A 226416-nucleotide genomic window follows, 5' to 3' on the forward strand; every position below is an offset into this window, starting at 1 on the left:
TTTTTTTTTTTTGAACATTTGCTAAAAAAAAAAAAAAAAAAAAAACGACCTCGTGACAACATGCCAAATAGCAGACATAAAGAAGGTCCGTTTTTCGAAATATATTGTCGAAAAATAAATAAATAAATAAAATAAACACAACATGCAATATATAAGTTGTTCTATTGGCTTATGGCTTTTCAGTAAAAAAATATGAATTGCTCTGGTAGGCCTAATACACATACATACAGTTCAATTTGTCTAGCTTGTAAAAAAATATTGAATATAACAGCTATAAAAATATGACAAAACAAAAGTGTCAATCTTGTTTTAACTAGTGATGTCAAATGATTAATAACAATTAATTGCATCCAAAATAAACGTTTTTGGTTACACAATATATATGCGTGTGTACTGTGTATATTTATTATGTATAATACATACATACAGTATATATTTTGAAAATATTTACATGTATATATTTATATTCATATAAGTTTTATATATATAAATATGTTATATATTATATGAATTTTTTATGCAATTAATCGTTTAACAGCACTATTTTTCATTTATGAATATCTGAAATTACACTAAACATGTGTTCAGCCTGTTGCTAATGAATAATTGTGCACAGTAATACAACTTTAAACATAGAAGAAAAATTATATTCACATATTTAATTGCATTTTGCCAAGATATGTTCTTCAAACCAAGAGCTTCAATGTCAAAAACAACAAAAAAACTTTACTTAATGTCGACTTTGAGTCATATATTCTTCATGAGTCAAAACATCTCACTGCTTTGAATCCTCTGTAACTGATGTCTCGGCTACAGAACTGCTTATTATGCTTGTTTTCTGAAGGACAGTCACATGCTGTGAGTTTTGATGGACACTGCAGTCAATCTGAAGTGGCTGTACTCTCTTTTCATAATTGAAGCTTCTTTCACATTTAATAACTTGTTTCCATGCAGATGCTATATGTACTGTTTGAGCTACATAATGTATACAGGTTGGCTAGAAGTAGATGAGAAGTTTCCTGACCAAACAGGACCATCGTGAAGTCCCATCTGGTTGCTTGCATTCCTTCAGTCTCGGAGCAGCTGCGCAGGGTGTTCAGGCACTTATGTGCATTATGTCACTATATATGGACCCAATTAAAGAAGTAAAAACTGTGTCTAAATAGTGTGTGAGATGTTGGAAAGTGGAGCTTCTGCCCCAAACAGTCTCCTGGGACTTTGTGTTCACTGACATCTGTGTCTCCGTCTCACTCGCTCCAGGGAAAGATGGAATCTTTCGCTTCATCTCACCATCTCTTGCCCCACATTACTTCCTCCTTTCTTTTTGATTGGCATGGCTCCCCTGGCCTCAATGTAACTCCTGGAATGCATACTGTGACTTTTGGGATATTTTGATTTTGCTTGAGTTGTGTTTAACTCTTTTCATTCAGCAAAAAATGATGAATTTTTGGTTTCTTTAAAGAGATGCTCCCCTCCCACCTCTCTGTCTGCAGCAGGGGACACTAAAGCCCCAGGGTTCAATCTGGCCCATTTGCTTTCAAGGGAGCAAAAAAAAAACACACACAAAAAAACAAGATGTGTTTTAATCTCACAGTCCAGTAAACAGAGAAACATATTTAGTTTTATATGCTACATTATCACACTTATTAGAAGCACTTTATAGTTACTTGATGATAATCCGGTGTTTGCAATCGGTTTGCAAATCTTTTACCCTGAAGTAATAATCTTTGGGCTCATACATTTTTTTTTAACAAATATAAAATTTAGATACTTTGAATCGTGTGGCTTGCAATAGAGTTACATAAAAGGAGCTGAGCTTTTTCTATATGTAAAATATAGATTTGTGAACTTTTAGCAACCAGATCAGAACATCTAAGCTCAATCTTTTACAACCTGAAATGCACCCACAGCACTTTAGCTTCGTGAAAAGCTTTTCTCTTTAGAAAATGCAAAAAATCTAATTTAGTTGTGAAATTTCATTTTTAGTTGCAGTTACACTACTATTCAAAAGTTTAAGGGTAGAAAGATTTATCAGGCTCATTTGTTTATTATGCATAATGCTGCATTTATTTGATCAAAAATACAGTTCATGTTTTAATATATTTTAAATGTAATTTTATTTCTGTGATGCAAAGTTGAATTTTTAGCATCACTGCTCCAGCCTTCAGTGTCACATGATCTTTTAGAAATCATTCTAATATGCTGATTTGCTCCTCAATTAGCATATGTTAGCAATGTAGAAGACAGTTGTATTACTTAATATTTTGTGGAAACCGTTCAACATTTTTTAGGATTTTTTTGATGGATGAATATTGAAAAGAAGAGTATATTTATGTGAAATAGAATTTACGAATATCACTTTTGACATCATACATGCATTTTAACAGTAGTATAAATCTTAAGAATACTCCATTCTTAATTTAGTGCAATTATGTATGCACTCAAGTCTCATTTCACAGCACAAATCAATTTTGTGTGAATTTTAGGGGTGAAATATAAAGTATTTTAAACAGCAGGTCGTTTCCATAGTAAATGAGCCAGTAGTCAAAATACTAGTTGAGACTGAATTACTTGTTGTTCCACTTGATAACATTTAGGCTAAAATTTCAAGTGTTCATCTTACAGTCTCTGTATTTTTTGTAATTTTTTCAGACTTTCCTGTTGTTCAAAGTATTTTTACTTCAGCACCTGTTAAGAAACTCTTAATAAAACACTCCAGGGTGTTCAACTGAGAAACTACAGACAAAGCACTTACCAGAAAGCAGCATTTGTGTGCTCTTTTCAGGAACGATGTTGCCAGTCAACTATCTGGCCACGGCTCACCCTCTCAAGTAACCCCAGTCTAATGGCACTGTTTGTTGCTTCTGAAACATTTATGTGATGGGTTAATAATTGAAGAGCCAGCAGCCTGAGACCCATGAGTTTTTGACAGACCAAATGTTGTACACTTCTGCTTTTGTATGAAAACATCAGTGCCGCAGAGTTCAGCCAAATTTGAAGGCATCATTAGCCAAATAGCTTCACAAAGGCACAATGTGTTGCTCGGGTAATGAGCTTTATAAACAAATTAGTGAATATGAAAGTTCTAAAGCATTAATGAAGATGACCCAGTTGCATAAATTAAACATTATAAAACATAAGCATGTGTAAACCAGAATGTCACTGGAACAAGTTCTTAATTTCTATACTATTATAGTTTTTAATTAATATTTTGATTTAGATTTATTTAGATTTTTAAGTAATTTTATTGTATTATTTATTTAATATGTCTGTATTAATTGTTTATTAATTAGATTTTTACGTTTTTACTGCGTCGAGTTAAACTACATTAAAATACAAAGAAAAATGTTGCCAGGGCAATAATCGAAATAAAAATGTTTTTCAATTATTTTTTTATTCCTGTTCATGTTTACTTTATTTTTATTTTTTTAAGTAATTAAATTTTTAGTTTTTGTTAACTATTATAACGCTGCATTGACATTTCTATCATAGTTAGAAAATGATCCAAAAGTACTGAAATAAATATCCTAATGAAGAATTTAATAGAGTTTGGGAAAATAACCTGAAAGGTTGTCTTTGATCATATTAGTACTGATTCTATATTATGATTCCATTCAAATAATTTTTTTTTTGACATGGGTTAATATGTGTTTTTTTTTTGATTGTCTGCCCCCTAGTGCACTGTGTCCCGATGTAATCCCCCTCCTTAAAAACAAACAAGGCTGAAAAGTTTGACTGCACATGTCCCCTGATAAGGAAGACAAACTAATGCAGTAGCCAAAACATATCCAGTACAGTTTCCTTCTAGAGGTAATGAAAAAGGCATAATAAATGCAAGTGCAAAAAAGCATAACGTGTTCTGAAGGGTTGTTGCTGGGAAAGCAGGGTGGGGGGTTTTGCATGACGCAAAGGGGACAGAATAATTATTAAGTCTATTTATGGAAGCACAACAATGGAAGCCACTCATAGAGCACTTCTGAAACCTCCCTGTGGGTTTTTGTTTTCATTTAATCAATTTGGGTTTAATGTGATAACTCTAACAGGCAGAGGATCCTAATGAGCTTGGAGCTCAACATCGACATCAAGGCTGTTAAACAGCATTGGCCTAAAAAAAAAAGATAGTTTACCCTCCCCCCCAAAAAAATCTTTCTTTTGACTTTTTCTTTTCTTGAGCAAGAAAATTCAGAAAACTGCTTATGCTTTTCCATGCAGCTGTAATGTATGTAGACTGACTTTGAAGGTTTTTTTTTAAGAGTAAATTAAAAAAAAGTAGGAAGGAAGAGTAGAGAGGAAATGAAACTATAGAAAAAAGTAGAAAATAGAAAATAAACTATTGCAAATTACCAGATTGCAAAATATCATCGACAAAATCAGCATAAAAACACTGCAAACTGTAAGAAACTCCAACTGTATTAATTATTCTTGTCTTGGTGTATGCTGGGAACACCTGCATTGTGCAGTTTAGTATATTTAACATTTATTTTAACTTTATTTAATTTAAGACTTTATTTAATTTTCTATTGTTAAAAAAGTACCCAATTAAACTCTAATTCTAAGGTTTTATATTTTAGAATCAATACTTGATATCTATAAGTCAATATATATATATATATATATATGTGTGTGTGTGTGTGTGTGTGTGTGTGTGTGTGTGTGTGTGTGTGTATATACTGTACATAATCCACTGTAAATAAATGAATACATTTGCTTAACCAATTGATTTGAACAATATAATGGAAGCAGGTAGAACTCAAAAAATGAGTTTTTTGTTTTTTACAATTAGATATTTAATTCCTATGCTTGAAATTGAGCACAAGCATAGAATATACTTCAAGTACTTCAACTAACTTATCGAATGTAGAAAATACAAACTCCTATCTGCTGCATTTACATTACACAATCCTTGTGAACACGACTGAGTGTAAATTATGTCATTAATATATTACATCATGAACATTAAAATACATACATCATATGAATGGAAGTGAGTTAGGAGCAGATGGATTCATTCTCATGTTGTGTTTTACCTGAGGGTGAATGCTGTGCTGAAGGTGAGGTCAGTTTATTTACAGCAAGGACGAAATAGGCCATGTTGCCTTTTAAGGGCACATGTGGTACATATGGCATGACCTGTGTGTAAGTCTGAAGGAGAACCAGAGAGGAAAGAGATATCAGATTTTCATCAATGGACCGTATCAGGGTGCTGGTGCAGGCATCAGATTGCACTCAAGCAGTTAGGGAGCAAATCCCCTCATGGTTTAACCATTAGAGCAAATGATGTGAATGCGATACCCAACACCGCTGAACTGCTAGTGCACCCTCATTTCATTAGGTTCTGTACAAATGCACCTATACACAACATTAATTATATTCATCTGATAAATATAAAAGCTAGATTTTGAACATCAAACATTATGGGAAAATTACTATTCTCTGAACATCCTAAAACAAGTAATAACATTTTTAAAAAAGGGTAGAAGAACGTCCAACTAAAATGTTTAAGAAAAAAACAAAAGTTCCATGTGTTTCAAGAACATTATTAAAGAACAGATAACTTTGAACATTCTATTAACATTACTTAAAAATATCTGATTGGTCACCTTGGCTGCCACCCCAAATTTTCATTCACTTTCATTTCATTTCACCTCTTGATTAAGAAGCATTTGTTTTAACATACACCTAACATTGTAGAGAGAATAAAGTTGGGCAAGATACAAAAGAATAAGTTCAATGGTGGTTGCACATTGCACAAGGAGCGCACAACATTTCTCACATCGTCGTGAATGTACATAATGGTGAATGCCACTCACAGGTCTTGAGTCCCATGGAGGAGCTCCAGAAGGATAAAATGAGGAGTGACAACAGCGGAGGACGAGAGAGGACCAGGTCTGGACTATTTATGTTGTTTTGCTTCTGTTTGTGTGAGTCAGTCGTCTGTGAAGAGCTGTCATGCTATTTTTAGTTTTGTGTTTATTTTGTTATTAAATTATGTTTAAATGTTCACCGGTTCCTGCCTCCTTCTTCCCAGAACTATGAACCTTTTTACAGAGTTAATCAGATAAGAAAGATGAGATGGTTCCAAATTTAGCCTAACATAGTCACCAGCTTAGTCACCAGCTATGTCACCTTACCACTTTAAGGACTCCATTTCCCAGAATCCTCCCTGGCTGACGCCTGGTCACAGTTCACGATCACCATCACCTGAGGTCTCATTCCCCGCACCTGTATCACAGCAATCAAGACCAGTACAAAGCCACCTTCAAGCCACTCAAGCTTTGTCTGCTCTTGTATCATGTAAAGTCACTCTTGTCGTGTTACCTGACCTTTTGTGGAATACTTGCCTGCTGATCTCGACCTCTTTTGTCTGCTGCTGACGACCTGTTACCAGGACACCTGTGGAAAGAAGTAAAGAGCTGGTTAGCTCACCAAGCTAAATGGACATTATCTCCAGTAAAGTCTGTTTTGTGACATGCATTTTCTTTTGCTGATATTCTGAAAAATTGATAACTGGACCTTTTCAGTCTCCACTGACTTCTAATGAATTTTTGCATTAGAAAAACTTTAAATTATTCCAATCATCTGAGCCCCACAATAGAAAACCATACAAGTTAGGAATGTAAATGGTGACTCTCCCTTTAAGAACTTCATCTCTGTAACTTTCTTAAAAGTAGAACGAAACAATAGTCCTATAGCAAGTCATAAATGACATAACTGATTGCTATATTATATTTGTCAATGAGAATCTACCAGTCCCCTACTGCCCCCCTCTGTTCACATAAGGGGAACGCTCTCATGGTGTTCAGACTCAGCGTTTCAACTTTTTTTTTCCAAGTGTGTGTGTGTGTGTGTGTGTGTGTATATATGTATGTATGTATGTGTATATATGTATGTATGTATGTGTATGTATGTGTGTATGTGTATATATATATATATGTATGTATGTATGTGTATGTATGTGTATATATGTATGTATGTATGTATATATATATATATATTTCTCAACTAGCTTCATAAGCTCCCTGGATTTAAGCTTATTTATCTGTGCTAAGGAGGTTGTGCTGTTGCTGATGAGGTGTAGGAATATTGAATTCCTACGCCTGCAGTCTTGTTTCATTCTTTGTTGTGTTTTGACATTTGATTTGTCAGGGCTTGTGTTGAAGAGTTTATCATTACTAAAAAATGAAAAGGGTTCAGATCGGGCACTGTTGCTCTAGACTATGCAAACGAAGCTATTCACTCTTAGATCAACATAAGCTTGATAAAGTTATCCAAGTGCTGAGCAATATCACATTTCTGAGCAGACTGAATCCCGTATGATTTTCAGTACAACAGCAGCACTCTTACTCTTGTGATACTGCTTAAAGGGACAGTTTGCTTAAAAAATGAAAAATGTGTCATTTACTCACCCTCATTTTGTTACAAACTTGTATGCTTTCTTTCATCTGTGAAAGAAAAGATATTTTGCAACACCATTCACCATAAAACATTTATCTTCCACAGAAAAAATCATACAGCTTTGGAAATACAAGACGTCAAATAAATGACGATGCATTTCAGCTAGACAAAAGGGTGTCAATTTGAAAGTGGTGTCTGCCACTGTGGTTACTGTTACCAGAGTTTTGTAAGGCTTAATTTGTCATCTGTTTAGAGTTCAAATGAGGTTTAGTTCGGTCATGAATTTGCTGGAAACTGCAAAACATTTCTGGTTTCACTTGAAGGTTTCTGTTTCAGGAGGTCTTGGCTGTCACTAATGTCATGGTGAAGTCTCATTTATTTTAGGAGTAGTTTTTTTCCAGCACAATGATGGATTACCCAAAAAACATTTCAAGGTTTTGGTTTAAATATTGAATATCACATATAATCTGAATGTACTGACTGTACAGTCTGCTGACTGTACCTTATTAATAGATGAGTATCTATCCAAACCAAGATCTTTCTAGTACCTTCCATTTAACGGTTTCTTTTCATGGGAACATGCACAGATTTGACAGGCACAGAGTGGTGGACATCAAAACTATTGCTTTCAGTTCAAGGACATAACAAATACTTCAATTTCATTCTTCATAAAAAAACACACAGTTGTTTTCAATCAACTTTTAAATATAAAAAAGGTTCCAGTTAGAACCAAAAATGGCTTGATAGCCTAATGTAGGAGTGGTGACCGTCGTTCCCGTGGAGCCCTGCAGAGTTTTCCTTCAACCCTAATCAAACACTAATTAAACCTTTATTTTTAAAGGAATAGTTTACACAAAAATGAAAATCAACTGAAAATGTACTCACCCTCAGGCCATCCGAGACATAGATGAGTTCTTCATCTGAACAAATTTGGAGAAATTTAGCATCACTAGACTTGCTCTCGAACGGATCCTCTGCAGTGAATGGGTGCCGTCAGAGCGAATCATCTGATAAAATCTGAGTCCAAACATCAGATAAAAAAATCACATTAATCCACAAGTAATCCACACCACTCCAGTCCATCAGTTAAAGTCTTGTGACATGAAAGAAGTGCATCCATCATTAAGGTGATTTTAGCTTCAAATCATTGTTTCCAGCTAAACTACAAGTCCTCTATCCATAATATTGCTTTAAAAATGGAAACAAACTTATCTTCATCTTGCATAGCCTGAGGGTGAGTATACATTTTCAGCTCAGTTTAATTTTGGGTTAGCTATTCCTTTAAAAATGTAAGAATAGAGTTCTTTATTGAAAACAATATTATGAAAATATTTTTTACTGAAACTTATCTAATCAATTTCAAAGAAAACTGTCTGTACCTTATTTGATTCTTCAGATAAGCCTATACATGGATGAGGAGATATTTCCCCTGTATGATAAGAAAGAAGTTCACACAATGTAAAAGCTCAAGCTAAGTCAAGTTTTATATGATGCTACTGACCTACAGAAGTTCCAAGGAATTGACAGGAAGGCAGCTGTTTAAAGATCATTTGAAGAAGAGCCAGCTGTCAAAACAAACCATAACAAACAGTGAAACAAAAAGTGTTCATTCTCTATCAACTTCTGTGAATTTTTCTAATTTAAAAAAAATATCAATTTCAAAGGCTCTGGTGGAATGTGATATTGTCTCTTGCCAATGTTTCTATGTTTTCAAACTCACCTGACAACTTTAAATGTTATGGTTGTCATCGTAAGTGATAGATATAGTAGATGGTGATGAGTTGAATGAAGTGAGTTCACAGATTCATCTTGCCAAATATGAGAGCAGTATGAGAAATTGTTGAGATGAAATTCTAGGAGAGATGAATACAAGATTCATTATAGAGTTTTTCTCAGAAATCACACTTCCTAATTGAGATCATCAAGATCATGTAGCTTTCTCATAAGTATATAGGCTATGAATTTACTTTTTTAAAGTTTGAGGTTGCAAAGTTCTGTTACTTTTCATTCTTTGGTAAATATCTCTACTGGAATTACTGTGATAACCCAGTTAGGTGCAGATATAAACTAAAGTCCTTGAGGGCAAACTACATATTTATCAACTTTTGTTAAGCTAATCATTTACTAAAGCTGATTGGCTGGTACAGACTAAAGTTAAAAGCGGAAAACAACAAACAGGACTAAACAAATAAGTAAAAAAAATTATTAAAGTTATTAAAATCTAATCTTCTCTCCTCCTCCTCATCTCCTGCTTTTCGTGCATTTTTTATTTATTAATCTTTCTGTCTATAGGAGGCTATCTGAATAGTCTATGAGCCCTCCATAGCAGACATCAAGCCAAATCTGTTTACCACCAATGCCAAGATTAAGCACACAAACTCGTGAGGTTATAGCCTACATTTTTAGATGTCAACAGTCTTCTGTACTGCAGTTTTTTCTAAAATTTAATTAGTATTTACTATTTATGTAGCTATGGTATTACTGTAATAAAAATATATTGTTCTGACTATAAATTGTAAACCGATAAACGCACAGGAAGTCGTAAATAATCATAAATAGCCTATTGCACATGCCCCATTGCACATTCGCGAATTCCGTTGGCAACCACGAACTGTAGCCTATTAACTAGCGGAAGAATTGTTCTCTCTCATCTGAATAATTAAACATAAAAACCTAACTGTAAAAAATTATAAAACTTTAAAAAACCGGATTTCATTAGGCGCCGTTTTATAACAGCAAGGGGCGATGGGCTTCATTAAAGTCACAGTAGCCTACAGTTATTCACTTCTGTCCTGACTTGTTTCATGTTTTCGTTTTCAAACTGACTTCTCTGAACAGTTACTTATTTGTACTTTCTCAAGTAAGTATATGACGTTAACCATCTCGTTTCTGTTTAAGTGCGTCCTAAAGTCACTCAGTCGCGCGCCTCCTCTCCGCCCCGACATTAAAAAAGTCAGTGAGCAGCGCGCGCGTCTCATTCTACCTGCTGAACGCGCGCTGATCAAAGCATGGCCAAATCTCAGTCGAGACGCTGCTGCTTCTGCATACTCGCTTTAGTGTGCTCTGTTGTGATTATCTGCATTTGCATCATTTTAGCCACCAAACAGAGATGCGCGTTTACGCACGCTGCTGTTTCTGCGGACTCTTCCAGGTGCTCCGACATCGGCAGGTAAGACATGCGAGTTATGCGAATTAAAATCTGACTGACGCCACGCTTACTTTCAGTTCAATACAATACAGCCGCAGTGCAAGTTAAGACAATTAAATTGCATGGCATAGCTACAACCGAATCGTCTACAGGAATTGTTTTAATAAGCTGTTGGCACAGTTTGTTTTATGTGTTTAATATGAAGACGCATGATATTATTTCAAACAGTGATAAACAACGAGCAAAATGTAGAGAGATAATCAGTTTAAGAGATTAGATAATGCAGCGCTGAACATATGGTGACACACTTGAGTTTGGATACACTTGTACTGATTAATCTGATAGATTTGGAATAACTATTACGTCGGAAAAAAGTTGAATGTAGAATGAGTCTCTCCAGACTATTGTGTGTACATACAATATTGTTTACATTCTGTGCATTGTGTTAAATATTTTATGCAACCATTTAAAACCTGAGTGATGCTGAACAAAACCATATCCAAAATATTTTGTTCGGAGCACTGATAAGTGCCTTGACATTAGTGACAGCCAAGACCTCCTGCCAGTCAAAGCTGGATCAACAAGCTTCACAAACACCTACCTTGAAGTCATACTCTTAGATTGGCACATTTCATGTCCCCCGTCCTTGTTTCCTGCAGTTTGTGCCAAATGTACAGTGTGTTTCCTTGTTCACTGTGTGAAGTCTTTTATGACTGCATTTCAAAGAACTTCATCTGTGGGGTCACAATTTAACCTGCAGAAAAAGGATAGAGAGAGGAGTTAGGTATGGCTTCCTGGCATATCCTGGATAGAGGAGGTACTTTTCCTCTTTTGGACTAATGTCATGTGATACTTGGGACTCATTTTGTCGAACAAAACAACATCTGAATGTGAAAGAAGTAAAGAACATTGCATCTCCACAGCAACACAACACAACACTGTTGTTACCCAGAGTTTGGCACATCAGTATCTAACAGAGATTGTTTCTCACTTGCCTGCTTTATATAAAATAATACTGTTCATCAGTATTCAACCCCTACAAGGATGGGCTCATTAAGACAATATAGATAGATAGATACTGTAGTTCAACGATTTAGTGTTTCCTGAAAGCATAGTTCAAATAAACATCCACAAATCATACGTTTAGGACCAGTGTTGGGGAAAGATACTTTTAAAAGTAATGCATTACAATATTGTGTTGCCCCCTAAAAAAATAACTAATGTTACTTTTTATGGAAAGTAATGCATTCTGTTACTTTTTAATTTCTTTTAAATCTGGACAGGGCTTGCTTGAGGCTGATTGAAATGTAAATTCATGTCTGTACAGTAGAGGGTGCAGTAAAAACAAATTGTGTGAAGAATATGAAGCATACAAGAAACTTCAACACTATTTAACAATAACAAAAATTAAACCCAAATGTGTCATTTTTGCTTGGTATGGTTAAATTGGTTCATCGAGGGTCAGTATAGACATTGGTTAATAAAAAATGGGATTAAATATATCAATCTTATTTAACATTTAATTATTCCAGGTTTGTATAATATTCTGAGTTTGCATGTGACTGTTGTTATTCACTTTGAGTAATACTGAATCTGTTTTTATGCAGGTAAGATGAGTAAATATGTATTCATATTTAGTCTAGAAATATAGTAAGCATCATATTATTCACACAGCATGCACAATGCCTCTGCACTTACTCCTGATTTCTCTCAGGAGAGATACATGGGAAAACAAACTGGAGTTACTAATTTGAAAAAGTAACTCCAATATCTGCTTCTAATTTAAAAAGTACTGCATAACTATAGTTACTTTAAAAAGTAATCTGATTACGTAACTCATTTTACATCTATTCATTATGCCTAACACTGGTTGGGACTTTACATCTATTCATTATGCCTAACACTGGTTGGGACTACAGCTCTCGACCTTCTCACGGTTAAAGCATAGTTTGTTCATGTAGACTTAAATAAGCACACTAATGTTTCTTTACTGAAGAACAGGGAGGTTTACAGTCCTGGAACAACAAGGCTTCATTTGTTCAGACCATAATTGGCATTTGTAAGAATGGAATTTGCCCTCCATTTGTTCTCTTTGCTATCTAGGACAAAAAAATTGTGATATTAAAGGGAATTTTGTAATGTTTTTCCTGTGGGAATTTCCTTTCTTGACATTTGCACTGTAAAATTACCGCTTGACACTGTAACACTGATCTAATCTTTAATCTCAACTTTCAGATTTAACAATAACTGAAATGTCGTCTTAACAGCATTGTTGACTTCATAAATGCACGTACCATCACAATCTGATGATACACTTTCAAGTAATATTGATAATCTTGAATATGAGTGATACATCATTATGTGATTGATGGTCATTGTCATACCACTCAACACTGATATAAAGACTGTGGTATTCTATAAGAAGTTTTCTGACGTTTCAGATGTTTGATTTATTCCATGCCTGCCTTTGAAAGATCTCACATTTCCTTTTATCAGGTCAGGACATCCTGCCAAATCAGACATTTGAGATCATCCTTTGTGGTGTATGACCCCATTATGCAGAGACCCAACCACCCATATTGTGTTAAAAAAATAAGAGTGCAAAAAAACGGATCTTCTAGAAAGCAGGAATTTTCTGAATTCTGCCCGATTGTTTGTGTGTGTGTGTGTGTGTGTGTGTGTGAGAAGGCTGGAACTCCTTAAGGTTCAATGAGCTCTCGGATATCACTTCTCTGGCTCAGACTTGCCTCAAGATTTTCATTTTTCACATTGAAGCAAACATGTAAAGAAACTGGGATTTATCTGTAGCAAATGTGTTCGTGAATGTCATACCCCAAAGCACCATGTTTTTAATGTTGTTGGTTTTTTAAAAAACATTTGAATGCAGAGATCATTTTTAGACTCACAAATATTAAAATTTTTAAAGGAAGTATGTTGTAAAACAGTTAATCTTAAGAGTTGGTTTGTGTTTTTACATTGACATTAAAGCTCATTTACTCATACTCTCAATACTGAAATATGATACAATGAATTCGCAGTACTTAAATGCAAAAAATTATAACTTAAATTGTCAAGTCTATTTGTTGAACAGAATTTAATTAATGCTCAATAAAAATACATCTTATAATTTTCATTATTGCAGTATGCATATTTAGCAATTTGAACTTAATGCACTAGTTGTAACCCAATGCTAAATTTATGAGACATGTTTTCTGTTCGCAGGGACATGCTGCTTGAGGGGGGCTCAGCGGTGGATGCAGCTATCGCAGCTCTACTCTGCACTAGTTTGGTCAACCCACAGAGCATGGGTTTGGGTGGAGGGGCCATCTTTACCATTATGGACAAAACAGGTATGACTAGGAATATATATTGTGGTAGCGTAAAATGCACTATATAAGTACATTTGTATATTATGGTTGTTTGTTTGGATCTTGTGATTGAGGTGATGCAAAGTCTCATTTCAAACCAACATTTCTTTATTTCCCTTCACATGAACAATTCAGAACATGTCATTTACTTTATTTTTACTATGACTCATAATTCTACAAGTATAATCTAGATTTCATTGGTACAGTTCATTGAGTTAAAAAAAAAAGTTATGGAAATGTGGACTGACCTGTTAGTTTTTTTGTTTAAACAGTGTTTTTAAAGAGACCAAAAATATAACACGACGTAAATAACAAGGATGGATAATGCTTTTTTTTTTTTTTATCTGCATAAACCCAATTTACATACTGTAGTCCTCTGTTTTTCAAGGCAAAGTGAAAATCATCAGCTCAAGAGAAACAGTCCCAAAAGGTGTCCAAGCAGATCTGCTGAATAAGTGTCCGAAAACCTTTCAAATTGCTGCAGGTAAAGCTTTTACGCATGAAAGCAGTGTAAATTATCCCTCATTGGCCTCTCATTTAGACAGGAAGTTAAAATCAACCATAAGTTCACCCAACATTACATCATGTATTCAACCTCTGTCAGTCCAACCCAACATTTCTTTCTTCCAGTAAAAACTGGTGATTTTTGTCTCTTTTTTTGTAGTTTAACTGTATACAGTGAATCACCATTCAATTTAATTGTGTGGAAAAACAAGTATGAACATTCAGTTTTTGGGTCTCACGGAAGAAGGAAAATGATAAGTGGCTTGAGTAAACAATGACACATTTTTTTCAGAAACATGCCGTTTGGAAATCTAGAAGTACAATGGGACATTGTGCGTAGGATGGGGGAATTCTGTCTTAAGAGGAATTATGTACTTAAGTGGAATTGTTTTGCTATTTTCTTAATCTTAAATGTACTTCCTAGACTGTTAAAATGTCATTAAAAGTCATTATTGCCAAATATATTTACCCAGAATGCTAGGGGTGCAATGGATCGTAGATAATCCATGATCCATATGGATCAGGCTGCACGGTTCGGCACGCATGTGATTCGCGGATTAACTGTTAAGTTTAACCATCATAGAGTTTATCATTTGCACATGTTTTGTCTTGCCAGTTTACACATTCAAGCAATTTAAACTCGCACGCTGTTTTCTGTGCACTCAGCCACTGCCACACATATGCAGAGAGAGAGAGACCGTTTGAATGGTGAATTGATTTCTCTTTAACATACACACAAAGTTATGTTAAAATAACCGTTTTGGAAAGTATTCTAGTAAACACAGTCGGTTATGTCTTAAGTGAACATGAACAGCTGAGAAAAGAAACGGATGTGTGTCAGTATTAGGTCTGTGGACTTGGTCTTAAAGAGACAGCAGTCAATAAATACCAGTTTATGTCTCCTAATCAAATACCACAGCTCTAACAAAAATTAATCCGTATTTAACTTGTGCAGTGAGCACTAGTGTTATTTTACAATTAATTATTACATTTCCGCACCTGAATGCTACTGTTACTGCCTTTATTTGTAACTGTGTTTTGTTTTATTCCTCTATGCTTGTTATTTGTGTAATTTTTCTTGTTTTATTACTAACTTTATTAGTTAAGCTAGTAGTTTTTGCTGTGGTATAGAAGTACTTAAAGGGATAGTTCACCCAAAAATGAAAATTTGATGTTTATCTGCTTACCCCCAGGGCATCCAAGATGTAGGTAACTTTGTTTCTTCAGTAGTACACAAACAAAGAATTTTAACTAAAACCTTTGCAGTCTGTCAGTCATATAATGTAAATGATTGGGAATCACGCTTTAAAAAAGGCAAAGAAACATACTCAAACAAAACCAAATTAAACCCTGCGTCTCATAACGATACATTGATATGTAAAGATACAAAACGATCAGTCTGTGCAAGAAACTGAACAGTATTTATATTGTTTTTTTTACCTCTGATTCACTGCAGTGTCTGAACTGTCTTGAACACATTTGCGTCTTCGTTTTCAGCCGGCGTCTGGCGTGTCTTCTTCTTCTTCTTCTTGCTTTGCGGCGAATCGCAGACATGCCACCTATCTCTCAAATAGACCATTCACACTCCTAATTGAGATTGTAAATAGAGTGTGAATGGTCCATTTTTTTTTAACTCTCAAAGCCTTGATTCCCATTCTCTTCCATTATAAGACTGAAAGACTGCAAAGGTTTTAGTTAAACATCTTTGTTTGTGTTCTACTGAAGAAACAAAGTCACTTACATCTTGTAGGCTCTAGGGGTAGGCAGATAAACATAAAATCATAATTTTTGGGTGAACTATCCCTTTAAAGAAAGCTTTTTTTATTTTTTTGCTGATCAGAAAATGATCTGATCCATGACTCAAAATCCGTAATATGATCTGAACTGTGAGTTTTGTGATCCATTGCATCACTACAGAAAGCCAGATTTGATTAAATTCTACACCGTTGATAAATTTAGTGTAGTTGCCTAAATATTCACACACTGTTCATGCATACAAAAGCATGTCTAATTATGACCACTTTCTGTCATATTTTTACTTCATAGATGAGAGATTCATTTTCCCCCCAAAAGCAATAGTTTATGTAACTTGGATAAGAACGAAACTCGCTTTGTTGTTCTGTGTAATGCAATAATGTCCACTGAAAACAAATAATCTAGAAATAATCTGATTTGGCAGTGTACAGTGTTCCTTTAAAAAGGGCTTTTCTGGTTAGGGAAAAGCTCAAGATTAGGGATTTAAATATAACTAACAGCCTAACAACACAGTGAGAAACAAAACGCACAACATCCTATAAATGATTTTCAGAAAATTAAAAAATAAAGTTTTTCAAAATGTTTTATGCACACAGTACCTATTGTTAATGCATTTATTTGACCAAAAATATTAGAATATATTTTAAATTTATTTTATTCCTGTGAACAATTTTGTACTTCAAGTAACCATTTTATGCTGTATTTGTCCATGCATCTACCAGGAAGTCACTGGATAGGTGTACCAGGAGAACTCCGCGGCTATGAAAAAGCTCATCAGTTGTATGGAAAGCTGCCCTGGGCCAAACTATTCGAGCCGTCCATCAAGCTGGCACGAGAGGGCTTCCCCATGCCAGCCTACCTTGCTAAATTCTTGGATTATGGTTTAATTAAAAAACTGATTAATAGCACTGAACTCTGGTAATGTATCTTCTCCAAACAAACACATAGACACTATCATCTACACCATTATTTGTTATGACTGACATCTCAATGTAATAATATTATTTAAGGGCATAAGTATGATCAACCTTGACGAGAATTCTTAACGATCAATGTCCAACAAGTAGGTTATGACTTAGCCGCAGGCAAATGGCAAGAAATATAAGTGCTCTTCATTGTTGTGTAATAAGACACTTTCTGCTGCAGGAATCAAAGCAGCTTCAGTTTTCTATTAAATTCCATTTTCTGTCTAATGTAAAACATAATTTGCTGAATTATACACTGTTACTCACTAAATATGTGTGTAATAATGTTTTTTGAAAATAGTCAATACTTTTATTTAGCAAGGATGGATTAAATCCATAAGAAGTTACAGTGAAGATATGTATAATCATTTACTAAAGATTTCTATTTAAAATAAATGGACCACAAAACCAGTCATAAGTAGCACTGGTAAATTTGAAGAAATAGCAAAAAATACATGGGTCAAAATGATTTTTCTTTTATGCCAAAAATCATTAGAATATTAATAAGTAAGGATCATGTTTCATGAAGATACTGTATTTTGTAAATTTCCTACAATAAATATCAAAACATAATTTTTGATCAATAATATTCATTGCTAAGAACTTCATTTGGACAACTTTAAAGGCGATTTTCTCAATATTTAGATTTTTTTGCACCCTCATATTCCAGATTTTCAAATAGATGTATCTCAGCTAAATATTGTCCTATCCTAACAAACCATACATCAATGGGAAGCCTATTTATTCAGATGATGTATAAATCTCAATTTCAAATTGTTTTCAAAAAGGTTTTGTGGTCCAGGATCACATATAGTTCTAGAAAAGCTGGTTTTTAAACAAGAATATTAAACGGCACAGAATTCATCATCGCTATCTCATGGGAATAAATGTAATGCCGTTATTTTAAAATGTTAAAGGAACTGGACACTATGACATTTTAAGACTGTTTTTTTTCTCAAATTAATGCAGCCCTGGTGAGCACATATATATTATTCAGCAATATAGGCATTACAAGAAATAATACCACGATTTTTTCAGTTTTTTTTTTTTTCATTGTTTTGGGGTGAAATATGACCCAGACATGTTCTTGGCAAGTTTCATCACATTTTGTTTCACCTTACTGGCTTATGTTTCTTGAGTTGCTTTCTGTCTGGTTTTATGAGCTTATTTCTTTCTATAGTGAACTGTTCTACAAGAACAACATGGTTGTAAGGGACATCCTTAAGTTCCCTCGGCTGGCAGAAACCATGGAAACTATCTCCAAAGAAGGAGCCAATGCCTTTTACACTGGAAAAATCGCCAAGGACTTGATACAGGATGTAAAAGAGAGAAGTACAAACTGTTTGTACAGTATATAAACGGCATTCACTGTAATCAGAATCGATGTAGTGCTTTCGAAATACACTGTTTTTGGCAGGTGTGCTTGTTTACACAGTTTACTTTTGGCTTTTCCAGATGGAGTGTTATCATTAGAAGATCTGAGCACTTTTCAGGTCAGAGTCAGTGACGCGTGGTCAGTCCAACTTGGTGATTACAAGATGCACATCCCTCCTCCACCGGCAGGGGGAGCGATACTCAGCTTTATCCTCAAACTAATGCATGGTAGGAGTAGATCACAAAAGACCATCAACTTTGCCTGCTATACTGAACCAGTTCTTACTTCTAACTATTAAACCTCCCATTGATTTCCTCAGGATTCAGGCTTTCTCCAGCCTCTAACCAAGGGCACCAGAAAACCTTGAATTTGCATCGGTTCCTTGAGGCTGTTAAGTTTGCAAATGGACAAAAGCAGAACCTCAAAGACCCCAACTTCAGCTCCAGAAAAAATGTATGGATACAGCTTAATTTACCATACTGCCTTGATTTTCTGTCTGGAACATTCGTTTGAAAATTACACAACAGCAGAGTTTAGCATGTGCTTAATTTCATTGTATTTGCTATTTTTTGGCAGTAGTAAGCATAATATCATTAGATGTCAAGTGCAGGGTTGAGTAAGTACTATGAAAGGCCGGATGTTATTTCTCATGAAGGCCACACAAATGCAAGCAATTAATATTTGCAATGAAATCAACTTTTTGTTAACGAAGCATGCATTCAAAGAGGTTTGATTTCGTTAAGAAACATCATTAATAATTCCAAAAAAAGGCAAATAATGAAAAACTGAATTAATTTGTCTGGGAAGTATACTAGATTTATTCATGTTTTTCTTGTGCCCTGTTAATGCAGATGGAGCACATCAAAGATGAGAAGTTCATTGAGCATATCAGGGCTTTGATCACGGACGGCTCCACACACGACGCTTCTTACTACAACATCACTCCGTCAGTCGACCGTGTTGGCACCACACATGTTTCAGTGATGGCAGCAGATGGCACTGCTGTGTCAGTCACCAGCACCATCAACCACATGTGAGATACATTTACAGCATATGCCCAGCAGACATCTTAATGTGTGTAATACATCCTAGTTACACTATGTTAAAATATCAGGATTTTCTGCTATGTATACTACTTATTGCAGGTAGCAGCAGTCAACTGCACCTCAGTGTTGCGGTACTTTATAAAACGGCCTGCAATAAGAATGTATTGAGGGCAAATTGTAATTTAAATTCAAATTATTAAATGGACGCCACTTTACTGGGACAATAAAGCCCTCGCTACACCTACACTAACCCTGCCCAATACTAATATGAGATATACGATAACACGAGATTTAAAAATGGAGAAAGAAAAGGTCAGCAAAAGACCGATTCGAACTCATGGTGATCGTGTCAAAAAGACAATAAATGGCATACACTTAACCATCTACGCCACTGGAGCTATTGTTCAGTAATCATCTTTTTAGTGTTGACTAACCCAACCACGTGCTGGTGGGCAGAGTTAGTGTAAGTTTGCACTTAGTGTATATAGACACTCCAATTTAGATATCCTGTAATATTTTTTTAAAGAAACAATATTATTAATAAAATCATTACACATTTAAAAATATTATAAATTAAAGAATAAATCCTCTAATATTTCTGAAAACTAATATCTTTAAATCTTCAGGTTTGGGTCAACCATTTTCTCTCCTAAAACGGGTATCATCCTCAACAACGAGTTAGCTGACTTCTGCGGCCGAGCAGATTCTGTCACACCAGGTGAAGATCCTTCACCAAATATATCTTCTTACATTTTGTATGTCTTGAAACGTCTTGTCACTATATTGTTTTTCTCTCTCCAGGCGAGCAGCCTCCCTCCTCCATGGCTCCTACCATCCTGCAGTCCCAGGAGAAGACTGTAGTGATTGGTGGATCAGGAGGAAGTTTTATCACCACAGCCATGGCGCTGGTGAGTCAAACTTCATTTGAAATAAGTTATTTGGGGTTATCAGTGTTCAGCCTATTTTATGAAGTACACAGCCTTAGCCGACCAGCACTAAATATTTTTGATCTACTGCACCTACAAACAATTTCATACTTCTAATTTAGTAGTCATTTAAAGTTATTAGAGTAACTGTTTATTGAATTATTTATCCTTATTTTTTTTTATCAACTACTTGTTTTCCAACCTAATTTTCTCTGTATTGGATGTCCAAAATTGTTTATTTTTGTCATCTTTATAAAAATGATAACTATTTGCTACACCTCTATAAACCTAATAATCCTGTTTCTCCCAGAAAATCATCAGAATACAAGTATTGACTTTAAATTCATATTTTTGTTAATGCACTTGGAAATTTTCCAGTATCCCACAGATGCAGTATAGAAATATCCTATTGAAAAAACCTATTTTAGTGTAAATGTAAGGCTATTCTTGAAATTGTTATTTGGATTTTAATTTTTTTCTAACATAATACATTTTTTATCATTATTGCATGTCCATAGTCTTACAATCTAAAATGTTTTTTTTTTTAATCTTTTACCAAAATCTAATTCTTAGCTTCACCTTGTCGACAGCATGCCACAAATGCAGTACAGTGATATCCTGTTTTATTAACATTTGTTTCAAAACATTAAATATAAAACTGTCTGCATTAAAGACTATTGTATGCAGTAGTTGTTGACAGCATGTCCTGCTGAAAAATAACCTGACAAACCCTCTTTAACGGACATCCTTTTGTTCTTTTCCTATTTCAGTCCATTATGAACCACTTGTGGTTTGGGATGAACCTTAACGACTCTATCGCTGCTAGAATAGTATTTGTGGATGCCAAAAACAATGTCCAGTTTGAGCAAGGATACGACAATGTAAGTGCTTTGGAATGTAGGTCCGCTGATTATAGTAACTGATTATAATCATCATATCATAAAAAAGGTAATTAAAAGTGACTTATGTAGTAATATGTTATTTTCTTCTTCTCAGTCTTCTATCAATGCAATGAAAAAGATAGGACACATTGTGAACAACAACAACATATTTTTCAATGTGGTCAATGGCATCTCGAAAGAAGGACAGTGCATCAGCGCCATATCTGACGCCAGGAAGCTAGGCAGGTCAGCGGGATACTGACCCTGCCTCTGTTTGTGCCGTCAGATGTTAGAGACTGGTGATTCATCAGGCCTGGGAGGAAGTGAGGGTGGAAACAAAGGGTCAGCGCTCCCTTTCAGCGATGCCTGTGGACACCATAAATTCAAATATGGACTGATTGTGCACAATGGTGTGCATTTGTCCGACCATGTCCACTTTTGTTGGACTCACAGTAACTTACAGTAACATTTGAGTGTATGTAAATATATTTTTTGTCAGGGAGACAGGGGCTAGTTGTCACACAGAGGAAGGATTGCATCTCAAAAACCACACTGGCATTAATTTAGGATAGAGTCAACTGTGTAATGATGGTAGATTTTATCTGAAACCATAAATCTCAGGTTGGGGCAAGTTGTCGTACAAAGAGTGCTGCAGCAAAGATGTATTTTTGTAGGCCAACCCAGAAAGCCTCGACAGAAACCCAATTGGATTTTTCCACTTGCTTTTGGATAATTGCAGAAAATCAGTTCTGTGCCAAACAAAAGCTTATGATTCTTACACATTTTGTTCGTCTTCACAAATAAACTTTTATGCATTTTGAAGCCTAAATACAATCGCCAGAAGTATAAAGGTGCTTGCACACTGCGTAGTTCTAGGAACTTTGGAAATAGCCAATAGGGTCGTTCCTAGAAAAACAATTTCCCTCTCAAGCTGTTTTCCCGGTTGCATTTACACTGGCAGCAGGAACTGTGACACGGTTTTTTAAACGCCATTTACTAACATCAACAACCGGTGAACGGAGGACACCGGTTGGAGGACAGTGTAAAAAAACAAAGTAGATGCGATTTCCTGTTTGGTGTGATGACGTTTAATGTCCCCGACAATGTCTGTAGTCCAGTGTAGCCACTTGTTGTATTAATGCTGCCTTCCTGTGCTATCGGAAATTTCCCATTTCCTTGAGAAGTCAAGTGCTTTTTTGTCAGAAAGAGTAAAATGTAGCATCCCATTGGTTGACAATCATGTAAACATACACTGTACTACAAATATGCAGTTTGCTGACAATTATGGAATTTCGGTCAAATACGTGCTTATTTCACTGCTTATAAAACATACAATATGCTTCAAATGATTGTTCATATATAGCCTATAAATACACTACTTTAGTGACAAGACAAAGGGATGTAGTTGTTGTGAGAACAGCTTTGACAGAAGCAATGGTTGTCCCCTCCACCATGTTTTAAGATTATGACCCCAACTCGGAAACTCTGGTATCAAAATTATGAAAGGCATTGACGTCTAATTTCCGATTAGGAAACTCGTACTCCATCCCAGAATCGGTCTAGTTGTTGCTGTTGTTGTTGTTGTGTTTTTTTGAGAAGCTGTATTATTATTATTTTTCCTGGCCAGTAATTATAGAAATGTCAAGTAACTTTTTTTGTAACCAAATCGTTTAGCTATGTACAAAAACTGTCATCATAGCCATTTTCAGATTATGTACAAAGATTCACTTAACATCATCCAGCAATATTTCATGAGAGCTAACAGCAATTAACTTGAGGTCAATGTTTCTAATTGCATCTTACTGAACAGATTCCATTTTTAAAGGTGTTACTGTAAATGTTGGGAAAAACTGTTTTATAAGAAATTCGAAATGTGAATGTCATCAAACTGAATGAGATACTGCAATTACTTTTTTTATTTTAGCAATTATTGTTTTTTTACTTGTGAATATTTTCTAGTTTTCATATGCATTTTTTATATTTTCCATAATTATATTTTTTATAAACAGCGTCATATGTTGATTGAACTTCAATCATCAATATTTTCTACTTTTATACTACTATTTTTATATTGTTTAATGGAGCTGTTGACACTGAAGTTGACGGAACCAGAGGACTACAGATATATGACATATTAACGGAATCGCATTTAAGTGCATTTCAATTTTTTTATATACATCACAATAAATACTTTCTAATGTCTTTAAATGAGTATTTATTTGTCTTTTATTATTTAAGAAAATGGTTCAGATTCAGCATTAGCCCTTACTGTCCAGGCACAAGCTCAAATGAGACTGTGCATAAATAATGAAGACGGGAGACATTATAGTTTACAAGACATAATGTTATTAAATTCAGTTTTATGTGTGTTCAGTAAGCTGAATGCAAACGGCTTTCCTTTGGAGGGAAGAGATATGCATTATTAAAACATGCAATGATCCTCATTCACTCGACTCCCACTATGAGGCAGGAGGCACACAAAGGGATGAATTCATTTGTATTTTTTTAAACACGGGTTAATCACAGATAATAACTCTTACCTCACTTTCTGATGTTTCTTGCACAAAACAGTCATATTTTAGTTTTTCGTGAGTGTTTTCCATACTCTGAGACTCAACGGCACGTGTTTACACTAGCGAGAAATACACCCGCTTAAAACGCTTGACTGACGATGTTGCCGATTTGTATGGAAGCACATGGGTAGCGATATTCAATTTGCAATGTAATATGCAAAATGACAATGCAATATGTGAAATGGCAATGCATTTCTGTATTTACATTTCATTTTCCAATACATTTGTGCAACGTTTGGTGCAAAATGAAAATTAAATGACATAATTTTCATTTGCCATTTCATACACCAGTTTTAATATGTAAAATGAAAACAAATTTTAATGCTTTATAAGTTGCAAAATTAAAATGAAAAGGTATTACAGAAATTATTAGATATGTATAACATGTTCAAGCAAAAACTGTGGCAAAATTATCATTTAAATACCATTTTTCTTAATTGCATTAACACTCACAGTCAAGACACTTACGATTAGAGACCTGCGCGGGACACAATTTTCAGTCCCGCTCCCGCTCCCGCCCGCTCCCGCAGTGTTTAGTACCGCTCCCGCAAAGATTTGTCATTTTTAGTCCCGCTCCCGCCCGCATCTGTGATATTATGTCCCGCTCCCGCCCGCAAATGCCCGCAAGACGGCAGGCAGGATCAGGGGCGGCACTAGGACGTTTTTAGCCCCGAATAATTTTGTTAAATTGTGTCTCTCATAGAGCAAAACAATTAATCAGAAAAAGAAATGTGAATAAGATTACAGCAGCCGTGATTACCTAATCATGTGCATATTACAGTTTTATTTATATTTTTCCATTTTGCATTAAAGCGATGTGCTTTTTTGCAGCGTTGAGCAGCGTTGCGCACTTGATATTCTTGATGCTGCTCTGATGCACTACATTACGCAATGCTCTGTTTGTTGTTAGGATGACTAAAAGTTCAGCAGTCTAGCTCATCAATGTCAAAATGATTAAAGAAGCGAACGAATGCCTGGTAAAATGCAAGTAGATAAAAATGTAATATTTGACTGTTTTACAATAGAAATGATCAACTACAGACAGTAGCCTATCCGGTGACGCAAATTACTCAACTTTTTAATTTATTTATTAAATTTTGCTTTTTTTAATTGAAAATATGCTATAATTTCCTTGATTCACAAGTTTAGATTGCTTAAAACGTTTTTATTGCTGACAAACAGAATCTCTCTCACAAGTACAAATTATGAACGCTACTTTAACCATTTATATATTTTACTTTACACTAATATTTAATTTGCGGGAGTGCAGCGTATCATCCCTCCCGCCCGCACCCGCAAGTGCACCGGATCATCCCGCCTGCGCCCGCAATGACCTTTCAAAATTTGTCCCGCGGACTCCCGCGGGAGTGCAGACCTCTACTTACGATTGCATTTTCATTCAGTGTCCCGCAATGAATGTAGCAAAATTCAATGTGCACATTGAAAATGCATTCCGAGCCGATCACGTCTCCGCCCCCTCCCGACACGTCAATCACTGCGTGAACAAGGCGGGGCTTGCAGAAGGTCAGAGACTCAAATCTCAAGAAGAGGATTCAAGTGAGAGAACATGGACAAGACAGTTGGCCCGTGTACGTTTTGATCATTTCGGTTTATGGCTTCAATATTACATTCGCACTTGTGGGCGGCGCTGAAACGCTGCTTTCATCTGATTGGTCGAATCGCTCCAGCTTCAGCTCGGTCTTTCGATTCTTTCAGGCAGAATAAGAGTCAGTGCGAGTGAAGCCCTGTAATGTCTGAAACCACCGCTCACTGTTAATTAGCATAATATTTGAATCAGATGTAGCTGGGCACATAATTCGTGCTGCTGAGACCTGCACATTATTTCTAGGTTGTAGTATTGTATGAATATTGTCCCACTGATAAATACAGTGCAAATAGTTATCTCTCTTTGGATAAAAGTGAAGTGGAAATAAAAATCAATAATAGACTGAACAGTTCCATGTCTGTAACATTTACCACTCTCATCTTTTAAGTCATAAGGCACTAGGTATGTGTGTGTGACATTAATAAATAATTGTAAAAATTAATATTGTTACATTTCTGAAATAAAAATATTAAAATTAGCTCTATGCTGCTCCTGTGGCCTACCCCAGATCGCCCTCTCGCGGCTGTAGACGGTAATGTTTTCTCTTGGTTCTGAATAAATGCGACTTATATATGTTTTTTTCCTCGTCATGACGTGTTTTTGGACTGATGCAGCTTATACCGAAAAATACGGGTAACATTATTATTATTATTTATTACGAGAGTAACTGACACAGACTAGAACTTTAATGTTTCACCAAATTCAGCTCAGATCTTCAGACTTGTCTGACTCGTGTTGCTGTATAACTGGCCAGACTTACCTTCCCAAGAAATCCTATTTTATTTCATAAATTTAACTATATTTATTTCCACTTCACTGTTATCCAAGGAGACAGAACTATTTGCACTGTTTTTATCAGTGGGACAATATTTATACAATACTATAACCTAGAAATAATTTAACGGGGTCTCTTGCAAGTCGCAGCAGCACGAATTATGTGGCCAGCATCATCTGATTCAAATATTATGCTAATTAACAGTGAGCGGTGGTTTCAGACATTACAGTGCTTCACTCGCACTGACTCTTATTCTGCTGAAAGAATTAAAAGACCGAGCTGAAGCTGGAGCGATTCGACCAATCAGATGAAAGCAGCGTTTCAGCGCCGCCCACAAGTGCGAATGAAATATTGAAGCCATAAACCGAAATGATCAAAACGTACACGGGCCAACTGTCTTGTCCATGTTCTCTCACTTGAATCCTTCTTAAGATTTGAGTCTCTGACCTTCTGCAAAACCCCGCCTTGTTCACGCAGTGATTGACGTGTCGGGAGGGGGCGGACACGTGATCGGCTCGGAATGCATTTTCAATGTGCACATTGAATTTTGCTACATTCATTGCGGGACACTGAATGAAAATGCAATCGTAAGTGTCTTGACTGTAAGTGTTAATGCATTTAAGAAAAATAGCATTTAAATGATCATTTTGCCACAGTTTTTGCTTGAACATGTTATACATATCTAATCGTTTCTGTAATACATTTTCATTTTAATTTTGCAACTTATAAAGCGTTAAAATTAATATTCATTTTACATATTAAAACTGGTGTATGAAATGCCAAATGAAAATTATGTAATTTAATTTTCATTTTCATTTTGCACCAAATGTTGCACAAATGTATTGGAAAATGTAAATGTAAATACAGAAATGCATTGCCATTTTACATATTACATTGTCATTTTGCATATTACATTGCAAATTGAATATCGCTACCCATGTGCTTCCATAGATTTGGGGGCGTATCTGTAAATTACATAATAAAGTAGCCTAGACAATCTTTTTTTTTTTTTTTTTTTTTTTTGATGCGGTCAAAAAAATCAGTTATCACCAATACACACACACGTTTACGCAAACGTCATTTCCAAATTTTCATATGTAGCCTACATATGTATCAGTTGAGTACATTTTTATTAATCCAGCCAGTCAGTGAAAGTCCAGTCAGGTAGCCTAGCACTGTATTTAATTTTTGACAGGAATTTAGTAAAAGAGACTGTGAGAAATTATTTTATTGCTTAAAACATACTGAAAATAGCATAAAATGGTTTTAAAAGTTAGAAAGTGCATTATGGAAATATTTAGCACATGCTATTAAAAACTGTAAATATATCCATTACAGTGTTGTTTTCATTGATGTTAAATTCAGTAGCCTATAGCGTCTAACCTACCTTTATACGGTCTATGAAAGTGCAAAAATGGCTTTTAATAACTAATTTAAATATACTTAGTAATATGTAACAATGTGACATAAGCACATTTCCCAAACCAGTTGAGTGCATTCATGATTTGCCGTATGTTAATGTGCTCAGGTGACATCAAAACTAGTTTGGGGTGTAGTATATTAGTTGTAGTATCTTTATTTGACCCTCTAAATTTAGCACTATCTATACTAATTCTATTCCTTAAAAAAAAAAACTTGTCTCTTTAAGAAATTTACTTGTTTTCTTAAAAAAAAAATAACACTAGCTTCTCTAATCTTTTTGTATTCTATTTGTTTTCATTTTATTTATTAGTTAACAAAAGCTAAAGACCTCTAACACTAGCTTGCTCTACTCCTTTTCTATTCTTGTTTTCTTTTTATTATATAATTTAAAAAAAACCTTGCTTCCTGTACAGCGTTAAGCTAACTGAGACTTGTTATAGCATTTGCATATCATTGCTCTTTTGTTGATTTTCATTGGTTACATTGTCCTCATTTGTAAGTCCTTTGGAAAAAGAAATGTCTGCTAAATGACTAAATGTAAATGTGTAGAGTGGTTAATGTAATTTGAATTAGAACAGTATGGAATTTCACACAAAAGGTGAAAACAAATTTCCAACATTGATTTTGTAACAGGTTCAGAAAGCTGCTTGGTGTGAACCGTGAGCACCATACATCATTACATTGTTGATAATAGACAATTGACCTTTTTTGCTTGAAAATTTTGTCTAAATTTGCATTCAGGCTGAGGTGAACCTTTAAACTCAATATTATTTGCAATATTCAACCACCATAAAATCATTAGCAAACCAATGTCTGAACCTGCGTCTGGGTCTAGTCTCAAACTGTGTTCCACCTCAAAAATTAGACTAAAAGTGTGGGCTGTGCTCTGGGCTAAATGGTGGTGCTGTTGTAGCGACGAGTACCATGTGACAGGGCTTTATTGTCAGCCCCTATAGGAGGGCCGGGAACAGTGAAAGAGCCTGACCTTTTCCTAGCAGCATGAACCCAACAGCTTTCAAAGCCACCCGGCGGGAACAAACGCCCCCGAAAAGCACAAGACAATGCTAAAATATTAGCAAATGAAGAGGCAGGGACTGTGCTCAAAACATGTCGGTGTACTTGCGTGGAGTTTGCTATATGGAAACATGATCTAAACAGACTTCACAATGTGACCTTTAATAACAGCTATGATATGAGCTGCTAACGACAAGCTTTGAACTTCTGTGTAAAGTGCAAATCAGCTTTCCTTTCTGGAGTGCAGAGGCCGAAATATACTGCGTCTAGCAGAGTTACTGAAATAAATGGGTCACAGAGGCCACAAAAATGAACTAATAATAATTGTAATTATTTATTTTAAGAATTTAGTTTTAATAATAACAACAAATAATTCATAATTACATGGTTTTGTACAATGTATACTTGGAATTTTGGCATATTTTGACTTGGCAAACTTGATATGCCATATATAAAATATAAAACAACAAGCAACAAATTATATACAGTTTGTTAGATTGAAGGGGGATACTCCACCCCAAAATGTGGTCATTATTCATGTCATCCTCGTGTCGTGCCAAACCTGTATGCATTTCAAGATATTTTGAAGAATGCTGGAAGACAAATGGTTTTGGGTCCCACTGACTTTCAGTGTGTGGACGAAAATGACTATGAAAGTCAATGTTTGGTTATCAAAATAAGAACCCAAATCAGGTTTGGAATGACAAAACTTTTATTTTTTAGTTGAATCTTCCTTTAATTTAACAAACTGTACATATACATTTTATCAGTTACTTTCTAGCCCAGTACAGTTTTGAAAGTTTAATTAAGGAGTGTTTATGTGATTTTTCTCTGTCCCCCACAACTTCATCATTAATGATGCTGCTTGATGTCGGGCCGGTGCCTGTGGGTAGGACCACATACTCGTGGGACTTTAAAACGGGCATTTCAACTCTTGTTCATGCTTCAGCTCTTATTAGAAGCTTGATTAAAACTTTGTCCCCTGAGACGCTCCTGCTTAGTCTTGCAAAAATGTTCTCTGGCCTGGATGTAAATCTTAATACAGACAGAAGTCATGCAAGAAAGTTCATAATGGCCATCACAACATGTTTATTTGCAGAAATAAATAACCTTCCGCAGTAACAAGATCTGTAGAGATTATGATGTGTGGAAATTATCGGACGAAACAGCTGAAGAAAGATGGTGCGTTTCCATTGTGAGTGTATTTGAATTTGTTTTATTCCTCATTCACTGAAAATGGAGTGTGCAGAGATCAACATTTCCAGAGTTTTTGATTGTTCAGAGCTGATTTGCCTGTATCTCTGATGGAGGCACTTGGTATTTTCAGAGCAGCATGAGGGCAAAGTTCCCTTGGGGTCTTGAAAGTAGCATCTCCATTGCCTCCAGCTGGACCGAAGGCCTGGATCGCTGAGTCGGATGTCAGTACCCAGCTGCATATCCTCCCTTACGGGGGTCTGACTCAGCGCTGAGGCCAGCACTGTTCCGCACCACGGCCTGAACCACTGCGCCCATAGACTTCAACACCTCTATTACATGGTTCTTCGCAGCAAGACCCTCCAAAATGGCCTGTGGGTTTATAGTGAGTGGGTTCTGCTTAGCAAAAAGTCATGTGTATTCAGAACAACCAAAGAAAATATCAAGAAAATATCCAGGTGATGTTTCACTCCAACATTAAAAGAATCTGAGGTTACAATAATTTCATTTTAGGGCAAAATGTGACCACAGATTAAGTGGTTACACTCGAAAACACTCATGCGTTAAAATAAAAATAAAAATTATTATTTTACTAGTAAAAATGTAGTAAAAAAAAAAAATTCAATCCAACATAAAAACGGTAAACCTGCAGTAAGAATAAAAAAATTCATTTTGGACAAAATGTGACCACAGATAAGTGGTTACACTCAAAAACACTCACATGCATTAAAAATAAATAAATAAATAAATAAATAAATAAATAAATAAATAAATAAATAAATATATATATATATATATATATATATATATATATATATATATTTTTTTTTTTTTTTTTTACTGGTAAAAATGCAGTAAAAAAACTGTTAATTGGTTAAAAATTAAGTTTCCTTACTATATACAGAGGATTTTTAAAAATAAATATAACTACATTTAAATAATGTTACATTTAGTTTTTGGAAGTGATAAAGAATAAACATCTGATCGTTTACAGATGACAAAACATAAACTCACATTTAAAAAAGTCCCTGTGTGACAGCTCACATTAGATGCTTTTTTCATTGAACTAACTGTTTATTCTTAGTTTACGATTTGCATGTTTATTGCATTATTTCAGTGTTGTGTGTTTCCAAGATGGTGTTTTGTATCTGTGTGTCTAACTGTGTCATCTACATATTAATATTCTTCTGTATATAATGATCTTCTATATATAAATATTTACCTCAGCTTGTGGAAAATCTAATTGTATTGAACTTTGAATTATCATGTAGATTTCTCATTACCACCAGTGCTTTTATGGTAGTTATCAGCACATTATAAAGGTACAAAACAGATTTTAGTACTTCAGTAGATTCAAATATTAACATCATAGCAGTTAATGAAATCTGTTTGTTTTTTTACTGTAAATTTACATTCAGTCCAGTAAAGTTTTGGCAACAACCTTTGCCATTTTTTACCAGGAATGTCAAGTTTTTTTTTTTTTTTTACAGTGTACAGCATAGAGGAGATGTACAGTATATGTTGTACATTATTTCAGTCATATTTCCAGTATTGCTGTTTAAAATGAAGCCTGTATACATTTCTTCACCCACCTTGTCGAGGTCAGGCTCTACTTGTGTGGTGTTTGGACTGAGCTGATTGTGAACTCTCGGGTCTACTATTGCTTTCTTCAGGTCATAGTCGAAGAACAGTGCATTTAAGATCACCTGTGCAAACAGAAAATGTCAGTTATTTATGAGTTGATAAGGTCTGAACTATGCCCAGAACAACTATCTAGACTAAAATAAAATGGAAGTGCACCTTGGCCACTGCTGTGGTGATCTTTGTTCCACCAGAGCCTCCAACCACCATTTTAACCTTATTGTTTTTGTCCAGCAGGATGGCGGGACACATAGAAGACATGGGTCTTTTATCTGAGCAAAAATGAAAAGCAACAGAGTTAACAAACAGAATCTTCAAAGATACACGGAAGTGTGAAATTATGTACCAGCATAATGCATACTGCATAGTCTTCAATATAAAATGCTTATTATCTGAAATGTATTAAATGTATTTATTTATATTTATTACTATTCTCCTGTTTATTACTGATATAATATTTATTACATTTGATATTAATATTAATATATTTGTCATGATTCTGCCTTCATGTCCTGATTTTTCTCTAGTCTTGAGGCAGGATCATGACAGGCCCGTGTTTTGTGTTCAAGCACATGGCCTTGTCTTTGGGCCATGTGCTTATGTTGTCTCGTTTCCTTGCCCCGCCCCCCTTGTTACCCTAGTTTGGTCATCATTGATTTACCTGTTCCACCTGTTGTGTTTATTATTAGCCTCCCTTTATAAACCCCGTGTGTTTCTCTGTCCTTTGTCGGTTCATTGTCAAATGTTGCCAACTGTTGTCAATGTTAATCAATGTGAGAGCTGTCCGTAAGTTAGTCTGTTGAGAGTCTTGTCAAAGTAGTTGTTTGATCCTGTTTCAGTCATAGTCTAGTTTGTAAAGTGTTAGTCTAGTTTCGTCATCTTTTGTCTGTCTAACCCTTGTTTTGCCCCCTCGTGGGTTTTGTTTTTCCTGTTTTTTGTTTAATAAACTGTGTTGCTGTGACTCTGCTTTTGGGTTCATCCTCCTTCATCCACGTGACAATATTAGGTGTTATACATTTAAAATACTGATTATATTAAATTATTTATTTACTTATAATGTATTATTATAAGTATTCATTTTGAAGTCCATAATTTTGAATAATATCCACTAAAGGTAAGATATTCTTAATATACATAAAAATTTACTCTTGACTTATATTGTTTTTATCATATTGTGGTTACAGTTATTTTACCTTGTAATGATGTTAAGAAAACATTGTGCATAAAAGTCAATGTAAATTATGGCCTCATGTGACTTATAGTATACATACTACAAAAATATGTTATGGCCAGTGGTTGTTATCATGCTTTCTCACGTGGGGCAATGAAGTTGTTGGGAGAAGGAGGAACTCCAAAGTTATTGGTGATCAAAGGAGAACTGAAGTCATCCATCTCGTTGTTCAGTATAATTCCTGTTGAATTTGACATAAACTTGGAGCCAAAACTGGGAGAAGAAAAAGAATATGATGCCTTTTACAAATATTATTATTAAATGAATAAGTATGTACATTTTCCTGAAAAGTGTACACTCTCTGACTAAATAGCAACAGATGTTTGAGATGGCAAATGCTCACTATAGGTTGATGGTGCTGGTGGCGGCGACCGCGCTGCCGTCCTCTGCCACTACTGACACATGTGCAGTGCCATGATCATCAGGAATGTAGAACTCGGGTTCATAGTAGCTCTCTTGCTGAGTCGTATTATCTGTGATCTTCTGAAGTATCATGTCAGCGTAGTCCTTCGAGGTAATGTTCTGGATGAACTGCCGGCGAGAAAGAGGAGGTAAGCAGATCATTACTAGGTGGTACAGTAATCTACAGCTTGAAAGAACTGCTGATCAAAAGAGTGGACGCACAATGAGCCGTTCAATAGCACACTATTTTCATCCTCTGTGATCAATGTGAGATAAAGCATTCCGGTTTCAGTAACCACTTTGATCACAGCTGACGAACAAATGCCATAGAATGTGGAGGAAGAATAATTTTTTCAGTAATTCAAGTCAAATTGTGAAAGTCATGTATTAAATAAATTCAATGCACACAGACTGAAGTAGTTTAATTCTTTGGTTCTTTTAATTGTGATGATTTTAAATCACATTTAACAAAAACCCACCAATTCACTATCTCAACAAATTAGAATACTTCATAAAACCAATTTAAACATCTAGTGAATTGTTGGCCTTCTGGAAAGTATGTTAATTTACTGTACATGAACTCAATACTTGTTAGGGGGCTTCTTTTGCTTTAATTACTGCCTCAGTTTGGCGTGGCATGGAGGTGTTCAGTTTGTGGCACTGCTGAGGTGGTATGGAAGCACAGGTTTCTTTGACAGTGGCCTTCAGCTCATCTGCATTTTTTGGTCTCTTGTTTCTCATTTTCCTCTTGACAATATCCCATAGATTCTCTCTAGGGTTCAGGTCTGGTGAGTTTGCTGGCCAGTCAAGCACACCAACACCATGGTCATTTAACCAACTTTTGGTGCTTTTGGCAGTGTGGGCAGGTGCCAAATCCTGCTGGAAAATGAAATCAGCATCTTCAAAAAGCTGGTCAGCAGAAGGAAGCACGAAGTGCTCCAAGATTTCTTGGTAAACTGGTGCAGTGACATTGGTTTTCAAAAAACACAATGGACCAACATCAGCAGATGACATTGCACCCCAAATCATCACAGACTGTGGAAACTTAACACTGGACTTCAAGCAACTTGGGCTATGAGCTTCTCCACCCATCCTCCAGACTCTAGGACCTTGGTTTCCAAATGAAATACAAAACTTGCTCTCATCTGAAAAAAGGACTTTGGACCAGTGGCAACAGTCCAGTTCTTCTTCTCCTTAGTCCAGGTAAGATGCCTCTGATGTTGTCTGTGGTTCAGGAGTGGCTTACCAAGAGGAATACGACAACTGTAGCCAAATTCCTTGACAAGTCTGTATGCCTTGACCCCAGCCTCGGTCCATTCCTTGTGAAGTTCTTTAAACGTTCCACTCAACTTTCTGTTAACATGCTTGGATACAGCACTCTGTGAACAGCCAGCTTATTGGCAATGAATTTTTGTGACTTACACTTCTTGTGAAGGGTGTCAATGATTGTCAGAGACCATTTTGAAGGCTCAGGAAACCTTTGCAGGTGTTTTAAGTTGATTAGCTGATTGGCATGTCATCATATTCTAATTTGTTGAGATAACCAAAGAATTAAACTACTTCAGTCTGTGTGCATTGAATTTATTTAATACATGAATTTCACAATTTGAGTTGAATTACTGAAATAAATTAACTTTTCCTCAACATTCTAATTTATTGAGAAGCACCTGTATATACACTGAAGAGCCATTGAAGAGGAGTGGACCAACAGCCCACAGGCCACAATCAACAACCTTATCAACTTATGCAAAGGAGATGTGTTGCACTGCATGAGGCAAATGGTGGTCACACCAGATACTAACTAGTTTTCAGCATTTATAGATAGATAGATAGATAGATAGATAGATAGATAGATAGATATCAGCTGATTTTGTATGAGTTTATATACATATTAAATAGAAAGTTTAAAAAAAACAATTTTTTGCCCTAAACGTAAGAAATGTTGCACTGGCAATAAAATAAAATAAAACAATTAAAGTTCTTAAATTATTAAAACTGAAATTAAATTTAATAAAAATAAATTACATAGAAATAGCAAAAATCAAAATGACATGATATAGGACAAAAAGGAAGACAAAACATGCATGATACAAAATATCTTACATTGTGTTCTACAGAAGAACGTAAATCATACAGGTTAAGAATGAGATGAGGATGAGTAAATGATGACAGAATTTTATTTTATTCAGTATAAGTATCGCTTTCATCACAACTTACACTAGAGATGTTGAGGAATTCTGGATCCCCCAAGACGCTCCTCTTGGCATACGCAAACCGGAATGCCTCTATTATGCGATGATAGGTGAGGGTTTTCTTTTCAGTGGTGGAGACACTGTCTGAACTGAAGTTGTAACCTGAGGAAAAACAATGAGAGCTCAGTTAGATTCACTACATTCTGTGATTACTCAACCATGCTAACTGTTGTCATATAAATGACTAGAACTGCCAATCATCAAGATGACTGCCATAGAAAGGTCTTCAGAAGCTATTTACTCCAAAAAGTTTTACCTGAGCGTTTGTATAGTCATTTTTACCTTTTATTACTTCAGAGAACATTCAAAAGTAACATTTCCATAATGTTTGCAAAATGATACAATGGAATGTTCACTTAATTTTCGCACAAGCAAAAAAAAAAAAGTTCCAAAAACTGGACATTATAAATGTTCTGAGAACATTTTGAAATATAATTTTGATAACATACAGGGAATGTTACCTGGGTAATGTTTTTCCCTTTCATCTAATCAAATCTGAATATGCAGAATCACAAATGTGATTAATATGGAAAATTTAATTTCTGATTTAATTTAATTTTAAACCCTGAGAATGTTGCAGAACATTCTGCAAAACATCTCATTTGTGTTCCACTTAAGTAAGTCAGTCATATGGGTTAGCAAATGACACGAGAGCGAGTAAATAGCGACATCATTTTCACTTTTAGGTCAACTATTATTTTACCATTGGACAACTGACCCAGTTTTAGTGTCTGAAAACTTCTCAAATTGTCTCGAGCATTCATGTCAGACCCGTCTTTTTGAAATAATTGAACAATTATGAATGATTCGCTATGGAAGATGTTTCATAACGACTGAATACATCAAGCTTTATTGTGAAGAAGAAAAAAAAAACAAGTGCTAACAGTGTTTATCGACAGCCGTGCCCTGTCTGGCAGCAACTTAATGACTAAGTATCTAATCAGTAAAGCTACAGAGTGGGTGTCTGAAGACCAAGACACAGAGCTGTGGAGAGTGTCCAGCTCGCCGCAAGAAAGCAAAGCTGATGAATCTCAGATGACAGGCTGCTTCAGAGTATCCCCTACTGGTGGAACCCCAAGGAAAGGGTCGGAACACACTGACTGCATGGATTTTTCCATGCTTGGTTTGTGTCCAATTAGTGGCAAACAGCCCACGTTAGTGTTGGTGTGGGAGACAGGAGCGAAGGGTGGAGGGATTTTAATAGCTTGTAGCAAAGAAAAGTTGGGATGTTCTGAAATCACTATTCAACATGAGGAAACAGTTAAGAACATTAAAGATTGGCTAACGTTCATCCTGTATAATCAGTCATCACTAGATGCTTCCTCTCACTGCTAAAAACACCATATTTCCATGCAGGGACCAGGCCTGGGTTTTTATTTTGTGTTTGGTTTTTGTTTGTGTGCGGCAGTCATCCACGAGGGGCTGTCGCGCTGTTTTGTGTTAATTTTATTAAAGCTTCAGTTTGATTGTCCGTCGGTTCCCGCCTCCTTCTTCCAGATGATTTTGAAGTTTGAATATTGTTACAATGACATATCATTATACAACATAACAAGCATATGTGCAACAAAAATGTAAAATCCAGTCAGGAAAAATTTGTATGCGACAATTAACACAGCACGAGCCGTAATGTCTAATTTGCGAATAAATGACTCTTAGGAATAGACTGTTTTGAAAGCCTTACGAAACAATCTTGAACTCAACTTTTCAGAATGTCTAACACGAGTGAACAATGGACCTACTCTGCAGACTTATATTTACTGGCTGGTGGTTAAAATCACTAAAATCGATTTTGAGTTCGGGTCAGGGTAGTTTAATAAAACTAAAACCATAAAGAAACCATTTTTGAAATCAAATAAATGTAACTGAAATTAATAATAAAAAAATAAAATTCAGCTAGTTGACAAGGCAAAATTTATCATTGCTTAAACTGAAAACAGCTATTTAAAATTATAATATAATACAAATTACAAAAAGTAACTCAAATTAAAACAAAAATGGAAAATATAGAAATAAATCAACTATAATAGGTTCCCAATGACTGTTTGCGTGATATGTTGGAACCATTTCAAAATTTTGGTTCTGTGATAATCTTTCAGAAATTTTCTTTCGAAAAATATATTTTAAAAAAATACCTTAGTTTAGCCTATACTATTATAATTGTAGGCTATATATTAAATGCCCCTATATACGAAAGCAATTTCAGGCATGAATAGTTCATTTGTGCCCTGAGCTGCATAGTGATCATTGGTGATCTACTTAGGGTTACAATCCAAGTGGGAATCGCAGCACTGGATAGGTTTTCCAGTGCTTGAACTCTGTACCTACCACTCAGGATGTTGAGTATCAGTGTGAGGACTGGGCCGCTGGCAGGCGCGTTTGGTGTCACCATTGTGTATTCACCCACGGTGGTAGTGAGGGGGTAATCATCCAATAAGGGCTTGTAATCTCTCAAGTCCTCCAGAGTTAGAATCCCATCTGCAACACACACGACACAGACGGACGTACTGTATGATGCATGATGCTACGCAACTTAATGAGATCAAACCGAGTTATTGATTTAGTCATTAACAACCAATTGTGTGTTATCCTTCAACACTTCGGCCTCGGTGGACTATTGGCAGCACTGCAGGAATTAGTGTGGGATGTAAAATATTTGGAAATCAATGAACCACAACACATCAGCCTCAACAGAACCCTAGAAACTGCACAACTTCACAACTGCACAACTGCATCTTTAACTCACTAATATGGGCAGTCAAGTACATCTGGCAGGAAATAAAAAAATGTGGCTCTACACTTAAAGTGATTTAATATAGCAGAAAGTATTCATGGATCAAGATTTTAAGTTAGATTAAGGCTTGAGACTTAAGAAACTTTTAAGGGTTAGCTCAGGGGATTTCAGGCATTTGAATGTTTTGATATCTTTAATGAACAAAGACTGTATTTGTGAATATTTGTGCATAAAATAAATATTTAAAAAATATTATTTACATTGTATCCATGCAGATTAAACGAACTTTAATCCATATAAATATATTAAATTAAATAGTCTTTCTAAATGTATATGTTATCTAAGCATTGTGCATAAGAACTCAAATTTAAACAATGCATATACAGTATGTTTGCATATACTGTATTTTATTTCCGTAGTGTGTGCATTAAAACAAAAAGATATGTTTTTTATTTATTGCTGTTCACATAGTTCACATTCAAGGTCCTCTGGGGTACAGTTTGAAAACCCCTGGGCTAAATCACGTCATCCAACCACACTTTTGATTTAGTCCAGATTATGAGTTATTCATAGCAGCTAATGGAATAGACATATGTGTGAATAAAAACCTGCAGCTTGGATGTCCCTCACAAGGCTCTCAGCAAGCCGTCCGCTGTAGAAAGCATCAGGCCCATTCTCTGCAATGACCTCATAAGTGTCAGCCAGTTTTGTGAAGGTGATGGTGTGGTTTTCCTGTAGGATGTTGCCGGTGGAATCGCAGAACACAGAACTGAGGAACCGAACCGAAAATGTTAGTGCATAAACGCAGTGGCTGAAAGGGAATATAACGTATTACAAATTACATTATAGAAATGTTTTTATAATATCACCCCACTGTCATATCAAAGACAAATTGTGTATATTTTTAATGCTTAACATCTTGGTTGAAAATACCCATGTGTGCTCACCATAACATCTTATCACCCATAATGATGTTTCTGTTTGATTTAATGGCACTTGCCAATGCTCTGCCAACAGGAAAGCCGTTTCTGGCCAGTTGTATGCTGGGTAAAAACAGCTCTTTCCATGGAAGCTTGCCATGCCGTTTATGGGCCATTTCATACCCCCGTATCTCTCCAGGAACAGCGATGGACAAACCACCTGTGGATGTTTTTTTATTATATGTTCTAAAACTATTTAAATCTAAAACCATATGTATTTCAGAACCAACAGTTCTGAAACACTGAACTTAAGAATAATAAAAATGCAGCCGTTAAAAAAATACATATGGCAGTTGTTAACACTACATACTTTGTGACATGAAACCATATGTACATTGAACTGAGATTAAGTTGTACGGTTTTCCTGGAAAAGTCCTGTATCAACCATATGTAGAGCCTGATGTACTGTGAGTTATTGATTGATGAAATTGTGTTGATGGTTTTTTATGCTTATCTCTCCATCCAGGCACCTTATCACGAGGCCACTCATCGTGTAAATCCTGTTTCACTAATGATTTTCCCAGTTAATGTAATGTAGTTAATAGATACCTTTCTGGGAAAGATCTGTACTATTTCCAAACATGTCTCTGGTTGCGTTTGCAGGGGCCGTCTCACGTGCATTGATGGTTTCGACTTTTCCTGCAAAATCAAGTAAAAAATCTATAAATATGAAGAAATCCAAAAATATGCATATTTATTATATAATTGTAATAAAAATAAAAATAAAAAATAACTCTTAAAATGTGCATAAACTTTTCACAGACACATTTTAACATTTATATTATTTAAATTTTATTTATGCAGTTTATAAATATATTTTGCCAATAATGCATATATAACTATCAATATGTATAGGTAAATATATTTTTAATAAATATAAATAATATTAGAATATAAATAACATTAAAATAAAAAATAATATTAAAATAATTTATTTATGCAGTGTGTGCATAACTTACATTTAATATTATTAAATATAAATTATATTTTAAAAATTATAAAAATAGATCCTTATATGTGCAGAATTTTTTTAGACACACACAGACACTGCAGACTGGTGTGTCAGGTTGAATCAGACTGGTGATAGTGACCTGTTTTGGCATCATAAATAGTGAAGAAGAGCCCTCCTCCGATGCCCATGCTGTGGGCATTCATCAATCCCACGCACAGCAGAGCAGCAATGGCAGAATCTACAGCAGAACCGCCTCTCTTCAGGATATCCCTGGAGGAGACACAGAGAGGGCATGTGGCATGCAAACCTTGATATGATCATTTTAAATATCAGAATGCACTGACAACTTTTTTGAAGAAAACCTATTATGCATTTACAAAAATGTGCTATATGTGTGTTCATTTTAATACAATTGATCTTTTTGCATCTATAGATCAAATCTCCACTTCATCAACACTTACACACATACACCAGACTTTACAGTTTTAGTCCCATCTATACTCCTAATGTTTTTACAGAGGGGTTTGCTCATATATCATACACCTGATTTATAAAACATTCCATTACTTGATTCCTGGCTCCTGACAATATTGTTCCAATTTATAGAGTGATGCAAATAAATATCCTAATCTCCTTTGTAAAATAACTTCAGCTAATATGTCAACCAAATGAAACAAGAAGTTTGAACTTGGCTTCATCAGGTATTCAGATTTCTTTTCTAGAAAATCTATGCAAATGAGTGCATACTTAATTAGGTAATGCCTCATTTGCATATTTACATAACATTCCAGAAAACATGTAATACAAAACTGTTGTCTCAATGTACTGTGATTAGTCTTCTGGGTAAGTATGATGATATCTGTTAGTTAACATTTGTAGTCTGTTCACCTCTGGTGTTAAATCTTAAGGATCTATTCCTACCAGATGTGACCTTTAAAATGATGTTCATTAGTGTGCTCCGTTTGAGTCAGTGGTATTTAATAATAGTTCTCACTTACATAAAACCAATTAAAGTGGATTTAACGTCCTGCTGCACATTTTTAAGTAACGTGACAAAACATTCTAATATTTGGCTTTTCACAGAGCTCTATTGATATACAACCCAATAACAATCCAAGAAAAATGTTTATCTGCACTACAAACATTTCACTTTTGCAGTTGATGAGTTAAAAACCAATTACTGCATTATGCAATCCTTAAAACTTTCTTTGGTGTGTGGTATGGGAGGATGAAATGTGGATGATTCGGCTATTAAACAGTCTACATGTCCTAGATGGCAAAAAGTGAATGTGATTTTCAGGAGATTAGAGCTCAAACCTGCCGATCTCTGAGCACGTCCCAGCATCTGCTGCCACTGCTGCCTTGAAGTAACCATTTTCAGGTTCAGGTTCAGGAGAGGGCTTCTTGCCCTGCACTGAAAAGAAAACGGCCAAAAACGTGCCGACTGCAGCCAGCAGCAGCAAAGCGAGGCCCACCACAGTAGACTTCTGCACCATTTCCCTGCAACACGTGACAGCAAATGTCTAGTTTTCTGTTGCTGATGCATATAGACTGCTTGTTTATTTTTTGCCACCTTATCTGAAAGCAGTCATGTAATTAATTAAGGCTTTCATTAGAACGCTGACATTTCACACTGCCCATTCCTAAACACCCGGTTTATGTTTCTATTTGCTATGTCAGTGTCGACAATGGACTTTTCAGACTATAAAGGTATAAATCTAATTACCTTCCCATCATCATGTGACATTTTTGCACTCAAACACTGAAAAGACTGTTTTACATGCAGTGTTTATGACTGTCTGAAGCACGATAAATACTAGGAACGTGATTGGGTGTCTGTTGCAAAGCATCAAGTCCGGACAAAGGGCTTTTCACATGTAAGCCCAGGTTATCGTTGTTCTAAACCCCGCTTTTAACCTTTTTTAACCAGGGTTTGGCTGTGATTTGGACAGTCACTGCGTTGGATGCGTTTGAAAGATAAAAATGCTGCCTTCAGAGGATGTATTACAAAGTAGGAAAGCATCAAGGCAAGTCCAAATCCAATGTGAGCTTCACTTCCTGTCTCCTGATCGATTATTGAAGGCAGCACAGATGTATCCTTCCCTGTCTTTGATATCCCACAATCCTGTGTGTTCCATTCCGTGACTGTTGGCGTCAGAAAATTGCATTTGGTGGTCAGTTATCACTTTTAATGTTACTTCTAGTTAGAAATCAGTTTTATAGTAAATAAATATTACTTCGTTTTGTTTTGTTGTAGATCATTAAACCATTAGGCTTCCTCAGAAGCATGTCCGAAATCAGTTTTGTTGCCTGCAAAGTCATTGTCTGATAAGGCAGCAAGGCAACAAGTAGGCCACCAAAGATTCCTGTTTATTCAATGCAACCACAGAGAGAGTCGTTTCCCCCTTCTCCATTTCCACTTCACGCTCACATGAGTTGCCAGATTGTTGAACTGATTTATCCACATTCTGATATACCTCTAGTCATAGAACATTTTGACTGACCCAGATTGTTTGCTGGCTTTTTTTCTTTTTTAATGTTTTGTTTTCCAATTGCAACCCGGTGTGTTGAATTACTTTTGGGTAAATTGACAGAGGGCAGAATCACACAGACCAAAACAAAAACAGACATTCTGACACGGAACACAAATTCCAAAAGTAGAATAAATGATGGCAGCATTGTTTCTCGGAGAAACAAGTATTTGAATTTAGCATGTTTCCAAAATATCTGCAAACATATTAGCGTATATACACGTTAGCACAGTCAACAAAAATACACACAGCACCTTTAATTGATGATGGAAAACACGTTAAAATGAGTAAAGAAGAGACCGTTTCATTCTTACCTTTATAGTCCGAAAATTCTATTATGGAAAACTTGATGGTATTGTTAGCTGTATGAGGATGTGCAATGCTACAGCTGTTATAAAAACATGTCACGTACTGCTTTCATACAGGTGCTGACACTGATGCCAAAAATATACAAATAAGAAAATTAACTCAGCATCTAGCCATGCAAAGTGTGAAATGTCATCTTATGAATACCCAGGGTTAATTGTTAACTCCGGGTAAATTATGAGCAGTGGACATTCTGTTAACCCAGGGTTTAGAATGACCAAGGGTTAACTAGGTGTGAAAGCAACACTACAAGTAACAAGTAACACTGTTTCGTTTCACACTGTACACATTTCACATGAAAATGTGGGTTAACACCGCAAAAGCAGGTTCTCATAACCTCCCCCTTTAAATTACAAGTGTTTCACTTGGGGTTAAAAGCAGGGTTTTGAACAACGTTAATCCAGGGTTAACCACAGTGTGAAAAGCTCAAACTGAAACAATTAAGTGAACCTGAACACAATGAATTACTGAATTTAAACTAATAGATTAAATCTAACTGCTGACTAAACAAAAAGAACATGACCTTACTGTACCTACTAGATAAGATATATCAGGCTTGTGTATTCTCATATAATCTTGACCTGGTCATATTTACTTTTGCAATCTATGATTGTACAATGTAAGCTGCTTAAAGGTGCCCTTTAACTGTTTCTATCCTTTATGTAACACAACATAATTCAGAATTCAGAATATTAAAAACAGGAGATTGGATATGCTTACAACATTTTCTTCTTTCTTGCTAAATACACTGTCAAGGCATATTTGTAATGATTATGCATTCAAAAAAGCATAATAAATTTTTCTCATTTAGTTGGCTGTTAGTATTCCTCTGAGGAAGATTGCAGCTTATCAGGATTCTCCATCGCTCCTGTTTCTACTCTAGTTTTGCTGTTAAAAATGCTTGCTCATTTGATCATTATACACATGCTTATTGCTTCCCAGTGTAAATCAACTCCTGATTCTGTATTATTTGACCACAAAATGAGCACTATAGAGAACTACAATATGCATTCTGGCTCTTTCATATTCTACATTTTATGTTGCTTAATGTAGCTTCATGTATCCCCACCAAAGGCAGCAAGGTATCATGCATTTATAATTTGAAAACTTGAATAAAAAAAGGTTTGTATTAAGTGAAATCTTCCTCAGAAAAACATCTTTCCATAGTTTCAAAGCCCTGCTACTGTCCACATTAAATCCTGTCAGACTCTGCTGTGTGTGGGAACGAACTGCGGCAGAAAAACCTCAGAGAAACCTGCAGTGCCTCCAGCCAACAAAATTAAACCCACCACACAAGAGACTAGAATTTTCTCAGACGTACAGAAAAGAGTGAAAGATTGTGTTATTTCCTCTTACAAATCACAACAAAGAGCACAAATTACAATCCTCAGAATTCAGTGCATGTTCCTTCCAATTTAAAAGATGCAACAACGGGACAGATGCTAAACAATATTTCTGCCTTCTTATATTTTTCATTTGCGTTCTGTGTGAAAATAGGCAAAGTTCTTGGGATGATTACGTTAATTTGATAACTGATGAGTTTAATGCACATTGAGGTTTGAGTATATGGAGTATCACCTACCTGTAGACTTCACAGGCCTCTTGTAGATTGTCCCATAGAATGAGCCTCCTTTCCACAGGCTGACTGAGCCAATGCTGCAAACCTCTGGCTCTCAATGTCTAACTATAATGACCATCAAACTTTAACCAAATCAGTCTGTGAAATCATCCATAATTGTTTTATGGACACCAGTGAAAAGGGCAGAGGTTGTCTTGTGATGGTAAACCCACCTGTGCCACAATTACAGGATGACGTCTGCAAAAAATAACACTAGCAATTTTTTCACACCTACAGGTGGATTTCTGTTACACTATCACTTGTATTCACACATTTAATCTTTGAATGGTTAAGCCGTTCATGTTGTAATCTGTTACATTTGCCTATAGTGAATGATTAACTAGGAAGTTTGGACATTTAATGTTCCACATAATGTAGACATAAAAAAGCCCAAATATTCAACATCTAACCTGTTTACTGGTTTAACAACAAGCCTCTTCAGTGCTTTTTCTCAACACAGCTCTTCCAGTGAATACAACATATACAAAACTCCATGGTAATGCCATGTCTAAAACAAACATCTATATTTTGATGGATGTCTCTGTACTATTTGTTTGTCAGTATATGATTTATATGGGATTATTTGTACTGTATAAATTGTATGTACTGTTTTACTGCAAACAAAAACCTAAACATACAAAAAGAAAAATTGAAAAATTGAAAAATTCAATTGAGCCTGAATGTTGATAGTATTAAATGGTTATGTCATGATATGATTTTTTTTTTTTTTTATTGAAAATGTTTTCTCCCCTAACATAATACCATAGTAATATCGTGTCATTATTTGAAATACCTTTCATGTAATTGCCTAAAAAAATGGTCGAATTCTAAAAATATTTCAGGGGGGTGGTGCGGTCATTGTCTTTTTCGGCAGGGTTGTGGGGTCCAAAAAGGTTTTTATTTAATGAAAAATTTGCCTTATTAAATGAAGCATTTTTCCTTCTGTTGCCTGAAATGGAGGAATTTTGGTAAATATTTAGCAAAATGTGTTTTTGTGCCTGCAGTGGGCACAACACCGGCACCTTGTCTGGTTTAGGAATGTCGTAGATAAATAATAATGACAAAAAAACGCCAGTAGTTGTCAGCAAGTCCATGTTTTAATAAATGATTTATTGAATCATTCAAATCAAACAATTTGTTCAGAACGGCTGATTCGATTAGAAACGAATGGAGTATCGAATCATTAGCTCACTCGATTCGTTCAAAATCTGATTCATTCAAGGAACGAAAAACCGTGTTGCTATGATCTGTTGTATACAATTAATAGCACATTTGAGCTCGCGCATAAATATTACAATATATTCAGAACATGGGTATTTTTTTCTTTCATTGCTTGAATTATAAAGGCAAGAAGTGTTTTTGTAAAGTCGTTGACTCAAGATATGATATATATCTCTCTCAGTTCGTCACACATACAACACAATAACATAATGTCGGGGAATGTCTTTAAATTATAATCAAGGAAAAACATACCTTATCTGTTGTCTTCTTTTTAAAGAAGTTTAAAAGTTAAAAAATAACGAAAACTTTCTTCGCCGTGCATACTACAGACGGTTGGTCTGGGAACGCCCCGTCACGTGATGTGAATTTAGCCCGTGGGGGAAAACAACACATTGCCTTGGCGCCAGTTGAAATACACGGGACAAATCCAGTCAAAAATGGAACTGGCGATATAAAGCAGTACGTCACAGAATTTTGGCTATTTTTGAATGAATAAATCTACAGTAGGGCTGTACAATGAATCAAATATCGACATGGATTAGTGTATATGAAAATTAAAGTTAAAAGAGACTACAATTGTTCTACGCGTCTCTGGGAATGAGCGCTCAATATGTGCATTTTTGTCATTCAAATACACACGATGTATGTTCGCTGTTTTCCCCCACGCCGACTCCGCCCTCACCACGCCCCCAACTATGACTAGATGCCGACTGTCAGTTTGTGACAAGTCATTTAAAGAATTTTAACCTTTTATTTGCATGGTAATTTTTTCATAATACACATTGTACAGGGATGGTAAGGGGGGGATGGTGGTTTTACCAAGGGGATTCGCTTTTTGTCATTTTTTTTCAACCGGGGGATGCCATCCACACCTCAGAACGGGCTTCCCATCATAAACAGTGAGCTGTTAAAAATGGGCGGATCCGTGTCTCCTGTAAACACATGTGGGAATCGAGTATTCTGATTGGACAGCGAGTGAGATATGGGCGTGGCGTCTGGGGATGCCTGGAAGAACACAAACACTACGGACTCGCGCAGGGACAAGAGAATCGAGGAGAAAGTGACATCTTTATCATTTCGTGCGCTCAATATGAATTTTACTTGATGAATTTGATCATACACGAGCAACTTAGCACGTCAAAGTGCAATTATGAGCGTGCACTCACTAAAGAGAGCTTATAAGGTTTACTTTACACCTGCTTTATGAAGAAGCGCTGTGTTATTCGATTCTGATACTGAGATAGGAAAGTTGAAACATGGGATCGAAGCTGACTAGGCAAAGTAGTTTGGACAGCCAGGCGACTTTCTTTCGGAGGGGTCGACAGCATCATGAGCGGGATGTGGAGAAGAGGAGTGGAGGAAGAGGAGAGTTTTTATTCAGTTCTCTCATGCTCAAGTCCGACAAGCTCCCCGGAATGCTGCGCAAATCCAGTCCCAGCCCGTACGTCCGGAGAGTGGCTTGGGTTCGGGAGATCCAAACCCTGCTGAAGGAGCAAAAGTTGGAGCAAGCCATCGATGTTCTGAAACTGCTTAGAAAGGTACAAAACATCAAGTTTTAATAAACCAGAATGTTTAGTTTCTTACACAGAACTACAGGTTGTTGTTGCTGCTGATGCTGCTGCTGCTGATGCTGCTGCTGATGATGCTGATGTTGTAGCATTATGTTTTCACTTAAGAAAAGAAAGATCACAAATGATATCTCTCTGTTGTATCTAGACTGCAGTAGCCCATTTAAAATATAACATTGTAAAACATGTATTCCAGTATGTATTTAAAAAGAAATATTGTCTCAAACTGGTAAATGAAAAGTATTGATTTTCAAAACGAATCCAAATATTTCTAATACAGTTCTTACAAGAAATCTGGGTGCAATAAATAATTAATTGTATGCACTGCTACAGTTTTGTGCTTTACTACAGTACTTTGGAAGTACCATGGTACTAAACATGGTTTTAATATGTGCCGAGGTACTAAAAAAGTAGCCTACCATAAATACACTATTGTATTTATAAGGTAAAATACTATGGTGTATTATGGTACTCACATGTTCAGACCCTTTTCCAAAATAGAATTTATAGCCTAATAAATACCATGCTATTATTTTGTTAGTAAATTGGTATAAATATTATTAGATTAATAATTAAAGTATTTATTAATGAATTCTGTTATGTTACCTGTTATGAGTTATAATCATATTTGTTTAAAATCATACTATGGTATAAATAAGGACATTCCTTTATATAAAAATCAGGAAAGTAAGTACCATGGCGTTTTTTTAACCATTTCATTATAGATTTTTGGACATTCATATTTTTGTATTAGAAAACTCCTTTAGTTTCCTTTAGTAAATACATTTCAGATTCTCATATGATTTTCCCTTATGCTTTGTTTATTTTTGTGTTGTATCGTAGAATATGATGGAAAAACCATCTTAATAGCTTTTCTGTACATGTCTGATAGAACCTGTTTCACAACTTCTTCACAACCTCTCTAGATACCGCTCAGAGCAAAACCAACAGGGTCCAAACCTTATCACTTCATGTCTCGATCGCGACTGAGAGTTTTGATAACTGTTGATGAACAGTTCAGCTTTTGAGGTCTAGTACCGAGATATTGCAGCTGATGATTGACAGGGACCTCAAAGCTCTGTAAATCCATCATTTTATCTTGATGGCATGTGTACTTAGATTATCTCGTAAGTCCAGTGGTTCAGATGCTGCATATGCTAATGGAAGCACCACAGTTCCAGCTTTGAAGTGTTTATGAGAGAATCAGAACGTATTATTGGTCTTTATAAAGGATTCTGTGGCATTGAATTGTGTTTATTGATTAAGAGGGTCCTGAAATCAAGGAACATCTCAATGTATGCAACCTGATGATGAGGGTCCTCCAGGTCCAATCTCACTGGATAAAAGGTGCTGAGAAGAGCTTCTTTTATGCAAGTGAGTAATTTTAATGTGATGTTTTCTAGCTTGTTGAACATCTGGAGGGAGAGTCTGGACATCTGGATCAAAAGATAATTGAAACAGAATGAAATGATGGCAGATCTGATAGCTTGAAAACAGTCAATTAAAACCATATTGTCACAGTTTCTTTGCTTGTTTGTCCAAAAAGATTGCCAAGTGGTTGTCATGACATTGTTGTGTGGTTGTTAAGGCATTCTGAGTGTATGAGGTTGCTAAGGTGTTCTCGGTGGTGATATTGATAAAAATCTAGGCCTATGTCTTGATTTTTGGGGGGATTTTTTCAATAACGATAATTAAACAATGGTACCTTGGCTGGTTTAGGCCTGAAAAACAAAAAAGACACTACAACCACCAGTAGGTCGTGGTACGTCCCTTAATGCGTGATTCACTGAATCATTAATTAAAAATGATTCTGCTATTAATGTTTTTCTGAGATGTGCAAATGATGTACTGCTTCAGGTTTGTTTGGAACTATTTTCAGTGGCAAAAAACCCCCAATAAAAAACAGACAAGTCTAAAATGTTACTCACTAAATATTTACTTTTTAATTGTCTTATAAAATTAATATCACATTGGCAATCGTGATATTACTTAACAAGGCTGTAGCATTTCTTATAAATAAAAAAAATTCTTTAATAACTTGAATTATGAGCCTTTTTTAACTGCATTCTTATAAGCTTCATCTTGCTGTGATTTTAACTCAGGACATATTTTTGTTTGTTTTTTGCAGATGTGTGACATACTCAATAATGTCAGCTTGTATACAGTTAAAACAACAATTATGATATTACCGTAGACGATACATATCACACACCTCTAGAGGTAATTGTTTACCTTAAGTTCACATGCAAGGGACCATTTGATTTTTTTATCCATTTGATTTAAAGTATCATTTGTGACAGCTGGTAGGTGATACTTAGGTTGGTTACTTAGATACTTAGATTGGTTCGAATTATTCTAGTCATTTAAATATCTGTTAAATATTTCAGATTTAGTCACGGTTAATTGCATTTTCAGTCATCACTGTCAGCCCTCTCTAGATATGGCATTATGTCACATGGATGGCCAGCCAGTCGAAAAGCTGTCCAAACATGGAGGCGTCTCACTCACCCCAGACCTGGAAGCTCTTAAAACCCTGTTGCAGGAGAGAGGGGTCACCTCAAGGCAAAGCCCACTACCTTTTAAGGCTGTAGATTGCTGAAAGGAATTCATTTCTGTACACTGAAAACCAGTTTTTCAATTCTGGGAAAAATGGATTGGATGTTAATCAACTGGGGGGTCAAAATGATGGAGCAGGATGCTTCCTTTTGCCCAGGAGAGAGAGAATGAACCAAAGAGAGGAGGACAAAAACAACATCCCTTATCTCTGCTGTAGCTCTTCCTGTGCCCTAATGAGTGCAATTCATTTTCTGCCGTTGACTCTCATTGAGCAAAGGCAGGAAACAGCTCTGCTTGCATGCTCTACTGAGCACATGCAGTGGATGTCAATGCTACAGTACAAAGATTTTGTGGTTGTATAATAACACTGAATTTAAAAGGCTGTCTCTTTGATTGCATGTTAATCTCCCAGATAGTACTTTGCTTTGCAATATTGTCTGGGTCTTTCCTATCATAGTATATTTCCATGTCTCCATCATGCATGTCTTAATACATTGGATAAAGATGGAAATCAGAGGAGTTAGTTTACTTTTATCATAGTGGGTATTGTTTGAGGAATTGGAATAAAGTTGCAATAAAATAAAATACTAATATTAGATGAAAATTGTATACTAATATGTATACTATATAAAGATGTAAAATAATAAAATAACTTACAAAAATATTAAATTAAAATTAAAACTTAAGAAGATTATTCAGAATGTTAATAAATACTATAATTGTGTATAAATAATGCTAAAATAACATTTAAATGACACAATTAAATAAGGATTAATTTTAAATACGTTTTGGCTTGATTTTGCCATATTTGTCATTCCCCAGGTGCTGTTCAGTTTTACTATAAAAAATTATATTTCATGTTCATTTTATCTTCCTCGGATCAAATCATTTTAAAATATTCCTAGTTAGTATCTAACTAGCAAAAACTTTTTTCTGTTTTTCTTCAACAACAGATAGTTCTTAAATGACATCATCCTTCGGGAAGCGACATCATTTATAAAAAAAATAAATAAATAATAATAATAATTTTAGTAGTAGGTTTGATGAATTCAGTTATGTTCTGTGGCATTTGTTGGCTTGTCTCAACCGATATATCATTACAGTTTTAAACGTTTAAAACATTAAGTATAAATTGACACCCTTTTAAACTTTTTTACTGACTTTAGTTTTTTATTCTACTTGTTTTGGTGAATGTGTAAAAATACCGTTTACAAAGAGTTTTGCTAAACGCTTTTATATAACATGTTTCTTAAATTACAGTGCAATCAAATTCATGTGGTTACAGTGTTCAAAAAGTACTGCAGAACAGAAATGACCTGTGCTTATGCTTTATAGATGAAAAACAGAGGGCTAGGAGGAGCTTCCAGATGTATGGGAATCCCTGCGAAAAAGACATGCAATATATCAGTGTGAGACCTAAAGGGAGGTTTCCACTTCTTCATCAATTTCTGGGGGATCTGTCTCTGAATCGCTTCACAGGGTTGTGTAGTTGTAGCTTTGTGATGCTGCTGTTTGCCTGGAGGCATCAAATGTGTTTCGCCCTCTGTATTCACTTCTATATGTTCACTTTGTCCCTACTAATTGCGCTAGCCAGTGGATTAAACAAGAAACGTGGTCCTCTGGGAATTTTGTCTTGAATCTCTCGCATGTTTTTTTTTGGTCGTATCAGACTCCCTTGCCTTGGCTGTTCAGTGAGGGAGAACACTTTAGCTGTCTACGATAAGCCTAGCTAATAAGCTGTCACTGCTTCTGCACACACTTTCTCTGCCTTACGTAAAGAAGCTGGACTTAAAGGTTAGCTGTGCTAGTCTATCTTATACTTAGAGTTTCCTTTCTTTCGAAGCGCTAGAAGTAAACACGATGGAAAGATTACTTTATCTCCATGTCATTCAAAAAAGCCCCTCGTGTAATCTCGCGAATAGAGATTGGAGGCTTAGGATGAAAGGATTAAGTTGGGGAATTTATCAGTGACCTATACTTGCATTTGTAATCCTACATGCTTAACAATCTCTCTCGTGTTCTTTCTCAACAGGACCTGGGTCTTGAAGGAACATCTCTCAACGACATCCTTTACAAGAACGCTGCCTTCCTTAACCTAGTGGATCCAATTTCCCATGAGCTTTTGCTCAGTTTGGCCCGAGACATGCAGTGTCCAAAGAGGGTAAGCCATCAGCGCTAATAAGCGAAGATGATCGCAAACAAAAACTCATCAGGTGCTAGTTGAATGGTTTGACTCGATACCAGCCCACAGCTGTCAACATTAACTTTGGATCCCTGCTTTAGCTTGAGCCAAAACCTGTGCACATGTCCATTAATCAGTTTCCAGATATGTAGAGCGTTTATTTTTAGCTGGCAGTAAGAGGCTTGGCGGGCCAATTCTACAGCCTCGCTGCCTGTATAAGACCACGGGCAGCTGTCTTCCCATGGCCAGGACTGGAGTTTGGGCGCTCACGCTTCAGCCCTGTCCTAAATTAGTTTGCAAAGGATGAGAAGTACAGAAAGATGGCACTGACCTTTTTTGCTCAAGAGAGCCATCAGTGATGTTTTCATTCCATGCTGAAATTCCACAGTTCTGTTTGGACTTAATTGGACAGAGAGGCCAGCGAGAGGAGCACTTTCCATTAATAGATCCACTTGAAGGGGCAAGACGTGTCCTTTTCTTTCGAGACTTTTTTGAATAGCTAATTGACTCAACATTTGTCAAGTTTCCAACATAGACTCTTTGGAACAATGTGCAAAACTCCAAAAGCAAACTTAAACATACAACTGACTGCAGTTTCCAGCTGAAATGAACACTAGTGGCAGTAAAACACCAACGACTCTTATTCCTTTTCACACAAATTATGATAACAGGGGCAGATTATTGCTCAATAACATTTTTTTCTGCACAGTTCCTTGCACAATCAAGAGTAGTATCACAATAGATAGGTAGATAGATAGATTTTACGTAACCCCCCCCACCCCCCCCCCCCCCCAAATACATTTGGTTATGCAAGCACCAACACCAACTATTGTAATATTATAATTGTAATAATAACTGAAATTAATATAATACTATAAATTAAATAACCAACAAACAGCATTTGCGCTGTAGCTTTGCATTTGTTGAGGAAAAAGCTTTGGATCAGATCCGAGCCCGACATTGGGGTTATATTAACATGGCAAAAAAAAGTATTCAGGCTGGATTTGTGGTGAAGTTTTCTCTTATTCTCAGTTGGACTCTTAGTGTGCAGCTGTGAAAATGCTTGCTAGCCTCGTTCGCAGCAGAAGCTTTGAGGAGCTAAGCATCTAAACCCAGAAAATGAGGACGAGGGATTGAAGGGCTCTCAATTTTCTCTGCTTCTTTTCTTCCTCTCTGACTTAATAAACATCCTGTTACCTGCTGACAGGTAGACCAAATCCCATCCCACTGAGCTCAGAAAAGCCACCTTGCATCTCAAAGAAATGGATTCATGCTATTCAGATGTCTTGCCTGAAAGCCAAACCTGTTAGACGTTTGTGATGCTTGTAATCAGTGTTGAGGGGTAACTAAAATGGAGAACTTGAATGTAGAGTTGGAATTCATAATTAATTCATAATTTCTTTTTAAATAAATAATAAATATTTTATTCGTTTTATTTTAAGTAATTTGCACCTTTAAATAACTTCAAATAAGAAAGAGGTTGTCACTTCAATAATATATTTCAAAACTGCACAACAGCTGTGTCATAAAATCAGCTTCTTTCGCTTGAATGAACTGAAAAGCTGTACATACACTAGGTGGCTCTTTTTAGTGGAAGGTGGGACTTTACAGCTGCATGTGGTCTAATCTTTATGAGATTCTGTCTCTGGTTTAGCGTCATCTATGTGGAGAGCTTGTAGCTTCGCTTAACTTCCCCTGCACTGCTTGTAATACAGTATAATGTGTGTCTCACTGCACCAGCAACTAATGAAGTTTTGAGTCCCAGGAGTCAGCTGATGGGGATCCTCAATCGCAGCAGTTTTTCATGATGGGAATCATGGGAAATATGGAAAGGCATTTTAATGAGCTTTTGTTTGTGTGTAGCACATAGATTTTGTTTTTCATTTAACTGTTTTACAATTGACCGTTTTTCATTAAACTGTGGCAGCTGCGTATTGAGCTATGTCTTAATGTTCAGTAGCTGACTGAAAGTCCATGTAAATCCTTCTGACAATAAAAGCCCCTTTTGGAGCGCACGTCATCGAATGGACGCCGTCTTTATTAAAGGAGTTCATGTCAGTCTCTGCCACCAGAAACTTGACATACATTGAAGATTCAAAAACGTCTTTGTTTTGACTTAATAGCCGTCAAGAGGCCACCAAGATGTACATGTTTTTTTCCTGTCATTTCTTAGACTGATGGTATGAGGTAGTCGACTCCAGTCGATGGCTTAGCCCAGTCTTTTGCGTTTTCTTGCCTCGCTTGTGTTGTTTTGCTTCAGCACTGATTAGATTTACTCAGCTCTGCTCCGGCCAATCCATTTAAAGAGACACGCGAGCCAATGCCTCAAACCAACCTCTCACCCAATAGTTCAAAATGGCATGAATAACTTAAGACATTTTAATTGAACTCTCATCTTCATCTCAAGCTACATATTAAGGAAAAGTACCACTCTTTGAAGCACTAATTGCTGCTTTCAAATCAAAATCAATATGATATTCATGATGTTGGGTTCTTTAGGACCATTAAGATAATTTTAACAATATGAAATTATTTCCATGACAATTAAGCAATTTCCCCTTTGCATATGAATTAATTGAATGGCTCCATGCATTTTAGTTCTTTTTTGAAATTCCCACTCTCATTGGATTCTCATATTACTTTATTTTTTTAAATCATTGTAAGTTCAAGAGACTGCAACAATATTAAAAAAAAAAACACCCTACATATTAAAGGGGTCATTTAATGACCCCTGGAGTGTCTGTGGAGTGTTACAAGTTGTTTGTGCATATATAAGATTTGTACACTCTCAAACCCCAAAAAGATATTCTTTCTAAAATGTAAGACTCTTCCACGCTTTCCTAAAACACCTCATTTAAACATGCCCCCACATATCTACTTCACAGTGTTGGAAGATTTGCATAACACTGCTCAAATTTATACGCAAAGAAAGATATCGTAACTATATCGTAGATATGAGCGACTGTTTTTTATGGGTTGCGATACATAAGCTATCCACCTTTTTTGGAACAGTCTGCGAACCTTTGAGCACATTGATTCTGTGCGTCTACAACAGCAAGTTATAAGCTTTTATATCTTTGAATATTCATTGATTATTATGGTGAATGAAGTCAAGTTGACCCTTCCAAAATGGCGGACGTGTCAACATATCTGGAGCGGTCGAATAGGACATCTATACATAACTGATTCAACCACTCCAGATACGTCGACATTTCCGTCGTTTGGAAGCGTCAACTTGACGTCATTCACTATAATAATCAATGCATATTCAAAGATGTACTTGCATGTAACTTGGTGTTGTAGACACACACAGTCAACTTGTGCTTGAGGGTTCGCAGACCATTCCAAAAGACAAGAGACAAAGAGATTTCTTTTAAAAACATTTAAAAAATCTTACCTTGATTGATTTCTAATGATTATTATTCTTGACAAGTTAATAGTAAAATATCAGTGTCTTTTATTGTACTATTTTATAAAAGCTACTGCCGTGGTGTTGCCACATTACAGTTATTTTATCATGTTTAATGGGGTTTTAGGCACTTGTGGTTTATTGCGTATTTAATGACATTTAATCTAAATCATAATCACTGACAGATTAACTTGAGCAGTTAACCTCCCTACAACCCTTATAATAGCACTAGACATGGTAAACATTCAAGTTTTTTTAAGGTTCTCTGTCAGTGACCATAAGCCCTGAGACTGGAGCTTTATTTGGCTACCCATCTCCCAGAATAGCTCTTCATCACCCGCTTCTCCTCATCTTAACTTTTGCAGGAGTCTGATGCTCTCAAGTCCTCTGAGAAGATCTGCAGGCAGCTGATCTATCACCTGACCCCTCACTCCAAGTGGAGCAGACAGAACGTGCCCAGGAAGAAGTCTCAAGCCTGGTAAGAGTCTTGCGTCTGTCCATCTGTCACTTATTAGGATACAACCGCCACAACAACTGACATCAGAGGTTAGAAAACTCTGTGCTGAAAGATTGAAAAACAGACAACTAGAAGGAAATGAGATTAGCCATTCTTGACATCTCCATAAGATGCTTAAACAGGTATGAATGTTTATTGGGTTAATGTTGAGCTACATCGGTTACTTAACAGATCACAGACGGTTTCATAATGAAAATACTGTCAACATTTTCTCACCCTCACCATCCAAAACTACGGTTAGTTTAGTTTTAACTAAAACTGCAGAAATAAAAAATAAAACCATAAAAAATATATATATTGTTAATTGAAATAAAAAGGGTTTATTGAAATTATATATATATTTTTCTTTTCTTTTTTTCATATAGTTTAACTTGATGTACTAAAATAAATATTAAACTGAAATAAACATTTATAAAAAATTATACAGAGACAAAAAAAACAAAAGTGATAAAATACAACAAAAATACTAAAACTACTTAAAATTAAAAACAAATTCAAAATCTGAATAAAAATAGCAAATTAATAAAAATAACTACTTATTTACTATATCTATCTATCTATCTATCTATCTATCTATCTATCTATCTATCTATCTATCTATCTATCTATCTATCTATCTATCTTAATAGCAACAATATAGCAACTATCTAACCTAGCAACCACCCTGGGTACCCTAGCAACCGCATAGCAACACCGTAGCAACCACCTTGGTACCCTAGCAACCGCATAGCAACACCTTAGCAACCGACACGGGTACCCTAGCAACCGCATAGCAACACCTTAACAACAGCCATGGGTACCCTAGCAACCGCATAGCAACACCTTAACAACAGCCACGGGTACCCTGGCAACCACATAGCAACACCCTAGCAACCACCCCGGGTACCCTAACAACCGCATAGCAACCACCCTGGGTACCCTAGTAACCACATAGCAACACCTTAGCAACTGCCATGGGTACCCTAGTAACCGCATAGCAACACCCTAACAACTTCCCCGGGTACCCTAGCAACCACATAGCAACACCTTAGCAACCACTCCGGGTACCCTAGCAACCGCAAAGCAACACCTTGGCAACCACTCCGGGTACCTAGCAACCGCATTGCAACACCTTAGCTTAGAAACCACCCTTAGAAACCACATAGCAACGATCTATCAATCTCTGACAGACTGTATTGCCTTCAAACTTTATGCTTTTAAAACTTATTTAAATTTTTTACTATTTCAGACTGAAACCGTCAAACTTTTTTAACTTCTTAAACTTTTCAAACTTTTCACACTTTTTCAAACTTTATGGCCAGGCTTTCTCAAGCCAACTTTAAAGTTTGTCTTGACAAACTTTTTTATCTAGTTTACTTATTGAAGTTTGAAGTGTATTACTGTAATTTAATTGTAATTACTGAAATAACACTGCTGCTGAACACAAATAAATATATTTTGAACGTCTCAGTTTTTTTATGAATGATGAAAGTCTCTATTGAACTCTTTTGATTTTCATTGTTTTATGAAACTGTTAAAAAATGCAATTAAATTAAATTCAAGTTTATTTGTATAGCGCTTTTTACGATACAAATCTTTGCAAAGCAACCTTACAGAAAATTAAGTTTCTACAATATCTTTAGTAGTAGCTTATCAGTGGTGACTGTCAGTTTATGTGCATATGGCAGAAATGAACAAATGATGAACACTATTAACATCAATTATTATATGTTGCAATCAAACTTATAGCGAAATTTGTTAGTTCTGTATGTTGTTTCAGGGTTAGCATCATCTGAGGTCCTCTGATGTAAACAAAGTAACAAATAGACACATAATTAGCATAGCTGCTGTTTCAACCAAGCAAAATTGATTTGTTTAACCCAAGCTAAAGAATAATAATGTGCATTTGATCAGATATACTGTAACTGCAGTACAAAATTATGAGATGCATTATGTGAATGCTTGGGCAAAGAGATGTGTCTTTAATCTAGATTTAAACCAAGAGAATGTGTTTGAACCCCAAATGTTATCAGGAAGGCTATTCCAGAATTTGGGAGACAAATGCAAAAATCTCTAACTCCTTTAGTGGATTTTTTATTTTATTTTTGTAGCGTGATAGAAAACTAGTTAGGAATGAAGGAGCTAACCCATGAAGGGCCTTATAGGTAAGTAATGATATTTTGTAACTGATATGGAAATTAAAATGTAGCCAGTGCAGAAACTGTAAAATTGTGGTAATATGATCGTATTTTCTTGACCTGGTAAGGACTCTAGCCGCTGCATTTTGGACTACCTGTAGCTTGTTTATTGAAGAAGCAGGACAACCCCCTAGAAGTGCATTACAATAATCCAGTCTAGAGGTCATGAATGCATGAACTAGCTTTTCTGCACCAGAATCAGGTAACATGTTTTGTAACTTGGCAATGTTTCTAAGATGGAAGAATGCTGTTTTTGGGACAAGTTGCTGTCTAATATAACACCCAGATTTTTGACTGTAGAGGAAGTAACAGTACATCTGTCTAGTTGCAAATTGTATTCCAATAGATTCTATGTACTGTTTTTTGGTCTTTTGCATTTTTAACACACTCTGTTAGCTTTGATAATTTTGAAGTTTCATGTGGTCTCGTTGAGATATATAGTTGAGTATCATCAGCATAACAGTGGAAACTAATCTCATATTTTATAATAATATTACCATGGGACAACATGTATACTGAAAATAGCAGAGGAACTAGGACAGATCCTTGTGGCACTCCATACTTTACTGGTGATAACTGAGATGACTCCCCATATAAATAAACAAATTGGTAGTGATCGGACAGATAGGATCTAAACCATCTTAGAGCCTGTCCATGAATACCTGTATAGTTTTATAATCGATCTATGGTGTCAAATGCAGCATTAATCAATAAAATCTAAGCAATAAAATCTGTGTGTAATTATTTTCTTTTACGTTCAGTAGAAAATAGAAAGTCGTACAGGTTTTAGATGGTCAAGGTTAGTAAATGATGACAGAAATATTTCGGTGAACAATCCCTTTAAGGAAGCCCAAGTAATTTTAATCATTACGTAACTCATCCCAAATCCTCATCTTCTCAATACTAAAGTTTAAAATGAGGATCTGACAATAAAAACAGCAATATTGCGTATTATTATTACAATTAAATATATCTGTTTTCTATTTGAATATATTCATATATTATATGATTATATTCAGTGGCACTCATGATACTTCAGAAATCATTCATTAAATTAAAGATTTTTCTTAAAGATAATTTTCCATGAAGATATTTTGTAAATTTCAAACCTAAATGTATTAAAACGTTATTTTTGATTGGTAATTTGCATTGCCAAGGACTTCATTTGGACAGCTTTAAAGGCAATTTTCTCAGTATTTAGTTTTTATTGCACCCTCAGATTCCAGATTTTCTGGAGAAAAAATATTGTCCTATTCTAACAAATCCTATCCATACATTAATGGAAAGCTTATTTATTCAGTTTTCAGATTATGTATACATCTCAGTTTTAAAAAATTGACCCCTATGACTGATTTTGTAGTCCAGGGTTACATTTGATCTTTTATTAATAGAAAGTTCAAAAGAACAGCTCTTATTAGAAATATAAATCTTTTGCAACATTTCACTTTCACTTTTAATCAATTTTAATGCATCTGTGCAAAATAAAGGTATTACAAAAGGTATATAAAAAAAATTCTTAACTGACCCCAAACTTTTGATCAGTAGTAAATATGCTCATTTGCGGTTTAAAGCAGTTTCTAATCTACCATTTGTGCTACAAGAACCTACTGCAGTTTTTTTTATCTCCTGATCCTGACACTTTCCATCAGGTAAAAGTGCAGAGGATGTTTCCAGAGGCACCTGTCACTTCCCAATCTTAGAGTCTTATTGCTACAACCCTTGATATCAGCCCACACAATTGGCATGTTGCCTCAAACGCGGACAGGTGACACTCAGATGAATGTTTCTCTCAGATTAAATCTTCCATCAGAAATCATAATTTTCTCACCAAACAGCATGGGCAGGTATGGTGAGGAAGTCTTTAGGAAAGGGAAAGTCTTTTTAATGATATCCATGTTCTCTCCCCATCCCAGAGCAATTAACCCAATTTGGGAGATTTCAACAGCTCCAGTTTAGTTCTTCTGCTCCTTGTTTTATCAGCAACTCATCTCCAAACAAGCCCAAACAACAAGAAACCGTCATCGCCATCGCCATCGCTTGCGTGATTAGTGAACCTCTGCTCTTTCAGTCTTTGTTATGAAAGACTAATCTGCAGAAATGCCTCCTCCGTTTGTCTTGTCACACTCTCGGAGGTGGTCGTGAGGGAAAAGATTGAATGCTTAAGCGGAACAAGACGCCTGTTAGAGTGTGAAGATACTGTCAGGCCGACCGTTGTTCTATTTAAAGGGAACATGAGGAAAGGAAAGATGCGGTGTTGCTGATGCTCTCAGCTTCTAAAGACATCCCCCATTTCTCTATCCTCTTTCTGATAGTCTTTAGGAGAGCTTTCAGGCTCCTTTAAACAACATTGATTTTTTTTTTCTGCCTAGCACCTCTCCCAGAAAAGCTTTAAAGAGAGAGGTTAGCTGGCCGGAGGGGAAAACCTGAAAGACAGAGGATCAGAGAGACTCGAATAGAGAGAGAGAGAGAGAGCTGAGAAAAACTGCATTTGTCGAAGGGAAAGTTCATCCAAAAAGGAGAATTTGGTCATTATTTACTCAAACTCATGTTGATCCAAACCAGTTAGTGATAATTTTTTGAGTGGAACACAACATTTTTCTCAGAAAACGACTTTTAACATTTGGTCTATATGCATTATTTCAAAACTTAATGAAACTATTCAATAGCTTTGTGTTAAATTGAACTTCCCTCCAATGTAGCATTTGGAATTCTCTTGGATTCTCTTTTTGGAATTTTTGGATTCATTTTTGGCATATGCATGATTTTATGATAAGTGTTTTTGAGCATATTCCCTTCGCAATTTTGATTGAATAAACATACACATACACTGAATGCATAGAAGTTCATCGTATTATAATTCTAATATATATTTTATTTACAGTATATAAATCTAGATCATAGATATGGATTATTTTTATAATATTATATAACATTAAATTATATATTACATAGATTTTAATAAACTGAATTTTATTTATACATATATCATGTTTTATATATACAGTAGTATATATTTTATAATAATAATTTTTATATTTAATTAATATTTGATCAATATTTTTATAGTAATGTTTATTTTATAGTTTTATGTATAGTTATTTTTATATTTTGCTATATTTTGTGTGTAACTATAACTATTCTAATTATATATTGATTACAAATAATATACACACATACTGTAGTATGTAATTAAATGTAATAAATCTATACATATATGTTTTTAATAATATTTTTGATATATATATAATAATAATATAATGAAAAATTTTAGTTTTACAGTTTTAATATTTAAAAATATATATATTTATATATAATTATTAAAAAATATATCATTAATGAAATTTTTATTAAATATAAAAATGTTGTTTTAACAAAGTTTTATGAAAACGTGTGTGTGTGTACATAAAATGTATTTATACCCTCATATTTTCTTCTTATATAGATGAGATAAGAGTGTTTTGATTACTCATACTTGTAACATTCATTGCAGCTCTGTTGTGTGCCTGTACGCTTGAGAAGCCAGTGTTGTTTTGTGGTGTTTTTAAAGTCTGTTCTCGATTCCAGGCTAATCACCCATATATTCTTGATAGCTCCTGGAAAAGCCCCTCATGCGAGAGCATGAAACAGCACAGCACCAGTTGTTATTTCATCAACGCCGCGCTCCTGCAAGGCAGCCGTTCTCCTCTCGGCCGTAACGGCCTCCCAAACCAATAGGAATGATGAATCTGTTTAATAAAGCAGTCAGCAGGGGTGAAGATGAACCAGCAGCAGCCCCCTGTGTAATTATCCCCTCCCGGATGGAGGTCTCGGCTCTGCTTCGGGGTCGCACGCATCATTTTGATGCCAAGTTTATTGGGGGAGCGTTTGCGCTTGCATTAAAACCAGCGAGGAGTTGATATTTTTGACATCCTCCTCATTCTGATAAGCGCTACGTGGAGCGTGTTGGCTGCATGCCACTGGGGTAAAACCTACACGACCCCTCGCTTCCTGGTCATTGGAGAGCCTCAGTTAAGAGCGTGATGAAAGAGAATTCACAGCAGAGTGAGTCTGACCCAAAAGAGGACCTGTGGATGCTCACGGTGGCCTAGAAAACATTGGGTGACAGATTGAGTTGAACACATATGGGGCAGCTTGGGTTTCAGCTTACGTGATGCATGTGCCCACTGCTGGCGGAAAGAAACCCGCGAGCACGTGTCCGTCAAGAGCAGCTTGGCGTTTTAGCCCACATTTGAAGATGACGTCAACCCGAGCAGAATGATCCGCATCTGATCTGTTCTGCATCCCACATCCATGTTTTGTGTCCCATATGTTCCTGCGGACGTGTACTTTTGGATTATAGGAGAAATAGTCATTTGATCTGACAGTTTTGATTTCCATTTGAAATTTGGCTTGTCTAAAGAGTTTTTTTTTTTTTTTACTGAAAAAAAAAAAAGCTCATTAAGTTTGTGCCGGCAAATTCCTGAATTTAATGTGATTCAATTCCTTCAGAAATATAAGAAAATTACTTCGAGATCGTTTCTAGATACCGGTGGAAGGCTATCAAATGGTACTACAGTGGAATTTCAATCATTTCTGATTATCAGAATCATACACCATTGTATTTATTTGTGGTATTAAATTTTGCACAGTAGAATAATTAGACATATTTGCTTCCCCATTCCCATTTCAAACATCTACATTTCATCTTATTGTAATACATAAAAAAATAAATAGAAATTCCAAGTTATAAAATATAATATATAAGTCAGTAAGTTTATTTAAATATAAAATGTAAGCTTATGTGTACACAACTGTAGAATTTATGATGGTGTTGTCTTAATTTATATTAATTTAATTATCATTAAAAAAAAAAACAATTTACTTTTTTTTTACAGCTAATGAGAATTTGAGGAAATGTATACTGTATTATAAATGAGTTTGAGGATGTTTAGAATTTTTTTTTATTGTAATACAAGACTGGTTAATATTGTAGCTTGTATATTACAATATAATAACAACATTATCTAGTATAATGTGTAAATTATATCTCTTTTTTTATGCTGTGGCAGTAACCATAATGGTACTTTAATAGGATTTTGATATGTACCATGAGAATATTTGATTATCAAATTCATGTATCTTGGTTCTCAAAATGTTTAATTGTTGCATAACAATTAAATTCCTTTTCCTCTCAAATTGCCATTTAAAATATTTTTTTATTACTGTAATGCATAAAAATATAAATTATTTGTTTGTTGCATTGACTTTAATTCATTATGATTTCATTTGATTTTGTGACGATCGTGCACCAGAGAGACACAGAGAGAGCGAGAGATCCAATAGCAGGTATTTTAATATAGGGTAATCCAAATAGTTGTTGAATACAGCCAAGTTCAAAACCAAAAAGACAGTCCAAACAAAACAAACAAAGGAAAGGGACAGGAAAAGGGAACTCGGAATGCGAGATGACTCGGAGGACGAGCAGACAGGAAGAATCTCGGGGGACGAGAAAGCTGGACACACGAAGGGTAAGGACTCCATACAAACAACAGGGAAAGACTGGTATTTATAGGGAGGCTAATGACAATAAAGTGACTGCACCTGGTGCAATTAACAGGAGTGCAATTACTGTGAAGACAGGACCAGACTAGAGTAATTCTAGTGCCTACGGTGAAGTGCCTAAGGGGAAGTGAGCCCACTAGTTGACACCCAGGGAAACAGAGACTAGACAGCGTAACATTACCCCCTCCTCCACGGAGCAGCTGCCAGATGCTCCACCCGAACCCAAGGGAAAACCAAAAACACAAAGAGACCAGGAGGGAGGTGGAGCGGCGGAGGACTAGGGGGAGGGACGGAGGGCCAGGTAAAATGGGGAAACCGAGACGAGACGACCAGGTAAAATGGGAAAACAGAGACAAGAGAAGTGCAACACAAAACAAGGAGTCCAGGAGGGTGGTGGACTGGCGGAGGATCAGGGGGAGGGACAGGTCCTTAGAGGGAAACCGAACGAAAGACACAGACAAGAAACACAGGAGGGAGGTGGACCGGCGGAGGATCAGGGGCAGGGACGGAGGGCCAGGTCCATAGGAGGAAACAGAAAGAAAGACACAGACAAAAGAACAAAAAAAAAAAAACACAAAAACACAAGTCCAAGAAGGACATCACGTGACGGCCACCAGGGCGGAGCAGAAGACCACCACAACCGTGTGGTCGGGGCGGAAGCCCCCCAGGGCGGAGCAGAAGACCACCACAACCGTGTGGTCGGGACGGAAGCCCCCCAGGGCGGAGCAGAAAACCACCACAACCGTGTGGTCGGGACGGACGCCCCCCAGGGCGGAGCAGAAGACCACCACAACCGTGTGGTCGGGACGGACGCCCCCCAGGGCGGAGCAGAAGACCACCACAACCGTGTGGTCGGACAAACAGGAGGACAAGTCTGGTTGGGCAAGTCTGAAACATAGAACATGAACATGTTAAGGGTAGCCTCCGTGGCCACAACAGGATCAGTCGGGTGCTCAGAGAGTTCGACTGAGAGGTGACGAGACTCTGGAAGTTCCGCAGAAGCGAGGAGAGACTCTGGTAGTTCAGCAGAGACATGGAATGGTTCTGGTAGTTCATCAGAGACGTGGAGAGGCTCTGATAGTTCCACAGAGAAGTGGAGAGGCTCTGATAGTTCCACAGAGAAGTGACGAGACTCTGGTAATCCCATGGTGTTTATACTGGATTCCAGAAGATCAATGCTGATTGACTCTGCTCAAGAAGATTATTGGTGACTTGCATTTGTTCATGACGATCATTGGTGACTTGCCTTTGTTCATGACGATCATTGGTGACTTGCCTGTGTTCATGACGATCATTGGTGACTTGCCTTTGTTCATGACGATCATTGGTGACTTGCCTTTGTTCATGACGATCATTGGTGACTTGCCTTTGTTCATGACGATCATTGGTGACTTGCCTTTGTTCATGACGATCATTGGTGACTTGCCTTTGTTCATGACGATCATTGGTGACTTGCCTGTGTTCATGACGATCATTGGTGACTTGCCTTTGTTCATGACGATCATTGGTGACTTGCCTTTGTTCATGACGATCATTGGTGACTTGCCTTTGTTCATGACGATCATTGGTGACTTGCCTGTGTTCATGACGATCATTGGTGACTTGCCTTTGTTCATGACGATCATTGGTGACTTGCCTTTGTTCATGACGATCATTGGTGACTTGCCTTTGTTCATGACGATCATTGGTGACTTGCCTTTGTTCATGAAGATCAATGGTGACTTGAATTCTCCCATGAAGAACCCCGGTGACTTGACTCTGTCCTTGAAGATCACTAGTGACCGGACTCAACTCTGGAAGGTCAACAGGGACTAGCCCTGACTCTGGCAAGTCGACGGTGACTAGCCCTGACTCTGGAGGGTCGACTGGAACCTGACTCAACTCTGGCGGGTCAACAGGGACTAGCCCCGACTCTGGCGGGTCAACAGGGACTAGCCCCGACTCTGGCGGGTCAACAGGGACTAGCCCCGACTCTGGCGGGTCAACAGGGACTAGCCCCGACTCTGGCGGGTCAACAGGGACTAGCCCCGACTCTGGCGGGTCAACAGGGACTAGCCCCGACTCTGGCGGGTCAACAGGGACTAGCCCCGTCTCTGGCGGGTCAACAGGGACTAGCCCCGACTCTGGCGGGTCAACAGGAACCAGCCCCGACTCTGGCGGGTCAACTGGAACCAGCCCCGACTCTGGCGGGTCAACTGGAACCAGCCCCGACTCTGGCGGGTCAACTGGAACCAGCCCCGACTCTGGCGGGTCAACTGGAACCAGCCCCGACTCTGGCGGGTCAACTGGAACCAGCCCCGACTCTGGCGGGTCAACTGGAACCAGCCCCGACTCTGGCGGGTCAACTGGAACCAGCCCCGACTCTGGCGGGTCAACTGGAACCAGCCCCGACTCTGGCGGGTCAACTGGAACCAGCCCCGACTCTGGCGGGTCAACTGGAACCAGCCCCGACTCTGGCGGGTCAACTGGAACCAGCCCCGACTCTGGCGGGTCAACTGGAACCAGCCCCGACTCTGGCGGGTCAACTGGAACCTGACTCGACTCGGGCGGGTCAACTGGAACCTGACTCGACTCGGGCGGGTCAACTGGAACCTGACTCGACTCGGGCGGGTCAACTGGAACCTGACTCGACTCGGGAGGGTCAACTGGAACCTGACTCGACTCGGGAGGGTCAACTGGAACCTGACTCGACTCGGGAGGGTCAACTGGAACCTGACTCGACTCGAGGGTCCACGAACACCTGACTCGACTCTGGAGGGTCCACGAACACCTGACTCGACTCTGGAGGGTTAACCGGAATCTGACTCGATTCTGGAGGATCAACTGGAACGTGACTCAACTCTGGAGGGTCAACGGGAATATGACTCGACTCTGGAGTGTCAACCGGAACCTGACTCAACTCAGGAAAGCCCACTGTAGCTGCCATCCTCTGCAGTGGCTCCGGGCTGGTGGCCACCTTGTGCAGTGGTGCTGGGTTGGTGGCCATCTTGTACTGTGGTGCTGGCTCAGCAGACGTGACGTGAACAGTCTCTGGATCAGCAGACGTGACGTGAACACTCCTGGGAATCTCTAGGATCTTTGACAGCATGGAGAAATAATCCAAAAACGTCTCAGCGGCCATCTTGGGCGTTGGCACTGAGCTGGCGGCCATCTTGCACCGTGGCGCTGGGCTGGTGACCACTTTGTGCTGTGGCGCTGTGCTGGCGTCCATCTTGCCTCGTGGCGCTGGGCTGACGGCCATCTTGTGCAGTGTCGCTGGACCTGCGGCCATCCTGGGCAGTGGTGCTGGGCCAGCGGCCATTCTGTGCAATGGTGCTTGGACGGCGGCCATTCTGCACAGCGGCGCTGAGCTGGCGGCCATCTTGTGCAGCGGCGCTGGCTCGGCAGACTTGCGCCTCCTTTCCCCTCTCCATCCACAATGGTGAGACGGCGGCTCCCATCCGAACTCAGGGTCGACGGGGGGCCATATTGGAGAGTGATGCCGGACCAGAGCACCAGAGAGACATAGGGAGAGCGAGAGATCCAATAGCAGGTATTTTAATATAGGGTAATCCAAATCGTTGTCGAATACGGCCAAGGTCAAAACCAAAAAGACAGTCCAAACAAAACAAACAAAGGAAAGGGACAGGAAAAGGGAACTTGGAATGCGAGATGACGAGCAGACAGGAAGAATCTCAGGGGACGAGAAAGCTGGACACACGAAGGGTAAGGACTCCATACAAACAACAGGGAAAGACTGGTATTTATAGGGAGGCTAATGACAATAAAGTGACTGCACCTGGTGCAATTAACAGGAGCGCAATTACTGTGAAGACAGGACCAGACTAGGGGAATTCTAGTGCCTACGTTGAAGTGCCTAAGGGGAAGTGAGCCCACTAGTGGACACCCAGGGAAACAGAAACTACACAGCGTGACAGATTTATTTTTAGTTTTTTACTGGGAAAGAAAAAGACAAAATAAATCTGTAGTGTACACTCTAACCCTCATGTCTCTGCTGTTTACTCTCCTTTCGATTGATTTATTTTTGATGTATTTTTCTCATTTCTGCTTCCTGACCTCCCTGTTGACCATGTTTAAATGTGTTTGACCTACATACCGTGTGTCTGTCAGCTCTAGAGAGCCGATGGAAGAAAGGTCATTAGTAGGTCTGACTCATCTTCTCTCTTCACTCTCCAGTCGCCCTTCTTTTATTGAACTAACTGATGTTAAGTTATCACTCTGCTTTGTTCTCGTCCCCTTTGCCCTGGTTGAGGTGTAGAGTGACTTCACTTCACTCAATTTAATCCTATTAGATACAGCATTCTGCAGACTCTACCCTGACAACAGTGTTAAGCGGGCATCCTTAAGCCTTATCCGTGATTAATCGCCTGTTGATCTCCACATGGGGAACTTTTGGTACAGAACATTTAGCCCCTTGTAAATAACAGGACTAGACAACATCCTTGTCAGATGTGTGTTGTTTGACTATAGCAGCTTATTCCTGATTTGTAATGTTAAAAAAAAGGTAGTGTATTGTATATATTCACATTTCCTTAGCCAATTTCCATTAAAAACTCAAATTTTACTTTATTGCATAAAAATAAATTAAAGTTGATTTATGTGTGCAAAAATGGTTTTAAGTTTTTATGTATATACTTTTTATATAAATATACATTTAATAAATATTTTAATTACTATAATATATATTTTATTTATATATTATAAAATTATTATTCCTAGAACCACCATATACTATACTCTTTTTGTAATTGCTATAATATATATATATATATATATATATATATATATATATATATATATATATATATATATATATATATAATTAATGTATGTATTATATCAAATACATATTTGTGTGTGTAATATTATAAATTAAAATTATGTATTTGTTATTTGTAAATATAATATGAATAAAAATGTCATAATAATTTTAATGGTAAAATTTGAATATATTATTAATGTTTTGAAACTGTTATATTATCATGAAAATGTTTCTTTTTAATTTTTACTTTTTTATCACTCATTAACACTATGGTACAGTCAAAACGTGTGTTTATTATTTAATAATATATTTATTGTTATGCATTTTATAGCAAAACCATGTGCTTTCCGTAAGGCATGGATGTCTGTTTACAGAAATATTGACAGACATTGAAAAAGATGTTACAGTTTTAGCATGAATGCAAACAAGAGCTATATAACCTCTTCCTCCTGTTGAAGAGATGCATTTGCCCTCCAAACGCTTTGATTAGCATAAACATCACATCACTGTTTGTGGCCTTGGCAGAAACCAGGCGAATGTGCCGACACATAAATTCCCAGAGGGCTGACGCATTAAAAAGGCCGAGCAGACAGTCGGCACCAATCCTCCGTACAGTAGCAGGGCTCAAAGCGGCTATCAGCCACTTCTGAAGCAATACATTTTAATACAGTTTCTCTAGCCATTTTGCAATGACTGTGCTGGCTGGGCGCCCGCTGTGCTACGGTTATATAATCCATCACTTCCTCACAGGCAGGCCTTTCCAATAACTCAACTGTCACAGCCTCATATGGGCAGATAGAAGGGAGGTGCAGGCTTTAGACTCATGCTTACAAGCATGTAGCATTAGCGGCGAGCAAGGTTTGAGCTTGTGCTCTGCTTTGAAGTGTTTTTTTTTTGAAGATTTCGTTTAAGGAGCACACATCATGTGCTATTAGCATCATTGTAATTATTGCTATCATTACTCCTTGCTCTTATCAAAGGGGAGCTCTTTCAATGGCTGCAGATATAACACTACTACACTTCTAAATCGGGCGAGGGGATGTTTTATAATCTGATTCAAATCGGGCCTATCTTTGCGCATAATTACACAAACCTTTCATCAAAATTACTGCGCCATTGAAAGCACCCCGCGATTATGCTGGAAATGGGTCTTCCTTGGAGTTTCTAGGAACAATCAGTCTGATAAGTAATATGAAATTGCTAAACCTTGTTTATGAACTTTTGTATGAACTTTTATATTGTCTAGCTTTTCTGCTTGATCTAGATTACTTCTTATATGCTTTTTAATCCATTTTTCACACATTAGAAAGTGCCATGTATTGTCCACTGGCATAGTTGGTGATTAAATTTAATTTATTTTTTTTAAGAATTTTTATGGTATCACAGTAATGAGAATATAATGGAAAATGTGTTTAATCATTCAAAAATATTTCTTTTTTTAATTCAATAAAAAAACCACCACAATATCATATATATATATATATATATATATATATATATATATATATATATATATATATATATATATATATATATATATATATATATATATATATTGTTTATATGTATTTTTTATAATAAAATTATTATTATTATTAAGATTTATTCATTTACATTTATTTTCTTCATGTAAAATATGATTTCTTTTTTTTCTTTTGATTTTGGGGTTAAGTGTGTATAATAATAATCTATTAATAATATATAATTAATACTATTTTATTATATTTTATTCAGTTTTGTATTTCTAATAGTATTACAGTAATGATAATTTATATGAAATGTGTTTAATCATCTATATATATATATATATATATGTCTCTGTGTGTGTGTGTGTGTGTGTGTGTGTATATACAGTATATATATATATATATATATATATATATATATATATATATATATATATATATATAGTACAGACCAAAAGTTTGGACACACCTTCTAATTCAAAGAGTTTTCTTTATTTTCATGACTATGAAAATTGTAGATTCACACTGAAGGCATCAAAACTATGAATTAACACATGTGGAATTATATACATAACAAAAAAGTGTGAAACAACTGAAAATATGTCATATTCTAGGTTCTTCAAAGTAGCCACCTTTTGCTTTGATTACTGCTTTGCACACTCTTGGCATTCTCTTGATGAGCTTCAAGAGGTAGTCACCTGAAATGGTTTTCACTTCACAGGTGTGCCCTGTCAGGTTTAATAAGTGTGATTTCTTGCCTTATAAATGGGGTTGGGACCATCAGTTGTGTTGTGCAGAAGTCAGGTGGATACACAGCTGATAGTCCTACTGAATAGACTGTTAGAATTTGTATTATGGCAAGAAAAAAGCAGCTAAGTACAGGAAAACGAGTGGCCATCATTACTTTAAGAAATGAAGGTCAGTCAGTTCGAAAAATTTGGAGAACTTTGAAAGTGTCCCCAAGTGCAGTCACAAAAACCATCAAGCGCTACAAAGAAACTGGCTCACATGCGGACCGCCCCAGGAAAGGAAGAACAAGAGTCACCTCTGCTGCGGAGGATAAATTCATCCGAGTCACCAGCCTCAGAAATCGCAGGTTAACAGCAGCTCAGATTAGAGACCGGGTCAATGGCACACTGAGTTCTAGCAGCAGACACATCTCCATTTATTCAAAATTGAAGGCATACTAAACCAGCATGGCTACCACAGCATCTTGCAGCGGCATGCTATTCCATCCGGTTTAGCTTTATTTTTCAACAGGACAATGACCCCAAACACACCTCCAGGCTGTGTAAGGGCTATTTGACCAAGAAGGATAGTGATGGGGTGCTGCGCCAGATGACCTGGCCTCCACAGTCACCGGACCTGAACCCAATCGAGATTTAGGGGTGAGCTGGACCGCAGACAGAAGGCAAAAGGGCCAACAAGTGCTAAGCATCTCTCGGGGAACTCCTTCAAGACTGTTGGAAGACCATTTCAGGTGACTACCTCTTGAAGCTCATCAAGAGAATGCCAAGAGTGTGCAAAGCAGTAATCAAAGCAAAAGGTGGCTACTTTTAAGAACCTAGAATATGACATATTTTCAGTTGTTTCACACTTTTTTGTTATGTATTTAATTCCACATGTGTTAATTCATAGTTTTGATGCCTTCAGTGTGAATCTACAATTTTCATAGTCATGAAAATAAAGAAAACTCTTTGAATGAGAAGGTGTCCAAACTTTTGGTCTTTACTGTGTATATATATATAGTACAGAACAAATAGTATCATTTATCATGGTTTAACTTGATTCCATGCTTTTTATATTCTTCATTATTTAATTATTTTACAATATAACCGTAATGCAAATTTGGAGCAAAATGTGTGTAATAGTCTTGAAATTATTGGCACAAAAATCATGGCTTAACTTGCTTTATGCGAAAAACATAATTTCTGAATTGTTTTCCTTTTGATCCTTTTCCTCCCTAATCCGTAACGTTCTTTTCACATTAGCATGTAGCATGAGTTATTCACTGGAACAGCTGAAGCTGCCGCTCGGATCCATGTAGGTGAAACCCCATGGAGAGCCAGTGATGTTTGAGACTGCTGTTGTTGGAGGGATCTCGCATGTGATCGTGTGTTTGTGTTGATGGAGTGCTGGGGGGTGTGTTGAGCAGGATTAGCTGCTCCAGGAACTGGCACTACTTCAGTCTGACACTCACTGTTAAGCCCACAGCGGCCTTCTGACGGCTAATTAAAGCAGGTTGGCATCAACTCACACTGCCACAAAACAAGCGAGAGGTGGGATGACTGAGAGATCGAGGGCAGTGGGGGCTGTTTATGGTAGGTGAGTGCCTTTTATGACAGGCCAGTATCTCACATGATTAATTTAAACATCACTGTAAATTCTCAGCTATGCTGGGACTGAAACCTAAACTAAACCCCACAGTTCTGTACAATTCTTTCTTCATACAAAAGCCTTTGTTTGTAATGACAGCTTCAGGACACCTCCTGTATGGAGAAACTAGTCGCATACCATGCATTGCTCAGGTGTGATTTTAGCCCATACTTCCACACAAACAGTCTTCAGATCCTGAAGTTCCTGTGGGCCTCTTCTATGAACTCTGATCTGTAGTTCTTTCCATAGATTTTCTATTGGATTCAAGTCAGGTGATTGGGCTTCTGAAGCTCTCCACAAGTGGTCCTTGGCTTTTAGAAAACTCTTCTGATATAATCTTTTTCACTTCTCTGTCAGAAATCTTGCGAGGAGCACCTGGTCATGACCGGTTTATGGTGAAATTATGTATTTATGTTTCCAGATTATGACCCCTGCATTGCTCACTTGAACATTCAGAAGTATAGAAATCAATCTTCTGTAACCAATGCCATCAGTATGTTTTGCTACAATAAGGTTGTGAGGGTCTTGAGAAAGCTCTTTGCTTTTACCCATCATGAAATGTTTCTTGTGTGACACGTTGGTCATGAGACACCTTTTTATAGGTCTTACATTGAGACTAAACCAGCTAATATTAATTTCCACTGACAAGGGGACGGATTGCTTTCTAATTACTGACAGATTTCAGCTGCATGTCTTTTTGCACCTCCCTTTCTTCATGTGTTAAATACTTCCCTGTGTCATTCTACCTTATTACACAGAACTTAATTTCTGAACTCATTTGTTTTGTTTTCTTTGTATGTATGGATTACTTGAGTTGTCAACAGCACCTTCAGAAATATATTTACTGAGAAAAATTATGACGTGTTCAATACTTATTTTACATACACTATATATATATATATATATATACAAACACAAAAATATATAATTTTTTATTTCTTATATAATATTATATATAGTTATTATATAATATATATAATAACATTATAATGCAATGCTAGTTTTACAGTTTTAATAATTATAATTATTGTTATATTTATTATTTAAATCATTAAATATATTTGTCTTTTTGATATATTTAAAGTGTGTGTGTTTATTTATATATATATATATATAATGTAATTTAAATATATATAAATAATGAATGAATTATAATTACATTTAAAAAAAAATGGGTTCATACTAGAGTAAATCAATTTAAAAAATCAATAAAAATGTGTGCAAGTAACTTGCAAAAATGTTTAATTATGGCTTTAATATTTTGAGAATTACCACAGCAGAACTCCAAATAATACAGAGAGCTATTGCAGCTTTTACACAGGTTTTCGTTCTACTATCCACATTGATATATGTAGCGTCGACTATCTTACCAGTACTGAAATGGGATTAGCCAACTGGAAAGTCATTGTTCTGTGCAGTTCACATTTAAGATGGCTGTGAAAATGTGTACGCATGTGGCACTGAAGAGAGACAAAACCTGATTACTATCCGCAGAAGGCTCAGAATGACCTCAAACATCATCCCGATAGAGATTCAGAGCCCATGGAGAAGAGGGAGAAATCAAAAAATGTGACTAAGACTGTCGGGTTCAGCAGAGGAACCTGGCGTCACATCACGCCTTTAAATCTAAATAAAGTCTCAGAGACATAAGCATTTATAGAGCATATGTCAAAGTGTCAGTATGGGGAAATATTAATGCAAATAGGCCTTCAAACCTGCCATATCATCAGGGCTTCCTAAAGAAATCATCTGAAGAAGGTTTTGACAACGTTATTTTGAGAGTCATGGTGGCGTGGTATGTATATTTGCACTGACAGCTTTTTGAATAGGTTTTACCCTTAAAGGGTTAGTTCACCGAAAAATGAAAATTATTAATAACTCACCCTCATGTCGTTCCAAACCCGTTAGACCTCATTTTATCTTCAGAACACAGTTTAAGATATTTTAGATTTAGTCCGAGAGCTTTCTCGAGAACGAGTCAATCTTTCGTTTCGTTATCTGGCTCGGCTCGGTGTTCATCTTCGGTTCTCTCTTCACAGCAGTTCAGTCAGTGTACTGTTTGAGTAAATGAATTACTCCGGGATATTGGTTTATTTTAACTCAGAGGGAGAGTCAGCCACATTAAAAAAAGTTAACAGCTTAAGTCATTTGTGGATTAATGCGTATTGGAGACGCGAACCATTTAAAACGATTCAGTTCCATTTGGTGACCTGGTTCAAGAAGATCCGGTTACATCGAATGATTCGTTCGCGAACCGGATATGACAAACTGCTTTGTTTTGAACTCTCACACAACAGACACGGAAGAGAAAACAATGCTGAATAAAGTCCTAGTTTTTGTTATTTTTGGACCAAAATTTATTTTCGATGTTTCTAAATATTTTTACTGACGCTCTGATGTCACATGGACTACTTTGATGATGTTTTTATTACCTTTCTGGACATGGACAGTATACCATTTCAATGGAGGGACTGAGAGCTCTCGGACTAAATCTAAAATATCTTAAACTGTGTTCCGAAGATAAATGGAGGTCTCACGGGTTTGGAACGACATGAGGGTGAGTTATTAATAAGATAATTTTCATTTTTCGGTGAACTAACCCTTTAAGTTAGTGTGTGATGAGAAGTGCTGCTGAAGCTCTGCATGTACATCTCAGGTTTGCTTAGTCAACCTATTTTACTGTGCAGAAAACACAAAGTACATCTTTAGCAAAATAAACCATGTGTTTGATGGAAATGAAGGTGTAATTGTGAAAAGTAAGTACTAGGGCAGTTTAATGTTTATGTAGTGCAGTTAACTTTTTTTTATGTCTTTTCAGTGATATTGCCTGCCACCATAATGAAATTAGTTTGAATTCTTTAATTTTGTTTTCTTTCTTGTTTTCTTTTTTCAGCTAACTTTGTTGCAAGTCATTTATTTTATTAATTAATCATCATGTTGTGTTTTTCATGTTGTCAATTTAATTGGACTAAAATTTGCAGCCTCCTATGTTTTTATGCTTGTTTCCTTATAGTATCTAGCTGTTTTTGAGATTATATTTGATAGGTCATTTAAGCTCTTGGTGAAAACATGTCAATATCCCAAAGGGCAGAGTGGATGTATGATGCAATTAGAGCCCATAGATCTCTCATTAAGCAGGTTGTTCAATTACTCCATGGATTCTAGATTGTTCCACAGTTCATTTAATCAATACATTGACCGGTTTTGTCTACTGACCTTACATATAACCCTGGAAATCACCTTTCAAATTTCATAATTTCTCCTTATTGTAGGATCTATGTGCATATCAGTTGTATAAACCTTTATGTATGTATATCAAAAGTAACAAAGAACAAAACATAGCCTATTGTGATTTATTGGATGAGAGGTACACTATATGTACGGTTCATATCATATCTATTGTGTGTTGAACATGAAAAATGACAAACAATAATAAAGTCTAAAGCAACCACTGCTATATCTATAGCACTGCTACTTTACCTAAAATTCAGTCTTAAATGGTATGTTCCTGACAATGTCAGCCACCCATGTTAACAATGTCCCTGAGATAAAGGACAAAGGATGCATTGAGCCTAAACCAGGATAAGCTCTGCCATGTTGCCTTGCAAATGGGCAGCCAATTCTGGATTGCAGTCTGCTACCTACCCCATCCCACCAACTCCAGGAGCTCTCAGCACCCTTCCTCACGACTATGACACCAACACACAGTGTTGTTTTTGAAAAGGGCTGATCCGTGCATTTCGTTTGGCTGGACCTCTGGCTCCTATGCAGAACAGTGCTAGCGGCGTGCCAGGCAGCCCCTGTAGGAAAGCCCTTAATCCAATCAGACAAGCCCAAACTCAGAACAATAGAGCACATGGCATAGGAAGTCCAAATCCTGCAGTCACTGCAAAAGCCCCTCTGAATGTAATGCTATCATGCCAGGCAGAAGAGAAGCAGATGGACTTTCCCCGCTGCAGAGGGGTGGGGTGCTGCAGGGTGAATGAAGGAGGGAGCTGCATTGCTGTTCAGTTGTCAGCTCTCTAATTTAAAGCGTAGTTAGTGCACATGGATCCGTTGCTCATGCATTGGAGTCTTTATTACTACCTCTATATTCAGAATATTTGATGTCGATGTAAATATGGAAGACAAGCTGATTTATAATTATTTTCAGGAATTGACAACCTTGCCCCTGGCTGCTGTGTTGTCAACGACTTCATCTGCACACAAGTATATGGGGGAGCTGCAGTAGCAGTACCTCAGAGCAAACCACACACGATTGCAAACATCTCCATCAGCCCGAGTTTCCAAAGTTTTTCGTTTTTTGGAGTGTGCACTCATTTTTTCTGACAGCCCTGACTTGCTTGTCAGCGTGACCGCTCTGGGCAAGAACAATGACTCATTGAACCCTATCCATCCATCCATCCATCCATCCATACATACATTAAATTTCCATGTTTCTCTCCCTTTTTTGTGAGGCTAAGAGAGAATCTAATCCAAAACCCACAGTACTGTGAATGACTTGGTGCTTTGAAATAAGCTTTTAACTGAGGCTGCTCAGTATTGCATATATGGATATGTGGAGGACTTGGTGATTGGTAATGTGCGGTGACAGAGGGAGAAATGCAGGCGCTGTGCAGTCTCTGCACATCACAAACAGCATTGGTCATCACTGTTAGAAACAGTTGGCAGTTAGATTTAAATTGCCTGTCCCTTTCTGACCTTTTTTGAGATGATGACCTGGATTTTGAGATTGAATGATGACTGATGTTTGAATGAGTAATGTTTTTTTATGAGGATCAAGTCAAATGTAATATACTGTCACATAATTCATGTACTGTAATAATTCTTAGAATTCTTAGTGTGGGTTTGTTTTTTTGCTTGCATAACGAAGGCTGTTTTTCCTAAAGCAGTAGTGGATAAATTAGCCTACCTGAAAGCCACACTTAAGTACAGATATCTTACCAGAAAATTACTTTCGTAGAAATTGAAGTCACCGTTTAGAATAGTACTTAAGTAAAAATTTTAAGGTTGTGATATATGTGATATTTATTCTACTTAAGTATGTAAAGTATTTTAGTAGCCTGAAAGTACAAGTAAATGGGAAATGGTTAAATGCATACATAAAAAAACCTCTTTCTTCCATTCTCTCATCATAAACAAGTGCAGATGTACGTGCAATGTAAGTATGAGATTTATTCATCATCATACAGTGTCGATACAATGATTCGACCACAAACCTGAACATTTAATTGTACATCGTCAAGCACATGGCCAAACTGTTGAACACCGGTTCTTCATTTAACAACTCCAGAGAAACGTCTTGAAAGAGGGTAGTAAAACAACCAGTGTGCCAGTGGTAACAGTGAAGCCTGCCGCCTGCTGATTTTTTTAATCAGAAAGGCCCCCTGTCAGGTACTTCTACTGTTCCACAAAGGTTTTTAATGCTTACAGTGAGTAAGGACTAACAAACCCCAGAATGCCATTTCAAGACTTTCTGGAAACTGAGTTCTTTAAGAGTGAACACAAAGAAATAGGTGAAGGATGCCTGAAACTTAACACATTGGTCGCTTGTGCAGATTTTGTCAAATGGACCTGAAAGAGATGACCTGGAAAGAGTTTAAAGAGTCTGCATTTCACGAGATGGACAGACAGAGTGGCAGAAAAAAAGAAATAAATGATATATTTTTTGCCCCTTAGTAATATTTAACTCATGTATACACTGTATATTTGGAGTTTATTTTTTAGTGTGAGTTTGTAATATCTATATATTGTCAGAAATCTATTTTTCTTTTACTTTATTATTTTGGATTGATATTTACTCTTCTTAAAAAGTGAAAATAACAAATCGCTTCATGAGTGCTGTGTTCCACTTCGTAGGACTAATATTTTACTGTTTCTTTGCTTTTGGGAAGACTTAATTGATCATTTCACTTAATCTGATTTAAATTATTCCATCACTCAGTCAATTTTCATTAAGTACTTGAATATTACTCAGTTTGCATTCAGTTTAAATGCCTCTTATTTACATTTCAGAAGCCATTTAATATTTTATATAACCATGATTACTTATTATTGTACCGTGTTTATTTTAATATTAATTATTTATTCATCACAATTTGTCTTGTAATCCCAAAAAATACAAGACACACAATCAAAATACTATGCAGCTGTAATGTATTATTAAATTGCATTATTTTGTTTTATAAATTGCACAAAGCTGTTTGAAATCGAGGTCCAAATAAGTAAAAAAAAAATGCATGACTTTGACATTGGCTCTGAGATCATTTCCACTCTTTGGCAACTTGCTGAAATTCTGCAGTCTGATTGGCTGTCAGTGAATAACAACCTTCCAGTGGCAGGTGAGAATTCTTCCACTGAACCAATGCTTGTTACCAGCATTCTTGTGGTGCCTCTCCAGGATTTTACAGGCCTGCTTTAGAACAAGTGACATTTATCCTTAAAAGTCTCTTTTCAACCACTAATACTTCAGGATTATTTGTTTATTTATTTATTTATGTGAAAGTTTGTCTCACTGTAACTTTATAAGTCTGTTCTAGAACTTTTGAAAGTCTTGGCCACAAAAAGCAGCTTACATTGGATGAGAATAATACCCTGGACTTGTGCATGTATGTGACTGTAGTCACTTAAGCTCCACCCCCCTCACAGTTCTAAACCAAAAAACTCATCTAAAACAGAAAAAATACAAATGAAAAGAATAGGTATATTGTATTGCATTGCATTGCTGTTTAAAATGCTCTGTTAAATGACACATTATTCTCTAATAATGTGTAAGTAAATAATGGAATAAAATTACCATAGCATGGTAATTTAATGTAAAATGCTAACTCTACTTTTTTTTCTTTTACAGTTTAAAAACTACACTGAAAAAGAAATTAACGAACGATACCGTGGATCTGTCTGGTATCCCTCTTTCTGGCCGTGATCTACATCGTGTGGCATACTACCTTCAGAACAATGGTTCATCTGTGACAGCGGTGGACATCAGCTTCACAGAGCTCCAAGATGAGTGCTTACGACTTCTTTTACCATTCTTAGGAATGCTACCCAAACTCACCACCCTTGCAATCAACGGTAACCGGCTGACCGTAGCTATCCTTAAAGACCTGATCGAGGTGGTTAAGGACCCCAAAAAGTTTCCAAGTTTGGCCTGGGTGGACCTGGGCAACAATGTGGACATCTTTACTGTGCCTCAGCCGCTGCTGGTCGCCCTACGCAGACGCTTTGGAATGAGAAGCAGCCTACCTACCATCTACGAATACAGTGAGGGTCAAAGCAGCAGCTACTGCCTAGAGACTTCTACTGAGGAAATCAGTGTGTTTGAGGAAGAGGAGGACGAAGAGGATGAGCTGGAAGACCATCTGGTGCTGGAGCCCTGGAGTGTAGAAGAGAAAAATACATTGCATTACTGTGAAAGGTGATGGACTCTGCTGTTTCTTTTGGTTTGGTATTGTTCTTTTGTTATTCTAACACTCCAAAGAAAGGTCAAGTGTACCAATGCTGTAAAAGCATTAAGCACCCCTTTGCCACAAAACCTAAATGGAGTGCCATGAGATAAAATGGTTATGTAAAGACAAGTTGGTGCCTAGAGTTGGGATTTTAAAAGAATGGGAAAGATAGATCAGGACCTGTTCCTCACTCCTCCATCTTTATTCTTTAGTCCAGTTGCTGCAGAAAGCATCAGTCAATCTGTTGTTTTAAATTTTAAACTTAAATTTCAGGTCAAACACTAACTGACCACATATAAAATAACAGAACGAGACCAATTTGTAAGACATAAAACAAGCACCACAAGGCAATCTTTGCCACCCACATCCGCAACTTTGAGGCTTCTGATGTGAAACTTTCACATTTGGCTTGTGACAGATACGGCCAAATGCTCCCCTCTGAGAAGGCTTTTGTCCAGGGTAGATTCGCCTCAATTAGACGAGCGAGGAGAGGTGAGAGAAGAGAGAAAAGAGGCTGCTGGAGTGGATACTGATGTCTGTGTGTTTGCATGTGTGATGTTTTTCTGTGGAGGCTTATGATGTAAATGTAGCTTTAGCCAGAGCTCATTAAACAGGACACACAGGCAGCCGAGAGACTAACAATGCCACACAACCGAGTCCAACATGATTATTTTTCATTAAATCGCATCCAGTTTGCAACATTATAAGACACATAAAAACCTTGCAGTGATTCATCAGTGCAAAAACCATGTTTGTATGGTCACAGTGAAATTGATTTCAGTGTTTTTATAGGAAAAATAAGTGTTTTTTTTTAACAAATTTGATGTAACAGAGTTCATTTATTCATTATTAATGCCGGAGTGTTTGACAGTAAATGTGACCTTTTGAGTTATTTTATGATGCCCTTTGCTCCACAGGTGGTTTTTCCTTCACACAAACATGTGTCTGATTTGCACTTTACACGACAGGCTTTTTTAGTTAGCTGGCTGGTCATCTCCATCTTTTAGTTTTACTTTGTAGTTCACAGTTAATGTGTTCAGTTCTAGTAGAAATGTCACAAACAGTGTGACTCTTAATTGCTTCGAGCACCTGGATGTTCTTTTCCTATCTGTTTTATAATAAACACTAATGAATGTGTGTTCTTGTTGTGTGAAATAAACTCATACTATTTGTAAAAAGACTGGACATCATTGTGTTTATGAGACATTTGGCAATATGCTTTCAAGATACAGGCTGGACAGTGTTTTTCTTTTTTCTTTTTACCTTCCTAATGTGTTTTTCTCTCATTTGTTTCCCAGAATTCATGTACAGTAAGTAATTACAGGAGTCAGCAGTGCTGTCACTAAGTACTGGGATGTAGAATTAAACATCTTAACTTGATGAATCGGTTGTGGGAGTCTCCTACAAAAAAAAAAAAAAAAGACGGTACTGTAAGACTGTTTCCATGTCATATATGATGGGTATTTTTGGTGTATTTAAAAGAATATAAGTGCTCGCTTTTTATTCAAAAACATGGCATTACTACAGTATTTTAGCGAGTGAGTACAGTATATGCTTTCCAGTCTGTAGTGCTGTCCTGTACAAAAGGAGAGGCTCGTTTTGATGAGGATTTCTCATCCTGGTGTGATCAATACTGGGTTTCTGAGTGTCTCTGTTTGCTTAATGAGAACAGTGCTCTGTGTTAGCAGACAGCACTTTCTTAATGAGACTCCATAAGTCATTTCAACAGCTGGCAGCTTCCACAGGCAGCCGCAGAGCTCTAATTCACTAATGTAGCATTCTGATTATCTTTTTATTTTAGTTTATGTAAAAAAATTAATACTGCTGTTTAGGATTGTTTTATTCATATAGCTACTTAATCATATATTATAACACAAGAACAATGTTCAAGTAGTAACTAAATATGCTTGTAAAAAAAAAAATAACAAATTGGGAGTGATTCTTGTTTTGAAGCAAAATGAGTTTAAGATTGTTACCCTTTAAAAATTCCATTAATAATTTAAGCATCATACGGTTAAACAGATTAACAGCAGTTTGGATTTATAGGGAGGTGATTTAAATGAAAATATAATGAATTATTTTTAATCTCATCTGTAGTATAGGTTTGGATTAGGTTATTGGTTTATATAACCCTAAAAAAGTCAATGACCTTTGATGCGTTCAACTCTCAAACTGCACACAGTGACAGGAAACAGCAGCTTCAGCTGTCTTGTCTGAAGTGCAGAAGTGCTGTGTGATTGACGAGAGTTCACTGTCCTCTGTAAACTACGTGATTTTTGTGGTTGATATGCTCCATGTGTTTGCTCTTTTGCCTTTCTTTCAATGACCTTGATTGCAAAATTCATCTTTTTTTTGCTTAAGGCTCGTCCCTGGAGTGCATTTAAAGTCTCTGAGGGTCTGTGTCAGTGTCTGCTGGTTTTACTTGCACCTTTCAGGGGCTCAATAAAAACAAGCCTTGAGATACAAATCTTAATGATACCAGGGAATTTCAACATGAAACTTTGCGTGCAAGTAAAAGTGTTCCTGGAAGACCAGTAAAGTTCTGGGAAAACTAAACTAGTGTGTCTCTTTCTTGCTAATTTTGAAATTTCCTGTAACATACATTTTAGCTGACGCTTTTATCCAAAGCGACTTACAATTGCTACGTCAGAATTCACACGCCTCTGGAGCAACTAGGGGTTAAGTGTCTTGCTCAGGGACACATTGGTGTCTCACAGTGGAGTCGAACCCGGGTCTCTCACACCAAAGGCATGTGTCTTATCCACTGTGCCAACACCACCCCATACACTATGTTGTTCTGTTTATTCATACACAACATCTGCACATGAGGTTTGAATTATCACAGTGAATTGCTATATTTAATAGAAGGCCTTATTTGCTAATGATGATTACATGAATGATTACATTAGTTTAAATACATGATACACTTAACATTTTATTTAAATAAAAATTGATATCAATAATGGTCATTAAATGTGTTTAAATGTCTTTAGATGTGTTAATATGTTTTTAAAGTACAGTTTAGTTTTATATGAATAAATATTAAGTTTAAATGCATCATTGTATTGTAAAAAGTGCTATATAAATAAAGGTGACTTGACTATCATATAGCTATTTAAGGTACTCAATAATAAGTAAAATATCATTCCCAATGTATTTTGCTTTAAAAAAAAACTTCAATCTCTAACAATATCAAAATCCTTTAGCCTGCCATTTACATTTTTAAAGAGTTTCAAGAATGTTTTAGGTAACTTTTGACTGATCAGTAATGGCAAGAAGCTTGTTTTCAGCTTGCCATCATTCCATGCAATACTTCAATTTCCATTCACAGTAAAAGCTCACACATTGACTACTGAAGGGTCTCGTTTTATGGTCAATGTCGCCCCCGACTGGACAACAGTTTGAATTACTTTACAGTTTTTCTCGATTGGTTTGGCTCATTTCTTGAAACCGAGATGACATTCTCAAAATAACATGGACAAATCTCCAAACCACCTTGCAATTGTTCACAACAGAATGTCATTTTTCATTGGTTTTATCAAATTGCAAATGCTTTAGTACATGTCTTAAGTGACTCTGTGCTTTTTTTCAAATGATTATGTACAAGTAGCTACAGTTAGCACAATGAGCCCACATTTAGCACATTTTCCAAATAAATAGATCTTGCTGATCTAAACTGATTAGTTGATTTTTCAGTGAAATGGTTACTCTCTCCAAAACATATCAGCATGGTTTCATTGTGTAAGTCATCATATGCACAATTGTCTGTTCAACTGTCAAAATTAGTCAAAGATATAATACCATGAAAGAATTTCTTGGAACATTTGATAAATTTATGACAGTACTTGACAATCAATCAGGTGAAATTAGAACTAACGAAGGAGCAGTTTCCCACATCTCAGATGACCAAGCAAACAGTTTGTTTAGTTACCTGACAGGTGTTGTCTATGATTATGACTGCTGCCAAAAGTATATAGACAGAGCTTGGCCCGGGGCCAGTTTCATTTGCATTGTGAACATGGAAGCACCTCGCCAAGTACAACAGCAACTTCCTGCTCGAGGAAGAGGAGGAAGAAGAGGAAGAGGAGGAGTGAGAATGCGTGGAGGAATAGGGGGAAGAGGCCGAGGAGCACGGAGGCACCATGATGTCCCAGATGAAATCCGGGCCACCCTTATTGACCACGTTATAAACCATCGCCTCACAATGGCAGAGGCAGGTCGCCGAGTGCAGCCTAATGTGCCTCGGTCTACAGTCTCCTCCATCCAAACCTTTCGCAGGGAAAACAGGTACAGAACTATTCTATTGAACTATTCAGTGTTGGTGTGTGTGTAGGCCTAGAGTACTGTAATATCTTCATGTGATGTTATATGATACTATAAAAATGACAAAGAAAAAAAAATGGAGAAAATACTGTGAATAGTATTCCAGTCACTGTGCAGTGCATCACACTTTTAGTAACATAAAACAGCAGTACAATTACATTGGTAACTCATTTTGTAACAAATTTACAGTGTTGACCTTTGACTTGTATGTCTAGGATTGGACGACAGCCTCAAGTGGGTGGCAGAAGAAAACTTCTAAATGAACAACAAGAACGATTAATATGCAACATGGTCATTGCAAATAATGCCATCACACTGAGACAGATTCGTAATGCAATCCTTCTAGACAATGTAATGTTCCAAAATATAAACTCTATCAGCATCTCCACAATAGACCGGGTATTGAAGAAACATCAGATGACCATGAAACAGATTTACAGGGTACCATTTGAGAGAAACTCTGACAGAGTGAAAGAGCTGCGGTACCAGTATGTGCATGTAAGTCAACTACTGGTTGTCTATCATTGTAACACTATTACAGTAAGACATGGTTACCACTTTTTTTTGTTTTGCTTTATCCTTTTTACCTTCAGAATCCAGCTTTGTGTGACTAGAGCATTTTGCCTAGAAATTGTCTTCAGTTTTTCACTCCCTCTTTTTACAGTACTTTAGATCCTCCCTGCAGTATCTGTCTCTACTTGACTGATTAGATTTATTTTTATTCTATTGTAGAGAATAATGGCATTAGAAGGCAACGAAACCTCTCACATCGTAGTGTTCGTTGATGAAGCTGGCTTCAACCTGGCCAAAGGTCGAAGGCGTGGCCGTAACATCATTGGCCACCGAGCCACTGTGGATGTCCCAGGCCAGCGAGGAGCAAATATAACAATGTGTGCCGCTATATCAGAAAGAGGTGTGGCCACACACATTCCCAGTTTAGGGCCCTACAATACACAAAAGCTCCTCAATTTTCCTCAAACTTCCACCGTGGCCCACGCATCAGAACCTGGTTCACCACCCATCCCCGGATGCTAATGGAGTTTCTTCCACCTTACTCTCCTTTCCTAAATCCAATTGAGGAGTTTTTTTCAGCTTGGAGGTGGAGGGTGTATGAGCATCAGGCTCAAGACCAGAGGGCCCTGCTGCATGCAATGGATGCTGCATGTGAGGACATCACAGGGGATCAATGTAGGGGATGGTTGAGACATTCACGCCGTTTCTTCCCTCGCTGCATCGCAAGAGAAAATATCCGTTGCGATGTGGATGAGAATTTATGGCCTAACAGAGAGCAGCGCGTCGATGGCCAGGAGGATGAGGATGGTGGCCAGGAAAGAGAGGGTGACAATGGCGACCACTGAAAATATTACTGTACTATAGTTCTGAAACTTTATTTACAGTATGGTAGGCTAGAGTTTTTTTTGTTTTTTTTTTTGTTTGTTTATAACCGTTCACATTTACAGAATCCTGTATATGTTTTCTTTTCACAGTATGTTCTCTAATGTTAACATTTCTTTGTACGAATAAAAATGTTTACAGTTTCCTTGAGTATGAGTGGTTTATTGGAGGCTGATTTTACTGTAAAATCTTTTAGTTTTATTCATAGTGGTATTCTGTTGCTAGACCTGTGCCTCAGTGACAAAACGTCTAAGCATTTTGACTTGCAGTGCTTAATGCCAAAGGTATAATGCATTTTGGGGGCATTAACTATTTATATGAGAAGGATATTTAGTTTTGACACATGGATAAACCGTTTTGGGAGAGATATGAGCTTTTGCAGGGGATCCATGGTGTTGTGCTAAACCATCCAGGTTATTTTGACAAAAGCACTAAATGAATGCACATGTGCCAAGGCAATTGAGAAGGGATCTGTGCTATTTTGACTGTACTGACCTTTTATATGGGAAAGGAATCTGCTTTTGAAGCATGGAAGAAGAGTTTGGGGAAAGATATTTGATTTTGCTAGTGAGCTATAATGTTGAGCAGAACTGTAAGACTGTTTGGCCAAATGACCTTATGGTTTTGAGAATGTCATCTCGGTTTCAAGAAATGAGCCAAACCAATCGAGAAAAACTGTAACATACAAAGGACCTGGAAAGTTAAAATATCTACAAAGAATGCATATAAAGATTAGAACATGAATAAACTAATAAATTTGTTTAGAATTTTCTCTAATTAGTTTGTACTAGTTGATTTAGTTCTTACTGAGGTTGCTTCAGCGCTCATAACGAACTGTTGGGAATTTGTGTCATAAGTCTTCAAATGGAATCATATTTCATTAACTTGCCCACTTGTTTCTCAAGTTTGTTTACTTTGGCAAGTACATCATGCATAACTTCACAGTGACAGATGGCAAATGTTCTGCCTCCTTTCAAGAAACAATCTTGCTTGTAATCTAACATTACATATGAATGGGAGCTTTGTTTTTCTCTTACAGACAGACAGACAGATAGATAGATAGATAGATAGATAGATAGATAGATAGATAGATAGATAGATAGATAGATAGATAGATAGATAGATAGATAGATAGATAGATAGATAGATAGATAGAAGGGGGATGGGTGAGAAACAGTACAATTTGCGTGTGTTGTGTGGTTGTGTTTCCCCTGAGAGTTGAGAGCATGAATGTGGATGTGAACCACTGCATTTTCTCTCTTGTAGGCTGCGGTTACTTTACCATGTAACACTGAGACTCATTTACATATAAAACCAGATGATTCTCAGCTATTTTCTCATTGCAACTGTACTATGTCAAACGTGAAACTCATTTAGCTATGAACTCATAAAAGGTGATACGTGTGCTTACACATTTCGCAAGAATGTTTAAGATAGAATTGTTATATTAAATACGTTAAATTGATTTTAAAATTAATCATAGATGCTTCTAGAAGAAATCTGATCCCTTAAATAATTTTCGATGGATTGACGTTCACTTATCTGGCCACTAGATGACCTGCTTTCACACTTTATTGAAAAACGTCTTGCAAACGAAACGTAGAGCCGTTCAACCCTGAGGAAATATTAAATTAACCGAGACTTGTCATAGCACGAGCACATCATTGCTCTTTTGTTGATTTGGATTTGTTTCCATTGTCCTCATTTGTAAGTCGCTTACAAAGCGTCTGCTAAATGACTACATGTAAGTTAAGTGTCAATTTATTTTTATTATGAAAGTTGACTAGCGTGCTATGTTTACTTTATTATCCGTTATTAAATGTTTATTTCTAAATATATTCTAAATACATTACCGGACAGCTTATATTAGTTTTGAAACATATGGTGTTTGAGTAACGTTATTTTAGTCTTAAGAACAGCGGTTTGTGAGGATTAATTGTGAAATACCTCGTCACTGCTAGAACATTCCAGCAAGTTCCAGTCCGAGCAAACAGCAGCCAGTTCATCCGTTTAACTGTCTGTGGTGTTTCAATAACAACAGTATTCAGATTAGAAGATAGTCAGAGCTATAAACTATAAAAGTATAAACAAATCGCTTTTGTTTAAAGAGATAACCATAGCAACAGGCCACTTGACCCCTTTCCGCTGGCGACGGACGATACGCAGATAACGTTATCCTTGATATTATATATATATATATATATATATATATATATATATATATATATATATATATATATATATATATATATATATATATATATATCTCGCAAGAATATTTTTTATTATAAGCTTTTTTATTATTTTTTTATTATAAGCTTGTTTAAAAATAAATTCCCCTACTATGTTCAAAGGCCCTGAATAATTCGCACATTCAGGCAGTTTCCTTATTAATGAAACCGAGAGTGGAGACTTAATTAGCACGGACAGGGAAATGCAAATCAGAGCTGGACATAATTATCATCGTTTTACACATAATGTGTTTGCAAATATGTTGAGAAGGGTCAAACTACAGTGTCTCTGCATCAAACAGCTGCCTGTCGCTTAGACACGCCCACTCGCCGGCGAGAGCGACGCCGATTGGTTGCTATTCATACCAGCTGGCCTTGCTATTTCAGGATTGGCGGATCCTTGTTTGGCCATTACGTTATGCTCTCTTCTACACATACACAAGGATGATAGAAAAGAGAAGACGTAATGGAGTGTTCCCGAGCGTCCTTGCGATGAAAACCACTTTAGTATTCGACAGTATTCAAGGAAGGGAGCTGCAATGAAGGTATGTAAAAATAACTAGATGTCAGATTTGTTATTAATGTAGGCGAGATTTACCATCTGCGTGGAAACACCAGAATAATTTCCGGAGGCTGTTTGACGTGTCAACAGCCAGACTTCTTAAGAGTTGCATCGGTTGAGATGCATCAAATGAAGTCTGCAAAGAGCAATGCATGCGCCCTTCCGTCTTTTGCATGCTCTTGCATTAAAAGTGTTTGCTTGGGTGACAGCTTCATTTATGATCGTTTAGCAGGAGATTTGCTACTATCGGCATCAGGACTATATCAGGACAGGTGCAGCTCGGTTTGAACCGAGTGCATAAGCAAGCAGTGCTCATCATAACCTAGTTTATCGCAGCACTTTTCTAATGAGATTGGAGGATGCATGAGCAGCTCAGACAGCCATGAGGGACAAGTGATTTCCCCTACTAAAACGTCACTTTAAATTATAGTGATTATGACGTCAGAATAGAGATACAAGTATTGCGATTGTGATAACAGCCAGGGGAATATCAGTGGACCACCGATTTATACCGCGAGGAGGGACAAAAGTGGTTTCCCCTGCTGAAATGTCGCGATTTAATTACGTGCTTAATGATTGTGACGTCAAAATCGTGATGAAATGATTGTGGTTCTGATGTAACGTGATGACTGTGCATGCAGGTGAAGGCACGCAGTCACGAGCGATAGAAGTGATTTCCCTTCTGAGTGATTGTGACGTCAGATTGATGATACAAATGATCGCGATAACGGTGGACCAGTAATTCAAATATGTAGATTTTTATTTTCAGTGCATGGTGATTATGACATCAGAACCTCATACTGATTATGATTCTGAATGTGATGATTTCTAAACTCGTGTATGAGAGGCAGACATGGTTTCCCCAACTAAAATGTCACAATTAAATTATAACACAGTGATTATGACGTCACAGTCGATTGTGATTGTTGTAATAAGAGTCAGGATATTATCAATGGACTGGAGAAGTTATGAAAATGAATGTGATTGTGATGAGGGCTAGACTCAGTAATGCAGTTAACAGTCATAAAAGAATAAAAGTGGTTTAACTAATAAGATAGTGGTTATGACATCTGAACAGTGATGAAAATGTTTATTTTGTTTGTGATATCTGGCAGAGCTGTTATAATTAGACCCATAGTTCAAGCAGTCATGGCTATGGAATGGTGATTATAACATTATAATAGTTATGCGATTCTGTTTGTTATGTCTGGCGGAGCTGTTATAATTGGACCAGCAGCCCAGATATTAAAAGCTAAATGTCTCTTTTTAATTATTGATGAAAATTGATGTTGATGTATTGATGGAAAGACTGTGATGATTGGCTTGACTGATGTGATTATAAACTAAAACATTATTCTTTCTGTAAAACATCACAATTGAACAATGACATAGTGGTTATGATGATTTCATCATAATATTGGGAAAGTGAAAATTACTTTATTGACTGAGTTGAATCCAGACAGAGATGAATCTTCTCATTAAACATCAAAACTGAAACATTACATAGTGATTATGATGTCAGAATAGTGGAGAGGAACAACGATTAAAAATGATGTTGTGCATGCTCATGATTGTTGTGATTGATCAAGCTGTTATGAGCTGTTATGAAAAGTTGCTCGGTTACAGCAAAGCTCTCAAACGTCAGTTGAATTATGATGTGATGAATAGTGGTTTATAATTAGAGAAAGTTTGTTTGAATGAGATAACAGCAGTCATGGTGGTATTTAAAATGTTTTTTAGTTAATATTGGGAATTTGCTGCTATAATGTGATTTACTTGCAGTCGAGATATGGTCATATTGCGATGAGATTTTTGTGAGCAGTGATCTTAAGTTTAGAACATAATGACTAAATTCTTTCAAATGCACTCTCATTTCCATTAAATTATGAAGCAGTTTCTTTTTAGCGTTGACCTCACTCCTTCAGGGAGCAGCCTTGAAGGAAAGCGTGATAGGGTATAATTAGAGGGTTAATCACGTGTCAGATAATTCAGGTTTATGAATAATTCCTCTCATTCATAAGAGCTCCACTGTCTGGCTTTGTTTCTCCCTGTGGTTTATGTAATGACACAGTGTTATAAAGCACAGATTCTCCCCAGGAAGCAAAAGGACTAACTATCTTCTGAAAGAAAGCTTTTTTTTTTTGAGGATAACCACTCTTCTGTAACGTTACTTCTGCTTAATCTGAGCAGAAAAGCTTTTCGAATCAGACAGAAGACGGAAACATCTGGGTTTTTATATGTGAATTATTCAGTTATCTAAATTTGGAATTGTTTCTGGAGGTATTTTGGAACTGATATTGTGCGATATTACTCACAGCAGGCAATGATATTAATCTTCTCATTCATATTCTAGGCTATTTTGCCCAAATGTATTTGATATCAGGTCCACACTATAGCTAAAGTCAATATTTAAATATCTGGCCATGAGTTGAACACAAGTCTGGAAAAGTTTCAGATGGAGATAATCTGCTTTCATCTGTTCAATATTAAAAAGCAATGGAAATGGGATGGCATATCTCCACTAGATGATCATTATTAGAAATGCCAGTCATTCTGTAATAAAGCGAGCCCAAAAAAAGAAAACATCTACGGATGATTATGAAGATTATTTTTTTTAAATTTACATTTAATAAAAAATAAAGATTTGTCTTTCTGTCTTTGTCTGAATGTCACAGATGTCTTATTAGATCCCAGCGAGGTTTTTACACTTCTATGAAAGAATAGTTCATCAAAAAATGAACATTTTGTCATTATTTATTTACACTCGTGAGTCGTGCTCATGTCTAACGAAATGGAAATGTGAGTTTTTGTAGAATCTTCACACAGCTATTTTCCAAGTAAGGACAGTTTATAGTGAATATGCTCTGTTACACTATCATAACAAAACTATACTGGAATGTACTCCTTCAATATTTTAGTTGGACATTAATCTAACGTTAATACTTCCTAATTGTTTCAGATTGTTCAGAGAACATTCGTAACATTAATATTAATATAAAAGTAACAAAAGAAACCATACTTTTTGCGAAATGATAAAACTAATCATTCCCTTAATGGTTTCTCTTCACATAACCAACCAAAACATTTTTACATAAAAAAAAACACATTTTGAATGTACTGAGAAAATTCCGAAATAACATTTTCATAACGTAATAGAAATGCTAGGAAGATGTTTTTAGAACATTTCTGTTAGCTTCAAAAAACATTTCTAAAACCAACATGTTCAAAGCTGCTCAGTCCCATATCTGCTGGCGTAATTAGTTATGCACTCTCATGTGAATGCTCATTAGTCAGAAGTCATTAGATGTCATGTTTTCTGTCAGTGGGAAGGGTTTCTACACTCAGAGCCTGTCACTGCAGGTGAGAGGAGAGACGGAGAATTGGCTTTTCCATTGTTCCGTTGTGCATCAGAAGTGCTGATTCATTGTTTTAAGAAGCATCACACTCAAGTGGAACAGACCTTGTCGAGTTGTCTTATTCCCAGCGCTTAATGCAGTTTTACGTTTCTGCATGTATTGTACTGTGAGTGCAGAGACATTAGTCTGAATTCATTTCTCTGGAGTCAGGTGTGCTCATCAATTTAAAATAAGCATTTACCGTAAGATTCACTTTCAGTTGAGTCCCCGACCATGCAGCGAATCATGACTCAGGGGAACTGTAACGCTCTTTTTTTCTTGAAGGACACAGAGTTCTCCTTGCTCTCTTGGTCTGGTCATCAGGAATCAGACCTTTAAGAGCAGGAGACTGTCAACCTGTCAGAAACTACCAGCACTGGGGCTGCTGGGTCAGATGTGCAGTTATATAAACACACACCAGAACGTGAATCTGATCTGTTCGGTCAGTCGTTTCTGTTATTTCCTCTTTGAAGCCTTTATAGAATCCATTACGAAGAAATTCTTAATGCACATAACTTAATAAATTATCAGTTGCATATTCTCATAAATAAACCTGCTTTCCTCTGATGCATGATGTTCAATCTTTAAAACGACATTTCACTTCTTTTGACCTACCCATAATTCTTCTTTTATATTATTTTAAGTAAAAAAACCAACATTTTTTTCATGATTTTAGTTTTAGTTATCTATATTAGCCATGGTAACAAATGCATAATTACAGCAAAAACGCTAAGAAGAGGATGAGCTGCGGTGGTTTTGTGATGGACGTGGCCACCTCGCTGAGCTCACGGGGCTCTCATTGAAGTGACAGAGGGAAGCTGTGGCACCGGCTCTCTGCCAGAACGAAGCACGAGCTGCGACTTCATGCCCTGACCTTATGTTACGCAACACAGAGATCACGCTAACTGCCATACTGCTCAAATACTGAGCGTACTGCCAGAGGGACCCCAATCAAAGCCAAACAGCCAACATTATTTAGAATCTGATATGAAACGGGAAATATTTCAGCATGAAGCGATGTGGTTGCTGAAGTGGCTTAGTTGGACATTGATTATAAAGACTCACTGGCTAGACATATTATATAGCAAATATATTTGTTTCTTATTAATATTATACTACTGCTATAATAATATTATATTACTGCTTTGTTAATTAAAAAATACTAAGTTGACCAAAATTTAGACATTTATAATGTTACAAAGGATTTATATATTTTAAATAAATGCTGTTCTATTCATCACAGAATCCTGAAAAAAAATAAAGAGCAGAACTTCCACAAAAGTATCAAAACAGTTCCTAACATTGATAATAATGATTTGTGAAGGATCGTGTGACACTGAATGCTGCAGCTAATGGCTGCTGAAAATCCAGCTTTGTGTCACGGGAATAAATGATATTTTAAAATATATTAAAATATCAAAGTTTTAAAAATATTTCACAAAAATTACTATTATCACTAGTATACTGTACAGTTTGTAATCAAATAAATGCAACCTTGGTATGCTATGCATATATAACCTTATGATTATGTTAATTTTTATATTAACCTAAATTTAAATAATATTTAATTATTTTTTTTATTTTTTGCTCCGGTGTCTTTCTATAGAAGAGAAAGAATCACTATTGTTGTGTGCTCACACATACAGAAAGATGTTACAAACAGTAGTGTTGGCCTGCATTATGTAAGTGTATAAACACAAAGGCAAACAGAGCGCTCTGCTTGGCTTAACCTGCTCTGCACTGTGTGTAAGAGCAACAACAGATTTGATCCTCTCAGCCCATCTCTCTCTCTATCTCTCTGTCGCTTTGCACCATAGGATGCATGTATGCTCATTTCAGCTCATCGATTGTCCTGCTCTTAAACAGAAGATGCATTCTTCCATCACCCCCACCCCCCAACCTCGCAGTGTTATTCTGAGACAAGACATCACGCCATCTTGGGTCACAGAAAGCTGCCGTGATATTTGTATGAGGGTTTATTGATTATAGAAACTATGAATGTTACTGCCTGGAAAAAAGGTTTTTAGTTGTTTCGAGGTCTTCTGCATGTTGTGTTTTACTGTCCATTCACTGACCGAGCATGAATCTGATTCGCTGACTTTACGCAACTTCCGTGAGTTTTCAGTCCACCTATACAAGGTACCAGTTTGATACAACAAGTAAATAATCACTGGATTCGCCGAGGTTTGCCATGTTAGTGGCACCAAATTAATAAAAGACTTTTACAATTACATTTATTCATTTAGCAGACACTTTTATTCAAAACGACTTACAAATGAGGAATACATCTAGCAATTCATCATTATTGGGCAAATACACACTACAAGTGCTTGTATTAAAAAGTTTAAGAAATTATTTAGAAGAGTTCACGCTAGAACAGTGAGGATCACTTTTCAGTTGTTCAGGTTTTCACCTCTTTTTCTGGTTTTTGCTTTATATTATGTCAGATCATGATTTTAGGGAAGTTCATGACTGTAATACAATCAGACCATATGTCAGCAGTGTTATGAAGCAGAGTGAAAGCTTACTTAACCAACATCTTCTAAATTTACACCTTAAGTAAATGAAAGTTCTTAGAAACCCTCGACTATTGGAGAGAAAGAATAGGCCTGGTAATGTCTGTTTTTTATGATTCGTATGAAAGCATTGTTTGGTTTTGCACATGCATTTGGCTGATACCTGACACATGTCCATTCTTCTCAGCTGTTTAGCTCTCACGGCCATTTTGCTGTACTGACACCGTTTTAAAGGTCCCGTTCTTCGTGATCCCATGTTTTAAACTTTAGTTAGTGTGTAATGTTGTTGTTAGAGTATAAATAATATCTGTAAAATTCTAAAGCTCAAAGTTCAATGCCAAGCAAGATATTTTATTTAACAGAATTCGCCTACAAAAAACGACCTGTTTGGACTACATCCCTCTAGTTCCTGCAGTAATGACGTCACTAAAACAGTTTTTTGACTAACCTCCGCCCACATGAATACACAAAAAGGGGGTCGTGGTCTTGTTGCGCTCCGACGGAGAAGGAGGACGAGATGCGTTTGTGTTTGTCGCCATGTGGTCGAAACGCTGTTATTTTCATCTCGGAGTCCAATCACCTTTGTTTGGGCTTCCCAGGGACGCTGTACTTAGAGATCAATGGTTACAATTTATGTTTAACTCAGTTCCCGAAAATTATAATCCACATGTAAAACTATGTGCAGCACATTTTGCTGAGGACAGCTTCCTCAATCTCAATCAGTTTAATGCCGGATTCGCACAAAGATTATTCTTGAAAGATGGAGCAGTTCCCTCTTTGTCTGGAGAAGGCGTTGTTTATGGACCACAACCACTAAGTGTATTTTATTATTTAAGTTGGTGCATTTAAGAGTTTCTGTAACTTATTACACAAAGGGCAATGCTGTTTAGCTTTGTTAACTAGATGTTAGGGCTGTGCAAAAAAATCGAATGTGATTTTCATGCGCATCTCGTCAGTAAAAACGCTCCTGTGATTATAAGTCCATCTCCAGCACATGCGTTCTAGTCCAATCGCGTTTACAGGAGGGCCGCGTGCTCTAAGCTGGTGTCGAATCAAAACACAGGAACCGCTGGCCCAATCAGAGCTCGTTACATATTTCTGAAGGAGGGACTTTATAGAACAAGGAAGTCATCAGCCCGTTTTTATGACAGTGAAAACAGCAGTATACAGATAAGTGAATAGTGTGAAAAATACTGTGTTATTTTACATGCGAAACATGAACACATGTTATATTGCACACTGTAAACACAACTAAAGCTTCAAACCCAGGGAACTTACCCTCATGTCGTTCCGAAACCCGTAAGACTTTCACTCATCTTTAGAACACAAATTAAGATATTTGTGATGAAATCTGAGAGCTATCTGGCCCTCCATAGACAGCAATGCAACTGAAATGTTCCCAAAGTAAATAGTAAATACATCGGTAAAATGTTTTTTTTTTGGACAAAGTAAACAAAAATAACAATTTACTCAACCATTCCACCATTTTGGAGAGCACCCAAGAACATATTGGACGTAATCTGCGTTATTAACGTTCGTGGGGTAAGTGCAAGCATGAACGTAATCTGCATAATAAGCGTTGTTTACGCTTAGGCGAAAGCATGAGTATGCATTGAAATACTCTCTAAAATGGTGAAAGACATAACTCGGGGGAAAAGAATTATTGAGTAAATTATGTAATTTTAGTTTTCTTTGTGCAAAAAAAGTATTCTCGTAGCATCACAAAACTGAAGTTGAGAAACTGATGTCACATGGACAGTTTTACCGATGTATTTACTACGTTTCTGGACCTGGAAATTTAAGTTGCGTTGCTGTCTATGGAGGGCCATATAGCTCTCCAAATTTCATAAAAAATATCTCAATTTGTGTTCCGAAGATGAGCAAAAGTCTTCCGGGCTTGGAACGACATGAGTGTGAGTAATTAATGAGATCATTTTCATTTTGGGGTGAACTAACCCTTTAACCTGGTATATTTCCAAATGAATCAAACTCGAATCTGAAATTTATCTCAATACGCAGCCCTATATCTGAACATATCTTCAACATGTCTTCTCCAGGCGGGGGCCTCCTCCATGTGGGCATCATGTTGCGGGCTGCTGAACGAGGTGATGGGCACAGGGGCGGTCCGCACCCAGCAGCCGGGTTTTGGAGCCGGAGCCGGGCCGTTCCGCTTTGCCCCCAGCGCTGGTTACTCCACCTACCCGCCCAGCAGCACCACCTCAGGAAGCGCAGGCCTGGCGTGCAAAGCCTGCGGACTGGCCTTCTCTGTGTTCAGACGAAAGGTAGGACATCGGAGGTTTATGGAGTATGGTTTTAGGATTTCTGTCATTTTTGTGATAGTGAAAGTAGAGTGATCTGACTCACTGAAAAGAATCACACCAGTCAAATTTATGCTTGTCAAGTGGACATGCATTGCATGTTAATTTGATATGTGCCGCAGTTAGTGATGTCAACACAATGGAAAGTTATAGAATTATGGAATAGATACAGATTACATTTTTTCTCAGAATAGTATTTTCACTGGAGCATTTTAATATTTATATTTTTGTTGTGTTAAATTCATATCATATATGATACACACACACTTCTGTTCAAAATTGTCAATTTTCAATATGATTTTTTTGATAAAAATAATAATAAATTGTTTTTTGAGCAGCAAATCAGCACATTTGATTTCTGAAGAATCATGTTACACTGGACTAATGGCTGCTGACATTTTCAAATGTATTAAAAATCTAACAATTCTTTTAAATAGAAACATTATTCAATATTATATAAGTAATATTAGGTTTTTAGTATATTTTGATATTGCTCCTCACTAGAGGTGGAGGAAACACTCTTCTGCCTCCTTAGTCTGGCATTTCGTATTTCCTGGCAAAGGACAGGAGTGATGAAAGACACTCGGATGCATCTGCAGATGCTCGCACCAGCACACATATGCAGAGATGTGAGTGCAAGACTTTGATTGAAAAGCTCATTCATCAGCATGGTGGCATTTGATAACCACCACCAGGCTTGCCAGCAGAGACTCCACAACTGCTTCTGGGAGTTCAAAAGTGTCTTAAAAATGAAGTTCATGCCGCAGTGATTTACAGATGGAAGTTCTGTCAGTGTCAATCAACACAACTAAAGCATGGCGTAATTAAATCAGTCTAATGCACACATATTAACTGGCTGTTTAGTGATTCATCTTCTCTCTCTCTCTCTCTCTTTGCAGCACGTTTGCTCAGACTGCAAGAAGAGCTTCTGCTCGCTGTGTTCTGTGCTGCAGGAGAACCTGCGACGCTGCTCCACCTGCCACCTGCTGTGGGGCACGGCCTTCCAGCGGCCCAGGTTAATGCGACTCCGCGTTAAAGACCTGCGGCAGTATCTCACGCTGAGAAACATCAACACGGACACCTGCAGGGAGAAAGAGGACCTGGTGGACTTGGTGCTCTGCCATCTGAGCGCTGAGCTGGAGATGGGGGAGGATGAGGAGGAGGAGGAGGAGGAGGAGGAAGAGGAGGCGGAAGCAGATACGGACAGTCTGCCCTCACTTCCGCGCTCGCTCTCCACGCCGCCCGCCTCCGCGGCACAATCCTCCTCCCAGCAGTCTGCGCTGTCTGTCGCCGTGTCTCAGGGAGAGGCTCTCAGTCGCAGCAATAGCTCAGGGACAACCAATCAGGTGAGGCGCTTTCCGGAAGGCAATGTGTTCCAGTGCATTTCGGTGTTTATTTGACTTATTTTATTTACAGTTACTTTTTTTACATTTTAAATTTAATAATTTAGCTGACACTGTTTTTTCAAAGAGCTTTCAAAATAAAGAACATAACAAGTATTGAAAGAAGAGAAAGAAATATTTATTTTATTTACCTTTATTTTTTTTATTTACATTAATTTTCATTTTGCAGGTGACACAGTAAAAATCATCACAACATCAAAACCACATCACAAACAATTTGTCACAAGAGCCAAGAATATTTGCAGTATACAGTGCCTAGCGTTTTGTTTTGTCTTTCGCTTTTTTTGTTTTGTTTTGAATGTCCCTTTTTAAATATTTGATGTTAGTTCTAAAGAATTTCATGAAAGATTTATTTGTTTTACACAATTTTAACTTGATTGTTTTTTTAAGTAAAATGAAAATGTTAATATAAGTCCAGTATAATGGGTAATTTTTTTATTTACTAAAAGATGTGTGATTCAGCATTTATAATCATTATTATTTATATTTCATATTATTCAATTAATTTGTTATTCATTAAATGAAGTACTTAATGAGGCAATTTTAATACAAGTTTTATAAATATATTTATTATTTAAAAATATTTATTTATTTTACATTTAATTAGATAAGCTGAATAAATAAGCTTTCCATTGATGTGTGGTGATGCTTGTTAGGATATGATAATATTTAGCTGAGATACAACTATTTGAAAATCTTAGGGTGCAAAAAAAAATGTAATATTGAGAAAATCACCTTTAAAGATGTCCAACATAAGTCCTTAGCATTGCATATAATTACTATCAAAAATTAAGTTTTAAAATATTTACAGTAGGAAATTTACAAATAACTTCATGGGACATCATCTTTACTAAATGTCCTAATGATTTTTGGCATAAAAGAAAAATCAATGATTTTGACCCATACAATGCATTTTTGGCTATTGTTACAAATATACGCCTGCTAGTTATGACTGCTCCAGGGTCACATATAATATAAAATTATATTGGAATGTTTTTACATTTTTTAAGGTTAATTGTGTAATTTCTGTGCCAATAAACTGAGCAATGTTTTAAAAACACTTACAAATAACTGGTGTAAAATGACAAATTACGCTTTAAAAAAAAGGATTTTAACATTGAATTTTTTTTCTAATGTAATACTTTAACATTACTGTCAATTTTTGTTGCTTTGTGTCACATAATTTAGCATGCTTACTTTTAGCATACAGATTGCATTTTTTGTGTTAAATGAGCTGAATAAAATCAAACCAACTAATTAAAGTCCTGTAAATATGGTTAAATATAATTTAGATCTGACATGCTGAGCGGGTTACATAATGTTGAAAAAGGTTGTCTGGTAATTCCTGTGTGACGTGATATAAAACACTTACAGATTAAAAGTGCAAATGTGTTTAAGACGCAAATCAGCCTGAAGTGTGTGATGGTCCAGTGTGACTTCAGAGCCTGAGTTGGCAGACTGACCCATTCATTATTAATACGCAGCCAGCGAAGCTGCACGCCGTCTGTGTGTGGCCCACGTGTGAGATCTCAGTCCATGTGCTGACTCTCCTCATAAAGACCCAGTCATTCTTCTGCCAGACAGCAGACAGGAAGAACGCACGGCCATTAGCTAATTGTCCTGAATGTGGCAAACAGAGAGAGAGAGCTAGTGAGAGACCCAAAAAAAGCATACAAAAGCCTGCTGCTCCAGGACACATGGTCCTTATGTGAGTGACACAGGACAGGAATTATTGCAATCAGAGTGAATGCATGATTGACTCTGTAATGTGCTGTTATTTGATGTGCAGTTTGCAGAACCAAGGGAAGCTGATTGTGAGGATGTGATGGGAAGAGGGTTTGATTAAACTGCACTGACACAGAGGTTACTCAAAGCTGTAAAGGAGATTTAAAGTGAATGTTACTTTTTCTGAAGTGGTCTCTTATGAATTTCATAAAATACTTATTTTTATTGCATGGTGAACACTTCCCCAATGTAGTGGAACGGATAATATTTTTATGATTTACTTTAAGTTGTGATTCAGAATTTAGAATAAAAAAGATTGTTTAAATTAAACTTATGTAATTAGATTTTTTTTATAATATATATATATATATATATATATATATATATATATATATATATATATATATACACATTTAGGTATATATAAATTTATTGCTAACAGTATTTTCAATATTTTGTAATGTATCTTAAGTATTTTTGTAATGTATCTCAATTTATAGATTAGATTAGATTAGATTAGACTAGATTAGATTAAAATGCTGTTCTTTATTATCCTGTAAAGGTATGATTTCCATAGAAATATTAAGCAGCACAACTGTTTTCAGCATTAATTATAATATGAAACATTTCTTGAGCAGTACATCAGCATATACAGAATGATTTCTGAAGGATCATGTGACACTGAAGACTGGAGTTATGATGGAAATGTAGTTGCATCACAGAAATCATTTTCATTTTGAAATATGTTAAAATAACACTGGGTATTTCTATTATAATGTTTTTTTTAACATTATTACTGTTTAACTGTATTTGATTATATTTTAAATAATTACGTTTATTTTTATGAATGAACGTGTTGTGTTTAAATTAATTATTTAATTCAAAAAAATTAAGTGCATGTATCGTTTGAGTCCCGGCTTGTAGACCTTTCTCCCACTTTGCTTCCCGTCTTCTCTAATCTGTCCCATCAAAAATTGTGATAAGTAAATACAAACACTAAAGAGAAAAGAAGATGGGATCTGAACTCACAGCACGGCTCAGTCTGAACTCACACTATGATTTTAATCATGTCTAGTCTATGAAATAAGTTCTTGATTTCTGTGTTTTATCTTCAGGACCATGGAGATGCTACATCAGTTTCCCTCCTCAACCTGGAGCCTCATGAAGACATCCTGGAGGTGAGACAAACCTGCAAAATCTGCATGCGTCGAGTGTTTGTGCCACCTACTGTAAAGACGATGGTTATTTTATGCCTGGAACACAAGGGGGTCATATGACATTGCTAAAAAGAACATTATTTTGTGTATTTGGTGTAATGCAATGTGTGTATGCGGTTTAAGGTTAAAAAAACACTTTCCATATAATGTACATTATTGTTGCTCCTCTTTGCCCCTCCTTTCTGAAACACATTGATTTTTACAAAGCTCATCATTCTGAAAAAGTGAGGTGTGCTCTGATTGGCCAGCTATCCTGGTGTTGTGATTGGCTGAATACCTCAAGCGTGTGATGGAAACATTACGCCCCTTACCATACTGTGATGCCGTCTCCTGGTGTGACAAGACAAAAACAATAAAACCCAATATAAATGAGGAATTTGTTGCATCCAGTGGGGACATAATTACTGAACATGGAGGCGGCGGCGATAGCCAGAATCAAAGTTACGACCTTCTTTCTATGCGTGAACATTTGCGCAGTGTTATGCAAATCATCCCACACAGTGACGTAAATGTAGAGACGTGTTTAAACGAGGCGTTTTATGGGGGTGTGGATAAGTATTAACACTCCAAAGAGAAAGGAAAACTTGAAATCGCATCATATGACCCCTTTAAAACCACTCGATTCTCACTAAGCACCCATTAACGTTAATAATTCAGTGCAATATTCAATAAATCTGCTTAGTGTTTGGCAAATACTTCAGAAGAACATCTACAGAGTTCAGAATGAGCAGTCTGGTGGAATATCAACGTGGACTGCAGTATAAATTGCTTAATGTCTGTCCCCGAGCAGGCCAGCCCTGCGACGCAGAGGCGAGCACGCGCCTCCCTCTCGGATCTGTCCCGCGAGGCTGACATCGAGAGCCTGACAGTGCGGCAGCTGAAGGAGATTCTCGCCCGCAACTTCGTCAACTATTCAGGCTGCTGTGAGAAATGGGAGCTGGTGGAGCGCGTCCATCGTCTCTACAGAGAGAACGAACTCAACAGAAGATCGAGTAAGAGCCGACGTCACGCATAAAGTCTAGAGCTCTTCCCAAAGCAGTCCACTTGTTATCTTATTGTTTCTAAAACAACTAAAGGATTGTTAGGACACTCTTAAATATAAAGCTTCCAAAATGAGAACATTTAAATAATCCAAAGAAGCTTTTTCTATTATAAAGAACCTTTTGTGTGTTGGAAATGTTCCGTGAATTTTAAAGGTTCTGCATGGAACCTTTATTTTTTAGATGCAGGTGTAAGAACATGATTAAGTTCTTTTATTAAGTCATTTAATTCTTCTGCTAGAAGAGGCTCTTTATGTTAAATTAGTAGAATAGAGTATTAAAGGTTCCTTGGATGCTGAATATGACCATTAGATCTTCTGCTGACTATATGATTGGCCGAATAATGAGATGGAAACTCAGTGGTCCGCTTTTGTAGGTGTTCAGGCTGAAAAGAGCACAGCTGACATCATACAATAAGAGAGATGGATGAGGAGGAATGCAGCCAATCTTTTTGACAGACTGCATGTGAGAAATAACAACATGAAATTGAATCGGTCAAGGACCAGCCCAAAATCAGATGAGGCTAATGTGGTTTTCAAACAGGCTTCTGCTCTCCATAAAATTGATTGTTCTCGTTTTCTTTTCCTTGCAGTGGAAAATGTTAGCAACAGCCTAGCTGCAGGTAAGCAAACCAATATTTTCATATATTGTACTTGAAAGTGTTATTTATATACTATTATAGTAGTATTTTATATATATACATTTACATATATATACATGTATATTATATATTACATGTATATATATTTACATATATATATATTTACATATATATATATATATATATTTACATATATATATATTTTTTGTTTTATGTGCTTTTGTCTTTTTTGATTTTAATAAATTTTTAGAATGTATTTATTTACCTTTATTATTTTTTTCCGTCATTTTAGTACTTTTCTAAAAAATAAATTTCTGTTAGTTTCAGAGTCAGCGTTTCTAATTTTAGCACACTTTATTTTATTACTGAATCTTATTTCAATAGTTTTAGTTCTAGTTTACAATAACAACACTGGTATTTGAGACGTAAAAAAATACATATTGTTATATTGAATATTTAAAAATAAATATTTAAATGCATTATGACCTTACTGCCGGGACTAATTACTAACCTGGTGAAGCATGAATCATGTATGACATCTAAGAATGTTCTTCTTTCTGGGTAACAATTTGTGAAAAGATCAGTTTTTTATATGAATGTGAGCTTACATTAGCTGCCCAATGCTAATAATTTTAACTCTTTCACTGCTGTGTTTGTCAGTCAAAGTCATAGCTTACCCTCCTCCTATATGCAATGGAGGTATTGGAGGTAAGACTCAGCCTTTTTTAATGTGGCTCCAACATCATCATTGCCATCATTTAATTACCATGAATGAAAAGTGACCCTTCCCAATGCATGCTGGGAGAGTTTGATATGTAGTTTCCACGTGCATGATCATGAATTATGCTGCTAATGTGATCTGTCTGTCTTTTTATAGCTTGTCACATTACTGTAATTGCACCTTGCCTTCATTAATTATATTAACACTGCTTGGAAAATGGCCCAAAATGATCCAAAGATTATAGCTGTCCAGTCTCAGACAATATATTAAGAGGCTTTCTGGAGAGGGACCAAGTTTCAGATGCTTTAGGGATGTGCATCGTTTTGGTTTTTTATAGGGCAATTAATAGAGATGATAAGACTTACATCAGCAAATACTGGTTTAGTCTGTCATATAGGAGAGTTGAAAGCACGTACTGTATGTATATCATTCATTAAAAGGTTTGAACGCTGATATTGACCGGCTAAAAGAATGTCACATAAGAAAGTGTTCAGTAATACAGAAAATTATATTTACTATATTGTTAAGCAAAATATCAATTTTATAAGGACTTTTAATTTAATATAATTGAATAAAATTTAAAATAAAATATTTTTATTAAGATCTAAATTATTGTCCTTTAACAAAAAAAATCAAATTTCTGCTTGTAGATATTTAACGTGCATTTCATTTTATTTCTATTAGAACTGCTTTTGTTAAATTGAGGGACGAGTCAAGAACATTTTCTGGCTTATTATGTTTAATTTAAAATATTTTTGAATTTTCTTCTTTATTTAAAAAAAAAAACATTTATTGTCTTTATTTTTTAAAGAAGAATAAATGTTCTTTAACAAAAAAAAAATCTGCTTTTAAATATTTAATACACACACCCCTGTTTATTTCCATTATAACTGCTTTTATTATGGGATGTAATCAAATCTGTGCATAATTTAAAAAAAAAAATGCTTTTGATATAGTCTAAAGTTGGATAAAATTTTAATTAAAATAAGAATGTTAACTGAATATGAATATATGTGTTTTCAAAACTGAAAATAAAATGTTAACTGAATTTAAATGTAATTTAAAACAATGTTCTTCAAAACTTATTTTAAATTCTTTATTTTAAAAAGGAATTAATGTCCTTTAACATAAATTCACATTTTTGTGATTTTTAAATATTTAACAGGCATGTCCTCATTTATTTCCACTCTTAAAATGCTTTTATTAAAGGTGCTTTATGTAATATTTCGACTCTACTAAAGTGTAAAAATATAATATGTTTGCCGATGTTTAAGAAACATGCTAAGTTAACACACTTGTTTATCTGAAAAACAATGCTACAATCAGTTCTCCATTGAAAATTTCAATGTGAACGGGTTTCAACGGGTTTGTGAAACCCGCCCACTGCCAGTTTACCCAATTGTATTGCAGCACCCTGGGTTGCCAGTTGGCTGAAAACACAACTTATTTCATTTCAGTCATGTTCATGTGAGCTCGTTCCTGTTGGTGTCGTCAATCTGGCAACCTGCGTGTGCGTCAAGTCTGAGGAAGAGGGGCCGGTTGAAAAAAACCCTCTCCAATATTTTGAATTTGGACTGCAATACCTAGTTCAACCACTAGTTGTCAATCCTACATACAGCACCCTTTAAATTCTGTGACAAGCCGAAACATTTACTTTTGTAATCAAAAAAATTATGGACTTTTAAGTTGTATTGAACCTGGAACATTATTTTAAAGCATTTTAATTTAATGAAAATTAAATTACACATTTTACCGCTCAAAATGTCTTGTGTATTTCTTGTAAAATGGCATTGCGTATGCAGCTATGTACAACAGTCTTTCCCAAAGCGGAAAGAAAATCTCATTACACACAAGCAGAGCAGACACACAAGATCAATAGACTATTAAACAAGATCTCAAACCTTCCATATATTGTCTTGCAGATGGTGTGCAAGTAGCTCAGCTTGGCGGCGCTGATGAGAACCTATGCCGTATCTGCATGGATGCCGTGATAGACTGCATTCTGCTGGAGTGCGGTCACATGGTCACTTGCACCAAGTGCGGCAAGAGGATGAGCGAGTGCCCCATCTGCAGGCAGTACGTGGTGCGGGCAGTGCACGTCTTCAAGTCTTAATGGTTGAGCTTCACCTCCACTGGAAAACCAACACACCAGATGCTTCCTGTTGGACCGAGCAGGCTGGGGCTGCGACTGGACCAATGAACTGCCCCCCCCAGATTCAAAGTGGTGGAAACCTGTACTGCGCACACCTTCTTTACAGAGCGAGCATTTCCTGCTGCCCATTTTTATTTGGTCATTTGTATACACGCTTGAAATCATTTCTGCGGTTACTAACCCAGGGAAGATGGAAGATTTAGAGGAATAACATATAAAAAATATGAACGTTTAAGTGGTTTACAGTACATTCCTGTAAACTTTTTGGAAATGTCTTCTTGTATGTGCAATATTAGAAATCTTTACGTAGGGAAACAGTTTGCCATTATGATGCATGTTGTTGTAGCAGCAGTTAAGACCACTGGTGTGAAGGGGGAACGTACTGTAGGTGCCAAAGTAGAAATGTGCAGAACGGCTTCTGGATTATGTTTTGACGTGCTTTATTATTAATAAGCCTATTATTTTCATGTATTAAATCAGCTATTGCCATACCACACATCAGCATCCATGACACCGGATCAAATGACCAGCTAGCAGAAAAATTATTTATAGAAACTGTATTGTATTTTTTCACAGAGTCACTGGAATCCAGCATCTGCCGCTATGTAGCTTATTACTGGTACCTCAATTACTTTTTTTAAATCAAATTTAGCAGTGTCTGTCGAACGTCAGGTGTGTGGTTGGTTTGTCTCCATCGTGCTTCATATACAATTTACTTAAAGGGGTGCGAAGTCATTTTTGATTTTTTTGATTGGGTGGCTACCAAGGTAAAGGAATTTAGGCTGGACCCGTGTTATCTCAACGGTAAGAGAGGCTAACTTTTTTGGAGTCTCACATGAGAGTACAATATTAAAGCATTTGTCAGAGCACTATTTATTGGTTTAGAAGCTGGTAAAAAAAAGAAAAGAAAAGAAAAAAATCTCAGTGCACCTTTAAGCCTTGGTAGGTTTCATTTGCGAAATATTCGGTTTTTATAGTGGGTGAAAAAGACCATTTTGAGTTTGATGTTCTTCATCTCCAGCAATACCATGAAAGACGTCCGTTTTTTTGGTGAGTTATGTTGTAACACATTTATATGGCATAAGAGATTTCCACAAGCGGTGCTACATTGTTTCCGTATCACAGTTCCCTATTGCTTTCATGATTTTACGTATGTTAAACCATTTCTTTCCCTTTTTTGTGCATATTTACATTTTCTAGATAACGATAAAATAAAGAGGAAAGGAAATTGTTATTTGATTCCTCTAGATGCCCTTTGTTGCTGTGAATTCTGTAGTCAAATACAAGTTATGTCTGTGGTATTGGCTAGACAAACAAATATAAAGGAACGTTTAATCAATGAAACATAAGTGATTTTATATATACGTGAAAAAGCTGTACACAAAGTATTTGGATATATTTTCCTCTGTTGTCCAGTTTTTCTTACGTTTTCTTTTAAATGTTTCGCCCCCTTCAGCATTCCAGTTTTTCCTTGAATGTAACCAACATTTATTTAGTTGTTTAGATTTTAAACCAGTCACAAATAATTCTATAGTAGAATTGATTACATTCTGGTGTCACATCCATGTATTTCTATATAATCAGACTATTTTATAATTTGCTTCTAGAACATCACACCCGTCTGCCCAACACTGACACTGTGCTTATGTGTATGTTTCTAATGCTGCTATCTCTAAAAGATGTCACTTGGTAGTAGGCAATTATAGCGGAGCAGACAAGATTACACGCTAAATGAATTAAATTGAGCGCTGGAAGACGTTTTGGGATCTGGTCTTTGTATTTTGGAATGTTGAACTTTTTATTTTGGTAATTCAAAGATGATTTATTAAATTTAATAAACTTGAACTAACAAAATAAAGAGTTTTCTGATTTCAGTGTTTATTTGTTCCTTGGATGCAAACGATGAAATGCTAATCGGCGCCCTCTAATGCCTGCTAAGTGCAACGCAGTCAAAGGAATACGTTACTCTCAGTCAGACGCAAGCGGATGAAAATAACTTTTTATTCATAGCACAATACACGGACATGGTTGCTGGTTATTCTGGAGAACGGATTCGCTAAGGTATGCCTGTCTCTATATTTTAATGTACTATATTTACTCAATTATAAGTCTTAACACGAGAGTGAGGAAAAAGGCGGCAAAAGGGTAGGCGGGAAATCATGATTGATTGAACAGGATCTTAATTTATGAAATCCAATGCTGTGTATCTTTTTCCGCGCAAAATGTTAACAGTCAAACTTCTGTTAAGCAAAACATCAATACTGGAAAAAAATATTAGTATTTATTCAAGTCAAAGAGTGCAAATACGTTTTCCCCCAGATATATACATATTAAAGAAGCCCAGGTAAGTAATAGTCCTATGGAAAAAAGAATGTACCTGTAGAACATCTTATAACATTAGAAGCCATTACATCTTAAATTAACATAACAAAAACATCTGCACAGTTACTATAGCTAGTATAGATGGGATCTGCTTAACTTCCTACTGCGTAGAAAAAAAATAATAAACTTTGTACTGACGGAATACTGTCAATAAAGTCTATATATATTTATATGAGTGCATTTAATACTGCACATAAAAGTGTGAAATCCCTTCTGATACAAAAATTAACACTGCATGACGCTTAACGTTTGCATGGTAACGAAAAAAAGCACATGCATTTTGATTTTTCTTTTCCGAGAAAGAAAATAACAGTTGGTTTTGTCACTGCAACAAAGCACTGTGTAAAACCTTTTTTTTTTTTTTTTTTTTACAATTACGCAAAAGATATGAGTAAACATGCCATTCAACAGCATTTTAACATAGGCACGCTCTGCTAGCTGTGCCTTGTAAACGTAAAAACCAATAAAAGTTTGCCTTAGAAGCACAAAATAAACAAACTGGAAACAATAAACAGATTGAAAGTCTGAATTTGCCACCAGAGATACATTTCTTCACTTGTGAGCTCTGGTGTTGATGAGTTCAGGCATTTGCTTGGAGTGTGTCATTTAGCAGTATGCCATTTTTCTCTTAGCTGGTTTTCTGTTGAGTGTGTTGGGCTCCACACATCCCATGTTGAAAAAGTGTAGAAAATGGAGGGCAAAATTGTAAGTTCCCTGGGTTCTAGGTCAAGCTATTGTCAGTGTCTTGGTCTTTGTTGACTAGCTCAGTTTGCTCAGTAGTTTTTCTTCAATCAGTCTGAACTGCACACTGACGGACATCTCTGCGATGAACTGCTCACAACCCTCTTTGGTCACCTGTTTGCAGTACCGCAGGTCGATGTGACAAATGTTTCCGCAGCGCTTGAAGTAGGTCAACGACAGGTCTGTAACTTTGTTACAAACTGTGGATGAAAGGGAAAGGGATTTAGAGCCACAGCCACTCAGATTTACATTAATGCTTGACCTAAGCAGCAAGTAAAGAGAGTAGTGGCCTTGCTGTTTTATGCATTGCATCTTGGGAAAAGCATGATGCAAGATGGCAATCTTATTAGATTAAGAGGAGTTTGTGTATATATACACACACACACAATTTATGCATGGTTGTTTTCCAGGCCACTCGACTGTCCATTAGCATGTCTAACCTGTTATGTGAGGGTTTTAGTATTTTCTGCAATACCTGAAAGGTTGATGTGAGTAAGAGAGTCTCTGGTCGTGGTGCCGGCTGCCGTGAGGATATTCACACTCTGGTCAGTGATGTGGTTACAGTAACTAAGGTCCAGTTGGGACAATGAAGGCATGTGTTTTATGATCAGCTTCAGGGACGTATCCTTGATGTCAAGACCAGCTAGACAGAGATTCTCCACGTTCCTTAGTTTACTTCTGCTGTCCAACTGACCTGAGAGACAGCAATATGCATCTTTTACCTTGTCAGTTTTTAAACAATCTAACAGAAATGTATCTGTACTATTCTTTGTGTACACATGGGGGTGCCATCAAAATAAGAGATGAACTTCTAAATGAGTCAAGAGTACATATTGGACATGAACAGCAATTAATGTGATCATTCAGTACCTGGCCTGTTATCTGTTGGCGGGGAGAGCAAGTCTTTTATCTGGTTGTCGTTGAGTCCCTCTACCCACTGCACATCTAAAGTTCTAAGCAAAGGACAGCTGGATGTGCATAAAGCTGATACAGCTGCCCACGAACAGCCTGCCAGCAACAGAATCCTCAGACCTGCCAGAAAACCAACAGAAGGGAGTCATGCAAGTATCAGACATGAGAGTGGAGTTTGCATGCATCAGGGATGCCCAATCCCATTGTAGGAGATCTACTTTTATGCAGAGTTCAGTTTCAACCCCACTCCAAAACACCAGTTTGTAATTATCAGAAGTTCCTGAAGATATTAACTGGTTTATGTGTATTTGATTAGGACTGTAACTAAACTTCACAGTAAGGTAGATATCTGGTAACAAGACTGGGGTGTAGAGTACATAAAAAAAACTACACCATCAGGAGATACACATAGGTCAGAACAGCTGGAAGGGAATCCAGCAGTACAGTGAACCTGAGAAACACTGAAATAAAGCGGTTTCCACCATTAATCAATTTAGGCAGCAAGTAAGTGTGTGATTGTACCAGGTAATCTGTTGATTAGCCAGCTGAGCTGCTTCTTGGAGATGTTGGTCCAACTCAGGTCCAGGGAGACCGGCTGTCTGCGGATAATGCCGCTCAACATGAGTGGAGTGATTGACTTGCACCGGTTCAGATCGATCTTGGTCCAAAGTCTTTTATCACAACACCTAAGAACAGAGGACAGAATACTTAAATTTACTGTGCATCTGAAGAAGTTGAGTTTGGCACTTTCTTGGAATATACCTTACATGGAGGATCCAACCCTTAAGGATGAAAGTTACTTAAAGTCTCAATTGAAACTGAAAAGGATCACTTCATTCCATTGACTCAAATACAACCCAGTGTTTTCATTGGTCAGGACAAAAGTTAAAGATGTGGTTAAGTCTGAGAGCAAGGTAGAAAACCAATGAAAGTGCCAATGGAGGAAAAGGATGCTCATGTAGTACTGTGGGAAGAGCTAGACCTCTAAACATCTGCTGCAGTATAAAGTAAATTCTCTAGTGCAAATGCAGGTTAAAAGCACAACATATTATGATGCTTTTTTTTTTATTTCTGGAAGACGTACCATCTGTTCCAGGTCTTGCAGACCCGCATGCAGATACAAAGGTCTTGGTGTGTGAGGTGGCTGAACACTGCCATCCACACCTCTCTCTGCATGACGTGATTCTTCCCATCATCTAGGGGCAGCCCATCCGGAGGGGGGCTGATCGGAGGGGGGCGAATAACATGACGTTCCATCTGTACACATTTGGGTGGAGAGCGGCAAGGTGTTGGCCGAATGACAGGGGTAGGTGTAGTCCTGATCCAGTTAACCGGGACCTGCTCTCGCAAGGATCCATTTAGTTCCCGCTTAGGTCCCAGCCAGTCTCTCAGATGGCTGCTGCCATTCCTCAGTGGTTTTCTGTCTTCTCCATCACTATCTGGTTCTGTCTTCACCGCCCTACCATTTTGATGAGCCAGACAATCCTCTGTCTTCTGGATCTCCTGATTCAGTTGTTTGCTTAGTTCTTTGCTCAGTTCTTTGTTGGGCAGACGAGGTTTGCGTTTGGTTTTTCGCTGGCTCCTCAACTGTATATCAACACCCGAGTCGCTGCTGGGCCCTGCCTGAGTCAAACTACCCTGTGATTGGTCACCTTCCCATACAGTGGAGGTCTTGTGCACAAGCTTCCCATTCTCCTCTCGGCTCCTCTTCTCCTTCATTGTCTCCTCTTCTTCCTCCTCCTCTTTATCATCTCCATCCTCTTCTTCTGAGGGCACAAAACTGAAAGCTCTCCTCTCCAATTCTTGTCTGTTATCCTCATCATACTCCTCATCATCCTCTCTTTCTAGCTTTATCTGTCCCAGGACATTAGAGGTTGAGAGATCTTCAGGTTTTGAGTGCTTCTTCTGTGGATTTAAAAGAGGGTCAAAATACATGCTTTGCAAAAATATTATTTCATCTCTTATTTGCTTTTACTTATTCATTGTCTTGCTACCTTTTTCTTGACATTGGAATCTGAGTCTGAGTCATTTTTAAAGAGTTTTCTCTTCTTGCGGAGTGGGTTGTCCTCCAATTTGGAAGAACGTTTCTTAAAGGTGTCTTCTGACTTGCAGGTAGGATTGTCCTCTCGTTCGGTCTTCTTCATGGCAGGTGAAACAGTAGAGGTGTAGGACTCTGTAGACATGTTTGATTCAGGCTCTTCCTTTACATCCCGGTTCATCCGCTGGTCTTTGAGCAGAGAGCCAGGGAGATTAGAGGCGTACTTAAACCCTGGGCCTCTTTTTTGCTTTGTAACCAAAAGGTGGGAAAGAAGACAAGACCAGTTTATATCCATTACGTTGTATCATCACCATTTTCGTTATTTTTAAGTATGTTGCTAGGTAGGACAGTGATGCTTACTTTCCCTGTCTTTCCAGCATTATTGCATTTCGGACACTCCCAGCAATTTGGCAACTCGTCATTTACAACACCGCCAGAATCTTTCTCCTGAACAACAGAGCAGAATAAGTTTCTACTCAAAAGAGCAATAGACAGACAAAATTGTATGTCTAAAATAAGACATTTGAAAGATTGTTGATGCCATTATGGCTCAGATATCACAGTTTCCAATTGTTTGGTGGCCTGATTAGGAAAACAACCTTCAAGCATCCTGGATGGATGATCTCGTTGCAGATAGAGCACTCCATTAGCATCATGTTGAACTTGTCCTCTAAATTCTCTACGGTGTCTTCTTTCCCAGCTTCTCCACACACCAGACATACAGCAGTGTGAGGTAGAACAGGCTGAAAAACACAAAAAGAGCAGCTATTAGTTCTTCCAGATGTGCCATTCAGCAGATCAAGGGTCGAATCTAATGATGAGTACCCAGACTGACCGCTATGCACTGTCTCATGATACAGGACTGCTTCATGCGGCCTGGTCCACCAAACTTTTTCATGTCTTTGCAGAAGTGGCACTCGCCACACTCTTTGCGCGTACATGCCTCACACTTCCTGCAGCGTGTTCGTCTGCGCCGGGCACTAGATGAACCACGACTGGATGAGAGCTTCACTCCTCCTGCTGTCGGGCCTGCTGCTGATGGAGATGAGCCCATCTTTGTTTTTGGCCGATTAAGTGGCCGTGGCTGAAACATATAAACCACAGAATCATTTATACAAGTTCCAAAGGAAAATGAGAAGCAAGATTAAGCTTTTCTCAACCCGATTAACATCCAAACTTACTAAACATATTTGGATACCAGGACATGATGAACATGACACTCACTGGTTATGAGCTGCTTGCTGACTTTAACAGTAATGAAATGCAATGCCACATAGTCAAGGGAATGCAAACATAATGAACACAAACCTATCAACTTTCAGACCCCACACTCTTGAGAGTGAGTTCATATGGTTCGGATTTAGTTGTATGTGCAGTTATTTAAATTGTTTATATGCCCCTGAGGAACTTTAAAGAAAAAAAATTGGCGAACAGAACATGAGAATGCATTTTTACTACTCTGTGAATACCGATAAAATCTGCCCACAATGTCAAGTTGGAGGACATTCCCTGTTGTTATTAACTCCGAGTCAATTAAAGAACAATAAGTCAGGATACAGCTGTAGGAACATGCATTAAACCAGACAACAAATATTATTCCTAACAACATTTATTGATAAACGTAAACTGTGTTTCCTTAGAAACACATATTCCACCTCTGATTTAGCGGTTATGTAACAGAGGGGAAAACAGCAGCAGTAGCAGGAACGTCAGAATGAATGCATGTTTGTATTTGCCATTTGATCTCCTTAATGTGAAGCACTTTCCATTATTGATTCGGTTTCCTTTTTGATAGAGCTTTTATTCATCTTGTGTTATTCTTGGCCATTAGGCCAAAATGGCAACAGTGCATTCAGATTATTTATCACAAATAATCTTAGTACATATACACTTATAAACTCTCAAGCAAGTCAAAGGAAATTATTCTTCAGAGAGCTGTATTCCACATCCCATGGGTTGCCGTGTCCCCATTACATCAACCAGAAGTCATGCCTGTCCCAGCACCCACAGCACGAGTTTCCTACGGCAACATGGGACCATGGGATGCTTGATGAGAATGAATCTGGCCTCCACCCTCTTTATGAACCTTCTTAATGGAGAGGAAAACATTAACAATCGCATTAGCCAGAGGGGGAAAGTGCAACCCGACCTCCTCAATAGGTACATTTCTTTTAAACAGCCTAAGTAGATTTCTCTGCCCATGAGAGCTGAGATTATCTCTTCAATCAGAGTCAAAATTCTTTCTTACATGGACAAAACTGAAAGAAAAAGCAACAACAACATACCGTTGAGTTCTTGAAGTTGTCTACAAATATCAGAAAGCAGAAACTGCTGTTTCACAACATCTCAAATGTGATGTGTTATGAAACCGAGTTTGGAGGAAAACAGAAGCACAAATTCAAGCACGTGGTCTTCAGAGCCAGGGGATAGGGAGACTGCCAGTGGGAAAAACATTCCAGACCAAATCTAATATATCTTGTAAATGTGTTGAATGTCGTGAGTTTGTGATTTGTAAGAGCTGCTTTCACCCAGATGAAAGACGGGACCTTGAAAATTAAAGATCCCACAAGAACACCACCCAAAATCAAAGGTTCCAAGCAGAGGTCAAACAACTTATCAGGTTTTTTTTTTTTTTTAAGATTTATTACGATAGGGCAGTATAGAGGAGTCAGGAAGTGAAGTGGGAGTGAGAGAGAAGGGGATGGGATCGGAAAAGGTCCTTGAGTTGGGATTCAAACTTGGGACGCCCGTAATGCAACGCAGTTATATATAGTGCTGTCAAACAATTAATTGTATCCAAAATATAAGTTTTTGGTTACATAATATATACGTGTGTACTGTGTATATTAATTATGCATATATAAATACAAACACATATGGTGTGTATATATATATAATATTTTTACATGCATTTATTATTCTAATTTATTATATAATAAATATTTAATATGTAAACAAACATTTTCTTACATATATGCATGCATGTGTGTTTTTATATGCAGGCTACATAACAAATATACACAGAACACACTCATAACTTTTATTTTGGATGTGATTAATGATTTGACTGCACTAGCTGTCGACTATATGTCAGCACACTGCCCACAAGCCTATTGGCACCAACTCTGTTAGTAGTTTTTCTGATTACATTCCTCTTTTGGTTATATTGGTTGTTGGCTAAAATAAATGCTAATTTTATTTTTTATGTTTTTATTTAGTTTTATTTTATTTTTGTTTGGTGACAGTGACAACAAAAATAAAAACAATTAACACCAACTCCTTGTGGGGTTGGCTGTGTATTAATGTGTCATCAATATTTTCATAGTTTTATTCTCACTTATATGCAGAATAAAACTAATAAAAATGTTCTGAATAAATAGAAATGTTCAGAGCAGATTTTAGAAGCCAAACAGAGGAGATGTATCAAGTGTCACATGACTGATTTCATTGTTAAAATTAAATCTTGTCAAAATGAGAAAATGCTTCCCTTCTCATTGTGAAACCACCTTTGCAAATAAAACCTTTGCAAGCCAACCATCATCACAGCATCTGAGTGTGTGCATATGCTATGACAGATTAATAGTGCAAGCAGATTTGCTTGACATTGTTAGAGCAGCTTGATGACAAGGTCAGAAATTAAAGACTGCACTGATATAAAAACCACTGCAGAGATGGAAGATCTCTAAAACAGGATTATTGTAGATATTAAGGGCAGACATGGATTTTGATGCTTGCTGTCTGGTATAGGTGTGTATAGAAAAAAATACATATCCATGGTAAACATACACAAACAAGCTGACTCAAGCACTTAGTTTGTGATACCATCATTAAACCAGATGTAATTGTTCAACTTAAGAAATATTGTCAAATTAAAAATAATAAAGTGATTCTGCAAAACAATAGCAAAATTCACATATCACACCCAGCTGCAGGGACAATGGCAAATTTAATTGGTAGGGTGTGAAGATACACTTGATATTTAACACTAAACTCACAAAACTGGCTGAGGCAGATATCAGAAAAATAAAGCCTTTTCGCCAGGGCAAAGAATATCACGATACAAAAACAAAAATCAATGCAAATATTGCAGGTCCAGCAGCATATGACCAAAAAAAAAACTGGAGATTAACTGATAAAACTAAAAAACTAGCTTGTTCCCTACTGTGCCTATGAGAAAGTACATTAAGTTAGGAAATAGTAAAAGTGTCTAAATAGTGGTGTACTGCTATTTCTGTGACTGATATCATACCAATACTGATAAGCAATAAACACTTATTTTATACACAATTCTTTAATAATTCACTAATAGCTTTTCAAAGATGACCTGTGTAGAGATCAGCCCTCAAATAGCATCCAAGTCCAGACATAATGTAAGATCTGATTTCATGAAAATGACATCTGATCCAGGATCAGTATAAACCTACATTTTCATAACTACAGGTCCAAGACTAAATATGTTCACAACAGGAACATGTCTGAACTGTTTTTACTCACGTTGATTCTTTGTCCCGCCCCTCCCCCATGCGCTCATCTTGTAGGACCGGCTCAAAGAGGCCCTTGTTGGGCTGTGGCCAAAACAGTTAAAAATATCCTGGAAATTGAGGAAGTTGAAGAACACAATACTCTATGCAAATATCTGAAACGAGTTGCGAGAGTAAAAATATACGCAATCGGACAAACATACTTTTTACAAAAGCCACAAAGATGTATTTCACCCCTAAAGATGGATGATAAAATGATAATAATCTAGCCGCTGCATCCTTTCCTCAGTGGCGACAGCTTTTGGGGTGAAATGCATTTGTATGTTTTCAATAGAAGAGGAATACAAAAGGATTCACTGGAAGAGAATCAAAGATTCGCCCAACCGCAAACATAAAACAAGCGATGGGAGAGTCTCACGTGGGCAGCCACACAAACAGACATACGCAAAGTATTCAAAGAACCTACACGCCTTCGAAACCCTGCAGTGTGCATTACATCAACTGGGACTGTTAGAAAGCATTTGTAGCTGCTAACATAGCATTACAGTAATATCGCAGGTACCACATAGGAAGTGTCACTGATTTCACTTTCATCTGCAGCTCCTGAAAGTACCTAACAAGACCTTACAGCATCAAGAAATGCTAGTTTAGGTTCATGTTTCAACAACCTGCTTTGATATTCATTCAAGTTCAATGAGTGAAATGGAAGAAATGTGACATCTAAGAGGTTCAAAATGAGCACCAGGCTCAAAACTGAACTCATGTGCTAGTCATATGTAGTTATCAGCAGTCACCATAAACATTTCTGACAGCTCTGACAGTTCCCTTATCATGTGTACTTCAGTTACACATGTAAATACACACAAATAACATCTGCATGCAACCTTTCGCATCTCCTTTTCTTAAGTCTAATGACCTGTAGGACCAGCTCAACGTTACTACCTGCTCAGCATCGGAGTTCTCATAATCCTCCTCGTCAGCGATCAGCGACATGGCCATGGCTCTTACAGTCCTCTCAGCGTTTTGCTAACTGACATGGCTGCAGCCCCGGCTTGCTACTGGCTAAGAGACGGCACAGCCCTCCCTTCTGTTCCTTAGCCATCAGAGCACACAGGCTAGAGCAAGACATGCTCATGAATATGCAAAAGGGGGAGTTCCAAGAAGTAAGAGGTGGGAGTAGAGCGGCAGAGCCAATGGGTATGCAGTATGCAAAACAGGCTCTTTAATATGCACCAATACAGCTTGGACGCATCCAATAGGAAGAGGGCGTGCAGAACAGGGTCATAGGGTAAAGAAGAGAGGCCAAATGGGGCAGTATAAGGACAGATGGTCTTTAATCACAAAAGACAGACACAATGGAGGCAAAAATTCAGCAGCTGGGCTTTTAGTCGTCGAGACAGTTTTAGTGTTGTGAAGTGAGGGGCGTACAAAAGCCAACATCCAATCACATGTGTCACTTTTTAATAGGGAAATAAACTAAAACAAGTCTATAAGTGCAGGTTTGCTTGAGATTGGTCAGGTCTAATTTTGGGGGACTGGCAACACTTCCCTTGTGTCTGAAGCAGATTCATCATTCCAGTGAAATACTAATGCAAAGTTCCGCTTTGCCTATTTTAAATACAGACATTGCATCATATTTCCACAGAATCTACCTCACAACTATTTCAGTAGTGCCAAAAAAAAGAAAAAAAAAAGGCATTTTAAACAAAAATCTTCTAAACATATTCTTAATTTCAATATCAACCATAAATCTGAAAGGGGTAATTAGGAAGGACTGGAGACAGCAAAACCTCCATAACATATTTTGCCTTCCTGTTAAGTATAATTAACTGATGATATTGCAGTATGTAAATCAAATTAAGGACCTTAAAAATAGGTTAAAGAATCTTGCTTGGCCACATCCTAATGTTTCTAATCGCTCCTCACATCCATTCATACCTTGCCGGTCTTCTTTGGCCAGCATACAATAGGAGAACCAGTGATGGCCAACTTTGGATTGTCATCTGCATGTTCCTTTAACAGAACCTGTTTAAGAAGCAGACAAAAAACAAAACTTAAAACAACAACAAAAAAAATTGTAAAAGACAACTTTTTATTGTATTTTATTTAGTTTTGGTGTGAAAATATGAATGCAAATACTTTGTGTTTTAATAAGTAATAAATATTACTTATTTATAATACATTTAAAAATATAGATATTTTAGAACATTATAAATCTTAAATAAAACAACATATTTCAAATTTGGTATAAAAAAAGTCAAAAGTAATGCATTGTTTTGTTTTAAAGTGCACAATGTCATGGTAAGTTACTGTAACCAACTTACTTTAAAGGGATAGTTCACCCAGAAATGTAAAATCTATCATTAATTACTCACCTCATGTCGTTCTAAACCTGTAAATCCTACGTTCATCTTCGAAACACAAATTAAGATATTTTGGATGAAATCCGAGAGCTTTCTGACTATGCAACTACTGCCATGTTCAGGCCCAGAATGGCCCTGAAAGATAGTAAGGACATCAATAAAATAATCCATGTGACATCAGTGGTTCAACCTTAATTTTGTGAAGCTGCAAGAATACGTTTGGTGCACAAAGACAACAAAAATAACAACTTTATTCAACAATTTCTTCTAAGTCTGTCTTCACCATGATCACGAGAGTACCATGACACATGCATGTGGTGCTGACGCAGGAGCCGGCGTTCTGACACAGAACACAGATGCACTGCACCTTGTTTACAAGCAGAAGAAGAAGACACAAGCTGTACTTAAACTTTCTTCATAAACATGTCTGAAGATTTCAACAGGGAGGCAGACTTGCAATTTTTTGCCCAGCCTTACTTAATTGAACCAATATACAGATGATGAACTAAGAGAGATGAATGTCTACGTCAGAACGCTAACTCCTGTGTGTGGAACCCTCGTGAATGCATGTCAAAGACTGACACGGAAGAGCAGAATTGTTATAAATAATAAATTACATACATGTAATAAATTTGTTATTTTTGTTTTCTTTGCACACAGAAATTATGGTTGAACCACTGATGTCACATGGACTATTTTAATGATGTCCTTACTACATGTCTGTGCCTTGAAGGCGTCAGTTTTATTGCTGTCTATGCAGGGTCTGAGATAGGACTGCACGATTAATCGAATGGGATTGTCATGTGTATCTTGTCAGTAAAGCTGGTTCTGTTATCAGTAAATCTCCATCACATGCTTTCAGATGGAGCAGCATTTGCTACACAGAGCCGTAGTTCACTGACAAGCTGGGTTACTGCAGACGATATAATCGCGGGATTATGAAATCTAAGAAATAATTTGCAATGATGAAAGCCGTTTGCGTAGCTTTTCACCAAACTACAGCTCTGTGTAGTAAAACCATCTTGAAGCATGTGAAAATACCACATTTAATAACATGTTTTTACTCCAAACTCGCTTTATAACGTCAGTCTAATGTTTTAAATAAATCCTTCTGTGAGATTATGTTGCTCCTTACACAGAATAAGGCACACAACATATTTCATAGTATTCTAAGCAGTAATAAAGACTATGTCAATTAGCATTGCACTGTTATATTATAATAATAAATATAACAAGAACTCAAATAAATCATATGTTGTCGTAGTCAAGTGTTTATTAGACACGTTGAATCAATGAAAGCAGTTAAATCTTCTGTTTATTCAGCTACCACTAGGGATTTCCTGGATTTCTTCTGCTGGTATATCTGGAGTTTACGCGCGGGAGATTTACTACTGATCACAGAACCGTGACTAAATGACACGATGCACATGACAATCCCAGCTTTTGCCTAATCACGATTGCGATTTAATTTCAATTTATCGTGCAGCCCTATTCTGAGAGCTCTCAGATTTCATAAAAAATATCTAAACTTGTATTCTGAAGATCTTATGGGTTTGGAACATGAGGGTGAGTAGCTTATTAATGACAAGTTTCATTTTTGGGTGAACTATCCCTTTAGCTGTGTACCTCAGTGACACAAAATGTTGATAGATCATGCACTGTTCCTTGTTGGGTCTGAACCTACTACCTGAACCTACAAGTCTAGGTCTACAATTAGACTGCTCCACCCAACAGGTGCTTACTTCAATTTATTATTCCTTGAGAAAGGAAAAATGGAGTCATGAGGAAGTTATAATGATGTCAATTAAAGACATCGAGAGACAAAAGGCGGCAAATGACAAGTGGAAAATGTTTACAGACCTTCACGTCATCTAGCAGTGCTTGTGGATCCTCGATGCCCTCTGGAACGCATTTCTTTGTCTCCGGAAGGGATTCCAGCTTCTCCACCAAGGCCTTGAGTCCATTTAGCTCAAACTCTGTCAAGTGGGTCCATTTGCTGGAATGTTCCATTCCAGGTGAGCCAGACGGAGTTTTGGGACACTCTGAAGGCAGGGACTTGAAGCTGTCTTCAGAATCATCGGCCGGGGATTTGAAGGTCTGACAGGGAGGGACAGTGGAGGAGGGCTGGGACGTCCCTTCTGTCCTCTCTAACCGTGTCTCACACGAGTCCCCCTCCATGTCCAGCCGAGGAGCAGAAATGACACTCTCAGTAACAAGCTTGGGTTCAACTAAATAAAATCAGAAGAGAAAACAAGCAACTCACCAAATCCATAATCACCAAAATCAAATTTACATGAAGACCAGAAGACATAAGACAGAACAAGTCTAGGAATCATCTTGAGAAATTTTGGTATGGTGAAATAAGGAAACTATTATGTACTTTCTAAGATTGGAAATGCAAAGAAGGGTAGATTGGCTCACTACTTAAGGAGTTCAGTAAGAGTGATTGAAATGGATATTCATAAACCCTATCCAATACAAAATTGTGGATCATTTCTGCAGCTTACATCTAAGAAAGGCCACACTCAAAATTGAAAGTCTAATTCTGCAGACTGATTTTTCAGTTCTGTTCTTGCTAAAAATTCTCATTTACTCATTTACTTAATCTTGTTGCATTGCCATTACTTGAAAATGACTTCTGGTGGTGTTTATCATTGCTAATTGCTGTCAGTTTAGCCAACTCACCAGCGTGAGCGCCGAACTCCAGGCTGAGGTGCGAACGTCTGGTCAAGCAGTTCACGTACCTCTCCAACACATACCAGCACATCTCATAGAAGAAAGGGTAGCGGAATTTGGAGTGCACCTGAAACAGTTAATATTTATTTAACCTCTACTAGAGCTTCATGATTTTTTAAGGGGGTGAAAATCACTGTGCTTTTTCTGATTAAAATACAATTTATGATTTTTTTTTACTCCAGATTTGGTTTGTAGGGCTTCACAATTTGGCCCAACATTTTATGATGATATATCAATATAGAAATAATAGTAATTATTATTATTATTTATATTAATTAGTTTTTTGTAGTAGTAATAATATATTAATCGTATAAATTTAAATTATAATAATTGTTACCATCATTATCATCATCATTAGTATAACATTAAAGTAAAATATTATTACTACTACTCTAAAAATTTGAAATATTAATATTGTAATTTTTTTGTAAATTATAAAAAAAAAAAATCACATTCACTTAAAATTACATAATAATTTCTTTAAACAGTACCAGGCTTAAGTGTGACACATGGCATGTATATTGATTTAATTGATTAGATTTGATTTGATAAGAACACTAAGCCATATTGTGATTATAGTTTTATTTTGGTTTAAGAATTCAAATTGTATAAATTAACACAAATGAATATATGATGAAAAAGCACATTATAAATTAGCATTAACCTAGATTTAAAATTCATTTTTCTAATTCATTGTTAGTTTGTGATACCTAATGCATTAAATAATGTTAAGAAATTAAAAATTATTATACAGTTTTACCCCAACCCTACATATAAAACTAATATTACTGGCTTGATAACTCTTGCAGTATATGAGAAAACGACAACATGACTAAAATGCTTCTCATGCACATAACTTTCCATTCCGGCTCCTCTCCAGGGAGGAAACTCACATTCTCAGAGTTGTGGAGGGCTTGTGCTCTCATTCCCTCATACCTCCTTTAGCCAGAGCTAAATTTAGAGCACTGCAATAATGCAGCCCCTGGAACAACACAGCCAGTGCCACGATCTGTCTTCTTCTCGGCCTGCTCTGTCTAGCAAATATAAAAATAGCCCGGCCCACCGGCTCTGAGCCCTGCAGAGACATTGAAGTCTCCAGGAGGTTCTGCTAGCAGAAAGCGAGTGACTGTAACCGGTTTATCACTTTGAAATGTCACACAACACATCAAAGCTGTCCAGTGCTGTCACTAAAACAGCCTTTTAACTGTCAGCAGCTGAGCCAGTCAGAATTATTCATATTCTGCTTTTCCTTTTATATTTTCAGCTTTCATTTTAGCTTTAAGTTTTAGGAATTTTGTTGTGTGCTTTTGTAATTTTGATTACATTTGGTTTAATATTTCTATATAGCTTTATTTTATTTTTTTTTAATCTGTTTCACTCATTTTAGTAATTTTACAGATAATAATTACAGATTTAGTAATTTCAGATAGTTGTTCGGCATTTTTATAAGGTTTTTTAAGTTTAGGTTTTGTTTTTTTTTCAGTTTTTTTTCAATTACCAAAAATATATTTTTTTATTTATATTTTTAATAGTTTGTTTTAGTTAACAATATCAACACTGGTTATGGAAAGGATCTGATAGTACATTTAATTAGATTATATTGCATGTTATAATACTCGCAATAAGAGTAGTTACATTTCATTGATTACATGATTACATTGATGTTTACATTATATTACAAACACATTGCAGTGATTTTCTGGCATTGGTTATAGAGGGCGACCGATATATCGGTCGGCCGATATATCGGGCCGATATTTGTCATTTTTTTATATATGCTGATATCCGTGTTTAGTAGCGCCGATTTAAAGTCAGGCACGTCGGCGGGCAGCCCCGTGTTATTGGTGCGGTGGAAAGTGCTGCTGCAGCAGTATGTGAAGCACCCCAAGCCAAAAGTTTTGGAAGATTCAACAACAGTCCTGGGAGATAAAGGTAGTCAGAGAATTTTACTCTAAATGGGGTGGAGAAGTTGACAGCTCTAACAAACACTGCAGCGTGACGTTACCAAAGTAAACGGTCTCTGACGTTACGCCGCCCCGCTCACAGACAGCAGCGTGCTCGGAGAGACAGCTGTCCTGGAGCTGCCCAGAATGGTGAATCACATTTGTTCGGAAGCATGGTTTGATGCAGACAATAACCATTTTCCATCCAACTCATTTGTATTTAGGGATGTCAATATTCGATAATTTCCATTATCGATCGTCGTTTAAATTAATGATCAATTAATAACCTTAATGCTGCAAAATGCGTCTGCAGCGGTATTATTATTATGTGCAAAAGCCACTTGGAAAAAAAGCTTTCTCACCCGAATTAAAGGGGTTTTAGTCTGAATAAAATGCTAGTAGCAGGACTATGAAATGAATAGATGTGATTATGATCATTTGATAAAATGAAGAGAGCGCGCCATACGTTGGAGATCATTTTACTTTGTTGACTGTTTCCCGTCAAGGAAGACCGCTGAATGCGCCTCTTTAAATGGTTTCGTGGTGCTCGTTGTTGTATTTTAAAACGCAACTGCAATGTTTTCAAATGACACACTATAGTAGTGGTGCAACGGATCATCATTGATCAGTATCTTCGGTTCGGCATACACGTGACCCCCGGATTGATTTATGAAAAAAAAAAAGTTGCGCATGTTCAGTCCACACTCAGTGGTCATGGCGAGCGGAGGAACGGAGGAGCTTGAACGCCCCGCGCATTTTGGATTTCCTGTCAAATATAATGATGAAGGAAAGAGGTTAGAGTGAAAATATTGTGCCAGGTCTTTATGAACAGGATAAGAAAAAAGTTGTGGATGAACTATCCCGAGCATCCTCTGTTGCGCTCACGACAGAAGGGGGACGGAGAGCTCTGTGACGATAGCTGATCACTTCATCACAGCACACTGGAAAATTAGAAGTCGGGCTATTATGTTAAAAAGAAGATATTATGTGCACTAAGTTGATTTCATATATTTTAATTTAATAATTTAATGTTAATAAAAAAAAGACAAAACGTATGTTTATTTGTCTTGGCCTTTTTTTTTTTTTTTTTTGCTGATCCGAAAAATGATCCGATCCATACGAGGACGTGCGAGCGCGGGTTTGACGAGATGTATTTGGAGGTTATTGCTCACGTCTCGTTCTGCACATATCCAAATGTTTCCATATTCGCAATGTATCTGAATAATAAACTATAATATTTTTTATTTATTTAATGTAAACTAGACGGAAAGATCATCCTCTACACATGAGCAAAAACCTCCTTGGCATAACAGCAGAGTGGACCGGTATACGGTCTATTTAAACTGACCAGTGTAAACTTTTAAATGTTTGGTTGACTGTACTTTATTTTAATAATGAACAGACTGCGATGTAAGTTTGAAATTAGAATGCACTTTAGATGTTCTGTGTCATTTATACCAAACACAAATGTTGCTGGTTGCTAGTGTGTTTGCAGCACTACTGTTATTTATTTTTTATATATTTATTTTTTTATATTTTTCAGTTTAATTGATTTTTATTTCTAAAATTGTATTTATTTAAATGTATATTTAAGTTTACATTTATGTTCAAACAACAAAAAAATTCTACTTGATAAATGCTCTAAAACTTTAATGCAAATGATTGACTTATATATATATATATATATATATATATTACCTGTTTTATATATTTAATACTTGGTCAGTTTATTGATTTTGTTTGGTTAACTTTGGATACATTTTTTATTTTAATACCATGCAGTGCACAAAATTAAGATTCGAGAGATGGTTCAAGTCAGTGCTCAATAAATGATGATAAGTTTAGAAATGTTGTGCATCCACTTATTATTAGTGTTTCATTTTAGCATGCAAATGAAGGGGAAAACTTCAAGATATCGGCCCTAAAAATCGGCAGCACATATCGGCCATCGGCTGGCCCTGACCTCTAAACATCGGCATCGGCTATAGAAAAACCCATATCGGTCGATTTCTAATTGGTTAGTTGTTATATGGCATGCAGGTAAAAAAATTAAATATTTAATCTTCACTAATTCTTTAGTATTTTGATGATAAAATTATTTAATTGTAACTTTTATGATTTTATTCTCTCTTTGTATTTTTTATATCAATGTTTACAAAATTACACTATTTAAATTAGTGTAATAAAACAAGTTAGGTCAAAAGTAATTCAAAAAGTAGTCTGATTATATTGTTCAACATTTTTAATATACCATTATTGAATACTATTATTGTCATGTAATTTGGAATTAGTAACGGACTACAATTTGTGAGTAATCAACCCAAAATGGTTTACAATATACTCCAAAATATTATAAATGAAATTGATTAGAACTCCCTTCTAAAAAGACAAATCCTTTAATGCTGACTAACAAATCATCCAACAATCGTTTTTTTTTATTTTTTTTATAAATGCTTTACCTTTGTTCTGTTCTCAATTTCGTAGACAGTGAGCTGCATGGGAATGTTAAAACTGTGTAAAATATTTCCGCCAAACACCAGGGTATCTTCTGGAGTGTAGACCGCATGGATCCAACCTACACATGGAAGAACAAAAATATGAATGCTCAATTTCAGGAACAAAAATGTTGTAGAAGGGCTTAAACATTTTCTACTCTCAAACGTCTTCTCCTCTTCTCCGTTCTTCAACTTATGTACATCACTAAAGTCAAATTTGCCGCTATTTTTGAATCCGAACGCAAATACAAATGACATTACAGAGCTTTGGTAGAATAATTACTTAAATTTCACTTTGTTCCTCACACAAAGCTATGGCTTGGAATACAATACAAATGTCATAGGGATGGCTTTTATTGCTTTTTTGGACTTTTTCGAGCTTGACGGACCTGATCAATGACCAAGAACTGTTGTTGTATTGAAAAGAGCTTCACAAAGATTCTTCAGAATTTCAGAATCTTTCAGAAAACAGCATGTTGGTTTGGAACAACATGAAGACAAGTAAACAGTAACAGAAATTCAATTTACAGCCATTGGATTCAAGGTGCACATTTCATCAGTTCATGCATTCCCTGGGAATTGAATCTATGACCTTGGCATTGCCACTGCCATCCTCTTCAGTTTTTTCCCCCTTAATTCACCTGAAGGGATGAAGAATGTGTAGCCCTGTTTCAGCTCTACTCGCTGGCAGCCGTCTGAACGGTCACCCAGAAAGATATCACTCTGTTTCCCTGACAGCACCCAGTCCTCATACAGAGACAGATTGTGTGGGCTTGGAGGAATCAGCCAGAAGACCTGGAGAACATATGAGAGAGAGAGAGCAGTGCAGGTGTGATTCTAAACTGGGATATGATTTTTCTTCTTTGAACTTAATTCACACACTTGTGTCAGCATTAATCCTTTAAGTGCAAGTTATTTATCTCTTCCATTTATTCACGATCAGACAGCGTGGTTCAGAAGAACTGCACGCATCCCGTGTAAGAACATTCTAACCGGAGCTACTTCTCCAACTTTATGTCTATGGCAATTCATGCAGGTATGTGTTCCTCTGCAGCGGTGATGACACGAACAGACTACAATAGTCCAAAAATAAGCACTTATTAAAAATGTACCGTAGTGATTTGAGAGAATACAAAAAAGGCGGTTTGGTAGATTAATTTATGATGTACACGCTCATTATATACATTTTGAAAAGTTTGAACACGGAAAAAGTGATTGAAAAAGTGTTGCTTTAACATGAAAACAAAGAAATAATGACAAACTTGTAAATAAAAAAAATATATAATACAAAACTGTATTAAATAATAAAAAAATACTACAAAAGACTATGTCTAGAAATTTTAATATTTATAAATTAATTATATTTATATAAGCAGGCATATAAATTGGGTTTTAAAAAAACATTTTTTATTTAAACTAGGAAATAATTCGAAAGTTTCAAGATTTAAAAAAATAAAAATAATGCTTTATTTCTAGTCTGCAATTGAAATTTCTTAGGAAATTTTAAATTGTTACTAATAATATCTGCTACTAATTAAATGAGGGTAAAACTTTATAATAACCATCCTTAGTTAACATTAGTTAATGTGCATTACCTAAAAATAAGCAATACATTTGAAACAGTATTTATGAATATTTGTTAATGTTAGTTAATAAAAATACGCCCGTTCATTGTTAGTAGTACAGTAAGACTAGTATTAATAATATCTGTTTGTCTCTTCACATGGCAATTTATGCATCAATAACCTCACAAACAGACAATTTATAAAAGACATCATGACAAAAACTTAAAATAAAACATTACAAAACCCACAACAAAACCCAGGTATTAACAGAACACCATTTCTACATATATTAAAATACAATATTTGAAATTAATGGTACACCTTTATCTCAATGTTTCAAATAAGTGTTTACAATCAAAACTGAATTTAAAAAACAAAAGATCTAGAAGCTCTAAAGGTCCTCCACTTGGGCACTGAGGGGAGCAGTTCAAATTCTGGGTATAAAATGTGAGAAGTATCATATAAAATGATCAAGGACTTCCTAAGAACATTTTTCTCCCACAGAGCAGACAACCCCAACAACCCCAACTGCACAGAGCCTGTAATCTTCAGGATTGTTCAGGTTCATTAAATAATATTGATTTAAAAAATGTATTGCTACATGTTGCAATTAACATGAACTATGATTAATTAATGCTTAAGAAGAATATGAGGACATTTATTGTGTTACCAAAGTATGTTATATTAAATTGTAAAATCATTTCACTAATGGTCTCAGACATTTGGACCCCACTGTATGTTGTATGACTAAAAATCGGAGTTACTACGCTGATGAAATAAGTTCAGTTTTCTGGTGAGAGCAGGAGGATTACATCACAGGGATAAACTACTACAACTCTTCCTTTGGTCACACATGTGTCACTCTCGTCTTTCTTGCACTCGGCAGCACTCTTGTTTGACCTTTCAGAGTGGATATTATTTGATACCCTCCAGCAATCACACACACACACACACACACACACACACACAAAGCTTTTCTGCTGAAGCGGCATCCCCAGCGGCGATGCAACAATGCAAACAGAGAAGATATTCATTTACATGGCCTCTAGATACCTGATCTTCACAGATCATTAGCAAAGCCAGTCCTGCAGAAAATCATTATTGCTTTCAAAGTAATAGCATAAACAAACCACTACCCCCAAATATAGACAATAATAATAGTAACAGCACTACTAACTATCAACACCTACCTTTCTGCCTTTAAAGACATGGTACCATACTGATGTGCCGCCGAAGTCGATGTGGAAGTCAGTGAAACAGCCTTTTACACTCATCAGACAGTATCTACAGAAAGAGAGGAACAGGGAAAGCACGAGGATGATTCTCAACATCTGAGTAAATAGAGAAGAACGATAAATCCCTAATGCGGTTTCTAAGTCCTGACAAAAAAGACTGTATTTGCAACCGGGAGGAACCACACCATAGGCATGTTCAACTCCCAACTCAAAATGAATATTTCCTTCAAAACCATATACAGTGGAATTTCCCCTTTTCAATCAACAGCCTCATCAAAGCTCAGCACAATATTATGACTCCAAAAAAATAGTTTTCGCTATTATTTTGGGAAATTAATCAAAGCTAATTTCTCTCTCGGAGCATAGAGAACGATAGTCACGGATGTGGGTTTGTTTCAGATAAAGCCTTCTCAGCAGTAGAACAGGGATGGAAGCTATTTGCGGCTTATGCATTTGTCATCCGCAGCGTTTAGCAAGGAGCGAAATTAATCAAACCCCAAACTACCTCAGTGTCTGGTTAAAATCTGCCCCACTGAGCCGGGAGAAGAAGAAAGCGAAGAAATCGGTTAGCTCTAATGAGCAAAAGGCACCGCTCACCCCAGGGCATCGTGAACTAAAAAATGTCTTGGCATCAATTTAGGCTCAAACCCAGATGGTTGAGTGCCTGAGAAATGAGACTTCTAAATTTAGGGTCACCAAAGTATGGATTCCACGACGTTTAGACATGCAACAGACAGGTTAATTATTACCAGCTGGTCTGCATGTGATATCTTTGCCCCTCAGACTGTGCCTGCTGACGTTCGGGCAGTGTAAATGTCAGATGATGTCACTGAAGATGACATCATATGTTACAGCATCAACAAACTTTGAGCACTTTGGATCTAGATGTTTTCAATAATACAAACGAGGCAAGAGCACTCATTGACTGCAGGCTGCAGAAGGTAACACTAGGGTAATACTTTGCAACCTGAACCCTCAGAGGTTACAACCTATAACTGGAGCTTTTAGATGAAAGGTTATGAATAAATAATCACTGACTACATAGTATCTCCATAAAGGACTAATAATGCAGTCTGAGCGTTCTTACAGCTTACAAGACAAGTTTTCACTAAGATAATTTTCAATTATTCATAAAATTTTATAAAAACAAATTTAACATTGAAATATTTTTCTTGTGTTGTTTTTATATAAAAAGAACCCCATGTTAAACAAATTAATAGAATTTTAATATTAATAAAAAATGTTTTAATGTAATTAAAATGTATTAAAAACAAATTTAAGATTATGACATTTTATTTCAAAAGATAATTATAACTTTAATATAAAAATGACTCATTAATATAACTTTAATATTAATAAGAAATATATTTAAATATTAATAAAATAAAAACAAAATTACCATGAATACGATTTTTAAGTTTTATTTGAAAATATATTATAATATTAATGTAAAAGTTAACAGTAAACAAATATAATATTATACATTACATTTAAATAATATTTAAAATCTGACTCTTTATTTATGGTTGTTCACATCTCCTCTTATTTTTGTGCAGAATTGCATTTTCATGCTGCTTGAGCAGCAGTCTTTATTTTATAACCATATATGTGCATAATCACACCAAAGCAGAAAGAAATGCCATCAATAATTCTGTTATATGAACACAGCGATCTCAAAACTAAACTTAAATGGTGACCGTTGCAGCCGTAAGGGTGGAAGGGGGAAGACAAAAACAAAACTAGAACCTTGATGTGCACAAACACGCCGAGTAAGCTTTTAAAATTTCTGACTTCACATGCAACCCTCACAAACATTTATTAAACCAGACCGCATAACCATACGTGGAATGAGCACAAATTATTGGTCAACTTTTCAAAAAGTAGCAAAGAAAGCAAACTATACCAAACCTCAAAAGAATTATTTACATTATTGCAAAGAGTTTGCAATGAAATAAAACACACATACCCAATAGATGTTCATCCCCATTTGAGGCACTTCGCCATTCTGACATCTGCCCATGTGACTCAACAGAACAGAAGTGAACTGACTTTTACCGCCGAGTTCTTGCTTTATAAAAGAGCTCAATGAATACAGAGAGTCAGGAGGAGGGAGTCAAAGGGAAAGTGAGAGAAAGAGAGCGAGAGTGGGCTTTCCTGTGCAGGAAATACTGCTATGCGATACTCTGATTGGCTGAGGAGGATTCATTGGGATACTGCAGCAGCCCGTGAAGATCCGCCTCTTCTCCGCATTAGAAGTGTGTGCTGCCTAGCAACCTGATGGAGTCACAGCCCGCTGCAGGCCAAAGAAATGCGCAGCATGCGCCGAGGAGCAAAGCAAGGGACTGTGGGAAATGAGCAGACCTCATCTTTGACTAATGCAGGATGTCAAAGAACAGTTTTCAGATTGACTCAAGCTTTGAGCTGATTCTGAAAGCCAGAATACTTCCTGAAGGGAAATCGGAGCAGACAGAAAAACAACAAAACCTTAAACGTGTAATACAACTATGTGGGTAAAATTCCCCTCGCCAAATTCCATTGAAAGAGAGTCACATAAGTTTTCTTCTTCTCTCCAGGTCTTTATTGCTATTTACAGAGCCTAACTTGTCAGAGAATCTGCAGTTTCTCAGGCCACACTCTAGACAAAAAGACTGAAAACGCAACGACCCCTTTTCACATATCTGGGGTCCTCAGAACCAGTAGTTGTTTTAGTTGGATAAACTTGTATAGTAGTGAACAGAAACTACAATAAAAATAATTTAAGCATTTCCTTTTGTTTTAATACTAAAACCCCAATGGCCTCTCTATTACTTTACAAAAGAAGAAAACATTTTGAGAGATTATGTGGGTCAAAATGAAATATTACCTCTGAACTTTGGGATACTTCATCTCACACATGACATTTGTGGCTTCGGTTTGTTTCTGTTTAAGATGCCGCGGCCACATATTGTCCACCCAATCCACCAGATCCACCTAAAGACAATCAGAATTATTCAAATTAAATCAACCCTGCTCTCATCTAACCATTTACATTGACACTGACTGACATGCATAATACTCTGAAGTAGTAAGATTTGCCTTAATAGTGTCATTTTAAATCATGTTTATATGGCAAATGTGCTTTTAGAGAAATCAACTAAACAAATCTTACCACAGTGGGTCTCTTGATCAAATTCTCCAGTTTGGTGTGACTGAACTCCAGGCTGATGACGTTGAGCAGCTTGTCACGTTCATCCTCGGGCGTCTCATAGTAGCGGACAAACTGTGCCATGCTCATCTCTGAGCCCTTCTGTGTGCTAACATCCATCACGTCAACAGCCCGCCTGCTGCCTGAACATCCATGCAGAAACACACACTTAACCACTCGAATGTTCTTTCTTTTAAATCCGTTTCTAAAGTAGTGGCTAAAGTGGTAATGGATTGAGGAAGCTAGGAATCTTGTTTCTGCCATACCAAAAAACTGCAACTTTGTTTCTTTTAATTCGAAGGAAAAAAAGTCAAAAGTTGTGAGATATAAAGTCAGAATTTTTATTATGGAATATTGTACGTTTCCATTTCAAAATTCAGATTTTTTTTTTTTTTTAATACCTTCTTTGTTTTTATTCCATGGCACTCATATGTACCTGATTTTAGATCATTCTGAAGAGAAAGTTTAGTTTTTTTAAGGACTCAGATACACAAGCCTTGGGCTTGAGTTGCAGTTGCATGGTTTCATCACTAGAGGACGTAAAGGATGTTATCATTCCATTTTTTGTATTTTCTGAGCAGGTCTTGCTGTGAAGTTATACAACCAAGTTTAAACGTTTAGGATCTAACTGGAAACTTTATTTTCAAGAGAGTAAAGCCAATAAATATTCCTTAGCGTTTCTGACTTAAGATTAATCACCCTCTTAATACACAGATAATTACAAAGTTATTTACCAGCGACACAAATCAATGTACAGGCCATAAATCTGTGAATAAATACGAGGCCAGATGGTTTATTTTCTTCCTCAACCCTAAAAAGGAGTAAGATTGACTGTGGATATGTGTATGACAACATCATTTCACTGCTTGTTGTATATCATATAACTTGTACGTGACAAACAAAAACTTGAACCTTGAGATCCTGAATCAAATTGATCAGCTAGATAAACAAATGCATATGTACTCATCAAAATACCAGCATACAGAACAGACATGGTGCATGCGTTTAGTTTCATAATACAGCTGCAGAACATTGTCCTGATTGTGCATTATGCAAGGCCTGATTATATAAAACACAATAAAAGTCCCAGACAATGAAAATGAAAACTAAAGATTAACAAAGCATACAAAGTTATCAAAATATTTTACTGCTTTTGACTGAGTACAGTCACCATTCAATCAAAACAAATTATAAATAATAATAATAATAATAAGTAATAGTGTACTTACCAATCAAACCCTTGATTTCACTTACAGTAAATTCTGGATCTGGCATCCTGTAGTACATTAAACAATTCAGATGAGCGATTCACAATGAAAAATGTATAGAAATATGTGAAATAAAACCGTTTTACTTGCTCTTACATGATTCCCAGTCCATCTTTGGCTTGAAATACGAGCGGAGTTCGCAGCGCCTCTCTTTGAACATATTCATAAGTAAAGTCTAGGATGGTATAAAAGTTAAGACCGTTTTAAAAACCAAATCCCTGGATTTTTAAATGAAGAGCATATGAATAACACAAATATTAATTGTAAATAAAGGGGTGTTTCAGATACAGGCTAGCCAGCCTTATTATTCATTATTATGACAATTATGAACTCTGGACACTTGTTAAAACTAATCCATTAACAAATACAATTTCAATTGTATTCACCCTATACTCACCCTAATGTTGTTGCAAACCTGTTTGAGTTGCTTTCTGCTGCTCAAGACTAAAGAAGATATACTGGAGAATGTGGGTAACCATAAAGTTTCTGGTCCCCATTGACTTCTATAGTATTTTCCTATACTAAGGAAGTCGATGGGGACCAGGCTACCCACATTCTTCAAAATATAATTTTTCATGTTCAATAACAGCAAAAAAACTCATACAGGTTTGGTACAACTTGAGAGCGAATAAATAGTGACAGAATTTCATTTTTGGGCGAACTATGCCTTAAATATCAATCATTAAATATCATATTATAAGCACAATTATGAGTACTTATATTTATATTTATAACTTATATTTGCAGGTGCAGGTGCCAACAGGAGAACAAAAAACCCCGATATTTAAGAATATAATAAATATTAGTTGCATGAATAAGCAATATACACACACAAAAAGTACCTTTTCCCTCCATAAACTGAACAAATTCACTGTTGTATGAATTGCTCTCAAGTTTGTCCTCCACGCTGAAGCCCCTGATGTTTGTGATTTCCTCCACATCTGACAAGTCCTCGTTCTCATCGTACATCCTTCTGCAGATCGAGCGCTGGACGAAAACAACACATGATGAAGATGAGGATGAAGAAAACCTGCCTCATTCTGTGCTCGGAAGCGAGAAATAACGCTGGGCTGGGATGATATTTCATTTGAACGATTGTCAGATTCCGTGATTAACATCCAGGCCTTAATCGTCGACCATCTTACAGCTGTTATATAATTAATACATGTCAAAAATCAGCGTGGGAGAGTCAAACTTCCCGATGAATATTAGACACGAGGGACGCGGGCAACAATGCGTGCGGTTTCGCACGAGCGTCTGTATTTGGAGCATCTTGCTCTCTTTGTAATATTATGAAACATGTGTCCTTTCCTGTTTACCATTACGAGCCTATTACATTTAACCTATTAATGTGGCGTACGTCGTTCTAATTTTTCGTATCGCAGTGATTCGCCCCGATTCAGGCCACTAAACACAATACATATCGATGTGAAACTGAAATGCCCGAATTAAAACGAGTCTTTGAGAGGACAGCTCCAACTACACACCAGTTTGCGTCCGGATTCCGCACACGCCTCCATGTCCGAGCCTCTCGACCTCGTTAATTCCCTCAGCGATTAATCTGGACCATATTTAACGCGCAAAGTTGTGCACACTTTGATTGCCTGTGTAGAAAACTAAGTAGGAACCATTTTTGTGTAGTGCACCGTGACGTCACGCTCAACAGAATCAAAACATTGCAGGAACGTCACGCGGGTCGTGTTAATGATGGGTTAAAACAACATCCGATTTTTTTCGGAGTAATTATCGGAATGGTTGGTGTGTGTTTTTAAACACAGAGAAATTGTTTTTTGGGAAGACAAAATTGCTCTTTCTTTCTTCTGTTTGGCACGCGCGCTGCGGCGGATATGCTCGTGCATATGTGCTTCATCAACAAGACACTCACTTTGCCAGTGCAACAGTAACTAAACATCTTTTAATATTACATCCACACGTTATAGCCTCAGTTTACAATAGAAACACGTAAGCATAATCGGCTCGCTTTAAATTACAATTTTTTGGGACATTCTATGAGGTTTATAAAAGGTAATATCGTCATATTTATTATAATTTAGTTGTCATAAAGTTGTCCCCAAATTATGTTAACTCTGACTATTTAAAATAATAAATAATTCATAATTATTATGATTAGTAGTAGTACTATAATTATTATTATTATTTACTAATTACTTTAGAAATCTAATATATAATCAAAAAAGCAATATAAGACAAAAAAATATAATGAAAAATGACAACTTAAATAAAATCATATTTTTATTGAAATAAAAAAGTTTTTATCAAAATGTCAATATTTGCTAATATAGCAAGGATAAACAAAAAATGCTTCCTGTAGACAAACAAAAATATAAAGGTTATTTTTAAATGAGTTATAACGTTAACTATTAATAATTAAATTATGTTTGTATGAGAAATTTGTAAATATATACATTTTTTATAAAAACTTGCATATACATACATATGAAATTACGTTAAAAAGAGCCATTTACAAATAATTGTAAAATAATAATATTAAAATAAATATGATAATAAAAATTATTATTGTTAAGAAAGTATTCAATGCAAAATATTAATCTACCTCGATTCTGTTATGTTCACTCACCAATAAGATAATTTTTCCAGAAAAGTGGCAAAATGGCTTTATTTGTTCTCAATTTTGAGGCAAATATATCCATCGTTCAGTTTCATGTGTTGTCGCGAAGGATTGTGGGAAATGCCTTCGCGATGCATCCAGTTTCACTTCAGCAAGCTGACTGTCTCTACAGGCGCAGCGCTGGAGATTCACCATTAACCCAGCGCAATGCTCCTGATCCAGCTCCGCTGAATCTCTCGGGATACTAGTTTCTCTAAACCTCCGCTCGGATGAACATGAGTCGGAACGAGCATTCGCTGCAGGCTCTGTCCTGGAGAAAGCTTTATCTGAGCCGAGCCAAACTCAAAGCGTCCAGTCGCACGTCGGCTCTTTTATCCGGTTTCGCAATGGTGAGTTGTTTTTCGCGTCTGTTTATTTAGTGATGTCTGTGGAAGTTCAATTTTGTAACACTGGGCTGTTAAAGAGAAAGTGCGTTTAATAGTGTTGTATAAGTTTAATATAAGAATATTTTGGCTTTAAAACGGGCGTGACTCGAGTCTTTGATGCATCTGCAATCACAAACTGACAGCCACAGTTGTTTAGCTCGTGCTAATGCTCAGCTAGATTTTTACTTGGTGATTATGTTTATAAAGAGCATCACGAGAATCTCAACAACTTCTTGAGTCTTCTGCTGCAGTGCACTTTAATTCAGTGCCAAACCTATTTTTACAATTTCATCTACACATGTACAATTTTAAATACACATTTTAGAATCTTCTAAAAATAATTATTTATGTGTATAAAAGCTGTAAAAAATATTCATATATATATATATATATATATATATATATATATATATATATATATATATATATGCATGCATGCATGCATACATACATACATACATAAAGTGGGTACGGAAAGTATTCAGACTTCCTTAAATTATTCACTTTGTTATATTGCAGCCATTTAAGTTAATTTTTTTTTCCTCATTAATGTACACATAGCACCCCATATTGACAGAAAAACACAATTGTTGACATTTTTGCAGATTTATTAAAAAAGGGAAACTGAAATATCACATGGTCCTAAGTATTCAGACCCTTTGCTGTAACACTCGTATGTTTAACTCAGGTGCTGTCCATTTCTTCTGATCATCCTACACCTTCATTTGAGTCCAGTTGTGTTTGATTATACTGATTGGACTTGATTAGGAACGCCACACACCTGTCTATATTAGACTTTACAGCTCACAGTGCATGTCAGAGCAAATGAGAGGTCAAAGGAACTGCCTGAAGAACTCAAAGACAGAATTGTGGCAAGGCACAGATCTGGCCAAGGTTACAAAAACATTTCTGCTGCACTTAAGGTTCCTAAGGTTCCATAATCTTTACATGGAAGACATTTGGGACGACCAGAACCCTTCCTAGAGCTGGCCATCTGGCCAAACTGAGGTATCGGGGGACCCTCCACCAGTCGGGGCTTTATGGCAGAGTGGCCCGACGGAAGCGTCTCCTCAGTGCAAGACACATGAAAGGCCCCCTGCAGTTTGCTAAAAAACACCCGAAGGATTCTGTGGTCTGATGAGACCAAGATAGAACTTTTTGGCATTAGTTTTAAGCGGTATGTGTGGAGAAAACCAGGCACTGCTCATCACCTGTCCAATACAGTCCCAACAGTGAAGCATGGTGGTGGCAGCATCATGCTGTGGGGGTGTTTTTCAGCTGCAGGGACAGGACAACTGGTTGCAATCGAGGGAAAGATGAATGCGGCCAAGTACAGGGATATTCTGAACGAAAACCTTCTCCAGAATGCTCAGGACCTCAGACTGGGCTGAAGGTTCACCTTCCAACAAGACAATGACCCTAAGCTAAACCCACAGCTAAAATGTGGCTTCACAACAACTCCGTTACAGTTCTTGAATGGCCCAGCCAGAGCCCTGACTTAAACCCAATTGAGCATCTCTGGAGAAACCTGAAAACGGCTGTCCACCAACGTTTTCGATCCAACCTGACAGAACTGGAGAGGATCTGCAAGGAGGAGTGGCAGAGGATCCCCAAATCCAAGTGTGAAAAACTTGTTGCATTTTTCCCAAAAAGACTCATGGCTGTATTCGATCAAAAGAGTGCTTCTACTAAATACTGAGCAAAGGGTATGAATACTTAGGACCATGTGATATTTCAGTTTTTCTTTTTTAATAAATCTGCAAAAATGTCAACAATTCTGTGTCTTTCTTTCAATATGGGGTGCTGTGTACATTTAATGAGGATTTTTTTTTAACTTAAATGATTTTAGCAAATTGCTGCAATATAACAAAGAGTGAAAAAATTAAAGGGGTCTGAATACTTTCCGTACCCTATATATATTTAAATGGTATTCCTTTACATTATTATATACATTTATTACCAATAATATAAATTATATTATTTAACTTATTTTTGTTATTAATTATAGTGTATTACTCTGCATATATCTAGCAATTTTTTATATATTTTGTGGTACATAAAATTTTGTCAACACCGTAAGGTTTTCTAACAAATTGTTGAAAATTAACTTTATGGCGTAGAGAATCAGTTAAAAAAAACTTCACTCAAAATGTATGCTAGTTTCATTATAATGACTGATATTACAGAATATTTGCTGGTTTCAAGGACTGTATTTTACCGGTGTTTTCCTTTTCATTTTACAGGTGGCCATGGTGGAAGTACAGCTGGACACCAATCACGACTATCCCCCAGGACTGCTGATCGCTTTCAGCGCTTGCACCACTGTGTTGGTGGCTGTCCACCTGTTCGCCCTCATGGTGAGCACCTGCATCCTGCCCAACATCGAAGCGGTCAGCAACGTGCACAACCTCAACTCTGTGAAGGAGTCTCCTCATGAGAGAATGCATTGCCATATCGAGCTGGCCTGGGCTTTTTCCACAGTCATTGGAACGCTGCTGTTCCTGGCCGAGGTGGTCCTGCTGTGCTGGGTCAAGTTTTTACCCATTAAGCCGAAGGATCAGAAAAATGGTACTATATCCGCTGGGGTGGCCGCTGCGATCACGTCTACCTCCATCATGGTGCCTTTCGGCTTGGTTTTTATCGTCTTCGCTGTGCATTTTTACCGCTCGCTGGTCAGCCACAAAACCGACAGGCAGTTTCAAGAGTTAGAAGAGTTGGAGGACTTACAGAATGAACTGGACCATCGAGGGGAGGCGTCTAACTTGCAGTCTCCCAGTTCCCTTTACCCCTAGTTTTGAGTTTGGGAAAGAGCTTCTGTCAATGTTTTAGATTTGTCAAGTGTTGCAACACATCGTATTTTCAACCATAGTATTGATCTATCTGTTGCATGTGTTGCAGTTTTATGTGTCGAGGATTTGTACACTGTTTCCGCTAGATTTACTAATAACTGACTTCTATAACTGTGAAAGCATGCACACTGCATGTTTCATGTACTTTTTTTCTGTTCTTATAGGAATAGTTCACCCAAAAATGAACATTTTCTAAAAATGTACTCATCAAAGGTGTGTTCGAGTTTGTTTTTCATCTGAACAGATTTGGAGAAATTCAACACTACATCAGTTGCTCATCAATGGATCCTCTGCAGTGAATGGGTACCGTCAGAACGAGAGTCCAAACAACTGATTAAAAACATCACAACGATCCACAAGTAATCCATTGTTAAGATGTTTTAAACTAAAAATATTACTATAATATGTGTCCTTTCTCCATAATATTGCTTTCTCCAGTGGAAAGTCATCTTATCTGAATCAGGAGAGAAATATGCACAGATAGGTTTTCACTGGAGGGCGCGTTAGTATGGATTATGGACTTGTATTTTGGCAAGAAGCGACAGTTTAAAGTAATATGTTTCTTACAAACACAAAGCTTTTCACTTCACGAGACGTTAATTGATGGACTGGAGTGAATTAGCTGTTTAGACTCTCATTCTGAAGGCACCAATTCATTGGTGAGCAAATAAAGTAATACTAAATTTCTCTGATCTAAATTTCTAAAATCTGCTCCAAAATCATCTACATCTTGGATGGCCTGAGGTTGAATACATTTTCAGCAATTTTTCATTTTTGGTTAACTATTTCTTTAATTCACCACAGGGAAAATCCTTTATTTCAGTCCTGTAACTTTCAAAGTTTTTATTTTTACACAAGGCAACCTACATTCTTACAGACATAAGTTTATATAAAAAAAAAAACTATTTTAAACTGATCAGAGGCTTGTTTAAAGTTATTTTGACCAAATCATTTTGCTGAGTTCTGAATCATGGCTTTGCTATTGAACAGCTGAATCAACCAAAAATCTTGAGTCCTATTCAAACTCAAATTTTTTCCCCAAATGAACCCCCTGAATGAGCACATATTAGAAAAAACTAAGGCACTTTATCAACATGTTTGTCTGACCTTTTTTGGTAGTATTTGAAATGGCTTCCCATTAAAGGGACCTCTGTTCGCTCTGAAGTTGGACACAAGTGCTTAGCGCCGTCACGGCTAAAGAGCTGGCAGGATTGTGCGATTATGCTAGCGAACACCTTTCAAACAAAGTGTTTATTAAGCAGAGGACTTTTTAATCAAGTAGTCACATCAGCAGCATTGACAAAAATGACTAAAACAACATTTTATTAACATGTTCAGTATTGCCAAATTGGCAAAATACAATTATTTTTTTTTTTTTTCCCCAAAGTATGTGAAACAATATCCAATGTTGTGTGTAAAGTTTGATTCAGAAGCTCTTTTTATTAGTGCACAGCATGTGCTGGAATTTAAAAACTCACAGTTTATACATTTTAATTAAAGTCTTAAATCAAACTTCAACCAAACACCCTTTTGTGCTCTTTTATATAATTCTTGCCAAAATGAGCATTTTGTGAAATACTAGTAGATGCATAATGTGCCAACAGCTTTTTTGTATGGTGTGCTAGTGTTTTTATTGTGAGTGAGGGGTTGATAAAACATATTTCACAACACTAGTCTGCCTTTTTTGTCTTCAGGATATTGTCAAGGTAGATATTCCCTAACAATGGTATGACTTGGAGTCATGGTCTCTGCCGATTACAGCTCTGCTTTTACGTCCAAATGTTTGCCTTTGGAGAAATCCACAATGTTTCTGAATCTGCATTAGGTAATAAACCATGCAAAACGCTTTGAGCTGTTACACTAGTCTGAACCTATGACTGAAAGCTTGCATTACTGTTAAAATGGAGATCATGCAAATGAGCAAACATCAGTGTTAATCATTTACCTTGGGAATTGGATACACTGTTGGTCTAACTGCTGCTTCTCTCCCAAAATCAGACATGGTTCCACACTTAGCAACGCCGTCAACCAAAAAGCCTTCGTACAGCTCTGTCCAGGTAGAAGAACTTGCCGTGTCCGTTTTTCTGTCCGTCGCTCCAGGTGCCCGCAAAGCAGTTTTTATTAGCTTTACAAAAAACAGATTACAAAAAAAAGTCATTAATAATAAAAATAAATATATATATATATATATATATATATATATATATATATATATATTATTATTATTCTGCAAGAAGAAAATGAAGCCAATTTTTCGGACAATTAAGATTATTTCCATTACATCATTAAAAATACAAATTCCCCCCAGTTCTCATTACCATAATGCAAAAAAGATCATTCCTATCTTTTATATAGAAGTTTATTATATAAGAATTGTAATGTTAATTAAAATCTTATTATTATTTATGATGTATAAAAACCAAATTACTATAATGCAAAAAAAAATGCAATAATACAAACTTTAATATTTAATAATAAACTTAAATATAATTTTATTTAAATATAAATGCATTATATTATAATATGTGTTTACTGTGTTAATAAATATACACACATGTATATATTTAATAAATATATGTAATTTATATTTATATACCATGAATCATATATAAATATAAATATATATATATTTACAGATTTAGATATTTCTTATATGTATGTGTTTCTTAGTACATGTATGTGCGTGTATTTATATATAAATATACACAGTACACACACATATATTATACAAACAAACTTATTTGGATTAATCGATTTGACACTTTGTCATTTAGCCAAGAACCAACATAAACCCTCACATATTCTCCAGTCCCCATCATAGATCAGTCCTGTTTTCTTCCAAACCTGTGTCCCTTTTCTTTATCAAAGTTCAAGCTACCTTCAGGAACATTTTGTTAATGGAGGGAAAATCATTCTTCTAAATCAAGTTTTGATGAGCAGTGTTTCCTAGAAATACATAGTGTAATGTAATCTGCAGAACACATCTAAATAACAAATTAAATTAAGGCTTGTCTATTTAAACTGCCAGGCTTTGTACTGTGATCCTCAAGGCCTGTAATGTTTAAAACATGCCATTAAATATTCAATCCATTAAATATTACCATGTTTATTATTATTCATCCACTCGCCTGTGTACTTATCTCCTTTGACAGAATACAAAGTGTGATGCGGCTCACAATTTTGGGCTTTTTTGTCCAAGAGTTTTACAAGTGGTTCTGTAGTCTGGGGTCTCTTAAAGAAGGGCATACTGCACATAAAATATGATTATTATCATTAAAATATTATTATCTGTCACTATAGTACTTTTTGTAGCACTTAAAAAAAATTGAAGTACAGGTCCTTCTCAAAAAATTTGCATATTGTGATAAAGTTCATTATTTTCCATAATGTAATGATAAAAATTAAACTTTCATATATTTTTTAGATTCATTGCACACCAACTGAAATATTTCAGGTCTTTTATTGTTTTAATACTGATGATTTTGGCATACAGCTCATGAAAACCCAAAATTCCTATCTCAAAAAATTAGCATATCATGAAAAGGTTCTCTAAATGAGCTATTAACCTAATCATCTGAATCAACTAATTAACTCTAAACACCTGCAAAAGATTCCTGAGGCTTTTAAAAACTCCAAGCCTGGTTCATTACTCAAAACCGCAATCATGGGTAAGACTGCCGACCTGACTGCTGTCCAGAAGGCCATCATTGACACCCTCAAGCGAGAGGGTAAGACACAGAAAGAAATTTCTGAACGAACAGGCTGTTCCCAGAGTGCTGTATCAAGGCACCTCAGTGGGAAGTCTGTGGGAAGGAAAAAGTGTGGCAAAAAACGCTGCACAACGAGAAGAGGTGACCGGACCCTGAGGAAGATTGTGGAGAAGGACCGATTCCAGACTTTGGGGGACCTGCGGAAGCAGTGGACTGAGTCTGGAGTAGAAACATCCAGAGCCACCGTGCACAGGCGTGTGCAGGAAATGGGCTACAGAGAAGCAGCACTGGACTGTTGCTCAGTGGTCCAAAGTACTTTTTTCGGATGAAAGCAAATTTTGCATGTCATTCGGAAATCAAGGTGCCAGAGTCTGGAGGAAGACTGGGGAGAAGGAAATGCCAAAATGCCTGAAGTCCAGTGTCAAGTACCTACAGTCAGTGATGGTCTGGGGTGCCATGTCAGCTGCTGGTGTTGGTCCACTGTGTTTTATCAAGGGCAGGGTCAATGCAGCTAGTTATTAGGAGATTTTGGAGCACCTCATGCTTCCATCTGCTGAAAAGCTTTATGGAGATGAAGATCCATTTTCAGCACGACCTGGCACCTGCTCACAGTGCCAAAACCACTGGTAAATGGTTTACTGACCATGGTATTACTGTGCTCAATTGGCCTGCCAACTCTCCTGACCTGAACCCCATAGAGAATCTGTGGGATATTGTGAAGAGAAAGTTGAGAGACGCAAGACCCAACACTCTGGATGAGCTTAAGGCCGCTATCAAAGCATCCTGGGCCTCCATAACACCTCAGCAGTGCAACAGGCTGATTGCCTCCATGCCACGCCGCATTAAAGCAGTCATTTCTGCAAAAGGATTCCCGACCAAGTATTGAGTGCATAACTGAACATAATTATTTGAAGGTTGACTTCTTTTGTATTAAAAACACTTTTCTTTTATTGGTCGGATGAAATATGCTAATTCTTTGAGATAGGAATTTGGGGTTTTCATGAGCTTTATGCCAAAATCATCAGTATTAAAACAACGAAAGATCTGAAATATTTCAGTTGGTGTGCAATGAATCTAAAATATATGAAAGTTTAATTTTTATCATTACATTATGGAAAATAATGAACTTTATCACAATATGCTAATTTTTTGAGAAGGACCTGTACATGCAATAACAGATGAATATGGTTATCATAAAGTAGACCTACTTAAATCTTACCTCATTCCCCATCCAAAACACTTAAATAAACTTAAATAAACCACAAATATTAAATGTAAACTTTAAACTGGTCGATCTCGACGGACCTGTCAAAATAATTCGTATACTTAGCCACAAGCCTCGACTAATATTTATGTTCGCTGACGCTCCCGGTCGTTAGGCGGCGACGTCATCCTCTGAATCTTATGCTGGCCTGTGATTGGTGGACGGGTGAAGAAGCGGAGCTTATATAAATTGCTAGAGCGCCCACTAGCGGCAGTGTGCGGCAGAGCAGCGCCAGCGCAGACGAGTACAATGTCACTGGAGAGATGTCAAAGTGAATGGACAGAAATAGATCAAGAATATCAGCAATTACAGGTTTGAACTGAACGAATGTGTGTTATATTTGTACTCCGATAACCTAAAAATGAATCCCGTGTTAGTTAGGAGGCAAATGCGTCTGTTTTAGATGTTTGTGACGCGGCTAACAGGCTTTAGCTCATCAAATAATACACTGATTTTCTTTTGTTATTGTATATATGTATTTAACCAGCATCAGTTCTCTAAAACCATATTTAAATGACTAAATATATTCGTGTATATATTTTATTCTTTTAATAAATGTGGTGTGTTAGTTAAGTAGATCTGATAATGATTCACGGATTTAACTGGTTAAACCAGGTTAGATGTTAACCAAGAGTTGTTGCTCAACTGTAAATTTGATCGTATGATCGATTCGTGATAGACAGGGTTAGATTACAGGATGGTGAAGCTCTAGACGGTAAACTTCTGGAAGTTCACGAAGCTCCTATTGTTTGAAAACAAAAAAAAGTGCCTTTTGGGTCAAGGTATCAAGGTAATACAATTAGGTTGTTGTTGTTTTTGGATATATAACGTTACCATGGTAGTACTCTGGTATTTATTTTAATTACCCTGGTGTACAATGTAAAAACCTTGAGGAAAAATATATTAGTACTATGGTACAAATCAAAGAACCAGAGTATTTCCATCTGATATATATATATATATATCATTAAATATCCATTAAAAACCAGCTGTCATGTGTTACCAGGCCTGGTTAGAGTTGATACAAATGATTGGCCCATGTTTAAAATGTCCTTCTCATGTTCAAAATACCTCATGCTTAAAATGGAGCATCCAGAGGATGCCATGTGCCTATTGAAAGGTCATGCATGTATTAGGAAACGATTCTGATTTTATTTTGACTTCCAGTATATTTTGTATTTTAGGAAGCGCACAAAGTCTACAGACAGAAGCTGGAGGAGCTGACGAACCTGCAGGCGATATGCAGCAGTGCCATAAGCAAGCAAAGAAAAGGCCTGAAAGACCTCAAGAATAGTCTTCATAAGTAAGAGCCGAGTTTTAGATGTTACTAAAGATCTTGAGCAATACGCTCACGATGACATAAACAGATCCTTTATCTCTTTTGTTGTAAACAGATGTATGAAAACTTGCAATGAAAAAGAAACAGCGGTGATAAATGACCTGAAGGTTCAAATTAAAGAAAGGCAAAATGTCTTTTTTGACATGGAGTCCTATTTGCCAAAGAAAAACGGGTGAGTTAGTTCTTCATACCGATATGTATAGTACCACGGTTGTGTGATTTGGTTTTGAGACTTTTCTACTTTTAAACTGTTGTCTTCTCTTTTCAGACTGTACTTAAATTTGGTCCTTGGAAATGTGAATGTCACACTCCTCAGCAACCAAGCCAAGTGAGTCAGATGTGAGCACGTCCGTTGAGCGGAGAGAGATTTCCCAATACAAAATTGCTGATTTTGTGTTTTCCAAAACAGGTTTGCATACAAAGATGAATACGAGAAGTTCAAACTTTATATGACTATAATACTAATGTTTGGTGCTGTCACCTGCCTCTTCCTTTTCAACTACCGGTAAGACGAGAGATCTTAATAATTAATGCCATTTTGTGGAGGAAAGTGTGCTGTTGGAGTCTAACATGCAGATGTCACATTCACAGGGTTACAGATGAAATCTTCAACTTTTTATTGGTGTGGTATTATTGCACATTGACAATAAGAGAGAGTATCCTCATGAGCAATGGGTCACGGTGAGTTCCACGTTCACTTTAAAACACATTTGGTCAATGCTGTGCCCAAATGTGGTTAACTGTGGTTCAGGATCAGATCTCTCAGATTTCCCTGTCCGTTCTCTATTCAGTCAATAACTTTGGTTGTACTATTTCGTTTGGTTTGTTGTAATGATTTATGTTATTTGTTTATTTATTTGGCCACCATTCTTTATTTTTGTCTATTAATTTGTGTAGTTTGTATTTTGGTTATTTGTTTATTTTTTCGGTTCATGTTTGTTTATTTGGTTAAATTTTTTTGTTTGTTTTGTTTATTTGGTTGTGAAATTTTGTTTGTTTGTTTATGTGTATTTATTTGGTTGTAACATTTTATTTTTATTTCTTTGACTGTTTATTTATTTGTATGTATTGTCTTGTTTGTTTACACAATTTTATTTGTCTTGTGTATTTATTTGGTTGTAGCACTTTGTCTGTTTATTTATTTGCTTGTATTTGTTATAGTATGTTTGGCTGTGAATTGTTATTATTATATATATTTTTTATCTGTTAATTTATTTATTGCATTGATGAATGATCATGATTGATTTTTTTTTTTCTTTTTTTTTAGAATTAAAGGCTGGTGGGTGTCACATCACTATGTCTCAACCTTTTTATCAGGTGTTATGTTGACATGGTAAGTGTTTTAGGTCACAGATCATATAATTGAATAATTCTTCCCATCACCAGCTTGTTTCATCACCACTCTCTGTCTTTTAAGGCCAGAAGGTCCAATGTATCAGATGTTCAGAAGTCAGTTCCTGGCATTCTCCATCTATCAGAGTGAGTATAATCTATTAGCTGCTCAATGTAGTTTGTGTGTCTTTTGATTGTTGTTATATTCTTTATGTTTCTCTGGCAGGTTGTGTGCAGTTTCTTCAGTATTATTATCAGAGCGGCTGCTTGTATCGGTTACGGGCTCTGGGGGAAAGAAACCAGCTGGACCTGACAGTGGGTAAGCATTGAGACCGATTTGAATCCTGGGAGAAATGTTGACCTGGATGATGTCATATGTTTGGCCTGAAGTCAGAGCCCAGATTGACCTCTCATGTTACTCTTACAGAGGGCTTTCAATCATGGATGTGGAGGGGGCTTACATTCCTCCTTCCGTTTCTATTCTTTGGCCACGTGAGTATCAGCGTTTAAGTGTTGCCTTTCATTTTTCATGCATTTTTTTTTTTTCAACTAAAAAATAAGTTGTCTGAAAGGTTTCATGCCATTTACAGTGGGACATCTATGAAGATCATAACATATAAATGTGAGGGTTTTAAACAGTTTGTTAACGTTTATAAGTCTGGGGTCAGTAAACTAAAAAGACATCAAATAGATCAAAACCGTTAAGCCATTTACAGTGCTACTAAAGATTTCTATCAACGTTGAAAATAATCAGAAAAGGTTTCTTGAGCAGCAAATCAGCATATTACAATTATTTATTTTTGAAGGATCATGTGACACTGAAAACTGGAGTAAATAATGCTGAAAATTCAGCTTTGCATCACAGGACGAAATGGCATTTTGAAATATATTTTTCAATTGCATTAATATTTCAGAATATTACTGTATATTTGGTCAAATAAATCCAGCTTTGGTAAGCAGAAAACATGTAAAATATGTACTGACCCTAAACATTTGAACAGTAGCATATATTGATTCAGCTGTCAGGCATATAATATAAATGTGCTGGTTTTCTCTCCTCTGGTCAGTTTTGGCAGCTGTACAATGCCGTGAGTCTTTTTAAGCTGTCCTCCCGTGATGACTGCAAGGAATGGCAGGTAAAGAGAGTGGCTGAAGTTGCCAAACATCATTATCATTGCTTAAATCCCCAAGTATTAATCTTCTGCACATTGCTCATCTTGTACTGAGGTTAATTTTGCCAGTATTGCAGATCGAATTTGCACTTAAATATTAAATTTTTCAGGTGTTCATGTTGGCCTTGACATTTCTCGTCCTTTTCTTGGGAAATTTCCTCACAACTTTAAAAGTGGTCCACCAGAAGCTCCAGAAAAACAAAGAAAAGGTCAAAAATAACTGATGAGACACCAACTGGAAGATTTCATACACCTCATGGCCAGTGAGGAACTCACAGAACTCAATTTCAAAGCGCACAAAACAGTTTCTTCTATAGGAGTTGCATCCCACGAGCTGTTTGGAGAGGGTTGAAATAGATGTTGACGTCTCCTCAAACTTGTTTCAACAGCAGCTGTGAAAATCAAGATTTCGTGTCACGTTGCCCTATCGTCTAACAAGTTGTTTTTGCTCTTATTTATGCAATCACAGCAGATAGAGGGTAACGTTTGGGTTAGAAACCACTGACAACCTTCAGACACTGTATATCCAATAAGCAAAGAGACTTCAATTCACTTGTTTTGTTCCTGTGCATGGATATGTTTACAATAAGCCACATTTAAATTTTATGCAACGCAGCAGGACGGCTGTAGAACTGCAGATGCTCAGTTCACTACTCAAAGGGATTTGTTATGGTTTTTTAAGAAGCTGGGTAGTGATTAAAGTACTTGTTCCCATATAGGGCATTTTAGCTGAAGCATATGTTACATATGTGTGAGAAAGCATTGCAACAATGCAACTCTAAGGGAAAGGCGTGTTTTGCACGTCGTGGCTTGTTAGTACAGTGATTGAGCAAGGCCAAATTCTTGAATTAAAGGAATAGTTCATCCAAAGATGAAAATTTTATTTTAAATTTGCTCACCCTCAGACCATCCCAAGATGTAGATGAGTGTTTCTTCAGAATAAATTTGGAGAAATTTCACATTACATCACTTGCAGACCAATGGATCCTCTGCCGTGAATGGGTGCCGTCAGATTGAGAGTCCAAACTGCTGATTAAAACATCACAATAATCCACAAGTACAGTAATCCACACCACTCCAGTCCATTAAATAACAATTCATTAATTATCCATAATATTGCTTTCTGTAGTGAAAAAGTTGCTTCGTCGGAATCAGGACATAAATATGCACAGATCAAACAATGTTTACAAGTGAAAACAGTCCAAAACCTGGATGGACCTTTTACTGGAGGAAGGAAGTGTTTTTTGTGCTTGTATTTTGACTGGAAGAGACCATTTAAAGTTAAAACATCTTAATGATGGATTTGTTTCTTACAATCATGCAGCTTTTTGCTTTACAAGACATTAATTGGTGGACTGAAGTTATGGATTACTTGTGGGTTTTTGTGGTGTTTTTATCAACTGTTCGGACTCTGAATCTGACGGCACCCATTCACTGCAGAGGATCAAATGGTGTGTAATAAAGTTATGTAATGCTAAATTTCTCCAAATCCGTTCCGATGAAATAACAAACTCAAATACATCTTCATTTTTGGGGTCACGTGACATTCCCTGACACCTTGAAAACGTGGATTTGTATTATTATTATCGATGGAAATAAAGCTCCGATAACAATTAAAATAGTACATTAAGAGCATCCCTTTTCTCTAGCCTTGTTATTTTCACATGTTTGTAGTTGTATATATTTAAAGGCATAGATGTGTAACTGCAAGTCCGAATAACAAATGCTGAACTATATCTTGCATAATGTGAATGAATGCTGTTATAATTACATCTACTGTAACAGGAGGAACCAGTGTGTGTTTCTGCGTTACTTTGAATGTCAAAGAAAAAAAAAACACGTTGTTTTGTTTGTTAAAGCAAAGTTTTTCTTGGTTTACCATCGGGGAGTTTGCACTCGAGACATTTTTCCTATGTGATATTACAGAGGCAGGTCATTACAGAAGTTGCATTTGGTTACAGAACTATTTGTTTGCCTTAATGCTCTCCTTTGCCTGTTCACACCTGGTTTAGTTTAACATAGTACCCAAGTGTTACAAGTTTGGATTTTTTAATGGGCTTAGTGAACTGTACTTGAAGCAAAAAGCTGTAATTAAAAGTATTTCTCATGTTGGGAAATGCTTTATTGCACAATTAACTACTGCGTAAATCCTGCGTCACAGTTGTCACAATTCACTATATGATTTTGTCATCGTTTTGTGTTGAACGTAATAAATGCACTTTTTGCTTGAACGTAAAATAAGCCTTCGGACTTGAGGAAAGGGAGGTTTCCAAAGGGAAAATTAGATATTAAGATGGATTTCTATTCACCTTCTGTTGCTAGTTTAGAGCAAATAAATTCAATCTGATGCAATATGTGTGGCCTCGTGTGAAAATGTATTCCTTAGGCCTTCAACACCAGAGGGCGCGAGAGTGAAGCATGTGCTTCTACATTGGTGGTAAAATAAAGGTACAATTAGCAATATTTATTTAGAAAACCACAATCAAATTAAAAGTTCCACCTTATTAGTAGAAGATAGTATATTTCAGCTCCCTGGTTGAAATGTGTCTTGACGCACAAAACCAGTCATAAGTAGCACGGGTTTATTTGTAGCAATAGCAAACAATACATTATCGATTTTTCTTTTATGGCAAAAATCATTAGGATGTTAAGTAAAGATTTTGTTCTATGAAGATATATTAAAATTATATATTATTTATAATTATACATTGTCAATAAAATAACTGACCAACAGCGCAGAGTAGCTTCATTTAAATTGTCAGTAAATAATAATGATACTATTTTCATGCTGAAGTAACATTTCATTCTTAGCCGTGACAGCAGTATTTGGAGGCTTCCGGTACCGCAGTGGCTTCCTGCAAAACAGGAGTTTTTGCGCTTACCACAATATAAGTCTTGTATTCTGACCAAGTTTGTTTTGCAAAGAAGCAGAGATTTTCACTCATATGTCTGCCTAATATTTCAAAACTGCGTCATGCAATATTGATGTGTGCCGATGTATAACGAATATGCATCTGTAAAAAGAGGTAGAGAATTTTACCACTGACATAGCTTCACTCGTGACTTACTTCATTAGGCTAAATGCATATATGCACAATATTTATTTTATTTGTGCAATAATGTTTTTTTTTTTCCTTTAATTTATACAAATCTCTTGGATTTTATTTTTTTGTACACCACAGGCTTATTTGTTTTTGTTGTTTTTTCTTTCAGAAAGCTTTATAGACTCACAAAATACTATAACTCAAAGGTTAAAAACTGCTACTATTGTGCAAGTAAATAAGATGCATTACACAACAGAAACATGTTACACCCAGTGTAAGTGGCAGGTTCTTCTTCACATTTAAAATGTGACCATGTGATATATGTATAGTCATCCCTGAGACATCAGCAGCAGTTTTCCCATCTCCTATTGCATCCACAATCATGGCAGACCAAATTCCATCAAGTCACATCAGTGACACCAGCAGAAGGATGTGGCGTGGACCATTACAGACTTATCACACACACCCTGGTGACTGACCTCTGTCAAACAGTTAAGCCTTGCTTGGTGGACAGATTGTGAGAAAAAGCATACCACATGTCCTGAAAAATATTCCTTTGCGAAAGCTTAAACAATTGTGAGAAGCTTTGCAGATGTTTACAGAATATCCTAGTTCATATAAACAAGTGTGTTCTTCTGGCAGCGGTCACAGAATGTTACAGCGTTTCTTCTTCTTGCGATGTCTTGCTTTAGCCCTGGCTGCTAGCGCTCGCTTGGTTGCCTCTCTGAAAATGTCCTCTACGTTTTCTCTATATTTAGCTGAACACTCCAGGTATATCTCAGCATTCAATTGCTTCTGGATCTGTTCACCCTGAGAAAGAAATATGAAGGTTATTCAGTTAACATACCTATAACTGTGTATACATATTTACATACGTGTGTGTATACAAACACAATAAATATAAATATAAACATACACACATACATATATATATGTATATATATGTTAATGAATATATTAATATATATTAATTAAATTAATGTTTATTCAGCAGTGATGCATTAAATTAATTAAAAGGGACAGTAAAGACAATGTTACAAAGAGCAAAGATTTCTATTTTAAATAAATGCGGTTCTTTTTAACTTTCTCAAAAAAATATAACATGGTTTCCACAAAAATATTAAGCTGTGTGTGTGTGTGTGTGTGTGTGTGTGTGTGTGTGTGTGTGTGTGTGTGTGTGTGTGTGTGTGTGTGTGTGTGTGTGTGTGTGTGTGTGTGTGTGTGTGTGTGTGTGTGTGTGTGTGTGTGTGTGTGTGTGTGTGTGTGTGTGTGTGTGTGTGTGTGTGTGTGTGTGTGAGTGTGTGAGTGTGTGAGTGTGAGTGTGAGTGTGAGTGTGTGAGTGATACTTTTCCCCCAGAAACTGCATATATGTGTGTGTGTGTTTGTACTGTCAAATGATTAATCGTGATTAATCGCATCCAAAATAAAAGTTTTTGTTTACATAGTGTGTGTGTGCTGTGTATATTTATTATGTATATATAAACACACACGCATTTAAATATTTAAGAAAATATGTAACGTTTATATATTAAATATATTTATATATAATAAAACATTTATGAATATAAATATATACATTTAAATATTTTCAAAATATATGTTGTTATGTATATATATATATATATATATATATATATATATATATATATATATACATATATACATATATACACATATATACACATACACACACGCACACAAACATATACACATATATATGCAGTTTCTGGGGAAAAGTATAATCATTTCCATAAACATTTTAAGAAGCACAACTGTTTTCACATTATTTAATAAATGTAACCCAAAAATATGTTGACTTAACTCAATATGACTTGTTTTTATTAGACACAGTGCTTGTGATGTTCTTTATTTTGTAAATCATTTTGGATAAAACTGTCTGTTAAATAAATAAATAGGCCAACCTGGAGGTAGGTGATGGGCGCCTGATCTAAAGCTTTGAGCTTCCTCGTCTTCTCTTTGTCCTTTCGCAGGTCTGTCTTGCATCCTATCAAGATAATGGGGATGTCACGGCAGAAATGATGGACCTCTGGGTACCACTGTAGGGGAACAGGAAAAAAATGTTTCAAACTGAACGTCTTCTTTTATATAAATACATTTTCCGGTCTTTCTTAAACCCGTAATGATGTACTGTATCTATCGTTAGGCCATGAATGAACAGTCCCTTTGCTGTGCCTTTATTTAAACAGGGCTCGGCACATTCTTCTGAACTGACATGACAGGAAACATCCAGAAATACTGTTTGTTTTCAGAGGTGGTCCATCGGTAATTATCTACTGTACAGGTCAAAGTTTATCAGCAAGCAAAGTTACAACAGACTTTCACCTGACGAACACTACAGTTTCATTCTCAACTGAGGGCAAATCACCTTTATCGTGACATTGTCGAACGACGTCGGATTAGTCACATCGTAGCAGATGACAACAAGGTTTACTTCTTGATACGACAGAGGCCTCAAACGATCGTAATCTTCCTGGCCTGTCGGTAAAAAGATGAGAAGGAAATGACGTCATTACATCACACTGATACCTAAAAAACAATGCTGTATTATGTGGAGCGTGGATGCTTCTAAACAAGTCAGAGGTGGAGACCTCTGACCATATACAGCATCTTTCTGTATGTCGTATTCTATGAACAAAGTATTTTGACGAAAAACTGAGATGTGGTAGAAAACCACATCCTGGCTTCAACATCCTGTTCCTGAGAGGCAGAGAAGGGTGGGCAGCAGTGTGGCTCTGATAAGCAGCTCGATTACTGAAGATGCAGTTCAATTTAGACAAGAAAAAAGCATTTTGAAGGATTTATCATGGAGAAATTCAGGTTACATAGACGTCAGGGGTTCACTGAGGTCAGTAAGTGAATAAATGAGGATTAGATCAATACAAGAATGTGCAACATTCCAAATTAGATCAGTGGGATTAATACAATTTAACTTGCCAATACATTCACTGTAAAAAATAGCCTAAAAATATAAAAATATATCCTGTACAGTTTTGAAATGTCTGAATATTAAGCCCATGTTCAACCAATTTGGTGCTTTAAAACATTTTTTTTCCCCGTAATAATATCTTTAGATATTCACATTTTACAAAAATACACTACTGTTCAAAAGTCTGGAGTATTTTATGGTCACCAAGGCTGTATTTATTTAACAAAAATACAGTACAAACAGTAATTTTCTTTTAAATATTATTCTGACAAATTTTAATATATTTTGAAATGTAACACATTCAGGTGATGCAAAGCTGAATTTTCAGCATCATTACTTCATATTCAGTGTCACATGATCAAATATCAAACCTTAAAAACATATTGTGTCACTTAATATTTTTTTGGTAACCAAAATACTTTGTTTTCAGGATTTTTTAGTGAATAGAAAGTTCATAAAAACATTTTTAATAACATAACAGATGTCTTTACTGTCACTTTTGATCCATTTAATACACCCTTGCTGAATAAATACTCAACTCAATCCAAAAAATTAAAAATAAAGTAAAAACACTTACCAACCCCAAACCTTTCAAAAGTAGTGTACATGATAATTTAAGTACAAAAATTAAATAATTAATTATTACAATTTTAAATACATGCAGTATTCATCCAAATTGAACAACTGTGTTACACATTCAGGAGTGGCTTTTAGCATGTTGCACCACATCCGCAGACAGATTCGGGCCCAAGAAGCCACAGATTAAAAACTGGAGGGTGATAATTAGAATGAGAATTTTTCACATTGGCTAACATGTCATTAATGTCAAGTAAATACTGTAATATACTGTAAATAATTTATAGAGGAAGGTCTTTCATGTCAATAATCGAAGGCAAAAATCTGGTAAAAAGAAGAAAAAAAATCTTGCAGAATGATTCAAAATGAATTTGGACACAATGCCAAAGAAAATTTTTTTTTAATACAATTTAGATAATCATGCAATGATCAAAGTGTGCATGCAGCCTGACCTCAGGGATGACAGCTATGAAAACTATTACTGATGGCCTCACACCCATTAAACTCAACATTCCTTCCTTAATATTTAATCAATGAAGTGTGACACTGAAGAGAATGGGGCGTCTGGAATCTGAGGTGTGTCTGGCATCTGTAGACACTTACCTGCCGTATCGTAAAGGTTCAGCTGAATATCCTTCCCTCCATAGGATACAGTGGTGACATATTTGTCAAACACAGATGGAGCATATTTCTGTTGAACACCAATATAAAATGAGACAAATACAGGCGTATAATTGATGACAGTGCACAAAAAGTTCATGTTTCTACAAGACACATTTGAAGTACATTTAAGGCGTAGACAGAAACCAGAATTGCTGTCTGGAAGTGGAAAAACTTGCTGAGGATGTTGTGCAAATGACTGTTATACATTTTGCAATGTGTCCTTCTCTTGAAAACTGATATCTCTTTTACTATCTTCTCAACTGGTGTAAATCTGGTTTACTTACACACAAAAAGTTGAAAACTGTCAAGCCAAGCACATGAATCTGTACTTTGCCAACATAAAATTGTTATTTTGAGCTTAATCATCATCTAAAAGCTTACCTCTGGGAAATCTCCTTTGGCATACACCATAAGCAGTGATGTTTTCCCACAACCACCGTCTCCTACGATCACAATTTTGAGAGAATCAGTTTGAGTGCCATTGCCGGCCACAGTGCCGTTCTGTGTCATGTCCTTTCAGTTTCTCCAACAGGTGCCCAAGTGCACAGAAGTGTCAGGTAAATTCATTGGGGAGTCTAACGTGAGACTAACAGTCTGCCAGGTAAGCATGCTGCTATCCGGTCTCAACCTCCTCCTCCTCTTGCCTTTTTTCTTTTCAAACCATGTGACTGTGTTGTCAAGAAGCCCAGCAGATCAGAGCGTGTTACTGTAATTGAGGCTGTTAAACAAGTGTGACTCTTTCCTGTGCCTGTCTACACATGGTCTGCACCATCACTAGGCGGGGGACATGAAGGCACTCCCTCCAGCTGGTTTTGGAGAGTTACTTCCTATATACATGTTAATTGAAACCGCTGTCTCACATTTCTCACATTCTCACGTCTACACAAGGTAGGGTTGCCAACTCTCACGCATCTGGCGTGACACTCACGCTTTCAGCATCAATCTCACACTGAAGTCCAAGCGTGAGTGTCACGCCAGATGCGTGAGAGTTGGCAACCCTGACAAGAAGGTGGAGCAGGATGGGAATGTTGCTCTGAATGGTGTGCTTAATTGCAGTGATTAAATGAGCAAATTCTTGATAATTAAGTGAATTATAGAAGAACGTGTCTTTGTTACTAATATACATAACTAAAAGTGTTATTATCTTTTGTGATCTTTTGTGTTTTTTTTATTATTATTTTAATCTTCCTTTATAGTTTTTATTATTATTCATTTCAGTTTTTGGTTATTTCAGGACATCAAGTTAAACCCGAATGAAAATGAGAAATGCTGCTTCGCCAACTAGCTGAAATAAAATAAGCTTCATTTTTTACTTTTGCTAACATTTATTATATTTCAGGTAACAACATTATATATATATATATATATATATAGTTTTAGTTGTTTACGTGTTAATAAATCTGTCCATTTCATGTACATATTTTACTTTTTAATTTCACTCTTTAAAAATTATTTGCTTGTATATTATTAAGAATTATTAAAAACATTAAAATGAATAGTTACAATGTCAAATCCAAAAGGATTTAGTTCAAATTCCCACTTGAAAAAGATTTGCATGTATTATTTTGAGATGAACCCATATAAGAATTGTGAATCACATCTCAGTATATATGTGTGTGTGTGTGTGTGTGTGTGTGTGTGTGTGTGTGTGTGAGTGTGTGTGTGGTCGTGGTTGCTGAATTGTCAAAATAGCATTGCAGTTATGGAAGAATTCACCATATATCATTATATTGTTATCATTATTAAAATTGCATTTCATGTCTCTTTATTCTTTATTTCCCTAATCATTTTTTGTGTTCCTAAATGATTTTAAGTTGACTTTGTTTTCATAAATATAAAAAAAAAAAACACTATATAAATGAACATATCAAGGACTGAATCTTTTAGGATGGTACATAATTAATCTGCTTAACAGTGACAATTACCATGAAAACGTATGGTCTTTAATACAAAGCAAAATAATAAATCTAAACCATGTAGTACCATCCAATATATATATATATATATTTTATTTCCAACATAATATAGAGGTACTGAACAAATATAAACTACAACAAAGAAATTGAAAATATAAAGTATAATATAAATAATAATACAGGTAAAAGATATAAATAATAATAAAATATAAAAATATAAAAAGGTATGAGATCATCATATAAACAACAAAAGCTTTGTAGTACCAGCTATATGCCGTTGTTCAAAGCACCTGTGAGTATAACCAACCTTTCTTAATGTATTTTACAAATGACTAATAGGTGTCAGTTAATGCATCCCCCACACCGTCACAGCCAATGAGAAGCTAGAAAAAGGTTGTTGTTTTTTCCTCTCATTTCTCACAGATAGGAGGCGTCGTGACTGTCTCGGTCACATAACTGGTATCATTTACTGATTCCAAACAGGGCAAGGGAGACAAATAGCAAAAAAGAATAATTATAAAAGTCCGTTATCTTCTCATAAAACAATTTATATGGAGTTTCACGGTGCATAAAAAGGAAGTTAATATCCATTAATGCAGGACAAAAGCGGCCTACACGGATGTGTTTTCCGCCCTGGGCCCGTTTGGTTGTGGGTTGTAAATCAGTTCACACACAGCGAAATCTAATACAAATGTAAATGCATGTCAAAACAGAACGTCAGCTTCGTTTCGAGGAAACCGAAACAAACAAAACGACACATCTGTCGAAACATTTATATTTAAGAAGAGTTATATTTATTGCAACATAAAAGCAGTTAATTGAGTGTAACATCGGTGTGTATATATACTTACCATATGATTAAATGTTACAATCATTTATATCTCAATTCTAAAAAAAGGAGATAAAAAAAGTGTTAAAAGTTAAACATTAGGCTACTAAAATTGTACACGATGAGAAATGCAATTGCGAACCGTCATCAGGATCTGTTAAGTATTTCCTCCGATTTCTTGTGGAAAATTAGATTGACATTAAAAAGGCACATTACAGGGAATTTACACACATTGCTGGCATTAAACCCCCCTTAGATCCAGACATCTCCCAGTCTCCACAAAAAATTACATTAAAAATATACAAAATAGTAGGCTACATATAAAACATATGAACTTGTCAAGCTGAATGTCGAAATTTGTTGAGGATCCACTCCAGCTGTCCAGAGAACAAATGAAGCTTTACGCACACGTAATACGATGCATGTCGGGTAACAAAAAAAAACTAAAGAGGATAAAACTGGTGACGACTGAGATCTCGGCATTTCTTTTGTACCCTTCTATCCTGTTGTTAGAAACTGCTTGCGTTCGCAGGTTACGAGGATAAAGAGGATTTTCCTAATTAAACATGAGTGGCATAAAATGGCCTCGTAACCCACTTCAGCCTTGGGCGTCAGGAAACGATGTGGTCACCACGTCTTCAGTCCCTTTTTCAGGAATATTCGAACATCAGTCCTACTTTTGACTATGGCAGAGAGACAAAATCGTATTGGTGTGCATGCAATAACAAGCGTGAATCATAAAAAAGCGAAAGACAGATGGTGCGTTCCCTTGCGCAACACCATTCGGCTTGATAAATTGGAGCTGGCGTCGCCCCAAACGCACAGAAAGAAAGGGAAAGAGAGAAAGAAAGAACAAAAGCCAATGACCAAATTCCAATGATGAGATGCTTGGGTTATAAAGTCCGTTCTCTACACATTTATAGATGTGTGGAATAAGGTAGATATACAAAATTACATAGCCATAAATTGTGCAAAATCTGCATACCACATACCGGTATGTGTTGCAACAGTGTGATATATTCAGCAGAAGACCTGAGAAACAAGTAGTGCGCAATCCTGCATGCATCACGTCAAATGTTCCTCTGAATGGCTGGCGAATAAACTGCACCGAATGTTCTTGAAAGGGGGACGAGAGAGAGCACAGAGGACTGGATATTCCTTTTATACTTGCTGATTGAAATGCCACACAGTGTTTGAGAGTCTTTCTCCGACCTTAAATGGTTAGGTGGGTGCAGTCATATCCCGGACCCGTGGCATGCATCCAAACATTCAGATTACTGCTGAGTTTTTGTGCCACAGGGTTTTCAGCGCTTTGCGCAGCAGCGTCAAGGGCGCGTTTTACGCACGAGAGATATTACTGCGAGTTTTGTGCAATATCCTCGCTTTTCATACGGCAAGCCCCTCTGAACACATCTTGTCATTTTGTGTTTGCAATGATTGCCACGTACAAAGGCAGAATCGGTTGAAAGAGCGACCGACAGCCTCGCCCATCAATGGCGCGGGCGGCAGCCTTTCTTCTCCACAATGATGTCCTTGTGAAGACGCCATGTTGAAAACGAGAACAGCAGAGAAGCCATTAAACATCAGGCTATTTCTGAGGTCGCTTTGGACATGGGTCAGCAATGAGAGGTGTCTATAATAATGATTTTTACACCTTTATCTGCTTTTTTTCCTCCTGACAATTATAATAAATCCCCACAGGAAAAACAATACTTGTACTATTATAATTAACTTGAAATATAAATATGATTTTAATGTTACATGTTAAAACAAACGGACAGAATAGTCCCAAATCATTTTTTCCTCAAATTAAGTCGTATAAACAATTACCTTCGGTAAGATTTTTTTTCTCTGTCTTCTGAATGATGAAGAGCGAGTGGATTTCTCTTGTCATTCTGTCTTCAGGAAGAGAAAGAGAGGGATTGTTTGCATATTGCAATATCTAAAAGTGCCTCAAGATTTCCAGCAGCTCCACTCGTTGGAGAGTGCGCAGATTGTGTGTTTAATGATGAATTATGTCGAAAACGACGGCTGAAACATGGTTATTGTCGTTTTTTCTTCCTTTTAGGCGTTGCAACCCAACCCCCTCTTTAAAGCCAGTGTTAAAGGATACGAAGATGGGAATGAAAACGTCCCTGTTTCTTCATCGTTTAGGCCTGATAGAATTATTTCAACAAAATGTTAAGGTAAATATTTGTGTTAGTGTTTTGATAATTCTGTATGTTTAAAGTCATATTTATACATTACATCTAGAGTGTGCTGTATAGACTAATAGTGTTATGAAATTAAAGTGTGCCCTTGGCGCAAGGTCAGATATACAGTGAGTGTTCACTTACTTAAAATACCAATCGAAAAAAAGGGATTTCCACTTCATTGTAAAATCAGGAATACACCATTCCCAATATAAACGTCATGAAAGAAAAGTAAATTCCATACATTTCTTTTAAACATCATTTTACTTTTAAAAATATGTTTTGATGCCAGTACTGCTGTAGGGGTGTTTAAAAAAGTGAGACGCAACCAGGATGAGCATTAAAACAACCACAAACCCTATCAATCATACCTGTGATTCAGCATTTTTGCAAAAGGCCAATCGTCCTTTTTCTCTATGGCCTGCCTTGTTTGCTGAAATGTGAGAAGCAATCAATTTAAATGGACATTTTAAAAAAAGAGAGAGAGAGAACAGCATGCAACTGAATGTTCTGAAGACAAAGCTTTACTCAAAACTAATGACACTTAGGGAGCACTAAAATGAAATAAAAACTCAGCCAGTTTACATAAAATGCCTCAGTTTAATTAGCAATAAAACATTTATTCTGCAGCTAAATAAGCAAAGACAATAAAGATAAACTTACTTATTGATTAATGCTTGGCCCTGAACAAGACAGGGCCTTAAAAGCAGTTGGTAATTTTCATGTGTTTTTTTTTCTTTCATTCTCTCTTTTTTCAGTCTAGTTAGTACTAATATAATCAAATTCAAGATGTTTATTCAGTAGCATTTTACTAAATAATAAAATGCTGTTTTATGGGTGTGCCATGACCTAGTTTGCTGGGACAAAGATGGTTTCCAGAAAGAGAAAAAAGTCTAAAAATGTCAAAGGGATATCATCCAACATTTCATCTTCCTTCTTCTCAGATCCTGTAAACAGAAACACTGTATGTATTAAATAGTCCATAAAAGGCTGATGAAATCAAGATTTAGATCCCTTTAGGAACAAAGGAAACCCATTTTGACCATTGAGTCCCAATGTAGGAGAAAATGGCTGCGCCTGCATTCAGCCTTCTCTCTGCTCTCTGTAGGAAGAACTGAAGGCTGTGCTTCTAATAGCTGAATCTACCTCGGTGCTTCAATCTGATTGGCTAGAGAGCGAGCTGCTGTTAACCAGCCAATTGCCCAAGCACCGCAGAATATCAAACAATGTTGGGAATGGTGGAATGGATTGAGACATGTATCACAACTAGTATCAGTACAAGACAAAAACTAACATTAGATGTTTAAACACAATTATTATTATTATTATTATTTTGTTTATATAGGGTGAACCCTCATGAAAGTTCATTTTACAGGCACATTCTGGATGCAAGGCTTAAGGCATATTCCGGAATTAATGTTAAAATGAAAAACAAAAGCAAAAAACACAGTTCGTTTCTAAACGAAATCATTTGGGCTTCCAGCGCGTGTGCCAATTCAGTTTTAACAACCTTCCCCAGCATTGCTCCTCAATGTCCATCTTGTATTTAACGTCCATGTAAATCTAACGCGCAGATTCAACGCGTTCAAAACGTTCGCTTTCCTGCTAGCAATGCAATATATTTCCACTTCATATTCATTTATCGCACATAACTCGTACTTTGTGTTTTTGACAGCCGCACAAAAAATGCCGCTTTGCCCTAAGCATTAAAACAATAAATCGAAAGCGCGTGTCGAATGTGCCGCGAGGTTGGGATAGTGCTGTATTGTGGGAGAGACAGAAACCCCAGACTAGAGGCACACAATATGTGTTGGCTCGCAAAAAGGAGGCAGTATCTTTAAAATCATGTAATGTGATCGGCGAAACGTTGAAGATCTAGCCGTTTTATATTAAACTACTCGATCGGGCACAACATGTCCAGACCCGGAGAAAGAAATAAGCTAAATGAAGATCACGGTAGAAGACAGAGTTCAAGTAAGCTTTCTGTTTTTTTTTCTTCCTCTGTAATATCTGTTTCGGGTATCGCTTCAACCCCCCCCCCCCCCCCCCCCCCCCCCCCACACACACATTTTCTACAACATACTGTTTGTGTGCAAATATCAACCTTTGCCATGTCAGTATTATGATACATTTCTGTCTGTGTTTTTGTCATATCGTCGTTAGGTTTGGCGAACGGAATGGAGAACAGCCATCCTATCTGCAGCTCGGGAGAGAAACGAAGTCATCATTGGAGAAGTTACAAGTTGATTATTGACCCAGCGTTGAAAAAGGGATCGCACAAACTGTATCGCTACGATGGACAGAGCTTCAGCCTTCCGGTGAGCTAACCGAGCCGTTACAACGGATCCATCGAGCCGTGTATCGTGGCGCTGAATGGATATAACATCAGTCGCGTTGTTAACACCTGACACAGCACATCAAAGAGTTTCCCCGTTGCCAAACTTTCACGACTGTCCACTTGTTTTAAAACTAAACTAGCGAGAGACGAGCTCTGGTTATCCCGCATTCATTCTGTTGACAGTGACATGCCCGGTTTGATGCGCTTCCTTACGTAAAGTGTTTATATGTGTTTGTTTTGGTTTTGTTTGCAGAACCCCGGAATGTCACCCGTGGATAGCGTTCGAGATCCGAGAATCGGTCGAATGTGGACTAAGTACAAGGAGACTGATCTCCCGGTTCCTAAATTTAAGGTAGTTCAGTCAGTCACACACCCCCCTGACACGACACATTGTGTGCATTTGTCTTGAGTGTTGTTGTTTTTTAAGTGTCCAACTGCGGGATGTTTGGCGTGCACGGAACGCTTTATATATCTGATGTGTTGCTTAACATTCTGTTTTCAGATAGAATACTAAAAGACATGTGCTTTCATTCAAACAAGTCTATGACGTAAGATAACGAACGTTCTTTTTCTCAGATCGATGAGTGTTACATCGGTCGCGTGCCGCCGAAGGAGGTCACGTTCGCCAGACTCAACGACAACGTCAGAGAGGGATTCCTCAGCGACATGTGCAAGAAGTTCGGTGACATTGAGCAGGTGGAGATTTTGTACAATCCGAAGAACAAAAAACATCTCGGAATTGCTAAAGTTGTATTCGGAACCGTCAAGGCGGCGAAGGATGCCGTGCAGAACTTGCACAACACGTCTGTCATGGGCAACATCATCCACGTGGAGCTGGACCCTAAAGGTAAGTGTTAAAACATTAAACTGGACATTTACGGCTTTGATTTTATCGGAGGAATGTAATCTGACAGAAGGACACCAAAAATACCGCTTGTGCTGTACATTTGAATAGATTGCTTGTGACGTGAAGTCACGTGCGAAAATTTACGTTGGTTGCTTGGTAACCACTAAACTGCGAGTCAGCGGTTGAGGGATTAACCGATGTGTTTGCTTTGACGGTTTACGTAGCTGTAACTGTTAATTAGATATTTAGTTATAGTTTGAAGCAACATAACAACTGTTTAACCGCAGTAAAACATGTATATACGTATTTTAAAGAAAACTGTGTGTTTTAGAAAATATAGGAGGTGGTTAACCAGACTAAAACATTATTGTTATGCAAAAGAAAATGTTATTAATGTTAAACCTTTCGTTTGGACTGTTTACTGAAGGACATGCACACTGATCTTCTTTAACCTTGTAAAAGTTAGATCCTGAAAGCAGGATGACAGCTGTATTGGGTCTCCCCTCTCTTAAAGAGACAGTACCGTTTCATCTGTTATCGTCAGTGACATGAATAGAAAGTGCATGCCTTTCATGCATTATACTGTCATTTTCTTACTTGATGTGTATATATAGATGATGTCTATGTATATAAATGGTTGCGCATATATGTGTACTGTAATTATGTTTTAACATTTTTAACATACAAATTATATAACATTTTACAGACTTGTTTTAGTAATTTTATTTTCAAGTTAGATTACTAGCCAATAGAATTTACACTGAAGTGATTTTTTTCTGACATGTTTTGTCAACAACAAAAGCTTAATATGTACTGAAACTGAAAATGTAACAAAATGAAATAGTATTTGGCAAAAGCACATTTCTATTAAGATTTACAATGAAATTATTTTTTCTGTTATGTTTTTATGACAACAACAAAGACAGAAAATGCAACAATGAAATGTACAATTTGTTGGATAATATAATAAATGCAAATTGCAATTGTATACTTTTTCTTTCTTTCTTTCTTTCTTAATTTTTTCTTAGATTTTAATGCAACTTATAATGTGTGTGTCCTTTAGATGTAGCCCACATTGTATTTCATGTGCATTCTCATCTGTCTGTTCAGGTGAAAATCGCCAAAGGTACTTCCAGCGTCTGATCAATGGAAATTATACTCCGCTCACTCTTCCAGTTGGTGGTGAAGAGGCCTGTGAAGTTTCTCCACGCAGCTTGGCTGAAGCCCTGCTGGTAAAAACCAAAACCAAACCAAATTATGCTATTACTTGTGCCATTAATTATTGAAAGATTGTACTACAAAACAAAAAGTAAAAAAAAAAAAAAATGTGTATTTACAGCTGCATGAAGAACGCCGATATCAAAGTAGCTTTAGGCAGCTGGTTTGTTCAGACTGTTTCAAAAACAATTATTTGATTCAGAACAAAAACAAAAGTTTATTTATTTAATAGTTTCTTTTAACTGCAAATGCTCATATTACGTATTTCTTAAAATTATAGTTTATTATTCTTATGTACATTTAATAATGTTGTAATGTGCAGTATTGAGATATTGAATAATAATAATTAAATGCATTTAAAATGTTTGAATCTTTTATTTACCACTTCATTTTAGTACAAAAGTATTTTACCCCAGCACACTGTATAAAATGCAGCAGTTTTGAGCTTTTTATAATTTTATCATGATAAATAAATCAGTTTTAATTTTAACCTATTAGTTAACACATAATTTTAATACTAAAGGTATTTTACACCAGCACACTGTATAAATGCTCTCCCTCTCTAGCAGAAACCTTTTCATTTCTAATTCAGTTTATCAGATCAACACTGACTGAAATGCACATAATAACTGCTACCAGCAGAGAGCTGCACACTACTACAACTTCAGTTATTAGCACATCCGTTATTATCAGACAAAGGTGCCATATGAAAACAGAGAGTGCCATTAACTGATATTTATATAGTGTATTTGATTAGCATGTTAATTGTTAATGCTATTAAAAAGTCCGGAGGAGTGATTTTGTTTCTGAAAAAGTTTCTTTGAGAAATTCTGAAATGTGTTTAAGTTGGTCTTGCTTTTATGCCTACAGCCCTTGCGGAGACTGTCCGAAGGCAGTTCTTCTGCAGTCATGGGCACAGCCACGCCGGGGGGCACCAACACCCCCATGTCCCTGGATACGGCCTACTCCAGTCTAAGGCAGGATACGCCACAGTCCCAGGGTACCCCACATACCCCGAGACCATCGGGCACCCCGTTCTCGCAGGACTCCAGCTATTCCAGCAGGCAGGGCACTCCGGCGTTCCAGTCGAACCGTGCTGAGTCCTCGGGAGGCTACAAGTCGAGACGGCATGAAACCAAATTCCAGGATGCCTACAACCGAAGACCAGAGAGGCACTACGTCCACGGTACAGGAGGAGGGGCACATCGTGGCAATGCAGAGCAACCACCCAGTTTTAAGCAACATCAGCCCCCCGAGCCACCGTCGCCTGTTTTTGCACACACGCCGCCACCACCAGCCAGTGCAAATTTCAAGAATGCTTTCTCTCCTTATCAGCCCCCAGTGCCCCCAGTGTACACAGAACCCTCCTTCCACCAGCCTGTTCAGCGGGAAGTGGATTATAGGAAACCACCTCAAGCCCCGCCACCCCCCAGCACAGACTTCATGCCCGTCAGAGACAGGCCCGCAACACCACCAACCCCTGAGCCGCCACCCCCTGCTCCAGAAGCCCAACCAGCCACGCCTCCCCCCTCCACGCCAGAGCCCTGCCCGTCGCTGGGCACCCCGACCCAGGACTCCGAGCGCAACAGCTTGGACTCGCGTATAGAAATGCTTCTGAAGCCCTTCCTGAACGTGCGCGGAGACTCGGACGCTGAGGTTCGCATGGACGGCAGTCCGATCTCCTCCTCGTCCTCTCAGCTCTCCCCTATTCCACCCCAGCGGCCCTCGCGGCCTGCAAGCACCGGCTTGGAGGACATCAGCCCAACGCCGCTTCCTGATTCAGACGATGATGAACCTATTCGTGGTACTGCTTCCCTGTTGACAAACTCTAGGTCCATGTCGCCCTCCGACATGCACAGTAAAAACGGTGCAGGAGAACCACGGACGCCTGTTGACAAAATGGACACGGTAAGACCTGAGATATGATCTCTCTTTGCTGAACTTTACTGTCAAATCAAATTTATTTATATAGTGCTTTAAATAATACAGGTTGTTTGAAAGACACTTTAAAGTACCGTATTTTTCGGACTATAAGTCGCACCTGAGTATAAGTCACATCAGTCCAAAAATACATCATGATGAGGAAAAAAACATATATAAGTCGCACTGGACTATAAGTAGCATTTATTTAGAACCAAGAACCAAGAGAAAACATTACCGTCTAGACAAATAAATTTTGATAAATAAGTCACACCTGACTATAAGTCGCAGGACCAGCCAAACTATGGAAAAAAAGTGCGACTTATAGTCCGGAAAATACGGTAATAAAAAAAGAAAGTAATAGTATAAAGGTTGCAGAGTTATTTATATACCATTTTAGCTTGAAATCACCTCTAAATAACAGACAACAGTGTCATTATTCAGTTCGATTTAGTTCAGTGTTGATTCAGTTTAGTTCAGTTTGCAGCTGCACAAACAGTTCTTCTGAAATATTCCCTTTTTGGAGTATTGATTCAGTTTGTTCAGATGGAATGAATTTATTTGTAAGCATCCTTGAATATTTTTTTTTCAGTTTTTGAAACTGATTAAATCATATATTTTTGCCTTTTTTGTAGTAAAATGTTATATGCTCTAAGTGTTTTAAGATATTATCCTCTAAATTGGTTTAGTGGAATTTGCTATTATTTGCTATTACTGGTAGTTTGTAATGTATCTAACTACTCAAAGGCTTCTGATGTGGTGTTAAATATGATATTATGAGTTGCTGTATGGAGGGTTTGAGGACCCAGAAGAAACCACACTCATCTTCCTTTAAAGAGGCTCTTTACTTTCCCTTTTGTTTCACATTTTAGCAGTAAAAGAAATAGTGCAATCTAGGGATGGGACGGTATGAAAATTTAATATCACGATTATAGTGACTAAAATTATCACGATTATAAATATTATCACGGTTTTGTTGAAACGAGATGAAAGTGTTCAAAAATAGTTGAAGCTCACACTGAAAACATTTCAGCAAGTTTTATATTTAATAATCAACAAACAACTAATAAAACAAGCAACTCTATGCACTTAATTTAAAGAAAGATTAAATTCTGTGGCATTTCCTTCCTTACAATGAAAAGTGTAGAAGCATAGAAAAGCATAGAAAAGTCACTGACTTTCGCCATTCCTTCTCGAAAAAAAACATTGTGCGCTGCGCTTGCGTCAGACTGTTGCTGGCTGGACATGATTTAATAGTGAGTTATTAAAACCGCGATAATCAAACACGGTTTTAATGATAATTCATTTTTAAACGATATTACTAACCTTCAGCACATTTTATCACGGTTATCAATAAAACCGGTTATCGTCCCATCCCTAGTGCAATCTGGCTGCAAAAGATGGTTTGAAAGAGTTTTAAACCAAGTTTTTGTTTTTTTCTATATTTAATTTAGATCTCAGTGTGTAGTGTTTATTTAAACCCATAGGTCTAGCCAGGAGACTTCTTGGCATCACTACTTATTTCCTTGTTTACTTGAGATTTTGCAACTCAACCCTTTGTGACATTTCAGCAGCATGAAAAATAGAGAGTTTAGCCTAGCACAGTTTAAGTCCTACATGTTAATCTGTACCAAATAGGCTTTCCATAGAACAATGTGTGAATATTGGGCATCTGCAGTAAGGACATAAATGTTCAGTGCCTAATGAGGCTTCCTCTTGTAAATATACTTGTTTGCATTACAGCCTCTCTAGCTCTGTATAGCAAACCCATGAAATATGATCCTGCTGTGAATGCCGCCTATGTGCAACACACTTTCATTTCCTCTTACACGCAGTTCAACTTGAGAAACAATGAACAGCCGTTAGTTCACTTTTGTGCTTTACTTCCTTCTTGAAAGCTGGACCATCAGGATAGTGCTGTTCTTACTGAATCTCTAAAACTATCGTCCAACAAGTGCTGTGTCATATCTTAAAGTCTTTGGATTCCTACATTCAAGCTATTTACAATGATTGTTTCAAGACAATATCATAACTATTGCTGTGGGTTGGTGATTTAAATAAATAGACTTTTAACACTAAAAATATAATTCTGGTGCAAAATTAGTCTCGTATCATTTGTGCTGTAAACAAGTCATGCAGTTTGTTGAACAGCGGTATGATAATACTCTTCTAGGTGATCTGATTTATGATCCCAATCCTATTGAAATGGGGCCCCACATGCACTGGCGAATTTTGCACACTAGTGTTAAGATCTTTAAAGGGGTGCTATTATGCTCTTTTACAAAGTCTTTATTTTGTTTTGGGGGTGTACCACAGCCTGGAATAAACAGCTCGCTTAGTTCCAGGTTTGATGAAGGCCCGCCTTCAGAAAAATGAAATGTTGTGATTGGTTAGCTGTCCCAGTGTGTTGTGATTGGCAAACAGCTTAGACGGTGTTTCAGTACTGCCCCGCCCCTTGCCAAAGCAGCAAGTTCCATCAGCTCCAGCATAGTTAAGGATGGCGTCAATATTGCCATATAATATTTTACATTTTATTATATAAAATTTTTATAATCATTTTACAACCCGAATTCCGGAAAAGTTGGGACGTTTTTTACATTTTAATAAAATGAAAACTAAAAGACTTTCAAATCACATGAGCCAATATTTTATTCACAATAGAACATAGATAACATAGCAAATGTTTAAACTGAGAAAGTTTACAATTTTATGCACAAAATGAGCTCATTTCAATTTTGATTTCTGCTACAGGTCTCAAAATAGTTGGGACGAGGCATGTTTACCATGGTGTAGCATCTCCTTTTCTTTTCAAAACAGTTTGAAGACGTCTGGGCATTGAGGCTATGAGTTGCTGGAGTTTTGCTGTTGGAATTTGGTCCCATTCATGCCTTATATAGATTTCCAGCTGCTGAAGAGTTCGTGGTCGTCTTTGACGTATTTTTCGTTTAATGATGCGCCAAATGTTCTCTATAGGTGAAAGATCTGGACTGCAGGCAGGCCAGGTTAGCAACCGGACTCTTCTACGACGAAGCCATGCTGTTGTTATAGCTGCAGTATGTGGTTTTGCATTGTCCTGCTGAAATAAACAAGGCCTTCCCTGAAATAGACGTTGTTTGGAGGGAAGCATATGTTGCTCTAAAACCTTTATATACCTTTCAGCATTCACAGAGCCTTCCAAAACATGCAAGCTGCCCATACCGTATGCACTTATGCACCCCCATACCATCAGAGATGCTGGCTTTTGAACTGAACGCTGATAACATGCTGGAAGGTCTCCCTCCTCTTTAGCCCGGAGGACACGGCGTCCGTGATTTCCAACAAGAATGTCAAATTTGGACTCGTCTGACCATAACACACTATTCCACTTTGAAATAGTCCATTTTAAATGAGCCTTGGCCCACAGGACACGACGGCGCTTCTGGACCATGTTCACATATGGCTTCCTTTTTGCATGATAGAGCTTTAGTTGGCATCTGCTGATGGCACGGCGGATTGTGTTTACCGACAGTGGTTTCTGAAAGTATTCCTGGGCCCATTTAGTAATGTCATTGACACAATCATGCCGATGAGTGATGCAGTGTCGTCTGAGAGCCCGAAGACCACGGGCATCCAATAAAGGTCTCCGGCCTTGTCCCTTACGCACAGAGATTTCTCCAGTTTCTCTGAATCTTTTGATGATGTTATGCACTGTAGATGATGAGATTTGCAAAGCCTTTGCAATTTGACGTTGAGGAACATTGTTTTTAAAGTTTTCCACAATTTTTTTACGCAGTCTTTCACAGATTGGAGAGCCTCTGCCCATCTTTACTTCTGAGAGACTCTGCTTCTCTAAGACAAAGCTTTTATAGCTAATCATGTTACAGACCTGATATCAATTAACTTAATTAATTACTAGATGTTCTCCCAGCTGAATCTTTTCAAAACTGCTTGCTTTTTTAGCCATTTGTTGCCCCCGTGCCAACTTTTTTGAGACCTGTAGCAGGCATTAAATTTTAAATGAGCTAATTAAGTGGATAAAAGTGTAAAATTTCTCAGTTTAAACATTTGCTACGTTATCTATGTTCTATTGTGAATAAAATATTGGCTCATGTGATTTGAAATTCCTTTAGTTTTCATTTTATTAAAATTTAAAAAACGTCCCAACTTTTCCGGAATTCGGGTTGTATAAACAATTTATATAATCATTCATTTTTAATTTAAAGATGTCTGTGAATCTGACCCATTATTATGTTCACTAAAGCAATAGAACTTCATTAAAATTCTATGTCTAGATCAAGTTAAAAGAGGGAAAAACAAATACGAAATTGACATTTTCATAGTTGCACAGGAGTTGTTAAACCATAGGCCGATAGATCGTGTTCACCAGCTTAGCTTTGTAAAAGATAAGTAGTGCTCTAATGCAACAGATTTTTTCTAACTGCAGGGCCATCAGTCGTCAGGTGAAGATATGGAGATTTCTGATGATGAGATGCCTGGCACACCGATCACTAGCGGGGACTGTGCCAAAAACATTGTGGTCAACTCTGCGATGTCTCCGATGCAGACCATTCCCATGCCCCCCCCAGGGTTCCCCCCACTGCCCCATCCTCAGGCTGGCTTCCCACTACCGCCACCTCATCTTACAACTGTTACGCACCTGGGTGGCCCCCATCCGATGCTACACCCATTGCACCCTTATCCCCATGGCATGATGCCCATTATGCAGATGGACCTGATGAGCTCCTTATCACAGTGGGGCAGTGTTCACATGTCCTTCCAGATGCAAACTCAGATGTTAAGCCGCATGGCGCAGAGCCAGCGGTCGTACCCTTACCCTCACTTCATCAGCGAGGCTGCTGCAAGTGCTGCCGCCGCAGCCATGCAGTATGGTGGCCCGTATCCGCCTCTGTCTATGGTTGGTGCACCTGCAGGCACTGTAGGTCATGGACAACCCTGGCCCCTACCCAACATGCCCAAGTTCAACCCTGCTGTTCCCCCTCCAGGCTATGAGCTCCAAAAGGAAGACCCACACAAAGCCACTGTGGATGGAGTTCTTATGGTTATCGTCAAGGAGCTGAAGGCCATCATGAAAAGAGATCTCAACCGAAAGATGGTGGAGGTGGTGGCCTTCAGGGCATTTGATGAGTGGTGGGACAAACAGGAGCGTTCGGCTAAGGTAAACCCAGGCCTGTTTTAAATGTTGCATGATCCCTGTTGCTCAATATATAAATACTTCTGGAAATGAATAATAACACCTGCAGCCAATTTGGTTTTCAAGCTATTTAGTTGTGCCAGATACAAAATCACGTTGATAAGTAACTTCCGTAAATATTGTTCCCTTTAAATGACTTCTTGTTCAACACTCATACATTGATCCTAAAGGTTGTTGAACTGCACTGACATGCAAAATGAAATTGACAATTTTGGACATGTAAATATTTTTAATAATATAATAATTGCAATAAGTTAATATAATAATGTTATTACATTTACCAAAACCTTCCTGGGATGGATAAATAAATTGATATTTAATCTGTTGGTGCTTTGGAGGGGATAGTATACAACAGTTAAAAATATCCTTAACTTCTGTACTCTTCTGTACTCTAATTAAATATTTAATCTAAATTAAATTAAATGTTTATTACATTTTCAAATTTGACGTCATGTAATTATACTAACAGAATTATCTGCCGTCATGTTTCTGCACCTGCAGGCTGCGCTTACACCTGTGAAGACAGGTGAGACCAAAGATGAGGAAAAAGAACGGGCCAAACCCAAAGAGACTATATCCTCTAGCTTACTGGAAAACTGGACCAAGGTTGAGGGTCTGGGCTTCGAGGGAATGGGACTCGGCATAGGCCTGCTCGGTGCCATCCGATTACCATCCTTCAAGGTACCAAACTACCATCCTGTGTTTTTGTTAGTTTGCTGTTGTACTGTTAAAGTTGCTCATTGTCAATTTCTACTCGTTTGTTTGCAGGTTAAGAGGAAACAGCCGCCTGAGCCAACATCTACCAATGACAATAAGAGGTTACGTCCATCCACACCTGTTGATGATGAGCTGGAAGATGAAGGTGTGTGATTGACATACTTGCCCAGTTAATCATATTTCTGATCTTTAAACTAAATCTTGAAAAACTTATTCCCACTGTTGGTTTTAAAGTGACAATGCTTTTTTTTTTTATCACATACTAATTAAAAAAAATGTGTAGCTTGAATGCACTGTAAGTTGCTTTGGATAGATAAAAGCGTCTGCTAAATGCATAAATGTAATGTAAATGCTTTACATGATTTTATGACATTTTTGTAAACTAACTTGGTAAGGTTCGTTCTCCGAGTCAGAAAGAACAGATCTTCGCACGGACGGTTCCAGAGCAGATGTAAGTGGTTCTTCTGCCAAGCGAAGACCAGCCAGACCTCTAGAGCTGGACAGCGAAGGCGAGGAGGAGGAAACCTCTGGCAAAGAGGAGTCATCGCTTTCAGACCATGAAGAGGAGCCAGTGGAAGATGCCTCTGAGAGGTTGACCTCTGGCACGGTGAGCACATATCCACAATACTTTTTAATAAACCTTAATCAAGTGTAGTTATCAGGCTATATATAAACACTTATTTGAGCCTAACAAAAACATGCCTTCTTAGGATATGGAGGAAGATGAGGAAAAGAAGAACAAATCAGACTCCAGTGAGAGTGAATCATCGGACTCATCAGATGACGGTAATGGCAAAAGTTTGATTAATATTGTGCCCTTGTGGTCACTGTATTTGACCTGAAGTAATGACTTCACTTATTTTCCCCACTCAGAATCTTCTAGCTCATCTACCTCTTCCAAATCTGATTCCGGTTCTTCTGGGAGCGAGAGCTCATCTGACTACGAATCGAGTTCAGGGGAGGAAGAAGAAGAAGAAGAAGAAGAGCAGGCAGTGGCGATTGAGGATGAAGATGATGATGCACAAACCTCATCGACATCCTCATCTTCCTCATCCTCGTCTTCTGAAGAGGAGGATGTTGATGTAAAAGCTCCTAGTACCCCCACAGGACCACCACCAGAAGAGGAACCAAATGAGTTGGGCAGGCTGGAAGCATTAGATGAGGCAGAGATCGATCACAAACATACTGTGGTGAGCTCAATCAAGCCTGGAGTTGAAGATGTGTGGCCTCCATCTCCCAAAGGATTGCCAGGTCAGAGCCTTGATTGTTGTTTAACTTGATGTTCCTGTAGCAGATGAGTATTCTGTTTTAAAGACAGATCCTGATTGGTTGTCATCTATTTTCAGCTGATGAACCAGACGTTGATTTGGCTATCAGTATTTCAGTGCCCAAAGCTGAAGCCACCCTGGAGGATGTTGGTAGCTTGCGGCCACCCACCCCAACAGGTTCGTTTCCAGACAGTGATCAGGACACCCTACCAAAGAGACCTGCAGAAGACTTTCCCCGTACCCCTGGTCGTGATGGCCCTGTTCCCCTAGAATCAGAGGCTGCAATCCCTTGTTCTCTCCCTACGCCCTCAATGCACCTTCCACTTCCCCCCAATCATGCCTTTGAAGCTCAATCCCTTCTGCCGCTTCCTGAAGCTTTGCCGGATATGCCTGTCCGTGGGCGGTTGCCTACGGAAGAAGACATCCCACGCACACCGGGGAGAGATCTTATGGACAGACCCCGGGGTTTGGGCAAGTCTCAGAGCACTGATACGGTTCCAGTCACACCAGGTAGCGACACGCCATTAACAGGTAACAGCTTGAGCTCGCCGCATATTCCCGGCAGCCCTTTCTCTTACCCTGCTCAATCCCCTGTCCTCAGCGCTGGTATCCCTCGGACTCCGGGTAGAGATTTTACTTTCACCCCAGCTTTCCCTGACTCTGCTGCTTTATCTGCAGGCCTTCCCATTCACAGGAAGGCCTCGTCTGAAAGCTTGGAGGAGAAGTCTCTCTTTAAAGAGCCTCTACTCAGCGCCTCTCCCCAGGCGATCCTACAGCCTAACAATGCCGCTTCTTCCCCACTCCCTGGTCCTCCCCTTCCTGCTGCTTCACTTCAGGAGCCACCTCTGCCTCCCCAAGGCTCCTCTCCCACTTCTGTTGAGACTTCCTTTCCTGCTGCTCCAAAAGACCTTCCTGTTCCAATGATAGATGTTCCTGTGCCCTTAGATACTACTTCAAGCAAGAAGAAACCGGGACGCCCCAAGTCTAAACAGATACCTGTGGCGACCCCTCCAGATTCTGAAGAGCCTCCAGATCCAGTGGTGGCCTCTACCCCTCCAGATCTACCAGTAAAAGATCTGTACCCAGACCACCCTTCAGAGACCTTCAAAAGAGAAGATGGTGACTCCACAGCATTGGAGGAAGATGAAAACCAAACCCAGACAGTCATACCTGAGGCAGAAGACAGGTTGTCTTACGTCGAGGAACCTGTTCAGAAGACGCGCAGACAGAGGCGGGGCTGGCAAGAGTTGTTGTTGTCCATGCACTCCCCTGTGACATCACCGCTCCGCCCCAGCTTCCTACCCCGCTCAGATTTTGAGGAGATGACCATATTGTATGACATCTGGAATGATGGCATTGATGAGGAGGACATCCGCTACCTGAAAATAACTTACGACAAGATGCTGCAGCAGGACAATGGCAACGACTGGCTCAATGACACCCTCTGGGTCCACCATCCTCATATCCTTTACTGCTAAAATGTAAATGTGCGAATTAGCATTAATTTCTTTTATTAATGATGATGACTTTAAGTGTAAAATCCTTTTAAAGTGGCTGTTGTAACATCTGCATCCCTAGTGGCAGCAAATGGAATTAAATAAAAAAAAAAAAAGATTTGGGGGAGTGCTGGGCGAAGTCATTTAGTTCCTTTTGCAATTTAGAAATGATACCCCTAGTGGGTAAAAATGGAATAGCGCAATTGAATTGCTGTTCATCGGTTGATGTTGAGATCTCAAATAGAACCCCAGTATTCAATTTTTTGGAATTATCTTACTTGTTGACAGTATTGTTATAACCAATTAACGTAATTGTAATAACGTAACATAATTACGTCCACTAAAATTAATTGCTAGTATTTGCATACCTGTTATGTGGAGATCTATCTGTTCATGTAAAGAAAGACTCCTTGACTCCTCTGAACCTACCAACATGGGCAGCACATCAGGGCTGAAGAAGAAGCGGAAAGAGGATGGTATACGCGACCATGTCACCGGCTGCGCCCGCAGCGAAGGCTATTACAAAATCGACAAGATAGACAAAATGAAGTACCTGAATAGCTCACGCCTGCAGTCTGAGGAGCCTGATGTGGACACTCAGGTGGGCCGCAGTGATGAAATATACTGGAGTTTACTAACAATCAACATCAGGACCTTGAGCAATTCAGCTTAATGAAGTATCAACAATGTTTGTGTGTGATTTCTCACAGGGGAAGAGTATTCCAGCACAGCCCCAAGTGTCCACTAGGGCAGGTTCAGAGCGGCGTTCTGAACAGCGCCGGCTGCTGTCGTCCTTCAGCTGCGACAGTGACCTCCTCAAATTCAACCAGCTCAAGGTAGGACAAACGAAACCCAGCTATTTATATCTTGCTCAACATCACCAATCAAAATATCTAACAAGTCAAAAATTCTCCACAGTTCCGTAAAAAGAAGATAAGGTTCTGTAGAAGTCACATTCATGACTGGGGATTGTTCGCCATGGAACCTATTGCTGCTGATGAGATGGTTATCGAATATGTCGGCCAGAATATCCGACAGGTGAGCGTGATGCCAACCAAGCTTTCAGCATCCTTGCTTGTTGGCCAGTCTGTTTGTAACTGTCTCGTCTCCATCTGCAGGTTATCGCAGACATGCGAGAGAAGCGCTACGAGGAAGAAGGCATCGGCAGTAGCTACATGTTCCGTGTGGATCATGATACCATTATAGACGCAACCAAATGTGGCAACTTCGCCCGCTTCATCAATCACAGTTGCAATGTTAGTTTGCTTATACGTTGTGTTTACAAAAGGTCATTTTGAAGTCGAAAACCATATTGATGATGTCTACTTGTGTTTTACAGCCAAACTGTTATGCCAAGGTCATCACTGTGGAGTCGCAGAAAAAGATCGTCATCTACTCCCGGCAGCCAATAAATGTTAACGAGGAGATCACCTACGACTACAAGTTCCCCATCGAGGACGAAAAGATACCATGCCTCTGTGGCGCAGAGAACTGCAGGGGAACCTTAAACTAACCCCAGTGAATAGGTGAAAACTTTCTTAAAACATGCACTGCCCAACAACAAGCCCAGACACCCCGTCTTCTGGATCTACAGAGGAAATAGTGGGTGAAATACAACACATCCACTGGATATATCGTGCAGCTAAGTGTCTGGGACTTGATTATTGTACTTTTTCATGATTGTTTACGAATTACAGGTGCTCTTTCAAGCATAAAAAATGAGTTTTCTACCACTCTTCCATAGACCTCTATGGAACTGGACTTAGTTTGTCCCCTAAATGTTTGGGCACTCACTTTGCGGTCTGCCCATTTGGCACAGTTTGTCCTTGCCGTGGAGCTCCTGCTCCTCGTTAGTCCCCTTTTCCTCTGCGGTTTAGTTATGGAGAGACCTCCCCATCCCTGAACTCGGACCCGAAACACTTTAAGCTGCTCACATCTGTCCCACACGCACAAAAGTAAAAAAAAAAAAAGCTTTGGTCAGGTTTTTTTGTCCTTGTCCTTCCAGCCCAACTTGTATGAAGTTCAGTTTTTTGTCGGACTTCACTGTAACAAGCCCACTAGGTTTAGCATTCATCGTGACACTAACCATTGTTGGGGGAATTGGGTCAGTTGTCTTCAATTTGCAGAACATTCAACAAAAGCACACCTGCGCCGGCCACAAAACAAATCAGTAGAAAAGATCCACAGCTCAGGCAAATTTACACAAAGCGAAACGCTCCTAGGATATTTCAGCCAGCGCTGCATGTGGCACCTAAGGATTGGACCTTTTTTAAAGGATCAAAAGCAAAACTAACAATACACTACACTTTATTCTTTCATTTATTCAAGCCATTTTTACAACGTCTCTGTGATCTTTGGATTTGAGCGTGTCTGCTGCCCTCTAGCTTTTATAAGGTGTAAAGGCAGAGAGCTGCTTGTTTTTAATCAGATTCCACTTTAAAGCTGTACAGCTTAGTATTAACTCTGTGTTTGGCATGTCAGCTCACTATTTCAGCAGATGAACATGCAGAGGTCCAAATGGCTTCATGCATATTCAGTCACTACTGCTGAATTTTCTATTACGGAGCAAATCTCACCAATATGTTGCTGCTATTCTGCAAACGTATGTCCCCAATTTTCTCCACCAGTTCACTTTAAGAATCAAAATCCACCTGCACTGGTTTCAGCATGGGTTTTCATAGTATTAGGAGTTCTCTGTAAGTGCGGTAACTGGTGCACAGCACTGAAGCTTATCAAAAAGGTTGGCTAGGAACCAATTCCACTAATAAATCTAATCTAAGTAGATGCACAAATGTTTAGGATATCAGACCCTGGAGTATTAGGTCTGTGAACCTGAAAACGTCAGCAGTGGACCCAGAAAATCAAGTTCAAGTCGAATGCAGTGCCAAATTTGAACTTTAATGTGTCAAAACTCCAAAGGCGAACCCTCTTCCATTCGTCTCCTCCTATGTGTGTTTTTGTACGAATGACCTACGTTCACTGGTACTTTGGGTGACCCTTTTGAGGTCCTTCTGCATTTTGCTCAGTATTTAATCATCAAAAAGTTTGAAAAGCTATTGCAGCCTCATTCAGCCAAATTTCCCTTTGAAAGCAGAAGACGTTCTGATCTGCAAGGCAGTGTGGTCACTTGCTTTTCTTTTGTGATTTGGTTATGTTAATAAATGCACTAGAGGCTTCCAACCCCCATCAAGACAAATGGCACTCACAAGACCAAGCTATGAAACGTGTCCTTTACAGTAGTTCACTCACAGGGTAAGGTCTCCCAGCTTTTTGTTGTTTTTATTTTTAAATATGTTTATATTGTACAGGATAATAATGGTTTGTATTGAGGAATGAGACTTTTTTAAATCACAATGGGGAGTGATAATGCATCATTCTGCTTTTATGAGCGACAAATGGAGTATTTAAAATGAATATTTTTCAGGGATCATTATATGAAAAAGGGGTTGAATGGCTAATTTAAAGAAAATGATGCATCTTGTACATAAAACAGATTTGTACTTCCTTTTGAAAGATTGTTTCTTGTAGAAACGTCTTTTTTTTCCCTGCCCATTTTCCTTTGGATTCTTATGTGTACATACTTTAACTGTGAATATATAAATATAAATATATATATATTTTTGTTCCTGAGGATTTGCTACAGCGTCACAGCTCAGAAAGGTCTATCTGACAGTGAGTACAGAGAGCTGGCGGCAGTATTTTCAGCTTGTGTCAAGCTTTATTTTTTATTTTCGGTTGTAAATTCTATGAAAATCTGTTTGCAGTGTGGGGGAAAAGCATTATCATTCAAAAATGGCAAGGGAGATTGGCGAAATTGACCTTTAGCCCGTCTATTTATTATACCACAAATGTATGAAAAAAAGATAATGGAAAAATAAAGATTTTTTTTTTCAACTGCCTTGTCTTGGAACTAATCTTTTAATCGTGTCTCACTTTTATGTAAAGTTTATTGATCTGAATGTTTTCTCCGGATGAGTTCCTGTGTACAGTTAGCAGCAGTAGAATTCCAAATGTGAGTTTTAATTACGATTAATAACTTTACATATTTTTGTCAGTAGGAAGTGGGGTCTCTCCATATGGCCTTCATATTGGCTTACATTACACATAGTTCTATTCATATGTTTACCCTTTACTGTTATTAAAGACTTTCAGCTATCATTTGTAAGATTCAGCTATTAGTTGTAATGTATTTAGTTTCTATTTGCAAAAATTATAATAATTCTGTCATCGGTTCCACAAAAACAAATTGATTCCTTATTTTTTTGTATATTTATTACTATTTCTTTATATTAAATTATAAAATTAATTTCAAATATTAAATTACAATTTATATTAAAAAAGTAAACAAATAACAGTTTTGTCTGTGGATATTTTCTTATTACACTCAAACACCATTCTAATACATAATTGCCACAGGACAGACATTTCAAGTACATTTTCTGTCATATTTGCAGGAATGTAATAGAAAACAACAATGCAGAAACAACCATATGTTTTCTCAGTGCAAAAACATTGTGTCGGTGTTGATAGAAAGGCCAAAACGTTGAGGGAAAATATAAATTTTCAAATTTATCTTGATTAATATGGATGTAGCCTAATATTTATAATAAATCTGATGACACTACTCACTCCTGTTACTTTTACTCAGTTACTATATATAAGTAGCTATAGGTTATATGATATGAGTAACAGGACTGAAAGTAACAGGATTGAGATTTTAGGATCAAATTAGCAAATACATAAAATCAAGCCACATGGAGTACATGCTAATATTATCAGAATACTCAGCAAATTATAAGGATTCACCAAAGATTTGTATTAAAATAAACAAATAGCATATAATACATAATTTAGGTAACAGGACAGTACATTTCCAGCCACCATTACAATATCATCAAATATACAGAAAAGAAAATAAGACCACATGCTTTCAGTCATTTCATTGCCTTCAGAAGATCCAGATGTTGCAATATTATGTTGAAAATGTGTCTTGTGGAATTTTTCCAGTTTTTTTTTTTTTTTTTTTTAGAGGGGGGAGTGTGTTAGGGTAACAGGACTGAGTGAAAACCTGGGGACACGACTAAAATGTGTATTTTATCAAAAGTATTATACATTTATTTCGAAATAAATGTATTTAAAGCACAGATGGGATATGGAGTTACACAAAAATGCAAAATAAAAATGATTTCTAAAGGATTTTAAACATTATATAAAATGTTAAAATGTAGCGTTACAAAATTATCAATAATTATAATACAAATGGCCATACAAATTACGGGAGTTTTACCGGAGGCGAATGTAGCAAACACACACACACACACACACACACACACACACACACACACACACACACAAAATATATAGAAAGTTTAAAAATACAGTAGAAATACGAAAAAACATTTAAACTGGATGATAGCGGAATTAAATTGGATAAACACTGCACGGGAGAATCCCAGGGAAAACGGGAGGGTTGACATGCATGCTATAATGTCCTGGGGACAGAAATGAGAAAAACGCAAGGTCTCGAGGTAAAAACGTCTAATGTTTCTTTTTATATTACATTATCTTAGTTGTTACCAGTTAAGCTAAAGTACAATGATTTATAGGCAAGTAGGCTAGTCGTTGATGAGGTCCACTTCAGAACGTCAGGCTGAAATAGTGACTGTTCTGTCAGTGAGCGGCAGGGAATGACCTCACTGACCAGATTAGCAAACCTAGTAGCCTAGAAAGAGACAGAGACAGAAACAAGGGCTCTTTGTGTTGAGTGAGCAGTGCCCCCAGTGTCAGTAACAGGACGTGAAGGGTATGAGCACTAAAACAATACACTTGTGTGTGACTGAGCTAGTCAACATAGACAAAACACACCGATAACAATGTCATTTTATTTCAACACTTTGTTATTTGTAAAAGAACACTTTGCATTTGAGTCAAACTATTGTTAGCTGAGCTATTGTATATAGCCTACATCAAATAGTTTGTCTCCTGAGGTAAGTTTGTATTTTTCACAGAATAACTTTAATGGTTCGTCAAGTTTGGTATAGGTGTACTTACTTTTGTAAGGTCATAAACTCCCCCTAAATGTATCTTTCTGCTGTAAGGTGTCATTCCCACTAAGTGGCCTTTGTGTATGACTGGGGAAAAGGCTTTGAGTGATCCAAGTTCACTGTGAATGAGGGGAAATACGTAAATGGGGATACCCACTAAGGAAAATCACTCATCAGATAGTAGTCTGGTTGAAAAACTCAATGGGGGGTTGTTGTAGATGTGTGATCAAACTCGCAACTATTATTTGTTTCTACATACATATAATTAACACAATCGTTCTTGGTGAATTAAAATGGATTATAATTCCATTTAACTAGAGAAAAGACGATGACTAGAAAAAGTTAGTTCTAATGGTAGGAGAATAGCGAAGTCTACCAAAACAAGAACGATAGTGACAGAGGTACGTTATCGTTGGAATAACCCCGAAACAATTGATTTATCGGCTGATTAACGATATATAGAATGACATCCAATCAGAATCCACCTTGTGCATTTAAAGCGACAGGCGACATAACAGAACTTTAACGTGCATTGGTGTAAATTCTGTTATCGTTCTTGGTGTGAACGGGCCTTATATATAACTAATAATTATACGGTTATAATAGTCGTTCAAATTCGATGAGAATTGTCCACACCCTAGCTATAAGGAAAATGACACAGCAAGGATATGGTTGTTACACTATCGTTTTTTTTTCCCGCATTAAATCTGCATTTAAAGTGGCAGAAACATTACTGTAGGCTGCTTATAATAAAGAGAACGTTATCATTTTTGTTGTGAACTGGTCTTTAGACTGGCTACTAGTGGCTACGTTTTGACACAGTATTTTAAGTGGACGTTTAATAATGCCATTCTGCAATACGTTTAACACTAAATGTTTAAAAATCCAGTAAATAAAAGAACATTAAAAATATTAAAAATGGCAAGGGGGTAAACTCCATTGGTGAGCATCTTAGCATCTTTGGATGCGTACACAGGCCGACCGTAGGTTGGATGGATGTGTCTGTAGTTGTTCTGCAGGTGAACCTGTTTATCAGCTAATTCCTCCGTGGAATATATCCCTTTTACAAACAGCTCAAACTGTCAAAAGAAAACAAATGTTACAAAAATCTTTAATACATTTGTACAACAATTGTATAAGTGTAAGGTCTACAGACAACAACACAATCTACGCAACTAAGCAAATGCAAGTTGCAAGTGTGCGTCATTGTGTGCAGCGTTATTGTGTCGGTTACAAACTGCCATACCTTAAATGTCTGCTAGTAAATGTGTTACTCATTGCAATCATATTGAGTGTTTACATTTTAAATTGTAATTTGGCAAGATTCCCTTTAAACTGCTGCTTCGCCATAACCATAAAAGAAGAATGTTTATGCTAATGTCACTATGGCGCCCCCTTGCAGCAACACTGAAATTGCATTGTATTATGAAATGCATAAAATTGTTTTACGGGTATCTAGAAGCTCGTTTTCACAAACTTGTGTTGAGTATAATTTGGACGTCTTACCTGAGCCCATGAGATATAGGTGGGTACTTCATATACGGTCCACAAAACCACCTGTGAACAGGGCGGCGTTGTGAGGCTGCCGTGATAACGGTAATACTGCGTTAGGTTGTTCTGAGGTAACAGATTCATCAAAGGAAATGGTCTGATCGATTTTGTTTGTCCTTCAAGAAAATTAAAAGATTTAAATTTACTCATTTAGACATATGCACAATCTTTATTTTTATTTTATTTTTTTTTTAATGGAAGCCCTTTTCAACTACGAAAAAAGTTTAAAAAGCTCATTGTGATTTCTATCTCACAATTCAGACTTTTTTTCTCAGAATTTTAAAACTCCCAATTTTGTAACAAAAACGTCAGAATCGCAAGATACAAAACTCCGAATTCTGACATTTTTCCCGTTGCAATTCCAATCCATATCTCTCAATTCTGACAAATTTTATATAAATATGAAAATATATGTATGCATGTAAATATTTCTTAAATATATAGATGTATTTGTGTGTACTTGTATAAATATACCCAGTACACACACGTATTATGTAAACAAACTTTTATTTTGGATGCGATTAATCATGGTTAATCTATTTAACTAAGCCCTAACACATACATATATAATTTCCTCAGAAATGCGATAACAATTTTGAAATGTTGTGGAAAAACCACAACTACATTTTTTAATTTTTTTATTAAATGAATGGATTACATTAATCAAAGTTCACTTTCTCAACTAACCTTTGTAGGCGACAGAAGGAAGTGCATTTGAGATGGACTGGAAGTTTTCATTGTGCAAATATGTCACCTGTGAAAGAGTGATAACGATAAAATACAAACCTGTGGTGTACCACTTCATATAAAACAATATCTTACACCAATGAAGACTCCAAGCACAGCAAGGCCCGTTGGGTCTTCAAGCGCGGACGTCAAATTTGGATGTGTTGATTTAATGTTGACTATATGCATCTGCCCACAAACATGGACAAACATTACAAAAAGTGTAAACATCATAAACAGCTTAAAGATATGGATAACTTGAAGCCCCAAACCTCCATAGGGAATCTCAGGTGGCCCAAGGTGTGTTCAGAACCATTTGAAGACACACTTCCCCAATGGAAATGAAGCTGGATGGTGCGGTAGATTCCAGGAAGCCCTCCGCCACTCACCTGCATACCGTCACCCAACTCCAGCACAACTACACACAGAGACACGCTACCTTCAATAAAATACAGCTACACCTTCAAGATGCTTGGGATAAAAGTGTCCAAAAACCTTTCTTAAGGTCAATAGTCACTTACCAGAGTGACCCTGGTTTGTCAGCCACCATTGCCCTTTATGAGTCAAATTAAAACCCTCCATGTGCAGAGAGTCTAAAGATTGGTTCTTAATCAGCTGATGGTCCAGGTTGATGGGAGAGTGATGGCTCTCCAGAAGAGGATGGCAAGAGGGGTAGTTTTCTCCCCATGCATATGGATCTACCAAGAATAGTTTATTATTGTTTTACGACATGACAATAGTAGCGTTGCAAAAATTAGTTTGTCCTTCTGAATGAATTCCAACAAGAACAAGCTACAGAACCAGAACTCACCACAGTGCTCCTCATCATAACAGAAGTCTTGAGGGAAAACAGTTAAAAAATATTTATCAAAGGTCATCAAATCACTTATTTCAGTCAAAGGCACTGAACTCAATTCCTTCAAATGAAAGGTTTTGTATCAATGAATCATTCGTCACTCACCATCATCACTGTGTGCCAATGAAACCACGGACAACATCAGCATCAGAAGCAACATCATGCCCTGAAAATGAATGGAAATGTTCCCGCTGGTCCTACGCTACAAAAAACACTAAATGCCAAGCAAACGGGGGTTTAAGTAGTGATCTTCTTGAATGGAGGTAGGATGTCAGGTTTTTTCTCTGACTGTGCTCACTTGAACACGTCGCTGCCGCTGCGCTCGTTCACAGTCTCACACAAATAACTTTTGTTGAACGAGGAACCAGAGAACCAACACTGATTATATGAAATGAACAAAGCAGGGACATGTTGTGTTTTATATATATAAAATAATGGAATGGAATGTTTAACAAAGATAATTAATCAAATGTGGGGGATTAATCTAACAAATATTTTAACAATAATAATAACCACAACAATACTTATATATATATATATAATAACATTATTTTAATAATACTATTATGATTATTAATAATACATATTAGTTCACAGAGGCTCTAAAAAAGTATCCAAGTCAGATTTACACTAGAAATTGATACTGTATTCAGCAAGGATGCATTAAAATGATAAATGTGATAAAAGTGACAGTAAAAGGTTATAAAAAATATATATATATATATATATTTCAATCAAATGCTGTTCTTTTTATACTTTTAAAGAATCCTGAAAAAAAAAAGTTAGCAAAAAATATTATTAAACATCTGTTTCTAACATTGATGATAAATTCCTGATTATCAAATCAGCATATTAGAATGATTTTTGAAAGACCATGTGATACTGAAGACAAGTAATGATGCTGTACATTCATCACAGGAATAAACTACATTTTATTCAAATAGAAAACAGCTGTTTTAAATTGTAATATTTTTTTTATTATTATTGTTTTTACGCTAAACTGCCTTGGTGAGCAGAATAGACATCTTTCAAAAACATGTAAAAAAAAAAATTGCACCCAAACTTTTGAACGATAACACACAAATGATTTTTTTTGTAGGTTTCGATTGCTTCTGTTGTGCTCATTAGAAGTCTCTTTGGGTAAAATGACTAAATGTAAATGCAATGACAATTGTGAAACAGTAAATCTTTTATTCAGGAATCTCACAACTCTGTCACCGATGTCTAATCTCTCAGGGAGCGAGAATTCCCAAGAGGCTTGAGGAACGGTTTTTACATCAGAGAACTGAGTGCTTCCTTACATTGGGGATCCCCTCTTTGGCACACGTGACATTTAAGAGCGATTGATTTCCACGACGGACCGGGAAATCTCTGAGAAGGCATTAAAACGTTCAAAGGAGTCATTCTGGATGAGTCATCATGCTCAAAAGAATCAAATAACACACATTATGAGATCTCAACCCCACAAACGTCATCTGAAACGAGTGATCTGAAACACAAGGAACACAAACATGACTGTCCTTCATGGTGCAATTTATTTGGCATTTGATTAGATGTACATCTAGTTCAGAGAAAAAAAATCTAAACTAAAGCCCTCTAAAAAAAAACCTAAAAAAAAAACCAGTACATGACAAAAAAACTAACTTCAAGAATAACCAACAAATTCACCAACTGTTGCATTCTACAGAAAACATTTCATGATGCTTTTTTCCTTGTTGCACCAAGTCTATCTAGAAGAAATCATCTACATTTTTTCTTTTTTTAATTAAAAAAACGGTTGCAAATGGGAGGCGGGAAGAGAGGAGTCAGATGTGTTTCGAACCGTCTGTAAGCATAGCAGAAATGAAGAGTACAACAGCAGAAGAGATGTCCTCTCTGCATGCGCAAAAGAGTAAAACATGCTAAACATTCATGCCAACTTTTACATTACACACATTTAACACACACACACACACACACACAAGAAACAAAAGCTGATGTTCACAGAGTTGTCTGTGCTGATGAAACCCTGGAATTAAACAAAACAGACTATACAGTGAAAGAACATTGACCTGGATGACAAGAATGTCTTCGTCCTCAATTATTTTGGCGCTGGTGATGGATCTTTAGAAACAGGGATCTGCTGGCCGACTTGTGTGCTTTTCTTGTGCAAAAACATCTTTATCTTTGTACAAAATGCCTGATTGTCATTTAGTTTGGGCTTTTTGTTGCTTTTCCAGTCAGAAATAAATCATATTCCCTTATACAAAAAGCAGTGTCTGATTCAGTGAGCAACAATGCATTGCAGACCAAATCTAAATCTTTCCCATAACATTTGTATTTGAGTACATTATTCATTCAATTGTCCAAATAGCAATTAAGTAGTCTGTAAATTGGTAAAAGAAAAAAAGCAGCATTTTGCTCTTACTTACATGTACATTTATGGGCTCATGTGTGCAAATACACGCTCACATTTACTTCGTGTCAAGTACCGAACGGTTGTTATTGGAGATTTACATCAAAATAATATTGAGAGCATGTGATTTACAGGTGCTGAAAACGAAAAACAGTCTCACACACAGACAGACCGGCCATGAACACAACCTCATCATTCATCGTAGGCAAGTCTGAACACATGAATCCTAACTCAGGATCGATTTCAAACACCATGATCTGCTTCAGCACAAGGTTTGAGATCAGTTTGAGAGGCGAAAATGAGAGGGGACATTTATTAGGCAGGTAAATGTTGAGCTTTTTTGTAAGAGTTACATTCTGAATTCAAAATGTATGTAAGTGACAGACTTTCTGGATGAATCTATGAGGAATTGACCAGATCATATTTCACCACAAAAGTAAAATAAATAAAAAATTATATTTTGCATAAATATTCCTCCCTGCAATTCTCATAACCACAATGAAAATGATAATAACGATTTTTCATTAATGTAATGCAGAAACAAGCTCATATATATATATCTATATATATATGCACAAGTATATTATTTAAAAAAACATGATGCAAAACATAAATGGTTCAATAAGCTTTCATGCAAAATGTAATCTCTTATTTTGTTTCTTTTCAATAAAAACAGGTAATTTCTTCACAGCTTTCATGAGATTTGCCCTTTTAGATTTGTGCAAGTGTGACATTGCTCACACCAAAATCCGTTTTTCGATAAAGTTCGCCTCCCAAAAGGATCTCAAACGCTTCTGATATTCTTTTCCAAAAACGAGGCGCTGGATTTGCATCACCATGCCACAGCAGGACACTTAAAAATGTCAGAGACTCGTACCTCTATCTAAAAGAATCAAATGTTTTTTTTTTATTATTAGTTTTGTGAGTTTGTGCTACTGATCTGACAGACAGAAAAAGTAAAAACCAGACATCACAGAACTCTATATAGTAACATGGTACCGCTCCATGGACAGCAGTAATGAGGCAAGGAAAAATAGCTTCTTTGTGGCAGGAAAGAGTCAGTGTGTCTCCACAAGAGTCACCACTAAGGCCTAAAAAGCCTGTTGGTCGACCCGTTCATTCGTTCGTAGTGCGTTGATCAACACATGCCAGTGTAAACCTCAGAGAGAGGTGCTCTGTCGGCCCTCCACGCCGTCAACCGATGGCCGACGGAAGTATTTACATGTGACGCTCAAGCTGAAAAAACGTTTTTACGTTCGTGTCTGAAGTTTTTGCTCTGAACAGGAAATCTCCTTTGAGTCCGACATCCTCTGACATGTAGTATAGTGCAGTCTGGACACGTACCCTACACCACGGTGCTGAGCGAGGGGCCGCTGCAGTCTGCCGTGGAGCTCTGTGTGATGCTGCTCTCTGATTCGCTGGGGGTGTCTGGAGACACAAGCAGGGTGCTGCTGTCGATGGAGTCCTCGCGCATCTCCAGGGGCGGCGGCGGCGGGGCGGGGAGCGCAGGCTCGGGGAAATCCCTCTGGAGAGAGTCGGCCGCGCCGCTCACGTGACCAGTCACGAGCGGAACCCCGGTCCGTCCTGAGGAGAGAACAGGAAATTAACCAAAACCATTCAAAATCATTTTCATTGACTGAAATAAAGCTGAAATAAAATGAACTGCAAGATTAAAAGATTAGATTAGACAAAAAAATATTTAAGCATGCAAGTAAATATAAAAATATTAAATTATTTTAATTTGAAGTACCAAAACGGCCAAATTTAAAAAATAGTTTTTGACCAGTAAAATAAGGTTAAATCATTTACATAAAAAAACAACTGAAAATTCTAAATTAATAAATGTAATTACTAAACCTTAAATAAAAAGAGCTAAACAGAAAAAAATAGAGATATTTGAAAAAAAGAAAGCACACCAAAAACATTAAAAACTCAACTAAAATAAAAATGCTAAAATTAAAAGCTAATTCTAAATATTAATAAATATTATAATACCATGCAAATAATACTTATAATACTGAAACTGTATAGCACAACTGCAAAAACAATAAAGAATTAAATGCAAGACAGATTAATTAATTTGTTTGTTTATAAATATTAAAACACTTTATTTTAAATTTCAAATAAACATTCTATAAAATGACCATGATTTTATTTTATTTTTTTCAGTTTCCAGGAACTCACCACACAAATTAGCAATATTCAACTGCTAAAGAGATTTAGAATTAATTCCAATAGTTTGATTATAGCATTGTTATAAGCTAATGTTGTTTCATGTATCCAATACATGCAAAACATTACAAAACGCTTATAATCGATTTGACTTTTTAATCAGTATTAAATCCACTATAATATTTTCAATTGATAATCCTCTCAACAATATTTTTTCGGGGGATTCATCCACTGCAAAAATGCATTCTGGTTTTGCTTTATTTGCAGAAGAAACATATGACGCTTCCTTACAATTTGGCCATTATTATGTATCTTAGAATACAGAATAATTATATTAAAGTTTCACTAGGCTCACTAGGTTTTGGATCAGAGCTCCAGAATGTAATCCATGAAGAGTTTAAATATCATTCATTTGAAGATGATGAATCATTAGTTATGTGCACATGCATAGAAAAGACCTAAAAATACAGCGTCTGTTGTTAATTTTGGAAAGACATACTGAGGTCCATGTAGAGGATGCTGTCTGGGTTGATGGAGGCCTCATATGAAGGAGGAGGGTCATCGGGGTGGTGGATATCTGGGTATTTGTAAGCAGCATAAGGGGGCGGAGGCTCCTGGAAGTGGAACGCTCCACCTTCACCATCATCAGAGAGGTGCAGAGGCGTCAGGCCCGTCCCGAATGCATCCGGCCCATAGTCAAAGCCAGGGACCCGCCGACCCAGATTAAAATGATGCACTGTGAAAGACAGAGATGATCCAGAAAAACAGCACTTTAACATGCGCAGATATAATCAGATGAGGCCTTACGGTTTCCTCCAATGAGGGTTTCGATGCGCTCCCGCCGGCGCTGCCTCAGTCTGTGCACCATGAAGAGCAACAGCGAGAGGATGAGGAAGGACGAGATGCAGCTGACAATCAGCCTCATGCCGCTGGCCATCGAGTCAAACAGACTGCTGCCGTCTGAAACAAACAACACCGATGAGACCGACCTCTTAACTGAAAACTTAAACTGAAATAACAAAAATGACAAATTTAAAAAAAAAAAAAAAAGAATTATATATATATATATATATATATATTATATATATATATATATATATATATATATATATATATATAATATAAATATAAAAGCTCATTCAAATCATTAATAAAAACTAGATTAGCATATAGATATTACAAAAAATCCAATAACTGTATTTTCTTAATGAATGTACAACTAAGCATAACTACAGAAACAATAAAATACATTACAGAAATTTTCTTTTGAAATTTTTTTTTTAAGTAAAACGGGTTTTATTATTTGTAAATATTTTATAGCATTTATAAACTAATTGATGAATAAATTGTCTAGAATGGCTATAATTGATTTGACTACTTTTCAGCACATTCTGCTGTCCAAATAATCGAAGAAACAAACACATTCAGTGCTAAAAAAAACAAAAAAAAGTCTTAATTTAGTCTATTAAAGTAATGATAGTTTGCCACTTCAAACATATTATAAGAGTTTAGTTTTATAGTAAAATAAGGCAGAGTAGCGCCACCTAGTGGTGAGACATGGGCACTAAAATGGATGCAAAATCACATACAGTGCACATTTAAAGATTTATCTTCAATTAAATACATATCCGTCCCCTAATCTTCAGATGTAATACAGGGATTTCATTCAAGAACAACTCTGAAGAGACTGTGTCAGTACCGGGATCCAAGCAGGTGAACTTGCAACACTCTTTAGGGTCCTTGCGGAAATGCTGGCATCCCTGTGGACGCTCACACAGGGCGGCCACACACATCTCTGGCTCGCCGTCGTGGCACGTGCAGCTCAGACACGGGTCGTCCCCTTTAGGAGTGAAGTAATAGCCCTCGTTCACCACGTTGTCTCTGATGTCCACACACGTTTGTCCTGGTGAAGAAACGGGTCAGACTGAGATCAGTACATTAGTACTAACATGAAGAACTCCTGAATGTTATCAAACATGTTTCTTCTGTTCATAGGGTGCTGGACGTACTTCTCTTGCAGAGGAAGGGGAATTTTTTATAGCAGTTTTCGGTGTGCCAGCTGTGCAAGCCCCGCTCGTTCATGCTCTTGATCTGAAAGCGCTGCAGCTGGGCACAGAACACGTTATCCTGGGATGGGTTCGCCTCGCCCAAATTAGCCAGACCCTCCGGAGGCAAAAACACCTGCATGGACCCTGTGAGGAACAGACAGACGGATGAGGGAACAGTTTCAAACCCCACAGATGTGCAAAATAAATATAAAAATCTAAATGCATTTTCTTCATAAGTTAAGGAAATTATTAAACCAATATTAATCATTATTTACTCACCCTCGTAAGTCATTTGAAATCAGGGTTATTATTTTTAAATGAAACTAGATCTTAAACTATTAAAAATCATTTGGTTTCATTTTTATCATAAACATAATTTATGTTACCTTGGCAACTTTGTTGAAAATAAGTTATATTTTCAGTATTACAAGTACTAAACTTAAAAAATATATTTTTTCAAAGCACAATTATAATGAAAAAAAAAAATTACAATTACAAATACATTTAAAAATGACAAAATTACTAAACCGTAAACTAAAATGAAAATGGAAAATACAAAACTAAAAGCAACCTACCTGAACTAAAATAAAATATAAATATTAAATGTAAAAAAAAAAAAAAAAAAATCTTTTTATAAAGTAGAACAAGTTTTTTACAAGTTTTGTAAAAAATCTGAAATGTTGCCTCTGCAACTAACAGCAGTAAAATAAGTAATACAATTATTACAACTAAAATAAAAATGAAAGTATATTAAAAGTACATAATATATTATTAAATACACACGTTTATATTTTTTTCAAATGTTAATAAATTCCAAACTGTTAATAAACTATAAAATAAAGAGGAAATATAATAGAGAATTAAGTTTAAAATTAATTATTCACTGAAATCAATGAATCAATTGATCAATTTCACAAAGCCAGTCTGAATAAAGTTCAACTCACTGATTCAATGATCCAGTGACAATGAACATCCTACTGGACCATTTACTGTGAGAACCAACTTCAGTTTCACTCTGTTCTTTACACTCTGTTATGGTAAGACTTCATAAGACTTCAAATATAGTAATCAAGTCATTAGGACTACCTTTATTGTATTTATTTTGGCAAAGGTGCCGTTTAACAGCTCGAGTGCTCATTCATTACAATAAAAACATTTATTCTTCACCTTTTTTTTTCGTTTTTGTTCACTGTATTTCTTAAAATAATTTTGATTAATACCCACCTTTATATGCCACTTCCCAGCGGCCCTCGAGCGAATGATTCTGGTTGGTAATCACATACTGATATCCCACCCAGAACCTGCAATGACACATCGGTGAGAACCCCAAACCGCAAAAGCAGCTCTTCCTCAGGAAACAGATCCACACACACTCACTTGCACTGGTCCTTTCGCTCGCACACTTTCTCGTCGAAGTCCACCTCGATCTTGAGGATGAACTGCAGCTCTTCGTTGGTGCCGAACGTGGCGAGGGAGCCGTTGACCTTCTGACAGGTTTCCACCGCCTGCCAGTAGTTCTCGCTCCTCAGGTAGACTTTATAACAGCTGGCGGTCTTCTCATAGTGGTGCCAGCCGCTCGGACACTTCCCTGTGGTTAGAAATTTCTAAATTATAAACATTTTTAAATATCATAATTTAACCATAATGAGCATTTTAACACTTAACACATTTATTTCAACTACCACATTACTGTTGTATTGAATTATATTATTTCCATATAAATATAGTATATATTACAAATATATATAGTCTACAATTCAGAAGTTTGGGGTAGTTCCTCATGCTCACAAGCCTGCATATTATAAATATATATATATATATATATATAAATAATTATTAAAGAAGAATTATTAAAATGACAATTTTGTAATATATTTTAAAATGTAAATTATGCAATTTCAGCATCATTACTCTCATACTCCTCAGTCTTCAGTGTCACATGAAGCTTCAGAAATCATTCTAATATGTTTATCATCAATTTTTTTGTGGAAACCGTGATGCATTTTTTTCCAGGATTCTTTGACAAAGTTCATCGGAACAGCATTTCTTTAAAATAAAAATAATTTGAAACATTCATTACTGTCACTTCAATTCTGTTCAATTCAATCCAACTTTGCTAAATAAAAGTATTAATTTATTTGAAAAAAAGAACAACTTACAGACCCCAAATTTTGAGTGGTAGTGTATATAATAAAGTGATCTACCAATAGTGTAATAATAATAATAATAATAATAATAATATGCCCACCTGTTGCATAGGTTAAGCTCTTCTTTGTATTTATAATTTTGCATGACATTTATTAATCAGTTTTTTTTTTATATACTGTCAATTTTGTAATGTTTTTTTGTGATTACTAATGGAAACATTGACCTAGTAATGCAATATGAGCACATGTTCACAGCATATGAAGAGATGGGGAAGGGTCTTACTGTTGAAGCGCACTGGCTGAGCGACTCCCATGACGTCCTCCACCGGCTCAAAACCATTGCTGTAGCGATAGCGCTCCTCCTTTATAGCTGCAAGAGAGCCAAACACATGCCCTCTTTAATAAGGCCAAAATATACTAGGCTGAAGCATTAATCATATGCCAAAATGATCCACATTTGTTTGGAAGGACATTGTTAATAATAAGATACTACAGGGTGGGTCATTGGATCTTTACACTCGATGGTCTCATCGCCCTCAGCCTCACTTTATCCACACGGCCCAATCTGAACCAAAAGCTGTTGAGTATCACCGGTGTAGGCTGTGTAAGTTAAACAACATGCTTTCGAGGAAATCATGACACTAAAACCCTAATCCAAGCAAACGGAAGGGAACGGAGCGGCAGCAGGTCTGCTAACATGAAACAGAGTTTCTAAGAATCTTATTAAACCTCTTCCTCATTTCCTGAGAGGAGGAGCACTAAATCCGACAATCAAACAAGAATTAAAGTAAGACTGCAGATCCTCCAAGAAATGTGCCAGAACCTCCTGAGAACATCGGCTCGATTACAGTGGTGTCAGAAAAGAGCAGTGAGTAATGTAAACCCACAGTGTTCTCGGTCTAATAATTATTACTGATTTGATTTTTTAAAAAGTTATATATATGGGATTTTTGTGCCTTTTATTGTGAGAGTACACTGGAGAGATAACATGAAAGTATTTGGGTGGAGAGAGGGGAGCAGGATCAGCAAAGGACCTCGAGGCGGGATTCGAACTTGATACATCTAGACGCCAACCACGAGGCTATTGGCACAGACACAATGTAATAAAAATACACACAGCTACAAAAAATGTTGCTAAAATAGTTTAAAAAACAATAACAAGAATTATCAAAAAGTAAAAACTTATATAAATGAAAAAAAAGCACATAAAATGACTCAAATGTAAACTAAAGATCAAATGAACAAATAAATAAAAGCTCATTCAAAATATTAACAAATACTACAATAAAAATTGTCTTCGTTCTAATTTTATATAATAATGAGATGGACTTATGTGTTTTAATATTTTAATATAATAATAATACCTGTAAAAATGTTACTACTACTAATTATTATTATATATTTAAAATATTCAACAAAATAATTAGTTAATAATTATTATTATTTCAATATTTTATTTATACTGTATATTTATATTATTATAATTACACTTTGAACTGTTTTAAAGATATTTTTAAACATTTTTAAACAGTTTCAAAGACACTATTAAAACATCTCAAAATGTTCATAACTGTGTAACATGGCTTTATAGTTAAAATGAACTGATTCAACTTTCTTTTTTTTGTGATCAATTATTTATTTATCTTCTTAGGCTGATTACATCATCATTGAGAATATAACGAGGCACAATAAAGTGCTGCTTATTCTGCCGCCTGTTTCTCTTCTCCTCCCCATGTCATCCATATCCTACCCATCCCAAGGCTACCCTCCAACCCCTAAACAAGATTCGCTCAAAGTATAGAACAGTAAAAAAAAATGTCCCAGTCTATGGGTTAACACAGGCTACACACGCTTTCTGGTTATCTGGCAACACCACCAATACAAACCACTAATCTTCAGTGTTTAAGGGTTAATTTTGTCCTGCTTGAGGTGTGACTCTGAGACAGCAGAGCGCAGATCACATGCTCAGCAAATCCGCTCTGTAATTCCTGTTATCCCATCCAAGAATCAGACTTTGAGTAACGTCTCTAACTCCGAAGTTAAGACACAGAAACCACAGCACATGGGCAAAACAATCCAAAACCCACGATGCCCAGCACTGGCATCTGGAAGCGTTCCACGTGCGGTCATAAGCATAAGTGTGTTTTTACAGTGCATTGCACAAGAATGTGTCTATGTGAGCGTGTGTGAACTTACTAGGGCAATCCATCTCATCGCTTTTGTCATCACAGGCCGTCCATCCATCGCACTGCCAGGACAGAGGGATGCACTGCATTTTTCCGCTCCGGCAGGCAAACTGGCCAGGATTGCAGCGCAGGTCTGAAACACAGACAATACACTGAGCCACACTAATCTGGAAAGAGAAAAGCTGCAGCAGACTCTATTATGTGTAATTACTAACAATCATGATTTAACATGCAACAGGTACAGTCTCCAAATTTAGATGAAGATATGTTCCACGTCATCAGGGACATCAGTGTCAATGTCAGGCTTAGCCAAATTAGACTCAAACAGGGTCAACGTGTCAAACCGAACCAGCAGGAAATGCTAAAGATCATTTGTAGGAATTCCAAGGATCGCAGTTTACCTGACAACAGTCTGGCCAGAGCGAGCCGTGGACCTGCTGGAGAGAGAGAGAGAGAGAGAGAGAGAGAGAGATTAGTGATTCCAGCTATATAACATAACCTAATCTCTGAAAGGCTCAAGAGAGACAGTCCGTCTCCTGATTAGCAGGGTATCAATAACAATAGATAGTACTGATACATCCACATTTGCAAACAAAAGTCAATTCAAGTGACCGGAAAACTCTTTATTTTAGATTTAGAAAGCATTTATTTCATTCAAACTTGAGCTTGCAAAAGCCCAGCAAATGTAAAATTATATTTTACTTCAAGAAAGCAAAACCTATTTTAGGATAAGTACGATGTAGACAAAACTACTGTTGTTTTTTTTTTTTAATGTTAAAACACAATGTTTTATTGACAGCCAACACAAAATCCAAAAAATGTGCATCATTTTATACATACTTAAATGCCATCTAATATTATAATTAAAATAATTTCTGTTATCTGATGTTAGCAAAAGACCCAATTAGCTTGATCCTCCAATCCACAAAACAATCTCTTGAGAAAACGAAGCAACAAACAGATTAAAAAAAAGAACACATTTTTAAAAAGAGCTTCCCTTCTTGGGAGGTCCAGACATTTAGACGTTTAATCAATCACCTGTCCAATCCTTGAGTCTAAAGTTATCCTAAAAAAAACACAGCAACACTGAGATGCCTTCAGAAGACCAGTGTGTTCTCTACCATGGATGCAATACTAGAACCAGATCTGCCCCACATCACCGCTGCATAGAGTAAGACCATTGAGAACAGATGAACACCTGTCTGACTGGTAAAAACCTTCTTCATGTGCCCATAAGTTCCAGTGATCACCAAAATAGTACCAATAACCAATTTGGGTAGTTGAAATATAGATTTTTCAAAAAAAAATTTTTGTTAATATCTAATAAAGGAAAATAATAATTGACTGTCTCTCCTTTGAGTAGTTTGAACATGTTTTTGCACATGCACCACTTCAAGTTTGTTATGCATTGAGTCTTATGGGTCAGTAGCAAAAATATACAAGAGTCTCCTTTAATGTTAACATCACAGTGATCATGTGTAATATTATATTATTATAATATTATTACACTGAGATTTAACACCATCTGTGGGTTTATTTGATGAGATTGAACATGGAGACAGACCAACCCATCTTGCCCTCAAAACAAGTGCACATAACCTGGGCTTCGCTTCCCCATGGAAATTAAACTCAGAAAAGCACATCACAGGCCATTAACCTAAATACTAGTCCTATTTATTTGATCCACTGGGTTTCCATGCATCACCTTATATCAATAGGATTATTAAACTTCCCATTTAACAGAGGAATATCAGACACCAGCAGAACGCTGCTGCACTGATGTTTCCCTGTCCAGACCATTCTGCTTGATCTGTCTGCTCCTGTATTGAACTGTGTGGCCTACCAGAAACATTAGATTAAATGCAAATGGTTGGCATGTATGGCAAGTTGTTTAAACATTTATTCCTTACAGCCTACAAGCATCTTTTTTAATGTAGTTGTAGGGCTGTGACGGTGGCTGATTTTTACCACCGCAGTAGTCATTGACCAACAACCGCCGGTGGCGCGGTGTTGAAAAAAATAAAAATAAAATTATATATATAAATATAATTGTCGTGGTCAGTTAATTCATGGAATTACCAAAAAAGATGATTAAAGCTGACATAAACTGTGCATGCATGTAATATAGCAGCATTGTCTCACTCATCTAACACATCCTATTTAACTCGTCAGTTCGTGTTTACTTGAGCACTTCTGTCAGTGAACGCCGCCTGCAAAACACTAAAATAAATATCAAAGAAATAATGCAGTTAAACAAGAAAGTAGCCTAAATAAGAAAGTTAAATACACCCTGTCTAACGGACGCGAGCAATGCAGCGCAACAAAATACTCATTATAATCAGTGATGCTACACTGGATGCAGCACAACACGACATGATAAATCCCCGTCCGGTCTGTGAGGTAGGCTACTGACACAGAGTTCAAATGTCCTGTATAGACACTAGAGAGACTAAACCTGTTGCAGCGCGGTTGTTGCGTCTGGTTTACTTTTCCGCCACCAAGCAAGCTCAGTAACTCCTCATCTGCACGTGCTCTCTTTGAAATAGGAATCGTTGCCATATTTCTTGTTACCATCTTTTATTTATCGCTGTCTCGTTTGTATTTGGCAAGTTTGGAGAGAGCCTCACCAAACCTGACCAGCCAGCGTTTGCGATCACGAGAACTTGTGCAAACGCTGATGGGTGACATGAATGCAGATGACTCCAGATCGGTGATGTGGTATTTGCTTTCCCAACAAGATCCATCGCCCAACACTAAATTCATTTGCTGAATGCATAAACTGTATTTTCCTGCGCTCAAATCTGCCGATCTTAAGGAAACACTGTGTTTGAGGTAATTTGTAAATTACCATAGACTTAAAATTTGCAACTATTACAGTTATTGCACTTATATACAAAACTTTGTATCATGCTTGCTATAGAGTTTGTGATGTCACGTGCACTACCGCCGGTGGCAGTAGACAACCGCGGTAGCAACTGACCACCGCGTTGACGCGGTTGTCACGGCAACCGTCACAGCCCTATGTAGTTGTATTCTTCATTACTAGAAATCCAGTGGTGACCAGTAACTTTAGATTTTCATCAGTTCCACAATCATTCATTACATACTAGTATTTGTTTTATTGCTACTAGTCATTATCCCAACAGTGACAAGTAGCATTTACAGTGCTTATTTAGGGGGTGTTTACACAACACCATTTTCAACTAAAACCGTTTTTGTGTGTTTTGGCTGTTCACGACAACAGAAACTACAAAAATGCTACTTTGTGAAAAAGTTACATCATGGGCATACATTTTACGTGTTTACATATCTGTGCAGGTGCAGAGTGTTTCTTTATGGAGTAACATCACCAACTAGTGGCCTGGCATGCATAATACAGCATTTTCATTTGTGTATCTGCGTGTTTTGACTATTTTTCCATAGGGATTAAAAAAAAGTTTCGTTAAAGAGTATGTAGTACATGTAGTTAAAGAGAGTAGGAAGACTGATCATTAGCAGTTCTTTATGGGAGTAGGCAGTTCTTTTAGCACCATTTGTTTCTCTGATTGGTGCCGATTTCTTTGCAGAATCATGGGTCACGTTGTTTTTCCACAAGGAATTCCTCTTTTAAACTTGATTCTTTTAAAAACAAGTTCAAATAGTTTGGGCTGATGGCTTCGGCAAAAGCATATTCCATCAGTAAACAACATCTTAGCTCACAGTATGTTTGCTAAGGTTTTTTTAATAAATTATCGCTAAAAATCTGTTTCCCTATGGGATTTTTTTTTTTACTTCTGTTACTCCACTGGACTCCTTCTGTTACTCCACTACCACTGGAATAGATATGCATAAAATTCTAGGACTAGTAAAACTGGAAAAGGTATCAGCAATAACTTGAGCACTAGTTAGAATTAAATAATTGGATTCACCAGAAATGGCAAAATTAGCAATTTGTTACAAGTAACAACGGAATAGATTGTATTGTGATTAGAAGCATGGGAATATGTAAATAAGTAACGAATAACGAACATACACCATGTAGTTTTAAGGAATAAATGTTAACACAGCTTGCCACATGGCATGTAATAAAAAAGGCTTAACGCTAGTAACATAAATAGACACTATGTAGCTTTCAGGATTAAATATGAAAACAGCTTTCCATATGGAATGCAATAAAGCGTAAGGCTTAAGAAATAAAACGAGGCGATAATAATTTGATAACATAGCTGTAGTAAAAGGCCCTGATGGCCTGCGAAAGAGCCTCTGCAGCTCAGCCCTCATGACCGAATACAAGCAGAGCCGCAAGCCTTCACCAGCCCAGACTGCAGCAAATGCATTGATTAAAACAACACCTTTACCTGTACGTGACGGGTCTGTTATTGTCAGAATGAAGAGGAGAAGCACAAAACCACCGCTGTCAGCCTTCGGCAACATTTATCCTCCATTCATAGTATCTTACACCGGAGAAAATGTGCGAGAGAAAATGCAGTTAAAGCAGCAGCCAACGATGTGGAGAAATAAACAACAACGAACAACCGATTCCGCGTGCTGTGTATATTCCGTCGATCAGAAATAAGCTTCGGTACTCGGATGTGTTGGTTTTGAGTTGGCTAGGGTCGTGATGTAGTGTCATATTCCATGGCTGTTTCCTCTGGCTCAGTAAACGAGCTTAGGAGGACGCATATAAAACAAGATGGCTCCGCCACCGTCACATCAAAACAATCCCAACCATGTTCTCCTCCAGCCCACAGACGGGAGGAGGTGCTTCATCAAGCCCTCATAATAATACATGCATGACATTTCCTTCATGACTCACTGTTCACACGGATGTTTCATGGAATATTATACTCTGGCAAGTAAAAGTGTTTTAAGCGCATTTGTTTTATTGCAGCCAGTCACATTACCAGGATAAGAAATATAGTTAGCACTAAGGGCCTAAAAACCCTGTGTACTATTCATTAATTGAGACTACTGTTCAAAAGTTTGGGACCAGTAATACTTTTATTCAACATAAAATTGATCAAAAGTGACACTAAATACATTTATAATGTTCCATTTATTTATTTTTTTACTTCAAAAATATGCTTTTCCTTTTTAACTTTCTATTCATCATCCAAAAAAAATATATCGCTGTTTATTAAAAATGTTTCTTGAGGGGAAAAAAAGATACAAATGAAATGAACAATTTAGCCACTATATTTTTCAAAGTTGTAAATAAAAGGGATTACCTTTTATGAGAAAATACTAAAGTTTTTCAAGATTTCACATTTAATTCAATGTGCTACTTGCCATTTTTGTATTATTAGTTTCTGCCAATTTCAAAGTGAAAACGGTTTCAAAAGTAAACCCTACACCTTTTTTACAGTGTAACATTTTGCAACAAAAAAGCTATTAAATCATTTAACACATTTGAGCAAAGCTTGTTGTCACACTATATGTGGTAAATTGTCAATTATTATTATTTTTTTTTTTGAAAATTTAAACAGTAAAACAATTCTGAAACACTTATGTGTTGTTTTGGCTAACATCGATTATATACAATTGCATCATATAAAACGTGATGAAAAGCAGATATTACAAAAATAATCAAACACAGTTTCAAGAAACAAATTCAAAGAGTCTGTCCCAGCGTCATGTTAGTTCAGTTATGATGACAAAAATAAATAAATAAATAAATATTTCCTTCCTTCTGTCAAACCCAGCAATCATAAACTGTGTTAGTGTAAGTTCACTGAAAGAGTCTGTTTGCACATATGCAAGCTAAAGATTGATTCAACAAGTGAGTCATGTAAAATATGGAGGATGAAATAATACACACAAATCTGTAGAACACCCTTTTATCGTGCCCCTGAGATATTCAAAGACGTCTTCAACATCATAAAAGATCCTAAAACTTTAGGAGGACTGTATCAGTTTTTGTTCAAAACAAATCTAGGAAAGAACTGAATGGACCACGTGATTCACCTGATTAAATCAGATGATGTCAATGATGCTGAAAAACTGAATATATACTAGCTATAAAATGTTATAAAATTTTTTACAAACTGTAGGTGTAAGTTGCAGACTTTTTTTCCTTACAGATTGAAGTCCAAGAAAAATATGATTAATCCGGTTTCACAGTTTAAAAAAAGTAAAACATGACACTCAGCAAAACATGACACAAGTACTTTTATAGGCTTTCAAAAACTCTATGCTCTTCTGTTTAAAAAAAAAAAACATTCTTATGTTAAAGCCTTTGCATATATAAAACAATTAGCTTTGCATGTTAAATTGAAATATAAATTGTGTAATAACTATAGAAGTAGGCATGGATTTCTATATTAAACTTGAATCAATAAAATTAGTGGCACTCACCAGGAGCAGGGGAGGCGTCTCCTTCAAATCCGTATCCATTCACTTTGGGGGATTCGTGAGGCAGGAACTCTTTGCCGTCTGGAACAACCTAACCTTGTTTAAACTAGTCAGAATGCAGAGCAGAGAAATACGCTATTAGTTTAGTCATATATCATGAAAGTGGTTTAAAATCTGATGCTGCCCAATAAGTTGCAGAGGTCAGTGTTACCAGTGCATTGAGCGCAGCAGCTTGCTGGATTTGTGATTTGTTCAGGGCTTTACAGAAGGGGTCAGCATCAAACTGAGTGTTCTTGTACAGGACCTCCCATGGCTTCTTGAACAGTGTGTCATCTTTTTCACATTTTTGGGGAACAAAATAAACATGCAATTTACCAGATGGCTCCTTGGCCATATACATATTAAAATGACACCAAAATGTTGCTTGCATGCTGTTTATTTTCTATTTGATGCAGATCCTCACTGGAATATTTACCTTCAGGGTAGTACATAAGTGCATTTTTGGCCTTGTACTGCCATGTTTCCAATCCTGCCTTGGTGCACTCAATCGCCTGTTTCTCTGTGGATGGCAGAGCGAGGTTCTTCTCGTGCCTCTTTAAATGACAGAACAATAAGCTTTGTCAGAACTCAAAACAACACCCACCAATACAAAAATCAATGATATGTAGTAGCTATTGTTGTGTTGTACCTCTTTAAATTCATTCTCTGCCTCATAGAGCCACGCATGCCTCAGCTTGTTCTTGTCATCCGCAAGCTTCAATATCTGCTCAAAGGATGCGTTGTCTTCACTTGTGTTTTTAGCAAGAAAATGGTCCAGAGACAGAAGATCCTTTTCCTCTGTTTTTTCAGCAGCTTTTCCTGAAACATAATACAGAACACAAGTAGCATACATCTTTAAAATTCCAAAAAGACCCAAAACCCCTCTGTAAAAGCTGTGCAGATTTTGTGCATATGTAATTAGATCGTGCCTTGTTTGCATATTTAAATTAAAAAAATATAAATAATACAAAAAACAGCTTTCAAAATGTACTTTAATCAAATGCGTAAGAGATGATATGTATACGTTTAGCAGCAGTCACTTACCATCCTCTTTCGCTGATCTGTGTTTGCTCTGCAAACACGAGGGAGATGCACTTCGACCATCTGGGGTCTCAAATGTTGAGGGAGTCTTGTCTAAATGGGAAGAAAATGATTGAAAAAACATTCAAGATGTGAATGAGTTTGTTGCTTCATCAGAACAGATTTGGAGAAATTAAGCATCACATCTTGCTCACCAATGGATCCTCTGCAGTGAATGGGTGCCATGGAATCCAAAAATCTAATAAAAACATCACAACAATCCAAAAATAATTAGCCAACTCCATTATATCAATTTATTATGTCTTGTGTTTGTAACAAATCCATTATAAAGGCAGTTTAACTTTAAAGCTTTCTTACAAACATTTAGTTTTTTGCTTCACAAGATGTTAACTGATTGGCTGGAAGTTGTGTGGATCACTTGTGGATTATTGTGATGTTTTTATCAGCTGTTTGGACTCTCAATCTGATGGCACCCATTCACTGCAGAGGACCCATTGTAAATGTTTTAGTGAATTTTAATTTTCAGGTGAGCTAATCGCAAAGCGTAAGAAACATCACTCACAGGGCACATAGGTTCGAGGGGTATTTAGCCATCACAGACCCATATTTGATGGCGGCCTCCCTCATCTGCTCCAGATCTCTGTTCTCCTCTGCCTCCAGATAATCCTTCTGCGCTTGAAGTTTGGAGGCATCTGGGAAAAAGTCCCTCTGGATGATCTTCCCCAAACTCTTTGGAAGAAATTGTGGTATGTATGTTAAAAGCAAATAAAGGGAAAATAATTTAAGCAGATATAAGCATTTTGTTTACAGGTGACAGATGAAACTCAATCAGCTGTTCCTGTATAACACATTATATGCTGACAAATGGTCTGAGGTTTGGTATTTTGTGTAAACACTGTGTGGTGTTGACGGTTATTTAATAATAAAAACCAAAGCCAAAGTCAAACCAAGTGTATTCAAGGAACACATTTCAAAAACACATGATGATTAAAACGGTTAAACAACACAAATTATTAAATGTATTAAGTATAATACAATGAATAATGCCAGAAAATCCCGTTGTAAACAGCATACTGTCTTACCTCTATATTGATCTTCATCAAGAATCTTCCTCTTCGGTTTGTTAGTCCTTACCACATCACTCCTGACAGCGACTGTACTGTAGTAACATCAGACTTCTGACTCAAATCTTTCTCTTTGGACTCTGTAATATTTTATTTTAACAGGAGAAACTGTTCTTTTACAGTAACATCAACTGAAAGTCTAATTGTGTAAGACGTTGTTTACCGTTAGCCTCTACGCCAAGTACTTTTTTCTCTCTCTAACGAAATGCCATTAATATGTGTTTAAAATGTATTTGTTTCATATTTGAACGATAGCTCGCGATAAATGTTCATTTTAACCACCACTTGGTCAAAAAAAAAAAAAGAAAAAAGACCGAAACGGACGCTGGAAAACCGTCTTAATGGCGTCTTTTTGCCACTTATTTGTACTGTACATTAATTTTAATGACTGAAGCAGTTTAACATTTCTAGCACACGTAAACACTTAAATAGCGCATTACCTCAGTGAACATGGTAAGCGATAAACATATTTTTTCAGTCCATAAGGTGCAATAAAAGGAATGCTAGGTGTCAAAGCCTTTAATACATCTGACAAAACACCACAGGTGAGTAAGGTACATATTAAACTAATAATTATCATCATAATTCCCTAGTTCATTAATTACAGTAGTTTAAGACAATTTCTGAAATGTCATGTCTACATATGCAAATCAAACATCTAATTAAATATGCATATATTTGCATTTATGTACACAACAGAAAATAATAAACCCTTAAAAGTGTATTTTGGATATTTTGTTTGCACTACTCTTAAAAGAAAACTATAGTGTCTTGCCTTAGCAGATAATATTCAAGTGAAGATATGTTTGCATTTAATTATGTATTAATAAAAAATGCAAAGCTTCAGAGTCCCACAAAATGAACCACATGACTACAGAACATTATATACCACATATGCATTAAGACTAACAACACTTAAAACGTTACGGAAATCAACAGAGAATAGTTTAGCTGAAAGAACATGAAAATGAATATGTCTTTCCTTTCTATAATCATCTGCCTTCATGATCACAGTCTGATACATACCGAAGTAGCTATTTTATAAGAGATGAACAAAATCATAGTCAGACGTAAAGAATCAGCTTTTTCACTGTCATGTGCTAGGTTAAATGCAGAATCCAGTCTGTCTTGAAACTGGTTACAATGGCGTATGAGGATCTTTTAATCAACATAAAGATCTGAACATTTCCTGTATGACCAGAGGCAGAGCTAAAAACAACTGCATACTAAAATAAAATGTAACAGCAGTATGCTATTAAATGGATGGCTTATGTGATCCTGTACATGAACAACATCATTAAGCCTTCAGTCTTTTTAAAAAGGCCAAAATATGTAATGGCTAAGACAACACTGCAAAAAAAGTTCTTACTTGGCATTTTTGACCTACTTTCCCATCACAAATATCTAAATGTTCTTAAATCAGGATATATGTGCTTGAGAAAGTTGAAAAAGGTATTTCTGAAAAATGTATCACAATCAAGTGAATTTATGCTTAAAGCAAGAAAAAATATGTCAATTGGGTATGAAAAATAATCGTGTTTTTCTTTTGATTTGCATATATCTTTTTAGGTTTTAAGCATAAACTCACTTAAATTTGTTCTTTTTTTTCAGAAAACGAGACTTGGATTATTTTGTGATTCTTGTATTGGAATTGTTTTTTTTTTTTTTTTTTTGCAGTGAATACTTAAATATGTACAGGTGTTTATAGGTGAAGTGTGTAATTTCTGCAACATCGAACAGAATGAACTAGTTTTAAACAAAAGGAAGCTCACAGAAGCCATGCATTTCTATTTTTCCGTCACGAATTCTTGAGGTCACAACTTGTCTTTATTTTTGCAAATCCATTTGATGCTGCTAGTGCTAGAAACTACACAGCTCAACTTCAAGCTCTTATTAGTCACATTTGGATATTACAGAATTAAACTAATAAATATAGACTGCTAAGATGTGATGATAGAGGCCCAGTGTCTTTGTAGCAATGTTCAGCAGGGACCTTCTTTGCCCTTTGGGAGCTTCTTGGCAAGTCGCTGTGAGGTCAAGAGCAAAGGCACATATTTCGAAGCAGAAGCGATGAAATCACCGTAAATCCATCACATTCACACTTCCGTCTGTGATTGTGACGTGTTGACTAGCCTGAGCCCAAAACACAGATGAAGATCATTCATTATAGTGCACATAAGGTTAAAGGACAAAGCAGATCAGTAAAATGCAGTTTAAGGAGTAGTTAAATTAAAATTGGCTGAAAACGTATTCACCCTCAGGCCATCCAAGATGTAGAGGAGTTTGTTTGTTCATCAAAACAGATTTGGAGAAATTTAGCTTTACATCACTTGCTCACCAATGGTGCATTCTGCAGTGAATGGGTGCCGTCAGAATGAGAGTGCAAACAGCTGATTAAAACATCACAATAATCCATAAGTAATCCCCACCACTCCAGTCCAACAATTAACATCTTGTGACATGAAAAACTGCATGTAAGAAACAAATTCATCATTATGATCTTTTTAGCTTTTAATTAAAACCAGTAGCTTCTGGTTAAAATATGAGTCCTCTATAACATTGCTTTCTCCAGTGAAGTCATCTCATCTGAATCAGGAGAGAAATACGCACAGATCATGCATGGTTTTCAATCAAAAATCACTCCATAACCGCTCTAAACAAATACATTGGTGAATTTTGATGTGGACAGGAGATGGACTTTATCACTAGAGGAAGTGCTGTTATGGATTATAGACTGGATATTTTGGACAGAAACTACGTTTTTAAAGTTAAAACATTCTAATGATGGATTTGTTTACAAAGAAACGTTTTGCTTCACGGTATGTTAATTAATGGACTGGAGTGGTGTGGATTATTGTGATGTCTTTATCAGCGGTTTGGACTCATTGTGACGGCACCCATTCACTCCATAGGATCCATTCGTGAGCAAGTGATGTAATACTAAATTTCTCCAAAGATTTTCCACTAAAGAAACAAAACTCATATCTCGGATGACCAATTTTAATATTTTGAGTAAGCTATTCTTTTAAGTACTTAAAGGATTCACTGATCTCTAATCAGGCATCACTCACAGAGAAGAGGGGCGGCTCTCTTGGATGCGGGTGGAATCCTCTTTGTTTGCAGGAACAGATCTCGTCCATCCCGTGGTCTGTCAGCCGAAAGTAGCCCGTCCTGGAGCACAAGTTATCAGACTGTTATTTTTCCATTAATCATGCTAACTATCACTCAAATTAATTAACATGGCGTTTAGACAAAAACTTACTCATTAAATTTAGGTGAGCACACAATGGCTATAGACTCTGGAAGCATGATTTGATAAGAGCAATGTGTGTGCAGGTCCACACTGGATAAAAAGGCTGTCTGGGTCGGGTGAGTCTAAGATATATATATATGATTATTCTCAAGACACAATTACAGTGATACTATAAAAATAAAACATAAAAAGTCTAGGACTATACAGAAAACATCCTACATGAATCCAGCCCAGTGTAATGAGATCATTCTGATCCTGGATTAGGAAAAGTTCCTCCTCGTTCTCTGTGTCACAGTAATCTGGTCCTCCACACTGCTTGGGTACGATCACATGTGTCACTGTGAAGGCGTTCTTCATCTGTGGACGAAGACATCAAACCGTTTTGTGATTTGCTCATCATAAGACAGATTTCCTCAGATATGTTATTTAAGGTTTAAGGTTGCAGTTTGCACAAATTAGATTTAAGAGATAGTAAGATTTATATACACTTCCATGCAAAATTATGTGGGGTTTTCCTTCTTTTTTTTTTAAAGACATTAATACTTTTTTCCAGCAGGACTGCATTAATTCAACCAAAAACTATAATTATAAAGTTAACACCAATTTCATTTCAAATAAATGCTTTTCTTTTGAACTTCCTAAAAAAACTATTCTTCTGTCAGTCTGCTTGTGTCCGAGCATGTTTTGGACGTACCAGCTTGCCACAGAGAATCCCACAGGTCTCCACGGTTCGTGCTGTGTTGGCATCTGCTAGCTTTAAAAATCTTTGGCAGAGCTCGGCGGGCACAAAGAGCTGCCGCAAACCGCTTACCAGCGCACCTGAGAAAACACATATAATCTCAACTTAATTACTGAACAATTGTAATATCTGCATGTCAGCAGTGAATAAGGAAATGTAAACTGAGAAGCCTCACTGTGTCCTGCACTGACTGGAACACTAGGCTTCAGTGAGCGGTCAAACGCTGGGAGGGATGTAGTTTGAGAGACATGGTTTGGGGTTCCTCCGGGGCTCGTCGGCGGTGAATACGAGGCCTGCGGAGGTCCTTGAGCGTCAGGCACCAGGAGATCTATGGGAGAGGTGGGCAATACCGGGACGCTGAACTCCTGCATGATGCGCTGGCGCTCCTTCTCCAGCTGCTGCCTGCGGATCCTCTCCTCAAAGGCACTGAACTGCTCCTGCTCACGCTGACGCTGCTGCTGCTCGGCCTGTCTCTGCTTCTCTGCCTCCTGCTCGCACTGCTTGGCCACTTCTCGAGCCTGGGCCTCATCCTCCGCTCGCTGCCAGAAGTCACACACCCGTCAATAAACACTATTACTTTAATTAGTTTGTAGGTATCATTTAAGAAATATCGGTCCACCTTTCGGATGAGATATTCGGCGTGTTCTTTTTCGTAGTGCTTGAGAAGCAGCTTTTTCAGTTCCTCAGCTTTCGGAAAAGCAACTTCCTTTAATTTCTAGCATGGAAAATAAGGAATATTCATTAGCTTGAGATATTCTCTCACATTTGGCACGCTTTGTGAAACATTTAACTTTCTCCAGGAAGAGGAAAATCATACCTTCATCGTATCTTTCTTCTCAGGAATGTTGGCGGTTTTATATTCACGATGTTTAGGAAGTTTTTCAATAAACAACCTAAAAGGAAGTAAAACGCAGGAACATTATTGATTATTTTCAAAATATTATCATTCAGTAATAATATTTATACATATTTATTATCTATATAATATGTTCTAAAATGTAATTTTATTATATTAACTTATTTTAATTTTTTTTCACACACACACAATATATATTTTTTTATATATTAGTTTTGATGTTTAATAAATGTTTCTTTATTTCCTAGTATATTAAGAAACATATTTCTAGTAAATAACAAGGTCACACAAATGGTTTTATGACTTTTAATTTTTTACGTTTTTCATGAAATGTAATGGAATTTTTTTTTAATAGAAGGAAGCTAAATAAGAAACCATTCAAATAGAAAAATATTTTAGCCATGCATATTACTAATCAAAAATTCATTTCATTTCATTTATTTACAGTAGGATATTTAAAAAAGATATTTATGGAACATGATCATGTTTAATATCCTAATGATTTTTTGGCATAAATAAATTAAAAAAGGGTAATTTTGACCCATACTGTGTATTTGCTGGCTATTGCTACAAATATACTAATGCTATTTATGTCTGTTTTTTTTTTCTCCAGGGTCACATATTATATATACAGAATATAATAGTTATTATTTTATGTACTTTTGAAATCTATTTAAATTTGATGCTTATTCAATGTTTAATTCTAACTATTTATAATAAACAGCAAAATCACTCAAATCAGAGTTTTAAACCATCTACACATCTTAAATTTTGTTTTTGAAATCTCATAAAATAAATAGAACATAATCATAGATCAGCCTACATAACGTTTAGTTTGACCTCCCAACAATAACGATTAATATTTATGAAGGTTAAGCACCTCTTTTCACTTATCAGTAGCTGAAAAAGTAGGAAAAAATTTACTTTTAGAGTTTAGGCCCTATTTTGTACGCTACTAATGGAAATTTTCCATTAGGAGAGTGAACAGTTTAATGAATCTGATATGTGGAATCAATAACCAACCTGCCAGGCATTTGGCACTTCCAGGCTGCTCTTGCTGTACTTACGTGATGTACTTATTGTAAAGAATGAATGCATGCTCGACATTCCCCTCCTCTGCATAGATGTTGGCCATTCGGATGATTTCCATCCCGGAGCGGAAGTACCGGCGGGGCGGCACGTCCTCGCTAACGTCCACAGAGCTGCCCAGCTTGATGAGAGCACGGACCCTCTCCTCAGCCGGCAGACTGGAGTCACTCTGCTCAGACATGATGGCTCCTGCCTGCAGATCAATAACACACTTTAACATGCTGTTTACACTGTTTGGGTGGAGTTACTTCTATGTAAGGTTATGATGTAGATAGTCTAAAAAGGGGTTTCAAAAAGCATTTGAGCACTTTAAAATGTCTGAAAGTCACTGCATCAGACATCAAAATATGAAATCAAGTGTTACTGTAACATGCTAATAAATGGTCTTTACTCAGAATTCGAACAGGTGTTGATGTTTTATAATAAAACGAATGTCATTTGGTTTGATAATTTGTTTTTGAATTCATTTACTTTTCCACATTGCTAATATGTCAAAATTATTTTTATGTAATGTATAGATTATACATAATGTATATGTATGCACTCTTTTTAAATAAGCTGACAATACTCGACTTTAACTTTAAATGAGTCTGGTGGCACCCGTTATTGACAGGCCAATCACCAGGAACAAACAATGATAGCAAGAGAAGTCTCGCATGAAGGTAAAATCACTTTCCTACCTGATTACACCGCACTTCTTTAAGCTTTCAAAGATGCTTTGATGCTTTTATCTCATATATATTCGTCATATTTAGACATTGTGAAAACAAAGCGTGTAGTGTTCAGATTAACTGTGATATCACAAGACTGACTTCCTGCATCGGAAATACCCCGCCCACCGCAGTCAGCTGACGGTGAAGTCATACCTCACGTTGACCAATCACGAAGCACTTCGAAGCATATTTTTAGAACTTTGTGATTCTATCACTATGACGCTTGTATGTTCCTTCAGGATGATCGAAATAAATAATTCTGAGGAAATATGCATAGTTTCACGACTTTACAACACTGTATGGATAACAGAAAATTTAAAAACGGTCAGACATCTCATCTCACTCTGTCCCTCTGTTTGAGTATATGTGCTGAGACTTTCTTTATCGTCCAATTTATCTGGTGTACACCCTGGAGTTTGAATTAAATTTTATAATCTTATATGCTAAGTTCTTTATACACAAGCAGCAATTTAATAAGTCTTCCTTATGTTTTAAACATTATATTTTGGAACTTAATATGCTTCTTAAATCACACAAGCTTGTAAAGAACAAGAAGAATGGAAAACTTTTGTATAAATATTATGACCTATTTCCCGAATCCTCGCTCTTAATATTCTTATTTTTCCACCGCTATTTAGTATGTATGTTTTTTTTCCCCTTCTTTTTGTTTGTTTGGTTCTTTGTCTCTGGTATGGTATGTCTGTATAAATGTTTGATTGGATATTGATGGTTTTACACGTTTGTACCCAATGTTACCTTCAATAAAAGATAAAAAAAAAAAAAATCTCGAACGTATGTACCGCTACAAAAGTACATGAATGCTGTTTCTTTTAATTTTACACAGAAGACACAGTTTTATATATTTTTAACCAAAATACTGAAATTTGTTGCTAACGTCTATTCGAGGTAAAATTGTATTTAAAAACAACTAAATTCTTACATTTTTAAATAATTATGAAAATCTAAGATTTAAATTGACCAATGTTAAAAAGGTTAGTCATATTCTCTAGCTCTCTTTATACATGTAATTGTACTCGAGTATTATATTGTACATTTTTAATGTCAAATAATTATTAAAATAACTTATAACTAAATTAAAGAACTTTTTGTAATATTCCACAAAAACAGCAATTAGTTTCGTATATTTAAATAAAAAATTTCGGTCATTCACAGTTGTGATGCCCAGATATCTGCTACTTATTATTATCAAGTTTTCTAAAACCATAAGAAAAGGTTTTGCATAATTACAAGCGATTGTGCATTTAAACCTTTTATTAGGTTGATTAAGCACTTTGAGTGCCTAGAAAAGCACTATATAAATATAAGGAATTATTATTATCTCGACCTGGGTTCTCTCGGATCACGGAGAACATCTAAAATGTAGACTTGCAGCCTAAATAATAGATCACAACAGCAAGAATATTTTAACTGATAAAAAAAAAAAAATACAAAATATGTAAAATATAATAAAAGATAATAAAACAACTGTAATTGCACTTGCAATGCAGTTTAATATTTCACTTCATTTAAAACAAAAGGAAAGATAGATCAGCAGCAGTTATAGATTATGTGTGTGAATTATATTTGCTGGATAAAATGAACTTCTAACAGATAACCATGACAAAACCTAGTAGTAAAATAATTAGAGTCTAATAAAATAGTCGACCTCTTTAGGAGACCAAATTCATCGAAGAAAAAGTATGGTTCCTCCACAGAGAGAAACATTTAACCATTGGACTGGCTGTTTGTGTTCAGAAAAAGCAGTCCAGCAGTTCAGGTTGAAAATGTGAAGTCTCTTTGTTTCACCGAGGAGTCCTATCTTTCGGACCTTTTCTGTGTCTATATCGAGGTTTTCGGTGATGCCCTGGAGGTCTCGTGGATCCCCCTGGAGGCGCGCCTGGATTCTGGAATGGCTGGTCAAACCTGTCGAAGGGAAGCGGAGGTGGATAATGTCCCGAGTGAAATTCTCTGACACTCTGGTTGGGAAAACAGGGTCTCACGCCCTGCGGTGGTTGAGGAATCAAGGGCGGACGGAAGAACTGCTGCTCAGGTGGTCTGAACCAAGTCATGTTGTTCTTCTGGTGAAACGGTCTGAGAAGAAATTGTGAGATTGAGTAAAGAAACAGCTTTCATCCAGGAAGATCGACCATTTTTATATCATATTGTCTAAAGATTTGATGATTTGAGCTTACGAAAACTGATTCTGGGGTTCCCCGTGCCATGGGTGATGCCCTTGTCCATTAAAAAAAGGATCATGGTTATGCTGTTCCCTTCGATGATGATGATGATGATGAGCATCTTGTGGCTCGTTTGCAAGTCCCTGGGTGGGTTCTTGGACTGGTTCCTCCATTCCATCATTGCTGCACAAAAAATTGCAACGTTAATTTCAATAAGTCATCTTTTTTTTTTAAATGGAACAGTTGACTGAACATTTAGACAAATTATAAAATAAAATCTAAAAAAGTCTGCATGTGTGTTATGTTTTGTATCATATTCGATACATTAGGAGTTTTTATGGCTCATATAGTAGGACATATTGAAAATATGAAACTCAATCGAGGAGGAAAAAAACTGAGCAAATTTATGCATTTATATTTATGCAATTAGCAGATGCTTTTATCCAAAGCAACTTACTGTGCATTCAGGTTATACAGTTTGTTCCCTGGGAATTGAACCCACAACCTTTTGCGCTTCTAACGCAATGCTCTAAAACTGAGCAACAGGAACATATACAAATATATAAAATTTGGTGAAGTTATGATATTAATATGGTATTTATATGGTCAAAAGCATGAAATTCTGATAACATGTAATGTAAATAATGTAACCGCATAACTGACTACTTGCATAAAATGCATATAAATATCACTTGTCATCTTAGTAAGATGATAATAAATGCTTAGTTTTTATTGTGGGAGGCAAAACATAATGCAATCCAATACAATGATGATTAAGAGATGAACAAACATTTCTTAAAAGACTGATGATCATAATTGATAGTCACATGATTTTTCTGAGAAACAAAAAATGGTGTATGAATAATCAAGTAACCATAAGTTGTTTCAGGCCAGCAAATGTTTATCTTGGATATTACAAACAAAATAAAAGTTCTTACGTTTACTTTTTAAAAAGTGGTAAAGATTACAAAGAAAAAAAAATGTGTGTACCATGACCTGAACATTTCTATATTGCTACTAAAAGGCCTTTTACTTGCTAAAAAAAGTTCTAAACTAAGCACCAAGGCATGTAGTAGATTAGTTTTAATCATGCTGACAATTTAGAGACCTTAAAAAGTCATGCATTAAATATAATACAGTGTGCTTTACAGAAACTCGCTGATCAGATCACAGACACAGAACAACAACACCCGGACTCTGTTTTAATCATTCTTGGGGACTTTAATAAAGCCAATCTCTCCCGTGAACTGCCAAAATACAGACAGCATGTTACCTGTCCCACCAGAGACAGTAATATATTGGATCACTGTTACACAACAATAAAGGATGCATATCACTCTGTTCCAAGAGCAGCTTTGGGACGTTCTGATCACCTTCTGGTTCATCTTATACCGACCTACAGGCAGAAACTAAAATCAGCTAAACCTGTATTAAGGACTGTAAAAAGATGGACTAATGAAGCAGAGCAGGATTTACAATCTTGTTTTGACCTCACTGATTGGAGTGTTTTTGAAGCTGCTTCCACCGATCTGGATGAACTCACAGAGACCGTAACATCATATATCAGTTTCTGTGAGGATATGTGTATTCCTACCAAGACTCAACTAAATTACAACAATGACAAAACGTGGTTCACTGCAAAACTCAGACAACTCCGTCATGCCAAAGAATATGCTTACGTGAAGGGGGACAATGTCTTGTATAAACAGGCTAAATACATACTGGAAAAGGAGATCAGAGTGGCAAAGAGGAATTATTCTGAAAAAATAAGGACTCAGTTCACTTCGAACGACTCCGCATCAGTGTGGAAAAGTCTAAAGAAGATCACCAATTACAAGACACCACCCCCCAGCACTGTGGAGAATCAACGACTGGCAGACGATCTGAACGAGTTTTACTGCAGGTTTGAAAGAACATCCATCACCTGCCCTGAACACCTCTCCACACAACCGTTCACACCATTAACAGCTCCTGCAACCCATCCTAAACACCTCTCCAAACAGTCGTTTACACCATTAACAGCTCCTGCAACCCATCCTGAACACCTCTCCAATCAAGCACTCTCACCATTCACACATCCTGCATCCCCCCTCTCCCCCACACCTGCAATACAGATCAGCGAGGATGCGGTGCGCCAGGTCTTCCGGAAGCAGAAAAGGAAAAAAGCACCAGGCCCAGATTGTGTTACACCAGCCTGTCTGAAATCCTGTGCTGACCAGCTGGCCCCCATCTTCACAAAGATCTTCAACAGATCGCTGGAGCTGTGCGAAGTCCCTTCATGCTTCAAACGCTCCACCATCATCCCCATCCCAAAGAAATCCAAAATTACAGGACTAAATGACTACAGGCCTGTGGCTTTAACATCCGTAGTCATGAAGTCATTTGAAAAACTGGTGCTGGCCCACCTGAAAGACATCACTGGACCCTTGCTAGATCCTCTTCAGTTTGCCTACAGAGCAAACAGGTCTGTGGACAATGCAGTAAACATCGGACTGCATTATGTTCTGCGACACCTAGACAGACCGGGAACCTATGTGAGGATCCTGTTTGTGGACTTCAGCTCGGCTTTTAACACGATCATGCCAAACCTCCTCCTGCCCAAGCTAACTCAGCTCTCCGTGCCCACCTCCGTCTGTCAGTGGATCAACAGCTTCCTGACAGACAGGCAGCAGCTAGTGAGGCTGGGAAAATACACATCCAGCACCTGTACAATCAGCATCGGAGCTCCCCAGGGCTGCGTTCTCTCCCCACTGCTCTTCTCCCTGTACACTAATGACTGCACATCTAAGGACCCCTCTGTCAAGCTCCTGAAGTTTGCAGACGACACCACACTCATCGGCCTCATTCAGGACAGTGACGAGTCTGCTTACAGGCAGGAGGTTAAAGAGCTGGCTGTCTGGTGCACTCTCAACAACCTGGAGCTTAACACGCTCAAAACAGTGGAGATGACTGTGGACTTCAGGAGAAACCCCCCTGCACTCCCCCCACTCACCATCATGAACAGCACTGTGACTGCAGTGGAGTCATTCAGGTTCCTGGGCACCACTATCTCTCAGGACCTGAAGTGGGACATTCACATTGACTCCATTGTGAAAAAGGCCCAGCAGAGGTTGTACTTCCTTCGCCAGCTGAGGAAGTTTAACCTGCCACAGGATCTGCTGAAACAGTTCTACTCCACCATCATCGAATCCATCCTCTGCACTTCAGTAACTGTCTGGTTCAGCTCAGCTTCTAAATCTGACCTCAGAAGACTACAGAGGGTAGTTCGGACTGCTGAGCGAATCATCGGTTCAACTCTCCCATCTATTCAAGAACTGTACTTATCCAGAGTGAGCAAAAGGGCTGTTAGAATCACTCTGGACCCCTCACATCCAACACACTCCCTCTTTGAACTGTTGCCATCTGGTCGACGCTACAGAGCACTGAGCACCAGAACGACCAGACACAGGAACAGTTTCTTCCCTCAGGCAATCCATCTTATGAACAGCTGATACACACTGAACACACTACACTTTATATTTATATACACATACACTTAATTTATCTAACACACATACTTAGTATACACTTAAATTTTGCACATAATATACATGTACATACATAACTGCATTTTTGGAATATACCTGCCTACAATTGTCAATTTGTATATTGTCATTTCTACTTTGTCAAATCTACTTATTTGTATTTTTTGTATTTTTATATTCTTTTATTATGTGTTTTATGTTCTGTCGCTGTCATTCTGTTGTACTGCGGAGCTTCTGTCACGAAAACAAATTCCTCGTATGTGTAAACATACCTGGCAATAAAGCTCATTCTGATTCTGATTCTGCTTTACATGGCTCTTATGACATGCAGAAGAGCTCACCTTCTCTTGTGCCCCATCCTCAGGTCTTCAAGATAATTCTGCCTCTCAATTGAGTGTCCCCTTGATTCATTGAATACTTGGAAGAAATCAGAGCATTCAAATAAAAATACCTAAAAGCATGCAAATACATACAGTAAGTTTAAGTGAGCTTACTTACAATCAATCGCTTTTTGGGGGTTCATCCCATCAACATCGATTAGGTATCTATGACACAATATTTAACAGTGACAACTGCTGGATGTACTCGTCTGAAGACAAGGTTAAGAGATCTTGAATATGGAAAAAGAGCAAAAAGAAATTAATTTTACTCACCGACATATTAAATAGCCGGTGCGGTTCAAACCATGCGTGCAATGAACACCAATCAGCTTATCTGTTAAAAAAAGTTAAACATATAAATGAAATTTTTCTCAGTGAAACGAGATATTAAACATTAGGATGGTTGTTAAAATAAAATAAGAACAGCATTCAAAATGTTTGCATTTTGATGAGCATTATTTGTTTTTTTGAATGACATGCATTGATGAATTGTTCACTATACAACCAGGAACATTCACTGCTGTTAAAAAAAATATATATATATATATATATTTTTATTCAGCAAGGATGCATTAAATTAATCAAAAGTGACATTTATCATGTTACAAAAGATATCAATTTCTAATAAATGTTAATTTCTTTTACTTTCTATTAATCAAGAAACCCTGAAATCCATACAAATATTAAGCAGCACAACTGTTTTCAACATTAATAATAAAAATACATTTTTGGAGTATCAAATCAGCATGTTAGAAGAACAACTTCTGAAGGATCATATGATACTGAAGTAATGGCTGCTGAAAATATTCATATTTACCATCACAGTAATAAATTATATTTTAAAATACATTCAAATGGAAAGTAGTTCTTTTAAATTGTAATACTATTTCAGAATTTTTACTGTATTTCTGATTAAATAAATGCAGTCTTGGTGAGCATACTAGTCTTTTTTTTTCAATAACATTTTAAAAGATCTTACTAAACCCCAAACCTTTGGATGGTTGTGAATTAAAGTAATTTTGGTTTTCACCTCATTAATTTACTTAACTATAACTTACCATTGTTTTCATTATCACGCAGAAAATGCCTGACGGCCTTCTTGAAGCTGAGAATCGTGGCATCGTTTGGCACTTCATGCCCTGCTGTGAAGATCTTCAGATGGTACAATGTGTTTGGCAAATCCTGAAACAAACACAATCACACATTTAGAGACAATAAATACAACCACGTCCCTCCACCCTGACAAAAAAAAAACACAAACTCCAATCTCGTTAAGCTGGATTCTCCAGCAGGGAGGAGCTGTTTACACCTTCATGAGGAGAAAATGTGATTAGCTATTTATTTAGTCTGCAATCCCTACCTCTACTTTGTAATAGCGAGTTGTGAAGGTCAGATCGATGATGAGACCCAGTTCTTGTCCTTCCTTCTCCAACATTCGCACAAGATCAAACGGTCCAAAGACTTCTGACTGCTTTAAATGATATCTGAAAGACTACGACAAAAAGCACTGGAATTAAATCTAAGCTCTCACACACATTTCAAACAGGTGGAGGATTTGTCAATGTCTTCAGACCTGTTTTAAGGGGACTTTAAAGGCGATGAAGCGAGTTCCAGGGATCCGTTTACCCACTGCTGTATACTCTGTCCATCTAAAGGAGACACACAACTTTAGCAAACAATCCTTGAAGCTTAACTTCAGTTAATGAACGAAGTTATAAAAAAACTAGCCTGTCAGGAACTGCATTTTTCTTTTTTGCAGGCATGTCTTCACAGCAGCTGCTTGGCCCATACACTTCTGCAAAACACAGCTGTGTCTGATTGCATACACATCGTAAGCAGAACTCGTACAAACTCTAAAACATGAACTATTTAAGAATGAGTTTGTTTACGTGTCAGATATGAGAGATACATATAAGTATCAGACACCGGTTCGGTTTCGCTATGACCAAAACAAACTTCATTTAACAGATAAGTTACTGGCTTAATCAGTCTCTTTAAGCGTGTTCACGCCTCGTATTCCATCACAACATATATTATAATTAAATACAATAAAGAATAATACATTTTACTGAAAAGTAAACCACTAACGTTACCTCTGTAAGATTCTCCCACTTCCACGTTACCGACACAGTAGCGTGCCCTGCTCCAGCTGACGTAATTCATCTGCTGGGAACTGCGCGCTCTGCCGCCACGCTCAGGCCGGGAGGTGAACCTACAGCCCGACCACAACTGAAGCGCTTGGATGGTCATTCGAGGCTTGCTTTCTGCTTGTGGAATATTTTTATGTAACAGCCGCCAACTGTATAAAATGACCGTTGTCTTCCGATTATAAAATTGTAAAGCGCTGTTCACACCAAGGACGATAAATATAAAAAAGCCAGCGAAAGCGCAAAATCAGATTCCCATTCTTATCACGCCGGTGGGATTGTATAAAAAAAAAAAAATAAATAAATAAAATAAAAATAATATATATATATATATATATATATATATATATATATATATATATATATATATATATATATATATATATATATAATTTGTTTTTTGGAAGGTGCATTCTAAATCCACTTGGCTCAAAAAACAAAACAAAAAAACAGGGTTAGGCCTACTACACGTTTACTACAGTAAAACCATGGTTCATTTTCGTAAAGGTTTGAATGGGCATGAGCCTCTGTTCCAAATTCAAATGGAACAAAAGTCACAAAAGTCTTGTGCCACTCAGAAAAAAAAGGAAGGATGAAGGTTAAAGGGGTGTAAATAAGATCCCAGTCAGTTTGGGGTCGCTCCATACCGCTCACTTTATCCCTTCAACACTTTTTAATCGAGTAATAAATGAATCATTAATATATATTAATATAACTAAATTTACTTTTACACTTTTTAGAGTGCAAGAATGAATATGGCTCTGAATATTATTTTGAGTAACTTGATAACAATGAGTAAACATTATAAACTTGAACTATTTGAATGCATGGTAGAAGAAGAAAGAACTGAACTCCCACACACAAGGAAACACTTGACAGACTGGGGAAGTCAGGCGCACACACAGGAAAAGCTGCAATGTAAGAAATCTAAAGCAATGTTTCTCTGGAACCACTTGTGACTATATAATCATTGGCTAGTTGGACTTTGGTTGGTTTCAAATCTTATATCATTTGTTTATTATAGTATCTGTTGGCCAGTGCTTATGTTAACTTCTTGATAATTGTTAAGATCAGATGAGGTAAGTTGTCCTGAACATTACGTAGAACAACTTTAACACTAAAGGAAACCCGCAGACAGTGGGAATTTGATTCTTTACCAAGAAAGAAGACAGACGAGGGGAATGCAGTGTGAAATTATCATATAAATTAGATGCATGCTACTAAACCACGTGTCCAGTTTAGTCTATAGCTGTGAACTCCAGATTATGTCTTTCAATTTTATACTGAAAAAAAAAAAAAAAATATATATATATATATATATACATATATATATATATATATATATATATATATATGTATGTATATATGTATATATATATATATATATAAATTACAACAAAAACCACATAATTGGCTATTTAATGCAAGTTTCCATTATGACAATTTACCACATATAGTGTTACAACATGATAAAGGTACTCAATATCTTATTTGCTACCAAGACGCTACACTGAAAAAAAATGAGTGTATAGAATCTGAAAGAATGTTAACTTAGAAACTGCTAGTCGTTTTCACAAATAATTACAAAAAAGGCATGTAGCTCATTGAATTAAACATCACATTTTTAAGTAGGAAAAACTGAAATGTGTTTCCTTGTAAAATGTACTTCAATAATCTTTGTTTTTACAGTGTGGCTATAAACAGAGAATTATTTCCAAAAATAATAATAATAATAGTAATTAACTACCCTGAAAGGTTTATTCCCTTTTATGTTGGCAGTCATTTTATAACACAGAAGCAATGACACAAAGGTGTTGCCTAGAAGCGGCATTCTCCATAACGAGGAAATGATTTCATGCAAATAAGGGCTGGACTAGAGTATAGAATGCAGACGGATTTCTAAGAGAACTCATCCATCACGATTTGATTGCACCGAGGTTCAGAAGAGAAGACCATGCCTTTTTGCAATTTTCCTTTCACTGCTGATAAGACTGTGAAGAACAGGGCGTTGATAGTGTCTGTGGAGAGCTTCAACCCAGGTGAAGATCTGATCAAGAGAAACGGCGTGAAGAAAGACACTCAAAGACTTCACAAAACCCTCAGCAAGCTCGGCTTCTCTGTGGACATCAGAATAGACATCGATGCAGATGATATCTATGAAGCCTTCAAAGCATGTAATGTGAGCCCATCATGATGTACTGATGTTTTTCCTAATAAATAAAATGTGCTGTTTCAAATCTGCAGTGATATTTCATGTTATGTGAAAAGACCTCCTCTTTATGATTAACAGTAAATTAATAGCAAACTTATCTCTAACATGAGCGCTTTTTAACCAAGTATTTTTGTTGTTAAGTCTAGTTGATAAACAATTAGATAATTTTATTAATTAAAAGAAAAATATATTGTATGGTAAGATTTTGCCATTATGAATCAGTCCTAACATTATAATGACAGTTAGGACCGCAGATTTTTAGGGTAACAACAGAAACGTAACTTGCACTGTCCAATCAGAATACTCACTAACTCTGCCCTCCATCCTCAGCGAGCAAGAAGACGGTCAAAGACTGTTTTGTGGGCGTCATATCCAGTCACGGTGAGGAGGGTGTTGTGTTCGGTGCTGACGGACGTGCTGTGAAACTGGCTGAGATCTACAGCTACTTTGGAGGTCCGTCAATGGCAGACAAGAGCAAGCTTTTCTTGATTCAGGTACATTTTGTGAAACCTTTCTCACAGACAAACCATTTTTAAGATCCTACTTCAGCAAATATCGATGGCTGTGTTGATATTACATTAAAAGTCCTTTGACTCTGTGGTACTGTTTGATCATTTAATGCCTAAAAATGTTATGAATTTGAACTTTTGAATATTTTACTGATTAAATAAGTGTCTGCATGAATTTTAAATGTTAATTTGTTTAATTTAAGTAGATATCATTTCATAATTTTACCTGGGAATTTTCTTAAAGCTAGTATTTGAATGTTTCTGATGGTCATATCTTTCTGCTCCCCAGGCTTGTCGAGGGCATGGGTTGGATGAAGGTGTGGCGGCCGACTCTTCATTCTCAGAGGAAGAGGACGTGTCTGAGCTGTTTTCCATCCCTATTGACACAGCAGTCATGTACGCCACATCTCCAGGTCTGATTTATGAACTCCATCACATTGTTTGCATAGTTTGTAAAGTCTCAAACTCTTCAGTTCTTCACTCACATTCATTTGTTTTCTAGGTTACGGTGCATTCATGCATCCTCTGGGCTCAGAGTTGATTCAAATCTTTTGTAAGTTGCTAGAAGAGGAAGGAGGTCCAGATCTGGAGATCACAAGACTCCTGACTCGGATAAACTTCCAGGTGGCCTACAACTTTGAATCCAGAGGGAAAGTGTTGGGCGGCAAGAAACAGATGCCCTGCTTTGTGACCCGCTTTACCAGAGAGGTTTTCCCGTTCAGAAAGATGGCAGCAGCAGAAGATTTGAGCTTGAGCTTTGCAGCCACACAGCTTATCGATGAACCCAGTCGACCACGGAAGAGCTCCATCAGCTGAACAGAGACTGACTGGAAGAACACGTGGAGAAACGGATTCATCACGTTATCTCATTTGATGAGGTAACAAAGAATCACGTAAAGTCGCACGGGAATAGGAAGTGAGGTGTTTCGAAACATGCAGAATGTGGTTGGTTTTATAGTGCTGTGTTTGCTACTTCCTTTTATATGTTTTCCTAAAGTAAAACAATCATTTTCTGTTTCATTTCAAAGAGTATTGAGGAAAAAAAGAAATATATCTAAATCTTTGAAGTGTTTATTTAAGTGCCTGTATTATATGTGACATTCAAATAAAACCTAAACCGGATGATTCTTGAAGCTCATTGTTTTACTAAATTCTAAATCATGAACTCTGTTGCAACTGCATATTAATGAATCACCATTTCTGGAAAACACTTGTGTAACATTAAACCTGATCCCAATCGAATTCGAAACTAAAGTCATGCCCAGGTTTCTTTGTCTCAGGTTACATCATATTCATACCTTGCCCTTGGTATATTTACTGTACTTCAAGGTGTGAGTGTTTATTACACGCTCTGTCCTTCTGCAAGTGCTCATGATGTGAGTTGACAGCCAATCCAGACATGTAGGATTTCAACATGGCCTGTTGGTCACAAACACTAATGCCAGGTTTAATTTAACTGTGTGTAGAGTGATGACTGTTACGTGCACTTATGTGCTTATTAAATGAATGTCTGGTATGTGAATTAGACAGACTGTGATATGCAGTTAAGTATCTGGTGATTCTCTACCTACTGGAACTACCAGAATGATGCTGCAATACTTATCTATGAGCATCTTAACCTGAGAGACGTGTATAATTTTACTGAACTGAAGAACTTGTTCTTGACGTGAAGAATCAGAACACAATGTACCAAGAATAACAGACGTCAATGCTAACAAGCAATCTGCATGTAGTCTGCTTAAGGTTTTACATTCATAAAGGATAAGGAGGTACTGATAAACATCAAAGGCCCACAGAATTCATCAGATATTAAACTCAATATTTTGTGTCAGAAAATTATCACTTTTTGCAGTTCAAATAGAGTTGTAAACAAATTGCTTTTAATTAGTCTATAAATTAAATGTTCAATATTTCTATTCATATTTATAATATGAATAAAATAACGCCCAACCTGGAAAATAATAATAATAAACTGACAAAGACAGTATTATTTAAATTCAGATTTTTTTGTCCAGGGTCTTATGAGACCATAAACGTAGGCTATCTTCCACCAAGAGGCGCGTGTGAGAACACAAAACATTGAAATTTAATTTATTTATTTTTTCACCTTTTTAAATTTTAAATTTATTTTGACTATAAAAATTTAAATCTGTTGATGACAAGAAGTAGTTCTTGACAAACAACTGGAAAGTCCGAGCTCGGACGTGGTCCAGTGTTGCCAAGTCAGCGGTTTTCACACGATATTAGACTACTTTACACAACGTTGCCGCGTTTTTTTTTTTTTTCATGTCTACGGGTTGATATTTATCCTCTGTAATGCGAATTTTAGCAGGGAAGTCCGCCAAAAAAACCCCGTGTAATTTAACCTCCAGAATGCGATTTTTAACTGGAGACCCCCTCGAAACGCAACAGGGCTAGATCATAGACTGGGTTAGATTTGAGTAGCGATTCTGCGGGTTTTCTTTTGAAAACCTGGCAACCCCGTCTTGGTCTAAACAACAGATTTGCTGATCTGTGTTCATTGTGCCACATCATATAATTTTAATATATTCGTTTCTGCTTGCTTTACCGTTTAAGAGAAATCACAAAAGCTTTTAGGGTGAGATCGCACACCTTTATTTGTAGCAAGAAAGGGCGGATATGTATGTACACAGTAGACCGACGGCATGATTTACAACTCAACGTTGTGTCAGCAACACATTAGTTCTGCAATCGTGTTCTTTCCACAGAAGTTCAGCTTCAGCTGTAGGCTACAGGGAAGGCTAAAGAGCACAGGGATTATTAGCATAAAACAGCACGATGTGCTTTTCTTATTTTGTGTTTACTTAGTGTCAATAGTTTTTCAAGTTTCTTAGTGACAGTTTTCACATTCAGTATGTAAACTGATACTATAATATATATATATATATATATATATATATATATATATATATATATATATATAGTAATCTCCCTCTCTCTCACCATATATACATAAATAAGGAGTAGGCTATTATTTTAATGTAAAAAATCAAAACAGTAATCATATACAATTTTAATTTATGCCTGGATGTCTTATAAATACATTTGAATTATATTATTTACTGAAATAATTTTTGTTGTTGTTGCGATACACTTTCCTTATAATCTGTTACCGACAAACCATTGCAGGTTATTTGGAAGATAAATACACCTTCAAATGTAGTAAATTGCCTTTTTATAAGCTAAAGATGAAGCTTCTGATAGTCAAGGAATTGCCAGTGTTGCGTAGATCAGATTGATTACAGAAAATGGGAGGAAACTCCATAGAGGGCATGACAGACATATGATCAGTCAGACTCATAAAGTAGGCTCTCCTTATTCTCACACAGTTCGTGACTGCATTACACCTCAGTGTTTGATAGAAGAGAAAACGATGTCTTGTAAAATTTGACAGCAAACAAGAGAATGAAGAACAGGGCGTTGATAGTGTCTGTGGAGAGCTTCTATCCAGGTGCAGGTCTGAACAACAGGAACGGTGTGAAGAAAGACACTCAAAGACTTCACAAAACCCTCAGCAAGCTCGGCTTCTCTGTGGACATCAAAATAGACATTGATGCAGATGATATCTATGAAGAATTTAAAGAAGGTAAGATATGTAGTCTAATAATTAAAAAATAATAATAATAATTCTTTCCAAGCAGAATTCAGGTTTCACATCTGCAATGCTTTTTCTCTCTCTCTCTCTTTCTCTTGAGTTTCTTAAAAACATGTTACATAAGCTCATTTATTGGTGCCAAAGTCCCACGCTTGTTAATAACACCATTCTCATTTATCAGCAAGCACAGATTAAACAATTTATCTCTGGCGCAAACTCTTTAAACTTGATGAAAAACAACTTGATTTTAATATGCAAAGAAAAGAAGATTCGTGTTGGGTTTTGAGGATGTTGCTATAATCAGAAATGAATTCAGAATGTTTTGAGCAATAAAACTACTAGTTGATGACTTGAAGTCACGCAGAATCAAATCTGAACACGATATGCAGTATGAATAAATCAGATTGTGACCACAAACAATGACAGCTTGTTAGACACATGCAGAATTTGTCCATTATATTAAATTACACATCACTAACTTTAACGAATTATCTGCCTTCCATCCTCAGCGAGCAAGAAGACGGTCAAAGACTGTTTTGTGGGCGTCATATCCAGTCACGGTGAGGAGGGTGTTGTGTTCGGTGCTGACGGACGTGCTGTGAAACTGGCTGAGATCTACAGCTACTTTGGAGGTCCGTCAATGGCAGACAAGAGCAAGCTTTTCTTGATTCAGGTACATTTTGTGAAACCTTTCTCACAGACAAACCATTTTTAAGATCCTACTTCAGCAAATATCGATGGCTGTGTTGATATTACATTAGAAGGCCTTTGACTCTGTGGTACTGTTTGATCATTTAATGCCTAAAAATGTTATGAATTTGAACTTTTGAATATTTTCGAGTGTTTTCCTCTGTTTATTTCATAAACTCATCTACTCATCAAATAAGTCACTGCATGAATTTTAAATGTTAATTTGTTTAATGTAAGTAGATATCATTTCATAATTTTACCTGGGAATTTTCTTAAAGCTAGTATTTGAATGTTTCTGATGGTCATATCTTTCTGCTCCCCAGGCTTGTCGAGGGCATGGGTTGGATGAAGGTGTGGCGGCCGACTCTTCATTCTCAGAGGAAGAGGACGTGTCTGAGCTGTTTTCCATCCCTATTGACACAGCAGTCATGTACGCCACATCTCCAGGTCTGATTTATGAACTCCATCACATTGTTTGCATAGTTTGTAAAGTCTCAAACTCTTCAGTTCTTCACTCACATTCATTTGTTTTCTAGGTTACGGTGCATTCATGCATCCTCTGGGCTCAGAGTTGATTCAAATCTTTTGTAAGTTGCTAGAAGAGGAAGGAGGTCCAGATCTGGAGATCACAAGACTCCTGACTCGGATAAACTTCCAGGTGGCCTACAACTTTGAATCCAGAGGGAAAGTGTTGGGCGGCAAGAAACAGATGCCCTGCTTTGTGACCCGGTTAACCAGAGAGGTTTTCCCGTTCAGAAAGATGGCAGCAGCATAAGATTTGAGCTTGAGCTTTGCAGCCACACAGCTTAAGTGAGTGGTTGGGAAAGTTGCAGGTCACATTTTTAGTTCTCCATTTATGTGTCATGTGTTTTTGCCATTGCTACCTCATTATGCATATAACCTATTTATTCTCTATACACTACTGTTCAAAAGTTTGAGGTCATTAAAAAAAAAATGCTTTTGAAAGAAGTCTCTAACACAGAGACCCAGGCTACATTTATTTGATCAAAAATACAACATAAATTGGAATATTGTTAAATATAATTTCTATTTAAATAGCTGTTTTCTATCATATGATCTTATTTTTTATTTTCACAAAATATTATAATCATTCAAATACTGTTTTGGTGTTCAAGAAACATTTCTTCTTATAATCGATGCATAAAACAGCTGCTTAATAAAATAATAATTTT

General features: G+C 36.9%; 16 protein-coding genes, 1 long non-coding RNA gene and 1 pseudogene across 27 annotated transcripts; 8 read left to right on the plus strand and 10 right to left on the minus strand.

Moving 5' to 3' along the window:
* Positions 1-10330: 10330 nt before the first annotated feature.
* Positions 10331-22386, plus strand: ggt5b (gamma-glutamyltransferase 5b). Of its 2 annotated transcripts, XM_059539240.1 has the most exons (12): positions 10332-10564; positions 13766-13893; positions 14300-14395; positions 16893-17088; positions 18316-18467; positions 18591-18737; positions 18830-18963; positions 19362-19543; positions 20183-20274; positions 20358-20464; positions 21253-21363; positions 21479-22386. In XM_059539240.1, exons 1-12 carry the CDS (start codon positions 10404-10406, stop codon positions 21623-21625), a joined length of 1653 nt encoding a protein of 550 aa, XP_059395223.1. In that variant the 5' UTR covers positions 10332-10403; the 3' UTR covers positions 21626-22386. The 2 variants fall into 2 exon arrangements, with proteins under 2 accessions (XP_059395224.1, XP_059395223.1); XM_059539241.1 differs by lacking the exon at positions 14300-14395 and having other exon boundaries at positions 10331-10564.
* A 7432-nt stretch (positions 22387-29818) lies between these two features.
* Positions 29819-45126, minus strand: ggt1b (gamma-glutamyltransferase 1b). Its single transcript, XM_059539557.1, has 13 exons — positions 44616-45126; positions 41454-41636; positions 40276-40406; positions 39734-39823; positions 39152-39344; positions 38813-38973; positions 37799-37948; positions 35439-35575; positions 33163-33350; positions 32905-33032; positions 31748-31860; positions 31540-31653; positions 29819-30319 (listed from the first exon to the last, which is right to left on the minus strand). The coding sequence occupies exons 2-13, from the start codon at positions 41630-41632 to the stop codon at positions 30173-30175; spliced, it is 1731 nt and encodes a 576-aa protein (XP_059395540.1). The 5' UTR covers positions 41633-41636; positions 44616-45126; the 3' UTR covers positions 29819-30172.
* Positions 45127-46878: 1752 nt separating this feature from the next.
* On the plus strand, positions 46879-80387 carry lrrc75bb (leucine rich repeat containing 75Bb). Its single transcript, XM_059539234.1, has 4 exons — positions 46879-47410; positions 52029-52157; positions 55953-56065; positions 79277-80387. The coding sequence occupies exons 1-4, from the start codon at positions 47129-47131 to the stop codon at positions 79845-79847; spliced, it is 1095 nt and encodes a 364-aa protein (XP_059395217.1). The 5' UTR covers positions 46879-47128; the 3' UTR covers positions 79848-80387.
* A 7820-nt stretch (positions 80388-88207) lies between these two features.
* rnf34b (ring finger protein 34b) lies at positions 88208-107331 on the plus strand. 2 transcript variants are annotated; one of them, XM_059539276.1, is made up of 8 exons: positions 88208-88368; positions 96354-96578; positions 97514-97960; positions 100858-100920; positions 101750-101951; positions 102592-102621; positions 103261-103308; positions 105244-107331. In XM_059539276.1, the coding sequence occupies exons 1-8, from the start codon at positions 88363-88365 to the stop codon at positions 105432-105434; spliced, it is 1212 nt and encodes a 403-aa protein (XP_059395259.1). In that variant the 5' UTR covers positions 88208-88362; the 3' UTR covers positions 105435-107331. The 2 variants fall into 2 exon arrangements, with proteins under 2 accessions (XP_059395259.1, XP_059395260.1); XM_059539277.1 differs by lacking the exon at positions 103261-103308 and having other exon boundaries at positions 88209-88368.
* A 408-nt stretch (positions 107332-107739) lies between these two features.
* kdm2bb (lysine (K)-specific demethylase 2Bb) lies at positions 107740-134804 on the minus strand. Of its 2 annotated transcripts, XM_059539908.1 has the most exons (21): positions 134304-134804; positions 133659-133803; positions 132913-132991; positions 132778-132824; positions 131513-131691; positions 131228-131334; positions 128320-128413; positions 126206-126359; positions 125529-125644; positions 121076-121193; positions 120251-120618; positions 117966-118052; positions 112382-112630; positions 112146-112289; positions 111907-111993; positions 111503-111793; positions 110593-111413; positions 110031-110194; positions 109467-109628; positions 109072-109290; positions 107740-108796 (listed from the first exon to the last, which is right to left on the minus strand). In XM_059539908.1, exons 1-21 carry the CDS (start codon positions 134334-134336, stop codon positions 108615-108617), a joined length of 3846 nt encoding a protein of 1281 aa, XP_059395891.1. In that variant the 5' UTR covers positions 134337-134804; the 3' UTR covers positions 107740-108614. The 2 variants fall into 2 exon arrangements, with proteins under 2 accessions (XP_059395891.1, XP_059395892.1); XM_059539909.1 differs by lacking the exons at positions 131228-131334; positions 131513-131691; positions 132778-132824; ... (1 more) ...; positions 133659-133803; positions 134304-134804 and adding an exon at positions 130331-130583.
* Positions 134805-135504: 700 nt separating this feature from the next.
* LOC132127092 (calcium release-activated calcium channel protein 1) lies at positions 135505-140350 on the plus strand. Its single transcript, XM_059538721.1, has 2 exons — positions 135505-135795; positions 138075-140350. Exons 1-2 carry the CDS (start codon positions 135676-135678, stop codon positions 138621-138623), a joined length of 669 nt encoding a protein of 222 aa, XP_059394704.1. The 5' UTR covers positions 135505-135675; the 3' UTR covers positions 138624-140350.
* LOC132127025 (MORN repeat-containing protein 3-like) lies at positions 140256-143754 on the minus strand (annotated as a pseudogene).
* A 118-nt stretch (positions 143755-143872) lies between these two features.
* Positions 143873-149853, plus strand: tmem120b (transmembrane protein 120B). Its single transcript, XM_059539852.1, has 12 exons — positions 143873-143966; positions 144839-144957; positions 145049-145165; positions 145262-145321; positions 145403-145498; positions 145585-145674; positions 146261-146326; positions 146411-146472; positions 146552-146644; positions 146753-146817; positions 147393-147461; positions 147608-149853. Exons 1-12 carry the CDS (start codon positions 143904-143906, stop codon positions 147719-147721), a joined length of 1014 nt encoding a protein of 337 aa, XP_059395835.1. The 5' UTR covers positions 143873-143903; the 3' UTR covers positions 147722-149853.
* An 802-nt stretch (positions 149854-150655) lies between these two features.
* rhof (ras homolog family member F) lies at positions 150656-155578 on the minus strand. The gene is made up of 5 exons (XM_059539853.1): positions 155109-155578; positions 154668-154755; positions 152928-153037; positions 152464-152598; positions 150656-151351 (listed from the first exon to the last, which is right to left on the minus strand). Exons 1-5 carry the CDS (start codon positions 155235-155237, stop codon positions 151187-151189), a joined length of 627 nt encoding a protein of 208 aa, XP_059395836.1. The 5' UTR covers positions 155238-155578; the 3' UTR covers positions 150656-151186.
* A 3384-nt stretch (positions 155579-158962) lies between these two features.
* Positions 158963-178549, plus strand: LOC132127007 (histone-lysine N-methyltransferase SETD1B-A-like). 4 transcript variants are annotated; one of them, XM_059538627.1, is made up of 19 exons: positions 158963-159101; positions 159541-159658; positions 161828-161982; positions 162256-162354; positions 162579-162849; positions 163960-164081; positions 164938-165975; positions 170411-171142; positions 171680-171859; positions 171947-172040; positions 172309-172502; positions 172606-172681; positions 172769-173146; positions 173242-174623; positions 175084-175260; positions 175370-175495; positions 175578-175697; positions 175778-175915; positions 175999-178549. In XM_059538627.1, exons 3-19 carry the CDS (start codon positions 161842-161844, stop codon positions 176170-176172), a joined length of 5442 nt encoding a protein of 1813 aa, XP_059394610.1. In that variant the 5' UTR covers positions 158963-159101; positions 159541-159658; positions 161828-161841; the 3' UTR covers positions 176173-178549. The 4 variants fall into 4 exon arrangements, with proteins under 4 accessions (XP_059394610.1, XP_059394611.1, XP_059394613.1 ...); XM_059538628.1 differs by lacking the exons at positions 158963-159101; positions 159541-159658 and adding an exon at positions 161433-161638 and having other exon boundaries at positions 173242-173694; positions 174109-174623; XM_059538630.1 differs by lacking the exons at positions 158963-159101; positions 159541-159658 and adding an exon at positions 161433-161638 and having other exon boundaries at positions 173242-173340; positions 174109-174623.
* A 1978-nt stretch (positions 178550-180527) lies between these two features.
* On the minus strand, positions 180528-181239 carry LOC132127576 (uncharacterized). Its single transcript, XR_009427547.1, has 2 exons — positions 180943-181239; positions 180528-180888 (listed from the first exon to the last, which is right to left on the minus strand). It is a non-coding gene; the product is annotated as an uncharacterized LOC132127576 (long non-coding RNA).
* Positions 181240-181451: 212 nt separating this feature from the next.
* On the minus strand, positions 181452-184412 carry car15 (carbonic anhydrase 15). Its single transcript, XM_059539334.1, has 8 exons — positions 183942-184412; positions 183792-183818; positions 183502-183678; positions 183253-183398; positions 183077-183169; positions 182942-183008; positions 182210-182370; positions 181452-181782 (listed from the first exon to the last, which is right to left on the minus strand). Exons 1-8 carry the CDS (start codon positions 183997-183999, stop codon positions 181573-181575), a joined length of 939 nt encoding a protein of 312 aa, XP_059395317.1. The 5' UTR covers positions 184000-184412; the 3' UTR covers positions 181452-181572.
* A 2396-nt stretch (positions 184413-186808) lies between these two features.
* Positions 186809-199528, minus strand: dgcr2 (DiGeorge syndrome critical region gene 2). 2 transcript variants are annotated; one of them, XM_059538778.1, is made up of 11 exons: positions 199122-199528; positions 195186-195218; positions 194795-194917; positions 192882-192968; positions 191829-192039; positions 191676-191752; positions 190413-190595; positions 190103-190306; positions 189211-189363; positions 188903-189139; positions 186809-187815 (listed from the first exon to the last, which is right to left on the minus strand). In XM_059538778.1, exons 1-11 carry the CDS (start codon positions 199195-199197, stop codon positions 187577-187579), a joined length of 1623 nt encoding a protein of 540 aa, XP_059394761.1. In that variant the 5' UTR covers positions 199198-199528; the 3' UTR covers positions 186809-187576. The 2 variants fall into 2 exon arrangements, with proteins under 2 accessions (XP_059394761.1, XP_059394759.1); XM_059538776.1 differs by having other exon boundaries at positions 195186-195221.
* Positions 199529-201468: 1940 nt separating this feature from the next.
* Positions 201469-203353, minus strand: LOC132127433 (splicing factor ESS-2 homolog). 3 transcript variants are annotated; one of them, XM_059539297.1, is made up of 5 exons: positions 203269-203353; positions 202757-202921; positions 202198-202264; positions 201803-201972; positions 201469-201707 (listed from the first exon to the last, which is right to left on the minus strand). In XM_059539297.1, the coding sequence occupies exons 2-5, from the start codon at positions 202763-202765 to the stop codon at positions 201516-201518; spliced, it is 438 nt and encodes a 145-aa protein (XP_059395280.1). In that variant the 5' UTR covers positions 202766-202921; positions 203269-203353; the 3' UTR covers positions 201469-201515. The 3 variants fall into 3 exon arrangements, with proteins under 3 accessions (XP_059395280.1, XP_059395281.1, XP_059395279.1); XM_059539298.1 differs by lacking the exon at positions 202198-202264 and having other exon boundaries at positions 202796-202921; XM_059539296.1 differs by lacking the exons at positions 202757-202921; positions 203269-203353 and having other exon boundaries at positions 202198-202485.
* Positions 203354-205102: 1749 nt separating this feature from the next.
* stambpa (STAM binding protein a) lies at positions 205103-210102 on the minus strand. The gene is made up of 10 exons (XM_059538996.1): positions 209936-210102; positions 209234-209448; positions 208128-208203; positions 207930-208025; positions 207486-207849; positions 207266-207390; positions 206791-206928; positions 206581-206693; positions 206390-206489; positions 205103-205451 (listed from the first exon to the last, which is right to left on the minus strand). The coding sequence occupies exons 2-10, from the start codon at positions 209434-209436 to the stop codon at positions 205395-205397; spliced, it is 1272 nt and encodes a 423-aa protein (XP_059394979.1). The 5' UTR covers positions 209437-209448; positions 209936-210102; the 3' UTR covers positions 205103-205394.
* Positions 210103-211459: 1357 nt separating this feature from the next.
* Positions 211460-218289, minus strand: LOC132127497 (RNA/RNP complex-1-interacting phosphatase-like). Of its 2 annotated transcripts, none has more exons than XM_059539397.1 (9): positions 218143-218289; positions 217623-217844; positions 217410-217541; positions 217108-217231; positions 216323-216383; positions 216168-216214; positions 216011-216086; positions 212161-212328; positions 211460-212059 (listed from the first exon to the last, which is right to left on the minus strand). In XM_059539397.1, the coding sequence occupies exons 3-9, from the start codon at positions 217482-217484 to the stop codon at positions 211771-211773; spliced, it is 840 nt and encodes a 279-aa protein (XP_059395380.1). In that variant the 5' UTR covers positions 217485-217541; positions 217623-217844; positions 218143-218289; the 3' UTR covers positions 211460-211770. The 2 variants fall into 2 exon arrangements, with proteins under 2 accessions (XP_059395380.1, XP_059395381.1); XM_059539398.1 differs by having other exon boundaries at positions 217623-217863; positions 218143-218254.
* A 1810-nt stretch (positions 218290-220099) lies between these two features.
* LOC132127291 (caspase-7-like) lies at positions 220100-221984 on the plus strand. The gene is made up of 4 exons (XM_059539086.1): positions 220100-220370; positions 220739-220902; positions 221207-221330; positions 221420-221984. The coding sequence occupies exons 1-4, from the start codon at positions 220151-220153 to the stop codon at positions 221731-221733; spliced, it is 822 nt and encodes a 273-aa protein (XP_059395069.1). The 5' UTR covers positions 220100-220150; the 3' UTR covers positions 221734-221984.
* Positions 221985-224276: 2292 nt separating this feature from the next.
* On the plus strand, positions 224277-226024 carry LOC132127315 (caspase-7-like). Its single transcript, XM_059539117.1, has 4 exons — positions 224277-224524; positions 225043-225206; positions 225547-225670; positions 225760-226024. The coding sequence occupies exons 1-4, from the start codon at positions 224344-224346 to the stop codon at positions 225996-225998; spliced, it is 708 nt and encodes a 235-aa protein (XP_059395100.1). The 5' UTR covers positions 224277-224343; the 3' UTR covers positions 225999-226024.
* Positions 226025-226416: the final 392 nt, after the last annotated feature.

This window comes from Carassius carassius, chromosome 45 (genome assembly GCF_963082965.1).
Source record: "Carassius carassius chromosome 45, fCarCar2.1, whole genome shotgun sequence".
Classification (NCBI taxonomy): Eukaryota; Metazoa; Chordata; class Actinopteri; order Cypriniformes; family Cyprinidae; genus Carassius; species Carassius carassius.

What these genes read in the sequence shown, in the direction of transcription:
- ggt5b (XM_059539240.1), top strand. Translation starts at nt 10,404, where the DNA reads ATGGCCAAATCTCAGTCGAGACGCTGCTGCTTCTGCATACTCGCTTTA. An exon ending in AACCTTTCAAATTGCTGCAG is followed by an intron (nt 14,396 to 16,892) that starts GTAAAGCTTTTA and finishes TGCATCTACCAG; the next exon opens with GAAGTCACTGGATAGGTGTA. An exon ending in TATCCTCAAACTAATGCATG is followed by an intron (nt 18,738 to 18,829) that starts GTAGGAGTAGAT and finishes TGATTTCCTCAG; the next exon opens with GATTCAGGCTTTCTCCAGCC.
- ggt1b (XM_059539557.1), bottom strand. Translation starts at nt 41,632, where the DNA reads ATGGTGCAGAAGTCTACTGTGGTGGGCCTCGCTTTGCTGCTGCTGGCT. An exon ending in TATTTATGATGCCAAAACAG is followed by an intron (nt 39,824 to 40,275) that starts GTCACTATCACC and finishes TTGATTTTGCAG; the next exon opens with GAAAAGTCGAAACCATCAAT. An exon ending in GAGGGACATCCAAGCTGCAG is followed by an intron (nt 37,949 to 38,812) that starts GTTTTTATTCAC and finishes TGTGTGTTGCAG; the next exon opens with ATGGGATTCTAACTCTGGAG.
- lrrc75bb (XM_059539234.1), top strand. Translation starts at nt 47,129, where the DNA reads ATGGGATCGAAGCTGACTAGGCAAAGTAGTTTGGACAGCCAGGCGACT. An exon ending in ACATGCAGTGTCCAAAGAGG is followed by an intron (nt 52,158 to 55,952) that starts GTAAGCCATCAG and finishes TAACTTTTGCAG; the next exon opens with GAGTCTGATGCTCTCAAGTC. An exon ending in AGGAAGAAGTCTCAAGCCTG is followed by an intron (nt 56,066 to 79,276) that starts GTAAGAGTCTTG and finishes TTTCTTTTACAG; the next exon opens with TTTAAAAACTACACTGAAAA.
- rnf34b (XM_059539276.1), top strand. An exon ending in TAGCAACAGCCTAGCTGCAG is followed by an intron (nt 102,622 to 103,260) that starts GTAAGCAAACCA and finishes TGTGTTTGTCAG; the next exon opens with TCAAAGTCATAGCTTACCCT. An exon ending in ATGCAATGGAGGTATTGGAG is followed by an intron (nt 103,309 to 105,243) that starts GTAAGACTCAGC and finishes ATTGTCTTGCAG; the next exon opens with ATGGTGTGCAAGTAGCTCAG.
- kdm2bb (XM_059539908.1), bottom strand. Translation starts at nt 134,336, where the DNA reads ATGGAGGCGTGTGCGGAATCCGGACGCAAACTG. An exon ending in GGAGTTCGGCGCTCACGCTG is followed by an intron (nt 120,619 to 121,075) that starts GTGAGTTGGCTA and finishes GATTTTATTTAG; the next exon opens with TTGAACCCAAGCTTGTTACT. An exon ending in GGCCAAAGAAGACCGGCAAG is followed by an intron (nt 112,631 to 117,965) that starts GTATGAATGGAT and finishes TATATGTTTCAG; the next exon opens with CCACGGCCACTTAATCGGCC.
- LOC132127092 (XM_059538721.1), top strand. Translation starts at nt 135,676, where the DNA reads ATGAACATGAGTCGGAACGAGCATTCGCTGCAGGCTCTGTCCTGGAGA. An exon ending in TTTTATCCGGTTTCGCAATG is followed by an intron (nt 135,796 to 138,074) that starts GTGAGTTGTTTT and finishes TTCATTTTACAG; the next exon opens with GTGGCCATGGTGGAAGTACA.
- tmem120b (XM_059539852.1), top strand. Translation starts at nt 143,904, where the DNA reads ATGTCACTGGAGAGATGTCAAAGTGAATGGACAGAAATAGATCAAGAA. An exon ending in CTCTTCCTTTTCAACTACCG is followed by an intron (nt 145,499 to 145,584) that starts GTAAGACGAGAG and finishes TCACATTCACAG; the next exon opens with GGTTACAGATGAAATCTTCA. An exon ending in CGTTTCTATTCTTTGGCCAC is followed by an intron (nt 146,818 to 147,392) that starts GTGAGTATCAGC and finishes TCCTCTGGTCAG; the next exon opens with TTTTGGCAGCTGTACAATGC.
- rhof (XM_059539853.1), bottom strand. Translation starts at nt 155,237, where the DNA reads ATGACACAGAACGGCACTGTGGCCGGCAATGGCACTCAAACTGATTCT. An exon ending in CCAAAGGAGATTTCCCAGAG is followed by an intron (nt 154,756 to 155,108) that starts GTAAGCTTTTAG and finishes GGTGTTCAACAG; the next exon opens with AAATATGCTCCATCTGTGTT. An exon ending in TCGACAATGTCACGATAAAG is followed by an intron (nt 152,599 to 152,927) that starts GTGATTTGCCCT and finishes GTTCCCCTACAG; the next exon opens with TGGTACCCAGAGGTCCATCA.
- LOC132127007 (XM_059538626.1), top strand. Translation starts at nt 161,578, where the DNA reads ATGTCCAGACCCGGAGAAAGAAATAAGCTAAATGAAGATCACGGTAGA. An exon ending in TCCGATTACCATCCTTCAAG is followed by an intron (nt 171,860 to 171,946) that starts GTACCAAACTAC and finishes GTTTGTTTGCAG; the next exon opens with GTTAAGAGGAAACAGCCGCC. An exon ending in AGCCTGATGTGGACACTCAG is followed by an intron (nt 175,261 to 175,369) that starts GTGGGCCGCAGT and finishes GATTTCTCACAG; the next exon opens with GGGAAGAGTATTCCAGCACA.
- car15 (XM_059539334.1), bottom strand. Translation starts at nt 183,999, where the DNA reads ATGATGTTGCTTCTGATGCTGATGTTGTCCGTGGTTTCATTGGCACAC. An exon ending in ATTGGCACACAGTGATGATG is followed by an intron (nt 183,819 to 183,941) that starts GTGAGTGACGAA and finishes TTTTCCCTCAAG; the next exon opens with ACTTCTGTTATGATGAGGAG. An exon ending in TGCTTGGAGTCTTCATTGGT is followed by an intron (nt 183,009 to 183,076) that starts GTAAGATATTGT and finishes ACTCTTTCACAG; the next exon opens with GTGACATATTTGCACAATGA.
- dgcr2 (XM_059538776.1), bottom strand. Translation starts at nt 199,197, where the DNA reads ATGTTGCCGAAGGCTGACAGCGGTGGTTTTGTGCTTCTCCTCTTCATT. An exon ending in GAGCGAAAGGACCAGTGCAA is followed by an intron (nt 191,753 to 191,828) that starts GTGAGTGTGTGT and finishes GTGTCATTGCAG; the next exon opens with GTTCTGGGTGGGATATCAGT. An exon ending in CATCCTCTACATGGACCTCA is followed by an intron (nt 187,816 to 188,902) that starts GTATGTCTTTCC and finishes TTCTCTCCTCAG; the next exon opens with GACGGACCGGGGTTCCGCTC.
- LOC132127433 (XM_059539296.1), bottom strand. Translation starts at nt 202,318, where the DNA reads ATGTTTTTTCAATCATTTTCTTCCCATTTAGACAAGACTCCCTCAACA. An exon ending in CAGATCAGCGAAAGAGGATG is followed by an intron (nt 201,973 to 202,197) that starts GTAAGTGACTGC and finishes ATTATGTTTCAG; the next exon opens with GAAAAGCTGCTGAAAAAACA. An exon ending in CAGAGAATGAATTTAAAGAG is followed by an intron (nt 201,708 to 201,802) that starts GTACAACACAAC and finishes TGTCATTTAAAG; the next exon opens with AGGCACGAGAAGAACCTCGC.
- stambpa (XM_059538996.1), bottom strand. Translation starts at nt 209,436, where the DNA reads ATGTCTGAGCAGAGTGACTCCAGTCTGCCGGCTGAGGAGAGGGTCCGT. An exon ending in GGATTCTCTGTGGCAAGCTG is followed by an intron (nt 206,929 to 207,265) that starts GTACGTCCAAAA and finishes CTTCGTCCACAG; the next exon opens with ATGAAGAACGCCTTCACAGT. An exon ending in TGCTCACCTAAATTTAATGA is followed by an intron (nt 206,490 to 206,580) that starts GTAAGTTTTTGT and finishes CTTGTGCTCCAG; the next exon opens with GACGGGCTACTTTCGGCTGA.
- LOC132127497 (XM_059539397.1), bottom strand. Translation starts at nt 217,484, where the DNA reads ATGTTGGAGAAGGAAGGACAAGAACTGGGTCTCATCATCGATCTGACC. An exon ending in CTCGCTATTACAAAGTAGAG is followed by an intron (nt 217,232 to 217,409) that starts GTAGGGATTGCA and finishes TGTTTGTTTCAG; the next exon opens with GATTTGCCAAACACATTGTA. An exon ending in ACCGGCTATTTAATATGTCG is followed by an intron (nt 216,215 to 216,322) that starts GTGAGTAAAATT and finishes ATTGTGTCATAG; the next exon opens with ATACCTAATCGATGTTGATG.
- LOC132127291 (XM_059539086.1), top strand. Translation starts at nt 220,151, where the DNA reads ATGCCTTTTTGCAATTTTCCTTTCACTGCTGATAAGACTGTGAAGAAC. An exon ending in GCAAGCTTTTCTTGATTCAG is followed by an intron (nt 220,903 to 221,206) that starts GTACATTTTGTG and finishes TCTGCTCCCCAG; the next exon opens with GCTTGTCGAGGGCATGGGTT. An exon ending in CATGTACGCCACATCTCCAG is followed by an intron (nt 221,331 to 221,419) that starts GTCTGATTTATG and finishes TTTGTTTTCTAG; the next exon opens with GTTACGGTGCATTCATGCAT.
- LOC132127315 (XM_059539117.1), top strand. Translation starts at nt 224,344, where the DNA reads ATGAAGAACAGGGCGTTGATAGTGTCTGTGGAGAGCTTCTATCCAGGT. An exon ending in GCAAGCTTTTCTTGATTCAG is followed by an intron (nt 225,207 to 225,546) that starts GTACATTTTGTG and finishes TCTGCTCCCCAG; the next exon opens with GCTTGTCGAGGGCATGGGTT. An exon ending in CATGTACGCCACATCTCCAG is followed by an intron (nt 225,671 to 225,759) that starts GTCTGATTTATG and finishes TTTGTTTTCTAG; the next exon opens with GTTACGGTGCATTCATGCAT.